This window comes from Hyla sarda, chromosome 3 (assembly GCF_029499605.1).
Source record: "Hyla sarda isolate aHylSar1 chromosome 3, aHylSar1.hap1, whole genome shotgun sequence".
NCBI lineage: Eukaryota > Metazoa > Chordata > Amphibia > Anura > Hylidae > Hyla > Hyla sarda.
In genome coordinates, this window is record NC_079191.1 from 375,399,782 (window position 1) to 375,670,638 (window position 270,857).

At 42.8% G+C, this 270,857-nt stretch overlaps 4 protein-coding genes across 7 annotated transcripts; 1 reads left to right on the forward strand and 3 right to left on the reverse strand.

Annotated features, from left to right (window-relative positions):
* Positions 1-24,344: 24,344 nt before the first annotated feature.
* MKKS (MKKS centrosomal shuttling protein) lies at positions 24,345-40,828 on the reverse strand. The gene is made up of 4 exons (XM_056567864.1): positions 39,826-40,828; positions 34,179-34,354; positions 28,695-28,805; positions 24,345-25,333 (listed from the first exon to the last, which is right to left on the reverse strand). Exons 1-4 carry the CDS (start codon positions 40,814-40,816, stop codon positions 24,899-24,901), a joined length of 1,713 nt encoding a protein of 570 aa, XP_056423839.1. The 5' UTR covers positions 40,817-40,828; the 3' UTR covers positions 24,345-24,898.
* A 31-nt stretch (positions 40,829-40,859) lies between these two features.
* Positions 40,860-41,149, reverse strand: LOC130362817 (uncharacterized). The gene is given in 1 exon segment (XM_056567870.1): positions 40,860-41,149. A coding segment is annotated over 1 exon segment (153 nt). The 3' UTR covers positions 40,860-40,996.
* LOC130362816 (uncharacterized) lies at positions 40,860-49,204 on the reverse strand. The gene is made up of 3 exons (XM_056567869.1): positions 49,049-49,204; positions 43,470-43,689; positions 40,860-41,192 (listed from the first exon to the last, which is right to left on the reverse strand). Exons 1-2 carry the CDS (start codon positions 49,153-49,155, stop codon positions 43,491-43,493), a joined length of 306 nt encoding a protein of 101 aa, XP_056423844.1. The 5' UTR covers positions 49,156-49,204; the 3' UTR covers positions 40,860-41,192; positions 43,470-43,490.
* Positions 49,205-54,717: 5,513 nt separating this feature from the next.
* Positions 54,718-240,746, forward strand: SLX4IP (SLX4 interacting protein). Of its 4 annotated transcripts, none has more exons than XM_056567867.1 (8): positions 54,718-54,913; positions 66,524-66,688; positions 132,499-132,588; positions 138,551-138,674; positions 204,912-204,989; positions 216,507-216,604; positions 238,319-238,425; positions 239,145-240,746. In XM_056567867.1, the coding sequence occupies exons 2-8, from the start codon at positions 66,662-66,664 to the stop codon at positions 239,833-239,835; spliced, it is 1,215 nt and encodes a 404-aa protein (XP_056423842.1). In that variant the 5' UTR covers positions 54,718-54,913; positions 66,524-66,661; the 3' UTR covers positions 239,836-240,746. The 4 variants fall into 4 exon arrangements, with proteins under 4 accessions (XP_056423842.1, XP_056423840.1, XP_056423841.1 ...); XM_056567865.1 differs by having other exon boundaries at positions 66,639-66,688; XM_056567866.1 differs by lacking the exon at positions 54,718-54,913 and adding an exon at positions 55,047-55,202 and having other exon boundaries at positions 66,639-66,688.
* Positions 240,747-270,857: the final 30,111 nt, after the last annotated feature.

A 270,857-nucleotide genomic window follows, 5' to 3' on the forward strand; every position in this document is an offset into this window, starting at 1 on the left:
TGCATTATTCTTCCATTATCATATACAATTACACAAAGAGTTTCTTCAGGACAACAGAAAATAATTTGTTGCAGATATGTTTTGGGTATGGTTGGATAGAGGTAGCATTGTCACCGCTAGTTAGGTACATGTAGACCCCCTTGTAGAATCTTCTTTAAAGCGTAGACTAATTCAATACATCCATCATCCATCAACTTCAGAGGCTCCTTATATTAAGTTTAACAGTGAAGAAAATAATGATATCTGATCATTGGGGGTCAAACCACTGAGACCCGCACCGATCATGGTAACAACAGAGGTCACTTGAGTAAACGAAGTGCCTGCGCACATGCACGGTCACCATTCCATTTCCCCTCTAGGGGCCTCCTGAAGAATGAAAGCCAAGAGCTTTACTCCACTACCTTCAGAAGTTCTATAGTAAGTGGATAAAGCACCGGTCAAGCATCCATGCTACCAGTCTATTCACATGGAGGATAAGGGCCCCTCTTTCTTGTGATCGGTGGGAGTTCTAGTGGTTGGATCACCTGTCGATAGGCGATAAGATCAAATTTTGGGATTGCCCCTTTAAAGAAGGATCAGTCATAATGGAGTGTATATTAGTGGAGAGGCCCATGACTGGGAATACATATGGGGGGGGGGACTTGTTTACCATTTTGCTCAGCTGCCATAGGTCTTGGGGCCCAGCTAGCTTTCTTTTTATGTGGTCTGTCACAATTGTTAGTGCTCTAGTCCTTTACACTATGACACTGCATAACCATAATACTCCTAACAGGTTATAATAGCAGAGCAATAACATAGTAACAGAAAAATTATTCACAGTAATATGTAAATGTGTAAATATGTAAAGGGATTATCCACCTTAATGGGATTTTAGTACTAACCTGCCAGACAGTAATGGAGATGTTTAGGAAGGATCCCTGCTTGTCTTGGTTCTAAAAAACAAAGAGGCTGTGTTGTGAGTCCACTATAATTCTGCTGACTTCTTTTTGTTAAATGGCTATTTTCTGTTGGGAGTTCCCTCTCTCAAACTACAAGTCCCAGCATCCCTTGTTTGTAAGTGAGGTCACTTTACTCCCTCCTACACATCAGCCACCCAATCCATTGAAGCACACCGGGGACAATTCACTGCAGCCCTGTGGAGAATGATCTTCCTCCTACCCAGCAGTTGCGTCACCCATTGAAGCAGACAGGCTCCTTTCAACACTTGACTTGTGATATAATGTTTCGGAACAAGAAGCCATTGGTTACTTTCTATCAGTCTCGTAGGTCGCAGGCTGCTTTGTGTGGCCTACAGGATGCAGTGAGCAACTCTAAAATACCCCCTGCCCCAGGAGGCTTTGCCTAGATGTCCTGAGATTTTAGCTGCTGTCTTTACAAAGGCAATAAGGTAGCTCTTTCTATGTCCCAAGAACTGGACAACACTCAGTGATGGGGATCAGTCATACGCTGTATTGAGAAAAAAAAAAAACAGCTCTACTTATAAAGAAACAAAACAGTAGGGGGTCTCCATAGAACACAATAGCAACTTCCCTAGTGCCATCCTGTCTGTGTGGGACAGACAACTTCATAAGGTCCAGACAGCTCAGTGCCTAACATAAACATACTAAAGATAAATAAAAACAGGTAAAGCATGCAGTTCCCTATATGCAGTTGAAGGATCCGTGCTTGTCTTGGTGCTAAAAGGCTGTGTTGTGAGTCCACCATAATTCTGCTGATTTATTTTTGTCAAATGGCTATTTTCTGTTGAAGTTACCTCCCTCCAACTATAAGTCCCAGGATCCCTTGCTTGTAAGAGAGGTTACTTTTCTCCCTCCCACACATCATCCACCCAATCCATTAATACACACCTGGGACAATTCACTGTAGCCCTGTGGAGAATGATCTTTCTCCCACCCAGCAGTCGCTCCACCCATTGAAGCAGACAGGCTCCTTTCAACATCTAACTAGTGATGTAATGTCTCGGGCCGCACTATAACCTGGGCAAAGCCTGAGACAACACTTATTTTGTATGCTGTTAAAAATAAACATCGGGGTAAAGATCACGTAAGAATTGCAAGACCTCCATCAAACACAGGTACAGACACTATATTATGACCTACAATAATTTTACAGCCCCTGTAGCACAGTCACATCCTAGGATACCCCTTTAAGAAATGTCTATTGTAATAGAGAATGTAGACTTCATTTTCATTTATTATGAGGAGGACAAGAAAATTGTAAAATAGATAAAACTCATGAACTGCTTTTAAAGTTTAGGCATGTTTTAGTAATTGTTTCTCAAAATGCAAAGAAAGGTGGTGGTGAGTCCTTACAGAGCGATTATCACACAGCAGAAGCAGCGGTCAAGGCTTCAATGCGATGAAAGAGAGAAAAGCATTAAAGGGGTATTCCAGGCAAAAACATTTTATCCCCTATCCAAAGGATATGGGATAAGATGTCTGATCGTGGGACTGGGGACGTGACGTCTCCAGGGGGCATGGCGTGATGTCACATCCCCAGACCTGGAAACCCAGAGTTTCCGAAACTGGAGACGCAGCTCCCGCATAGAATGCGCGTGCTGCAGGGAGATCGTGGAGGGGTTCCAGCGGCGAGCCCCCCACAATCAGACATCTTATCCCCTATCCTTTGGATAGTGGATAAAATGTTTTTGCCCGGAATACCCCTTTAATATGTGAATTCAGTGCCTCTGTAGGTGGTCAGTGTACAAACAGCATTGTTGTCTCTATCATGACTGCAGAAGAGAATTGTCCTCTTGTAAAGGGAGGCTTGATGGGAATCTCACAATTAAACAGATTGGAGGAAGAACTTAGTATTAAATTGGGGTTCTGTAAAATGCCATAATAGATCTACACTAAAGCAAACATTTGTGCCTACAATTCCCCTCTTGAAGTGTTGTTCAGAGGGATAGAACAGAGCACCCCACATACAGCATCTTAGTACGCATTGGTATATAGAGAAGAGGAGGTCCCAAAAAGATAAATAAGTAATGCTTCATACCATCATATTCCAGAACAGGGTGGTTTCTATTGCCTGGGCAGCTCTGGTCAGTTCCTCTTATTTCTCAGTGAACTTTGAAGTGATAATGGAGAGTGAGTATTGTGAAGGTGTCACGATGCCAGCTGGCAGGTAGTGGATCCTCTGTGCCAGAGAGGGATTGGCGTGGACCGTGCTAGTGGATCGGTTCTAAGTCACTACTGGTTTTCACCAGAGCCCGCCGCAAAGCGGGATGGTCTTGCTGCGGCGGTAGTGACCAGGTCGTATCCACTAGCAACGGCTCAACCTCTCTGACTGCTGAAGATAGGCGCGGTACAAGGGAGTAGACAGAAGCAAGGTCGGACGTAGCAGAAGGTCGGGGCAGGCAGCAAGGATCGTAGTCAGGGGCAACGGCAGGAGGTCTGGAACACAGGCTAGGAACACACAAGGAACGCTTTCACTGGCACAATGGCAACAAGATCCGGCAAGGGAGTGCAAGGGAAGTGAGGTATAAGTAGGGAGTGCACAGGTGGAAAGTAATCAAGGTAATTGGGAAGATTGGACCAGGCACCATCATTGGAGCACTGGCCCTTTAAATCGCAGAGACCCGGCGCGCGCGCGCCCTAGGGAGCGGGGCCACGTGCGCCGGGACAGGACCGTCGGAGAGCGAGTCAGGTACGGGAGCCGGGGTGCGCATCGCGAGCGGGCGCAACCCGCATCGCGAATCGCATCCCGGCTGGAGGCAGTATCGCAGCGCACCCGGTCAGTGGATCTGACCGGGGCGCTGCGGGAGCGAGAGTGTAGTGAGCGCTCTGGGGAGGAGCGGGGACCCGGAGCGCTCGGCGTAACAGTACCCCCCCCCTTGGGTCTCCCCCTCTTCTTGGAGCCTGAGAACCTGAGGACCAGACTTTTATCCAGGATATTGTCCTCAGGTTCCCAGGATCTCTCTTCAGGACCACAGCCCTCCCAGTCAACCAAAAAGAAGGTTTTTCCTCTGACCTTTTTGGAGGCCAGTATCTCCTTTACAGGAAAGATGTCAGAAGAACCGGAGACAGGAGTGGGAGAGATAAGTTTAGGAGAGAAACGGTTGATGATGAGTGGTTTAAGAAGAGAAACGTGAAAGGCATTAGGAATACGAAGAGAAGGAGGGAGAAGAAGTTTATAAGAGACAGGATTGATCTGGCGCAAAATTTTGAAAGGACCAAGATAGCGTGGTCCCAATTTGTAGCTGGGAACACGGAAGCGGACATATTTAGCGGAGAGCCATACCTTGTCTCCAGGAGAAAAAATGGGGGGAGCTCTTCTTTTCTTATCAGCAAACTTCTTCATGCGTGATGAAGCCTGTAAGAGAGAATTTTGGGTCTCTTTCCATATGGTGGAAAGATCACGAGAAATTTCATCCACAGCGGGCAGACCAGAGGGCAAGGGGGTAGGGAGGGGAGGAAGAGGGTGGCGGCCGTACACCACGAAAAATGGGGATTTGGAGGAAGATTCAGAGACTCTGAAGTTATACGAGAATTCGGCCCATGGTAGAAGATCTGCCCAATCATCCTGGCGGGAGGAAACAAAATGTCGTAAATAATCACCCAAGACCTGGTTAATTCTTTCTACTTGTCCATTGGATTGAGGATGATATGCAGAAGAAAAGTTTAATTTAATCTTGAGTTGTTTACAGAGAGCCCTCCAGAATTTTGACACGAATTGGACGCCTCTATCCGAGACGATCTGCGTGGGCAACCCGTGAAGACGAAAAATGTGTACAAAAAATTGTTTAGCCAACTGAGGCGCTGAAGGAAGACCCGGAAGAGGGATGAAATGTGCCATTTTGGAGAATCGATCAACGACCACCCAAACAACAGTGTTGCCACGGGATGGGGGTAAGTCTGTAATAAAATCCCTTGATCCCTCCAGCAGATGCCTCCATTCCTCAAGTGCTAATTTAATGGCTAGAAGCTCTCGATCCCCGATGGAGTAGTTCCTCTCCGCCGGAGAGAAGGTCCTAGAAAAAAAACCACAAGTAACAGCATGCCCGGAAGAATTTTTTTGTAGAAGGACCGCTCCAGCTCCTACTGAGGAGGCATCAACCTCCAATAGGAAGGGTTTAGATGGGTCAGGTCTGGAGAGCACGGGAGCCGAAGAAAAGGCAGACTTGAGCCGTTTAAAGGCGTCTTCCGCTTGAGGAGGCCATGACTTGGGATTGGCATTTTTTTTGGTTAAAGCCACGATAGGAGCCACAACGGTAGAAAAATGTGGAATAAATTGCCTGTAATAATTGGCGAACCCCAAAAAACGTTGGATAGCACGGAGTCCGGAGGGGCGTGGCCAATCTAAGACGGCAGAGAGTTTGTCTGGATCCATTTGTAGTCCCTGGCCAGAGACCAAGTATCCTAGGAAAGGAAGAGATTGGCATTCAAACAGACATTTCTCTATCTTGGCATAAAGTTGATTGTCACGAAGTCTCTGAAGAACCATGCGGACATGCTGGCGGTGTTCTTCTAGATTGGCAGAAAAAATCAGGATATCGTCCAGATATACAACAACACAGGAGTATAAGAGATCACGAAAAATTTCATTAACAAAGTCTTGGAAGACGGCAGGGGCGTTGCACAGGCCAAAGGGCATGACCAGATACTCAAAGTGTCCATCTCTAGTGTTAAATGCCGTTTTCCATTCATCCCCCTCTCTGATGCGGATGAGATTATAAGCACCTCTTAAGTCCAGTTTGGTAAAGATGTGAGCACCTTGGAGGCGATCAAAGAGTTCAGAGATGAGAGGTAGGGGGTAGCGGTTCTTTACCGTGATTTTATTAAGACCGCGGTAGTCGATGCAAGGACGTAGAGAGCCATCTTTTTTGGACACAAAGAAAAATCCGGCTCCGGCAGGAGAGGAGGATTTACGGATAAAGCCCTTTTTTAAATTTTCCTGGATGTACTCAGACATAGCAAGAGTCTCTGGGGCGGACAGAGGATAAATTCTGCCCCGGGGTGGAGTAGTGCCCGGGAGGAGGTCAATAGGACAATCATAAGGCCTGTGAGGAGGTAGAGTCTCAGCTTGTTTTTTGCAAAAAACATCCGCAAAGTCCATATAGGCCTTAGGGAGACCGGTTACAGGGGGAACCACAGAGTCACGGCAAGGGGTACTGGGAAACGGTTTTAGGCAGTCCTTGAAACAAGAGGGCCCCCAACTCTTGATCTCCCCAGTGGACCAATCCAGGGTTGGGGAATGGAGTTGAAGCCAGGGTAGTCCAAGGAGAATTTCGGAAGTGCAATTGGGGAGGACCAAAAATTCAATTTTCTCGTGATGAGGTCCGATGCACATTAGAAGGGGCTCCGTGCGGAAACGTATGGTACAGTCCAATCTTTCATTGTTTACACAATTGATGTAGAGGGGTCTGGCGAGACTGGTCACCGGGATGTTGAACCTGTTGACGAGGGAGGCCAAAATAAAATTTCCTGCAGATCCGGAATCCAAGAAGGCCATAGTAGAGAAGGAGAAGGCAGAGGCAGATATCCGCACAGGCACAGTAAGACGTGGAGAAGCAGAGTTGACATCAAGGACTGTCTCACCTTTGTGCGGAGTCAGCGTACGTCTTTCCAGGCGGGGAGGACGGATAGGACAATCCTTCAGGAAGTGTTCGGTACTGGCACAGTACAGGCAGAGATTCTCCATGCGGCGTCGTGTCCTCTCTTGAGGTGTCAGGCGAGACCGGTCGACCTGCATAGCCTCCACGGCGGGAGGCACAGGAACAGATTGCAGGGGACCAGAGGAGAGAGGAGCCGGGGAGGAAAAACGCCTCGTGCGAACAAAGTCCATATCCTGGCGGAGCTCCTGACGCCTTTCGGAAAAACGCATGTCAATGCGAGTGGCTAGATGAATGAGTTCATGTAGGTTAGCAGGGATTTCTCGTGCGGCCAGAACATCTTTAATGTTGCTGGATAGGCCTTTTTTAAAGGTCGCGCAGAGGGCCTCATTATTCCAGGATAGTTCTGAAGCAAGAGTACGGAATTGTACGGCGTACTCGCCAACGGAAGAATTACCCTGGACCAGGTTCAACAGGGCAGTCTCAGCAGAAGAGGCTCGGGCAGGTTCCTCAAAGACACTTCGAATTTCCGAGAAGAAGGAGTGTATAGAGGCAGTGACGGGGTCATTGCGGTCCCAGAGCGGTGTGGCCCATGACAGAGCTTTTCCAGACAGAAGGCTGACTACGAAAGCCACCTTAGACCTTTCAGTAGGAAACTGGTCCGACATCATCTCCAAGTGCAGGGAACATTGGGAAAGAAAGCCACGGCAGAATTTAGAGTCCCCATCAAATTTATCCGGCAAGGATAGTCGTAGGCCGGAAGCGGCCACTCGCTGCGGAGGAGGTGCAGGAGCTAGCGGAGGAGATGATTGCTGAAGCTGTGGTAGTAGCTGCTGTAGCATCACGGTCAGTTGAGACAGCTGTTGGCCTTGTTGCGCTATCTGTTGTGACTGCTGGGTGACCACCGTGGTGAGGTCGGCGACAACTGGCAGAGGAACTTCAGCGGGATCCATGGCCGGATCTACTGTCACGATGCCAGCTGGCAGGTAGTGGATCCTCTGTGCCAGAGAGGGATTGGCGTGGACCGTGCTAGTGGATCGGTTCTAAGTCACTACTGGTTTTCACCAGAGCCCGCCGCAAAGCGGGATGGTCTTGCTGCGGCGGTAGTGACCAGGTCGTATCCACTAGCAACGGCTCAACCTCTCTGACTGCTGAAGATAGGCGCGGTACAAGGGAGTAGACAGAAGCAAGGTCGGACGTAGCAGAAGGTCGGGGCAGGCAGCAAGGATCGTAGTCAGGGGCAACGGCAGGAGGTCTGGAACACAGGCTAGGAACACACAAGGAACGCTTTCACTGGCACAATGGCAACAAGATCCGGCAAGGGAGTGCAAGGGAAGTGAGGTATAAGTAGGGAGTGCACAGGTGGAAAGTAATCAAGGTAATTGGGAAGATTGGACCAGGCACCATCATTGGAGCACTGGCCCTTTAAATCGCAGAGACCCGGCGCGCGCGCCCTAGGGAGCGGGGCCGCGCGCGCCGGGACAGGACCGACGGAGAGCGAGTCAGGTACGGGAGCCGGGGTGCGCATCGCGAGCGGGCGCAACCCGCATCACGAATCGCATCCCGGCTGGAGGCAGTATCGCAGCGCACCCGGTCAGTGGATCTGACCGGGGCGCTGCGGGAGCGAGAGTGTAGTGAGCGCTCCGGGGAGGAGCGGGGACCCGGAGCGCTCGGCGTAACAGAAGGCTTACAAAATCTATAAGAAATGGTGATCGGCCCATTCTCCAGATTTCTATTGTAGCTGCATTTGATATAGTGGTCAATCATAAAACTGTAGTCTTTCCATGGCGCTTCTCCCAAGGATCACCGATGCTAAAATCACAGAAATCATTTTATGATAAATACATGGAGATGCATCTCGCACCTGAACCAGGTCCTTTGTCAGGCATCCAGGTGCCAGATGAAGAACCTTGTCCAGGTTTGAAATGCGTTGCACTGTATTTTAAGTAAAAGACAGACTAAAACACACAATTTTCCAACTGAACACAATATCTGAAGCTTTCTGTTATGGAGTGTGATTCTGTTAAGACGAGGAGGCAGCGGACCCACATCAAGTTAGTCTACACACGTATATAGGTGTTGGGCTCTCAGTGCAACGTTCTGGGTGGGTGGAATATTACAAATACACTTACCCTTACTGGAACAGTCTGCTCTAGAGGTGCACCCCCTATTTTTTCTTTTTGAATTACAATAACAGCTGCATTGACTACCTTATGTATGCCCTTCTTAACAAACCTCAACGATAATTCCTCTGGAAAAGCCTGTAAAACCTTGTGTCCTGTGAACCCCTGTGGCACCTCTAACTGGTTAAAAGGGATATTCAAGGGGAGAAAAGCAATTTGTTTTTTTTTTATTAAATATTCTTTTTTATTTTTCCATGAAAAAATAATAATACACATATAATCATCATATCACAAACATCTTGTTATCTTATTTTATCCATATACCAATTACTGCTTCCAGAACCAATTGTTAACTCTATAGTAACATATTAATCCACCCCTCACCCCCACCCACCACGTCCAGAGGGAAAACAAAAAAAAATTAATATTTTTAACCCCAATAAAGATGAAATTAAACTGACCATCTATTTATTCCAAATATTATACTTCTGAACCCCTTTTGTTAACGGCTGTGCTCTAAAATATTCAAACTTTCTCATTTTTTCCACCGAATTGATCCATGACCCAAAGTCTGTCTCTTTTTCTGCCAACCAAACTCTCAAAATGCTAATTTTTGCAGATATAAAGAGTCTCGCTCTTAGGCCTTATTCACTAATGCCACTATCTGCCCCTACAATCACCTGTTGAAATGTTATTGAGGATTGATCCCCTATAATACCCCTATCCACCAAGTGTTTGAAAAATTTTCCCCAAAAATCCATAATAATGTCACAGTCCCAGATAATATGGAAAAAAATCTGCCTCCTCATAACCACACCTAGGGCATTTAGCATGACTCCAATATTAAAAAAAGTTAACGATTTTGGGGAATAGAGATTGTGTATACATTTAAATTGAGTAATCTTTAAAATCATATTAATCTTTAGTATCTCAAAATTTTTAATCATATTCACCCAGTGTTCCATGTTTATTTGGATACCCTCCCGTTCCCATTTAGTCTTAATTATACCTTCCTCTCCCTCTCCCTTCTCCCTCCTAAGGGTATGCTCACACTACAGATAGTGAACGGAATCTCTGCTCGCAAAATTCCGCGAGCGGAGATTCCATTCTGGCAGTCGCTGCTGCAATACTGCGCCGTCACCATTGATGGCTATGCAGTGTTCGCTGACTTCCATGAACATGTTCTTTCTTTGCGCTGAATAATTTCAGCAGCAGAATTGTCCGCTGCTGAAATTCCGTAGTGTAAACGGGTCGCACGGAAGACCCATTCACACTGACGTTCATGTTCACAGCACGTAATTCCGTTCGCGGCATTCCGTTCCCGGAATTCCGCAGGAATTACATAGTGTGAACATACCCTTAGTCCTCTCTATATATATATACCATATTTTTCCTCCCCTGTGCATTAATATAAATCCAATCTATTAAATCATTTTTGTTCAATTCTAAGCAACCTTCTAATCTTAATTGCTCGGTCTGCAGCCCTAATCTGCAAATACCTAAAAAAAACTATTTGTCCCCACTAAATTAAGATCCTCTGCTAGTTCCCCAAAACTTCTCAACGTGTTCTCTTTATATAAGCATGTATTAGTGTAATTCCTTGTGCTACCCAAAATCCTTCCTGACCTATATTATCATATTCCTTCAAATTAGTGTTATGAAATAACGGCGACAACTTAAAGGGGTACTCCCGTGGAAAACTTTTTTTTTTAAATCAACTGGTGCCAGAAAGTTAAACAGATTTGTAAATTACTTCTATTAAAAAATCTTAATCCTTCCAATACATTTTAGGGGAAATGCTTTTTTTTCCGATTTCTCTGATGTCACAACCACAGTGCTTTCTGCTGACCTCTGCTGTCCATTTTAGGAACTGTCCAGAGAAGCACATGTGTGCTATGGGGATTTTCTCCTGCTCTGGACAGTTCCTAAAATGGACAGCAGAGGTCAGCAGAAAGCACTGTGGTCGTGACATCAGAGAAATCCAAAAAGAAAAGCATTTCTTCTGTAGTATATAGCCCCTAAAAAGTACTGGAAGGATTAAGATTTTTTAATAGAAGTCATTTACAAATCTGTTTAACTTTCTGGCACCAGTTGATTTAAAAAAAAAAAAACTGCCCCTTTATATCAAGAAAATTTCTAACCCATCCCATGTTTTCCCTTACATGATCTTGTACGTGAAGTCCTTACCAAAACCACAAAGGAAAGATCCCAATTCCAACGTAAGGAAAAAATCCCCCAAATTATACCTACTATTCTGAATACAATATTCAACTATAAATGACAACTGATTTTCCGTAATCATATTAATAATTCTTGATATGAAATACAACCTAAAATCAGGTAACCCCTATCCCCCATCTAACTCGTCCATACACATGACATTGTATTTCAACCTGGCCTGCTTCCTGCCCCAGATACATTTATTTAGAGTTGACTCCAGTATGTTGAACCAAGCAGATGTAATCCAGACTGAAGAAGCATTAAGAAAGAGACTTTGGGAGGAGTACGAAGATTCTATAACTATTCATTGACTGATTATGACCATGCGAGACCCTGATCTTTTCTTTCTTCTTCTTATATTCTTCCGCCCTCAGATATTCCAACCGAATTCATTCCGTCTTTTCCTTTCCTCACTTTTCATGAGCTCATATCCTTTATCTGAATTTCTGTACTGCTCTATAACCACTTTTCTCTATTTCTTATTCTTATGCACAATGCCATTTTATTAAGTACTTGTGTAGTATATTCATGCGATCCTAACTAGATCTATTGTACATCCCTCTTTATTTTTTCTGTATGTTAAAATGGAAAAACTCTTTTAAATAAAGTTATAAAAAAAAGAAAGAAAGAAAGAACAGTACATGTGGCAACACAATCATTTTTACAATCGCTATCCGATCCCCATTGAAGCTATGCTTCTACTTTTAGTTTACCAATAAATTTTGAACATTGTCCCTAGCAAAATTTAAGGGGTCCTCCGAAATCTTTACCCCCAAGTATTGAATCCCTTCTCCCTTAGGGATGACATTTTTGCTCCCTTTAGATTTTGAGTCTGGATCTGGCTCAAAATCTAAAAGGAGCAAAAATGATTTGTCCCAATTTATCTTGATTCCTGGATTTTTAGCAAATAAAAGAATCTCATAAGCATATAATGCTATTTTATCCGAATCACCCTTAATCCCAAAGACAATTTCTTTCTCTTCCCTAATTGCTATTGCCAGTGGTTCTATATATATTGCAAACAATAAAAGGGAAAGTGGGCACCCTTGCTGTGTTCCTCTACTCAAATGGAATAAATCCAATGGTGATCCATCAATCAAAACTCTTGCAGATGGATCAGAGAATAGAATTTTTACCCATCTAATAAAGTTAGTACCCAACCCAAATGCTTCCATTACCCTTCAAAGGAACTCACACTCAATAAAACCTGTTTGATCACTATGAATCAACTCTTGTATCACCTTGGACAACCTCTTAGCCAAAATTTTTTAGATCAGTTTCCTATTCGAGTTTAAGAGAAAGATTGGCTGGTATGATTCTGTCAATACAGGATCTTTTCCTTTTTTTAAAATGAGGAAAATATTTGCTTCCAACATAGATGGTGGTAATAAACCCGTTGCAGATATTTCTTCAATTACTTCTCCCAATCGGAGGCTATGCTTGGGAGTTTGATTTTCCCAAAGAACCTATCCCATTCTTCACTGGTCTTAATCCCTTCTGATTTATAGAGCCCTTTAAAAAAAACGAACAAATTGTTCTTCTATCAACTTATGCTCATTGGTTAGTTGTCCATTGACAATTTAAATTTTGTCTAAATTACCTTGTTTTTTATTATTTTTAATAATTTGCGGCAAAAATGTGGTAGGTTTACATCCCTCAAAAATGTTTTCTGTCCTCTAAAAAAGGTTATTTTTTTGTGCTTTTTCTCCTATGAAGTCTGCCAGTACTCTCTACCCCTCTTTCATCCTGTCATAACTTCTAATATCTTGTCTAATAGAGAATTCTACCTCCAAATCCATAGCTTTAGTCCTGAGGTCTTCCTCCCTTCCAAAGTTTTTTTTTTTAAACAGAATCCCCTTAATGAATGCTTTTAAGGCATCCCATAAAATTTGTAGTTTTGCTGTCTCCTTGTTTCTTTCCCAAAACAACTATATCTCAGCAATAATCAATTTCTCCTTATCAATTAGGGTAAACCAATATGGATTAATCCTCAACATTTTATTTTTGCACCTATCCCTGCCCCCGTTCTGAATCCTAATCAGCACAGGAGTATGGTCGGATATAGATTTTGACTCACAAATGATTTTTATTACAGTCATGGCCGTAAATGTTGGCATCCCTGAAATATTTCAAGAAAATAAAGTATTTCTCACAGAAAAGGATTGCAGTAACACATGTTTTGCTATACACATGTTTATTCCCTTTGTGTGTACTGGAACATTGGAACTAAACCAAAAAAGGGAGGGGAAAAAGCAAATTGGACATAATGTCACACCAAACTCTAAAAATGGTCTGGACAAAATGATTGGCATCCAAAACTTAATATTTGGTTGCACACAATTTGGAAAAAATTACTGAAATCAGTTGCTTCCTATAACCACCAATAAGCTTCTTACACCTCTCAGCCGGAATGTTGGCCCACTCTTCCTTTGCAAACTGCTCCAGGTCTCTCTTATTGGAAGGTGCCTTTTCCCAACAGCAATTTTAAGATCTCTCCACAGATGTTCAATGGGATTTAGATCTGGACTCATTGCTGCCACTTCAGAACTCTACAGCGCTTTGTTGCCCTCCATTTCTGGGTGCTTTTTGACGTACATTTGGGGTCATTGTCCTGCTGGAAAACCCAAGATCTCGTACGCAAACCGAGCTTTCTGACACTGGGCTGTACAGTGTGACCCAAAATCCGTTGGTAATCCTCAGATTGCATGATGCCTTGTACACATTCAAGGCACCCAGTGCCAGAGGCAGCAAAACAACCCCAAAACATCATTGAACCTCCACCATATTTCACTGTAGGTACTGTGTTCTTTTCTTTGTAGGCCTCATTCCGTTTTCGGTAAACAGTACAGCGTGGGCCATTTATATGGATACACCTTAATAAAATGGGAATGGTTGGTGATATTAACTTTCTGTGTGTGGCACATTAGTATATGTGAGGGGGGAAACTTTTCAAGATGGGTGGTGACCATTGCGGCCATTTTGATGTTGCCATTTTGAATCCAACTTTTGTTTTTTCAATAGGAAGAGGGTCATGTGACACATCAAATTTATTGGGAATTTCACAAGAAAAACAATGATGTGCTTGGTTTTAACGTAACTTTACCCTTTCGTGAGTTATTTACAAGTTTCTGACCACTTATAAAATCTGTTCAATGTGCTGCCCATTGTGTTGAATTGTCAATGCAACCCTCTTCTCCCACTCTTCACACACTGATAGCAAAACCGCAGGAGAAATGCTAGCACAGGCTTCCAGTATCCGTAGTTTCAGGTGCTGCACATCTCGTATCTTCACAGCATAGATAATTGCCTTCAGATGACCCCAAAGATAAACGTCTAAGGGGTTCAGAACAGTAGACCTTGGGGGCCATTCAACTGGGCCACGACGACCAATCCACTTTCCAGGAAACTGTTCATCTAGGAATGCTCGGACCTGACACCCATAATGTGGTGGTGCATCATCTTGCTGGAAAAACTCAGGGAACGTGCCAGCTTCATCGGACCTGACACCCATAATGTGGTGGTGCATCATCTTGCTGGAAAAACTCAGGGAACGTGCCAGCTTCATCGGACCTGACACCCATAATGTGGTGGTGCATCATCTTGCTGGAAAAACTCAGGGAACATGCCAGCTTCAGTGCATAAAGAGGGAAACACATCATCATGTAGCAATTTCGCATATCCAGTGGCCTTGAGGTTTCCATTGATGAAGAATGGCCCCACTATCTTTGTACCCCATATACCACACCATACCATCAATTTTTGTGTTCCAACAGTCTTGGAGGGATCTATCCAATGTGGGTTAGTGTCAGACCAATAGTGGTGGTTTTGTTTGTTAACTTCACCATTCACATAAAAGTTTGCCTCATCACTGAACAAAATCTTCCGCGTAAACTGAGGGTCCTATTCCAATTTTTGTTTTGCCCATTCTGCAAATTCAGTGCGCCGATCTGGGTCATACTTGTTGAGATGCTGCAGTAGTTGGAATTTGTAAGGGTGCCATTTGTGAGTGGCTAATATCCGCCGAAGGGACGTTCGACTAATGCCACTCTCCATTGACATGCGGCGAGTGCTACGTTGTGGGATCTTGCTGAATGAAGCTAGGACAGCCACTGATGTTTCTTCATTAGTGACAAATTTCATGCGCCCACATTTTGGCAAATCCAACACTGAACCAGTTTCACGAAACTTAGCAAGCAGTTTGCCAACTGTAGCATGGGAGGTGGGTGGTCTCGTAGGGTGACTTGCATTGAAATCTGCTGCAATGACCCGGTTACTGTGTTCACCAGACATCAACACAATTTCTATCGGCTCCTCACGTGTTAACCTCGACGACATGTCAATGGCTGTAAACAAAGAGAAACTTGTAAATAACTCATGAAAGAATAAAGTTATGTTAAAACAAAGCACACCAGTGTTTTTCTTGTGAAATTCCCAATAAGTTTGATGTGTCACATGACCCTCTTCCTATTGAAAAAACAAAAGTTGGATTCAAAATGGCCGACTTCAAAATGGTCACCACCCATCTTGAAAGTTTCCCCCCTCACATATACTAATGTGCCACAAACAGGAAGTTAAAATCACCAACCATTCCCATTTTATTAAGGTGTATCCAAAAAGCTCTATCTTGGTCTCATCTGCCCACAAGACGTTTTCCCAAAAGGGTTTTGGCATACTCAAGTTCCTTTTTGCAAAATGTAGTCTTGCTTTTTTTTTTTTTTTACGTCTTTGTGTCAGCAGTGGGGTCTCCTGCCATAACGTTTCACTATTTAACTATATAACGTTTATTTAAATGTCGACAGATAGTTTGCGTTGCCACTGATGCTCCCTGAGCCTGCAGAACGGCTCGAATATCTTTGGAACTTGTTTGGGGCTGCTTATGCACCATCCAGACTATCCTGCGTTGACACCTTTCTTCAATTTTTCTCTTCCATCCACACCCACGGAGATTAGCTACAGTGCCATGGGTTGCATACTTCTTGATAATGATGAGCACTGTGGACAGAGGCAAATCTAGATCTCTGGAGATGGACTTGTAACCTTGAAATTATTGATATTTTTCAACAATTTTGGTTCTCAAGTCCTCAGACAGTTCTCTTCTCCTCTTTCTGTTGTCCATGCTTAGTGTGGCACACAGACGCACAATGCAAAGACTAAGTGAACTTCTCTCCTTTTTATCTGCTTTTAGGTGTGATTTTTATGTTGCCCACACCTGTTACTTGCCTTAGGTGAGTCTAAAGGAGCATCACATGCTTGAAATACTCTTATTTTTCCACAATTTTGAAAGGGTGCCAGACCATTTTTTTCCCCAGCCCATTTTTGGAGTTTGATGTGACATTATGTCCAATTTGCTTTTTTTCCTCCCTTTTTTGGTTTAGTTCCAATACACACAAAGGGAATAAACATGTGTATAGCAAAACATGTGTTACTGCAATCCTTTTCTGTGAGAAATACTTCCTTTTTTTTTTATATTTCAGGGGTGCCAACATTTACGGCCATGACTGTATAAAAGAGATGAGATTGGGGTTGCAGAGGCATAGATGAATTTGGGATGCTGAACCATAAGTTGAACTGTAACATGAAAAAGCATGTTTCTCCATAGAGAAGTCGCCAAACATCACCCCAACCCATTTTGTCTAAAATATACGCCAACTTTGTTTTCCCCAACCCAGACTGCCTATCCTTAAATTGATTTACTACTTCATTGAAAACACAAGTGCCTCCTGATGTTGCATTATAAAATTACATAAATAAATTAGTACTTCCAAAGAAAAAGGTGGTGGAATGTATACAAAGGCCAAGATCATATTACGATCTTTTATTTTACCGAATAAAAAGATATATCTCCCAAAGGTGTTGATTTTCTGAACTTTTACAAAAAAGGGCACTTTGTAATGAATGAACACAGACACTCCTGCGGAGTATGAAGTATAGGTGGAATGGTATATATAGTATAGTATGTATAATGGTATATATAGTATAGTATAGAGGTCTCACCGCACCCGCAGGCAACACATCAGGCATACTGCGATCTTGCAAGATTCTTCCCAGCAGGGGCCTGCCTCGGACCCGCTGCCTGCCACCTCCAAAGCCAGGAGACAAGGTACAGCATCAGTACTCACTGTGACGGCATCTCTTCTATTTTGCTCCCAAAAGGGGGCCATCATAAGCGGGGCAGAGGAGGGTTTCGTCCGGGGAAGCCCATAGTGGAGGAGCCGGGGTGTCGAGATGCAGCATCCTACATCATGTCGCTAGGACACATCTCCTTGTTTCAGCCTTAAAATCATAGTTTAAGGACTTTGGTCAGGACACGAGCTGCAAAGCCAAAGATTCCTGTGACGATTTATGTCAGCTAATGTAAGTGAATGAGGTTGCAAAGTAAGTTTCTGGCAATTTTAAGGCCAGGGCCAGTTGAAGTTTGCACTACTATTGCCAAATTGCCTGCCACTACTGACAGGGTCCTGTCCCTGCTTATCCGTGCTACAGGCATTGGTTGGCAGTAGAGTAGATAGTCATACTTTGTGGAGTCACAATATTTAACAACATATATCCATATCCCTATTGGATAATTTATTAGTTGTCTTTTTTTAATATGAATATGGAGTTCCAACAAAAGATGTTCCATAATTGTTATATATGGGAATACAAGTAGTAAGTAACTGTAACGTTTTGGTGGAAAAAAAAATGTTTAAAAAATTAAAATGCAATACAGGGCCAGCTGTATGGACACATCTGCAAACAATAGAATAGACAATACAACATTTAGTGCAAATTTAGAGAACGTTTCTTCTTTGATGCAAATTAAATGTAAGTCTTCAAATACAACGCAAGTTGCATTTATCGCCACATTTTCCATTATCTTGTTCCATGACCTCCACAATGGAAAATTATTCAATAACACATGAATTATGGCCTTTTACATGATAAATTTGTTCAATAAGCAATGATCCTCACTGTAGTGCGTCATTAACGTTCTAAAGACGTGCATTTATAACTAACAATATTTGGAAGTTTTTTCATAATTTTGGTTTATTTGGAGATCACTTGTATTTCCTCCTTTCCTAGCATTTGTTTGTTTACACAAGGGGATAATCAATCATTTTTAGGACATCTTAAAAGGTTTGATCAATGACAATGATCACTGGATATGTTTACACTTTATGATTATTGGGAATGTTTGCTTGATGCAAAGATTTTTTGCAAGACAATCAACCCTTGTAAAAGGCCTTTTATTATCATTTCAGAATGTAAATGTCTAAATATTCTGCAAATGATGCAAAAAAAGACCAGGAAGTACATGGATCAAGATTAAGCAGAGAAAACATTACAAGACTCAAACGTGCCACCTTCTGTATAGATTTGGTATTTCCCAGTTACAAATTATAATGTATAGTTTTATGAACAAAGAGAAAAATTCTAAATGTAAGGTATACAGGAAAGCTTACTGAGCAAAGTGGTGAGGATTTCTAAACACCATTCCATAACAATAAATACAATATATAAATATTGGTTGGTAGAGTGGGATTAGGGCCCCATAGCAGAATAATAAATGAGACCCTAGTCTGCCCCCTCTTCTATTTGCCCTGCATAAACTTACTACAAGGCAGTTACCCACTTTGAAAGGAAGGATGACCATGTTCTGATACAACAGCATTTCCTGTAAGCATGCCTTGCAGATCAAATCTCACTAATGTGCTGCTGAAGCAGATGATGGTTGTTCCTCCTCAATGCCTGTTGAATAGCTTGCAGGTACTGGGATGAGCTTAAAGGGGTATTGAAGGGAAAAAACTTTTTTTTATATATCAACTGGCTCCAGAAAGTTAAACAGATTTGTAAATTTCTTCTATTAATTTTTTTTTAATCCTTTCAGTACTTATGAGCTTCTGAAGTTAAGGTTGTTCTTTTCTGTCAAAGTGCACTCTGATGACACGTGTCTCGGGAACCGCCCAGTTTAGAAGAGGTTTGCTATGGGGATTTGCTTCTAAACTGGGCGGTTCTCGAGACACGTGTCATCAGAGAGCACTTGGACAGAAAAGAACAACCTTAACTTCAGAAGCTCATAAGTACTGAAAGGATTAAGATTTTTTAATGGAAGTAATTTACAAATCTGTTTAACTTTCTGAAGCCAGTTGATATATATATATATATATATATTAAAAAAAAAAAAAAGTTTTTTTCCTGGATAACCCCTTTAAAAGCTGTGCTGCAAGATACAATTCTCCCTTCCAGATCCAATAGTAAAGAATGAAGAAAGCAGGTTCTTCAGATCCGTCCAGATGCAGACAGCAGGAGTCCAGGCAGCTGGCATCTGAGGTCCAGAATCAGACTATGGTGCACCAGTTAAGTACTGGCACCAATTAACTATGTTGATTGTCACCTGTTCCAGGAAATTGATCTGCAAAATAAAAGGGCCCTGAAGAACATTTTTTTACACTATTGGCTGGACAGGTCGAATATTGCCCCTTGTAAGAGAGTCATCTTTGATTGACAGCTGAGGAGTGAAGCGCACTGCACTCGGCAGATCGTACTACTCCCAATCGCAGCAGGTCTGATCATGGACACCTATGTCTGGGCAACACGTCAAAGGAAATTTTATTAACATCAACATATAAAGGTTATGGGGGAGATTTATCAAAACCAGTGCAAAAGAAAAGTTGCCCAGTTGCCTATAGCAACCAATCAGATTGCTTTTTTTAAATTTTGCAGAGCCCTTGTTAAAAATGAAACAGCGATCTGATTTGGGGCCATGGGTAACTGGGCAACTTTTCCTCTGGACAAGTTTTAATAAATCTCCCCCTATGTTCTTACATAGCATATTCGGTGTAGCCTTTCACATATAAATACAGTACAATGCAAGTGAATGGGGTTTTATCAATTTCCATTTGCATTCCATTTTACCCTAGCAATGCAATATGCCGTACATCAGTGGTCTTCAACCTGCGGACCTCCAGATGTTGCTAAACTACAACTCCCGGCATGCCCGGACAGCCAACGGCTGTCCGGGCATGCCGGGAGTTGTAGTTTTGCAACATCTGGAGGTCCGCAGGTTTTAAAATCACTACCGTACATGAACTAAGTGATCAAACAGCTCTCCATAAAAGGGAAAATGTATAACTAATAAGAAGTGCTTGACTCCAGAGTACCACCACTTTGACATATTTATTTTTCCAAAAAATAAGGGATTTTCAGCCCAGTTTTTTATTTTATTTATTATTACAAGAACATTGCCATAAATACCGTGATAATTTTTTTTCCAGAGACCATTCAACCGTATACAAATGGGGCTTCATCTTTGAGGAAGTTTGGCTTATAATCCCCAGTCATGGTTCAAGGCTCCTTTATCCGTCAGACATTTACTTACAGGGTTAGCTACCTATACATGGCACAAAACACAGTGTTTTTCCTTATGGGAAAGAGTAAGGTTGCATATTACATATTTGGATACATTTATCATATCCTTTCTGCAACATCTCTCCTCGACTAAATAAATGTAATATTCTACATGTTCCTTATCAATTTCCAACATTCTTTTTATGAAATAGTTCCTAGAACTGAACTGAATATTCACAACAGCCACCATCCTGCTGGCCTTAGAAGCAGCAGATTGGCATTTCAAGCTGTTATATTAAAGGGGTTATCCAGGAAATAACTGGCTCCAGAAAGTTAAACAGATTTGTAAATTACTTCTATTAAAAAATCTTAATCCTTTCAGTACTTATGAGCTGCTGAAGTTGAGTTGTTCTTTTCTGTCTAAGTGCTCTCTGATGACACGTGTCTCGGGAACCACCCAGTTTAGAAGCAAATCCCCATAGCAAACCTCTTCTACTCTGTGCAGTTCCCGAGACAATTAGAGATGTCAGCAGAGAGCACTGTTGCCAGACAGAAAACAACAACTCAACTTCAGATGTTACAAATCTGTTTAACTTTCTGGAGCCAGTTGATGAATACCTGAATACCCCTTTAAACTTACATACCATTTGCAGGAACTGGAGAGGTTCCACCATGTTCAAATTCAATGTTATCCTGAAATTTTAGTCTAGCAGCCTAGTAGTTTGTTGTCCATGATGGCTTTAAACGTTTTATATCTTGTACATCTTGCCAAAACATTAACCTATCTAATATATTTCAAATTAAAATTGTATCTCCTTTTCATAGAACTCATGGCTTGTAACAACACCCCATACCATCCAGAACACAATCCTGTCTGGCTGCAGCATCATCTTTGTCCACAGGCATGGACAAAATTCCAGTAAGTGAAGTGTGCTCACTCCTGTCCTATCAGACTGCAGCAGGGAGGAGGGGGTTACAGAGCATCCTGCAGTGATTGGACGGAGAGACCCAGCACTCAGGGAGGAAGAAGAGACATGCAATGAGGACATGCCCCCTCCAAAGCACAGAATGACAAACCAAGTGAGCAACAGATAGAAGATATTTGTGAGAGAAATATAGGTGATAGACACATATAAAATAATATGTACGTGTAACTAGTGTTGCTTGCGAATATTCGCAATGCGAATTTTATTCGCGAATATCGCATATTCGCGAATTCGCGAATATAGCACTATATATTCGTAATTAGGAATATTAGTTTTTTTTTCTCACAGTACACATCACAGTGATCATCCCTCTCTGCTTCCAGCTTGTGTGGTGTAAAGAAGGCTCCAATACTACTGTGTGAGACTGGTGTGCGAATTTTCGCATATGCATTTTTTTAGCATGTGCAAATTTTTGGGAGTTGGGAGTTGTAGTTTTCGTTTGGGGCAGCTGGTGAGCCACAGGCTGTATCAGGGCATGCTGGGAGTTGTAGTTAGTAACAACTATCATGCATGGCTCGCCCTGCACCCTTAGCTATTGATTGCAGGGGGTCTCGGCCCCCAGCTTGTGATTGCAGGGGGTCTCAGCATTGTTACCCTGAATTATCTAAATTTTTGACAAGTTAGTGTAACATGTCAAAACTCTATTTTAAAGGGGTATTCCTGGAAAAAAACTTTTTTTATATATAGCAACTGGCTCCAGAAAGTTAATCAGATTTGTAAATTACTTCTATTAAAAAATCTTAATCCTTCCAATAATTATCAGCTGCTGAAGTTGTTGTTCTTTTCTGTCTGGCAACAGTCCTCTCCTCTGACATCTCTGCTTGTCTCGGAAACTGCAGAGTAGAAGAGGTTTGCTATGGGGATTTGCTTCTACTTTGGACAGTTCCTGAGACACGTGTCATCAGAGAGCGCTTAGACAGAAAAGAACAACTCAACTTCAGCAGCTAAAAAGTACTGAAAGGATTAAGATTTTTTAATAGAAGTAATTTACAAATCTTCCTAGAGCCAGTTGATATATTAAAAAAAAATTTTTTCCCCTGGATAACCCCTTTAATGACAGTAAGAAAAAGAAGAAAAAAACACTGCCTTTATTATGAATCTATACATAAAAAAATAAATAAAAAAAAAGGACATTAATTGCTAACGATGAGAATACATAATTTCACCTTTGCACTCCGTGCTGAAATGCAGAGCTGATCAGTCTTTGCTGTGAGTGCATATTCCAGTATTTCCTAACCAGGGTGCCTCCAGCTGTTGCAAAACTACAACTCCCAGCATGCCCGGACAGCCAACGGCTGTCCGGGCATGCTGGGAGTTTTGTTTTGCAACAGCTGGAGGCACCCTGGTGGGGAAACACTGGCCTATTACCTGGTGACAGAAGCTAATATCTGTCCGGGCATGCTGGGAGTTGTCGTTTTGCAACAGCTGGAGGCACCCTGGTTGGGAAACACTGTGTTCGCTAGTAGTACACACATACACACATTGGACATCTTCCTTTACTTCTCTAGCCCACCACTAGAGCACAGCACATCACATGCAGTACTCAGGGAATTCTGCGCAAAGAACGAACATGTTCTTTCTTTGCGGTGAACAATTTCAGTGTTATGCTATGACATATTGCAGAAATAATCAGACCAACATTGTGCTGGTGGATGGTAGTACACTACTATACATGACATATGTAGGCAGAAGGGTTTACACAAGGTGTGATGTGAGCAGAAATTAAATAAAAAGCAGCAGCAAAAACAGAGTTAATTTCTTCTACAAACAGCACCATACCTGTCCTCAGGTCGTGTGTTGGTATTAAAACTTGGCTCCATTCACTTCAACAGACTGAGCTGCAATACCACACGCAACCTAAGCATAGATGTGATGCCATTTTTTGGGGGGAAAAAATTGCTTCATTTTTTTTCTTCCTGAATTACCCCCTTTTAAAGAAAAATTGTCACCCTGATCACCCACACTAAACCCAATACACTGGGACCAGGAGTTCACAGAGGAGTTACTAAATTCTGTCCAGTGGTTCTTGTGATATGGGCTCCAGAATATCTCTTTCTATATTCACTTAATTGTGTGCAGGATGCGGGGCCCCCCTGGCTGGCCGCCCCTGCCTCTGTCCGTATCCTTCTACTACTGGTCCCTCAATTTGAATAATCACCGGTCACCGCTCCGTAACTGGAGCACATGTGCCGACTCGGCTAATCTAGCAGTGCGCACGTGCTCCAGCTACAGAGCGGAGCACACACGTGACTGGCGACGTCACTTCACTAGGATGGGGAGTCGCAGAAGGTGATTATGCAAATTGAGGGGACAGCAATAGTCCATGTCAGGGACTGTCCAGAGCAGGAGCAAATCCCCATAGCAAACCTGTCCTGCTCCCGACAGTTCCTGACACAGACAGAGGTGTCGGCAGAGAGCACGATGGTCAGACAGAAAAGAACAGCTGATAAGTACTGGAAGATTTTTTAATAGAAGTAATTTACAAATATAACTTTTTTTTTCAAATGATAACGCCTTAACAATCAGGTACTTATACTGCATATAAGGGGTTATGCAGTGGCTGGGGAGGGGGGGGCGGTTCAAAAGTATGGCCCTACTTCCGAATCTCTCCCCCAGCTGCTGCATAACCTCTTTACGGTCTACAGTACAGTATTCTGTGCAGATTTGATGCGCAGGATTTCAAGCTTTGTTCAGTCATTCTGTTTACATTAAAATCTGCAGCAGAAAATCCTGCTCATCAATTCTGCGCAGGATCCTGTGTGTGAATAGACCCTTAAGTTTAAAAGGTTGTCAAATTGAATTAAATCTTACTGCAGTTTAGCACTTACAATAAATAACTAACTAAATACATTGATCACTCAATAGTCCTCACCACTGGCTCTTCTTACAGGGCTGCATTGCAGCAGCCAATCACTGGCTTTAGAAGTCGTGTGCCCTATATGGCTAAAGCAAGTAGTTGGCAGCAGGTGTGATGAGAGTTTTCTGGCACAACATCCCTGCAGCCCTGGACTAGAGCAGCTACATAGGACAAGGTGAGAACAAAAGGGTGAGAACAAAAGGGGTGAGAACAAAAGGGGTGAGAATAAAACACAACCTTTAGGCTTGTAAGTATATACAAAAGCATTATTGACCACCTTTTACAACAGTGCACCATTTATTACACAAATAAATATATAAATCAGAACAAGTTTGAAGGGAGCCAACAAAAATGATAAGGGTGAGCCAAACTGCAATGAGAAGGAAGAAAATAGAACATCTATTTCAGCGGTCTTCAAACTGTGGCCCTCCAGCTGTTTCAAAACTACAACTCCCAGCATGCCCGGACAGCCAACGGCTGTCCGGGCATGCTGGGAATTGTAGTTTTGCAACATCTGGAGGGCCACAGTTTGAAGACCACTGATCTATTTAGTCTTCAGAAGAATTGTTTAGGGACACCATGGGGGAAATTTGGAAAAGTTGCTGAGTTGCCCATAGCAACCAATCAGATCGAGTCTTTCATTTTTATAAAGCTCGCTGAAAAATTAAAGAAGCGATCTGGGCAACTCAGCAACATTTCCTCTGGACATATTTTGCTAAATCTCCCCCATGTGTACAAATATATAACTTTAAAAAAAAAATTGGACATATTCTGGTACAAAGGCATTGAAAAGTATGGAAAAGGAGTTGAAATTTTAAGTGTTTTTGTTGAATCAGTTTTCATCTTTAACAACGTACACCAGATCCATGATCAGACTAGCTGTGTCAACAGCCACCCTTATAGCATTACATTTTGCAGTGAAGCTATCTAAAATCAGAGTCTCTTTGGTTGGTAACAACGGAGAGATTTGTGTGTGATTTCGGGGACTGAACGGCTGATATGGGCTCCCAAATACAGTCCATGTAAGACCCTCTCTCTTCTGGAAAAGCTGACAGCCACACATATGTAAAGTTTCTGTATCTCCGCCGACTTCAGGAAGTACAGACCAAAAGTGACCGTCCTGTAAGTCAGTAAGAATTTCCCCGCCATCGTGTTCCAAGCACCGTGCCGTGGCCTCTAATGAGGAGCAGAAGCAGCCAGCCACCAGACTGTACTCCGATGATGAACATCTCAGTTCCTCAAGATGGCTGCTTTGAATCATTAAACTCTGTAAAAGATAATAATGAATTTACATCACACACATACAATACACAATAATAAATATTAACACTTCATGTCCATTTTAAACAATCCCAACTTGTTAGGCTTCTCTCACACTACTGTTTCGTTCCTGCATTTTGAGGTCATGAAAAAAAAAAAAAAGACAAAATAACTGAACATAATGGATGTTAAAGGGGTACTCCAGCGCTAAGACATCTTATCCCCTATCCAAAGGATAGGGGATAAGATGCCTGATTGCGGGGGTCCCACCGCTGGGGACCCCCATGATCTTGCATGCAGCACCCCAGTTAGAATCAGTCCCCAGAGCGTGTTCGCTCCGGGTCTGATTACTGTCGATCACAGGGACGGAGCATTGTGATGTCACGGCGCCGCCCCCTCAATGCAACGCTCCGGGGACTGATTCTAACAGGGGGCTGCGTGCAAGATCACGGGTGTTCCCATCAGCGGGACCCCCACAATCAGGCATCTTATCCCCTATCCTTTGGATAGGGGATAAGATGTCTTAGCACCGGAGTACCCCTTTAACGGACGACCAATGTCTGTTCTTTTAATGGACGTTCTGTCAAAATAATGGACATGTTCCATCCGTTATAACCCGTTATTTCATCCGTCATGCACAGTTATAGTCCGTTATTTTATGTCAGTTTTACCCCCTTATGGTTGTGATACTGTACTGAGCATGCTCAGTAGCAATAATGGAAGGTGAAAATAACGGGCGCCAACGGATGTTGTTTGTGAACATCCGTCAGCCATAGACTTCAATGTAAAATTTTTAACATCTGTTATTCCACCATTATTTTTTGGACGGGACAAAAGTTAGTGCATGCACCGTTATTTGCACTGTCAAAAATAACGGACGCTAAAGGATAGTCGAAAAATCCCATTGACATGAATGGGATTTTTTGATGGCCGTTTTCTGGACTTTCTGACAGGAGTTCATGATGGGTGGGAATTTTTACAGGAACATAAAAGTAGTGTGAAAGGGGACTTAAAGGGGTACTCCACTGGAAAAAAATTTTTTTTAAATCAACTGGTGCCAGAAAGTTAAACAGATTCGTAAATTTCTTCTATTAAAAAATCTTAATCCTTCCAATACTTATCAGCTGCTATGATCCACAAGAAGCTCTTTTCTTTTTGAATTTCCTTTCTGCCTGACCACAGTGCTCTCTGCTGACACCTCTGTCCATTTTAGGAACTGTCCAGTGTAGGAGTAAATCCCCATAGAAAACCTCTCCTGCTCTGGACAGTTCCTATAATGGACAGAGGTGTCAGCAGAGAGCACTGTGGTCAGGCAGAAAGGAAATTCCAAAAGAAAAGAACTTCCTGTGGATCATAACAGAAGCTGATAAGTATTGGAAGGATTAAGATGTTTCAATAGAAGTAATTTACAAATCTGTTTAACTTTCTGGCACCAGTTGATTTAAAAAAATAAAAAGTTTTCCAGTGGAGTACCCCTTTAACCCCTTAATGACCAAGCCCATTTTCACCTTAAGGACCAGGCCAATTTTATTTTTGCGTTTTCGTTTTATCCTCCTCGCCTTCTAAAATCCGTAACTCTTTTATATTTCCATTGCGTCACCAATTGTACTTTGTAAGTAAACCCCTCATTTTACCATAAAATGTACGGCGAACCCCCCCAAAAATTTTTTTAGGGAGGAAATTTAAATGAGAACCAAAATTTTGCACATTTTGGAAGGTTTTGTTTTCACACTATACACTTTACGGTAAAAATGACATGTGTTCTTTATTCTGTGGGTCAATACGATTAAAATGATACCCATGGCTAGATACTTTTATATTTTTGTACCACTTAAAAAAAAAATATATAAAAAACTTTTTGTACAAAATCAGTAATCTAAAATCGCCCTATTTTGACCACCTATAACTTTTTCATTTTTCCATATAAAGGGCGGTATGAGGGCTCATTTTTTGCGCCGTCATCTGTACTTTTTTTAGATACCACATTTGCATATATAAAACTTTTAGATCATTTTTTATAGATTTTTTTTAAATAAAATGTGACAGAAAGCAGCATTTTTGGACTTTTTTTTATTTTTTCACGTTTACGCCATTCACCGTAGTACGGGATCATTAACATTATATTTTGATAGTTCGGACATTTACGCATGCGGCGATACCAAAAATGTTTATTAAAAAAATTATTTTACGCTTTTTGGGGGTAAAATGGGAAAAACTGACAATTTTTATTGGGGGGAGGGGATTTTTCACTTTTTTTAAACATTTTTCTACTTTTTTTTTTACACTTTTTATGTCCCCATAGGGGGACTATCTATAGCAATCCTTTGATTGCTAATACTGTGTAGTGCTATGCATTGGAAACAGCACTGCTCAGCATTATCGGTGATCTTCTGCTCTGGTCTGCTCGATCGCAGACCAGAGCAGAAGACCCCGGGAGATGGCCGGAGCCAGGTGAGGGGACCTCCGGCCGCCATGCTGGATGATCGGATCGCTGCAGCAGCGCTGCGGGCGATCCGATCATCCAATGAAAGTACAAAGTGTATTGATCACGGCATCTGAGGGGTTAATGGCGGACATCAGTGCGATCGCGGATGTCGGCCATTACGGGCGGGTCCCCGGCTGCTGCTAGCAGCCGGAACCTGCCGTGTATGACGCGAGCACCCTTCCGATGCTCTCGATCATACACAGGATTTAAATGTACGTCCTGGTGCGGGAAGTCCCGCCAAACCAGGACGTACATTTACATCCGTGGTCGTTAAGGGGTTAAAAGGGTTAGTTGATAAAGTGTTTACCCCCTATTTTCAGATGTAATCTGCGGGAACACCTAAATGTTCAACTTTGCTGCAGCGCAACCACAGAAGGAATGAAATATTGCAGTGTCCATTAAAATTTAAAGGGGTACTCCGCTGCTCAGCGTTTAGGACAATGCTGGAGCCGGCGCCGGGAGCTTGTGATGTCATAGCCCCGCCCCCTCATGACATCACGCCCCCTCATTGCAAGTCTATGGGAGGGGGCGTGACGGCTGTAGACTTACACTGAGGGGGCGAGGCGTGACGTCATGAGGGGGTGGGGCTATGACGTCATGAGGGGGTGGGGCTATGACATCATGCGCTCCCGGTGCCGGCTCCAGCGTTCGGAACAGTTTGTTCAAAACGCTGAGCAGCGGAGTACCCCTTTAAAAGGTTTGTCTGTGTAATGTAGGACTAAACAACCCCTTCAGCTACTACATTATGTATGGCTGTCACGTGACCTCCCGCTGTCAAAAAGGCAAGCTGAGATTAAACTGCAGTAGGCTCTGAAATATGTAATAGTAGATAAAGCTGTGCTATGGTAAATACATTTTATCCTGCACATAAATAATCATCTACCTTATAACGGATGTAAGCAGCTATATGTGCTTCAGTACAGCCACCGCCAAGCAGGAGACAGGGTTCCTTCAGAAGATGATTTAAAGTGTGTTCAGCTGTCTGACATGTCCGCTGCAAAAGAAAAGATTAAAGTCAAAATTATGAAAGACATTGTACTGTGCCCACCCAATAAAAGTAAATGCCTAATCTAAGCGCCTTCCCATGAAACTCTACATTGTGGCCTACATCTGCAAGTCCCAGGTTTCAGAAAGGCTGCTACCCCTACATAAAATCGTCTACATGCCCACAGTGGCGTTGTGCCCTTAGTGGAACACCAGCTGGTAAGCACAACTATCATGCATGGCTCGCCCTGCACCCTGAGCTATTGATTGCAAGAGGTCTTGGCCCCAGGCTGGTGATCGCAGGGGGTCTCAGCACTGTTACCCTGAATTATCTTAAATTTTTGACAAGTTAGTGTAACATGTCAAAATTCTATTTTAAAGGGGTATTCCAGGTAAAAACGTTTTATATTATATATATATATATATATATATATATATATATATATCTCAACTGGCTCCAGAGAGTTAATCAGATTTGTAAATTACTTCTATTAAAAAATCTTAATCCTTCCAATAATTATCAGCTGCTGAAGTTGACTTGTTCTTTTCTCTCTGGCAACAGTCCTCTCCGCTGACATCTCTGCTTGTCTCGAAAACTGCACAGAGTAGAAGAGGTTTGCTCTGGGGATTTGCTTTGGACAGTTCCCGAGATACGTGTCATCAGAGAGCAGTTAGACAGAAAAGAACAACTCAACTTCAGCAGCTAAAAAGTACTGAAAGGATTAAGATTTTTTTAATAGAAGTAATTTACAAATTACTTTGTTTAACTTTCTAGAGCCAGTTGATATATTTAAAAAAAAAAATTTTCCTGAAAAAAAAAAACCCTTTAACCCCTTAAGGACTCAGGACGTTTGAGTACGTCCTGTCAAATCCCGGCCCCCCGCCGCTAGCCGGAGGGGAGCCGGTGCCCGATGCCTGCTGAAATCGTTCAGCAGGCATCGGGGCATATCGCCCAGGGGGGTCATTATGCCCCCCCATGTCGGCGATGGCCGCAGATCGCTGGACAATTCAGTCCAGCGATCTGCGGCAGATTCCGGGTCAATCGGGTCTCCAGTGACGCGGTGACCCGGAATTACAGGCTGTTCGGGGCCGTCGGAGACGGCCCCGAACAGCCAGAGCCTGCAGGGGTGAGGTGGCACTGGTGCCACCTCACGATCGCCCTGATTCGTCGGCCGGATTACCGGCTGACCAATCAGGGCGCCTGCTGCGGGTGTCACTCCCGCAACCCGCTCCGCCCCTCTTCCGGAGGACGTGAGCGGGACGTGCACCCCGGGTGCTGGGGACCCCGATCCCCGGCGTCAATGTTGGGATCGGGGCCCCAGGAGCGACGGCCGCGGCGGAGACGACGAGGGACTGACCTGTGCGGCTGGATCGTTGGAGGTGAGTGACAGCCTCCTGCTGTTGCTTAGCAACAGCTCCCAGCATGCAAAAAGGGCATGCTGGGAGCTGTAGTTATGCAACAGCAGGAGGCAGACCACCACAACTCCCAGCATGCCCTTATGGGCATGCTGGGACTTGTAGTTTTGCAACAGCTGGAGGCACATTTTTTCTATGGAAAAGTGTACCTTCAGCTGTTGTGTAACTACAACTCCCAGCTTGCACCAACAGCTAAAGTGCATGCTGGGAGTTGTAGTAGTGCATCTGCTGGTTGCATAACTACAACTCCCAGCATGCCCTTTGGCTGTCGGTGACTGCTGGGAGTTGTAGTTTTGCAACAGCTGAAGGCACACGGAGTTATGTAGCAAACCAGTGTGTCTCCAGCTGTTGCATAACTACAGTCCCCAGCATCCCCAGCCAAAGTAGTATGCCTCCAGCTGTTGCATAACTACAAGACCCAGCATGCCCTTCCGCTGTCTGTACATGCTGGGGGTTGTAGCTTTTGCAACAGCTGAAGGCACACTGGTTGCAAAACACTGAGTTTGTTACCAAACTCTGTGTTTCACAACCAGTGTGCCTCCAGCTGTTGCAAAACTACAACTCCCAGCATGCACTGATAGACCGTACATGCTGGGAGTTGTAGTTTTGCAACAGCTGGATGTCCCCCCCCCCAATGTGAACGTACAGGGTACACTCACATGGGCAGAGGATTACAGTAAGTATCCGGCTGCAAGTTTGAGCTGCGGCAAATTTTCTGTCGCAGCTCAAACTGCCAGCGAGAAACTATTGTGAACCCCCGCCCGTGCGACTGTACCCTAAAAACACTACACTACACTAACACACAATAAAAAGTAAAAAAACACTACGTATACACATACCCCTATACAACCCCCCTCCCCTCCCCAATAAAAATGAAAAACGTCTGGTACGCCACTGTTTCCAAAACGGAGCCTCCAGCGGTTGCAAAACTACAACTCCCAGCATGCACTGATAGACCGTACATGCTGGGAGTTGTAGTTTTGCACGTTCCCCCCCCCAATGTGAACGTACAGGGTACACTCACATGGGCGGAGGATTACAGTAAGTATCCGGCTGCAAGTTTGAGCTGCGGCTCAAACTGCCAGCGTGAAACTACTGTGAACCCCCGCCCATGTGACTGTACCCTAAAAACACTACACTACCACACAATAAAATAAAAAGTAAAAATCACTGCAAATACACATACCCCTACACAGCCCCCCTCCCCAATAAAAATGAAAAACGTCTGGTACGCCACTGTTTCCAAAACGGAGCCTCCAGCTGTTGCAAAACAACTACTCCCAGTATTGCCAGATAGCCACTGACTGTCCAGGCATGCTGGGAGTTTCACAACAGCTGGAGGCACCCTGTTTGGGAATCACTGGCGTAGAATACCCCTATATCCTCCCCTATGCAAGTCCCTAATTTAGGCCTCAAATGCGCATGGCGCTCTCACTTTGGAGCCCTGTCGTATTTCAAGGCAACAGTTTAGGGTCACATATGGGGTATCGCCGTACTCGGGAGAAATTGTGTTACAAATTTTGGGGGGTATTTTCTGCTTTTACCCTTTTTAAAAATGTAAAATTTTTGGGAAAAGAGGCATTTTAGGTAAAAAAAAAATTATTTTTTTACATATGCAAAAGTCGTGAAACACCTGTGGGGTATTAAGGTTCACTTAACCCCTTGTTACGTTCCCCGAGGGGTCTAGTTTCCAAAATGGTATGCCATGTTTTTTTTTTTTTGCTGTCCTGGCACCATAGGGGCTTCCTAAATGCGGCATGCCCCCAGAGCAAAATTTGCAAAAAGCCAAATGTGACTCCTTCTCTTCTGAGACCTGTAGTGCGCCAGCAGAGCACTTTTCACCCCCATATGGGGCGATTTCTGAATCGGGAGAAATTGGGCTTCAAATTTTGGGGGGGTATTTTCTGCTTTAACCCTTTGTAAAAATGTAAATTTTTTGGGAAACCAAGCATTTTAGGTAAATTTTTTTTTTTTTTTTACATATGCAAAAGTTGTGAAACCCCTGTGGGGTATTAAGGTTCACTTTACCCCTTGTTACGTTCCCCAAGGGGTCTAGTTTCCAAAATGGTATGCCATCTGGGGTTTTTTGCTGTCCTGGCACCATAGGGGCTTCCTAAATGCGGCATGCCCCCAGAGCAAAATTTCCTTCAAAAAAGCCAAATGTGACTCCTCCTCTTCTGAGACCTGTAGTGCGCCAGCAGAGCACTTTTCACCTCCATATGGGGTGTTTTCTTAATCGGGAGAAATTGGGCTTCAAATTTTGGGGGGTATTTTCTGCTATTACCCTTTTTAAAAATGTAAAACTTTTGGGAAACCAAGCATTTTAGGGAATTTTTTTTTTTTACGTATGCAAAAGTTGTGAATCACCTGTGGGGTATTAAGGTTTACTTTACCCCTTGTTATGTTCCCCGAGGGGTCTAGTTTCCAAAATGGTATGCCATGTGTTTTTTTTTGCTGTTCTGGCACCATAGGGGCTTCCTAAATGTGACATGCCCCCCAAAAACCATTTGTCGCTCCTTCCCTTCTGAGCCCTCTACTGCGCCCGCCGAACACTTTACATAGACATATGAGGTATGTGCTTACTCGAGAGAAATTGGGTTTCAAATACAAGTAAAAATGTTCTCCTTTTTACCCCTTGCAAAAATTCAAAAATTGGGTCTACAAGAACATGCGAGTGTAAAAAATGAAGATTGTGAATTTTCTCCTTCACTTTGCTGCTATTCCTGTGAAACACCTAAAGGGTTAAAACGCTGACTGAATGTCATTTTGAATACTTTGGGGGTGCAGTTTTTATAATGGGGTCATTTATAGGGTATTTCTAATATGAAGACCCTTCAAATCCACTGAACTGGTCCCTGAAAAAAAGCGAGTTTCAAAATTTTGTGAAAAATTGGAAAATTGCTGCTGAATTTTGAAGCCCTCTGGTGTCTTCCAAAAGTAAAAACTCATCAATTTTATGATGCAAATATAAAGTAGACATATTGTATATGTGAATAAAAAAAAAAATTATTTTGAATATCCATTTTCCTTACAAGCAGAGAGCTTCAAAGTTAGAAAAATGCAAAATTTTCAAATTTTTCATAAAATTTTGGGATTTTTCACCAAGAAAGGATGCAAGTTACCACAAAATTTTACCACTAAGTTAAAGTAGAATATGTCACGAAAAAACAATCTCGGAATCAGAATGATAACTAAAAGCATTCCAGAGTTATTAATGTTTAAAGTGACAGTGGTCAGAATTGCAAAAAATGGCTGAGTCCTTAAGGTGAAAAAGGGCTCAGTCCTTAAGGGGTTAATGACAGTAAAAAAAATAATAAAAAAAAGCAGCCTTTATTATGAATCTATACAGAAAAAAAAAAAAACACATTAATTGTTAACGATGAGAATGCATAATTTCACTTTTGCACTCCGTGCCAAAACGCAGAGCTGATCAGTCTTTGCTGTGCGTGCATATACCAGTGTTTCCTAACCAGGGTGCCTCCAGCTGTTGCAAAACTACAACTCCCAGCATGCCCGGACAGCCGTTGGCTGTCTGGGCATGCTGGGAGTTGTAGTTTTGCAACAGCTTGAGGCTCCCTGGTTGGGAAACACTGGCATATACAGATGATAGATGATAGGTTACATAGATGGATCTATAGTCAATAAAAAAAACAAATCTCTCAATCAATGAAAATGTCTAGAGATGAGCGAACTTACAGTAAATTCGATTCGTCACGAACTTCTCGGCTCGGCAGTTGATGACTTTAGACTGCGTAAATTAGTTCAGCCTTCAGGTGCTCCGGTGGGCTGGAAAAGGTGGCTACATTCCTAGGAAAGAGTCTCCTAGGACTGTATCCACCTTTTCCAGCCCACCGGAGCACCTGAAAGCTGAACTAATTTATGCAGGATAAGTCATCAACTGCCGAGCCGAGAAGTTCGTGACGAATCAAATTTACTGTAAGTTCGCTCATCTCTAATGTCTACGTACCGTAAGCTCTTTTAAGGAGGTCTCATTCCGGTTACAGAGCACAATACTGCACACAGCAGTGTTATAGGGCTGAAGATGCAGGAAGTGCTTATTCCCAAAGGAAACCTTACTGATCTGCTTGAGGTGGCCATAAGAAGCCTTAGAAACTGAACAAAGAGAAGCTATAGGCCGTGCACCTGTGATAAAAGGGGAAAAGGCAATAAAAAAAACAATACAGAAAATAATATACAAAACAAGATTATTGGAATTTTTAGTATGTATTTGTTCTAATTCTATCACCTCCACATACCTAATATACCTCGGCACATACTAATACTTCTTCGCTATCAGTATATTAGGTAATAGGTTACGCTCGTGTTCCGTCAATGCTCTATGGTGACAGGTGACCATTGGTGGCATTACTTGTCATTTTTCATATCAGTTTTGCCCCTTAGACTCATGGGTGATGTAGTGTTGTACTGTCGTTAGGCCATGTTCCCACATGGCGGTAAACACATGCAGCTGAATCCACCCCCCCCCCCCCCCCACGCGTTCACCAATAGCAACATTCGTGTCTTTACCGGCATGTGGAATCATGGCCTTAGGGCTTATGCACACAACAGCTTTATGGTTTCATTGTACACAGTATTGGTCACCAAAACCAGGTGTGAATCCAAATCTTTCCATTACAGGTGACCAAAATAAGTTACCAATCAGATCGCTTCTTTCATTTTTATAAAGGCCTCTGAAAATGAAAGAAGTGATCTGATTGGGCGACTGCACCACTCTACATGTAGACAGGTTTTGATAAATCTTCCCCACTCACTAGTATAGTCCCTATAGGGACTTAGGGGGAGATTTATCAAAACCTGTCCAGAGGAAAAGTTGCTGAGTTGCCCATAGCAACCAATCAGATCGCTTCTTTCATTTTTAACAAGGTCTTTGCAAAATGAAAGAAGCGATCTGATTGGTTGCTATGGGCAACTGGGCAACTTTTCCTCTGGACAGGTTTTGATAAATCTCTCCCTTATAGGTTAAAGGATAAAAAAATTTTTTTATATATATATATATCAACTGGCTCCAGAAAGTTTAACAGATTTGTAAATGACTTCTGTTAAAAAAAAAAATCTTAATCCTTTCAGTACTTATGAGCTGCTGAAGTTGAGTTGTTCTTTTCTGTCTAAGTGCTCTCTGATGACACGTGTCTCGGGAACCGTCCAGAGTAGAAGCAAATCCCCATAGCAAACCTCTTCTACTCTGTGCAGTTCCCGAGACAAGCAGAGATGTCAGCAGAGAGCACTGTTGCCAGACAGAAAACAACAACTCAACTTCAGCAGCTGATAATTATTGGAAGGATTACATTTTTTTAATAGAAGTCATTTACAAATGTTTATTAACAGGACTAAAAAATGCAAGGTAAACATATACAAATGCCTGAATATAGTGACTAGTTGAATACATTTGGATAATCCAAGTCAATGGGGCAACAGGCAGTACACAGCTGTATCAGTTAAAGGGGTACTCCAGTGAAAAACTAGTTTTTTTCCCCCCTTCTATTTAAAAATCTTAACCCTCCCAGTACTTATGAGCTGCTGTATACTACAGAGGAAGTTCTTTTCTTTTTACATTTATTTTCTGTCTGACCACAGTGCCCTCTGCTGACACCTGTCTGTCCATTTCAGGAACTGTCAAGAGCAGGAGAAAATCCCCATAGCAAACCTATCCTGCTCTTGACAGTTCCTGACATGGACAGAGGTGTCAGCAGAGAGCACTGTGGTCAGACTGAGAAGAAACTCAAAAAGAAAAGAACTCTTCCTCTATAGTAAACAGCAGCTGATAAGTACTAGAAGGATTAAGATTTTTTAAACAGAAGTAATTTACAAATCTGTTTAATGTTCTGGCACCAGTCGATTTAAAAAAATAAAATGTTTTTCACCGGAGTACCCCTTTAACAGGATGCAGGCATATACCAGAAAATGTATATTGAAAATGTGATTATTCCCCCCAATATGGTCTTTTACAGTGTTTAAAGTGCTCACTAGAGATGGGCGAACTTACAGTAAATTCTATTCGTCACGAACTTCTCGGCTCGGCAGTTGATGACTTATCCTGCATAAATGAGTTCAGCTTTCAGGTGCTCCTGTGGGCTGGAAAAGGTGGATACAGTCCTAGGAAACTCTTTCCTAGGACTGTATCCACCTTTTCCAGACCACCGGAGCACCTGAAAGCTGAACTCATTTACGCAGGCTAAAGTCATCAACTGCCGAGCCGAGAAGTTCGTGACGAATCGAATTTACTGTAAATTCGCTCATCTCTAGTGCTCACTAGCAGGGAATGGCAGAACAAACAAGACACTCACTCCTCTGCTTGCTCCTGGATCCAGTCACCGCTGCACCGTTAATAGGCCACTGCAGTCAATCACACCGGCTTCAGATGTCACGTCAAGTGATTGGCTGCAGTGGTCCAGGCACAGTGTATGACCTTGTTTCCCAACCAGGGTGCCTCCAGCTGTTGCAAAACTACAACTCCCAGCATGCCCGGACAGCCTTTGGCTGTCCGGGCATGCTGGGAGTTGTAGTTTTGCAACAGCTGGAGGCACCCTGGTTGGGAAACACTGGTGTATGGTGTTATATTGGCAAGGAGTAAAGTGTTTTTTTTTTTGTTTTTTTTTGTCCTGTCCTTCCCTGTTAGCAGGCAAAAGAAAAACTCCTTTATAATCTATCTATATATTCAGTGATCATCAAATTGTGGCCCTCCAGCTGTTGCAAAACTACAACATCCAGCATACCAGGACAGCTAACAATTTTACTCATCTTTCTACCTATCTAATCTCTAGCGCTAAGTGGACTATGGAGTGCCAGAGGCAAAAGCCAGGTGCTGCAAACTACCTGTGGCTGTACTCCGTTTCCCGTTCTGTACACCATAGACTTCTACAGAATAAGGTACTGGATATGAGGCGTTGTTCTATCCAGTGGTATAGGGTCTCCACTGATGCGGTGAACTGTCCCACTGAAATAAATAGGATCAGTTTCCCTTGCTGTACTACTGCGCTGGAGGAAACCTATGCCAGACCACCGATCATATGTGAACAAGACCTTATACATGCATTCCTGCTCAGTACTCAAGTAGTTCACCTCTCATTAACACAGGGACTCATTATATCAATTTTACCATATTAGAATGTATCTGGTGCAGCCACTTGATCTTCTAGTTTTTGTTTGGTTAAGACTAGAGATGAGCGAACTTACAGTAAATTCGATTTGTCACAAACTTCTCGGCTCGGCAGTTGATGACTTATCCTGCGTAAATTAGTTCAGCCTTAGGGTGCTCCGGTGGGCTGGAGAAGGTGGATACAGTCCTAGGAAAGAGTCTCCTAGGACTGTATCCACCTTTTCCAGCCCATCGGAGCACCGGAAAGCTGAACTAATTTATGCAGGAAAAGACATCAACTGCCAAGCCGAGAAGTTCGTGACGAATCGAATTTACTGTAAGTTAGCTCATCTCTAGTTAAGACCTAATCAAAAGGGTTGTTTAGCTTAAAGGAGTACTCTAGTGCAGAGTATTCCTGCCCGGGCTGCAAAATAAATGAAAATGAACCATCACTCACCTCCCTGGGTTCCCGCGGAGCGCCACTACAGCTGATCGGTCCTCTGGTCCATCTCCTTCATACTTCCGGGTGTAACGAAGCGTCACATGGTGCTGAGCCTATCGGCGGCCGAGGCTGAACATCGCGGCCGCCGGCGATAGGCTGAGCACCATGTGACGCTTCGTTACACCCGGAAGTATGAAGGAGATGGACCAGAGGACCGATCAGCTGTAGTGGCGCTCCGCGGGAACCCAGGGAGGTGAGTGATGGTTCATTTTCATTTATTTTGCAGCCCGGGCAGGAATACTCTGCACTAGAGTACTCCTTTAACTCCTGGAAAACTTTTTTTTTTTTTTTTTTTACCAACTGGTGCCAGAAAGTTAAACAGGTTTGTAAATCACTTCTATTAAAAAAATCTTAATCCTTCCAGTACTTTTTAGGAGCTGTATACTAAAGAGAAACCCAAAAAAGAAATGCATTTCCTCTGATCATGACCACAGTGCTCTCTGCTGACCTCTGCTGTCCATAGCAGCATATGTTTGTTATGGGGATTTTCTCCTACTCTGGACAGTTCCTAAAATGGACAGCAGAGAGCATTTCATTTTTGGATTTATCTTTAGTATACAGCCCCTAAAAAGTACTGGAAGGATTAAGATTTTTTAATAGAAGTGATTTACAAATCTGTAACTTTCTGGCACCAGTTAATTATAAAAAAAAAAAAAAAAAGGTTTCCACGGGAGTGCCCCCTTTAAAAGGAGTGCTCTGGGATATGAAAACGTACCCCATATCCTTAGGGGTAAGTTTCAGATCGCGGGGGGTCCGATCACTGGGGCCCCCCGCGATCTCCTGTACGGGGCCCTGGCAGTCAGCGGCAGGGGGGCATGTCTGACCACAGCATGACGCGGCGGCCGACACACCCACCTCAATACATCTCTATGGGAGAGCCGGAGCGCTGCATTCAGCAGTCCGTACGGAAGATCGCGTGGGCCCCTTCGGATAGGGGATACGTTTTCATATCCTGGAGTACTCCTTTAAAGGAGTGTAGCACAATTTTTTTTTTATCCCATTGCATTGTGCCTGGGATACAAAAAGTAAAAAATAATAAAAATAAAAAATAAACCTTTAACTCACCATCCACAGCTCCCCCATTGCACCATTATAGATCTTCAGTCCCCCAGTCTTCTTCCTACTTCTATGTGCACAGATCGGCATTTTGTGATCAGCGTATTGCTGCCGCTGCGATGTTCCGCCTCTGCCAGTGATAGGCTGAGCACAGTGTCATGTAATGAGCCTGGGTCCTTCCTTCTCCTTGCTGCCTGGGCTCCTTACATGACACTGCGCTCAGCCTATGACCAGCCGAGGTGGGACTATGCTGCGGCTGGCGATACGCTGATTACAGTGTGACGATCCATGCACACTGAAGCAGTAAGAAGACCGGGACCAGGGGGCCAAAGACCTATTGGGCGCAATGGGGGGAGCGGCAGAAGGGGAGTTAACGTTTTTTTCTTTTTTTTTACCAAATTTCTCCTGTAAGGAAATGAAAGTGTCTGAGACCTACGTTTATCATATATGCCGTTAAAAGCCCCCCACTTTACCCATCAAATGTATCCACTTGCCTAGAGGAGACAATAGTGGTATTTTGCCTTCAATTTTAGGGGGCATGAATCAACATACCTTTTCCACTGCATAGAAAAAAAAAAAAAAAAGTGTTTCTGACTAGGCTTTCCTTTAAAGAGGAATTTTTTTGCCACCTATAGAAATACATTTTTGGCACTTCTAGAAAGCATGGGGGAGGGGCTGATCACATACCTTCTTAGGACACGTTAATACGATTGGATTTTGTTTCAAACCCCTTTGAAATGAAATCAATGGGGTCTGCGGCGGAGAATCTGATGCTGAAAATCAGCTGCGGATAGCCCACTGCAGGTTTAAAAAGAAATCCGTTCATGTGAACGAGCCCTTACAGTATGTCAATGCCTCCCCCCTCATTCATTGAATCAGTCAGAGGATCTAAAATGCTATGTGATTAGCCCAAGCCAATAATAAGGCATGGCAAGTCAGAAGAACACAGATTATTATTACCTGTCATTTGACTTAAAGGTTCCATAAGGGCTGCTCCTAATCTGTCCAAAGCTAGGATGTCGTGTTCCTTTAGATACAGTTTCAGTGATGGATGGATAACTTTTTGACACAGAAGTATTTGCACCTGATCATCCACTATCTGTTTCCCTAAAGCAATCAACTGATCCAAGATGACTTTTTCTGGATCTACACCAGCCTTAACTTCCACCGTGCCATCTCCTGTATCACTGAATTCTCCGCACAGAGACACTGAGAACAAAGCTAACGTAATGTTGGGTGAGGGTAGTCCAGAAAAAGGCATTAGTCGGCTCCAACCGCAGGCTGGCATTTCAGTAAGCACGCCAGGAACAAAGGCAGAGTCCATTACACTAGGTCCTTCAACAGCCACAGTCAGAGTTCTTCCTAAAAGAGGATTGGGATTAGACTCATTGGGGACTTTGTAGAGAAAAGCCTTTACAATGAGCAGGCTCACATACTCTACTTCTTTCACGGTCATCATGCACGCTGGCTTACTACATAGCACGGACCGCGTTAGATCAAGAAGAGATTTGCTGTGGGTAAAATCTACACTCATTTTGCAAGCACAATCCTCTGACTTTAAGTAACTCAAACACATGTCCAATAGACTCTTGTTAATTCTAATCGTTGTGTGGACCGATACAGGTAAACGGAGGCATCTGTCTATCAAGGTGCAGCAAAGGATTGCTGCAAAGAGTCCACAATCATTGAAGGTAGATATATGATTACGGATGGAGGCAACTAGTAAGTGTAACGCAGGGTGGGTGAGAGACAATCCACTAAGTAAGGCAGCGGATTGTGAGGTTGTAGTAACGCACCCCCCACTACCATTATGAATCTGCTTGAGTCTTCCAAATGGACCATAGGAAGAGGTCACTATCATCCCAATTACATTCAGTGGGTCCTTGAGTGACGCACTAGTTACGGGCCCAGATACACAACTTGATGGCTTTTTCTGCTCGACTCTTTCCATTCGAATTTTGCTAAATTTCTATTCCTCAAGAAAATAAATCAGGTTAAGATTTAAAAATCATATAATTTATTACGTTTACACCAACAAGTGGGGGAACGTGTAACATTACAAATGTATGCTGTACTCATAGAGTCTTAACATTGGTGAATTGTGATTTATCCGGTGACACGGTCAGGGGACTCAATTGCTGCTTTTAGAATCTTTGAGAGCCATAGTTTCTCTAGCAGAACTCTTTGCCACCCTCTGAATAAAATAGGTCCCAAAGTGGACGCCTAGAAATGCTATCCCAGCAACCCAGAACCAGTTCTTCCTCAAAAATTATTTCTGTTTCATGGCTCCTTGACTTCCAGATGAAGAAGAGTAGGTTCAAAACAATCTGGTGGGAAAAAAAAAATTATTCAAAAAAGTCAATATTTTCTTAAATTTAACCTGAAATGCTGAGACAATGGTGACTTGTGTGTGAAGACAAAGAAAAGTATTGTACATACAATATACCTGGAACGTGGAGGTCAGGATAAGAGAAACAAAGTAGAGAAGTTCTGTAACATGCACGTTTAAGAAAACAACTTACCGTATATACTCGAGTATAGGCAGAGTTTTTCAGCATGATTTTTCGTGCTGAAAACGCCCCCCTCGACTTATACTCGAGTGAACTCTCCGCCTGTCAATCCCTTTCAGTGGTCTTCAACCTGTGGACCTCCAGATGTTGCAAAACTACAACTCCCAGCATGCTGAGAGTTGTAGTTTTGAAACATCTGGAGGTCCGCAGGTTGAAGACCACTGCGGCCTTCGTCATCATCCAGACCCCCCTTTAGTTTTCTACTCGCCTCCCCTCGAGGGGAAGGAAGGGTGAGCTGGTCCGGGCCATCTATGCTGCAGGGACCGTCCGGTGCGGAGGGTTAGTCGTTCTGGGCTGTCCATTTTCACCGGGAGGCCCTCTTCTCCGGCCTCGGCCTAGTGACATTGCCTTGACGACGATGCACAGGGACGTCTGTGCGCAGATGTCCCTGCGCATGAACGTCCCTGTGCATCGTCGTCAAGGCAACGTCACTAGGCCGAGGCCGGAGAAGAGGGCCTCCCGGTGAAAATGGACAGCCCAGAACGACTAACCCTCCCGACCGGACGGTCCCTGCAGCATAGATGGCCCGGACTAGCTCACCCTTCCTTCTCACCGAGGGGAGGCGAGTAGAAAACTAAAGGGGGGTCTGGATGATGACGGAGGCCGCAGTGGTCTTCAAGGTGCGGACCTCCAGATGTTTCAAAATTACAACTCTGAGCATGCTGGGAGTTGTAGTTTTGCAACATCTGGAGGTCCGCAGGTTGAAGACCACTAATGAAGATATTGACAGGCGGTGATGATGAAGGGGGCTGATGATGACGAGGGGGATGATGACAGGGTGATGATGATGGGGGTCTGGATGATGACATGGGGGGGGTGATGATTTATTTCCCACCCTAGGCTTATAGTCGAGTCAATAACTTTTCCTGGGTTTTTGGGGTGAAATTAGGGGCCTCGGCTTAAATTCGGCTCGGCTTATACTCGAGTATATACAGTAGCTTGGTGTGCTGTGTTATTTTCATAACTCCCATTCATTCTTATGAAAATTAGAACAGAAGAAGAGCCTGCTTGGCTACTTCTATAATCCTGACCATCTCTATTTGCTGCATTTAGATGGCTATTCTATCTTACCCATGGGTGCCTGAAATGGGAATTTCCCTATAGGGTATGGTTCACGTGGCGAAAATTAGCTAAATATCCGCCTGGAAATCACAGGTGAACATTCCATTAATTTGCATGTTGGACCCGCTTGGAAATGCGCCCTCTCCATAGACAGCAATGCATTTACTAGCGGAATCCTCACGTTTAACCATACAAACTAGGTAGGTTCTGTAAAACGACCTGGTATACTTATTACCTCCTAGAATATAAAAATAACAATGTGAACACCAGTTGACCATTACTAGTGAAAAGAAGGTGCTTAAAATATAACTTTCAATAATGACTCTCTAAAACTCAAGAAATAAAACTGTACTCACGAGTGCTGAGAGTATGTAATGTACAAGAAACAATAAATCTGCTAAAATAGCAACCATTTGAAGTCTCAGAATACCGGAGTGCTCTATATATGCAAAGGCACCTCATGGTTCAAAGAAGTTACCTCTAATAGACAACTGCAACTCCCTAACTAATGGAATCCTCAAAAACAATAAACATGTTCATTGTTTCTGCAGATGAAATTGGAATTTCTGTCTCAGGAAAATCTGCTGTGTGCACGGTGCAGCAAACAATGGGACTGCAGCGGCATTGTCGAGCTGAATATTTCTGTGGAATTCAGCTGTGTGAACATAGGCCTTACTTTAGCTTATAAAGGGAGTACCAATTATAATGTCCACAATGCCCTAACAGGGGATATAGGCTTTTAGGACACGAGACATCACACTTCCATAATCAGTCTTTGACATAAAACTTATCATTAGAAATCTGGAGGCCTACAGAGATACAGTAAGGCCCCAAGCTCCTCAAAGGGTGCCAATATTATGGCAATGTACAATATGGAGTCATAATATGGCCTTGAGCATGACCCCTTACTGTAGATTTTGGCATGATCTGTAATAACTATTAGAAGTACACATTGATGCAATGAACACCTACCTAAAGAACCACATCACACCACTATTTGTCTTTTGTATCCATATCTTTGCGGGAAAGGAACTGAAAAATGAGCGGTAAACGGCCTTTACCCTCAGGATGAAAGACTGGGCTTGACTGCATGTTATACCAGCCCCAGTGTATCACTCCAATACTTGGTACCATAATTATCAAAACTTTGTAGCTCTTCCAGATTGATCCTAGTCCCATCATTGACATCAATCTACACAAAAAAAAAAAAAACAAACAAGAAAAATAATGCTATAAGATAGAAAACACAGAAGGGACTGGAGAAATAGGTGTATGTAGGCGCAATAAAGAGCTCAGAGCTGTGTGACAGCGGACTTTATATGGGAGGGCTTGTCGTTTATATTGGTGCCATCTTGGGATGTCCACCCCTTGCAATCTTTTTAATTTTTTTTTCTTTAAATGTCGTTTGAAAGGCAGGTCAAATGACAAAATAGATCTTGGTGCTTTTGGTTCTGTTTTTCTGAGGTTTTTGTTTTTTTCATCTAAGGTGTATTGGGAGTGGGAATGGGGTGTTTGTACTGATTCATGCAAAAAAATAAAAATACACTTTACAGAGTTGGTGGAACCCAATGGAGTTGGTGGTTTATTCTGACTTTTGTCATAAGTGTATTGGTTTCTTTAGGTCGCCACATTTTTTATCTCTATTGACAAAGGAGAGATTTATACAGAAGGGCAAACTGCTCAGAGCCAGACTATGTTCACACTACAATTTGTTTATGTTTATTGTTCACTTTTGTTTTGTTTTTTGTTTTACTCTTAAAAAGAATAAAAACGTATATGTTAAAAGTAATATGTCAGCTGCAGAAACCAATGCCTAGCTCTTTTCCAATAAAAGAAAAATGTACCTTTCCTGGGGCTGATGGGGGCTTCCAAATTCACAAAAGCACCTGTCAAGGAGGCAGAACAGTGCTGCTCAGGAGCCACAGCCTGGCACGCCTCCTCACTTGCCCTCAGCCCCTCTTAGATTAGGCATGTCCCGATACCACTTTTTTAAAACCAGAGTACGAGTACCGATACTTTTTCTTAAGTACTTGCCGATACCAATTACCGATTTTTTTCAATGTTATGTGACAGGGTTTTATTTTTTCCCTTAAGGGTACGTTCACACAAGCGGATCCACAGCATATTTTACGCTGCAAATCCGCCGCTGAAGGACTGCTATGTGGTGCCTTTAGATGTATCTGCTTGAAGTGGCAATACGCGATGTGCGAGTCGCAGCGTGCATGCGTAGCGTATTCGCACATTGCGGTCGCTCTCGGTCTAGCTCATGGAGCAGGGGGAGCAGCCGCGATGTGTGCGAGTACACCACACATGCCCGGCGACGCGCACATCGCTTCAGTGTGTCTGCTCGTAGAGGTGCATTGCCGCTTCGAGCAGGCACATCTAAAGGCAGCATGTAGTGGTCCTTCAGTGGCAGATCCGCAGCGTAAAATACGTTGTGGATCCGCCCGTGTGAACGTACCCTTAATAGGAAAAAAAGGTTTTTATTTTTTACGAAAGAGAAAGGGTTTTTTATATTGAAAAAATTATTTTTTTATTTTATTTAAACTTTTTTAGAATAGGAAGGGGTTGCTTCGCATCTCTTCTTTTTTTCTTCATTTTTTTAGTCCCCATAGGGGACTATTACAGGCAATCTGTAGATTGCATACACTGATCAATGAAATGCCATAGCATAGCAGTGATCAGTGTTATCGGTGCTCCTTTTCTACTGCCTGCCATGGCTGGCAGCAGTAAAGGAGCGACGATCGGACGCACAGAGCAGGGTAAGGGACCTCCGACCGTCCTCATAGCTGATCGGGACACCGCGATTACAGCATCCCTGAGCTAACCGGCAGTACATCTCAGGACTTTTAGACACCAAGATCAACTTTGATCATGGCATCTAAAGGGTTAATGCGGGTCCCAGCTATGATGTGCGCTAGGCTGCTGAGCACACTGCATAGCTCGGGAGCTGAAAGTGCAGGCGGCTTACCGCACCTGCTGGGGCTCCCGCCGGCAGGTATTGGATTAGGTATCGGGGACATTTGCACGAGTACAAGTACTCGTGCAAATGTCCAGTATCGGTCCCGATACCATTAGTACCATTTTCCCATTTTTTAAATAAAATAGTGTAATAAAGAATAAAAATAATCATATGTGGTCTCACTGTAGCATAAATGTCCGAACTATTAAAATATAAGGTTAGCTAAACCGCACGGTCGATGGCGTACACGTAAAAAAAAACAAATTGTGCATTTTTGGTCATTTCATATACCATAAAAATATTTATAAAAAGATCAAAATGTCACATCAAAACAAAAATGGTACCAATAAAAACTAGAGACGACGGCGCAAAAAATTAGCCCTCATATAGCTCCATATACGGAAAAATAAAAAAGTTATAGGGGTCAGAAGATGCCAATTTGAAACATACAAATTTTGGTGCATGTAGTTTATAATTTTTTTTTAAGTATTAAAATAAACTAAAATCCATATAAATTGGGTATCCCTGTAACCCTATGGACATACAGAAAAGGGCACTGCATAGAAATGGGAGCCCCCAAAAGTTACAAAATGGCTTTTTTCTTTAAATTTCACCCCACAAAATATATATATTTTTTGTTTCGCCGCAGATTATATTATAAAATAAGTTAAGGGAAGGAGGAAGAAACAAAAATGTAAAAAACAAAATTTGCTGCATCCTTAAAGGGGTACTCCGTCCCTAGACATCTTATCCCCTATCCAAAGGATAGTGGATAAGATGTCAGATCGCCGCGGTCCCGCTGCTGGGGACCCTGGGGATCGCTGCTGCGGCACCCCGCCATCATTACTGCACAGAGTGAGTTCGCTCTGTGCGTAATGATGGGCGATACAGGGGACGGAGCAGCGTGACTTCATGGCTCCGCCCCTCGTGACATCACGGCCTGCCCCCTCAATACAAGTCTATGGGAGGAGGCTTGGCGGTCGTCATGCCCCCGCCATAGACTTGCATTAAGGGGGCGGACCGTGAGGTCACGAGGGGCGGAGCCATGATGTCACGCTGCCCCATCCCCTGTATCGCCTGTCATTACGCACAGAGCGAACTCGCTCTGTGCAGTAATGATAGCGGGGTGCCGCAGTGGGGATCCCGGGGCTCCCCAGCAGTGGGACCCCGGCGATCTGACATCTTATCCACTATCCTTTGGATAGGGGAGAAGATATCTAGGGGCGGAGTACCCCTTTAAGATGAAAATGAGCTGAGTCCTTAAGGGGTTAAACAAAGTACATTAGAAAGATTTTTTTATTTACCCTAAGGCGTGCGTGCAAAAGCTAGTTTTAATGAGAGTTCCCAATTTATTTTTTAAAGGCCTTTTAAAAAATTAAAGCAGGGATCTGATTGGTTACTATGGGCAACTGGTCAATTTTTTTTCTCTGCACAGGTTTGATAATTCTTCCCATGTCTTCATTACAATAAGTTTAAAGTGTTAAAGGGTACCTTTCAAAAAAAAAAAAAAAAAAAAAAAAAAATATTGGATAGATTAATGTATGCAGAATAACTTTGCAATAGCATTTTATAAAAAACAAAATATGCTTCTTTCTATTTACTTTTTAATCCCTGCCAGGAAGCAGTGCTGAGCTTGTCTGTGTCCCGGCTGCAGTCTGAGATTTAGGACTCCAGCATGAGTCTGAAATTATATTTTATATATATATATATATATATATATATATATATATATATATATATATAAAAAGGCTTGCGGCCAGGACTGGTAGGGAAGTGGAAAATTAAATAGAAAGAAGCATATTTTTTAATAACATGCTATTGGAAAGTTATTCTGCATACATTAATCTATAATATATCAAAAGTTTTTTTTTTTTTTATGAAAGGTACCCTCTAATATCAGAGGATGGACGACGGCGGGATGAAGTTAAACTAATGGTGCAATCCCGTTGATAGAGACGAGCGTCGAAGTTTACGCGATCAGACGGACTGCCGAAAGACCCATTTGGAGGAGTACTGCACCCGAAGACAACTTATCCCCTATATGCAGAATTGAGGATAAGTGTTTGATCGCGGGGGTCTGACTGCTGGGACCCGGAACAGCCGCGGCTCTGCATGGCTAATGCTTGTGTCGTCTACCTCGCTAAGAGGTCGACAGACACACCCCCTCCGTTCAGCTCTATGGGAGAGGAGGGGATGCACAAACGCTGCATCTCCGCCTCTCCCATAGAGATACATGGAGGGGACGTGTCACCCGCAGCATCCAAGCGCTCGGACCCCCCTGATCAGACATTTATACCCTATCCTAGTGCTGGGTGATATACCGGTTCATACCGAATACCGCTATGTTTTTCCTGCACAATATGAATTTTTCCTATACCGCAATACCGGTAGGGCCCCTTCCACCTCAAACGAATTATCAGCCGCAGCGGCTGTCCCCACATCAGGGAACTGATCATATGTTCTCCCCGTCCTCCTGTGAGACGTTGGCGCTATAAATTAATGAGATGCCGGCTGCCGGCACTTTAAATGGTTAAAACCCCTTAGCGCAAATGTTTATTAACTATCATATGCGTGTCCCCAGATACGGGTGAGCGCGCATCATACCCGGTGGGTCCTGGTTGCTATAAGCAACAAGGACCAACGCTAATGCCAGACATCGCCGATCGGGCTGATGTTCGGCATTAACTCTTTAGACGCGGCCATCAAAGTTGATCTCCGCGTCTAAAAGTGAAAGTAAAATCATCTCGGCTGCTCAGTCGGGCTGATCGGGACCATTGTGATAAAATCGCTATGTCCCAATCAGCTAGGACGCAGCAGGAGGGTGGCTTACCTGCCTCCTGCACGTCCGATCGGCGATTGATCGCTCACAGCCTGAAATACCGTGGAACAGCCATAACGTACAAAAATACCGTGATATGCATTTTTGGTCATACCGCCCAGCACTACCCTATCCTGCAAAAGTCTATGGGACTTTTGGGATAAGACGTTAGGCAGTCCGTCTGATTACATCATTTTTGGCGCCATCGTCTGCTTTACCCTTATTCTGCCGTGCGGCTTTAACTCTTTCATTTTTGTATGGCGAAAAAAAAAGGAAAAAGTATAAGCTAATCCATCAGGCCACTTCCGTACGTAGACAACACTACAATCTGTAGTATGTATTGTCATACCGGTCAGGCTTCACCGACGCGGCGTTGGTTTAACCACTTATACACGATCCGTGAAAATAACGTAACTAATATCGGTGACCTCTGCAAAGTGTATTAAACTAACAGATCGTTCTGCCCATACAATAGGATTGCACAAGGAATCAATGGGGCAGCTTCACCTTAGACTCTGCTGGGTGTTGTAGTTCTACTACAGGTATAAAAGATACAGCAGGCTGCAGGTTTTATCAGCATATGCCAGTGTTTCCCAACCAGGGTGCCTGCAGCTGTTGCAAAACTACAACTCCCAGCATGCCCGGACAGCCTTCGGCTGTCCGGGCATGCTGGGAGATGTAGTTTTGCAACAGCTGGAGGCACTCTGGGTGGAAAATACTGTCATATACAGCACACGTGCAGTCAGCTGGAAGGTCCAGGCTCACCCTTACCTGCACTGTTCACTGCAGCCGGCTATGTCGCATAAATTAAGGAAGAAGCGACAACCGGCGCTGAGGTCACCTTCTCTTCCAGGAGCGGTGATGACGCCACCGGCCATCAGCCAATAGCAGCGCGCCTTACTTAAGAGTTGTATGAAACGCGAGCGCTGATTGGTTGTTATGAAACCGATTACGTAAAGAGAGATAGAAAACGAGGGGGAAAGTGACCGGTAGAGCGAGAGGGAAAGACTACAACAACATGGCCGCCTTATGTGTTGTGTAATCCTTCAGCCTGTATCCGTGCTTTCACTCTAGCTCGAATAAATACATGCTTGCTTTTACAAATGTTGTGATTTCTTTATGTCTTTTACTCATGAAAGTATTTGGGCAGCTGTTTTACCCATGCCAATACAAAAGATGGCCAACATTTGAGGACTGCTGTTAGTGCATGGTTGTGGGTGCCCTCACACCTACAGCTTTATTTATTTTGTATTATGTTTAAGTTAAAGGGGTACGCCACTTTAGGAAAACGTTTGTTGATGGGGGTTCGTGTCTGGTCGTGGGGTGTCTGACCTGTGGGATCCCCCCGCGATTCCCTAAATAGGTGCTGTCCCTCACAGTTGTGTTCAAGGATCTGCTGCTTCCCCTTCCTTGAGCACTGCGGCCCCCACCTTCCGAAACGCACTCGCGCCGAACAGCGGTTACGTCCCAACTCAGCCGCTGATTGGCAGGGCGAGCCGTTACTGCTATCCAAGGGGTTATCTAGAAATTGAAAAAACAGCTAATTTCTTCAAAAAACAGCGCCACACCTGTCCTCAGGTTGTGTGTGGTATTATAACTTGGTTCCTTGGTTCCCTTTGGGGACATAAAAAGTGTAAAAGTAAAAAAAAAGTAGTTTTTTTTTTATCTGAAAAAGCCCCTCCCCCAATAAAAATGTTAATCGACCCATTTTCCCCATTTACCCCCAAAAAGCATAATTATCCAAACTATCAGAATATAACATATATATTTCTGTACAATGAATGGTGTAAACGTAGAAACCAAAATACTAAATTGCTGTGTTTTGGTCACATCACATTCCAAAAAAATAAAAATAAATAAATTGCGATCAAATATTCAGATATACGCAAAAGTGGTACAAACAAAAACTGCAGATCACAGTGCAAAAAATGAGCGCTCATATAGCCCTGTCTACAGAAAAAAGGTATAAGTGGTCAATTTTTAACATATTTATTTTGTGGAATTTTTTTTTTTTTTTTTTTTAAAGCAGTACAATAATAGAAAAGTATGTAATCATGAGTATCATTTTATTGGTATTGACCCACAAAATAAAGAAAACATGGCAGTTCTCGCTGAATTGTGCGTATGGAGATTCCGCCTGGCGGCTGCCGCCTGATTTGCTTCGGCTCTAGGGCCTCAGGGCACTGAGCCGTCACCATTGACGGCTATGCAGTGCTCGCAGAATCCGCACAAAGAATGAACATGCATGTTCTTGCTATGCGCAGAACAATTTCAGTGGCGGAATTGTCTGCCGTGGAAATTCCACAGTGTGAACGGGTCTCGCGGAGACCCATTCACACTAATGTTATGTTCACACCACGGAATTCCACTCGGGGAGTTTCGCTCGTGCAATTCCGCGGGAATTCCGTAGTGTGAACGCACCCTAAAGTGTACAGCATAAAAAAGAAACCCTCCACAATTTGCAAAATTTCAGTTTTCCTCACAATAATAATCATTTATTGGTTTTGCCGTACATTTTATGGTACAATGAGTGATGTCACTACAAAGTACAATTGGTCCCGCAAAAAACAAGCCCTCACATGGGTCTGTATATATAAATAGTAGAGAGTTATGATTTTTAGAAGGCGAGGAGGAAAAAAAACCAAAAACACTAAATTAATATTGGCTGTGACCTTATAGCCAAAATGGGCTGTGTCCTTAAGGGGTTAAGGCATTACCGTAATTTGTGAAAAATTTTGACCTGTTTTCCAGGTCTCAGTTCTGTGACCTGCTGCAATCGCAAGTTATAACCCTGTGAAGTGCGCTGCACTGTCTGGCTGCCTCATCCAAATCATTTACTCTATTATAGTCTAATATGTGAAGAAAAAGGAAAGGGAACGACTCCAATTAGAGAAGACGTCACCTGATGTAACTGTATGTAATCGGGCGTAGCTAGAAACCACAGGGCCCCGATCCGAAAAATTATACTGGGCCCCCCCTTCCCATTTTTTTTTACTGACCAAGGACATGTATACGTGTCCCTGTGCCGTTAACTGTGTATGGTGCAGACTCCCGACTCGAGCCCGCACAGTGGCCACTATTAACCCTTTAGATTGCCACGGTCAAAGCTTACAGCGGTATCCAAAGGGACCTTTAAACAGTCCCTGGTGGTCCAGGGAAGTGGATCTCCCCCCCCCCCCCCTGCCCGGCGTTCCACTGCCGAGGTAGCTGGAGGGCTTACCTCTCCTGTTGTGGGGTCCGTGGCTCTGAGATTATCAGAGCCTGACTGGACCAGGCTTTATCACTCGAGCGCAGAGCACACAGATCAATGTAGTTCTATGAAACTACATTGATCTGCATGAGAAATCTAATGATTCCTCCTAAAAGTCAAGTAAAAAAAAAATAGTAGCAAAAAAAATGATACAAACACGGATCTTCACAGGTGCATAGACAGCGATGAATTAGGTTGAAAAGGCGTCAGAGTTCATAGTATAAGGTTTATTTAGGCACAAAAGAGCAACGCGTTTCCTGCCCGTAGCGGGCACTTCATCAGGCAAGTGTGCATATATGGCGCTACGGGCAGGAAACGCGTTGCTCTTTTGTGCCTAAATAAACCTTATACTATGATCTCTGACGCCTTTTCAACCTAATTCATCGCTGTCTATGCGCCTGTGAAGATTCATGTTTGTATCATTTTTTTGGCTTCTATTTTTTGGCCCAGTGAGCAAGGATCGATCGAGGTTGCTGACAGATCATCATTGATTAATACGCTATATGGTGTTGTGCCCTTAGCGCAACACTTTCTGGTAAGTGTGACTTTAATTGCACTTACCCATTATCTTACAGTATCACACTAGGGGCACGTGTGCCTTTTTGTTTTTTTGTCTTTACAAGTAAAAAAAAACACCCATTAGCCCCTTCCATAGTAAAAGTTTAAATCACCCCCCTTTTCCCAAATTCTATATAAAAAATATGTTAACATAATAAAAATTAACATATGTGGTATCGCTGCATGCGTACATGTCCAAATTATAAAAATGTAATGTTAATTAAACTTTACAGTCAATGGCGTAAATGTAAAAAAATATCAAAGTGCCAAATTGCGTGTTTTTGGTTAATTTGCATAACCTAACATTTTTTATAAAAAAACGATTAAAAAGTCCCATGAACACAAGAAGGGTACCGATAAAAACTATAGACCATGGTGCAAAAAAAATAAATAAATGAGCCCTCACACATTCCTGTATACGAAAAAATAAAAAAAGTTATAGGGGTTAGGGGAGGACATTTTTAAACCTACAAATTTTTGTGCATAAAGTAATTTTTTAACAGAAGTAAAACAAAATCAAACCTTAATTTTAATCATATGGACCTACAGAATAATGATAAGGTGTCATTTTCACCAAGAAGTGCTCTGCGCAGAATCAGAAGCCCCAAAAAATTACAAAATGCAGCAAAATGCCTTTTTTTTTTTTTTACCCCTACAAATATTTTTTTCTGGTTTCGGCGTAGATTTTGTGGTGAAATTACCGGACTTCCATGGTGCCAGGACTAGTGTTGGGCGCGAATATTCGCATTTCAAATTTTTATCGTGAATTTTGCGAATATATTCGCTATATACTAAATTACGAATATTAACTTTTTTCCGCATATGTGCATATTTGCAAATGCGCATATTCTCAAATGCGCATATTCGCACATGCGAATATTTGCATTTGTGAATATTCGCATATTCCTGCTTTTCCCTTGTGGGCCATTCTAATTGGCCCACAAGTGAAAAGAAGGAATATGCGAATATTCACATATGCGAATATAACGAATACGCGAAATTCGCAACTATAGGACGAATATTCGTCTATATATTCGTGAAATATCGCGAATTCGAAAATGGCCAATGCCGCTCATCACTAGCCAGGACCTCCTCACTATACATCACTGGGCCTCCATGGAGCCAGGACCTCCTCACTATACATCACTGGACCTCCATGGAGCCAGGACCTCCTCACTTTACATCACTGGACATCCATGGAGCCAGGACCTCCTCACTTTACATCACTGGACCTCCATGGAGCCAGGACCTCCTCACTTTACATCACTGGACCTCCATGGAGCCAGGACCTCCTCACTATACATCACTGGACCTCCATTGAGCCAGGACCTCCTCACTATACATCACTGGACCTCCATGGAGCCAGGACCTCCTCACTATACATCCCTGGACCTCCATGGAGCCAGGACCTCCTCACTATACATCACTGGACCTCTATGGAGCCAGGACCTCCACACTATACATCACTGGACCTCCATGGAGCCAGGACCTCCTCACTATACATCACTGGACCTCCATGGAGCCAGGACCTCCTCACTTTACATCACTGGACCTCCATGGAGCCAGGACCTCCTCACTTTACATCACTGGACCTCTATGGAGCCAGGAACTCCTCACTTTACATCACTGGACCTCCATGGAGCCAGGACCTCCTCACTATACATCACTGGACCTCCATGGAGCCAGGACCTCCTCACTATACATCACTGGACCTCCATGGAGCCAGGACCTCCTCACTATGCATCACTGGACCTCCATGGAGCCAGGACCTCCTCACTTTACATCACTGGACCTCCATGGAGCCAGGACCTCCTCACTTTACATCACTGGACCTCCATGGAGCCAGGACCTCCTCACTATACATCCCTGGACCTCCATGGACCCAGGACCTCCTCACTATACATCACTGGACCTCCATTGAGCCAGGACCTCCTCACTATACATCACTGGACCTCCATGGAGCCAGGACCTCCTCACTATAGATCCCTGGACCTCCATGGAGCCAGGACCTCCTCACTATACATCACTGGACCTCTATGGAGCCAGGACCTCCTCACTATACATCACTGGACCTCCATGGAGCCAGGACCTCCTCACTATACATCACTGGACCTCCATGGAGCCAGGACCTCCTCACTATACATCACTGGACCTCCATGGAGCCAGGACCTCCTCACCATACATCCCTGGACCTCCATGGAGCCAGGACCTCCTCACTATACATCACTGGACCTCCATTGAGCCAGGACCTCCTCACTATACATCACTGGACCTCCATGGAGCCAGGACCTCCTCACTATACATCCCTGGACCTCCATGGAGCCAGGACCTCCTCACTATACATCCCTGGACCTCTATGGAGCCAGGACCTCCTCACTATACATCCCTGGACCCCTATGGAGCCAGGACCTCCTCACTATACATCCCTGGACCTCCATGGAGCCAGGACCTCCTCACTATACATCCCTGGACCTCCATGGAGCCAGGACCTCCTCATTATACATCCCAGGCAGGGGCCACTCCTGACATGTAATACGTTTTATCATGAAACATTCTTGATAATAACCTTTATTCTTATTGATTACTATACAGCCCTATAATCTTGCCTCACAATATTACCCTTTTATTTCCTCTCTATTACATTCTATAAGTATCGGGTATTTTTGTCCCTGCACGGACGCCGTATTCCCGCCGCCATCTTTGATTAGGGCACAGCAGTATCCTGGCAGAGTTTGTTGCCCTTATCCATTTCCTTCCCGCCGATCTCAGATTGCTGTGTGGACTGATCCCCATAGCGGGCAGCCCGAATATTATAGACAGAGACTAAGGTAATGAGGCATAAACTGGTAGAATAAACGCATCAGTGTCGTCCTTATACTTGTGCTGGAAGTGGTTTCTGTCTGCGTGCTTTCATGGTCTGTAAACTAAAACCGGGTTAGTGATGTAATCTCGAGATTGTGCTGCCACCTAGTGGTCATTCTTAGGCAGTGCAGTTTCCAATTTCCTGTTTCATGTCTGCACAGGGCAGAGTACCACACCAGAGAGTTCAGCACATACTGGGTCACATGTAAGAAGTGCACTACAAGAACCAGCAATCTACTTATCTGGAACCTCTCTGTAAGTCACATAAATAACAGCTGCAGCCATTGTCTGAATCAGTATTTGCCAACCAGGGTGCTGCCAGCTTTTGCAAAACTACAACTCCCAGCATGCCCGGACAGCCGTTGGCTGTCCGGGCATGCTGGGAGTTGTAGTTTTGCAACAACTGGATGCACCCTGGTTGGGAAATACTGATGGCATGTTAATTCTGATGACAACATTTCTCATTTAAAGTAGGGTCACATGTGCCATATTTTACGCATATTTGTTGCTTATTTTCCTGCCCATTGAAGTCAATGCGTCACATGAGACCTTATCCTCAAAGGATAAATCCAAACTTGTGAGCCTGGGGGCGACCTCCAGCTCCAACGTGGGGAGACGCCGGACACATTTAGCGCTACTGTTGCTCTGGCAACCATGCCACGCATAGCAAAGTCCCGTGCACAAGATGCGCTCATGAGAAAACGGCTCCTGCACGGAACTTTACGGAGTGTGGTGCGGTTGCCTTAGCAACTGTGGTGCCCAGCATTGCCTGTGTCTCGCCATGCTGGAGCTGAAGATCAAGCGGGCTCACAAGTTTAACTTCATACAAATTTATATATCCATGTTCCCACCCTCCGGGGTCTGCACATGGCTCTATGCATAGTCCATACTACTTAGTCTTAGGCAGGTGTTACACCAGTTTGTTACAGACACTAGAGATGAGCGAACTTACAGTAAATTCGATTAGTCACAAACTTCTCGGCTCGGCAGTTGATTACTTTTCCTGCATAAATTAGTTCAGCTTTCAGGTGCTCCGGTGGCTGGAGACTCTTTCCTAGGACTGTATCCACCTTTTCCAGCCCACCGGAGCACCTGAAGGCTGAACTAATTTATGCAGGAAAAGTCATCAACTGCCGAGCCGAGAAGTTCGTGACGAATCGAATTTACTGTAAGTACGCTCATCTCTAACAGACACATTATGATTCCACTTTACAGCCAAAAGTCCTGGGCTAATAACTAGAGATGAGCGAACTTACAGTAAATTCGATTTGTCACGAACTTCTCGGCTCGGCGGTTGCTGACTTTTCCTGCATAAATTAGTTCAGCTTTCCGGTGCTCCGGTGGGCTGGAAAAGGTGGATACAGTCCTAGGAAAGAGTCTCCTAGGATTGTATCCACGTTTTCCAGCCCACGGGAGCACCTGAAGGCTGAACTCATTTATGCAGGAAAAGTCATCAACTGCCGAGCCGAGAAGTTTGTGACGAATCGAATTTACTGTAAGTTCGCTCATCTCTAGTAATAACCCAAAGTGCCAGGTGTCAGTTCATGTCATGAGATCAGCGGTTAGACTGGGGCTTGTGGCCATAAAGCGAAGTTTTTTTGGGGTGAAAAAAATGCTGTGGCCAGATGCCGAAAGTCAAACAGACAAGATCTTGGCCTTTATCTCCCATAGAAGTCTATGTGAGGAAAAAAAAAAACAGTGACCATTTAAAGAAAGGTTTTTATATTTTTAACCCCTTAGGACACGGCCATTTTCGTCTTTTGCATTTTAGGTTTTTCATCTTCGTCGTTTAATGTCCATAACTCTTATTTTTCCATCCACAGACCCTTATGACGGCTTATTTGTTGCGTAACCAATTGTACTGTGTAGTAACATCACTCACTTTGGCGCAGCCAAAAAAAAAACACTATTGGAGGAGTTAGGTTGAAAAGAAAATTTTGATTTAGCAACTTTTGGGGGGGGGGGGGGGGGGGTTCTGTATTTACGGCCTGCACCTTACGATAAGAATTACATGTTCTCTATTTTCTGTGGATCAATAATGAATGAATAAAACACTGCCCATGTTAACACGCTTTACTATTATTGTACTGCTTTAAAGGGGTACTCCGGTGCTTACACATCTTTTCCCCCTATCCAAAGGATAGGGGATAAGATGCCTGATCGCGGGAGTCCCGCCGTTGGGGTGGAGCATGACGTCACACGGGGGCGGAGGCTTGACGTCACACGCCTCTGGCCCGGTGGTCACCTGTAATCAGTCCCGGAGTGAACACGCTCTGGGGACTGATTACAAACGGGGTGCCGCGTGCAAGATCCCGGGGGTCCCCAGCGGCGGGACTCCTGCGATCAGGCATCTTATCCCCTATCCTTTGGATAGGGGAAAAGATGTGTAAGCACCGGAGAACCCCTTTAACTTATCAAAACCTGTGCAGAGGTAAAGTTGAGAGGTGTAGCCAGAGATTTGGAAGGGCCGCCTTGCCTACCTCCTATACTACAGCGCTGGGACTGCTGTGTAATTGACACACAAGTCCTCAGTGCATGCGCCCTCCACCCATCTTCCGTGCGCGCTGCCAGTCCTTTGAGTAAGCGCTCGCTACCAATGCTTTCCACCGACGCACTGGGTACTACTGGATGGAGAGCACATGCGCTGAGGACCTGTGTTTCAATCACGCAGCAGTTCCACCGCTGTAGTAAAGGAGGCTTCAGGGCATTGAGAACCTCTGGCCATGCCTTCCCAACTGTTGATGACTGCTGAATAAAGGGTTTTTTATGAATATCAATGCTGGTATAAAGACAAAGGTAATGCTGCATTACAATTCTAAACCCCTTTAAAGGGGTACTCCGGTGGAAAGCTTTATTTTTTTTTTTTTTAAATCAACTGATGCCAAAAAGTTTGTTAAACAATTAGACCATTAATATTAAATAAGACATAAAAAAGCAAATTTTGCACTGATCTTATAAACATTTAAGCATTGGGCCCTAATGGTAAATGAATTACTGCCTATAATTGTAAAAACGCTCATATGATGGTGATGGTATCTGTTGGTTCAGAATTCCGATAGTTCGGCAATTGACATGTATATGATGCACAGTCTCTGTGATATTGGTTTAAACAGTCTTTTACAATAGTTATGATTAACCGCCTTATGTGATTTGGAATCATATATCTCACATATAGCTCACCGGTCTCCAGACGCTTGTCTGGTGCTGCGACGGACCATGGATGAAGTCCTGCGGCTGTTTGTACGGGCACTGTGATCCTCCAGATGACGGTGATTGCAGGCTCCGTATGTGCTGTCCGGCAAGAGTCCCCGAATCAATGAAACCCGCAGTTCAGCGATTGAATACTTTCAGTTCAGTGTTCTTTAGACACAAATAGAGGATTTCTCCTAGATCTAACAAGCTGCATGCCCGATGGGGAAATGGCGGGTCTGTTTAATGAAAGTCGGCTTGCATATGGATTATCAGCGATTGGCAGTGCGTTTTCTTTGGTGCTTAATTCAGATTGTAAAAACTCTAAACGCATTTCAGGGTGCTTAATCCGACCCCTTCTTCAGTAGACGATTTGTATGTATCATCCATGGTCCGTCGCAACACCAGACCAGCGGCCGGAGACAGGTGAGCTATATGTGAGATATATGATTCCAACTATCACACATAAGGCAGTTAATCATAACTATTCTAAAAGACTGTTTAAACCAATATCACAGAGACTGTTTAAATCCATTTTGCATCATATACATGTGGAATTGCCAGACTATCGGAATTCTGAACCAACAGATACCATCACCATCGTATAGGGATTGGACGATATTGTATATATATTTTTTTTTTCGATAGCCGATAACCTGTACCGATATTACGTGCATTTTAATCCGCTGCCCAATTGCCTCCCCCTGCCCAGAGACCACTGCCGCCACCCGCTTCTCTCCCCCTGCCTGTCCTGGGGTCCTGAATCCAACCACCGCCGCTACCCTGCGGCGGCTTTAGTGGGGCTCCTCTCCCCCTGCCTGTCCTGAGTCCAACCACCTCTGCTTGCCTCCCCCTGCCTATCCTCTGGCCAGAGACCGCCGCCGCTGCCCCATTGCCTCCCCCATCCCCGGTTTTATAATTACCTGTTCCCGAGGTCTGCACTACTTCTGGCTCCGGCAGTGTCCTGAGCTGTCACTGTGCGCACTGATGGCGACGTCGCGTTGAGGACGTCACTCGTCATTGCGCAGCACACAGCAACAGCGCAGGACACCGCAGGAGCCAGACGCGGACCCCGGGAACAGGTAATTATAAAACCGGGGATGGGGGAGGCAATGGGGCAGCAGCGGCGGTCTCTGGCCAGAGGATAGGCAGGGGGAGGCAAGCGGCGGTGGTTGGACTCAGAACCCCAGGACAGGCTGGGGGAGAGAAGTGGGCGGCGGCGGTCTCTTGCCCCGCAAAAGCCGCTGCAGTTCATTGATTTAAAGGGGTAGTCCAGTGGTGAAAAACTTATCCCCTATCCTAAGGATAGGGGATAAGTTTGAGATCGCGGGGGGTCCGACCGCTGGGGCCCCCTGCGACCTCTCTGTACGGGGTCCAGTCTCTACGGCCAGCTAGCGGGTGTCGACCCCCGCACGAAGCAGCGGCCGACACGCCCCCTCAATACATCTCAACGGCAGAGCCGGAGATTGCCGAAGGCAGCGCTTCGGCTCTGCCATAGAGTAGTATTGAGGGGGCGTGTCGGCCGCCGCTTCGTGCGGAGGTCGACACGCCCCCTTCCCGCGGGCTGTCGGGGCTCCGTACAGGAGATTGCAGGGGGCCCCAGCGGTCAGACCCCCCCGCGATCTTCAACTTATCCTTAGGATAGGGGATAAGTTGTTCACCACTGGGTCACCACTGGACTACTCATTTAAAGCGCACGCATTATCGGCAAGGTAATTGCTAATACCGATATAACTTAGAAAATCGTGAATATTGGCAGATAATATCGGCCAAACCGATAATCGGTCGATCCCTACCATCATGAGCGTTTTTACAATTATAGGCAGTAATTAATTTACCATTAGTGCCCAATGGTTAAATGTTTATAAGATCAGTGCAAAATTCTTTTAATTACATTTGCTTTTTTATGTCTTATTTAATATTAATGGTCTAATTGTTTAATAAACTCTATGACTTTTTCAAATACATTGTCTCCAATTATTACTGTGTACAATATGGTATGGTGAGATCCTTGAGGTGTGGTTAATATATTTTTTCAGATTTGTAAATTACTTCTATTAAAAAATCTTAATCCTTCCAGTATTTATAAGCTGCTGAATACTACAGAGGAAATTATTTTCTTTTTGGAACAGTGCTCTCTGCTGACATCTCTGTCCATTTTAGGAACTGACCAGAGCAGCATATGTTTACTATCTGGATTTTCTCCTACTCTGGACAGTTCTTAAAATGGACAGAGATGTCAGCAGAGAGCACTGTGCTCGTGATGTCAGCAGAGAGCTCTGTGTTCCAAAAAGAAAATAATTTTCTCAGTAGTATTCAGCAGCTAAGAAATACTGGAAGGATTAAGATTTTTTAATAGAAGTAATTTACAAATCTGTTTAACTTTCTGGCACCAGTTGATTTTAAAAAGAAAATTTTTCCACCGGGGTGCCCCTTTAACATACTGGAGTTAGTTTATATGGGTCAACATTCTTGACGTTTGTGCTTTAAAGGGGTATTCCGGGCTTAACTAACTTTTAACTATCCTGCACATTATGAAGAATTACGCTAGTTCTACATTTACTTGCTATACAGCTTTGCCGGGGATTGTCTACTTTTTCTTCTTTATATGGTCTCCCCAGGTTTAGCGTTTCTGTTCAGGTCTTGAGGACGTTTGTCTCAAGCCTGTTTCACAATCCTTTGCGGCTTGAGGCGGCAGCTGGTATCAGGGGGTTTGGCTATTTCTTGTATTTCCTCACAAGCCAGCCCCTTGATGACATTTATTGTCCATCTGTACGTCCTGACATTCCGGCGTCCCATGATCTCGGCAATCTGCAGAATGTAGAACGGGTAGGGACATTATCATTGCAGCTCTTAAAGGGGTACTCCGCCCCTAGACATCTTATCCCCTATCCAAAGGATAGGGGATAAGATGTCAGATCGCCGGGGTCCACTGCTGGGGACCCCGGGGATCGCTGCTGCAGCACCCCGCTATCATCGTTTGTGATTGGCCAGACGCCTCTGACGATATGGAAGCGCCGTGGATCGTTCGTGCAGCGTCTGTTGTGAGAGCAGATCGGTGCCATGGACGGCGGCAGTGATAGGAAGAAAACCCCGCTATCATTACTGCGCAGAGCGAGTTCGCTCTGTGCGTAATGACGGGCAATACAGGGGCCGGAGCATCGTTACGTCACGGCCCTGCCCCTCGTGAGGTCACGGCCCGCCCCCGTCAATACAAGTCTATGGGAAGGGGGCGTGGCGGTCGTCATGCCCCCTGCCATAGACTTGCATTAAGGGGATGGACCGTGATGTCATGAGGGGCGGAGCCATGACGTCACGTTGCTCCGGCCCCTGTATTGCCCGTCATTACGCACAGAGCGAACTCGCTCTGTGCAGTAATGATGGCGGGGTGCCGCAGCGGCGATCCCCGGGGTCCCCAGCAGCGGGACCGCGGCGATCTAACATCTAAGATGCCAGGGGCGGAGTACCCCTTTAAGTGTTATGATCGCTATTGATCACGGCACTTAAGGGGTTAATGACTAAGAATGGCGAGATCATTGTTAGCAGCCGTCACTTACAGTTTATGAAGCAAACACAGCCCCTGTGCCTGCTTCATAGTTGGGCCGCCGCTCAGGACGCAAAGGTACCTCTCCTCAATTGAATCCTTAGTAAAGATTTGCGCGCAGAATGTCTGTGGTGTAAACCAGTACCAGAAAAGCAGACTGTGTACCTCTATATATTTGTCATACAGTTACCAAATAATACCACCTCAAAAGAAATAAATACGACCATACATATTAAAATTGTGCTGTTACTTATCTAACCCTGCTGTACCGAAACCAACATTATATATAGGCCAAACAATACCACCACACTGACCACATATTACCAGCAGCAACACTATAAATGGGACACAAAACAGCCACATCCTGACCCAAAGTTACCATATCTTAATGATTGAGCAATACCACCAATACTGCAAATGAATAAAAACCACAATACACAGTCCTATATTACCCATACAGTGACAATAGGTAAGTGCCCCTCATAGAGCTCTCTACCTGTAAGTACTTGCCCTCCAGTAGCTAGAGTGTTGCCTGCCCATAGGTAGAGTTCCTCCCTTAGTAGGTACAGAGCCACCCCAAGTAGGTAGAAATGACCCGTCAGTAGGTACTGTGCCCCCCAGTAGACAGAGCTCCACCTTAAAGAAAAAAAAATTATATATACTTACCTCCGCACCCTTGCAAGCATGGTCCTCTTTAGTCCTGCTCCAGTCTGGCAGTTCTCTTATTGCCACAGTACTATGTGAGTGACAACAGGCACTAACAGTTGACAGGAAGGAAAAGCAGTGCAGGAGAATCACCATAGGCCCCCGCATTCCCCTCGGGAATTCTGCAGTCAGTCCCCTGAGGCGAGAGGCTCAACTTGACTCATGGCAGATGCAGCCCTATGCAGCATGCACGCCTCCTCTGTCCCCACCCTTCCCTGCCTTGCATGATTGAAGTACAAGGCTCAGTTCTCGAAGCCAAACCCTGTACGATCATGCACGGGTGAGGGTTGAAGAAGGAGGCGTGCAAGCTGCAACTCGGCCCATCTGCTAGACACTTTAAGGGAGATTTATCAAAACCTGTCCAGATGAATAGTAACCCAGTTGCCCATAGCAACCAATCAGATCACTTCTTTAATTTTTAATAAGGCCTCTGAAAACTAAAACAAGCAACCTGGTTGGTTGCTATGGGCAACTGGGCAGCATTTCCTTTACAGGTTTTGGTAAATCTCCCCCAAATTTTGAGTTTATATTAAAAAAAATTTATAAAAAAAACCCCATCATTTTATAACTTTGCAAAACAGCTATCTGCAGGTCTGAGCATGATATAAAGCAGGCAGATTCCCTATAAAAAAATAGGTTGGGGCATGGCAATGAAAAGCTATTTTTTAAAACTGGTTTCTATGAGCAACTTGGCAACTTTTCTTCAGGACAGAGGAAGTGACTACAGGGTTGGGGGGTTATATGGTTATACAATGCTGTGTGCAGGAGGTTACCTTAATTGGGTGTGAAAAACAGCTAATTGGTTAAAACTCCTTCTACCTATTCCTCTAGAAAGTTACATTTCTTACCTCTACTACATTCCAGCGCCATCTTTGATTCTCGATGGCAGGGGAAGGAGCATTTCAGGTGAAGGAGGAGGGAGCAGTATATATATATATATATATATATATATATATATATATATATATATATATATATATCTATAGCTATATCTCTCTAAATATATATATATATCTCTATACACTGCTCAAAAAAATAAAGGGAACACTTAAACACAATGTAACTCCAAGTCAATCACACTTCTGTGAAATCACACTGTCCACTCAGGAAGCAACACTGATTGACAATCAATTTCACATGCTGTTGTACAAATGGAACAGACAACAGGTGGAAATTATAGACAATTAGCAAGACAGCCCCAATAAAGGAGTGGTTCTGCAGGTGGTGACCACAGACCACTTCTCAGTTCCTATGCTTCCTGGCTGATGTTTTGGTCACTTTTGAATGCTGGCAGTGCTTTCTCTCTAGTAGTAGCATGAGATGGAGTCTACAACCCACACAAGTGGCTCAGGTAGTGCAGCTCATCCAGGATGGCACATCAATGCAAGCTGTGGCAAGAAGGTTTGCTGTGTCTGTCAACGTAGTGTCCAGAGCATGGAGGCGCTACCAGGGGACAGACCAATACATCAGGAGACGTGGAGGAGGCCATAGGAGGGCAACAACCCAGCAGCAGGATCGCTACCTCCGCCTTTGTGCAAGGAGAAGCAGGAGGAGCACTGCCAGCACCCTGAAAAATGACCTCCTGCAGGCCACAACTGTCCATGTGTCCACTCAAATGGTCAGAAACAGACTTCATGAGGGTGGTATGAGGGCCCGACATCCACAGGTGGGGATTGTGCTTACAGCCCAACACCATGCAGAAAATTTGGCATTTGCCAGAGAACACCAAGATTTGCAAAATTGCCACTGGCGCCCTGTGCTCTTAACAGATGAAAGCAGGTTCACACTGAGCACATGTGACAGGAGTGACAGAGTCTGGAGACGCTGTGGAGAACGTTCTGGTGCCTGCAACATCCTCCAGCATGACCGGTTTGGCGGTGGGTCAGTAATGGTGTGGGGTGGCTTTTTTTTTGGGGGGGGGGGCATTTTTTGGGGGGGCCACGTAGCCCTCCATGTGCTTACCAGAGGTAGCCTGACTGCCATTAGGTACCGAGATGAGATCCTCAGACCCCTTGTGAGACCATATGCTGGTGCGGTTGGCCCTGGGTTCCTCCTAATGCAAGACAATGCTAAACCTCATGTGGCTGGAGTGTGTGAGCAGTTCCTGCAAGAGGAAGACATTAATGCTATGGACTGGCCCGCCCGTTCCCAAGAACTGAATCTGATTGAGCACATCTGGGACATCATGTCATGCTCCATCCACCAACGCCATGTTGCACCACAGACTGTCCAGGAGTTGTACGCCACCTCATCAGTAGCATGCCCAGGCATTGTAGGGAGGTCATACGGGCACGTGGAGGCCACACACACTACTGAGCCTCATTGTGACTTGTTTTAAGGATATGACATCAAAGTTAGATCAGCCTGAAGTGTGGTTTTTCACTTTGATTTTGAGTCTGACTCCATATCCAGACCTCCGTGGGTTGATAAATTTGATTTCCATTGATCATTTTTTGTGTGATTTTGTTGTCAGCGCATTCAACTCTGTAAAGACGAAAGTATTTCATACGATTAGTTCATTCATTCAGATCTAGGACGTGTTATCTTCGTGTTCCTTTTATTTTTTTGTAAATATAGTAGATAAAACAAAAAGAGGCGGCGCTCAAATCCCAAAAGCGATTGAAAGTAAGAGAGGTTTGTACTCACCCGGTGTATGTGGGAGGTCACAGGACAGTGATCCCCCACTAACACCTGGAGTCCTCTTGTCACTTATATACTGAAACAATCTCCGTCATGTAGACATCCCTTAGGGAGGGCGCAGGGTGAGCCGGAATCACAGTGCCGTGGTCCGTGTATGAGAAAAGAACAAATGGAAAAACCAGCGCTCGGAGGCAGTATATAACATAATAACAATCAATTCAAATTATGGTAGGTTGTCACTGAAATGGACTTACTTCACTAGGGGAGATGTGTAGGTACAGTAACCTTTCACATCATCCCCTTCCAGGAGAGTGTGACAAAAAAGCCCAGAGGTCCGTAGATGGATAGGGTGGGTTTTATTGCGACGCGTTTCGGAGGGCTTACAGAATCGCCTCCTTCCTCAGGCATATATCAAAACAAAATGATAACAGCCCCCTTAAATACATACCATGTCCGGAGTAGAGGCGTGGTAATTGGTTCTTGTGTTAATAGAAAGGTGGTTTGAGGACCTGCAGATCCGGTTCTGCAGGTCACATGTAACGGAGTCACGTGATCATAGATCACGTGGTGTCCAGAGGGGAGGAAAGGCCGGAGTTCCGGCAATGTGACCCGCGACCACGTGACGAAAAACGCCACGTGATCGGGGATGACACGCCGGCCCTCCGGACATATGCGTTCCACGCTGGAGCGCTCCCACCGCGCAAGCGGAGATAGATGGAACACTCAGCGCCTGCGCACCAGGCGCACCGACGACCCGATGCGCTCCAGGGCGGAACGCCCTGGAGCGCATCGGGTCGTCGGTGCGCCTGGTGCGCAGGCGCTGAGTGTTCCATCTATCTCCGCTTGCGCGGTGGGAGCGCTCCAGCGTGGAACGCATATGTCCGGAGGGCCGGCGTGTCATCCCCGATCACGTGGCGTTTTTCGTCACGTGGTCGCGGGTCACATTGCCGGAACTCCGGCCTTTCCTCCCCTCTGGACACCACGTGATCTATGATCACGTGACTCCGTTACATGTGACCTGCAGAACCGGATCTGCAGGTCCTCAAACCACCTTTCTATTAACACAAGAACCAATTACCACGCCTCTACTCCGGACATGGTATGTATTTAAGGGGGCTGTTATCATTTTGTTTTGATATATGCCTGAGGAAGGAGGCGATTCTGTAAGCCCTCCGAAACGCGTCGCAATAAAACCCACCCTATCCATCTACGGACCTCTGGGCTTTTTTGTCACACTCTCCTGGAAGGGGATGATGTGAAAGGTTACTGTACCTACACATCTCCCCTAGTGAAGTAAGTCCATTTCAGTGACAACCTACCATAATTTGAATTGATTGTTATTATGTTATATACTGCCTCCGAGCGCTGGTTTTTCCATTTGTTCTTTTTTTTTTATTTTTTTGTGTGCAATGTATATATGTATTAGTACATATCAATCCACTACAGTTTATATTAGTACATATGAGTCCACTACATAACCACTTGTGTCTCCTCATAGTGTCGTATAATGTGAAGCTTATCCCCTGAGGCCATCCTCTGCCTGCCCCGCCATGTTTTGCTGAGTAATGGAATGTACCTGCTGCGCTGATATCTTTCTCTGCTGATCATTGCAGGTCTCGTGTCTGGACGCCATGACATGATGTCTGACAAACTTGTTGTCAAGGTAAGAACTAGTCATTACATGGATCGACGTCTGCATCTGACTCGAGTTATTTCAGAGTAAAGATAGAAACACCTTTACACAAATGCTGCTCATTTTCAGCTTTTTTTTTAGCCAAAGCAAGAAATGGATTCAAAACTAATAGAATATATAAAGCAAGAACTTATGCTTCTCCTTCCTGCTGGATCCACTTCTGGCTTTGACTTAATTAAAAGCACATTTTCTGCTGCCAAAAATCTTCATAGTTTCTGCAGTGTGTGTTCCCAGTGCTTACTACTGAGGATATTGTTTAAAGGGGTTATCCAGGAAAAAAACTTTTTTTTATATATATCAACTGGCTCCAGAAAGTTATACAGATTTGTAAATTACTTCTATTAAAAAATCTTCATCCTTTCAGTACTTATGAGCTAAGGAAGTTGAGTTGTTCTTTTCTGTCTAAGTGCTCTCTGATGACACGTGTGTCGGGAACCGCCCAGTTTAGAAGCAAGTCCCCATAGCAAACTTCTTCTACTCTGTGCAGTTCCCGAGACAAGCAGAGATGTCAGCAGAGAGCACTGTTGACAGACAGAAAACAACAACTCAACTTCAGCAGCTGATAACTATTGGAAGGATTAAGATTTTTTAATAGAAGCAATTTACAAATCTGTTTGACTTTCTGGAGCCAGTTGATATATAAAAAAAAGTTTTTTCCTGATATACCCCTTTAATACATAAGCTGATCTGGCAGAAAATCCAAATTCTACTTCCTACAGAATCATGTGATCACTTCTGTGTATTACATTTATTTCATAGCTAGGTAGATTTGCCTTTCAGAAGCCTGGTAGAGCTTGGTGACTATTCCTAGTGCTATAATAACAGTATTATAAAAGGGGTTTTCTTGGACTTTAATACTGAAGGCCTATTCTTAGAGTCCTCTGGACTCGTCATTGCCAGTATATTTGGTGGGGCTATACTGGTTATTGCAGCTCATCCCGTAAATGTTGGGAGCTTCAATACAAGGAATGGCTGCTATCAAATGTACAGAGCTGTGTCTGATAAAGTAATAAAGAGGCTGCAAAGCTTTGTGGGTTCCTCTATATCGGTGGGAGCTTGCCCCCCAACAATCTGATATTGATGGCCTATGCCAAGAATAAATCTTGAAAGAAAGGCAGAGGCGCTCCATAGGGTAAATCACACTAGAGGTAGGGTACGGTTAAAATGAATAAAAGCCACTAACCCTGGATGGTTGTGTACCGCCATACACAACAATGATTAACATGTAACAATAATTCAGGATCGCCGTCTGCAGCCCTCCAGCACAGGTAAAACTTGCAAGTAAGATGGGCTTAAAAAGAAACAGCAGGATCAATATGGCGCTGACGGGACCATGGCACACACAACAGGAACTGGTAAAACCAAATTTAATATCCAAGATGCAACGCGTTTCGCTGCGTTGCGTCTTGGATATTAAATTTGGTTTTACCCGTTCCTGTTGTGTGTGCAGTGGTTCCTTCAGTGCGGTATTGATCCTGCTGTTTCTTTTAAGCCCATCTTACTTGCAAGTTATGCCAAGAATAGGCATCTGTATTAATGTCCCAGAAACCCATTTAGGGTAGGGTCACACGTGCCGTGTTTTGTTGCGTATTTACTGCTGTGTATTTTCTGACCCATTTAAAGTCAATGGGTATCAAAATCCTGTCCAGAAAATATTCAAAAAAGTACAGCACTTGTTACCCTACCCTTAGGAACAATTCTAGGTTATAAGGGTTCTGCTGATCACTCACTGATCATCATTCACGCCGTACCCCATTGATCTCAATGAGCCGCAATGAGTCAGGAAGTGTCTCTGGTTTGGCTTATTTTCGGAAAGTATCCATTTTTAACTGGACTGAAAACCATGGTCTGCTGCTTTTTTTTCAGTCTAGTTCAAAAACTGAATATGTTTGAAAAATTAGCCAGATACTTCCTGAGTCTGAGCAGCTCTGTCATACATCTATACACTATACACTATAGAAAATAAAGGGAACACTTAAACAACACAATGTAACGCCAAGTCAATGACACTTCTGTGAAATCACACTGTCCACTCAGGAAGAACACTGATTGACAATCAATTTCACATGCGGTTGTGCAAATGGAACAGACAACTGGTGGAAATTATAGGCAATTAGCAAGACACCCCCAATAAACGAGTGGTTTTGCAGTTGGTGACCACAGACCACTTCTCAGTTCCTATGCTTCCTGGCTGATGTTATGGTCACTTTTGAATGCTGGCAGTGCTTTCACTATAGTGGTAGCATGAGAATGATTATACAACCCACACAAGTGGCTCAGTTAGTGCAGCTCATCCAGGATGGCACATCAATGCGAGCTGTGACAAGAAGGTTTGCTGTGTCTGTCAGGGTAGTGTCCAGAGCATGGAGGCGCTACCAGCAGACAGGCCAGTACATCAGGAGACGTGGAGGAGGCCGTAGGAGGGCAACAAGCCAGCAGCAGGACTGCTACCTCTGCCTTTGTGCAAGGAGGAGCAGGAGGAGCACTGCCAGAGCCCTGGAAAATGACCTCCTGCAGGCCACAAATGTGCATGTGTCCACTCAAATGGTCAGAAACAGACTCCATGAGGGTGGTATGAAGGCCCGACGTCCACAGGTGGGGGTTGTGCTTACAGCCCAACACCGTGTAGGACGTTTGGCATTTGCCAGAGAAAACCAAGATTGGCAAATTCGCCACTGGCGCCCTGTGCTCTTCACAGATGAAAGCAGGTTCACACTGAGCACATGTGACAGACGTGACAGAGTCTGGAGATACCGTGGAGAACGTTCTGGTGCCTGCAACATCCTCCAGCATGACCGGTTTGGCCGGGGGTCAGTAATGGTGTGGGGGGGGGGGGGGGCATTTTTTGGGGGGGCCACATAGCCCTCCATTTGCTTGCCAGAGGTAGCCTGACTGCCATTAAGTACTGAGATGAAATCCTCAGACCCCTTGTGAGACCATATGCTGGTGCGGTTGGCCCTGGGTTCCTCCTAATGCAAGACAATGCTAGACCTCATGTGGCTGGAGTGTGTCAGCAGTTCCTGCAAGAGGAAGGCATTGATGCTATGGACTGGCCGCCCGTTCCCCAGACCTGAATCCGATTGAGCACTGGGACATCATGTCTCGCTCCATCCACCAACGCCACGTTGCACCACAGACTGTCCAGGAGTTGGCACCACCTCATCAGGATCATGCCCAGGCATTGTAGGGACGTCATACGGGCACGTGGAGGCCACACACACTACTGAGCCTCATTTTGACTTGGTTTTCCACTTTGATTTTGAGTGTGACTCCATATCCAGATCTCCATGGGTTGATAAATTTGGTTTCCATTGATAATTTTTGTGTGATTTTGTTGTCAGCACATTCAACTATGTAAAGAGTAAAGTATTTCATACGATTAGTTCATTCATTCAGATCTAGGACGTGTTATCTTAGTTTTCTCTTTATTTTTTTGAGCAGTGTATTTAGACAAACATATTTCTATGTACCTACTATATGCTTTAATGCTTACTTTATTTCATGTCTAATATATACAACAATGTTATATTCTACCACTTTGCACTGCAAATACTGTAGTGGTGCACAGTCAGTCAAGCTCTCCACTAGATGGCGCTCTACTTCCACATTTCGGCATCTTAAACATTTTTTATTTATTTATTTTTTATCTGAGCTTGGAATGAAAATAGCTGACACAATAGAAACTGGTGCATTCTTGTATTAGAAGAAGCTGATAGGTTATGCTGAGCTAAAAAAGTGTTGAAAGGTCTTCCAATGCATAGAATAGAGCAGGAACTAGGACTGCTATCCCAGGGACCTGACTTTGTCTGGGTGCATCAAATCTATTACACTGTTCAGTGCAAAAACTGACGTATGAAGATAATGCTACCTCGCAGCGTATCTACCTTCTCCCCAGCACAGAGCGAATGAAGGAGCAGGGACAGATGCAGTTGGGCCCTGGGGTCCTGATCCTCTCTGTGCTGGTTTCAGAAGGTAGTACAGAGGGGACGCCAATTTCACGGAATATACAGAAGAAGCGACTTGACAGTAGTGTGATCTTGCCAGATCATGGTGCTGGAGGTGCTTTGTTTGAACAGTGACAGCCGCTCAGGTTCACGCCTCTTTGACACTTGGTCGCAGAGACCTCCCTGATGCCAGTTTTTTTTATTTGTTTACATTTTGTGTGCCAAGAGTAACAGTGATCAGAGTTATAGTAAAAAACATAACATGAGATTAGAGGTAAAGAAGGAATTCTTTTTATGATGTTTTAGGGATGTGAAAGGTTCCCTTTATTATTATCTAACTGATTCCCCTCATTCCTATGCTTCCTGGCTTCTACTGACAGCACCAATGACCGATCAGTGATTGGCTACAGGGGGTCACTAGTCCGTATCAAGAGGGATCAGGGAATAGAGATACCATTGGGAACCAGGAAGCATTGGAATGGGAGCGGCGGATCAGTAAGGTGATTATGACTTTTTTTTATTTTTTTTATTACTTTTTACTATTGTAAGCCAAATATAAGCTTAATAAAAAAACAAACAAACAAACAAAAAAAAAAACAGAAGCAACCTCTTGGCTGAGCGCTGGTCTTCATCTCACTTTAGCAGATGGATTCTATAGTAAGTCTATTGAGCATCCTGCAGCGAGATGTGGAGAACAGAGAGGTGAGCTGCCCCTACCTTCTCTTTATAGCAATTGGTGGAATCTGAACACCCGGACCCTGACATCTCTATGACATGTCAAATGTCTTATTGAATGACAGCTACATTTTAACTCTTAAAGGAGATCTGTAGTGCTCTGAACTTATCCCCTATCCGAAGAATAGGGAATAAGTTATAGATCACGGGGGTCTGCGTGCTTGGCCCCCCCGGAATTTCCTGTAAGGGGCCGCGCCAGTGTACAGGAAAGGGGGCATTCAGTCCTCGCATGACGCGGCAGCCGGAACACCCCCTTACCTGTACATTGCCGTGGCCCCATACAGGAGATCGCGGGGGCCCCAGCGCTTGGACCCCCCGTGATCTATAATGCACTACAGATCTCCTTTAAAGGGGTTATCCCTCATAAGGTGATTTTAGTAGTACGTACCTGCCAGAACTGGGTATTTCCTGTTTATAATTTGTTCTGTAAACTACACATCCCATAGTTCTATAATTTGTTAGTATGAGGTCACTTTTCTCCCTCCCACACATCAGCCACCTCACCCATTGAAACACCCCTGTGATCCTTTCAAAGCAATAAACCAGTGTTTTCTAACCAAGGTGCCTCCAGCTGTTGTAAAATGATCTCTCTCCCACCAAGCGGTCGCTCCACCCATTGAAGCAGGACAGACTCGCTCTGATCACCTGACTAGTGATGTCAGGTCTCGATGCATTGCAACCTGAGAAATCCTTAGACAACAGTCATTTTGTATGCTGCTAAAAATAAATATTAGGACGATAATCACAGAAGAATTGTGAGAAAACCGTCACACACAGATACATATATTATGAACTACACTAACATTACAGCCCCTGTAGCATAGTCAAATAAAAAAATTCCTGGAATACCCCTTTAATAGATTTTTCTGTCTAAAGGTGGCTATAGACATGATGCTGGCAGACAACAGTTTTATTTAGGTGGATTTGTCATCAATTGTATCTTAAAGGGGTACTCCGGTGAAAAACCTTCTTCTTTTAAATCAACTGGTGGCAGAAAGTTAAACATATTTGTAAATTACTTCTATTAAAAAATCTTAATCCTTCCAGTACTTATTAGCTGCTGAATGCTACAGAGGAAATTCCTTTCTTTTTGGAACACTGATGACATCACGACCACAGTGCTCTCTGCTGACATCTCTGTCCATTTTAGCAACCGTGCATAGCAGCATGGTGGCTCAGTGGTTAGCACTGCTGCCTTGCAGTGCTGGGGCCTTGGGTTGAAATCCCACTAAGGGTTATTGTTGTTATTATAATGACGTCAGCAAAGAGCACTGTGCTCGTGATCTCATCAGAGAGAATTCCAAAAGGAAAAGAATTTCCTCTGTAGTATTCAGCAGCTAATAAGTACAGGAAGGATTAAGATTTTTTAATAGAAGTAATTTACAAATCTGTTTAACTTTCTGGCACCAGTTGATTTAAAAGAAAAAAGGTTTTCACCGGAGTACCCCTTTAAGGTTCGTGATCACAGATTACAAATCTCATGTATGGCCAGTGAAATATCTAGAGATAGCGGGGTCCTGACTGTAATGGTACTGAGGATGGAGTTTACATGGGATATACTTCAGGTGTTTATCACCTCATGTTTCCATACTTCTCTGTGTAACCCTTTATACTACTGATGTTTGGGTTTTATCATAACTGGTCACAATGCCTATAAGAAATGTTATGTCCAGCTGGGTGGGCCTTGTAAGTAGCAGCAAGGGTTGTACGGTGGCGCATGTAGTCCCTATGGCTCCATATCTGTGTGCTGTCATACGGCATCACATTACAGAGACATGTTCAGTGGGGGGCATCTGGGCTTGTATCGGGAGGGGCCTATGCCAAAAAATGCAGAGAGACTTTACCTGGCTGAAAAAATATTTTGTGCAACTTCTGAATCTATGGGAAAGAACTCTGAACGCTGATGTATGAAATCAGCGGCATTGGGATGTACAGTATGGGCCCATAGTTTTTTTAGAGTTGGGCAGAGCTGTAATATTGTCATGTGCATAGGGGTAATAAAAGCCAATATGTCTTGTATTCTCCAGTACTACATTACATGGACGATAACCCATACAGCTTGTTTATATCATACAGCCACATAGAAACCCTATTGAACAGACCGGTTCCTCCCCCGGCTGTGGGGCCTTAGTGTTCGGGATGTATGCGATTGCCTCCTGTCTGTTCCAGGACATTTCCAAGCAAATGAAGCATGTTTTTATAAGCAAGGTTTTACAAGGGTTTTGGCCCTGTAAATAGTGAATAGCTTCAGCTTTATAAATAGGTCTGTTGTACACAGCTTCATTACGTCCTGTAATGTGCCAGCATGTAACTGAATCCGATCGGATAATCAGTAGGCGGAACCTGAGAAATCATCAATATGGTATACTAATAGTATAGTATACTAATGTAAGAGGTGAACACTGAGGCTATACATAAAAAGTGTACACTGAGGCTATATATCAGAGGTGTACTTTGAGGCTATATGTAAGAGGTGTACACTAAGGCATCAGAGATATACACTGAGGCTATAAGTAAGAGATATACACTGAGGCTATAAGTAAGAGCTGTACACTGAGGCCGTACATCCGAGGTGTACCCTGAGGCCATACATCCGAGGTGTACCCTGGGGCCGTACATCCGAGGTGTACCCTGAGGCCGTACATCCGAGGTGTACCCTGGGGCCGTACATCCGAGGTGTACCCTGGGGCCGTACATCCGAGGTGTACCCTGGGGCCGTACATCCGAGGTGTACCCTGGGGCCGTACATCCGAGGTGTACCCTGGGGCCGTACATCCGAGGTGTACCCTGGGGCCGTACATCCGAGGTGTACCCTGGGGCCGTACATCCGAGGTGTACCCTGGGGCCGTACATCCGAGGTGTACCCTGGGGCCGTACATCCGAGGTGTACCCTGGGGCCGTACATCCGAGGTGTACCCTGGGGCCGTACATCCGAGGTGTACCCTGGGGCCGTACATCCGAGGTGTACCCTGGGGCCGTACATCCGAGGTGTACCCTGGGGCCGTACATCCGAGGTGTACCCTGGGGCCGTACATCCGAGGTGTACCCTGGGGCCGTACATCCGAGGTGTACCCTGGGGCCGTACATCCGAGGTGTACCCTGGGGCCGTACATCCGAGGTGTACCCTGGGGCCGTACATCCGAGGTGTACCCTGGGGCCGTACATCCGAGGTGTACCCTGGGGCCGTACATCCGAGGTGTACATGTATGGTCTCTATTTTGTCACTGTGGTCTGTGTTCCCTCCATATATGTCAGACCAGAAAGCGTATGTGTTTATCTCCTTTTCTGAATCCAAAAAGTATTTCTGGCTATGGTCAATTATTATCTGGATCTTTGATGGAATCAAAGGCTATGTCTGAAATCTCACTATGTTGGATTATAGTATGTGTAATAATGACATGGTATAATATATCAAAATAGACATTTTTGTTTTCCTCATCACCTTGGAAACCAGTAGAATCCCTCCACGCCGAGGTCTCATGATCCCCGGAGTCTTACGTCAGGCTCTGTGAATGGATATATATGTGCACGGTGACTCTGCATTTTTACTTGACCATTTACTTCTCCATTTTGTGAAGGCTGATGTATTTTTAGTAGCCTAACTTGTCATTTACTCCTCTTCATGACTCATTATTGTCATTTTTTTTGGAACATTACAAAAGGGAATTTATGTTATTTAAGGAAACTGATGTGACGTAATCACCCTGTATGTTGTTTCCCCATAAATCAAAAGGGAAACTATAGCCCAAGGTACTGATCGCCATCTGATTTGCTGACATAACTTGTGAAAATATTTAATCACATGTATAGTGTAGATCTGAAGAGTTCTCCAATATACTCAGTGTATCATTTCATACTATATCCAAAATCTCTTCTTTATGTCATAGATTAGAAGCCTTTTCTGTGTATTACAGAGGGTGACATTTTGTCCTGGACATGTCATGATCACATAAGTGCATTTCCAAATACTATACATTTATCAGTGGACTATCCTGTAATAATCTGGGCCACCATTGAACTTAACTTAAAAAAAAAAACTTAACAGATCACGCAAGCATGTCAAAAGTTTTGATTTGTCAGATCCATTATAGGTTATGGAGTCCAATTACAATCGGAAGGACTCTGTAAAACGCCGGGGTGTTAACGGTATACAGTATGGGGGAAATTTATCAAAACCTGTACAGTGGCAAAAATTACTAGTTGCCCATAGCAACCAATCAGATGTTTTTTTTTTGTTTTGTTTTGAGCTCTTTTTCAAAAACAAAATAAGCAATTTTACTATTTGCTATGGGCAACTGGTCAGTTTTTCCTCAGCACAGATTTTGATGAATCTCCCCCGATGTCCCTAGGCTCCTCCTAGTAGTGACTACAGGCAGTCCGATTGTTTTACCATCTTTGTGAACACCACCAGTTGGCATAAGAAGTCTGATAGGTCAGACAATGCTCCCTCGGGATAAATGTCGAAAAATGTCTTTCTAGTGCCACCTTTTGGAAGTAGCTTCCCTGTAAGTCTACTATGTTTAAAGGGAATCTGTCATCTGTATTACCCGCACTAACCTATTGGTATAGACTTGTAGTGCAGGGGGGCACTGATGACAACGGTACTTACCATTCCCACATCCCTGGGATAGAAATCCCTGGTTTTCTTCATGTTTTAATGAGGTATCAAGGTGCACGGGGGACGTGCAGCCGGCCACAGGAAGAATGAAGTGAAAACTCTGTTCTCGTGAGAGAGATTTCCCAGTGCAGGAGAGGGGTGTAGATATGATAGGAAGGTGTCAGAACACACAATACATCACACCTTGCTGCAGACCACTGTTGGTGTTGACTGTGTCCATCACAGAAAGCTCCTACAGTGGGCACATAAACATCAGAACCTGACCAAAGAGCAATGAAAGGGAGTCTGGTATGATGAATCATGCTTTCTTTTACATCATGTGACCGTCCGGATTTGTGTGGCTCACTTACCTGTGGAGTAGATGGCACCAGGATGCATTATGGTATGAAGACAAACCGGCAGAGGTAGTGTGATGCTCTGGCCAATGATCTGCATGGAAATCTTGGGTTCTGGGGTCATGTAGATGTTGCTGTGACATGTACCACCTACATGAACATTGTACAGGCCAAGCATACTCCTTCATGGCATCTTTATTCCCTAATGGCAATGGCCTATTTCTGCAGGCTTCTGCCCTGTCCGCACTGCAAAAATGATTCCGTATTGGATTGAGGAGCCTGATAAAAAGTTCTAGGTGTTGCCTTGACCTTGCCAGATCTCAGTCTGATCGACAATGTGCTGGAGACCCCACCTCACAACGTATAGGACTTGAAGGATCTACTGCTAATGTCTTGGTACAAGATACCTCGGGACACCTTCATAGGTCTTGTGGAGTTCTCTAGAACAGAACCTACACAATATTAGGCAGGTGGTTTGGATGTTCTATCTACAAGGCTAAATTTGTGATTTCACACATAAAGCGTGATGACAAGCAGCTGTTCTATGCTCATCTTTCAGGTTTTGTTTCTCTTCTAGACAAATGGACAGTAGGGATGAGTAGAGTCCGGCTTGTGATGTATTACACTGTATTGTGTTTAAGTACTATACATATAAAGCTGCAGCTGCTTGATATGATCTAGGTTGTGATACCAACAGCAGCATACACTTCAATAAGAATCAATAGCGGTGCCGCAACTATTCCATATAGAAGTTTACAACTATGGGACCTGGATGTACACTGCGGGTATTCAGAGCAATGACCAGCGGTGGTGCTAAGACAATATCAAATAGCATCCATAAGTAACTATTGTAATAGCAGAAACCAAAAGATATCCTGCCCTCACCGCAGCAGTACAGCTCATACGGCTCCTCTTCTGGACCTCCAACAGACGGGCGGACAAGGCTGGCGTCCCACGCCAGCCTTGTCCACCCGTCTGTTGGAGGTCCAGAAGAGGAGCCGTATGACCTGTACTGCTGCGGTGAGTGCAGGATATCTTTTTGTTTCTGCTATTACAGATACCAACAACAGCATGCAGTCCCATTATACTCCCTGAGCATTGTACCATTTCAAGTGTACCACCAGGGGCACCATTCCCCTTGATACAACTTTGCAACATTTATAACCGTGACAAATGTGTAAAACGGGAGTAAGATGGTCTAGAAAACTGTCACCAATCGGACCGTTGTTTTTAAATCCTCAAATATCTGTAATTTCTTAAGAACCTGAACTTTTATTTACACTGCATTGATGCCAACATGTCCATGGTGAGAGATTTTTGCCTCGTGTCACTTGGTTATTTTATTTTGTTCCCGGCTGGAGCGCACACATGTGCTGGTGTGTGTGTGTATATACAGTGCCACATTTGTGATTTTTACGATAATGAAGGCTTGTGTATCTATTATCATAAAGTTCCCAGGGCAATTTCTTGTTTCACTTGGTGACTTGTAAGACAAACAGAGCCCAGTTTTTATGGAAGGTTGTGCTTAAGCCGGCGTTGTCTAAAGTAGCCAGTTTGTAGCTAATAAAATAATGCCAGTCAGTTGTTAAAATGTGGTGAAAAGTAGAAAACATTTGGCAAGTAAATCCGAGGCAAATTGCATTTAGTATATATACATACTGTAACCAGGACAAAGGGGGGTTTTTCGCTTCACCTCAAGCGTTAACCCTCTAATTCGCCGTGCAGTCTGATATTTGACATCAAATTTTACAATTATATGGGTCGCTGGCTTCGATTTATGACAAGAAGTTACTTAATGCATTTTATTCCAGATTAAACTCAAAGCTGCCTTCAGCAAGTAAGCGTTTCTGAATTGGTTTTCTTAATGGCTTTGCTGCCTTAAAGGGGTACTACCGTGGAAAACTTTTTTTTTTTTTTTAAATCAACTGGTGCCAGAAAGTTAGACAGATTTGTAAATCACTTCTATTAAAAAATCTTAATCCTTCCAATACCTTTTAGGGGCTGTATACTTAAGAGAAATCCAAAAAGAAATGCATTTCCTGTGATGTCCTGACCACAGTGCTCTCTGCTGACCTCTGCTGTCCATTTTAGGAACTGTCCGGAGAAGCATATGTTTGCTATGGGGATTTTCTCCAGTTCCTAAAATGGACAGCAGAGGTCACTGTGGTCAGGACATCACAGGAAATGCATTTCTTTTTTGGATCTCTTTAGTATACAGCCCCTAAAAAGTACTGGAAGGATTAAGATTTTTTAATAGAAGTGATTTACAAATCTGTTTAACTTTCTGGCACAAGTTGATTTAAAAAAAAAAAAAAAAAAGTTTTCCACGGTAGTACCCCTTTTAAGTAGCAGAAAGTGCCCTGGCATGGGCAGACTGACTATAAGGCTGGCACCGGATCTTAATTAGGGATGCAGATAACGCTTATTTGTAAAATCGATTAGGTGGCAGATTATTAGTATGATTAATCGGATAAAAAAATGGGTTTAGGAAACCAGGGAAGAGTTAACAGGAGAAAGTGAGGACTGCATCGTGGAGACTTAACAGGAGAAAAAGAGAGGGGACAGCACCTGAAGGGTTAACAGAGCATAAGAGCGAAGGGACAGCAACTGAAGGGTTAACTTTGGAGAAGAGAGAGGGAACAACACCTGAAGGGTTAACCTAGGAGCCTTGCTGAAGGAGAGAAGGAGCAGTTCACAGAACTGAGTGATGGCCGTCCTCCATGCACCAGGAAGATCTGTCATTGCATGGAAGATGGAGAACGGAGCTTTTGGCCGGACAGGGGAACTTCCACGATGTCAGGACCTTAGGCTTCTTGTGACCAGAGGTGCCAGCTTTCGAACTGCACTAGATGCTAGGTTCTAGATGTTGCGGGCCAGCACCATCTTCAAAATGACACCCAGAGGCACCGGAGCATAAGGGGAGACTGAGGAGGACATTTAGGACATTGAGGGGCTTAAAGGCAGGGGAAGAGGTAGTAATAGTAGATATACTGTGTTGCTAGGCTACGCCCCTAATAACCGAGTAATCGACAATGGAAATTGTTGACAATTTTTATTGATGATAATATTTAATTGTTGCAGCCCTAATCTTATAATGTTTAGGGATGGGTTATTACTAGTGAATGTCACAACTCGCCAATACCTGGTCTCACCAATTCCACCACAGTCAGCAGTATAGGGGGCCGATTGGCTCTTATCTGTCTTCCTTTTCATAAGGATAAGCGGTTTATATACTGTTCATTTGTCCCATCATTTATACCAGTGGTCTAAAACTGTGGCCCTCCAGATGTTGCAAAACTTCAACTTCCAGCAGCCGTTGGCTGTCAGGGCATGCTGGGAGTTGAAGTTTTGCAACATCTGGAGGGCCACAGTTTGAGACCCCTGGTTTATACAAGCCACATTATTGTTTGCGGCACTTCACATGTTTCACGTTACCCCCACATAAAAGATGTGGTTCACAACAAATGGGCGTTTTATCGCTGGGCAATGATTGGCATCGATGGTTGGTAAGAGTGATAGTTTGTGCGATCATCGCCTCGTGTAATGGCGCTCGTGTGGGAAGCTGTAGCCTTCTACCTGTGAGTGACTAGATGAACTCATCAGGGCAACTTCTTGATAAACTAATAGCCCTAAATGGAGTCCACTATCAGCCCTGTCACTGATAGCTGCGGCCGCCTCTCTCTTTATACTTGCTTTTTATCACCAGTGTCTTAATGGAAGGCAAACATCTCCTTATCATGTCGGTAGCTTGTTAATCATGAAGACTGTATAGGCGGGACCCTTATTTATATCATTACCGCCTGCACAACCTAATCCCACACAGCATCACACCGGGGGGAGGGGGGTCTTGTGTGAGAAATGCCTGCCTGGTAACCTGGATGTAAGTTATTGTCCGATCCATGGGAAGTCAATGTCAAATACATTTTCTTCGAAACAAGTTGCTGTATAGGTAACATGAATTAATTGTGAGAAACAAAAATAAAAGCCCATGAGATTGGGCTGAAGCATCGCACATATAGGTGGATAAAAATGTCTTTTTTTCACTGTAATACCTTGGCGCGCTGCCTGTTTTTGACTTTTTAGAATAACGTAATAGTTCTATATTTTACTCCCCCCCCCTTGGTTACAAAAAGCATTGGTTTTATAAAGGCGTTAAAGTGGATTCATGATTTTATATGACAGTATATGAAATGTGTGCGAACACCTCTGTCCTGGTAACTGCGCTGCCGAGATCTACGTCGGGGGACAGATTATGGACAGGAAATTGTATTGGAAAGTATATGGTGGTAGTTTTACTTTAACCCTTTAATACTGCACTATTTTAGGAAGAAAAAAAAAATGTAATTCGGTCAAATTTGATATTTTACAATTGTCCCCAGCCTGCCTCACAAATCATTAGCTCCTCTTCCTTCTCTGCCTCATAGCTAGTGTTGCTCGCGAATATTCGCAATGTGAATTTTATTCGCAAATATTGCATATTCGCAAATATTCGCAAATATAGCACTATATATTCGTAATTACGAATATTAGTTTTTTTTTAAATCACAGTACACATCACAGTGATCATTCCTCTCTGCCTCCGGCTTGTGTGGTGTAAAGAAGGCTCTAATACTACTGTGTGAGACTGGCGTGCGGATTTTCGCATATGCTAATTTTGGCATATGCGAAGTTTCGGTTATCCTAATTTTTGTATATGCAAATTTTCGCATATGCTAATTTGCACATACGCGAATTTTCGCATATGCGAAAATAAAACGCAAATATTACGAATATGCGAATTTAGTGAATATATGACGAATATTCGTCCATATATTCGCGAAATATCACGAATTCGAATATGGCCTATGCCGCTCAACACTACTCATAGCTCCTTAGAGGTTTAAAAATAAGAGTCCCACATATATTAGATAAAAATCCTTGTGACTATAGGGGAGATTCATCAAAATCTGTGCAAAGAAAAAGTCAATCAGTTGCCCATAGCAACTAATCAGAGTGCTTCTTTAATCTTTGAAAAGGCCTCTGGAAAATACAGTGACCCCCCCGACCTACGATGGCCCCGACATACGATCATTTCAACATACAATGTCCTCTCAGAGGCCATCGTATGTTGAAGGCAGCATCAACATACGATGCTTTTGTATGTCGGGGCCGTCGCATAAACGGCTATCCGGCAGCGCAAACTGCTTCAGCTGCCACCGGATAGCCATTTACGGTGCCCCGTGTGGTCCGCTGACGATCACTCACCTGTCCTCGGGGCTTTGGTGCGTCATGTTAGGGATCGTCGGCGCTCTCCATCAACGTCATCACGTCGCTGTGCACTCCGTCCCGTCATCCAATAGGAGCGGCGTGCGCAATGACGTGATGGCGACAACGGAGAGCGAGGATGCCGGGGAAGCAGAGGCCTTGCCGGAGCATCGGGGACACCTTGGGGACGCGGCGACAGCGATGGAGGACAACATCCAGGGCAGCGGTGACGGTCCGGAGCAGTGGGGACAGGTGTGTACAACCTCCAATACCAGTGGTCTTCAACCTGCGGACCTCCAGATGTTGCAAAACTACAACTCCCGGCATGCTGGGTGTTGTAGTTTTGCAACATCTGGAGGTCCGCAGGTTCTAGACCACTGTTCTATACTTTACATTACACGGATCCCTCAACATACAAACATACGGTTTCAACAAACGATGGTCCATTTGGAACAGATTACCATTGTATGTTGAGGGACCACTGTGGAAGTAATCTGATTGGTTGCTATGGGCAACTGGTTAACTTTTCCTCAGCACGTCTTGATCAAACTCCCCCTATATCCTCATATATACGGTCCTCTTACATTTATCCAATAGATAAACTTCATATCCATTTAACACCTCCAGAAACAGTTCAAATCTTCTAAAAAAATGTTTTTATTATAATTCTCTTAAAAAACTTACATTAATATTATGACTGAAATTGAGAGATCTTACATGAGAAAATACAAGTATGGCACAAAATAACTGCTAAATTGATCATGTCCTATTGCAAGTACCATTGCATGCTTGCCCACATGTGTAAAGCAGCATAAAATAGTACTACAAAACTGCCCAACTATCCCCTACTGTAATTCCCCTGGCTGTACAGTAAGGCTAAAATAAGCCACAGTACAGGGCAGATATGCAGGTGGATACACCAAACCTAAGTACTTACATATGTAAAGGCAGTCCGCAGATACTAACAAAGTACATGTCCCAGGAGCAAATGGAGGCAATGGAATGTCCGCTCACCCATATGAAGTGCCGTAACAGTGCCACGTACCCCTTTCGTCGGAGCCTTAAAGGTTTTTTGCAAGTATTTACATTTGTTGGTCGATATTGATTTGCATTTGTTGGCTGTTATTGTTTTTTTTCTTTGATTAAGCTTAGGGCATGTTTACACTGGGCATTTGCATAGGGAAAATTTAGAGTGTATTACAGTAGCGACAAAGTGGATGGGATTTGGAGAATTTATGTACAAACTCTGGGTGGAGAAATCCATACATAAATTGACCTGCAGTGTTGATTTTAAATCCGCAGCATGTCAATCTATCCCACCCAAATGCTGCATTTAGTTTGAATCTTCACCATCGACTTCTTTGGGTAGAAGGAAATCCACAATAAATACTCCGTTGTTGCGGATTTTAAATGCAATGTGCCACTGCCGATCATACAAACATTAAGGAAGATAAACCCAAAAAAATTTATTCTACAAAATTTTTTAACTTTTTCAGTTTGTTATGCAAAAATTACAACCAAAAAAAGAAAAGATCTACAATAAAATTGATGCACATAATGGCCCTGATTTACTATTGTAAACCCGACTTGTGTGTTGCACCAGAAATTCTGTCTGCGCCAGAATTGAAAAAACCCCGACCAACTCTCCATTTTACTGTGGACACAAAGAAAACTCCACTCTTAGTAAATCAGGGCCAAAGTTGTTCATTCAGAGGGGAAGTGCACAGGTGTTCCACTTAAGTAGGCGGAACTTGCTCTGTAAATATTATTTATTTGGAGCCAAAAGTATATTTTGTTAAACCCTTTGTAAAGGCATGAATGCACTGGTTTTTACTTTAGCATGTAATAGTCTGTTTGGGCATTTGGTGGATATGTTTTGAACAAGCTGGATTTTTTTATACACATTTTTGTTCCATTGAGGGCCAGCTTTCCTTCCTTGTTGGAGTACCTTCTTCAGGTTTACTGTGGTCTTACATTGCTTTACACAGCGGCTGTGTGTTTTATGCTGTGCACCTGGAATACGGAGTCTGTGGTGCTGCCCATCAGAAAACGGTGCTTTATCGAACAACTTTTCTCCTTTTCTTGGCTTAGTTTTATGCCAATAAGTGGCATGTCCACTTTCTGGTACGTCACACCATCTTGTCTAGTGAGGCTCAAAAGTGTTGAAAAGGTGTTGAAAAGTTGTTGAAAAGTTGTTGAAAAGGTGTTGAAAAAGTGTCTCATCCACATTGGAAGCGTATAAGAATTATTATTATTTTTTTTTTTTGTATGCCACAAAAATTGCATCAGTACAGATGTGAACAAGCGCTTACTGGTTATATGACCTGTATGTGCAATACTCAAATGAACTAAAATGAAATTAAAATCGACCTGAACTTAGGGCTGGGCGGTATACCGGTTCATACTGAATACTGAAATTTTTGGGCTTCACGATATGAATTTTCCCCCATACATCGGGGAACTAATCATATGTTACCCGCCAGCGCTGTTCTGCCCCCCCCAAAACATGTTACCTGCGAGCGCTGTTCTCCTCCCCCCCCCCCCCCAATTAATTATCAGCCCAGCGGGGTACTACTCACATATGTCACCTTCAAGCACTGCCCCCCTCCTCTTTGTTGGGGGCCACCGGCGATGGAACTCTATACCGTACGCCAGTGGTCTCCAACCTGCAGACCTCCAGATGTTGCAAAACTACAACTCCCAGCATGCCCGGTCAGCCAACGGCTGTCCGGGCATACTGGGAGTTGTAGTTTTGCAACAGCTGAAGGTCCACAGGATTGAGACCACTGCTGTACGCTGTATCTCTATGCCCGGGCTGCAAAAGATAAAGAAAATAAACCGTAACTTACCTACGTTGGCCACACACTGGGGACGGGAACATCGGGCAGCCGTCAGCCTATCACCGGCCAGAGCTATGTCCCGTCCCGGCCAGTGATGGGCTGAGCCCACTGTCATGTAAGGAGCTCTGGCGGGACATCGCTCCGGCCGGTGATAGGTTGACGGCTGTCCGATGTTCCAGTCCCAAGGAACAGCGTGTGGCCGACATAGGTAAGTTAAAGTTTATTTTCTGCATCTTTTGCAGCCTGGGCATAGGGATACAGCGTACAGCAGTGGTCTCAAACCTGCGGACCTCCAGTTGTTGCAAAACTAAAACTCCCAGCATGTCCGGGCATGCTGGGAGTTGTAGTTTTGCAACAACTGGAGGTCCGCAGGTTGGAGACCACTGACGTACAGTGAGTTCCATCGCCGGTGTGAGGTGAAAAATTCACCGGCGGCCCCCAACAAAGAGGAGGAGGGCAGTGCTTGAAGGTGACATATGTGAGTAGTACCCCGCTGGGCTGATTTAATTGGGGGGAGCAGAACAGCGCTGGCGGGTCACATGATTGGGAGGTGAAAGAAATACCGTTATATACTGTAGAACCGCCATAAGTTACAAAAATACTGTGATATGCATATTTGGTCATACCGCCCAGCCCTACCTGAACTTGTTGAAGTGTGGGCCCTCAAACATTGTCTCAGGTGGGCCAAAGAAACCTCAGTAGTCTATATAATATATATAAGGCAGCCAGCCCGTCCTGCCCCAAGATCGGCATTCAGAAAGTAAATTGGAACACAACAGATATTAGAAACTTAGGGCACTACATGAGTGTTCTTTTATTGGACTTTACATCAAACTCTAGACTTTTTGTTTTGGTAACCGTGGCTTGCCTTACTCTGCATGTGTTCAGTGAACTTTTGAGACCTGTTGCACACTGAAGGTTTTATTGCTTCAATTTTCTTTTAAACTTTTGTAAGTGGTTTGGAAATTGTTTATAAACTTTTTATCATAGTAGAAAATGCCAACTTTGTGGCTTTTGGTTACTTTCTTGTGGTGGATTTCAGCTTGTCAGAGTAGGCATGAAGGCACCCCGGTATGTGCGCTCAGCTTATCTATAAATGTGATAATTGAGAGTCACTGGGAGGGCACTGATGTTTTATGTGCGGCCTTATCAGTGTTACATGAGGAGTTAATGTCTTCTAATAAGATGACAGTTGTGACAAAAAACTAAATGACAGATTCCTTAAAACTCTTGCACGTTATAAAACCCTTTTAACCACCTATAAATGGACTAATGGTGTAGTTTAATGGCTTTCTACATTCACCAAGCCTTTTAGGTCAATTACATTTTACTGATTCTATATAATAAGACAGTTTGGTTTCTAAGCTATTAAAAATGTAGTTCTACAGCCATACGTGAAGCAAGAGCATGTAAAAAAATATTGTTCAACAATATAGCTATTGTATTGTTCTAATTACTTTGGCTTGTTTGCATGTATAGACTTATATATGTGTGTGTATATAGCAGAAGAAAGGTGTTTGTCATTTACTGCTTTATGCAGTGGCATGTATAAAGTAGAGGTGGCCCCATAGCAACTATCTATCTTTATACAAGATCCAGCACCAAGAATAGTCACAGCGCACTTCCTCCCCCTTCCTGAACAATGACCGCACAATGACTGAGAGCATTCCCAATGCACTTTTCCATAGAAGTCAATGAGTCCTCTTCAGACTACAGGTTTCTATAGCCCCCATAGTCAAGTTCTATATGTAAAATAAAAAAAAAGCTTCCAGATATGAAACCCAGATAAGAAAAAAAGATTATATGACAGTATCTGTTTTTAACCCATTCCTGATATTTTACTTATGTGCACTTCAGAGGGATGGAAGTTTTAGCAATGAATAATTTGTGTGGTGCTAGCGTGTTCCGCAGCATTGTGCAGAACTTTTTATTGCTTGGCTCGATCCTTGTCCCCATTTGGGCTGTTTTTGGAATTCTTACTGGCCTAATAGAGAACGCCTCAAATCTTGGACTAAGCACAGGTTCCTTTTCAAAAAGAGGTGTCAGCTGTTGGGTATCCCGGCATGCTGGGTTTTGCCAATGTTTTGCCACCACTGGTTTAGACCAAGGGTTTGTTGTCACCCAGCTGTAGCTTGTAGGTTTCTTCTTGTAAAGCAGCTTTCAGGATCAGCAGGGGAGTGTCCACACATTGCTCCCAAAACACCCCTCTCTCCAACAACCTAGGTGAGTTTTCTTAATCACTCTGCACCTCTAAGGGCCGAAATGGCCGATGTCACCTTGGATCAGATCTGCAGTGCTGCAATGTGGATAAACATAGACACATTCTCAAAACATTAGAAATTGAATATTCTTGATAGTCATGATTTCTCCTATGGGGTAAAGCCTTTCAGCCGATGGTCCCTCAAACTACTTATTTGGTATGTCTCTAATCATGGTTCTGTCATGAAAGGGGATTAGAAACTGATGGAAATTTGCATCCACTGTTTCATTTTCTGAAGTTCTGCCTGTGCATAACGTTCAGGATGAGAGGCAGAGGCGCATTAAGGAGTTCAACTTATGGCTTAGTAAATGGTGTCAAGCAAGGATTTGGCTTGTGTCTCATGATAGCTTTACTTGGAATAGAAAGGAACGGTAGAAAAAAGATGGTTTACATCTTTCTCTCAAAGGAACAAATTTACTCGGTGAACAATTCCAAGAATTTGCTAAGGAGTATTTAAACTAGGAAGGTTGGGCAAAAGAGTGAAAATCCATGAGTCCAATTGCCCCCCGAAACAATTCCAGAACATGTCAGTAGCACAGAGGTTAAGAAATGACAAGTTCAGAGTCCTATCTACAAATGCCCGCAGTTTAGGTAATAAAATCAATATACTTGGTTCAATTATGGCATCTGAGAATGTAGATTTAATGGCTGTTACTGAGACATGGTTTAATGAAAGTAATGACAAGGACAAATCCATACCAGCATACTCTTTATACAGAAGAGACAGAGAAGGCAAGAAAGGAGGAGTGGCCCTATATATGAAAGATAGAGTTTGTGAACAGCTTCACTCTTCCCCTCATCTGCGCCCGGACAGGTCAGCAGCACACCTGACCCAATCTTGCAAACATGGAACAAAGGAGGATGTCCAGCGCTTGTAGGTGAAAAATATCTTGCAGCTTTTATTGGATCATAAGAACACACAAAAACAGAGACAGGAAACGCTGACGCGTTTCGGTTCAAAGATCCTTTGTCATGGCCATGACTAAGGATCTTTGATCCGAAACGCATCGGCGTTTCCTGTCTCTGTTTTTGTGTGTTCTTTTTTTTTTTTTCAACTGTAAATTTTTATTATATTCAGACAGAAAAATACACACCAGTAGGAATGATCGGGGTGACGTACCCCACAGTAATTGAGAAATGCAAGCAAGTAATAATCCAAATCACAACAATCAAGTCAGGTAATCACAACTGTGACACAGTAATGCAATAGTTAACAACCGCACATTTGGATCAAATAGTCCTAGACATGAGGGGGGGGGGGGTGGAGAGGGTGACTAAGACAACAACGTCAAACAGAGGGGCGAGGGAACAGAAAAGGAAACGTACAAAGAAATAAGAAAGTGGGTTGAGAGAAGCAAGAAGAGAGGAAAAGGTCCAAAAGGAGCTAAAAGATCAAGGAGGTTGCCTGTCCGTGAATCTGTCCCATGGGTCCCATACTGAAAGAAATTGTGAGATAGTGTTATTCAAAGAGGCAGTAATAGATTCCATAGAGCGAATTTCACGGACCCGGGCCAGGAGTTCACCCTCAGACGGGGGGGAAGTCTGTTTCCAATGTTTTGCAATGAGAGTTTTCGCTGCCAGGACGATGTGTAGAAATAACTTATATGGTCGACCAGACAAGGCCCTAGTTGACAAATGTAAGAGATAGATTAAAGGGTCTAGGGGCACCCCAACTCCCAATATGTCACGGATAAGCCGCTGCACCATTACCCAAAATTGAGAGATCAGCGGACAGGACCAGAATATATGGTAAGTGTCCCCCAGTCCCACACCACATCGCCAACATTGCGGGGGGATGTCAGGGTTCAATTTATTGAGGAGGACAGGGGTATGGTACCAACCCATAAGCAATTTGTATTGTGTCTCTTTGTAAGCTGTACATATGGAGGCCCGAGAAGCCCTATCCCAAATTACCCTCCACTGTGGGATTGTAATAGAAGTGTTAAGGACTTCCTCCCAGCGACCCATATAACGGTGGGAGGGGAGGGTTCCGTCCACGGGGGAGATTAAAAGGGAGTAAATACTCGAGAGCAGTCCCTTCGTCTGTGGCCCACTCCTACACAACCTCTCAAAACTCGTAGGGAGCGAAACCACTAGCGAGCCCCTCTGAGAGGATAGGTTATGTCGGAGCTGGGTATAGTGAGTGAACGCAGAGGCAGGGAGTTCCCAACGAGATTTCAGGTCATCAAAAGACAGAAGAGTCCGAGTAATAGGATTTACCACATCAGCCCAGCAGAACAAACCTCTCGAGCCCCATTCCCGAACCATAAGTGAGGTGCCTCCAGGAGGGAAGTCAGGGTGGTAGAGAAAAGACTGCATTGGGGAGAAAGAGGACAGGAGTCGGAATCGCCTGGAACAATAAGTCCAGACATATCTCGTGAAAGACATAAAACCTAAAAGGGTGCATGCAGGGGACGGAAGCGGGAAGGACCATAGGAAAGAATTAGGATGGACAGGCGCCAACCATAATTTTTCAAGTTCCATCCATTTACTATAAGCAAAGTGAGTAGACCATGCAGCTAGGTGACGGAGGTGTGCGGCCCAATAATATTTTGTGACATCTGGGACCCCCAGGCCTCCAGAAACTCGGTTCGCCATCATGACCGTCATAGGGAGCCTATGTCTTTTAGCGTCCCAAATGAACCGGAAAATAGCCGACTGAAAGGACCGTAGCATAGCCAACGGAACCCGTACCGGTAACGTTTCGAAAAAGTAAAGTAATTTAGGAAGGATGGTCATTTTAACCGCAGCAATTCGCCCGAAAAAGGATATGTATTGCGATCTCCATTTTTCTAGCAAAGAACGTAGCTCTCTGAACAAAGTAGGGTAATTTACAGAATAGAGCGAGGCATATGTAGGGGTGATGGAGACTCCAAGATATTTAATGGCAGAGGGAGACCAGCGGAAAGAATAGTTAGAACGAAGTAGGGAGACCAGAGAGGGTGGGAGATTTACAGACATTGCTTCAGATTTAGAAAGGTTGACCTTATAGCCCGATACCAAGCCATACTCATGCAAGAGTTTGTACAGCGCAGGTAAGGACAAGAGAGGGTTAGTGAGGGTAAGTAAAACGTCATCTGCAAAAAGGCAAATCTTAAAGGTCTTCCCATGAAGGGAGATTCCAGAGACATCCGAACTCCCCCGGATCAGAGCCGCCAGCGGCTCTATGCAAAGGGCAAAAATCAGTGGGGACAACGGACATCCCTGTCTAGTGCCGTTATAAAGGGTAAAGGGAGGGGAGGAGTCAGTCGGGAGCTTGAGAGAGGCAGTAGGGGAGGAGTAAAGACCCCGCAGCGCAGTGAGGAAGTCACCAGTGATCCCAAATTTCTGTAGAGTAGCGAACATGAATGGCCAGCCCAATCTATCAAAAGCCTTTTCGGCATCCAAGCTCAATATTAAAGCCTGTTCAGATCGCTTGTTAACAATATCTATAAGATTGACAACCCTTCTAGTATTATCGCCTCCCTGACGACAGGGGATGAAACCCACTTGGTCCTTATGAATAAGGGCGGGGAGGAAACAACAGAGACGAGCTGCCAAAATCTTAGAGAACAACTTCAGATCCGAGTTCAACAGGGCTATGGGCCTAAAGCTGGAGCAATCATGTGGGTCTTTATTAGGTTTAGGAATCGGCGTAATCAAGGAATGTAAAAAGGACTGCGGAATCCCCTCCCCCCGTAGAAAAGAATTGAACAGGGGGACCAGTCGAGGAAGAAGGACAGACGAGTAGGTTTTATAGTATAAATAGGTGAATCCGTCAGGTCCTGGAGAGCGCCCAGATGGGAGAGACTTGAGAACTTCAGTGAGTTCCTCCAATACAATGGGAGCGTTCAGGGACTCCCTGTCAGACGCAGAGAGAGTCGGAAGGCTGCACCTGGATAGGAACGTCTCCAACACAGCGTCACGCCCTCCCGGATCCGAGGGGAGTTGTGAGGGTAAAGAGTACAACTTGGAGTAATAATCATGGAGGAGGCGGGAGATGGTGTTAGGATGATAGTGTAGTGTCCCCGCAGCATCCTTCAGGGCAAAAGGAGACTGAGCAGCCGCACGATCCCTTAAACGTCTAGCCAGCATTGTATGGGCCTTATTGCCCTTTTCATAAAACCTCTGTTTGGCATAAAGCAGTTGACGTTCAACTGAAGGGCCAAGTCACCCAATTGGGACCGTGCAACTACCAGCCGCCTCAGTATCGGGAGGGAAGGGTTAGTTAGTAAGAGAGCTTCCAGGGCAGAAATTTGATCCTTAAGTTCCCGGGAGCGGGCCAAGGCATCTCGCTTCAATCTAGAGCCCAATGCAATACAATGGCCTCTGACCACCGCTTTATGTGCCTCCCATAGTACAGCCTGGGAGGACACAGAGCCTTCATTTTCCGCAAAGTAAGTAGTTATGCTATGCAGGATCGAGTCCCGGGAAGAAGGAGTTTTAAGCAAGGAGTCATTGAGACGCCAATGACAACGGCGGGAGAAAGAAGTGAAAGGGGAAAAAGACACAAGAACAGGGCCATGATCAGACCAGGAGATAGGTTCCATGGAAGCAGAGGAGAGCATACGCAGCATTGGGAGGTTCCCGAAAAAATAGTCAATTCGCGTATGGAGTTTATGAGGGTGGGAATAAAAAGAAAAAGAGCGATCGGATGGATGATTAATACGCCAGAGGTCATAGAGCCCTGCCGAACGAACCAACCGACGAAAAAGCGTAGAGAGACGCAACTGAGGGGCAGGCGGTGGGGAGTCCGTTAGGGAGTAGCGATCGGCAGAGGGAGAAAAAACCAAGTTAAAGTCCCCGCCCAACAGCCAGGCGGAGGTTGGGTATGCAGACAATCGCTTCAAGACCCGTCGGAGGAAGGGGATTTGTGCAGAGTTCGGGGCATAAACATTACAAAGTAGCAGAGGTTTCCCCCCGAGGGTGCCACATAAAATTACAAACCGTCCTGAGGGGTCAGCGAAGGAGGAGGAAACCTGCAAGGGGCAGTGTCGTGAGACTAGGATAGCTACTCCCGCTACCCTCCTATCCGAGGAGGCCATGTATACCTGAGGGTAAAGGTGTTGTAGGAAGTGAAAGGAGCCCGTCTTGTCAAAGTGCGTTTCCTGAACATAGACGATATCCGCCTTGAGAGCCACCAGCTCCCGTTGTAGGAGACGCCTTTTAGGGAGGGAGTTAAGACCCTTCACATTCAGGGAAACGCACTTAGCCATGAGGGGTAGGTGTGGTGTAAGGAAGGTGCCATGGTAAGTACTCACTCAGAGAAGTAGAAAACGCATCAGCGGGCCAGCCCGAGTCCAAAGATCGCCATCGTTCAGTACTGGACCTAAAAGAAGAGCAGAGACAAAAAACAGGAGGAGACTCAGAAAGAAAGGGGAAGAGCAGGACACAAAAGGGGGGGGGACAAAAGGGAGAGACAAACAGGGATACAAAACGGTAAACAAACCACTGGCACTAGAGCCAGAGAGGAGACCTTAGTAAAACAAATCAATAATGTAAGAAGAATAAACAACAGCGTTACTATATTTGTCATGGCCTCATTGGGGGAAGTGGAAGTACGCATCAGAGGGAGGTCACACCAAAGAATAGAAACCCCATCCACCCAAAGGCCATGCCAAATCCAAACTGTACAAAGGGAGCCAGAAGGGCACCCGTTAATTTAGAGGCAGCAGTAAAAGACAACTATAGTAAATTGCAAGTAAAAGAACACAGCACCCCGCCAGGTAAAACGAGAACCAGACAAGTAGTCACAGAACGTGTGGGCCCAGAACTTAGTTCCAGTATATCCTTCAGGTAGGGTCATGACGTGATCCAGATGAGGATTGAGCAGGCTGGCCCCTACCACCTCCACGACGTTTCCCTCGAACTGGCTGCCATACAGGAGGAGGCGGAGGGGGAAGGGGTTGTAGAGCCCAGTCGGGAAGCTTCGGGATTTGGAGATCTAAGACTGCACAGAACTCCGGGATATCAGCATGTGAACGTAGAACTGCAGAGCGTCCATCCCGACGGGCTTGGAGAGCAAACGGGAAGGACCATCTGTAGGGAATCTGTGCCGAGCGTAGAGATGACAGGAGAGGCTGCAACATCTTGCGCTTACGTAGGGTAATCCAGGAAAGATCCTGGAACAGCTGGATAGGTGCCCCATCAAAATCAAAGTCCCGAAGGGTGCGTGATTTAGCCATAATTCTCTCCTTCAGTTGAAAGTCATTGACACAACAAATCACATCCCTTGGAGGGCCAGAGGTAGGGCGAGGGCGGAGGGCCCGGTGGGCTCGATCCAGTGTAATCTTGTGGGACGAGGGTTCACCCAGGATCAAGTTGAAGATAGCTTCCAGAGTAGCATGAAGATCTTCGTCCCGGGTAGCCTCAGGCAATCCACGGACCCTAATATTATTTCTCCTACCCCTGTTGTCAAGGTCTTCCACATGCGAATGCAGGTCACCAAGAAACGCAGATTGAGCAGAGACGGTTTCATGCAGGTTAGCAATGTAGGACCTAGTAGAGTCATGAGCTTCTTCTAAGTCGTCCACTCGGCCTGAGACATGTTGGAGATCTTGGCGCATATCCGCTATTTCGGCCCTGCAGGCCTCTCTGACTTCAGCAATAAGAATCTTGAAGTCCCCCTTTGTCGGCAATTGAGAGAGCAACAGAGAGAGGTCAGGGGTAGCCGGGACAGGAGCAGGGACCCCCGAACACTCCAACTCGGAATCCAGGCCAGCCTCCCAGCCACCGGGCGCAACAGACAAAGAAGGAGCCTCCTGAGGCTGTGTGAGTGGGTTCCAAGGGGTGGGTGCCCCAGGGCGCCCAGCCGAGTTCCTGGAGGCAGACATATTCCTCTGCGGCTTAGGAGAGGTGCAAGAGATAAGGGCCCCAGGGAGATCAGTCCCAGCAACTTCAGCAACAAGGTTGTCAGAACCTGGAACTCCAGCAGAGGGCCCAGGCACGAGAGGAGCCGAGAAGGAGGCCAAGGGGACTGTAGGTGACAAGCCCCGTGTCTGGGTATGGGGCAGGAACTGAGGCGATGGCCCTTTAAACGGCACAGTTCCAGGCGAATACCCTGAGTCTCTGGGGTCCGGGCCTAGCAGGGCCGAGGATGTTATGAGGGGGTCCAGAGGAGGAGAGGCAGTCCCAGATGGAGGTATAGGGTGAAACAGGGCCGGAGAGGCACCTACCTCCACAGTGCAGCAATCCACAAGGTTGGAGCCCAGGTCCCCTGCAGACACCCCTACCTCAGGGGGAGAGGAAGATGGCGGGCAGACTGTCCCTCCAGGTAGCACACCGAGGTCCGGAGCAGTCAGCGGCAGCAAAGGTGACGGTGCAGGAGCCCCCGTAGAGTCAGGAGGGTAGCTGGGCAGGTCCGGTCCTGTAGCAGAGCGCACCACCGCAGGGCCGACTGAGCGGGATCGGAGCGCGCGCTCGTGGCCTGGTGATGCCGGAGGAGAAGCCGGGGCTGAGGCAGAGACTTGGCGCAGGTAGCGTGTGATGGCCCCAGGGAGCTGTTGAGGGTCCGTGCAGGATGGCGGGGTCTTCCGGCGCCGGCGGGTGCCCCTCGGCATGAGAGTACAGGCTGGGAGCGCAAATTAAGCGAATGAATGGCCTCAGGGTTCACGGAGCTCACAGCTCAGGCGGCCATCTCTGCTCGCGGCAAGCCACGCCCCCTTTGTGTGTTCTTATGATCCAATAAAATCTGCAAGATATTTTTCACCTACAAGCGCTGGACATCCTCCTTTGTTCCATATATATGAAAGATAGTATAAAATCTAACACAATACAAGTTAGTGAGGCCAACATAGTCAGTTTGGGTTATGTTGCAGTTTGGTAATCATGCAGTAACTCATGTAGGTGTGATATATAGACTACCTAGCCAAATTAAAGAATTAGATGATCTACTAGTTGAAGAAATCTATAAAATGACAATGAAAGGAGAAGTTATCATTATGGGAGACTTCAATCTTCTGGATATAAACTGGAAAACCAAAATAGCTAGTTCTGCCAGGAGTACAGATATTCTAAATTCCCTACTAGGATTATCTCTACAACAAGCGGTCGAGGAGCCAACCCGGAGGGAGGCCATTTTGGATTTGGTATTCACAAATGGGGATTTGGTTTATGATATTGTAGTCGAAAACTTGGGATCTAGTGATCACCAGTCAGTGTGGTTTAATATAAGAACAGTGAAGGAGTCACACCACCCAAACAAAAGTTTTAGATTTTAGAAAACAGACTTTTCAAAAATATTAGTCATAAATGAATCCCTATCAGACTGGAATGGTTTACATGGAGTCCAGGAGAAATGGGACTACATTTATCAGATATATAAATGAAAAAAGGAAATTAAAACAAGGAACAACTAAATGATAAATAAAAAATAAAGGAAGGAAGGTATGTAGAAGAGAAAGGGCTAGCCGACTGTCTTAATAAATACTTCTGTTGAGTTTTTACAGAAGAAAAATAAGGAAAAGGACCTCAATTAGGGAGGAAAACTAATGAATCGTGTGATGCATGTGTCTTTACAGAGGAAGAGGTTCTACATTTGCTGTATAAAGTGAAGACAAATAAGCCACGGGGGCCTGATGGGATACACCCAAAATTATTAAAAGATCTTAGTGGTGAGCTAGCAAAACCATTAACAGATTTATTTAACCAATCACTGGTAACAGGAGTCCTCCCAGAAGATTGTAAATTAGCAAATGACATGCCCATTCACAAGAAAGGTAGTAGGGAGGAATCAAGCAATTATAGGCCAGTAAGTCTGACATCAATAGTGGGGAAATTAATGGATACCCTACTAAAGAACTGTGGAACATCTAAAATCCCATGGATTGCAAGATGAAAAACGACATGGGTTTTCTTCAGGGAGATCATGTCAAACAAATCTTATAAATTTTTTTGACTGGGTGCCTAAAATAATAGATAGCGGAGAGGGCAGTAGACATCGCATATCTAGATTTTAGGAAAGCTTTTGACACTGTCCCACATAGAAGACTTATGAATAAACTACAGTCATTTAGCTTGGACTCCCATATTGTTGAGTGGATTAGGCAGTGGCTGAGTGACAGACAACAGAGGGTTGTAGTCAATGGAGTATAATCTGAGCAAGGTCTTGTTACCAGTGGGGACCTCAGGGATCTGTCCTGGGACCAATTTTTTTTAAAGGGGTACTCAGGTGAAAACCTTTATTTATTTATTTATTTTTTTTAAATCAACTGGTGCCAAAAAGTTAAACAGATTTGTAAATTACTTCTATTAAGAAATCTTAATCCTTCCTGTACTTATTAGCTGCTGAATACTACAGTGGAAATTCTTTTCCGTTTGAAACACAGAGCTGTCTGCTGACATCATGAGCACAGTGCTCTCTGCTGACATCTCTGTCCATTTTAGGAACTGTCCAGAGTAAAAGGAAATCCCCATAGCAAACATATGCTGTTCTGGACAGTTCCTAAAATGGACGGAGATGTCAGCAGAGAGCACTGTGCTCATCATGTCAGCAGACAGCTCTGTGTTTCAAAAAGAAAACATTTCAGCTGTAGTATTCAGCAGCTAATAAGTACAGGAAGGATTAAGATTTTTTTAATAGAAAATAATTTACAAATCTGTTTAACTTTCTGGCACCAGTTGATAAAAAAAAATAAAGGAAAATGGATATTCCAAATATATTATATATTGATTCACATATACAATATGTCTACTTTATGTTGGCATCATAAAATTGATGAGTTTTTACTTTTGGAAGACATCAGAGGGCTTCAAAGTTCAGCAGCAATTTTCACAACATTTTCAAAATCAGAATTTTTCAGAGACCAGTTCAGTTTTGAAGTGGATTTGAGGGGCCTTCATATTAGAAATACCCCATAAATGACCACATTATAAAAACTGAACCCCTCAAAGTATTCAAAATGATGTTCAGTAAGTGTGTTAACCCTTTAGGTGTTTAACAGGAATAGCATCAAAGGGAAGGAGAAAATTCAAAATCTTAATTTTTTACACTCGCATGTTCTTGTAGACACAATTTTTGAATTTATACATATGGTAAAAGGAGAGAAATCACCCTAAAATTTGTAACCCAATTTCTCTTGAGTAAGGAAATATCTCATATGTGTATGTCAAGTGCTCTGTGTGTGCACTAGAGGGCTCAGAAGAGAAGGGGCAACAATGGGATTTTGGAGAGTGAGTTTTTCTGAAATGGTTTTTGGGGGGCATGTCACATTTAGGAAGCCCCTATGGTGCAAGAACAGCAAAAAAAAAAACACATGGCATACTATTTTGGAAACTACACTGCCCAGGGGACGTAAAAAGGGGTATAGTGAGCCTTAACACTCCACAGGTGTTTGATGACTTTTCGTTAAAGTTGGATGTGTAAATGAAATATTAGTTTTTTCACTAAAATACTGTTTTTTCCCCCAAATTTTTTATTTTTACAAGGAGTAATGGGAGAAAATGCCCTGCAAAATTTGTAACCCTATCTCTTCTGAGTATGGAAATACCCCATATGTGGACGTCAAGTGCACTTCGGGCGTACTACAATGCTCAGAAGAGGAGTCACATTTGGCTTTTGGAAAGCAAATTTTGCTGAAATGGTTTTTGGGGGGCATGTCACATTTAGGAAGCCCCTATGGTGCCAGAACAGCAAAAAAAAAAAAAAACACATGGCATACTATTTTGGAAACTACACCCCTCAAGGAACGTAACAAGGGGTACAGTGAGCCTTAACACCCTACAGGTGTTTGACGACTTTTCGTTAAATTTGGATGTGTAGATGAAAAAAGGAGGTGGTTCCCCTCGATTTGTTGAACACATGCGATCTAAACATAATGGGAACTGTGCCGATATTCAATTTGGAGGAATAGAGTTGGTTGTATTGTGTCGTAATAACACGAATAGGAGGCAGGCTCTGCTGCAAGCTGAGGCCAAGTGGATCTTGCGCTTAGAAGCGCAGGGTCCGCTTGGGTTAAATGACAGATTAGACATATCCCCTTTTTTATAATAAGTGCTATAAATTAATAGGTAATATTTATTAATGTTTTTGGTTAAGGGAGTTAGTTACACTTACGTTATTTTCCTTCCTTATTATTCTGCACCATTACGTCACCTGGTCACATGATTCAGCAATCACCTGATAAAAAATCAGCGCGATGACGTTTTCACTGGGCCGGAAGAAGCGTTGATTGTAACGTGAAACCGCCGGCTGTTGCCCATTTCTGAGCGCTGTCAGCGGCGGCTGCTACTCCCACGCCATTCGAGGAGGTTCGGAATCCGAGGCCGCGATACCCGTACTGTGCTGTGAGTGCAGGATATGTTTTCTCTTTGATTGTACTAGTTTCCAAAATGGGGTCACATGTGTGGTGGGTCTATTGTTCTGGCACTATGGGGGCTTTGTAAACATACGTGGCCTTCACTTCCGGACAAATTTTATCGCCAAAGCCAAATGGTGCTCCCTCTCTTCTGAGCATTGTAGTTTGCCCGCAGAGCACTTTACATCCACTTATGGGGTATGTTCTTACTCAGAAGGAATGGAGTTAAACATTTTGGGAGGCTTTTTTTCCTATTTTCCCTCATAAAAACGAAAAGTTTAGGGTAAATATAGCATTTCAGTAAAAAAAATTTTTTTTTTTCCATCCAACTTTAACGAAAATTCGTCAAACACCTGTGGGGTGTTAAGGCTCACTATACACCTTGTTACGTTCCATGAGGGGTGTAGTTTCCAAAATGGGGTGACATGTGGGTATTTATTTTTTTGCGTTTATGTCAGAACCGCTGTAAAATAAGCGACCCCTGCGCAAATCACCAATTTAGGCCTCAAATGTACATAGTGCGCTCTCTCTTCTGAGCCTTGTTGTGCGCCCGCAGAGCATTTTTACGCCCACATATGGGGTATTAACGTACTCAGGAGAAATTGCGTTACAAATTATTATAATTTTTTTTACCTCTTGTGAAAATAAAAAGTATGGGTTAACACCAGCATGTTAGTGTAAAAATGTTTATTTTTATACACTAACAGGCTGGTGTATAAAAAGGAGAAAAAGCCCTCCAAAATTTTTCCCAAGTACGGAAATACTCCCTAAACTTTTTCCTTGAAATACGACAGGGCTCCAAAGTAAGAGATCACCATGCGCATTTGAGAACTAAATTAGGGATTGCATAGGGGTGGACATAGGGGTAGTCTATGCCAGTGATTCCCAAACAGGGTGCCTCCAGCTGTTGCTAAACTCCCAGCATGCCTGGACAGTCAGTGGCTGTCCGGAAATGCTGGGAGTTGTTGTTTTGCTACAGCTGGAGGCTCCGTTTTGGAAACACTGCCGTACGATCGCTTTTAATTTTTATTGGGGGTGACAGTGTAGGGGGTGTATATGTAGTGTTATACCCTTTATTACGTGTTAGTGTAGTGTTTTTAGGGTACATTCGCTCTGGCCGGGGTTTATGGTGAATTTCCCACTAGGAGTTTTCGCTGTGGCGTAAAATTTGCTGCAGCTCAAACTTCAAGCAGGAAACTAGCTGCAAACTCGCCCATGTGAATGTACCCTGTACCCTCACTTATGGGAGATACTGTATATAATGTGAGGGGTGGACTCACTTATGGGAGATACTATATATAATGTGAGGAGTGGACTCACTTATGGGATATACTGTTTAAATAATGTGAGGGGTGGACTCGCTTATGGGAGATACTGTATATATAATGTGAGGGGTGGACTCACTTATGGGAGATACTGTATATATAATGTGAGGGGTGGACTCGCTTATGGGAGATACTGTATATATACTTTGAGGGGTAGACTCACTTATGGGAGATACTGTATATATAATGTGAGGGGTGGACTCACTTATGGGAGATACTGTATATATAATGTGAGGGGTGGACTCGCTTATGGGAGATACTGTATTTATAATGTGAGGGGTGGACTCGCTTATGGGAGATACTGTATATATAATGTGAGGGGTGGACTCGCTTATGGGAGATACTGTATATACTGTATATATTATGTGAGGGGTTTGACTCACTTATGTGAGATACTGTATATATGTGAGGGGTGGACTCACCTATGTGAGATACTGTGTATATATAATGTGAGGGGTGGACTCACTTATGGGAGATACTGTATATATAATGTGAGGGGTGGACTCACTTATGGGAGATACTGTATATATAATGTGAGGGCGTGGACTCACTTATGGGAGATACTGTATATATAATGTGAGGGGTGGACTCACTTATGGGAGATACTGTATATAATGTGAGGGGTGGACTCACTTATGGGAGATACTGTATATATAATGTGAGGGGTGGACTCACTTATGGGGGATACTGTATATATAATGTGAGGGGTGGACTCACTTATGGGAGATACTGTATATAATGTGAGAGGTGGACTCACTTATGGGATATACTGTATATATAATGTGAGGGGTGGACTCACTTATGGGAGATACTGTAATGTGAGGGGTGGACTCACTTATGGGAGATACTGTATATATAATGTGAGGGGTGGACTCACTTATGGGAGATACTGTAATGTGAGGGGTGGACTCACTTATGGGAGATACTGTATATAATGTGAGGGGTGGACTCACTTATGGGAGATACTGTATATAATGTGAGGGGTGGACTCACTTATGGGAGATACTGTATATAATGTGAGGGGTGGACTCACTTATGGGAGATACTGTGTGTGTGTATATGTTTGTATGTATGTGTGTATATATATATATATATATATATATATATATATATATATATATAAAAATTATTATCAATAATACTATCTTAATGTTGCAGACAGAGTTTATTCTAAGGCTGACAACCTAGAAGTTGATGTGTAGCTAAGAATATCTTCCTAGCCGTGTGTGTGTGTTTTTATAGGCTGCTACCTTGAAAAATACCATGCATACTTTCTTAAAGGCATTGTTATCAGTACCGGCTTCCATTTGTCTGTCTCGGGAGGGCTCAGGCATTTTTGTAAACCCTCAAAGCCTTCTCCAGCTCACTAAATTTTAACCGGGGATAATTATTATCCTCAGATGTCGGATGACATTATCCTGTTACTGAGATGCTTTTCCCAGTTCCATGGGAAAAGATAGCCCTTGCTATTTTATTGGCTGTGTTTGCTTTTTGCACTTGACATAGGGCATAGAATATTTGACAGTCTATAGCTAGCTTAGCTTTTTAAAGCATTTATAACATTACATACCTGGGAACATTTTAACCACTTAAGGACATGTGCCGTAAATGTACGGCGCTGCATAACGTTACTTCGCGCACAGCACCATACATTTTGCAGGAGCTGTGCTCGCTTAATTCACGGCGGGTTCCAGTGGCTATCGCGCTGATGTCTGCCATTATCCCCTCAGATGCCATGATTAATACAGATCACGACATCTGCGGCAGTGTGGCTCTTAAAATGGCTGATCTGCCGCGGGGATCAAATCAGCCAAGATGGCGGACGGAGGTCCCCTCACCTGCCTCCGTCTGTCTCCCGGGGTCTTCCACATCGTTCTGCCCTCCAGCAAACCAGAGCAGAAGATTGCTGATAATACTGATCAGTGCTATGCCCCATGCAGAGCGCTGAACAGTATTAGCAATCTAATGATTGCTATAAATAGTCCCCTATTACTAAAAAAGTGTAAAATAAATATAAAAAAAGTAAAAATAAAATAAAAAATTTGAAAAATACCCTCCCCCAATAAAGTTTTAAATCACCCCTTTTCCAATATTAATACAAAAAAGCGTAAAAAACGATAAATAATAAACATATTTGGTATCGTCGCATGCGTAAATGTCTAAACTATAAAAATATAATGTTAATGATACCCTATGGCGAACGGTGTAAATGTAAAAATTCCAGCTTTTTTGTCACATCAAACTCCCCAAAATTTAAAAAAGTGATTAAAAAGTCACATATATGCAGATGTGGTACTAAAACGAACTACCGTTCATGGCGCCAAAAATGTACTGATTTTGTAAAAAAAAAAATATATATAAAAAAGCAGTACAGTAATAGAAATGTAGGTAACCATGGGTACAATTTTAATCGAATTGTAATATTTACCGTAAAATGTACAGTGTGTGAAAATGAACCCCCTCCCTCCCAAATTTGCTAAATTATGATTTTCTTTTAAATTTCCTTACACACAAAATAAGTTTTAGGGTTTACCATACATTTTAGGGTAAAATTAGTGATGTCATTACAAAGTACAACTTGTCGCGCAAAAAACGAGCCCTCATATGAGTCTTTGAATGGAAATATGAAAGAGTTGTGGATTTTAGAAGGCGAGGAGGAAAAATTTAAACGCAAAAATAAAATTGGCTGTGTCCTTAAGGGGGTTAAAGAGCTCATCGGGGGGTAATAAATAAAAATTGTGAAAACTGAATGAATTCATCTTTTTACAGTTTACTGATAATTAAAACGTATTTATTTACTGTAGTGTATTTATTTTTATTTTTTTACTGATAGAAATTTTGAAATGGCGCAGGTGCGACACATTCACATGGTGTGTGCCAAAAATTCTAAGCTGTGTGACAAAAAATGCAAGGTTTTCATGATGTTAGAATAAGTGAACCTGGCTTAATTTATCCCCCGGAAAAGTTTCCATGCAGAAACACACCTTTTTGCGAACAAGTCTGGATAGTCAGGAAAAGCCATAAGGATATTTCACTGATGAAAATGTTTTAATTATATGGTGGAAATGCAATTTATTCAGAGTTCCTCACAAATTCCACCAGTTTTTATTGGTGAAAACTTTTAGTTTATTCCCTGCAATGTTTACCATATAATACTTAAAGGGGTATTCCAGGCCAAAACTTTTTTTCTATATATCAACTGGCTTCGGAAAGTTAAACAGATTTGTAAATTACTTCGATTAAAAAATCTTAATCCTTCCAATAGTTATTAGCTTCTGAAGTTGAGTTGTTGTTTTCTGTCTATCTGCTCTCTGATGACTCACATCCCGGGAGCTGTGCAGTTCCTATGGGGATATTCTCCCATCATGCACAGCTCCCGGGACGTGACATCATCAATGAGCAGTTAGACAGAAAACTTCAGAAGCTAATAACTATTGGAAGGATTAAGACTTTTTAATAGAAGTAATTTACAAATCTGTTTAACTTTCCGGAGCCAGTTGATATACAAAAAAAAGTTTTTGCCTGGAATACCCCTTTAAAGGGCTACTCCAATGGAAAACTTTTTTTTTAAATCAACTGGTGCCAGAAAGTTGAACAGATTTGTAAATTACTTCCATTAAAAAATTTAAACCTTCCAGTACTTATCAGCTGCTGTTATGATCCACAGGAAGTTCTTTTATTTTTGAATTTCCTTTCTGTCTGACCACAGTGCTCTCTGATGACACCTCTGACATTTTTAGGAACTGTTCAGAGCAGGAGAGGTTTTCTATGGGGATTTGCTCCTACTCTGGACAGTTCCTAAAATGGACAGAGGTGTCAGCAGAGAACACTGTGTTCAGACAGAAAGGAAATTAAAAAATAAAAGAACATCCTGTGGATCATAACAGCAGCTGATAAGTACTGGAAGGTTTAAGATTTTTTAATAGAAGTCATTTACAAATCTGTTTACAAAATGTTTTCCAGTGGAGTACCCCTTTAACATGTACCTTTCATTTCAGGTGACTTTTCAAGACAAGCTGCCCTATGTGTGTACATGAGAAGCAGCACTATTTCTGGCCATTATATAACTTGTATATGGTATTTTTCAGCATATTTCTGCTCTACAGGCTTTATCTCAAACCTGCAGTTCTTTCAGAGCCAGTGGGCGGGGCTTCCCCACCCCCCCCCTTTCCATAGACATGTATTGCTTGTCTTGCAGACACTGGGCAAAGCTGAGATGATTTTTTGAGAAGAATATTGAAGTGGTGGTGGTGGGGTTTGATAACAGGGAAAAAACAATGTTTCTTATATTTAATAGAACTATTGATTAGATCAGATTGACAGTACACTTCTCCAAAATCTATAATCAGTATCACCCGCACTAACCTGTCGTACAGGCTTGTAGTGCGGTTGATACTGATCAAAATGATACTTACTATGTCCTGAATGGTACAATTCAAGAATTTAGGTACACTACTGTGGTAGATGTAAACAATGACATTGGCTAACCCTTATATGAAGGACATACCTGAGCCCGCATCTTTGTTGTTGTTTAAATGTCCTGAATGGCCCAGCCATTGTGCCATTATCGCTGTTTTTCTTTTTATGTAAATTAGGTCCCTCAGACATGGGCGGAGTTAGAACCGGAGCTCCGGGCAGCCCAGACGATCTTCTGCCGGGTGGGTGCTCCGCCTGGCTCATCAATATGCATGGCCTCCCTCCCTGCTCCTGCTGCAGGTTTTCACCATGTCGCATGTGCCGCTTCCTGAGTACACCCGGAACCGGCATCAGTTTCAGCTTCATTCCCACGGCCAGCAGTGAAGTGTGAGGATGCACGAAAGCATGAGGTGAATGAGGCTGAAACTAAGGTCAGTGTACTCTGGAAGCGGTGCATGAGAGCAGGGAGGGAGGCCATGCATATTCATGAGCTGGGCGGAGCGTGGGGTGCCCGGAGCTCCGGTTCTATCTCCGCCCATGTCAGAGGGACCTCATTTACTTAAAAAGAAAGACAGCAATAACTGCACAACACCTGGGCCATTCAGGACATTGTAAGTATCCTTTTGATCAGTATCGCCCGCACTACAAGCCTGTATGACAGGTTAGTGCGGGTGATACTGTTGACAGATTTCCTTTAACCCCTTGCCGCAAAATGGCATTTATAAATAGTGCGGCGACGCAGCAGGGGTATGAAGCGAGGTTAGGAGCTGAGCTCTTATCATACCCACATGGTCCAGGCTGCTATCAGCAGCCAGGACCCATGGCTAATACAGGACATCGGCCTGATCTAACCCTTTAGACGTCGCGATCAAAGTTGATCAGGGCCTTTAAAAGTGCAGAAATCTGTTACCGGTAGCTAAGTGGAGCTGATCGGGACCATCGTGGGGAAATACCAATGTTTTGATTTAGCTGTAAGGATGGAAGGAAGTCTCTTACTTCCTTCCCTGCCATCCAATCGGTTCTCCTATGCTGCAGCCAGCCACTGCAGGCTGTAGCCAACGAGCACCGATAATACTGATCAATGCTATCCTATGGACCAGGATTGATCAGTGTATGCAATCTGAATATTACATGTAATAGTCTCCTATGAGGACTAAAAGATGTTGAATGAAATGTCAAAAAAGTAAATATAAACATATGTGGTATCCCCGTGTCCGTAAATGTCCAGACTATTAAAATGTAATGTTAATTTAACCACAAGGTCAATAGCGTAAACATAAAAAAAAAATGAAGTCAAGAAGTCGCTTCATATACCAGAAAAAAAAATAAGTGATCAAAAAGTCCCATCAAAACAAAAATGCTATCACAAAAATTTTAACACCATGGCACCAAAAAATTGCCCTCATACTTTCCTTCCACGCAAAAATAAAGTTACAGGGGGTCAGAAGAGGGCAATTGTAAACATACTAATTTCCATACAAAAATGTATAATTTTTTAAAAAGTAGTAAAATTATCGTTCTAATCGAATGGACCTACAGAATAGATACGGTATAACTTGCCATTTGTACCGAAAGGTGCTCTGCGTAGAAACTGAAACCCCCAAAAGTTGCTACATTTTTTTTCCCTCACAATTTGTTCCCACAAAATAATATATTTATTTTATTTTATTTTTTTAATTTGGCTGTAGATTTGGTGGTAAAATGAGAAATTGAAGTACAAAGTACAGTTGGTGGCGCAAAATATAAGCCGGTATATGGGTCTGTAAGGGGAAAATTTTAAGCTTTATGACTTTTAGAAGACATAGAGGGAAAAAAAAAAAGAGTGCAAAAAAGAAACCCATATACTTAAGGGGTCAAAGGGGCTTGTTACACCTACCACTTAGGCCGGACATGCTGGCCGTGAGCATTGCCCTGCTCTGTCCGCTTCTGCTGGCGGGCCCGGGATTCGCATTGCAGGTCGCTCCCGCATGCGAATCTCGGGCCGTCACTTACCTTCCCTATCTGCTGTTCCTCCTGTAGTCTTGCATCGCCGGCGCGCTTGTCCCCACCTCCTAGGGCACAGCGTGCTGCTTTAAAATTTAAAGGGCCAGTTCGCCCTTGATTGTTGCTTTCACTTGTGCCTTGTCTATAAGTGTGATCACCTCCCACACTCTCACCTGCCGGATCTTTGCGCCTAGTGCCTCATAGAAAGCAGTCATTGTGTTTGCCTTTCTGTTTTCCTGAGTACTCCGCTTGTGACCGGACTACGCTCCTGAAATGACAAACAGCCTTGTAAAAACTGCAAAAAATCAAGAAACATTGGTCTACAGAACATCATTAGCCTTCTGCGCCAAGTGGCTGACTACACCATGTCTGCCATTATACAGGAGTATCGTGGAAGATGCAGTATATTAGTCACTGGTTCATCACGTAAGCACACTAGTGAAGTGGGTGCTTCATAGGACAGAGACACTATGCCTTGGGGGACATAAGGGTATGCATCTTTGATGGGATAAAGAGAGAACTTTTGACCTGAAGGACATGAAGGTTAATACTATACACATTCTATCTAAGATAAAGGTAGAGAACACCTGACCGGGACATCATGAGAATTTGTATTGTACATTTAATATGGTACTTGATAGGAAAGAGGAAGTGGACACCTGATCTAGAGATTTATAAAAGTTGGTATAAGGGGGTATGGTATCTATTTAGGGAGACCGCCAAGCTGGCACAGAGAGGCATATAAGCAATGCAGTGCTCACTGGGAACAAGTATGCAAATTTTAGATGGAAAAGAGCTGGCTTCTTGTTCCACCTATTGGTGTTAGCTTTTTTGTGAATGTTGAACCTTTTTTAAAACCTTGAAACATGACTAGGGTTTGTCAGCAAAAGCAAAATATCCTTCAAAAGGAAGAGGACCCATCAGTAGATAGGATTTTGTCTCTCCTCTGTACAAAGCAGGGTGCAGGCTGGCAGAGAGGCCTTTGATGTGAGTCTTAGGAGGGTAATGTATCTCTTTGGGGAGGGTGCCAAGCTGGCACAAGTAGTCTTATAGGACATGCAATGCTCCCTGGGAAAAGAATATGCAAATTAACTCTCCTCCAGAAGGAAAAGAGCTGGCTATAGGTTGAGGAAAGGTTTTATGCCCTTAAAGGGGTACTCCGCTGCCCCAGTGTTCAAAACATTTTGTTCTGATCACTTGGAGTGGGCGGCGGAGGGGTCATGATGTCACGGTCACGCCCGTCATGACGTCACACCACACCCCCTCAATGCAAGTCTATGGGAGGGGCGTGGCGTCCGCCACGCCCCTCCCATAGACTTGCATTGAGGGGGTGTGGTGTGACGTCACAACGGGCGTGACCGTGAAGTCACGACCCCAGCTGCCTGCACCCAGCGTTCTAAACGAGTGCTGGGTGCTGTACAGAGATCTCGGGGGACCCCCATACTCAGACATCTTATCGCCCATTCTTTAGATAAGATGTCTAAGGGTGTAGTACCCCTTTAAAGAACCCTTTTTCTTTACTCCGCAGTCTTCTTATGTGCTCTGGCCTATTATTATTAGTTTTTGTTGTCTTTAACACTCTGTCTTTTTAATATTCCCAATGAAGGATGTAGCTTTGCCTGAACTGTCATTCATGTTGCACCTTTCATGACTAGATCTGCTGCTGTAGTTTAAATGGGGCATACGGCCTTTTTTTTTCAGTTGAATGCTGCGATACTGACTTGCTCGACCACACACACACAGTATAGTCTCCAGCCACTTAAGCATGTAAACAGTCTGGCTTCCTTGCAGAGTAAAAATATATGTGTATATATACGTATGCTTGCATGATCAGCATGTTAAGAGGGTCCAGCATAGTTTGGTACACAACTGTATCAACAAGGTTTTGGCTTCTGTATAACAAGTCTGGGAAAAATATCAGTATCCTTCAGCTGTAAGGGGAAATGTTAGTAGGCAAGAGGCTTTATAATAATCCCAATAGTATTAGGCACAGCAAAATGTTAGCCAAAATATAAAAAACAAGGTTATATACTGTTTAATAAAGCAGTCATATATTGCAAATTAGTACTTGGGTTTCTGTGGTATTTTAAAACTGGTGTTTCTTTTTTTAATATGTCATTACATACTTGGGATACAGCATTCGCTTGCACAGTGTGCAGATGAAGCTGAGGACAGTACTCCTTCCTGTACTGCACATATGCTACATGCTTCTGGATCTCTAATAATGTATTTCAGCCTGTAGAACATTAATAAACCAAAACTTCATGACTCCTCAGGAAACTGGGACCCCTCCCCCCCCCCCCCCCACTGGGACCCCTCCCCCCCCGTTCTATTCTTAGGTGATTTACATAAAGCATTCATTTTATCTATTATGCTTAAAATATAACCTATGTATATTGCACTTATAAAAGTCTAGTGGCCTAGATCTTCTTTACCCTTAAGAGTTTCCTAATCATTCAGGGGCACATGTCATGAGTAAGGTTAGGAGGGAACAGCTGGAAGGAAGGCAGCCTGGCAGGGCTGATTTGTGGACCAGGGGGGGGGGGGGAATCCGATTGGCTCAAAAGGCGCACTCCCGGAGACTTCAGATGATTTAGATCAATGCTGTCTTCATTGACTGTAAGGATGGCAGTTTACAGTATGGGCAACACGTTTCAAAGGTTGTACCACCTTCTTCAGGTCTAGTTCTGGACCTGAAGAAGGTACAAACTTTGAAATGCGTTGTCCATACTGTAAACTGCCATCCTTACCTTCAATAAAGACTGCATTGATCTACATCATCTGAAGTCTCCGAGAGTGCGCCTTTTGAGCCATACAATCGGATTTTTCCTCCCTGGTCCAGAAATCAGCCCTGCCAGGCTGCCTTCCTTCCAGCTGTTCCCTCTTGCATCTGCACCGCTATTACAGCGGGACTCCCGACACTGGAATATCTTTTTGCAAGTGCTAATCAGTGTTGTGCCTGCCCACACCACACACAAAGGTGAATATAATCTACCTGTATTCCTAACCTGCATCCCATAACATCTGGGATTAACCGCACTATCAGCGCAGCTTCTGCTTTTTCCCCCCCTCTCTTGATGAGTAAGGTTAGGATATACAGAGTCACTCCATCACTTCAGTTGCCGTTCTAACCTTTTGGTGCAGATCTCATCTCCATTGCAGACCACTATAGAGGTTAGTACCTCTCTGTTGGTTTGTAGCCTGCTCACTCCACCTACATCCTCTGCACAGGAGTCCCTCTGTTTCCTGATGATGTCAACTTCTCCCATGGCTTAGTCCTGACCTGCACCCCCAGTAGAGGGTACACATAGAATTTGGGAACACACACAACTCCCTTTTCTTACCAAATAAAATCAATCTGTTGATTGCTTTTATTTGGTAAGAACAGTGTACTGGCTTGAGGACCTGCGAATGGGACCATAGGTCCTGCAAACATACAACACAACAGCAAATATACAGCTTAGCCTCTCTGGGGAAGCAAAGTAGTAAAGTATGTACATAAACAATTTCACATTAAGGTAGCCTGGCCACACTTTACAGACAATTGATCGTTTTAGAGACTCCGGGGTGTGATTTATCAAAACCTGTCCAGAGGAAAAGTTGCTGAGTTGCCCATAGCAACCAATCAGATTGCTTCTTTTATTTTTGAATATTTGATAATGTATTTATATTTTATGAATATTTATATTTTAATATATTTTTGAATATGCTTCCATATAGGCCTGCAGAGTCTGCTGCCAGGAATCCAAAGCTATAGGCTATGGATGTCCCGATACCGATACTAGTATCGGTATCGGGGAAGATACCCGGCATTTTCATGGTATCGGGGACTCGGTTTATATCCCCGATACCTGCTGCACTTCGGCCGCATCCCCGTCCTGCCGTCCGCATCCCCGTCCTGCCGTCCGCATCACCGTTCTGCCATCCACATCATGGCGTCCTATGGAGGAACATGTGACACACACGTCACTCCACCTCCTCCCCTGCGCCCAGCGTAACGCTACGGAGGAAGGAGGAGTGAGGTGTATGTCACATGCTCCTCCATAGGAGGCTATGATTCTGACGGCAGAACGGTGATGCGGGCAGCGGAGGCGGCAACTGCAGGTGAGCAACTATGGGGGGAGGGGGGCTGCTGCTGCTGTTTACAAGGGGGCACTGTCTACAAGGGGGGGCTGCTGCTGTTTACAAGGGGGCACTGTGTACAGGGGGGGTTGCTGTTTACAAGGGGGCACTGTGTACAGGGGGGTGGCTGTTGCTGCTGTTTACAAGGGGGCACTGTGTACAGGGGGGGCTGCTGCTGTTTACAAGGGGGCACTTTCTACAAGGGGGTGGGGGCCTGCTGTTTACAAGGGAGCACTGTCTACAAGGGGGGACTGCTGCTGTTTACAAGGGGGCACTGTCTACAAGGGGGGGGCTGCTGCTGTTTACAAGGGGGGGCTGCTGCTGTTTACAAGGGGGCACTGTCTACAAGGGGGGCTGCTGTTTACAAAGGGGGCTGCTGCTGTTTACAAGGGGGCACTGTCTACAAGGGGGGGCTGCTGCTGTTTACAAGGGGGGGCTGCTGCTGTTTACAAGGGGGCACTGTCTACAAAGGGGGGGCTGCTGCTGTTTACAAGGGGCCATTGTCTACACGGGGGGGGGGCTGCTGTTTGCAAGGGGGGGCTGCTGCTGTTTACAAGGGGGCACTGTCTACAAGGGGGGGGGGGGCTGCTGCTGTTTACAAGGGGGCACTGTCTACACAGGGGGGGGGAGGCTGCGGTCTACAGGGGGGCTGCGACTATCTATACTACCTACAAGGGTCTACTACCTACTATTAAAGGCAATCTTACAGTAGGTGACCCGGTTTCTACCGCTGCTCACCATGTGAACATCAAAGCAATCGCTCCGGAGACATTGGTCTCGTCGCCAATGCAGATTCCCTGTTCTGTCCAATGGAGAAGAGAGAAATCTTGGCTCATACTACAGCAGCCGCCTCCATTGTACACAACAAGGACCCACATATCACATGGTAAACAGCGCCAGAAACCGCGTCACCCTGGTGTCAGATTCCCTTTAATATGAAAGTACTTGTACTTGGTATCGGCGAGTACTAGAATGAAAGTATCGGTACTCGTACTCGGTCTTAAAAAAATGGTATCGGGACATACCTACTATAGGCTTCCTTTTTCCTTGCCATGTGCCTTCTAAAAGGTTGAATGATGCACTTGTGGTGATTCTTTTCCACAGGTGAATTACCGATGGTGTGTGCATGACCTCATTTTTTACTGCAAATGCTTCAGAAAAAGAAGATGAAAGGCAGGGAATAGCATATAGGCAAGATGTATGGTTAAGAAACTGTTAGATGCTCGGCCTAGGTGTAGTATATTGCATTGTATATTTCAGAACTAAAGCCATGTAGGCAAGGCTTCTACAAAATAACACCTACTGGCACCTACAATTTTGGGTTGTTGTCTGTTTGATATAAATTGCCATATTAGCAAACTGGGAATTCCATCAGGCCTCATGCCTACTTTTCTTAGGAGCACGTCTGGCCAAGTTGTACCCAAACAAGAGAGCAGAGCTGAGCTTGAGGAGGGGTACAGAATCAAAGACATTCTAGATAGAAAAACTCAAGAACCACTACTGTATTCTACTTTTCCTCTTTTTTTCATATCTTTTTCACAATGAACGTACTGTACATGTGGTTATCTATGTTGGCAGCTTTCAAAGGGATCATAGCTGCGGCATGGAAGCCAGTCGACCTTGAGCGTCCTCTCCAATGCCATCATGCAACATGTGTTGAAAGATGTCTGCGGATGGATCCCTTGGCAAGAGTCATTTGGGGTCATGACGCTCGATAGCTCAGTAATGTTATGTTTGACCAATGCAGTAACATGGTTAATTACACAACAAAACAGAACTCCATAGGAGAATTCCTTATGATTTACTATAGCTGTCAGCACCAGCTGTATCACAAATAAATTCACAAATTCTTATGTCAAGGGAAATCCTGAGGTGACAGTAGTGCCAAAGGGCAAGGAGGTGTTAAGCAACATTTCTCATCTTTGCTTCTGCTGTCTTACTGGAAAAATAGAGCCTGACAGTGGTAAACTAAAGTGAAGATAAGGACCCATGCAAGTCACTTGAGAACTGAGAGTGATGCAGACCAGAATGGCAGGAAATTACCAGAAAGGGAACCTTGTGTTAATAACAGGCTGAAATTATTTGTTTAATGATTAGGAATAAAAATAGTATTTCTGCATTCTCCGGAGCTCATTCATTAGAGAGTGCTGATTTACGGAGTTTGGTCTTGCTTGCCTTGGCACTTGTTTTGTCCAATTTGATCTTGTAATATCATTTGAGTTATTGCTCGATGACTATTATTTCATAAAGATTTCAACAAGGAGCTCTCATTGGGTTTGTGCATCAAAATAACCTTTAATTAAGTATTGGAACCAAAATGTCATCCGTACGTTAGTCTTCAGTTTACTAATGTTTGTTTTTGCTTTGTGACCTTATTAAATTTGTTTTATGGTGGTTACATGGCTCTTTCATAAAAGAATAAAAGCACACATCAACTGACAACGACCAATATTTCACAAACACATTTTATATTGTGTTTTAAGTGTTAATAACTTAATTGCTGATTCCCTGACAACTGTTGAATGACAAATATACAACACTGGTTCTCGGACTTATATAGGGACACTTCATGGTGCTCAGTAGCTTAACTCTTTGACCGATATACAGTTGCAAGAAAAAGGAATTATATGGATTTTTGCACAAATTGGTCATAAAACGTGATCTGATCTTCATATAAAGGGGTACCCTGGTGGAAAACTTCTTGGGATGTTTGGTGTAAATCGCTTTCTTGAGGTCATGCCACAGCATCTCAATCGGGTTGAGGTCAGGTCCCTGACTGGGCCAATCCAGAAGGCTTATTTTCTTCTGTTTAAGCCATTCTGTTGTTGATTTACTTCTATGCTTTGGGTCCTGTTGCAACACCCATCTTCTGTTGAGCTTCAGCTGGTGGACAGATGGCCTTAAGTTCTCCTACAAAATGTCTTGATAAACTTGAGAATTCATTTTTCCTTCGATGATAGCAATCCGTTCCAGGCCATGACGCAACAAAGCAGCCCACAACCATGATGCCCCCACCACCATACATCACAGTTGGGATGAGGTTTTGATGTTGATGTGCTGTGCCTCTTTTTCTCCACACATAGTGTTGTGTGTTTCTTCCAAACAACTCCACTTTGGTTTCATCTGTCCACAGAATATTTTGCCAGTACTGCTGTGATACATCCAGGTGCTCTTGTGTAAACTATAAACGTGCAGCAATGGTTTTTTTTTGGACAGCAGGGGCTTTCTCTGTGGTATCTTCCTATGAAATCCATTCTTGTTTAGTGTTTTACATATTGTAGATTCGCTCCAGGGATGTACGCATATGCCAGAGACTTTTGTAAGTCTTTAGCAGACACTCTAGGATTCTTCTTCACCTCCTTGAGCAGTCTACACTGTGCTCTTGCAGTCATCTTTACAGGACAGCCACTCCAAGGGAGAGTAGCAGCAGTGCTGAACTTTCTCCATTTATAGACAATTTGTCTTACTGTGGACTGTTGAACAGCAAGAATTTGGAGATACTTTTATAACTCTTTCCAGCTTTATGCATGTCAGCAATTCTAAATGGTAGGTCTTCTGAGACCTCTTTTGTGCGAGGCATCACTCACATCAGGCAATGCTTCTTGTGAAAAGCAAACCCAGAACTGGTGGGTGTTTTTTGTTTTTTTATAGGGCAGCAGTAACCAACACCTCCAATCTTCTCTCATTGATTGACTGGACTCCAGTTGGATGACACCTCACTCCAATTAGCTCTTGGAGATGTCATTAGTCTAGGGCAGTGGTTTTTAACCTTGTTGGAGGTACTGAACCCCACCAGTTTCATATGCGCATTCACCGAACCCCTCTTAATTGGAAAAATAAAATGTGATTTTTTTTTTTCAAATTCAAAACATAGGAGGTATATATTTAAGTATATATTTATACATAGGTGCACAAAATGAACAAAACCATTTAGAACAAAGAACAAAACCATGAAAACATGATTTTCAGACAAAAACAAAAATATAATGAATATTTACTGCAAATCAGTGTGACTTCTGCTGTTGTCTTTCAGTGAACAGTTCAGAAATGCATGGCTTTACCTTGGCAAGTGCCACTCTCATGTCATTTTCGCAACAATGGCAGTGTTCCCCCCCCCACATTAGGCAGGCAGTGTTCCCCCACATCAGGCAGGCAGTGTTCCCCCACATTAGGCAGGCAGGCAGTGTTCCCCCCACATTAGGCAGGCAGGCAGTGTTCCCCCGACATTAGGCAGGCAGGCTGTGTTCCCCCCCACATTAGGCAGGCAATGTTCCCCCCCACATTAGGCAGGCAGTGTTCCCCCCCCCCCCCCCACATTAGGCAGGCAGTGTTCCCCCCCCCCCCCACATTAGGCAGGCAGTGTTCCCCCCCCACATTAGGCAGGCAGTGTTCCCCCCCCCCCACATTAGGCAGGCAGTGTTCCCCCCCCCACATTAGGCAGGCAGTGTTCCCCCCCCCCCCATTAGGCAGGCAGTGTTCCCCCCCCCCCCCACATTAGGCAGGCAGTGTTCCCCCCCCCCCACATTAGGCAGGCAGTGTCCCCCCCCCCACATTAGGCAGGCAGTGTTCCCCCCCACATTAGGCAGGCAGTGTTTCCCCCCACATTAGGCAGGCAGTGTTTCCCCCCACATTAGGCAGGCAGTGTTCCCCCCCACATTGGGCAGGCAGTATGTTCCCCCACATTATTGCACCTCATGTGGGGGACTATATTGTACCTAATGTGGGGGAACACTGCCTGCCTAATGTGGGGGGAACACTGCCAGCCTAATGTGGGGGAAGACTGCCAACCTAATGTGGGGGAAGACTGCCAGCCTAATGTGGGGGAAGACTGCCAGCCTAATGATGCGGACTATATTGCACCTAATGTGGGGGAACATACTGCCAGCTTAATGTGGGGGATTATATTGCACCGAATGTGGGGGACTATATTGCACCTAATGTGGGGGACTATATTGCACCTATAGTCCCCCACATTCGGTGCAATATAATCCTCCACATTAAGCTGGCAGTATGTTCCCCCACATTAGGTGCAATATAGTCGGCACCATTAGGCTGGCAGTATGTTCCCCCACTTTAGGCTGGCAGTATAGTCCCCCACATTAAGTTTGCAGTATAGTTAACCCCACATTAGGTGCAGTATGTTCCCCCACAGACATACAGCCTCCAGCCATACTGTATGGCTGGAGGCTGTATGTCTGTGGGGGAACATACTGCACCTAATGTGGGGTGAACTATACTGCCAGCCTAATGTGGGGGACATACGGCCAGCCTAATGTGGCGGACTATATTGCACCTAATGTGGGGGGAACATACTGCCAGCTTAATGTGTTCTTTTTTGTGTTGTTAGTTTGAGCAGACTGTGATATTGTGTCTATTGTGGTGACTTAGATAAAGATCAGATCTCATTTTATGACCAATTTGTGCAGAAATCCATATAATTCCAAAGGGTTCACATACTTTTTCTTGCAACTTTATTTTAGATGCCTCTATCTAATTTTAGAAGTGACAGATCGTCTTGGTTATAGTTGATTCCAGAATCCCTGGAAATCCTATGTCTGCTTTACAAGAATTTAGCTCACAAGAAAAGTTGAGATTGCTTTTTTGTAATGGTTCATTGCGGTTTATTTTCTGTTGAAAAGATTGTATCTTAATAAATTGGGCAATGTAGGGTGTGAAGTTGGCCATTAACTTAAGCTATTCCTCTCATCTACCCATACACACTTGCATGCTAGGCTCGAACTAGTGTGCAGATGCTCTGAATGGAAAGAGTGGACAAAACTGCCACCAAATTTGCAGCCTCTTGCCTTTCCTAAAAATTAAGTGATAGACTGATCCTTCTTTTCTCCAACATCTTCCATTGGAGGAAACTCAGGACACCTCTTAAACATTAGGCAATGGGCCAATTTTTTCAAAACCAACAGGTTAAGTCAACACATCTATAGCATAACAGTATAAAGCTTTATTTAGACGGCATATTGTACTGGGGTTTAACTTAGGGCTGCAACGATTAATCGATGTAATCGATTAAAATCGATAACTGAATTAGTTGTCGACGAATCCCGTTATCGAATAATCGCCCGATTCGTTGTCTGCAGTCAGTGGCGACAGTGAATGAATGAAGCCGACATGTCCCGCATACAGGCTACATTCATTCGTTTATTCACCGCCGCCCGATATTTCCCCACCGCTGCCCTGCTCCTAGTGCAATCAGGGTGGGGCGCTAGGAGCAAGGCAGCAGCGGGGATATGTGGGGCGGCAGCGGCAGCAGGGCCCCCCTTTAGACCCCAGCCCCCACCCTTGTAGACAGCTCACCTACAGCTGTCCTCTGTCGGGGCTGCCGCTCCGCTGCACAGTTCTAGCGTCCGCATCATGTAGTCCTATGGAGGAGCATGTGACATACACATCACTCCACTCCACTCCTCCCCGGCGTAATGTTACGGAGGAAGCAGAGTGACGTGTGTGTCACATGCTCCTCCATAGGACTACATGATGCGGACGCTAGAACTGTGCAGCGGAGCGGAAGCCCCGACAGAGGACAGCTGTAGGTGAGCTGTCTACAAGGGTGGGGGCTGGGTTCTAAAGGGGGGCCCTGCTGTCTATAAGGGTGGGGGCTGCGGTCTAAAGGGGGGTTTCTCTCTAAAGGGGGGCCCTGCTGTCTACAAGGGTGGGGGCTGCTGTCTAAAGGGGGGCCCTGCTGTCTACAAGGGTGGGGGCTGCTCTTTAAAGTGGGGTTCTGTGGTCTAAAGGAGGGCCCTGCTGTCTAAAGGGGTCTGTAAAAGCAATGGTCTGCAGTCTGCTCATACACATGTGTATAGGAGTGCTAGATTAAAAAAATATTTAAATGTTCTGCTCCCCAATAAAAATTTGCTCCCCCTTTTCCTATACAAAAAAAGTTAAATATTTTTTTCTTTTACATATTTGATACTACTGCATGGGTAACTGTCTGAACTATTAAAATATTAGTGAATCATTAACATTTTCTTTTAATAGTTCAGACAGTTACCCATGCGGCAGTATCAAATTTACGCTGGTTTCTGTACAGGTTCATTAATAATGACAGCAACCGGCGTAAATGTAAAAAAAAAAATCCAAAATTGCTGCTGTTTGGTCACATCACATGCTAGAAACTTTTAATATGGCCATTGTACATAGTTTTTCAAGTAGAATCAGCTGAACCCCTTTTTGTCATTTTGCCTTTTTTTTCCGATTAATCGATAAAATAATCGACAACTAATCGGTTATTAAAATAATCGTTAGTTGCAGCCCTAGTTTAACTTATCCCAAGGTTTGACTGTATGGAACCCACAGTGCCGAAAAATCTTTTCACACTAAATGGTTTAAATGTCCATTCTGTTGCCACTGCATTTATAATTTATTTTTTATAACAATGAGGGCTCTGGTTAAAAGATAAAACTCCTACAGCTTGCGTCCCTGTGCGTCGTCGTCAAGGCAACGTCACTATTCTGGGGCCGGGCGCAAAGCGCGGAGAAGAGGCCCACCCGGGGAAGATGGACAGCCCGGAACGACTATCCCTCCCCACCGGACGGTCCTGCAGCACAGATGGCCCGGACCAGCTCCCCCGAATGTCCTGCCGAGCGGAGGTGAGTACAAAACTAAAGGGGGGAGGGGGGGGGGCTGGATGATGACGAAGGCCCGGGCAGTGGTCTTCAACCTGCGGACCTCCAGATGTTTCAAAACTACAACTCCCAGCATGGCTGTCCGGGCTTGCTGGGAGTTGTAGTTTTGAAACATCTGGAGGTCCGCAGGTTGAAGACCACTGAGAGCGGAGAGTTCACTCGAGTATAAGCCGAGGGGGGTGTTTTCAGCACGAAAAATCGTGCTGAAAAACTCGGCTTATACTCGAGTATATACAGTATCTCATATCCTAATAATAAGAATCAACACAGAATTTTGGACCTGCAAACTATTATTTTGAATTGCGTTCTCTCTGTTAACCATTTCTCTGCTGAGCACTCCTAAATGATAAAGTATTTGCTGCAATTGTATCATATGTGGACAGATAAAACCTATAAGATATGCATGTTAGATAACATAAGGCTTTGCAGGGTTAGGTGGATGCCAAGAATAGTACTAAATCAACTAAGATAAGATACAGTGTTCTGAAAGTCCTCAAAGAGACTATCAGCTGTGACTGACAAACTTCACAAATTAGCTGTGAAGATCCATTAACATGTCAACATGTCTTCATGAACGGTAAAGGAACCCCCCCCCCCCCCCCCTTTATACAGTGGTCCCTCAAGTTACAATATTAATTGGTTCTGGGACGACCATTGTAGGTTGAAACCATTGTATGTTGAGACCAGAACTCTATGGAAACCTGGTAATTGGTTCTAAAGGCACCAAAATGTCATCCAAAAAATAGGAAAAAGTGATGATTAAAGAAAAATAATTAGATAACTAATATAGATAAAGCAAATCCTTACATATAAAAGTAATAAAGATCTGCTGGGAGCTGTAAATCACTGTCTGTCAGTGTTTCCTAAGCAGGGAGCCTAAAGCTGTTGCAAAACTACAACTCCCAGCATGCCCGGACAGCCGAAGGAGTTGTAGTTTTGCAACAGCTGGGGGCACCCTGTTTGGGAAGCACTGGTCTATGTAGAGGACAGGATCTTCTTCAGGGTCCTGTACAGTACACTCAGTGTCCTAAAAAAGTAACATGGAGCCACCCTCACCTGGTGTCCAAAAGAGCAGCTAATCCTGGTACAGGTAAATAGTACAGAACATGTAATACCTCCCTGTACTGTAGGGGGCGCTACTAGACACCAGGCAGTGCATACGCTTCAGTAATACAGGAGTTCTACCAGTGAATGCCCATTCTGATTGGTCAGTTCATTGACATGTTTCACAGATCTGGACTGTCTGTACATTGTATGTTGAAACTATTGTATGTTGAGGCCATTGTAAGTTGAGGGATCACTGTATAGGATGTCATTAAAGGCAGTGATGACAGCACTCATCCTGCCAAAAAGTTCCAATGACATCGCCCTTACACACCATGAACCATTTTGTAAATAGAAGATTTGAACTTTTTTGGTCAGGTTGGTTCTTAAAAAGGTAGAGTGCTCCAAATGATATAGGGGTCATTCCATACTACTACTAATATTTATAAAGTGGCAACATATTCTGCAGCACTTTACAATTCTGCTAATACTCTCATAGAAGTGAATGAAGCATGATCCGTCTACAGCACACGGAGAGCAGGGGCCAATTTTAAATAACACAGGGGGTCCCAGAGGTCAGCCCCCCCCCCCCTTGACACTTCCAGCAGACATCCTGTGGATAGGGGGGGTATCATATTTTTCACTGGACAATCCCTTTTAAATCTGTGGGTTTGGGGAAAAGATATGTAATACAGTGCCATATTCTGCTATGATACCGCTCCAATGTTATACAGAGATTTTTTAATCTTTTTTTAATTTTTCTATTTTTTCAAATGGATTTCATGAGAATCTATAAGCTGTATTGTATTATGAAAATATTGTTCTCTAAAGAACGAAAAGGCACAATTTGAGGACACATGTATTACAGTCCTGTTGGGAGTGCCACCATACAGAATCTGTGCATGGGGACCTTTTAGTTTTTCACTTTTTTTCAGGTCCTTTAAAAAAAAAAAAAAAAAAATCAAATATGTTTTCCTTCTCTGAATTGATAATCTTCCCTTGCCTTCTGGGTTTACTGAAACAGTCCTAGATTGATGGTTCCTTCCTTCTGTCCCTGGGCTAGACATATCTGTCCTGGCAGATGTAATTGGTCATAGATACCAAGTGCTCCAGTAGAGATCAAAACAATGGGGGAGATTTATTAAAAGATTTAGACTGGTTTTTCCCATCTAAATTTGTCGCACAGAAAGTCGCAGTCTAAATCTGTGCGACTTTTCTGCGACTTTTGCTTTAGTGGATGTTTAAAACATGATGCATTCTAGTCTATTTTAGACGGAAAAATGCATTGGTGCTGAATTTATCAAAAGCGACTTTTCAGCAACAAGTTGCATCGGCTGATAGTACGCCGAAATGTCAGACCATGTTGGAGCAGGTTTAAATACAGTCTAAAGCATAGATCCCGAAGTCTGTGCACGGAATTTATCAAGAGCCGTGTGACTTTTGATAAATTAGGTGCACAATAGACCGGCCTAACCCTCTGTAGTTTGGTCCATATCCTCTTAAGGACCCATGACGTACATGTACGTCATGAGTCCGCTCCCATTCTATAACTTGTGGCCACGACATGGCCCCGCGTCGTAGCAGGTTGGGCCCGGCCTCTAACAATGGCCGGGGCCCGTGGCTAATAGCGGGCAGCACTGATCGCGGTGCCGCGCGCTATTAACCCTTTAGATGCTTCGTTCAAAAAAATTCCAAATTCCAAAACAGAGTATTTTTGGTCACTTTTTATATCATGAAAAAATTAATAAAAAGCGATCAAAAAAAATCTGATCAATACAAAAATGGTACTGCTAAAAACTTCAGATCACGGCTCAAAAAATGAGCCCTCATACCGCCCCATACGCGGAAAAATAAAAAAGTTATAGGGGTCAGAAGATGACAATTTTAAACGTATACATTTTCCTGTATGTAGTTATGATTTTTTTCCAGAAGTACGACAAAATCAAACCTACATAAGGAGGGTATCATTTTAATCGTATGGACCTACAGAATAAAGAGAAGGTGTCATTTTTACCGAAAAATGTACTGTGTAGAAACGGAAGCCCCCAAAATTTACAAAATGGCATTTTCTTTTTCAATTTTGTCTCACAATGATTTTTTTTCCGTTTTGCCGTTGATTTTTGGATAAAATGACTGAGGTCATTACAAAGTACAGTGGTCCCTCAACATATGATATTAATTGGTTCCAGGAGAACCATCATATGTTGAAACCATCATATGTCGAGTACACATGTCTATGTAAAAATAGTAATTGGTTCTGGGGCCTCGGAACCATTGTATGTTGAATACATATCTCTATGGGAAACTGCTAATTGATTCGGGGATGACCATTGTATGTGGAGTGTATGGGGAGTGGTTAACAAACCAGGGTGCCTCCAGCTGTTGCACAACTACAACTCCCAGCATGCATGTACAGCCATTGACTGTGGGCATGCTGGGAGTTATAGTTTTGCAACAGCTGGAGGCACACTGATAGGGAAACATTGATATATGGGGTGTATAGTGTGTATATGTTTTGTATGTGATGTGTGACATCGCATACAGTACTGTACAGTTCTTTAAATACCTTCAGGGGGGACAGAATGTCCTCCATTACCATCCTGCCGACTACAGCTCTATAGGAAAGGAAGGGGAGGGCAGCCAGCAGCTCATTGGATGCCTGCAGCAAGATGCTGCAGGCTATTGGCTATAGCTGCACTGGGGGGGCGGGGCTTACACGGAGCTCACAGTGGAAGCCTGCGTGAGTTAGCAGGACAGCATGTGAGTAACAGGAGGCAGAACGGGGCACACGGGGCACATTAAACAACTATCTGTCAGTTGCTGAAGTTGTCAGCGCTGTCAGATAGCTGTTTGTACAATGGCCCCGACACACAGCAGCATCATATGTCGATGCTGCCTTCAACATACGATGGGCTCTGAGAGGCCATCATATGTTGAAATGATCATATGTCGGGGCCATCATAAGTCGGGGGTCACTGTAGAATTAGTGGCGCAAAAAATAAGCTATAATATGGATTTTTAAGTGCAAAATTGAAAGAGTTATGATTTTTTAAAGGTAAGGAGGAAAAAACGAAAATGCAAAAACGGAAAAACCCTGAGTCCTTAAGGGGACATTGATGCGGGACATAGACAGCTTTGATAAATATCCCCCAATGTGTATGTGATTGGTACTTTGTTACATATGCACTGAATAGGTATAGAAATACACTGGTGAGTATGCTGCCAATGATAAAAGAAAACATTTTTTTTTTCTATTGAAATAGTAAGAAATCTGCGATGAGGAGTCATATGTTTTGTGGTTACTCTTGATAATCCTTGTAAAATAAAAATTACCAAAAAACCCCAAAATATGCGCTTTTCATTCTTTATCTGGTATTGTCATCAACATTTGTTTCTCAGGATTCTTTAGCTTCATCTTGGCGTTTCCAGTATTAAATAACCCGTAAGAAGCCACCACATTAATCCACAGCAGCAGCCCTGACCTGTATCTATTGATTACCATTCCTTGGCGGGGTGCGGCTTGATGGCGTTCAGTCCTATCAATGAGATTTCAAAGCGAGAAAGAATTTAATTAAATTAAGTGTCCACACCACTTGTGAAACCACACTAAGCTGTATAACAGGAGATGTACAGGATCATTCCAAGCTTTCACATACTTTGCTGTGGTATCGGAAACTTTCTCCCACATAGAGGTAGGCTTACTTATTGCAAAAAAATAAATCAGCACATCGCCATTTGAGAACAAAGTACTCGGAGTATTCAGGTTCCCGGAAGCAATAAGGATGCCAGGCCAAGCCAGCTTTATTTCATAGTGTTCAAAATGCACTTCTAAGGAAATCTATAAGTACAAATAAAAACTCCGTGTTGTGGACTTTACATTCTTAATCATGGCATAACTATTACATTTCCTGAACTATTAAAATAAAGTACCTATTTTTCGCCCTATAGGACGCACCGGCGTATAAGACGCACCCAATTTATAGGTGCAAAATCTAAAAAAATAAAGATTTTGAACCCAATAGTGGTCTTCAACCTGCAGACCTCCAGATGTTGCAAAACTACAACTCCCAGCATGCCCGGACAGCCGTTGGCTGTCCGGGCATGCTGGGAGTTGTATTTTTGCAACATCTGGAGGTCAGCAGATTGAAGACCACTGCATAGGAGGTAATACTCACGTGTCACCGCCGCTCCGGATCCGTCACCGCTGCCCTGGATGTCGCTCCATCGCTGTCGCCGTGTCCCCGTCGCTCCGGAACGCCTCTGCTGCCGGCCGGGTATCCTCGCTCTCCGTCGCCGCCATCACGTCGTTACGCACGCCAACGCACGTACGCGACGACGTGATGACGAGGAAGGAGAGCGCCGGCCATACAGGGGATCCCTGAATGGAGAAGACACCGAGGAGGCAGGTGTAAGGTCCCTCCCGGTGTCCTGTAAGCACTAACCCGGCTATTCAGTCGGGCTGTTCGGGACCGCCGCGGTGAAATCGCGGCGGTCCCGAACAGCCGGGTTAGTGTCACTTTCCCTTCAGACGCGGCGGTCAGCTTTGATTGCCTCGTCTGAAGGGTTAATACAGGGCATCACCGCGATCGGTGATGTCCTGTATTAGCCGCGGGTCCCGGCCGTTGATGGCCGCAGGGACTGCCGCGATAGGGGTGTATTCGCCGTATAAGACGCACCGACTTTTTCCCCCCAGTTTGGGGGAAGAAAAAGTGCCTTATACGGCGAAAAATACGGTAAATTCAGTTTTTATATATTTACTAAAATGCTAAATGCTTAAAGGGGTATTCCACTTTTTTTATATATATATATATATATATATATATATATATATCTCAACTGGCACCGGAAAGTTAAACAGATTTGTAAATTACTTCTATTAAAAAGTCTTAATCCTTCCAATAGTTATTAGCTTCTGAAGTTTTCTGTCTAACTGCTCAATGATGATGTCACGTCCCGGGAGCTGTGCATGATGGGAGAATATCCCCATAGGAACTGCACAGCTCCCGGGACGTGAGTCATCAGAGAGCAGTTAGACAGAAAACAACAACTCAACTTCAGAAGCTAATAACTATTGGAAGGATTAAGATTTTTTAATAGAAGTAATTTACAAATCTGTTTAACTTTCCGGAGCCAGTTGATATATAAAAAAAAAATTTGGCCTGGAATACCCCTTTAATTCTTTTTTTATCAATTTATTCAATCTGTACAGTAATACAATTCCTACTGAAAAGTTTGACTTCAATCCAATCACTACTGGAGCTCTGTTCGGGGTCTCTGTTGCAGACTCCTTTTTGGCAGAAAACGGAGCTGGATGGTCGGTTGTACAATGGACACCAATAGATTGCAAAATTCTTTTTGTCTGATCAGATCCTGCAAAATAATGGAATCTGTAATGGAGCTCCCGAATGGACTGCTATGCAAGTGTGAACCAAAAACTAGATTCTAAGGATTATTAGGAAGCATTAGCACCTTGGATGAGGTACTCCTTTTTTTGTAGTGCATTTGATACTTTAATATTAATACAAATAATCACTTTTTATGTTGTTTGGATGTTTTTTTTGTTGTTGTTGTTTTAGTTTTTTTGAGATACTATCATCTCATGCAACATTAAGTTTATTTTCTTTTGATGTTCTGGGATTATCAAATCGTAACTCTTGATGATCCTTCGGTGGCAGAATATCTGTTTAGATCTCCCGGCAACTTCATAGCCTGAGATTGCAGTGATTAGGATGGATATAAAATCTGTAGGACATCTGGCAAACCTGTGAGAACCAAAACATATAAGAATGTACTTAGAATCTGGTATTTTTCTGGTTGTTTGGAGGTTTTCTGAACAAATCTGATTATTTCTTAATGAAGACTGTGACACCCTACATAAGTCGATTCACCTATGAAAACTTCTCTTATTAAACACTCTACATTGTTGTTTATATAGATAGTACTTTATTGTCAGCTTTAAACCAATGATAGTCAAGGAGAACCGTTCTTCATTAGATATTTGTTGGTCTTAGGAATGTTCTTTCTAGTAGAAATGTTACTTGATATTTGATTGAAATTCTTCAATAATAAGTTATGGCAAAAAAATGTAAAAAAGCAAACTGGTATCCAACTATAAGGGCATACATAGTCAGCTAAAGGATAACACTAAACAATGGAGTCTTTGGACATCGATTACAATCGATGCTTCAGTTGGCTTCTAGGGGAGCTCAAAGCAGAAAATTGAAAGTGCTTTCTTGTGCATTAGATACAGAGAAAAATGCCCCTTTGGAGAAGGAGACAGAAGGGCTGTGAATGCTCATCACCCTCTCATCCTTAGTGTCTGGATAGAACACTGACAACTCCTAGGGTAATAGGTAACTTATGAAGGCATAGAGCTGAGTTTTTTGTAAATCCCGCTGGATTTCTGGCCATCTCCGCCCACACCCACAAGTTGTGTGTTCCACTTTGCTCCGGCAACATGTGTGTCCAATCCCGCACGTTCCCACAAACATTTTGTCACAGCTTTTAGAGAGAGTACCCGTCATTTCATCACCCCTTGTGCCATTTCATCAGCCCCCTGTGGCATTCCAGAAATGTGGGATTTTGCAGGACCCACTGTATGTTCTGTTACCGCCTGCAACAACCTCATTACCGCCCACACCCCAAGTTTCTTTTATATAATGGGTCCCGCGGGATCCGCAGGTTCCAAGTCCCTATGCAGGGCTCTGTTGCAGAGCCGCCACTCGTCTACAGGGAACACCAATAAAATAATACTGTCTTCCTTTTTTTTTTTTTTTTCTCCAGAAACATTGCCATCCTTGTCCATGGGTTTTGTGTGGTATTGAAGCATACTCCTTTATTTATTTATTTTACGAATTAGGGCTGCGCTGCAGTCCCAGTCTATGGGTAACAGAAGCGCTCTTTTGGGGAAGAAACCTGACCCTCATTTTCTAATTTTATGTGTACTACCCTTTATGTTGGCATATAGAAATTTTTCCCACGACCTCTCACGTTTTTGCCATACTGTTTTCAATCCGTTTTTCAAAAGAAAACCGTATGGCAAAAAAACAGATGCAACAGTATGGGAAAAAGTAAACCGTATGCGTTTTTAAACAGTATACTGTTTTTAAAAGTGCATACAGTTCCGTCAGTTTTTATAGAAAAAAAACCCATACGTTTTTGCAAATGTTGTCCATTTTTAATGGGAGGGGTCTTGGGTGGGGACTTTAGGATGCAAACGCGCATGTGTAAAGTAAAAACGTATACGTTTTTCCCGTATGGAACCGTATACATGTGCGTTTCCCATTGATGTCCATGTTAAAAAAAAACATATGCGGTTGCAGTACGGTTTTTAAACCACGATTTTGTCTCAGGTTTAAAAACCGTACTGCAACCGCATACGTTTTTTTTTAACATGGACGTCAATGGGAAACGCACATGTATACGGTTCCCTACTGGAAAAACGTATACATTTTTACTTTACACATGCGCGTTTGCATCCTAAAGTCCCCACCCAAGACCCCTCCTATTAAAAATGGACAACATTTTCAAAAACGTATGGTTTTTTTTTTTCTATAAAAACTGACGGAACTGTATGCACTTTTAAAAACAGTATACTGTTTAAAAACGCGTACGGTTTACTTTTTTCCATACTGTTCCATCCGTTTTTTTGCCGCACGGTTTTCTTTAGAAAAACGGATTGAAAACAGTATGGCAAAAATGTGATGTGAACCCAGCCTTAGAATGCTATTTACAGACTTAAGATTTACAGAAGTGCTATAAGAGCGGTGTCATGTTGACAGATATATCTAAGCAGTAAGCGCAATTGTACATGTCATTATACTAAAACCCTTTGTAATCCGTTTGTCCATGATGTCGACTCCAAATTGCATTCATTGTTCTTACTGTTGATTACATCTTGTTAGGTTCTTTGCTCCAGTAAATAAACTGCAATGGTGAAGGGGAATAAAGCGCAGTCTTTCGTTCTTGTGTGAAAATATTGCTTATTGCAGTGTTTCTCAAGCAGTGTGCCGCCAGATGTTGTAAAACTACAACCCCTAGCATGCCAGGACAGCCAAAGGCTGTCCTGGCATGCTGGGAGTTGTAGTTTTGCAACAACTGTAGTTTTGCAACAGTGGTTGAAGTCCTTGTCTTGTCTCTATTTTACACATGCCCTCTGATGAAGCAAGGCAAGTGAAACGTACGTTGGGTGGCTGGACATTGTTTCTGGCAGGTTACATTCTCCCGTGTATGTTTGCTGTGGTTCTTTTAGCTATATATATATATATATGTATAGAAATATATATATATATAGACAAAGAATATTGCTATATATATATATATATATTTAAAAAAAATATTTTTTTGTCCTATGTTGTGTGGTTACCATTCTAAGTTTTGTTGCAGTCTCATCTGACCTACCTATCATTTCCGGTTTCTTTATGACCCCTTGAATCTATTCAAATGTGTCTCCGCCTCTCCCATAGAGATGAATGGAGGAGGGCGTGTTTCAAAAAACTGACATAATCTGTACAAAATGACATTTACAGGAGCCGGGCCGGGACGGACCCCCCCACAATCACACACTTATCTCCAATTCTGCGAATAGGGGATACATTTATTTTCACTGGACATCTTTAATGTATATCTGTGCCTCACTCTTGCTTGTTACTTCTTTGAATGTATCTTTGTGCCATCTCTACCCACGCTTTTCATTATTTTTTCTTTTATATCTATTTTTGTGATATGTGACAGTTAGGGCTTCAACGGTTATTCGATTTAATTGATAAAATTCGATAATTATCGAATAATCTACTGATTCCTTGTGCGGGCGCTGGCGGTCATGAGGCTGCTGTGAGCAGGAGCGGGCGGTCAGGCGCTATGCTGCACCGCCGCAGCCTCTGTAATTGAAGTCTCTGTCCCACCCTCCACTGACCCACCAATCACCAACTGCTGCTCTGCTCTCCTCCCCCGCTGCTACGTTGTGCCTCGATTTTATGGAGCCTCAGCCTCCCGAGGAGGACCTTACCCGTACTGCTGCCGCAGGTAGGCCAGTTTCCTGCTGTATAATGCGCTCAGGGCTCATGCTGCCACTGTTACTGCCACATTGCCTTTCATATTTTTATACACATGGGGTCATCTGCAGAGCATTGCACCCCTAGTGTCTTCTGCAGACACTGTACACATGGGGGGGGGGGGGTGTATGTGCAGATCATTGCACCCTTGGGTCTGTAGGACAGACACTAAGGTGCAATGCTCTGCACATACCCCCCATGTGTATAGCAGTGTATATATACTACATACACAGTGCTATACACATGGGGTATGTGCAGAGCATTGCACCCTAGTGTCTGTAATACAACAGAGTGCACATTTTAAGATATTAAAATAGAAGTAATTAACAAATCTGTTTAACTTTCTGGCACCAGTTGATTTAAAGAATAATGTTTTCCAGTGAAGTACCCCTTTAAAATTAACCCCCCCCCCCCCCCCCCCCCAAAAAAAAAAAAAAAACTTTTTGTTATTTACCTGTTTTTTTTTTACCACTTAATTGAACCAATAATTGACCAACTAATCGGTTGTAAAAATAATCGTTAGCTGCAGCCCTAGTAACAATGATAAAAATATAAATTTTTGCCTATTTTTCTTGTTGGGGCCTTCATTTTGGAGTAAAAATCTGTCTATTTTAGTTGTAGCCACAAGAATGTAAAAGCTAAACCTGACTCAGAAATGTAATTGCATACCCAACTTGAAGTTATTGAGTTTCTCTGCGTAGATTGTATAGTATAGTATATAAATGTCACTTGTGGTAAAAGTATTGGTATTTTTCACACTGCATATTATGCCCATTTATTTATGTAAATGATTGTTCACCTTGTGAATTTCTAAATGGGTTTCCCTGCAGGAAAATAAATTTAAAGAGAAAGAGACACCAGTTTTTCCCCTTAGTTCACACAAATACTGATGTATTTTATTTTACGCGTGCATTTTTATCTGTAATTGCCCAAAAAAAGGCCTTAAAAAAAATTGATGCTTTTTTTGCCTAAAATGTGCATGTGTGAACTTAGCCTTACAATGAAAGCATATAAACAATATGTATCCTCCTCTTTTTTTCCTTAGTTTTTACAAGGGGCCATAAAAAATGATATCTCCAAAACCAATGTAGATCACTGTCTGTTGCAGAAGCCTAAAGTATGTATTGTTATTTGATAGGGTAATATGCAACCGATGACCTGATAGGCTGGGATTACCTAACCTGGAAAACGTGAAAGTGTAATATGAATATTTGGTTAAAAAATTTTGAGATACCTATCATAAAAAATAACCTCTAAATCCTGCATTAGATAAATCCTTAAAAATGTTAACAACATGATTTTAGTGATCTTGCTGCTGTTAGTGAGGCCCTGAGAGCCCCCTCCATGGTGCTCAGCTAGTTGTAATTCTTTCTATATCAGGGGGATATTTCAGTAGTACACACACAATTACATCCTCAATTACTTCTCTAGCCTATCACAGCACAAACATCACATCTCTGCTATCCCATTAGTGCTGGTGAAAGTGCACTGAACAGGCTGGCACTGTAGCTAATGATTTACATAGTACAGAACTATATATGGCATTTGAATGGAGAAGTGTTTACTCATGCACTGGGTTGTGGCAAGGTGCTATGTGATCCAATATGTAAGAAACAGCAGGACAACAAAGAAGGGGTTACCCTAAGCACTGAACAGGATGGCACTCTGCTGGGGATGATGTTTACAGTACAATACTATACTATAGATGGCATACAGGGGACGAATGGGTTACATATGCACTGGCTTTGCTAAGTCAGCTTTGAGCTGAAAGGAAATAAATAGCAGCAGTAAAGCAAGGAAATTGTTACCCTAAGCCCTGCTGTTTCTGAGGTGAGAGGAAAGCCTTGCGTTATCTTGCATGGAAAGTGCAAATCCTCTGGGCCTTTACAGATGCAGATAGACAGTCTTTTTTTCTCTCCTCGTCTGCACATAGCACATTCTTAGCCGGACAACCCACTTCCTGTAATCTGTTTTGCTGAGCTGTTATAAGAGATACATTTTGCCTAACAGGTTTCAGAGAAGGGAGACACCTAGTGGCTAAGACTTTAGGGCTGTTTTATTTTTGGTAAATGAAGAAGTTTACTAAAATGTTAGGTGTCGCATAAACTGCAGGGAATTTGGATGAAATGACAGTGATCATTTAATAAATAGAGGAATAAAAAGGTGATAGAAGTATACAAAAAATATATTTATAGTGTATTTATTATATTTATAGTGTATTTTTGATGTGTATTCAGACTGTGTAGTGTAGTCTGATCCATGTAATCGTGCAAGGGTGCATTCACATCACGTTTTTGCTAGGGATCAACCGATTATCGGTTTGGACGATATTATCGGCAGATATTCGCGATTTTGGATGATATCGGTATCGGCAATTACCTTGCCGATAATGCCCCGCCCCCACACCGCCACCGCGCCCCGCACCGCCCCGGCCAGAGACCGCCGCCGCCGCTGCCCCATTGCCTCCCCCATCCCCGGTTTTATAATTACCTGTTCCCGGGGTCCGCACTACTTCTGGCTCCTGCGGCATCTTGCATTATTCTGTGCGCTGCGTAATGATGAGTGACGTCCTCAACGCAACGTCAGTGTACACAGTGACAGCTCAGGACACCGGAGCCAGAAGTAGCGCGGACCCCTGGAACAGGTAATTATAAAACCGGGGATGGGGGAGGCAATGGGGCAGCGGCACTGGTTGGACTAAGGACTGGCAGGGGGAGAGAAGCGGGCGGCGGTGGTCTCTGGCCAGAGGATAGGCGGGGAGGGGCAGTGGCGGTGGTTGGACTCAAGAGGACCCCAGAACAGGCAGGGAGAGAGAAGCGGGTGGCGGCGGTGCTGAAATAGCTGATAACTTATACCGGAATATCGGTATAAGTTATCAACTATCGACCTTAAAGTCCACAGATTATCGGTATCGGCCGTAAAAAATCTATATCGGTCGATTCCACGTTTTTGCTATACGGTTGTCGTATATGGTTTTCTATTAGAAAACCATATACAACCATATAGCAAACCGTATTCATTGACCTCCCATACAAAAACTTTCACAACTAGATGTGAATTTTTTCCCTGTGCAATAAACCGTGGTCAACCACAGTTTTATGCACGGTTCTGTCCTGTTTTCGAAACTTACTGTACAGCCGCCCAGGAATCCAGCAGGAGCCGTTCTTCAGCGCTGCGGTAGAATTGCAGCTGTGGAATGGATTTTTGACCTTTCATAATAACCATATACGGTTTTTCTAACCTACAATAACTTTTTGTCAGTTGTTTGTTTCCCATTTCGGGGCAAAAAAACTGATACAAAACAGTGTATTAAAATCATGATGTGAATATAGCCTTACTTCAAGCTGCATCCATCTTCTACAGTTTGCAGCTTAAAAATGGTTGTATACATAAGAACAAAGTCATCTGTGAACTCAGATTTTTGCAGAACTTACTGTCTTATGTGGATGAGGCTGTCAGGTAAAAGAAGTTTCAGGCTTGTTGAATTGTTATGCCTGATCCTTTTGTCCTTAGGGGAGATAAGTCGCCCCAGAGCATTGGCATACTACCCTCTTATCATTATAAAACACATTCATACTCAACTGAACTGAGCATACATGAGTATAGGAAGGATCTGAGGAATAGCTGTCTGCTGAATATTCATTCAGCTGCTAGATATTGAATTTGTACAGCTGCCTTTAGTCTGCGCCAGTTTTTACTAGAGTTGAGTGAATCTACTGCAAGGTTTGCCTAACCTATATATAATGAATTTGCCATTGATTCATTTAGTCTTGTAAAACTCCTTTCCCTTTCCAAGTGTTCATGTTCTGTCAAGAATAAGACATTTCCATGGGAATTGGATCACTTAAAAAGCTGAATGACTTTTACAAAACTAAATGAATCAATATCCTTTTCATAAGATTCCACTTTGTTGACCCTTACTATAGATTTGCTCAAATTAAGATTTTACTCATCAAGATCAATGTGCATGATTTTATTTATTTGTTTTTGCATGGGTTGCCAAAGTTGCTGTTCACTCAAGATTTAACAATGTAATTCAACAGTCTTGCTTCAAAGAAGTTGATGGATAGTGTTGCTGTTGGGGAATTTATCCATTAAATTAAATGCCCTCTGTCGTTAGGAAAAACTTTTGACATGTCCTAGTGATATGTGAAAAGTTTGGATCTGCGGGGGTCTGAGTGTTCACACCTCCGCCAATCAGGACAATGAGCCAGGAGTAGTATGACTCCATGTAAGTCTATGAGCATGTCTTGATCATGTGACACAGGCCGGAGGGGTGGGCAGCGAGAGGAGCATGCGGCACTGCTGACTTCTCCCATCTTGATCTGATCAGCCAAGGTCCCACCTCTCTAATGACAGGTACACTTTAAGGAGAAATAGGTGCACAACCAAAACTGCACAAAAATTCCTAAACTAGAACTCTGCATCCTTAGTGATTAGAGACAAAGGTTCCTGACTACAGCGAGTACATACTGTATTACCGGTAATAAAAAGTAGATGTATACATCAAGCATGTAAAATGTAACTATACATTTGTTGCCATAAAATAACATTAGGACTTACAATACAGAGATTTAAATTTCCAGGAATTTTGAAATACATATTTTTAATATTATCTGAGATGTCATGTGTTTCATAATGCTCAACCATGAATTATCCAACCTTCTCCCCATATATAAAAGTGACACCAACACGTGCGGATACAACATAGTTGGTTTATGGTTTTCTCATTGCCCCTTAATTTTATGGGTTTAATTGAAAAGTTGGAGCGAGCTGGTGAATGGCGGCTAAACAAGTGATTTGCCGCTTCCAGCGGTGGGTCAAATAATCATGTAATTTGATGTGCTCCTTTTGAGATGGGAGCTTGGTAGGATTCTAGATGGTGGCTTCCTCTTTGTGTGCCGTACATATGCCTTACAACATCCTAAGGATTTCATCTTTTGTCTTGCAGTGTGGGAACTTCGCTGTTCTGGTGGATCTTCATGTTTTGCCTCAAGGCACCAGTAAAGACTCCAGCTGGTTTTCTGACCATGAGAAGGAGGTACAACAAAACCATTCCTACTTCAAAAGCCTGTAGCTGCAGGGAAGAAATTGGACTGGCCTGATTTGCTCAGATCTTATTTTCATTGTTATGTTGAGACTACTGTGAATTATAACTAACCTATAACAGCTCCTAGGGGACTATTAGACATGTGTTCTGTTTCCCTTCATTTAATGACTTTTCTCTAGTTTCCTTTTTTTTTTTTTTTATATATTCTGCCCTTTCTCATAAATACATTACTTTCTGCCCGTGTCATTCTCAGGGCTTTGTTAAGTGAAATAGTTCATGTTAAGGTGATGCATATAAAATGATAAATAACATTATAATATGTTCATTATTATATTATTAAATATTTATATTTAATAATATATATAATAAAACATGTATATATTATCTATATGTGTGTGTGTATGTATATATATAATTTATTTTTAACAATATTAATGGTTTACATTTAGAGGATATAAAAAAAAATATTAATGTATATCTGCGGGTTATTTAAAGGGTACTCCAGAGGGGAAATACATTTTTATTTTCAAATTTACTGGTGTCGGAAAGTTATGCAGATTTGTAAATGGCTTCTATTTAAAAATCTAAACCCTTTCTGTACTTATCAGCTGCTGAGGAAGAGGATGTTGTGTAGCTCTTTCCAGTCTGACCACAGTGCTCTCTGCTGCCACCTTTGCCCATATCAGGAACAGTCCAGAGCAGGAGCAAATCCCCATAGTAAACCTCTCCTGCTCTCACCAGTTCCTGACATGGACAGAGGTGGCAGCAGAGAGCACTGTGGTCAGACTGGAAAGAACTACACAACTTCCTCTTGAGCATAGAGCAGTGTATAAGTATTGGAAGATTTAAGATTTTTTTCAGAAATAATTTACAAATCTGGATAACTTTCTGGCACCAGTTGATTTAGAATTTTTTTTATTAATACCCCTTTAAGCAGGTATGGGTAAGTCATCAAGTTAAATCTTTTTTTCCCACCATGTAAGTTAATAAGGATATATTATGTTCCTGTGGAAGACTGTGTCTTTTTTGGTAAAGGTTAAAGGGGCACTCCACTGGCCAGCGTTCAGAACATTTAGTTCTGAACGCTGTGTGCGTGCGGTGGGAGTCGGCCACTCCCCCTTGGGACTTTAGGCCAAGCCTTGTGACGCGTGGCAGACCCCAAAGTGTGCACACAGCGTTCGGAACTAAATGATCCTAACGCTAGCCAGTGGAGTACCCCATAAAAAAAAAAAAAAAAAAAAAAAAAAACATATATATGTGTGTAATATATACACACATATTTAATATAGTGATATTGCATGCTTCCCTAAAGGGGTAGGAAGTTCTTTTGTGGGTCAGTGCTGACATCACAACTTTAGATTCCTGCCACAAAACACAATTTTTTTTTCCCCCAGTGTGACATAATGCATGATGGATAATAAGGTGCTCTTTCCTTTGCCTAGGAGAGTCCATCTCATAGACCAATGGTCTCCAAACTGTGAACCTCTGACATGTTGCCAAACTACAACTGTTAGCAGCATAATCGGATAGCCAATGGAAGGATAACCTTACTGCATGGGTGGGTAGTTAGGTTGCTCTTTCCTTTGTCCAAGAGAATCCATTTCACAGACCAGTGGTCTCCAAACTGTGGAATTTCAGATGTTTCCAAACCACAACTCTTAGCATGTCCTGACAGCCAATGGCTGTCTGGTCATGCTATGACTTGTAGTTTGGCAACATCATGAGGTCCTCAGTTCAGAGATGGGGTCATACCATCAGACCTTCAGGACCATTAGCTCATCTGTGTGATTTGCAGACAGAGCTAAGTTTATGTGCACTTGTGCCCAATAGTTTGGCTTTTGAACCCTTAATACAGATGTTTTAACCTTAGAGTACCTGTCATCAACAAAAACTTTTAATATGTTGTTCATAATCATTAATGAAGACATATTGTAATATGTCTTCATTTAAAAATATTAATATTTATACCAGTATTTTCATTTGATACTTTTGGCCACTAGGGGTCTCTCTTCTATGCCTGGTCTGCAGGCAGCTTCCTATGCTTTTCATAGTAAGTGTACAGCTTTTAGGACTAATGCTGAAAGGGCTCTGGTCCTTCCACAGGAAGTTCAGTACTGTGAGCTACAAGCCTGCACATGCCTCTCATATAACAGAGGCCAGTCACCTCCCCCCTGCTCTGTTCTCCCTGCCCCCCCCCCCCCCGACATTCATCTTAAATACTGCCTCTGTAATTGCTCCCACCGCCCCTGGTTCTCAGCATTGATTTTTTAGTGCAGAGAGACACAGGAGAGAGAAAGACAGAGGCTGCCATCCCTCCCCTGTACTTAGTCTGTATGCACACTCCCAGCATGCCCGAACAGCTGTTGGCTGTCTGGGCATGCTGAGAGTTGTAGTTTTGCAACAGCTGGAGGTACCCTGGTTGGGAAATACTGCTGCAGAGAGAGAGCAGCATACAGGAAGACTGGCAGAAGCAGAGTCCCGGCCAGGCTTCATGTGACATCATGCCTGCCGGGACCCGCCTCCTTCCACCCCTCAGAAAGACAGTGCTCCTGAGCTAATGAAGAGGGATAAAAAAAGGTAATTCCGCAGCGTTTTAAACCTCCATAAACACAGGGATAGGCATAGTTAAAGTAAGGGACAGATGGGGTTCAGGGAAAGTTTACTTGATGACAGGTACTCAGTACTGATAACCGGTTTCTGTTAACAGAAGCAAAGTATGAAAACTCATCTTAGTAATACCATTGAACTTAAAAACAGTGCTCTTGGGGGGAAACAAAAAAATTAGCTCTACCCATGACCCTGAAGTAATGGCTGGCCTAAAATGTCAGGAAATTCAATTCTATAACAATTGGTATCACTCTTTGTCATCTAACATTCCTAATTTATAAATACTGGTAGGCAGATTTTATGAGATGTAAATGATGGTCTACAAAATCAATTCTACGACTGAGGCCCAGTTCAAAATCACCCATTCAATGTTCAGTCCAGTATTACAGCTCGTAAGGCAAAGCCCACAGGTCACAGATCTTGACACCTGTTGAAAGTGGATTGATGCAAATGACTCAAAATCAAGTTTACAACAAAAGAAATCAGTAAACCTGATGAAAAGTAGAAAACAGAAGCTAGTTAGTCTGTGACTCAAGATACCTAATTCAAGGATATGACACCACCTTGATTCTGGCCTATTATCTTCTATTCTTCACTTAAGCAAATTTTCAACTGAACAACCCTTCCTCTAAATGAACATGTCTGGTGATATATATATATATATATATATATATATATATATATATATATATCTATCATTTTTATTATAATTTTTTTTTTATTGATAGCCTATTCCCAGAAGTTGTTATCAGTATCAGATCAGTCGGTATTAACATCCTGCACCGCACCAATCGGCGGTCTTCTGAGCTGCAGTGCCCATATACACAGTAAATAAAAAAACACAGAAGCAGTGTTTGTACTTGGTTACTGCAGCTCCTATGCACTTTATTGGGTTGCAGTTACACAGAATGGCCACTAGACAATGTCTTCTGGCTCTGTTCCCTGTATATTCGGACCCTTAGCTCTGGTAAACAGTTATCAGCAGGGTGCTGGATGTTGGCATCCCCCTGATAAAATAGGACAGGCAAAGCAGCTGTCTCATGTCACCTTTTCCAGATAACCTTACCCTTTTAGACCAATCTGATATTGTTGGCCTATCCCGAGGATTGGCCATCAATAAAAAAATACAAAAAAGCTCTGAAATATCGATAGACTGCTAGGTCCCCAACCCGATTGACTATGCTTAGGTTCATTTGGTAGACACAGGGCCAGCACATAACAGACGGTGAACCAAAATTGTGTCTCCCTAGTATAGTAGTGAATGTCAAACTAGTAGCAAAGGGGTAGGAAATAGTGTAAAGTCTTTCATATTTACAAATATGAGCTATGAAAAGGATAAATGACATGTTTCCTTCTGGTAGTAAAATCTGAGAATCATTAAGGACGCATTTAGTCAGATGGAAGGAAGTCGGGTACCTCTTGTAAAGGTCTCATGACTCATTACTGTCATTCACGTTTTCTTTACAAAGCTGCTGGCAAAATAGAAAAGCACACAAAAATGACCCAAAATTTTCCCAGAACGCTAGTTTTTTTTTTTTTTTATATAGAACAACAGCAAGTGGTGGGGCATTCTGTGAAAACGAAAGCTCTGGTACATTTGATTGACATTTTGATAAATTGCAAGTGTACAACTTGTAAGTGACTTAAGGCACAAAAAAGAAGCCTTGGAACACATTTTACAAAGCAGTATATATTTATAACCAGCAAACCCAATAGATCTTCCAATGCTCTTTCTGCCTGGAGCACAGACAGGTGCTGTGCATGAGAAGCAGGAAGAAGGTCAGAGTACCCAGTAGCTATCTACGAGTTAAATCAGCCATTTTTGAGGTATACATGCAGTCACATTGTCTTGCCTACAGCTGTCTCTTGAGGCCCTTTAGTAATACCACGAGGTCATAATCTGTTTGACTGTCAATTAGAGTGAGATTAGACAAGACATTCGGAGCGTTTGGCTAATTACCTGCTTCACACAGGTGTGCGGACTTCCCTCAATTTGTCCTCCTTTTTTAGGAATTAGCATCCAGTTTTTATTTATGTGAAATTTGTACATTTTTTTAATTGCTTCTGATTCTTTTTTTTTAAATCAACTGGTGCCAGAAAGTTAAACAGATTTGTAAATTACTTCTATTTAAACGTCTTAATCCTTCCAGTACTTATCAGCTGCTGTATGTTACAGAGGAAGTTCTTTTCTTTTTGAATTTCCTTTCTGCCTGACCACAGTGCTTTCTGCTGACACCTCTCTCCATTTAAGGAATTTTCCAGAGTAGGAGCAAATCCCCATAGCAAACCTCTTTTGCTCTGGACAGTTCCTGACATTGACAGATGTGTCGGGAGAGAGCAGTGTGGTCAGACAGAAAGGAAATAAAAAAAAGAACTTCCTCTGTAGTATACAGCAGCTGATAAGTACTGGAAGGATTAATATTTTTTTTATAGAAGTAATTTACAAATCTGTTTAACTTTCTGGCACCAGTTGATTTAAAAATAAGTTTTCCAGTGGAGGACCCCCTTAAAGGGAGACTTCCAGCTGGCATAGGGAGTCTTGTAATCCAGGCAATGATCACTGGGAAAAAGGTATGCAAATTAGCTATCCTTTAGAAAGAAGAAACCTATTGAAAGTAGCTACTCTGTAATACCTATTGAAAGTAGCTACCCTGTAAGTCAATGTCCAACCCTTAAAGGAGCCTTAAAGTGGTACACTGGTGGAAAACATTTTTTTATTTTTTTATTAACTGTTGCCAGAAAGTTATACAGATTTGTAAATGACGTATTTATATACTTATCAGCTGCTATATCCTTCACATGAAGTTCTTTTCTTTTTTAATTGATTTCCTGTCATGACCACAGTGCTCTCAGATTACACCTCTGTCCATGTCAGGAACTGTCCAGAGTAGGAGCAAATCCCCATAGCAAACCTATCCTGCTCTGGACAGTTCCTGACACGGACAGAGGTGTCAGCAGAGAGCAGAAAAGAAGACAGAAAAGAAGAAGAAAAAAAAAACTTCTTCTGTAGTATACAGCAGCTGATATGTACTGGAAGGATAGAGATTTTTAAATAGAAGTAATTTACAAATCTGTATAACTTTCTGGCACCAGTTGATTTAAAAAAAAAAAAAAAAAAAAAATTAAAATTTTTTTCCACCAGAGTACCCCTTTAAATCTCAACTGTGGATTGAAATAAAACACAACAAAAAAAAAAAACTCATAAAAAGGTACATTTGAACACTGCATTCTACAGTATAACCTTTATTTGCTCTTGCCGTGGGTATCTCTTTCAGGTAAAGCATTATGTGAAGTAAAATATGCATAACTGTCTTCTAAAAGATAATCTTATTGATTTGCTTCTCAGGAAGTTTGTCTGTTACTAAAAGACACAATCGATACCAGAGTGAAGCAGCATATTGAAAGCCGAAGACAGCAAGGCCAAGTAAAACACAAGGAGTATACGCAGGCCAGTCCACTGTTTCTTAAAGGTAAGCATTAGCCTTCCTAAACAGAGAGAAAACAACTCCCCTCCTCCCAATTCCATACTACCGCCTCGGTATGTCTCTTGATACTTGTAGAAAATAGGGACAACACAGCACTTAACAAATACAGCTTTATTTCAAGTTAGCAGAAGGTACACAAAATCACACCTCCACAGACCACCCGTTCACAACTTGATGCGTTTCGGGCGAATGCCCCGAAACGCATCAAGATGTGACCTGGTTTGGTCTGTGAAGCTGTGATTTTGTCAAGGTGTGGACTTGGAATAAAGCCGCATTCATTTAAGAGCTGGATTGTCCCTATTTTCCACAAGCATTAGTCTTTACTAAGGGTACCAGGGTTGGATACTGGACCTTGCATACTTTGAAACTTCAGATCCATTCAATACTGTTCAAACGTGAGACTGGTGAGACTTGTGGGAAAATGTAGAAAACTGAATGGACAATAGAAGAGGTGGATATATATATTGGAAACCCATTAGGATGGGTAGACACACTAGTGGGGTACCTCATTGGTTAGTATTGAGCCCTGTTATTTTTAATCTATATATATATAAAACTCAACGTGTGTGTGTGTATGTATGTTCCAGCATCACGTCCAAACGGCTAAAGATATTAACATGAAACTTGGCACACATGTTACTTATATGTCAACAACAAACATAGGATAGGTGATTTAACCCTTACTCACCCCCATTTGCCAGGGGCAGGGCTTATGTTTAAAGTCCCATACAAGTCAATGGGAAATATGTTACTGCATAACTTCCAAACGGCTTGAGATATTTCGATAATGCTTGGTCACATGTTACTTATATGTCCACTTAAAATATAGGATAGTTAATTTAACCCTTAACTACCCCCATTTGTGAGGGTCGGGGTTTTTGTTTAAAGTCCCATGCAAATCAATGGGAAATGTATGTTCCCACATAACTTCCGTACGGCTGGAGATATTTCAATAACTGGTACACGTCGGGATAGGAGGTCGAGATAGGAGGATGGGAAAGTCCCATACAAGTCAATGGGAAATATGTCACTGCATAACTTCCAAACGGCAGTATTTCGATAATACTTGGTCACATGTTACTTATATGTCCACTTAAAATATAGGATAGTTAATTTAACCCTTAAAAAGTACCTGTCATCAACAAAAACTTTTAATATGTTGTTCATAATCATTAATGAAGACATAATGTAATAGATCTTCATTAAAAAATATTAATATTTATACCAGTTTTTTCATTTTATACTTTTGGCCACTAGGGGTCTCTCTTCTATGCCTGGTCTGCAGGCAGCTTCCTATGCTTCTCATAGTAAGTGTACAGCTTTTAGGACTAATGCTGAAAGGGCACTGGTCCTTCCACAGGAACTTCAGTACTGTGAGCTACAAGCCTGCACATGCCTCTCATATAACAGAGGCCAGTCACCCCCACCTGCTCTGTTCTCCCTGCCCCTCATCACACGTTATCTTATACATTGTATTATCTCACTGCACTCCCTGCTCTGTGCCCCCCCCCCCCCCCCCCCCCACCGACATTCATCTTAATTACTGCCTCTGTAATTGGTCCCACCGCCCCTGGTTCTCAGCATTGACTTTTTAGTGCAGAGAGACACGGGAGAGAGAGAGACAGAGACTGCCGTCCCTCCCCTGTACTTAGTCTGTATGCACACTGCCTCCAGCTGTTGCAAAACTACAACTCCCAACATGCCCGGACAGCTGTTGGCTGTCTGGGCATGCTGGGAGTTGTAGTTTTGCAACAGCTGGAGGTACCCTGGTTGGGAAACACTGCTACAGAGGGAGAACAGCATGCAGGAAGACAGGCAGAAGCAGAATCCTGGCCAGGCTTCATGTAACATCATGCCTGCTGGGACCTGCCTGCTTCCACCCCTCAGAAAGACAGTGCTCCTGAGCTAATGAAGAGGGATAAAAAAAAATATTTCCACAGCGTTTTAAACCTCAATAAACACACGGATCGGCATAGTTAGAGTAAGGGACAGATGGGGAGGGGGATCAGGGAAAGTTTAGTTGATGACAGGTACTCTTTAACTACCCCCATTTGTGAGGGTCGGGGTTTTTGTTTAAAGTCCCATGCAAATCAATGGGAAATGTATATTCCAACATAACTTCTGTACGGCTGGAGATATTTCAATAACTGGTACACATATTACGGGACGAGATAGGAGGACCGGGATAGGAGGACCGGGATAGGAGGACCGGGATAGGAGGTCGAGATATGAGGACGGGATAGGAGGTCGAGATATGAGATAGGAGGTCGGGATAGGAGGTCGGGATAGGAGGTTGGGAAAGGAGGACCAGATAGGAGGTCGGGATATGACAACAATATATGAGGATGGGATATGAAGTCAAAAGCTTCCTCCTTTGTTTATTTTCCTCCCCAACAAGGATTAGGAAGGAAAAACCAGGCAACGCCGGGTACTCAGCTAGTATACCTATAAATGACACTGTAGGGGCATAATGGTGTGAAATCTCAATATTTGCACGTAATACAAATCTGCAAAGTTGCACGGATAGGGACATATTGGAGGCTTGGGCCAAGCTGTGAGAAATAAGGTTTAAACGTAGATAAATAAAGGTTAGGCACTTGGGCCAAAAAAGGCAAATGTCATAATTTGAGTTAAAATGGGAAAACACTATGTAACACTGACATGGAAAAAGACTTGGGGGATATTATTGGATACTAAACTGAACTATAGCAACCAGTGCCAGGCTGCGGCTGCCAAGGCAAATAGCTAACGGGGTGTATTAAAAGGGGCCTAAATGCACATGGCGAAAACATTGCTTTACATATATACAGAACAACTTAATAGTTCGTCCACACCTGGAATATTGTATAGAGTTTTGGGCTCCAATGTATGAGAAAGTCATACTAGAGCTGGAGTATTAAATAAAAAAGAGGTCTGCAGTACCCATTTAAGAGTATCAAAGCAGGGGGTGACTCATTTTATCAATGTATCAAAGTTAAATTCTGAGATCTAGTGGTCCTTTTTATAATATGACGTGTAAATATATTAAAAGGGATATCTGCTTTGTCTTGAGGAAATTAGGACAGTATAGAAAGTTTTACTTTAATAAAAGCTGAGTAAAACCCAGGAACTCCCCCAGGATGTTGTAATGGTTTACTCTAGAAGTTTTGGGGGTCCAGATCCCATTCTTAAATGGACATAGTATTTTTTTAAAACTTTTGACATGTCCTAGTGAGAACACTTTGGGAGAAATGTCAGATGGATTCCCTATGCAAGTCTATGGGAGATTCTCACTCACAGACACAATGGGGAAGATTTATCATAACCTGTGCAGAGGCAAAGTTGCCCATAGCAACCAATCAGCTTACTACTTACCTTCTTAACAAGGCCTCGAAAAAATGAATGAAGCGATCTGATTTGTTTCTATGGGCAACTTGGTAACTTTCCCACTCCACAGGTTTTGATAAATCTCCCCCATAGGCCCTCATATACTATTGCAAACCCGGCAAGTTTTTTCGGGTTGTGCGCCAGATTCTGGCGCACTGCGCCAGGAATTCTGTCTGCGCAAGAAATTGTACCAGAATTGAAAAACCCAAAATGGGGTGTGGTCACCAAAAAAGGGGCGTGTTCCCAACATTTTTACAAAAACCCAACCTATTTACTAAGGTTTCCACAGAAAATGTGATGGATTTGAGCTGAGGAAAACCTGACAGATCAGAGCATGTGTAAAAAAAAAAAAAATGAATAAATAAAAAAGCAGAATGTAGGGAAAAGTGCAAAAATGTAGGGAAACCTTAGTAAATACCGTGGAAAAAAATTGTAGGGAATTAAAACCCACAAAGAAACCTACACTACACTCTTAGTAAATCAGGGCCATTGTGGGGAGAAGACTACGGCAGCCCACCTTTCTCCTCTCATTCTAGGTCGGGACACCCACCTCAACCTCTCAGCTTTTTTGTTCATCCCCTTACAAGTTACTGAAAGCCCTTTTACACAAGTATACCTTGGTGATGAGATAATATATGGGACATTTCTTGTTATGTTTACATTTGAACTGACACCTTCTTAAGCAATTCCATCAGAATTGCCAACAAGAAGGGGGCGACCTGCTGCCTTCTTTATGAAGTGCTGTGGCTTCTGTTTTAATGCTTTTAAACATATATAAATTGATTTCTACCTTCAAGTTAAAGGTGTTATCCAGCAGAAAATCATGATCCCCTATCCACTGTCTAATCTTGGGGGGTTGCTGTTGTCATGGATTACCTCCTTAAATGTCTTCTAAGGACGAGACCACCAATGCAGTTTCAGGAATACACTATAATATTTGCATATATTTTGTTTCCAGTAATTTGTGTATTTTTTAACAAAGTTTATTTTTACACTTTAATACAATGTATTCTGTTTCTGTGACTCTTTGCATTAAGCATTTTATGAAACTGCAGTAAAGGAAAAGATCCCACATACAGTACGTGGGTACAAGTTGACATTTTCCCACAAGAGCTAAATGTTAAATTAATTTTTCACGGTGAATATTTGAAGACAGGATTTTTTTTCTTTTTCACAATTTCTATTGCATACTTTTCTGATTTATATAACTACATTATTGTTCTCAAGTGACAACACAGCTATTTATGTTAAGATCTGTTTTGCTCTGAGATATGATGACAGTGACGAAGTTAATCATTTATATTGAATAAAGAAAAGTATAGGAACAGATATGAGAGTCGTAATCCTACTCTGTGCATGGCAATGTTTTTTCTTATCAGGTTATAATACTAATAGGTCTGTTTCTTACTGTAGTCCCTCAATATACCATTTTATTGGCTTCAGGGTGACCAGTTGAAACCAATGTATGTTGAGTCTATAACTCTATGGAAAACTGGTAATTGGTTCTGAAGCCCCTAAAATGTCCACCTAAAGTAAGAAAACATAAAGAAATATAATCACAAATATAATGCAAATAAACAGTTTGTACTTGTATTAGTCAAAAGGAGCAACTGAAATCACTTTCTAAAAGGTTTGGAGCTCTCCTGCCGGTCCTGCAAAATTCAACATGGAGAAACGCTGGGCATGATGGGCAGTCGGGTGTGGAGGCAACCATGCTGACACTCAAAGAGTCCTGTACACAAGCCCTATTAATTACAGAAGGGTTCGTGTTTGGAACTCACTAAACATCACTACAGTTGCCTCAGCAGCTATTGAAGGTCTGCAGCAGTCAGTAGTTTTTCAACAGAGGGGAATAAGAAAGGAGTATATGGGGTGTATGGGGGATGTGTTTGAACTACTGTATGTACAGGGGCAATACCTTGGTCTGGGTGAGAGACTTAAAAGCTTGCTGGGCCTTTACTTCTACACTGCAGTGTCACTTTACAGTACCTTTGACCTCTAGAGTCTGTGATGTCACTGTGTGGGGCAGAAGCATGGATAATATATTTGGTAGGTAGGTCATACACATTTGAGAACATTTTGCTTTTCTTTTTGATTGGCGATATTTTGCCATATTACCTGTACCTATTTTGTTTTTTTTACTTGCAACTTTTAATTTTAACATTTAATTGGAGGGTTTGTAGAGGTTTGAACTTTTTGTGCAAGGAGGTTTTTTTTTTGTTTTTTTTTTAATGCTTGTTACTTTTATTTTTTTTAATTATTTTTTAAAGGTACCTACCTCAGTCGTTGATTGACTGCACAGCCATTTCCTACAGGGTCAGCACATTATTAGAAGTGTGGAGCACTGAGGGCCCGGAGCCATTGGAATGGTCAATATGTAGTTATTTTTTTCCAGCACCCTGTGTCCTTTCTGACACAAAAATGTCCCTGAACAAAAAAAAAAAAAAACTTTTAAGTTTGATCGGAGTCAGAGTGTTCAGACCTTTACCGATTAGATAAAGTTAGAAAGAACCAGGGGAAAAGAATGGCTGGTCGACACAATCCAATAGACTTCCACTGTAAGTTTGTCTTGCTTAGTGCACTCTTCTCGGTTGCGGTCTGAACACTCAGACCCCGACAAATCAATACTTCTGGCATGTCTCTAGAACATGTCAAAAGTTGCAGTCCCCTTTAACTATAAATACATTTTTCTTGTAATAAGCATTTAATAGTAATTTTTAAATACAGCATTAGCGATATGACAAGACATACTTCCTCATACCATTTATACTTTGTGACCTATCTCTTCGGCCTGAAATTGTGTGCATTTGAGTTTATTAAGAGGAAATGGATTTATATAAATGTTACAAAACTGATATGGGAAGCTACTATTACAAAATCTTTCATAGCGATCTAAGATTTCCCATAGGTGTTTTTTATTTTTGCTATTGAAACATTTCACTGTAGCTTTTTAAACGGGAGGATAGCTGCTTTCTTTGCTCTGGACTATCATTGACACATTTTTTTTCTTCCTGATGAAATGAACCCTCTTGATGTGTTCAATATAATAATAAACCCAGGGGAGAAGCCTTGTTGGTAAACTGCATGAAGGAGGCTTTGGAACACCTGATACATTTGTTCTGCATCGTTGCCCAAGGCATCCGGATCATTAGTTATGCAGATGACCTAACTCAGCCATTCAGACATCCTATAGAGACCTGTACAGCCTGAAACCCAAAACTTAGTTGTAAGGCTTTGACCATAATTAGAGATAATTTCCTGTATTCCTTTAAGCTTGTGGCAGGACCTTTCTGTTGTTTTTTTTGTTTTTTGTACAACTGTTAATACTATGCTATTTTATATACATAAAAAAATATTTGGTTTATTTTAGAAGAAAAAAAAACACACTCTAAAACTCATACGGGCATGCTGGGAGTTGTAGTTTTGCAACATCTGGAGGTCCGCAGGTTGAAGACCACTATTGGGTTCAAAATCTTTATTTTTTTTAGATTTTGCACCTATAAATTGGGTGCGTTTTATACGCCGGTGCGTCCTATAGGGCGAAAAATACTGTAATTAACCTTGATTAACCCCTTAAGGACCCAGCCATTTTACACCTTAGGACCCGGCCATTTTTTGCACATCTGACCACTGTCACTTTAAACATTAATAACTCTGGAATGCTTTTAGTTATCATTCTGATTCCGAGATTGTTTTTTCGTGACATATTCTACTTTAACATAGTGGTAAAATTTTGTGGTAACTTGCATCCTTTCTTGGTGAAAAATCCCAAAATTTGATGAAAAATTTGAAAATTTTGCATTTTTCTAACTTTGAAGCTTTCTGCTTGTAAGGAAATGGATATTCCAAATATTTATTTTATTTTATTCACATATACAATATGTCTACTTTATGTTTGCATCATAAAATTGACGTGTTTTTACTTTTGGAAGACACCAGAGGGCTTCAAAGTTCAGCAGCAATTTTCCAATTTTTCACAAAATTTTCAAACTCACTATTTTTCAGGGACCAGTTCAGGTTTGAAGTGGATTTGAAGGGTCTTCATATTAGAAATACCCCACAAATTACCCCATTATAAAAACTGCACCCCCCAAAGTATTCAAAATGACATTCAGTCAGCGTTTTAACCCTTTAGGTGTTTCACAGGAATAGCAGCAAAGTGAAGGAGAAAATTCACAATCTTCATTTTTTACACTCGTATTTTCTTGTAGACCCAATTTTTTTTATTTTAACAAGGGGTAATAGGAGAAAATTTATACTTGTATTTGTAGCCCAATTTCTCTCGAGTAAGCACATACCTCATATGTCTATGTAAAGTATTCGGCGGGCGCAGTAGAGGGCTCAGAAGCGAAGGAGCGACAAGGGGATTTTGGAGAGTACGTTTTTCAGAAATGGTTTTTGGGGGGCATATTGCATTTAGGAAGCCACTATGGTGCCAGAACAGCAAAAAAAAAAACACATGCCATACCATTTTGGAAACTAGACCCCTTGAGGAACGTAACAAGGAATTAAGTGAGCCTTAATACCCCACAGGTGTTTCACGACTTTTGCATATGTAAAAAAAAATAAAAAAAATTCACTAAAATGTGTGTTTCCCCCCAAATTTCACATTTTTGCAAGGGTTAATAGCAGAAAATACCCCCAAAATTTGTAACCCCATCTCTTCTGAGTATGAAGGTACCCCATAAGTTGACTTGAAGTCCACTACGGGCGAACTACAATGCTCAGAAGAGAAGGAGTAATATTTGGCTTTTTGAGAGCAAATTTTGCTCGGAGGCATGTCGCATTTAGGAAGCCCCCTATGGTGCCAGGACAGAAAAATAACCCCCACATGGCATACCATTTTGGAAACTAGACCCCTTGAGGAACGTAACAAGGGGTACAGTGAGCATTTACCCCCCACTGGTGTCTGTCAGATCTTTGGAACAGTGGGCTGTACAAAATTTTTTATTTGCACAGCCCATTGTTCCAAATATTTGTCAGACACCAGTGGGGTGTAAATTCTCACTGCACCCCTCATTACATTCCGTGAGGGGTGTAGTTTCCGAAATGGGGTCACATGTGGGGTTTTGTTTTTTTTGCGTTTGTCAAAACCGCTGTAACAATCAGCCACCCCTGTGCAAATCACTTCAAATGTGCATGGTGCACTCTCCCTTCTGGGCCTTGTTGTGCGCCCCCAGAGCACTTTACGCCCACATATGGGGTATTTCCGTAGTCAGGAGAAATGCATTACAAATTTTGGGGGGCTTTTTTCCCTTTTACCTCTTGTCAAAATGAAAAGTATAGGGCAACATCAGCATGTTAGTGTAAAAATTTTTTTTTTTTTACACCAACATGCTGGTGTAGACCCCAACTTCACCTTTTCATAAGGGGTGAAAGGAGAAAATACCCCCCAAAATTTGTTAGGCAATTTCTCCCGAGTACGGCGATACCCCATATGTGGCCCTAAACTGTTGCCTTGAAATACGACAGGGCTCCGAAGTGAGAGCGCCATGCACATTTGAGGCCTGAATTAGGGATTTGCATAGGGGTGGACATAGGGGTATTCTACGCCAGCGATTCCCAAACAGCATGCCTCCAGCTGTTGCAAAACTCCCAGCATGCTTGGACAGTCAACGGCTATCCGGCAATACTGGGAGTTGTTGTTTTGCAACAGCTGGAGGCTCCATTTTGGAAACAGTGGCGTACCAGACGTTTTTCATTTTTATTGGGGAGGGGGGCTGTGTAGGGGTATGTGTATATGTAGTGTTTTTTACTTTTTATTTTATTTTGTGTTAGTGTAGTGTAGTGTTTTTAGGGTACAGTCACGCGGGCAGGGGATTACAGCGAGTTTCCCGCTGCGAGTTTGAGCTGCCGCGCAAAATTTGCTGCATCGCAAACTTGCAGCCTGATACTCACTGTAAGCCCCCTGCCCATGTGAATGTACCCTGTACATTCACAGGGGGGGACCTCCAGCTGTTGCAAAACTACAACTCCCAGCATGCACAGTCTATCAGTGCATGCTGGCAGTTATAGTTTTACAACAGCTGGAGGCACACGGGTTGGGAAACACTGAGTTAGGAAACAGACAATGTTTCCCAACCAGTGTGCCTCCAGTTGTTGCAAAACCACAACTCCCAGCATGCCCAGGCAGCCGAAGGGCATATTGGGAGTAGTGGTTACGCAACAGCTGGAGGAGAACAGTTTGGGGACCACTGTGTAGTGGTGTCCCAGCCGCAGCCCTCCAGATGTTGCAAAACTACAACTCCCAGTATGCCAAAACTGTCCAGGCATGCTGGGAGTTGTAGTTCTGCAACATCTGAAGGGCCAGATGTTACAGAACTACAACTCCCAGCATGCCTGGAGAGTAAGGGCATGCTGAGGATGTGTAGTTTTGCAACATCTGGAAGGGCACAGTGGTCTCAAAACTGTGGACCTCCAGATGTTGCAAAACTGCAACTCCCAGCATGCCCAGATGCCAAGGGCTGTCTGGGCATGCTGGGAGTTGTAGTTTACAGGGTCCCATTACAGCAATGCATGTCGCTTTACGGCGACGTGCATTGCTGTAAAGGGCCCGACCGCGGCTGAAGATCTACTAACCTGTCGCCGCCACTGCCGTCTCCGCCGCCGGGATCCGGGTATTCAGGGACGAGGTAAGTACCGGGGTCGGGCCCCAGCACTCCCCCGTCCCCCGCCGTGTCCTCCGGTCTTCCTCCCGTCCTCTCCGGACTTCCAGGGGTCGGGCAGGACGGGAGGAAGTAACCGCCCAACCCCCCCCCCCCCCCTGCGATTGGTCGGTTAACTAACCGACGGATCGCAGGGGATCGGAGTAGGTGTCTTCAGCATGGTCCTGGCTGTCTGTGACAGCCGGGATCATGCGAAATTACCGGGCGGTCGGGTCCCAGAGACCCGATCAGCCCGGTATCGCCGCAGATCGCAAGGGCGATTTCCCTGGATGCCTGCTGAAGCATTTCAGCAGGCATCCGCTTCCGATCTCTGCCCGGGGCGCGGCAGAGACCGGAGAAACACCAGGACGTATTAGTACGTCCTGGGTCCTTAAAGCCCAGGGTGCCAGGACGTTCTAGTACGTCCTGGGTCCTTAAGGGGTTAATCATAACAGGTCCTCTACGTACGGCATACTAACTGTGTAAAAAGAGGATACAACAAAATGAAATAGCAAAATAGGGATAGGTTAAAGGGGTACTCCAGTGGAAAACTTTTTTTTTTTTTAAATCAACTGGTGCCAGAAAGTTAAACAGATTTGTGAATCACTTCTATTAAAAATTTTTTAATCCTTCCAGTACTTTTTAGGGGCTGTATACTAAAGAGAAATTCAAAAAAGAAATGCATTTCCTCTGATGTCATGACCACAGTGCTCTCTGCTGACCTCTGCTGTCCATTTTAAGAACTGTCCAGAGCAGCATATGTTTGCTATGGGGATTTTCTCCTGCTCTGGACAGTTCCTAAAATGGACAGCAGAGGTCAGCAGAGAGCATTGTGGTCATGACATCAGAGGAAATGCATTTCTTTTTTGGATTTCTCTTTAGTATATAGCCCCTAAAAAGTACTGGAAGGATTAAGATTTTTTTTTAATAGAAGTAATTTACAAATCTGTTTAACTTTCTGGCACCAGTTGCTTTAAAAAAAAAAAAAAAAAAAAGTTTTCCACGGGAGTACCCCTTTAAAAGTTGAATAAAACAGAAAAATAATATAAATAAAAATATATATTGAATGAAATATTGTAACCAGCAATTATGTAAAACACAATTTCTTATTGCATGCATATGCTTATAAATAAAACATGTAAATGAATAAAATAAATAAGTAAAATGGTACCACCAACTATAGTATTTATACAATATATGTTAGCAGGCTGCATATAAAATAGTGCACTTATAGATATATCATTGGTCTTTAGAAAAAGATGAGAAGGAGCTTTAATTCCTTTATAGAACTATGCTGCACAAATAATGTCTCTCCGGCTGATCTCCTTAGAAGGAATGGTAACGCTCGGCAGCGCTGTAGGTACAAATAAATTGTACCTCTGTAGTTCCTTGGCTCAGGTGGCACTGGGCCGTTAGGACACTTTCATAGGGGGAGACTTATCAAAACCTGTCCAGAGGAAAAGTTGCTAAGTTGCCCATAGCAACCAATCAGATCGCTTCTTTCATTTTTTTTAAAAGGCCTCTGAAAAATGAAAGAAGCGATTACAATAAGTAGGTCGGACAATCCAGACTGTACGATCACGTGTGTCTAAACATAGATCTAATATAAAAAAGAGTTTTCTATTGCATAGCATATCTCGTCACTTTTCTGCAGTACACAATAATAATATTAATGACTTGCAACTTACCATTTTAGAAACTATTCCGGCAACAACTCCTAACCGTTTTCAAAAATTGATTAATCAAGAATCTTACTGGATTTTCAAATTAGCTACGCTTACCCCTCAGGGACTTAATGAATCAATAGAAAATGTTCGATAGTCCGTTATATTGTTTTTCACCATATATTCATTTTTGTTCTGTATGTTATTTTTTAATTTTTGTACCTTTTTAATAATTTTTTATGAATGATTAGACCAATGAGATTATCTATGTATAATGATTAAATGTTTTTATGTGTAGCACTTAATGTGGTTTACTGTGGATTCGGCAATTGCCGTCTCCCCAGGCAACCCATATTGTGTACACATAATGAGAAAGCTATTGCAGTTACACAATTCTATTTATTTTCTTATCCGCATTGTGACTCTCCATATCCTCTGCTATAAATTAGCAGGGGATCCTGGCGACTCGTAATGCAGTTTTATATTAATTGAGCAATTTTTCTTCTGCAAACTAAATGGTAAAATTTTTAGCAATCTTCTTTGTTAGTCAATGGGTTAAATCCTACCTATTTATACCTGCGGTGTACTCTATCTGTTATGCCTGATGAAGCTGCGCATGTGCAGCGAAACGCGGTGCATTGTGGACAAATAAATCCTTTTAATCCTTCACCTGTTGTGGTCGTTCAGCGCCGTTGAGCCGGGTTCCCTCTGAAGCCTTTTATTCCTTTGCCTGATATTTACCGGAGGGCAGCAGACGACTTCACCTATTTCCACGTCTCCATCATTGTTGTGTATGAAGTTGCACAACCACGCAGGGTGAGCATTTCATTCATATAATTACCTCACCATTGGATCGCTAACGTTACTACTCTATGGAGCGCCTGTTTTCCTTATTCCTAGAACCATGAGGATTAGGCAATGTGGGCAAGTCAGCCGTCTCCGTGCAGGTTGCAGGAGAAGTCCCAAGTAGACGTGTTGGAAATGGCCGGAATAAACGTTCACTGTGATATACTGAGCGCGCTACATTAAATAAATATATGTGGTGTCCCAATACCGCATTTCATACGGTACTTATTTATCTATGGGTCCCCGTAGCCAGAGTCCCTAGGACTTAGTAATATCTGTTAGTCAGTCCGCCCCTAGACGCCTCTATTATAGTGTATATATTCCTAATTTATCCATAGAATAACGTAAATAGTATTATTTCTGTATATAAATGGTTAATTACAGGTTTCCATGGTGTCGCAGGGCCTTGGGTCATGTGATGCGTTCCAAGCCTCGTTCTGGATGCGTTCCAGGCCTCACTTTGGTATCTGTAGCCTCATTTTGGGTTTTGCAATGTATATAGATCCTGTGATGTAAGCAATCCCATGATACCATGTAAAGTGAGTGGCAGACGTTCGGACCAATCAAAATCGTCACGCCCCCTGCCCATATAAGGGAGCGGCGGCCATCTTATCGCTCTCTTTCTCCTGGCTCTTGATGAGAGAAGACCTATATCTCAGTAATCGCAGTGAGTTAGGCCTGAGCCTTGCGGCAACGGCTGAATGATCTAAATTATAGAGTGTGTCATCCCCTAAGCACTCTGCAGTATCACCGGACTCAATATTACCCCTAAATCCGGACGGATCTGCACATCACTCCCTAAATTCAGAGACTATAAGTTTCATGCAAGGTCCGCAACTTCTGTCAGTCGCTAAGCAACCTAAGAACTGTTATATGAGACTGTTGCTATGCATTGGATATTGCCAGCACTGCAGTAAAGTTATTCAAGTTCAAGTTACATCTGCTTGTGGACCTTCAGTCATTTCATTGCACCTATCGCTTCTGGGAAGGGCAACGATAGGCCGGAACATAGATTCAGCATACCAGCCCTCACCCTGGCGTCATGAGTGACTGGGTTAATATTAACCCCTAATATACCAACATCATACCATCCCTACCATACACCCCCCAAGAGCTACCACATATATATATATATATATATATATATATATATATATATATATATACACATTCACACAAACGTAAGATGGGTGTCCAACTGGCACTACTGAGAATGCTCGAGAAGTATTGCAGTCCCCTTGATCCAATAAAAGTAGATACAGCCACTCTATTCAGCCTCTATATGGTGGTGCTCAGCGGCAAAAGTCCATACAAGTAAAACTCCAGCAAGAGAGAGAGAAAACTGCGGCAGCTCACCAAATGATCTTCAGGCTATTTATTAAAGACGGGTGTACATACAGGTGCAATTTACAACAAGAGCTACGTCCGTTTCACACTAAATCACACTGAGCCAGAAGAAGCACGATTTAGTGTGAAACAGATGTCGCTCTTGTTGTGAATGGCACCTGTATGTACACCCGTCTTTAATAAATAGCCTGAAGATCATTTGATGAGCTGCTTCAGTTTTCTTTCTCTCTTGCTGGGGATATATATATATATATATATATATATATATATATATATATATATATATAATATATACTGCTCAAAATAATAAAGGGAACACTTAAACAACACAAAGTAACTCCAAGTCAATGACACTTCTGTGAAATGACACTGTCCACTCAGGAAGCAACACTGATTGACAATCAATTTCACATGCTGTTGTGCAAATGGAACAGACAACAGGTGGAAATTATAGGCAATTAGCAAGACACCCCCAATAAAAGAGTGGTTCTGCAGGTGGTGACCACAGACCACTTCTTAGTTCCTATGCTTGCTTGCTGTTGTTTTGGTCACTTTGATTGCTGGCGGTGCTTTCACACTAGTGGTAGCATGAGACGGAGTCTACAACCCACACAAATGGCTCAGGTAGTGCAGTTCATCCAGGATGGCACATCAATGTGAACTGTGGCAAGAAAGTTTGCTGTGTCTGTCAACGTAGTGTCCAGAGCATGGAGGCCCTACCAGGAGACAGGCCAGTACATCAAGTGATGTGGAAGAGGCTGTAGGAGGGCAATAACCTAGCAGCAGGATCGCTACCTCTGCCTTTGTGCAAGGAGGAGCAGAAGGAACACTGCCAGAGCCCTTCAAAATTACCTCCAGCAGGCCACAAATGTGCATGTGTCCACTCAAACGGTCAGAAACAGACTTCAGGAGGGTCGTATGAGGGCCTGACATTCGCAGGTGGGGGTTATGCTTACAGCCCAACACCGTGCTGGATGTTTGGCATTTGCCAGAGAACATCAAGATTGGCAAATTCACCACTGGCGCCCTGTGCTCTTCACAGATGAAAGCAGGTTCACACTGAGCACATGTGCAGATGTGACAGAGTCTGGAGACGCGGTGGAGAACATTCTACTGCCTGCAACATCCTCCAGCAGGACCGGTTTGGGGGTGGGTCAGTAATGGTGCGAGGTGGCATTTCTTTGGGGGGGGGGGGGGGGGGCGCACAGCCCTCCATGTGCTTACCAGAGGTAGCCTAATTGCCATTAGATATCGAGATGAGATCTTCAGACCCCTTTTGAGACCATATGCTGGTGCGCTTGGCTCATGTGGCCGGAGTGTGTCAGCAGTTTCTGTAAGAGGAAGGTATTGAAGCTATGGACTGGCCAAGCCCGTTCCCCAGACCTGAATCCGATTGAGCACATCATGTCCCGCTCCATCCACCAATGCCACATTGTACCACAGACTGTCCGCCACCTCATCAGGGGCATGCCCAGGCATTGTAGGGAGGTCATTCGGGCACGTGGAGGCCACACACACTACTGAGCCTCATTTTGACTTGTTTTAAGGACATTACATCAAAGTTGGATCAGCCTGTAGTGTGGTTTTCCACTTTAATTTTGAGTGTGACTCCATATCCAGACCTCCATGGGTTGATAAATTTGCATTGATAATTTTTGTGTGATTTTGTTTTCAGCACATTCAACTATGTAAAGATGAAAGTATTTAATATGTTAAGTTCATTCTTTCATATCTAGGATGTATTCTCTTAGTGTTCCCTTTTTGAGCAGTGTATATAGATATCGATATACTATAGCGAGCTACGCTTGTGTCAGGACACATAGGGGGAGATTTATGAAAACCTGTCGTGAGGAAAAGTTGCTGAGTTGCCCATAGCAACCAATCAGATCGCTTCTTTTATTTTTCAGAGGCCTTTTCAGAAATGAAAGCAGCGATCTGATTGGTTGCAATGGGCAACTCAGCAACTTTTCCTCTGGACAGGTTTTGATAAGTCTCCCCCTATGATAGTGTCCTAACGGCCCAGTGCCATCTGAGCCAAGAAACGACAGAGGTACAATATATTTGTATCTACAGCGTTACCATTCCTCATTTGCTTCTAAGGAGATCAGCCGGAGAGACATTATTTGTGCAGCATAGTTCTATAAAGGAATTAAAGCTCCTTCTCATCTTTTTCTAAAGACCAATGATATATCTATAAGTGCACTATTTTATATGCAGCCTGCTAACATATATTGTATAAATACTATAGTTGGTGGTACCATTTTACTTATTTATTTTATTCATTTACATGTTTTATTTATAAGCATATGCCTGCAATAATAAATTGTGTTTTTACATAATTGCTGGTTACAATATTTCATTCAATATATATTATTTTATTTTTTTTGTCAACTTTTGACCTATCCCTATTTTGCTATTAGTTAATTTTGTTGTATCCTCTCTATACACAGTTAGTATACTGTACCTAGAAGACCTGTTATGATTAATCAAAGTTAATTGTATTCAATTAGGCATGTGGGTATCATGCAACACAGGATCCTCAGTACAGTTTGTTTTAGTGTGAGCCCCCCTAGCATCAATTTTTTTTCTTACCCACAGAAGACATATTCTTTGTTTATTACTTATACCCTTTTCTTCTCGGGGTATAAGCTGGCGCCAGAGCTGTCTGGCTGCATCTTACCCCTCCCTTTCCCATAAACAACAAATAAATATTAGGCCAGCTTTGGAGAGAGAACTGTTTTCTGGACAAATGTTTGTCTGACAGTTAATAAACATGTATGGGCACCTTTAGTCTTTCTTGCACACTGGTGCCCAAAACTCTTCACAATACTCTGTGTGTTCTTACTATGTGGTGATTCGTACAGGGGTAGACTCTTTTTTTTGTTGTTGTTGTGTGCATCTATACACCTTTTGCATTCTATGATATTATTTATCTTGGCAGCAGTTGCAGGACATAGGTTGCTACAGTTAAAGGGGTACTCCGCCCCTAGACATCTTATCCGCTATCCCCAGCGGCGGGACCTCCGCAATCTCTCCTGCAGCCCCCGAGTTATCAGCTCAACAGAGTTAAGTGTGCTCCGTGGCTGATGACTCACGATACAGGGGCCGGTGGTTTGTGATGTCATGGCTTTGCCCCCTTGTGATGTCACGCCCCTTAATGCAAGTATATGGGAAGGGGCGTGGGCATGCCCCCTCCCATAGACTTGCATTCAGGGGGGCGTGGTGTGACATCACGAGGGGTGGAGCCATGACATCACCATTTGCTGGCCCCTGTATCGTGAGTCATCAGCCATGGAGAAAACTTGGCTCCGTAGAGCTGATGACTCAGGGGGTTGCAGGAGAGATCCGGACCCCTGCGATCAGACATCTTATCCTCTATCCTTGGATAGGGGATAAGGTGTGTAGGGGTAGAGTACCCCTTTAAGTTTGTCATTTTAAGTTCCTAAGTCCTTTTCCAGTAATTCATATAATATCTTTATTAGAGTAGGGTCACACACAGTACAATACAAAATACGCTGCAGATGCGACAGCAGTTACAGAGCCACAGCAGAGTGAGCTCCCTGCTGCGGCTGGGTAGCCCTTTGTTTCCACTCATGACTGCTGGTGGAATATTTGCTGCTACGAGCTGACACACAGAGCTACCTAACCGCATCAGGGAACTCGCTTTGCCACCACTCTGTGACAGCCGTTGGTGCATCCACACTTTGTGTGACCCTACCAATAGGCTAGGTTTCCACACAGGTATTTAGCTGGAATTTTTTGGAAAACTGCCACTCCAGTTTTTGAGCCAAAGCCAGAAATTGGTCTAGTAGGAAAGAGGAGTCAAAAGTCCATATTTCCCATTCCTTTTGAATACCCTTTGACTTTGGTTTGGCAGTTCTCCAGAAAACTCTAGAAAAAAACCTGTGTAAAAACCTAGCCTTAATGGGGAACTCGCCCTCTAAACATCTTATCCCCTATCCTTCGGATATGGAATAAGATGTCTGGACTCCGGGCCAGCATTTTGGCGTTCTGAACATGGAAGCTGAGAGCTTCTGTGTTTATTACATCACGCCACACCCCTTCATTCATGTCTGTTAGAGGGGGTGTGATGGCCAGATCCCATAGACACGAAGTGAATGGAGGGGGCATGACTGCTGTGGTTGCCGTCATCCAGCATGGAGCAGAGTTCACTCTGAGGACTGGATGACTGGGGTGCCACGCCGGAGATGTTTAAAGGGGTACTCCGCCCCTGGCATCTTATCCCCTATCCAAAGGATAGGGGATAAGATGTTAGATCGCCGCGGTCCCGCTGCTGGGGACTCCGGGGATCCCCGCTGCGGCACCCCGCCATCATTACTGCTCAAAGTGAGTTTGCTCTGTGCGTAATGATGGGCGATACAGTGGCCGGAGCAGCGTGATGTCATGGCTCCGCCCCTCATGACATCACGGCCCGTCCCCTTAATGCAAGTCTATGGCAGGGGGCGTGACAACCGCCACGCCCCTCCCATAGACTTGTATTGACGGGGCGGGCCGTGACGTCACGAGGGGCGGAGCTGTGACTTAACGATGCTCCGGCCCCTGTATTGCCCCTCATTACGTGCAGAGCGATCTCGCTCTGCGCAGTAATGATAGCGGGGTGCTGCAGCAGCGATCCCCGGGGTCCTCCGCTGCGGGACCCCGGCGATCTGACATCTTATCCCCAATCCTTTGTATAGGGGATAAGATGTCTAGGGGCGGAGTACCCCTTTAAGGTGTGTTTGTGTTAACAAGGAAAAAAACACATTTTTCATCTCCTAAAGTCTTATTTACCTTTGCGTTTTGTCTGACATTGTACTGCTTACTTGTTTCCAGAATATGACAAGTGAAAATTATTTAATTAGGGTATGATATGTTTACACACTATATATTTTGTGGATTTTCGGCTGCTGATTTCCTTATTGAATTTCCAGCAGAAGATCTGCTGCAGAAAATCTCCACTTAATAAATTACATGTGAACATACCGTAGGCCCATTCACACAACTGGAAATTTCGTAGTGTGAATGAGCCCTTAATGTTCACACAAGGGTATTTTGCTGTAGATTATCTGTGGCAGGTTTTCTAATGGTAAGTCAATGATAAAATCAGCAGCAAACTTCTGCAAAATACACACGTGTGAACATACCCTTATCAATTATTTCCATGGAACCTACATCGAAGCTCCACCATATGGATCCTGTCCTAAAAATGTTTAGGTTTTATTCAGAATTACGCTATATTTACAATAGCAGAAATGAAAATGGAGTTCACATTAGGTGCTGGTTACCTTACCATACCAGTAACCATGTAACAGAAGAGAACTGGGTGCTTTAGCTTTCCATGAACTTTTAGTTAAAGGGGTATTTGTCACTAATGGGGGTGGAGCGGAGGGAGGGGTTAGAATAGTTACCGTATATACTCGCGTTTAAGCCGAGTTTTTCGGCACGATTTTTCGTGCTGAAAACGCCCCCCCTCGGTTTATACTCGAGTGAACTCTCCTTCTGTCAATCCCTTCTCAGTGGTCTTCAATAGATGTTGCAAAACTACAACTCCCAGCATGCTGGGAGTTGTAGTTTTGAAACCTCTGGAGGTCCGCAGGTAGAAGACCACTGCGGCCTTCGTCATCATCCAGCCGATGGCTGTCCGGGCATGCTAGGAGTTGTAGTTTTGCAACATCTGGAGGTCTGCAGGTTGAAGATCACTGATGAAGGGATTGACAGGCGGTGATGATGAAAGGGGGGGGGGGGATGATGACGGGGGTCTGGATGATGATGAAGGCCACAGTGGTCTTCAACCTGCGGACCTCCAGAGGTTTAAAAACTACAACTCCCAGCATGCCCGGTAGGGGTCGACCGATTATCGGTATGGCCGATATTATCGGCCGATAATCACGATTTTGGGCATTATCGGTATCGGCAATTATCTTGCCGATAAGCCGATAATGCCCCGCCCCCCGCACCGCGAGCGCCACCCCCCTCGACCCGCCGCACCTCCGACCCACCGCACCGCGTCGCACCCCCCCACCGTGATGCTAGGCGGTATACCGGTATGGATTTTTTCCCATACCGCTATACCGGTCGGGCCCCTCCCCCACCCTCCGAGTGAATAAAAAAATTAAACTTACCCGTAATGGGGGTGGTCCAGGCCATCCTTCCTTCATGTAGTGTCCGGGGGCGTTCCGGGTGGAGGGTGATCCGGTCCGGGCTGTCCTTCTTCTCCGGTGGGCCTCTTCTCCACTCCGGGCCGGCTCCGGCCTAGTATGCTGCATAGACGCCGCTACGCCGTGACGTCACGAGTGGAGAAGAGGCCCGCCGGAGAAGGACAGCCCGGACCGGACCACCCTCCACCCGGAACGCCCCCGGACACTACAGGAACGATGGATGGATGGCCCGGAGCACCCTGGCAGGTAGGGCAGAGAGGCGGGTGGTGGTGGCGGCGGCCTATGGCCCCGCAAAAGCCACTGCAGATCATTGGTTTAAAGCGCCCGCTTTAAATCAATGATCTGCAGCGGTGTCGCAGGGGGTTAAATAGCCGATAACTTATACCAAAATATCGGTATAAGTTATCGGCTATCGGCCCTAACCTGCACCGATTATCGGTATCGGCCCTAAAAAAACGATATCGGTCGATCCCTAATGCCCGGACAGATGATGGCTGAAGGGACTGACAGGCGGTGATGACGAAGGGTGGGGGGGGGGGATGATGACAGGGGTCTGGATGATGACATGGGGGGATGATGTATTTCCTACCCATAGGCTTATAGTCAAGTCAATAACTTTTCCTTGGTTTTTGGGGTGAAATTAAGGGCCTCGGCTTATATTCGGGTCGGCTTATACTCGAGTATATACGGTAATAGGGATAGGCTTCAAAGGAAGAAAAAACATACACCTTTTGAATTGCATGTTGACTAATGCCAGAAGTCTAACCAATAAAACTGATGAACTGGAGGGGTTGATGTCTGAGGAGAATTATGACATAGTGGGTATAACAGAGACTTGGTTGGACGATAGCTGTGACTGGGCGGTCAACATACAGGGATATAGTCTATTCAGGAAGGATCGCACAAAACTGAAAGGGGGAAGAGTTTGTCATGATGTAATGTTCAGTCTGAAGGCTGCACTGCGGGAGGATATACAGGAGGGAAACAACAATGTAGAGTCATTATGGGTAGAAATATATGGAGATAAAAATAAAAAAATCCTGATAGGGGTTTGCTATAAGCCACCAAACATAATGGAAGAGGCAGAAGATCAATTACTGAGGCAAATAAACAAGGCAGCAAATCAGAATGTGGTGATAATAATGGGGACTTTAACTATCCTGATATAAACTGGGAGACTGAGACCTGTGAATCTCATAAAGGAAACAGGTTTCTTACTATAGCTAAAGACCATTATCTGTCCCAAATGGTGCAGGGCCCGACCAGAGGGGGCGCCCTACTAGACTTAATATTAACCAACAGATCTGACAGAGTAACTAATGTGCAAGTAGAAGGACACCTAGGAAATAGTGATCATAATATAATATAATACATTATAGCTTGTTCTTCAATAAGGGAACCTTGCGAGGGGCCACAAAAACAATGAACTTTAGGAAGGCAAAGTTTTATCAACTCATATACCGTATATACTCGAGTATAAGCCGACCCGAGTATAAGCCGAGACCCCTAATTTCAACCCAAAATCCCAGGAAAAGTTATTGACTCGAGTATAAGCCTAGGGTGGGAAATACCTCATCCCCCCCTGTCATCATCCAGACCCGTCATTAACATCCTCATCATCATCCCCTTGTCATCATCCCACACATCCCCCCTTCATCATCCCCTTATCATCCCACACATCCCCCTTCATCATCCCCTTGTCATCATCCCACACATCCCCCCTTCATCATCCCCTTGTCATCATCCCACACATCCCCCCTTCATCATCCCCTTATCATCCCGCACATCCCCCCTTCATCATCCCCTTATCATCCCACACATCCCCCCTTCATCATCCCCTTATCATCCCGCACATCCCCCCTTCATCATCCCCTTATCATCCCACACATCCCCCCTTCATCATCCCCCCCCCCTTCATCATCCCCACCCCCCTTCATCATCCCCACACCCCCCCTTCATCATCCTCTTCTCATCATTCGCCCTCAGTGGTCTTCAACCTGCGGACCTCCGGAGGTTTCAAAACTACAACTCCCAGCAAGCCCGGGCAGCCATCGGCTGTCCGGGCTTGCTGGGAGTTGTAGTTTTGAAATCTCCGGAGGTCCGCAGGTTGAAGACCACTGCGGCCTTCAACATCATCCAGCCCCCCTCTCACCCCCTTTAGTTCTGAGTACTCACCTCCGCTCGGCGCTGGTCCGGTCCTGCAGGGCTGTCCGGTGAGGAGGTGGTCCGGTGAGGAGGTGGTCCGGTGGGATAGTGGTTCCGGGCTGCTATCTTCACTGGGGGCGCCTCTTCTCCGCGCTTCCGGCCCGGAATAGATGCTTTGCCTTGACAATGACGCAAATGACGCACCTCTGCGTCGTTGTCACGGCAACGTGACTATTCTGAGGCCGGGCCCGAAGCGCTTAGAAGAGGCCTCCCCGGTGAAGATAGCAGCCCGGAACCACTATCCCACCGGACCACCTCCTCACCGGACAGTCCTGCAGGACCGGACCAGCGCCGAGCGGAGGTGAGTATTCAGAACTAAAGGGGGTGAGAGGGGGCTGGATGATGTTGAAGGCCGCAGTGGTCTTCAACCTGCGGACCTCCGGAGGTTTCAAAACTACAACTCCCAGCAAGCCCGGACAGCCGATGGCTGCCCGGGCTTGCTGGGAGTTGTAGTTTTGAAACCTCTGGAGGTCCGCAGGTTGAAGACCACTGCGGGTGGGGGAGTTCACTCGAGTATAAGCCGAGGGGGGTGTTTTCAGCACGAAAAATCGTGCTGAAAAACTCGGCTTATACTCGAGTATATACGGTAAATTGGGATAATGTCCTCAAAAACAATAATACTGACACTAAATGGAAGACTTTTAAAAATATCTTAAATTCTCACTATGAGGTATATACCTTATGGGAATAAAAGGGTCAGGAATAGTAGAAAACCAATATGGATGAGTAAAAATGTTAAAGGGGCAATAAATGACAAAAATAAAGCATTTAAACTACTAAAACAGGACGGCATTGAAGAAGCATTAAAAAGCTATAGAGAAAAAATGTAGAATATGTTAAAAACAGATAAAAGCCACAAAAATAGAGACAGGCTCATTTCCAAAGAGAGTAAAACTAACCCCAAAATGTTCTTAACTACCTTATATTAATAGCAAAAAAGGTTACCCCCCTTAAGGACCGAGCGTTTTTCCATTTTTGCACTTTCATTTTTTCCTCCTTACGTTTTAAAAATCATAACCCTTTTAATTTTGCACCTAAAAATGATGGCTTATTTTATGATGGCTTATTTTTTTGCGCCACCAATTCTATTTTGTATGACATCAGTCATTTTACCCAAAAATCTACGGCGAAACAAACAAAAAAATTGTGCAACAAAATTGAAGAAAAAACGCCATTTTGTAAATTTTGGGGGGCTTCCGTTTCAGTAAATTTTTCGGTAAAAATGATACCTTATCTTTATTCTGTAGGTCCATACAATTAAAATGATACCCTACTTATATAGGATTGATTTTGTCGGACTTCTGGAAAAAATCAGGACTACATGCACGAAAATTAATACATTTAAAATTGTCATCTTCTGACCCCTATAACTTTTTTATTTTTCCACATACGGGGTGGTATGAGGGCACATTTTTTTGCACCGTGATCTGAAGTTTTTAGTGGTACCATTTTTGTTATTGATCAGACTTTTTGATAGCTTACGCATACGCCATTGACCATGCAGTTTAATTAACGATATATTTTTATAGTTCAGACATTTACGCATGCGGCGATACCACATATGTTTATTTTAATTTTAATTTCTTTTTATTTCACGACGACTGATGTGGAAAAGGACTGGTGGGTCTTAGTTAACAGTAAATTTAGCTGTAGTGACCAGTGTTGGGCAGCTGCTGCCAAGGCAAATAAAATCATGGGGTGCATTAATAGGGGCATAGATGCCCACGACAAGGATATAATTCTACCGCTGTACAAATCACTAGTCAGACCACACATAGAATACTGTGTACAAGAAAGATATAGTGGAGCTGGAGAAGGTTCAAAGACGGGCAACCAGAGTAATACGGGGAACGGGAGGACTACAGTACCCAGAAAGATTATCAGAATATGGGTTATTTAGTTTAGAAAAAAGAAGGCTTAGGGGAGACCTAATAACTATGTATAAATATATCAGGGGACCGTACAGAGATCTCTCCCATGATCTATGTATACCCAGAACTGTCTCTATAACAAGGGGGCATCCTCTATGTTTAGAGGAAAGAAGGTTTCTACACCAGCACAGACGGGGGTTCTTTACTGTAAGAGCAGTGAGATTGTGGAATTCTCTTCCAGGGGAGGTGGTCATGGTGAGCTCACTCAGAGATTTCAAAAGGGGCCTGGATGCATTTTTGGTGAGTAATATTATTACAGGTTATGGATACTAGAATAAACTTATAGTATTGCTTCACTTCAAAAAAAAAAAAAAAAAAAACTAAAAACCTTTTTAACTACTTTATTGAGTTCACCATGATCACTTCCTCTGGCAGAGAGTTCCATAATATTACTGTTCTTACAGTAAAGAATCTCCGTCTGTACTGGTGTAGAAACTTTTTCCTCTAGACAGGGGTAGGCAACCTTTTGGTAGTGCTGTGCCCAAATTTTTTTAGAAGTCGCTTGGTGTGCCGGCAACATGGATGTGGCTTGCTGAATCAGACCCCAGAATCAGACCCCGCCATAATACAGACCCCAGAATCACCACCAACCATAATACAGACCCCAGAATCACCACCCACCATAATAAAGACCCCAGAATCACCACCCACCATAATACAGACCCCTGAATCACCACCCACCATAATACAGACCCCAGATCTCCACCCACCATAATACAGACCCCAGAATCAGACCCCACCAGAATACAGACCCCAGAATCAGACCCCACCAGAATACAGACCCCAGAATCACCACCCACCATAATACAGACCCCAGATCTCCACCCACCATAATACAGACCCCAGAATCAGACCCCACCAGAATCAGACCCCACCATAATACAGACCCCAGAATCAGCCCCCACCATAATACAGACCCCAGAATCAGCCCCCACCGTAATACAGACCCCAGATTCAGTCCCCAAAATAATGCAGACCCCAGAATCAGATCCCTCCATAATACAAACCCCAGAATCAGTCCACACCATAATACAGACCCCCAGAATCAGATCCCACGATAATACAGACACCAGAATCATACCCCACCATAATACAGACCCCAGAATCTCCACCCACCATAATAGACCCCAGAATCTCCACCCACCATAATACAGACCCCAGAATCTCCACCCACCATAAAACAGACCCAAAAATCACCACCCATCATAAAACAGACCCCAGAATCTCCACCCACCATAATACAGACCACAGAATCACCACCCACCATAATACAGACCTCAGAATCATCACCCACCACAATACAGACCCCAGAATCAGACCCCAATATAATACAGACCCCAGAATCACCACCCACCATAATACAGATTCCAGAATCTCCACCCACCATAATACAGATCCCAGAATCATCACCCACCATAATACAGACCCCTGAATCACCACCCACCATAATACAGATTCCAGAATCGCCACCCACCATAATACAGACCCCAGGATCAGACCCCACCATAATACAGACCCCAGAATCACCACCCACCATAATACAGACCCCAGAATCACCACCCACCATAATACAGACCCCAGAATCACCACCCACCATAATACACCCACTGCACTTGCACCCTCCTCATTGTCACTTGCACCCCCCCATCGTCACTTGCACCCCCCCATCGTCACTTGCACCCCCCCATCGTCACTTGCACCCCCCCCCATCGTCACTTGCACCCCCCCCATCGTCACTTGCACCCCCCCCATCGTCACTTGCACCCCCATCGTCACTTGCACCCCCCCATCGTCACTTGCACCCCCCCATCGTCACTTGAACCGCCCATCGTCACTTGCACCCCCCATCGTCACTTGCACCCCCCCATCGTCACTTGCACCCCCCATCGTCACTTGCACCCCCCCATCGTCACTTGCACCCCCCCATCGTCACTTGCACCCCCCATCGTCACTTGCACCCCCCATCGTCACTTGCACCCCCATTGTCATTTGCACCCCATCATCACTTGCACCCCCATCATCACTTGCACCCCCATCATCACTTGCACCCCCCATCATCACTTGCACCCCCCATCATCACTTGCACCCCTCATCATCACTTGCACCCCTATCATCATTACTTGCACCCCCCATCATCATTTGCACCCCCCCCCCCCACCCTCCTTCCACTCTCCCATCACCTTCCCTCCCCTGCTCTGCAGATTCCAGGTTGATTTAAAAAGAAAACACTTACTCACCTATATCGCAGGCAGGGATCTCCTCAGCAGCACAGGCTGGCTGCATTCTTCTCTCACTACAGTGCAGGCGCCAATGAGTGATGTCATCGGCGCCTGCGCTGCGTGCGGGCAGAGTTCACAGGTCTCCTCTGAGTGAAGCCGCAAGTCCTGCGGCTCACACTGAGAGGAGGCTTTAGCTGTGTGAGCGTGATGCTGGGACAAGTGTCCTGAATCCCCATTACCGGAGCGAGCACCTCTCCGACCGGAGGCAGCCCCGCATGCCTATCAAAATCACCCAGCGTGCCATGGGGGTTGTCGACCCCCTGCTCTAGACATAGACGATTCCCCCTTTTTACAGGTACATTGCTGGATATAAAAATATCATGGAGGAGCCCTTTGTACTTAGCCTTGATATCTTTCCACCCATTTCATGTATTTCTGATATCCCACCTTTGAACTCAATCCAGCTCCCCTATAGTTTCCCATACACATTACACTAACATCTGTCTAACCTGCAGGCGCCAGCAGGTGTGGCTTACTGTTTAAGTATATGGTAGCCTCCCAACCCTCCACCAACAGGTGATGTTGAAGAGAATGGTCGGGTGTGCTGGATTTTTGTCACCTGACCCTTGGTGCTTTTTAGGCAGTTTTAGCTTTCTATAAACCTTCAGTTAAAGGGGTATTCTGGATCATTAGCTTTATATTTAGAAGACTCTGCTATTCAGAGGATGTATCTGCATTGGTTGTCACCACCCGATAACATAGGAGATGCAGCCAACCTGTGATGGGTCAGTTCTCTCCAGAGACTCCATAGGTACCACATCTGCTGCCTAGAGACTCCATAGGTACCACATCTGCTGCCTACATATGCCCATCCTGAGTTAAAAAAAAAAATGACATGGTTAGACTTATTGATTAAGGATCCTAAATCACAGTGCACCCATTTTTCAGCCAATCCCTTTAATGTAGTGCTTTTACTATTTTTTATTTGGAAGGAAAGACAATTTTTTTCCTTAGCACTCAAATCTGTTTGCATTTGATGGGGGCAAAGAAAAATGTCCCCCTCCCCAATACTTTAACTTTCTTGTATACGTAGCTTTATTCAGCTGTTTTAATGCAGTTCTAGAGCTATTAAGCACAAGCTGGGTCTTCAGCCTGAGTAATGAGATCTCTGTTCACTCAGCACATGGAAGTGTTACATACGGGAAAGTGTCAGACTGCTGAGTCAGTAATGTAACACTCCTACTGTGAGAACAGCCCTCAGGCTCTTGTCATACCTGACTTGTAAGAAACATTGACTACAGTACGGCTCGGAGGGAAACGGAAACACAATACTGCGAAAACATGACCAGTTAAGAACATTTAAATGTATAAATATATATATATAATGAACCAGTTTAAGGATTTTTCTTTGTTTGCGAGGCATTTGCCTCTAGGAATTTTAAAAACAAAATGCAATTTAATACCTAGCGTCCAGTAAATTTCCTTCAAGCTGCATTAAAGTCTAAAGCAATATCTTCCACCGAGTTCATTGACTGGTGTGAACTAGACTGGCACAAACTGGGCAAGGATGTGGCAAATGGGAGGGAAGTGGATTAAGGACAGCTCAATTCAAGAGCGCTAATCTATTAAAGGGGTACTCCGGTGGAAAACTTTTTTTTTTTTTTTTTTTAAATCAACTGGTGCCAGAAAGTTAAACAGATTTGTAAATTACTTCTATTAAAAAATCTTAATCTTTCCAGTACTTATTAGCTGCTGAATACTACAGAGGAATTTTTTTTCTTTTTGGAATACAGAGCTCTCTGCTGACATCAAGAGCACAGTGCTCTCTGCTGACATCTTTGTCCATTTTAAGAACTGTCCAGAGTAGGAGAAAATCCCCATAGCAAACATATGCTGCTCTGGACAGTTCCTAAAATGGACAGTGATGTCAGCAGAGAGCTCTGTGTTCCAAAAAGAAAATAATTTCCTCTGTAGTATTCAGCAGCTAATAAGTACTGGAAGGATTAATATTTTTTTATAGAAATTATTTACAAATCTGTTTAACTTTCTGGCACCAGTTGATTTAAAAAAAATAAAGTTTTCCACAGGAGTACCCCTTTAATGTCTTGCCATTAAGATGAAGAAAGCAGCACTCCAGGAATAAAGTGTGTTTATTTCTGTTAATGTCTGAGGTGTACAACATTCGCTTGCCATGTTTTTGTTGTTTACCATTGGTTATATGAAGGCACTGTCTATATATAAATGTACATGCAGATAAAAATGAACAATAACATGTTTTGGGAGCACAAACCCCCCTTTATCAGATTGATGAATCTGATGAAGGGGGATTCTTACCTGCAAAACACGTTTTTGTCTGATTTTATTAGCATTTTCGGCAGCAAACTTGACTAAAGATTAACTTTTAGGTCTTGATAGAATCCTTTGAACAATGCTGGTACAGTGTCTTGTTTTTGCTCTATTTACATATATACTGACTGGTTCCTAATACTGGTGGAGGCACTCTCTTATGGTCAGAAGCTTACTCCCTGGTCTAGCCACTTGTCACTGGGGGGTCTCAATTGTCCAGCTTTATGGGATTAAATGAGGCGCTGCTCTCTTTTTTTGTTGTTGTATTCTTTTCCTCTATATACATAGGTGTAGCAGTGCTACAATGGGCACAGCTCTTTTTGATATGACAGTATGTCATTTGGGACATTTAATGTAAATTGTGTCGCAAAAGGGAGTACCCATAGATAATACATAAAGATCGCTTTGAAAAATTGTCTTTTACAAGCATGGCCTTCAAAAATAAGTGGGCAATTTACACAGACATTAATAAATCTGGAATAGGTAAAAAGGTGATCTTTTGGAATATTTTGGAACAGTTTCACAGTATATATATATAAAATGTCTTAAAACATATAACAATACAAAAATAAACTTTCAATGTCAGAAAAGCATTTTATTAACCTTATTTTATTGCTAAACCATGAAATAGAAAAACCGAATAATTCTGATACACTTATCACTACTGTCATCATTAATATGCAGTGTTTTTTTAATTCATATATTTGCATACAGTGCTTTTAATTCATATATTTACATGCAGTGCTTTTAATTCATATATTTAATATAAATAATCTCACTATTAGTAATGTAACAGCTATATTTAGAAGTCTCATAAAAAAAGAGAAACCTTTGAAATTCAATGGTTCGAAGCATCCTAAACTTTCTCTTTGGTAACAACCAGTACTTGGTCCGGTTATCTGTTTATCACACCCTGGCAGAGACACCCAATTGCTTCCTAAAAAGTGTTGTCCTGCTTGGTTCTTGACCCTTGACAGCTCAACAAATGCGTTTCGAACAATCGAGTCTTTTCATCTGGGCATTGATAGAATAATTGCAGTACCTTAAAGGTACGTTCACATGTACAGCATCCTATGCAGATTTGATGCGCAGGATTTGTAACTGCCGATTACAAGCTGTGTTCAGTCATTTAGTTTACATTGAAATCTGCAGCAGAAAATCCTGTGCATCAAATCTGCATAAGTGTGAACGTACCCTAAGTCCGAATAATAGAGCCACACACAGTATATATAGTAAAATGTTTCAGTTTTGATAAATACTTTAACTTAAAAAATCCTACGTTGATTTAGAAAAACAACTTACTTAGCTTTTACCTTCAGGATGCTTGCTCTTTCACAAAGGGTTGTGTTGCTGTTTACCTTCTCTTAGCACCACTATCCTCTCCTCCTCTGGCGTAGCACAGTGCTCCAGGTTCTGAGCAGTAAGGCAACTCTGTCCCAAACATTTTCAGATAACCCATTGACTGCCCTGTCTTGTTTCTCATGCTTTCTGTCTGCCTTGACCTTTTTCTCTAATACAGTCCACCTCTATCATTACACTTAGCGTGTGAAAAGGGTTGGTCATGAGTATGATAAATGAAAATGGCTGTAGAGAAATGTTATTAAATAACAAACCAACCATAACTCACCTGTGGAATCTAGAACTGCTTCGGCTTTTTTCAAACATAGCCGATTTCTATTTAAACCATAACAGCCTGCCATTGGTTGACTAAAATGGTTGGTGGTTGTTACCTAGTGACCTGTCCTTTTGGCTGAATTCCAAAAATGTTATAAACTTTGATCTGACGTGTATGGCGACATTAAAGATTCTTATTTTAGTGATTGAGGATGTCTAAGCACCTGGACCCCCAACAGTCAAAACATCTGACTTGTTTTACCAAGTGACCTGTCACTAAGCTAAGATCATTCATATTGTCTGGGGAAAAAAAGCTTCAAAACATGTTGTGAGAGATTTAGTGATGCTGCTAAAAAGTTAGACAAGATAACACTAGAATAGACAAGTAAAAATTGTGCCATATCAGTGTAGTACGCCATTTGCTGAATTTGGCACATCTTGGTGGACATGTTGGTCATTTTTCTTTACTTCACTATGTGGCTGGCTCGTATAACAGTAAATCAATATTTTGCACCGTAGTAATGGCTAGAGAGTAATGGCTAGTGAGTTGAAGAAAAGTGTCTACACATATACAATCAAACCTCTTCGAGAAAAGCACCCTAATTGTCTTGAAAATGGTCTTGTATGGAGGTGGAAAATTTACACAATGCAAAATGTATAGTAGCCTGAAAATCTATCATATAAAATCTGCCATGGATAAGGGGGTGAACTTCTTAAAGGGGTAATCCTTTGAAGAGGTTTTACTGTATTAAGTTTAGCAGACTTGCTTGGTAAAGCTGTAGGAACAATATAGATGCTGCTCTGAAGGCTTGTAGACAAAAAGTGACCATACCTAGGATTTATTAATGGTTGAACAATTGATGAAGGAGGGATTGTCCGATGAACAATATATTTGAGAAGCAGTCATGCACATTAGTCCATATTGACCTTTACTTTTGTTCAAAATGGCCATACATGATCACGATTTCTGGAAACATTCTGAGAACCTCCTTTTTTGTTAGATTATTTGTGGATGTTAGATGTTTGGTTCAACTAAAGCCCAAAAATTGCAAGCACCGCCGACTACTTTCAGGAAGATGTCCTAAACAACTGATTGCTAAATTTCTCCCCAATAATTGTTTTGGTTTTAAATTGTCTTTTTCTATTGACTTTAATGTGTATGGGCACCTTTTAGAATCCTACTGAGCTCAGGGATAGTTTGAGCAGTTATAGTCTTTTGTTTTCACCCATTAAAAATGGTTCCATATTCAACTTAGTGTGTGAGTTTAATCTTGGGGTTTCTGAATTGCATGCCTACGATAAACAAATGTCCTAGATTGAATAGGTCGTGGTGTGGCTCCAATCCTAACTACATAGTAGTAATTTGTGAACCAGAAATGTATTCTCTGTGTACAATTCCACAAAACAGCAGCTGCTTATACTGTGGCTTCTTCCTAACCCACAATGAAACCCTGTCTAGCACACTTCACATTATTGGAAAGAACGAGGAACCCCAGTTAGAACAGATAGCATCTACTTATAGTTTACTATCTACTGTTAGTTATTTTTGGCAGTAACAAATAAGTGTCAGTGGTTTGGTAAATTCTTGATCTATCATACTTATTCGCAATGCCCTAGTTCAAGAGGACAATCAGTTTTATTAACAAGATTTTCTTAACGTCCTTATTAACACAATAATTTGAGCTGGAAGCAAGGTCAGGCTAAATATCCAGCAGGGTAGCTCAATGGGTGCCCTAGAACTATTAACAGTAGTCTTAAATGAGATGCAAATAAAAAAAATTAAAATAAAATAGAGGCATTCACATTTAATCCTAAAGACCTCAGCCCAGATTTACTATTGCAAATGTGCCAGAACTCTGGTTTCATTTGTTCCACAAAAAAAGTCTTACATGCTTTATTAATTTTAGACACATTTTAGAGATTTATTTTGTCTGATCTGGAAAAGAGGCATGACCTCCAAAATGGGGCATGCCTTTAGTCAACATTTTTGGGCTCAATTCTGTATTTTTTTTTATTTTTTATGGTAGATTTTGCACAAACTTTTTAAAGCAAATATCTCAATTACAGCAAATCCTGGTATCACCAACATGGAGAAGCCTGTTGTGTTGGCTCTGTTGCTTTGTGTTGATCATTTTTAGGTCACCCAGTTTGCCCTGACAGTCGATCTTATTCTTACAGCAGCTCTCTGGCATGGTGTGGTTATTAGTCTGGTTGGTACCATGTTGTGTTCTCCCAGCTGTTGCAGCCAACTATTAGTAGGTAGCGCACATTTGCACCTTTTTATAAGGTACACTTTTTTTTGCTGTTGTGGGTTTAGCCAATGGTTAACCTAGGACAGTGTAGGGTTAATCCTTGTCACTTCCTGTCACTCCTCCATTGGATGATTGTTCTGATAATGAGGGGTTAATCTTTTGTGTTTGGTGTGTATATAAGTGCTTCCTGTTTCCCTGTCCACATGCCTGATGAAGCGCACATGCGCGAAACGCGTTTCATACTGGAAAAAATGGTTTACTTTCTCCACCTTGTCTGGTCCTTCAGCGCCTGAAGTCCACTTTCCTTGGAGGTTTTTGTTTTGCAATTGCTACACAGGTGGCACGGCAGCAGTGGACCATTGTTATACACCCTCACCCAAGTTGTGCTGGCCTATGCACAACTTGTTCTGGTAAGAGCTACTATGACCTAGTGCCTTACATTGATTTGGCAATATTACACCATGGAGCGCTCCTTCTGTTTTTTTTTCTAAACTTAGACTAGACAGTCTTCAGCTATACCATATTTATCAAACAGGAAAATACGGAATATGGTGCTCAAAGTTATATGGATACCAGAGATCAATGAATTCCTTGTATCCATATAACTTTGAGCACTGTATTCCATATATTTATTTTGCCATTTTTCCCGACACTAAGGGTATAAGTGTCATTTGATTTGTCATTCGGCCCAGTTATTTGTGTTACAGAAGTAAGGTGAGCCTCTCCCAATCTTTCTATTATTCTGTATTTATCAAACAGCCTGATACACTTTGGAAATGCTGGCATATTTGAAGACTGTCCATCTAAGTTTGTACTGTCTGTGAAGATTCCTCCCATATCATTTCTAACCTGTTGTCCATGTAAAGATCTTCCCATTGATTTAGACAATTCGTATAAAAATTCCAAAACATTATTTGTGCGCAATCTTTATTTAACATGTACAATGTAATGTAAGCTCTACGGAAATTGATGATGCAAAAAAAATAAAAAAAAATTTACCAAAGCTGTTAAAGGGGTACTTCCGTGGAAAACTTTTTTTTTTAAAATCAACCGGTGCCAGAAACTTAAACAGATTTGTAAATCACTTCTATTAAAAAAAATCTTAATCGTTCCAGTACTTTTTAGGGGCTGTATACTAAAGTGAAATCCCAAAAAAGAAATGCATTTCCTCTGATGTCATGACCACAGTGCTCTCTGCTGACCTCTGCTGTCCATTTTAGGAACCGTCCAGAGCAGGAGAAAATCCCCATAGAAAACATATGCTGCTCTGGACAGTTCCTAAAATGGACAGCAGAGGTCAGAGAGCACTGTGGTCATGACATCAGAGGAAATGCATTTCTTTTTTGGATTTCTCTTTACTATACAGACCCTAAAAAGTATTGGAAGGACTAAGATTTTTTTTAATAGAAGTGATTTACAAATCTGTTTAACATTGTGGCGCCAGTTGATTTAAAGAAAAAATGTTTTCCACGGGAGTACCCCTTTAAAGTAGTGTTTTAGCCTTTTGCCAATTTTGTTCAGGGGCAGGGAAAATAAGAGGATAAAATAAAAAAATATATAAAGTAAAAATTAAATCATACTAACCCCCTGCTTGCTACTGGCAAAACACTGCACTGCTACTTTGTCCTTTGAGGAAGTGCCTGATGAAGGCTGCAGCAGTCCGTTCAAGAGTGTATGGGACATCACCGGGACATCATCGTGCACACATTGGACACTTCTGTTGGGGACTACATCATAGTGGTAAGGCACTGGACCCTAAGTGAGGGGGGGGGTGCAGTATGTTTTCCCCATTTCCCACCCCTTGCCAATTTTGGCAACGGCCCAGAAAACCCCATAAATGCCAGTTAAAGGAAGTTCAGTTGCACTAATTTAACTAGAAACATATGAGCACAAGCTTAGACACAGTTACCAAGAGAAATTTACATAAAGCACAACTCACAGCCGCAAACCTCAGATACATTGTGCCATATATGAGCACACAATTAACTGAACTCTAGGATTCATAATGTACATTTATATGTAGAGTTTTATAGTATGTGAGTGAAAAGTGGAGAAAGTGGCAGGGGATAGTGGAATATTTATTGACCCTCCCTCACAATCTATTGGGTGTGATACAACAGCTTAGATACTTTTAAATTTCATCTTAGAACACCCCTTGATTATGGGGATAAAGTGAAAGTTCATAGGAACAATTTCATGAACCATTTCTTTTTTCCTGTTATTTGTTTTTATTGCATGTCTAATTACATCTGCGGGTGTTTTATTTTCCATCAGTTAACATTATAAAGACGAATGCTTATTAAAATATTGCTGCTTTGGAATGGCGCCAGTGTTTAGGGGAACAAACATTTTCACTTGTCTTCAGCTCAAAAGTATCAAACAAGACAAGTAAATATAGAAAGAATTAAATCCTAAATCTTTCATTTATATGAAAACCTGCGTAGGGCAGGAAAAACCTCTCAAGACAAAGGCCTGTTCTTTTGCACATGCCGTAACACGCATAAATCTGTGTTGAATAATTCTCATAAAATAAAGAATGAAAAAAAATTGGAAGTTGACTTGACAGGTTCAACTGGAAGCCAAGCTAAGGAGTTCGTGTTAGTCATTAGGGCATTAAAGAAAAAGAAAAGTTTGTTGTCAATGTAAATATTGTGACAAGCTGGATTTCCTATTGCCATTTTTGCAGATATAGCTAAGAACTAGCGTGTCCGTCGAATGAAATATAGTCTACGTGCTTCCAAATCTTATATGATTTGTAAACCATGACTATGAAAACCAGTGCACACAAGAACCTTGCCTTCATATTACAGACCTGCAAGGGGGGGGGGGGGGTCGATATTCTCTCCCAGCTAGTTAGAACAAATCATGATGTACTAAAAAATAAACAAAGTACAGGGGGGGGGGGGGGGAGTGCCTAAAACTTAGCTTTTATTGTGTATTATTAAAAACTACACCAGTAGAAGTGCTTAGGTGAGACAAACTTATATCCAATTAAAAATACAAGCTCCATAAATTCGGTTAAATATTGACTGAACAATCAACCAGGTGGATTTTTTAGGTGTGCACAAATTATTTTTCAATAGCAACCTCATGTGTATCCACTATGGTTGAAAAGAGTATCAAAATGTATAGTAAATTAGTTGTGATCACTGGAAGTGCACTGTAGTTATTAGTTCACCTAGCACATCATCCCAATTAATCACATATAAGTACATAAGTACTATGGACATAACAAATAGGGATCGACCGATTATCGGTTTGGCCGATATTATCGGCCGATATTCACGATTTTGGACATTATCGGTATTGCCGATAATGCCACGCCTCCACACCCTGCCAGCCAGAGACCACCGCCGCTGCCCCATTGCCTCCCCCATCCCCAGTTTTATAATTACCTATTCCCTGGTACACGCTACTTCTGGCTCCTGCGACGTCCTGAGCGCTGCGCTACGCAGCGCACTGACGAGCGACGTCACCGTCAGTGCGCACAGTGACGGCTCAGGATGCCGCCGGAACCAGAAGTAGCATGGGTCCGGGAACAGGTAATTATAAAAAACGGGGATGGGGGAGACAATGGGACAGCGGCAGTGGTGGTTGGACTAGGGGGGACCCCAGGACAGGCAGGGGGAGAGAAGCGGGCGGCGGCAGTCTCTGGCCCCGCAAAAGCCACTGCAGTTCATTGATTTAAAGCGCCCGCTTTAAATCATTGATCTGCAGCGGCTTCTGCAGGGCCATGTGGGGGGAAATAGCCGATAACTTATACCGGAATATCGGTATAAGTTATCGGCTATTGGCCTGAAAGGTCATAGATTATCGGTATCGGCCCTAAAAAATCAATATGGGACGATCCCTAATAACAATGTACACTCTTCTCAACGCATTTCTTTCGGAATTAATCGGCATCCTCAGAAGAATATCATGAACTATCCAGTTCAAAGACACAGCCCACAGTACTGTGTTATTTTATACATAAATTTAAAGCACCAGTTAGGCCATTATGTTCTGGTAACTATTATGATTGTAGTTCAGTCCTCAATTACAACACAAACTGAGCAGTATTCGACTACAGAACAGTGTCTATTAGATAGGCAGGAATCAGGATGAACCAGGGATAGTGCCCTCATGCTTCCCAGGTGACCGTTCCTTGCCTTCAAATATGGTATCACCGGCCGGAACACATTACAGTACTAGGCTACAACGCGCTTCTGGAACTGTCACCTGGGAAGCATGCGGACACTATCCCTGGTTCATCCTGATTCCTGCCTATTTAATAGACACTGTTCTGTAGTCTGAAGTGTATATTGTTATGCCCATAGTACTTATGTACTGATATGTGATTAATTGGGATGATGTGCTAGGTGAACTAATAACTACAGTGCACTTCCAGTGATCACAACTAATTTACTATACATTTTGGTACTCTTTTCAACCATAGTGGATACACATGAGGTTGCTATTGGTGATGCACTGAAAAATAATAATACACAATAAAAGCTAAGTTTTAGGCACCCCCCCCCCCCCCTCTGTACTTTGTTTATTTTTGAGTACATCATGATTTATGAAAACCACCAAACAATAACTGCAGTATTCTCAAGTATTTTTTAAAATTATTTTTCTTTTCAAAGCCCTCGTGAAACCAGGACCATTATTGAAAATAAGAATTTACATAATTGCAGCCAGAAGTGGGACCTGGAAATGAAATGCTGCGACCTCTCTGCTCCATAGTTTCCTCTATGCATTGTGTTGGCTTCAGCCAAAGTGTGGGAACAGGAGACCCCCATCAGTCTTAGCTCGAGCGCCATCACTTCAGCTCATTGTGCAGCTATCGTTTAGATCAAAGAGTTCACGTTCTGAATATGAGAAGTTGCTGCGTTATTTACTATAGTCATTACTTTATCTTTCCACCCCATTTTCAATAATGCTATCTTATCACATGTATATATACAAAAAACAACCTAAACCCATAATTCTTCTGCTTATGAATGTCCGGAGGAAATTATATTCCAGCTGATAGAACTGAGATACATACAATTTAGATAATATTCTTTTTTTCACAGGCTGTCCTTTTAATAAGTTATCATTTCTGAGTTTCACCTAAATGAAAAGGCATTTCACCTTAAAATGAAACAATAGCCTACAAATATGTCTGTTGTTATTCTTTTCTGCTATCTCTTACTCATGTCAGTCTTTCATAGCCATAAAAAATGGGATACTATAAAAGGATTGACACTAATTACAATACTGCAACATGGTGCCAACATACTCCTTAGCACAATAGGGAGATTATTCAGATTAGTTTTTTACCCTTTTGCCATATACAGAACAATAACCACACTTTAGACAGATCTACACAATGGAGCTCCACTTTACTAGGTAACATGTACAAGGATCACTATACAGATTTACTGGACAAGTATTGGTTTCACTAACTAGTATTGGTTTTATTAGATCCAAACACTTATAAAATCTACGTGAAAAGGCTAGTTTCATCTATGCGTTTCACCAATACGTTCTTGCTAAGGTTCCAGTGTCGTCACCATTTAAGTTTGTGTTGAATAAGCTAGTTTGTTACTTCAAGGCTGATGATGAAGTTGGGGGTATCTGTGCAATGCCTGAGAGGAGGGTTGTTTTTTATGGTGCATCTTTGTGCAGCCGCTTCTTCTGGATCTCCACTGACTATCTGAGCAGGCCTTTCCTGCTGTATTGGTGTATCAGAGGAAGCAGAGAGCAGTGGGAGCCAGGCATCAGGACAGCAGCAGTAGTGAATGGGTTAGTATGCTTTGTTCCTTGAAATATAAATCTAATGATGGTCCCAACAGCAAGATATCTATTTAAAATTTGCTGCAACATCTGAGCCATTGACATGCTCTAAGACTATAGTGATCTGGGGTTGGTTTGACGAAAGTCTCATAGACTTGCATGGGACTTCCGGCAAATACATCTCAAGATCGTAATAGTCTCAGGGCAAGTGTCAGGCTCTGAAGTTGCCACACATTTTAAACACATATCCTGCCATCTGGACCATTGGGTTGAAAACTTTTAAAGTAATAGCTGCCCTGGAAAATCTCTTTTAGGGCTCTGCTGCAAACTTCTTAGTGACAGATAACCCACAACATTTTCATAGGTTTTATGGAGTCCATGTATTGATGTGTCACAGCTTTTTTGGTGTCAGAAGAGGCACCTTTACAATATTAGACAGGTGGTTTAATGGTATGGCTTATTGGTGTATATTATGCTTTATTTCTATTGTGTATAGTACATGCTTCACTTTGGGGTCTAGAGTGGTTCTAGCTCTTCCAGCTATGGAGATATATATATATATATATATATATATATATATATATATATATATATATAAAATGTTTTTCTTTTTTTCTACAATGGTAATAGTAGTATGCCAACCCTTGTCAATGAATTTAGTTCTGGTGCAGACATATCCATATTTCTTACTCTTAATAATTCTAATTGACAATGCTAAAAGGTAAAAAAAAATTGTTGACATCAATGAGACTGACTCTGGCTTCCCATTCCTTTATAAACTAGACACAAACTCCCCAAAGAGGTATCATACTTCAAGGTATTTTTAAAGGCTTTGTTAATTAATAGTCATTTAACCTCAACTTTTAGAGTCTTCAATGTTATTGGTTTACTTAGAGATTAGATAGGAATTCTATGCTAATACCTTTTCTAAATATACCAAGAATACAGTATACATATAGGCCTTCATGTTTTCAGAAGTATTGTACAGATTATTACCTCCAGTTACATAGGTAGATCCTCTGGGAGACTGAGGTCATGACCCCACACTTTATTGAGGGCTTAAGATGCCTAGCGAATTGTTATGTTGAGGATGCACATCAAACACAGACTATTATGAAGGAACATTCCTTGCAGATATCAATGAACGACAGAGATGTTATTTTTTAGTATTCTATATATAGGGTATACTACGTATGGCTTTCTTATTTTATGGGACATTCGGATAATCCCACACATGGTTTATAGTTAAAGCTTGTCTGAAATGAAAATACATTTTTTGTTGCCCTATAGGGGCATTCTGAGCCCATAAAGTGGGGTTCATTGTATAAGATTTCCATTAAATTGCTAGATCATAAAATCACTAGAGCGCCTCTCTCACGTGTGTGATGTGTGCTCCAGATGTGTACATTACATATACAGCTCATCGATTGCAAAGGTGCTATGTAAGGCTTATAATCAATAAGGATCTCAGGTATGAGAGAACCTCAGATCAGCTTACCTTCTCTGAACCCTTCACATAAAAAGTGATAGAAAAAAGTTAATATTTCCTTTTACAGGACGTTTGAATCTTATCTAAACACTCAGTCCAGTTGTCCCAGGTAAAAAAAAATCCAGCACCTACCTTTCTTTAGGTCACTAAATTCCAACATGATACTGTTATAGGATGTAACCACTGCATCACGAATCAATGTGTGGCTTTTTTTTCCCTTCAAGATCTTCCACGACAACTGTGCGTGGTGTTATGGAAAAGTGAAAGCATTTAGGAACCACAGCAACTTAGCCACAACTTAGCCACAAAGCTAAATGAAATACCGACGCATTTCGGTTTATCACAAAACCTTAATCATGGCGCTAGCGCCATGATTAAGGTTTTGTGATAAACCAAAACGCGTCAGCTTTTCATTTAGCCTATAATAGGGTTGTTTTGAGCATATGTATTTTAATAGTTAGATTAAAGGTAATTTTTTAGGGGAGCTGGAACACCATATTATTTTGTTTGGAAGTCCCTTTCCGAGAACCGGCTCGAGTGCACTGGTCCATGCTTCCCTGCACATGTTCCCGTTGTGTCTACATTGAACTTTACAAGTGGGGAGCTGACTCTACGCACATTTTTTCTTTTGTTACCTGCATTGTACCAACATTACCTGCATTGATGTGCATTAATGTACAAAGCAAAATCCAAAAAGGTTTAGGTAAGTTGGGTGGGGAAGAACTTTACTGGCCAGCACCAAGCCCTGAACTCAACCCCATCGAACACCTTTAAAATGAACTAGACTGGAGATTACAAAAAAAGCTCTTCTCCACTATCATCAATGACTGACCTCACAAATCTCTTTGAATGAATGGGTAAAATTCCCACAAATACTTCCAAAATCTTATAGAAAGATTTCCCTTAAGTTATAACTACACCATAATAATTCCTATGGATTTAAAATGGGTCGTCCCTAAAGCTCCTGTAGGTGTAATGTGTTGGTGTCCCAATTCGTTTGTCCATATAGTGTACATTACCATCTCTGGACTGCCATTATTTGTGGTTATTGTTCAATTTAGAACTATAGACCATTTTATTGTGGAAGGACATTAGATTATGTGACTTTTTGGAGCTTTGGATTCAGAACTGTAACTATCCAATTGTGATATATACTACTCCTAATGAAAAATTTGAGAAGTATCCACTTTGGACAATCTTGTTCTATCAGGCCCATCGAAGCTATGTTTTTTTTTTTTTTTTTTTTTCAATAGTAAAGTTTATTAAAGATTTTAAACATACAAAGTAGTAAATGTGCAAGTGACCAAGGGGCCAAAATATGTGGTGCACATGTGCCCAAAAGAAATAGACAGTCAGTATGGCAAACAAGTCATATTAGGAGCAGTAACACTAGTCTTGTAGGACTCCAACATGACAACAATAAACACTTAGGCATACATGGCAGACAATAAAATATCAGCACCTAGTCTGGCACAAGTGTTCCTACAAGAAAAAGGGAAGAGCAATAATAAATGAGAAAGGGAGAAGGCTCCCAGGTAGACCGGAAGGACGACAGGATGAGTTGGAAGGAGACAGAAAAACACAGGCAGAGAGAGAGAGAGACCATAAAGAGGACTAACCTTTCAGCACGGTGCACTTGTGAGAACCCCAACATCGGACAGACTGACATCATATGTAAGGGCACACGCTCAAGGCATCAGTCAGTAGACATTTCTTTAGAGTTCAAGTGGAGAGTTCTGTATGTGTCAGAGGAGAGAAAGGATATCCACGGTCCCCATATGAGATAGTGTCTCTCCATTTGCCCTCTGGAGTCTGCCAGCAACTCCTCCTCCTGTAGATGGGAGAGTTCCTGGAGCCAAGAAGTGAATGTGGGAGCAGAGGAAGATTTCCACAATCGGGGGATGACCGTACGAGCCGCCAGAAGCATAAAGCTAACTAGTCGGGCGGACCACTTTGGCAAAGAGGGTGGGAGCATGGAGAGAAGAAGGGGGCCTGGGGACATAGGTAAACGGATAGACGTCAATTGGTGAATTACATCCAGTACTTGGGACCAAAAAGGAGTCAGTTTCGGGCATAATAACCATATATGGGACATTGACCCTCCTGGCTCACCACATCTCCAACAGGCATCAGAAACACTTGGGTAAAATTTGGATAAAAGGGTTGGTACCCGGTACCATCTTGTTAGAATTTTGTAAATAGTTTCCTGTGCCCTGCAGGAAATCGCAAACTTATGGCAAAGTCGGAATGCTTTCTCCCACTCTTCATCATCGAATGTTGTGGCTAATTCCCTCTCCCAACCGATCCGAAAAGGTAGTGGATCAGTCCGAAGCATATCAAGAAGAAGGGCATAGATGGAGCTAATTGGACGGAACGTCCGAGAATTTGAAATACACAATTTCTCGAAGGTGGAAAGGGGGCGGTGTAATTTAAGTGTGTCCCTGGCCTGTACATAAAAGTGACTAAGCTGAAAATATTGAAAGACATTTAGGAAGGAAGCTGGAGCCCCTCCCAAGATGTCGTGAAGTGGTCTCAAAGATGTTGATGCAAGGAGACTAGAGAAAGTGGGGGACTCTGATTCAGAAAGCCCAAGAAAGAGGGAGGTGGAAAGGGCGGGCGGAAAGGATGAGTTGCCAAATATAGGGGTAAGTGGGCCATCGGGAGTGAAAAGGGCCGTGGAGGCCAGGAAAACACTACGGACATGAGCCATACTCGCTAGGACCGGAGGCAAAGCAGCGAGAGACCGTGTTGTGAGCTTGCCATCAGGTACGAAGCTATGTTTTTTATGATGTCCTGCTGGGACCTTTTGCTGTAATCTAGTGTAAAATCAGTTAGAAGCCATCAGTACCAATGTAGCGCTACCACAGGATACATGAAACATAATATAGTGCTCGTCAAAATCAATGGGCTGTCTGTTTAAAAGAGATGCTTTGTGTGGTCACCTTTCATTATGGCTAACAGATGAAGATCCTTAATGGTGGACCTCCCCTCTATTAACTCAGAAAACCATTATTAATTCAGTCAACCCCTTTAAAGCTTGAGACCGTTGTTACATATAGCAGAGGATAAATTCTCCTAGAATTGATTTATTTAGAAAACTGAATGCTATTGTACTTCTCCTTTCTTATATTGTTTCTTGGAACATAGCAGTTGAAACCTTGGTTAATTTTTTTGTGTGTGTGTCAGATGTGGTAAAGTTTTGCCTTATCTACAGGATAGGGGGTAATTATCTGATCATGTGGGGGTCAAACTGCTGGGGCCCTTTGCAATCTTGAGATCAGGGGCCCAAATCCCTTGATAGAATGGAGTTCATTTATTCTCTATTGGAGCTGCCAAGACAGCTGAATGCTGTACTTTGCTATCTCCTGTAGCTCCCTTGGAGCGACAGTGCGCAATATTCTAACAGAAGACTTGGGTCCCCATTCTCCAGCTCTCCACAGATCCTGTAGATATGGGGTAACTTAAAAAGATGTGAGAACCCCTTCAAGACAAACAATGAATAATTATTTTTATCTTTATTTAACCGGAAAAGAAATCTCCACCTGACAGCCCAGACTTGCCATATATTTTAGTAGTAAACCCCTTCTCAGAGAAAAGTATTTTATTTTTTTAAAGTGGGGGTTCTAGCCTTAAAAATAAATATTCTGTGAGAGCAGGAAAAATAGAAAAGAAAAGAACATACTTATGTAACCCTGATCCCCTGTAGCTTCCTTTCACCTCCACCAGGTCTCCCAATCTCCTCTCTTCTCCTTGGTTCCAAGATGAGCAGGACCTGCCCATTTAGCCAATTACTAGCCAAGACGGGACACCACAGGAGGCAGTGATTGGCTAAACCACCAGGTCCTGCACCGAGCGCTTGTAGTGGAAGCACAAAAAAGCAGAATATTGGAGGAACAGATGGAGGCAAACAGGAGCTGCAGGGTTTCCGCATCAGGACCTGGACTAGGTAAGCTTTGTTTTTTTTATTCTTTTCCCTCTCTGCCCCTGAAGCATATTATTTTAAAAGGAAAAATAAGACTGGAATACCCGTTAATTGTAGATTTGGTGCTTTAATACTACACCTTGAAATGCATGCTTCTGCAAGATTTCATAATAATAAAGTTTCTGGAAAGTGAATGTATACAAACATATAAGGACATGCTTTGGGGAAGACTTAACTGGATGCTACAAGAGTTAAGCAGGTGCCAGATTTTTGTGAGAAGCAGGCACCTGCCAGGCAACTCCAGATAGCTTTGCAGCTCAGAGGCACTTTCCCAGGCTCCCAAATGAATGGTCACTAATAGCCGTGGGAGAGGGCTTTCCACTGTTCTACACTGTACCACAGACTCTATTTGGCAGCCATGTGGAATATCGAGTCAACTTGGCTGTGACTGCACTGGAAAACAAGTGTTGCTGGATAGTTTTACAGTGAAAACTTAGTGTCTGATATTTCCTCTCACTGTCCTGGGACCATGAATTATAACAAGCAGGGCAGATTACCACTCCCTTCAAACCATTACTCATTCTAAAGCATTCAATGCTAACATTTAGATACAAGCTTTAATAAAGCAGAAATTGTCTTCTGTTCTGCATCTGTCGAGGATGGGAAGTGTCTGAATGCTTTAGAACTCTGAAAGGAGGATGGGTTAGATAAACAAGGAGAGATGACATAAAGAGCAAAAAAATGTATGGATAAGTGTTAGAGAAAAAAGGACCTTATGATCATGAATACATAGATTTATTGCAGTTTAAATAAGTCATTACTAAGATGCATTCCTTTTTTCTATATTTATAAAAATGACCAAACTATTTATTCATATAAATATAAGTAAGGTTTATTATACAGTGGGGCAAACAAGTATTTAGTCAGCCACCGATTGTGTAAGTTCTCCCACTTAAAAAGATGAGAGGCCTGCAATTTTCATCATAGGTATACCTCAACTATGAGAGACAGAATGAGAGAAAAAAAATCTATAAAATCACAGTCTGATTTAAAAAAAAATGTATTTGGGAAATAAAAATTATGGTGGAAAATAAGTATTTGGTCACCTACAAACAAGCAAGATTTCTGGCTCTCACAGACCTGTAACTTCTTCTTTAACCCCTTAAAGGGGTACTCCACCCCTTGACATCTTATCCCCCATCCAAATATAGCATGCAGCATCCACCTGTATCTGCTTCCGGCAACGCTGGAGGTTCTGGCTCCCAACCACGGGAACGGAAGATTGAACGTCACGACTCCGCCCCCCGTGTGATGTCACGCCCGCCCCCTCAATGCAAGTCTATGGGAGGAGGCGTGACTGTCTATGGGACCCCTGCGATCAGACATCTTATCCCCTATCCTTTGGATAGGGGATAAGATGTCTAGGGGTAAAGTACCCCTTTAAGGACGCAGGGTTTTTCCGTTTTTGCATTTTCATTTTTTCCTCATCACCTTCTAAAAATCATAACGCTTTCAATTTTGCACATAAAATTCCATATGATGGCTTATTTTTTGTGCCACCAATTCTACATTGCAGTGACATTAGTCATTTTACCAAAAAATCCACGGCGAAACGGCAAAAAAATTCATTGTGCGAAATTGTGAAGAAAACATGCCATTTTGTAACTTTTGGGGGCTTCCGTTTCTACGCACTGCATCTTTCGGTAAAAGTGACACGTTATCTTTATTCTGTAGGTTCATACAGTAAAAATGATACCCTACGTATATAGGTTTGATTTTGTCGTACTTATGAAAAAAATCATAACTACATAACATTTATACGTTAAAAATTGTCATATTCTGACCCCTATAACTTTTTAATTTTTCCGCTTACGGGCCGGTATGAGGGGTCATTTTTTGCACCGTAATCTGAAGTTTTTAGCAGTACCATTTTTGTATTGATCGGACTTTTCGATTGCTTTTAACAAATTTTTTCATGATATAAAAAGTGACCAAAAAAACGCTATTTTGGACTTTGGAATTTTTTTTCGCATGCACCATTGACCGTGCGGTTTAATTAACAATATATTTTTATAACTCGGACATTTCCGCACGTGGCAATATCACATATATTTATTTTTATTTACACAGATTTTTTTATGGGAAAAGGGGGGTGATTCAAACTTTTATTAGGGAAGGGGTTAAATGACTTTTATAAACTTTTTTTTTGTTTTGTTTGTTTACAGTGTTATAGCTCCCATAGGGGGCTATAACACTGCACACACTGATCTTTTACACTGTTCACTGCAAAGCCATAGCTTTGCATTGATCAGTGTTATAGGCGGACGATTGCTCAAGCCTGTATCTCAGGCTTGGAGCAATCAATCGTCTATCGGATGCCACAGAGCAAGGTAAGGGGACCTCCGCTCGCGTGCTAGCTAATCGGGACATCGCGATTTTATCGCGTTGGTCCTGATCAGCCCGACTGAGCTGCCGAGAAACTTTCACTTTCATTTTAGACACGGCGATCAACTTTGATCGCCGCGTCTAAAGGATTAATAGCGGGCGTCACAACGATCGGTGCCGCACACTATTAGCCCAGGGTCCCGGCTATCATTAGCCACCGGGACCGACCCGGTGTGACCCAGTTTTATTTACTGGGACCAGGCGTAGGGCTTACAGGTACGCCCTAGGTCGTTAAGAGGTTAAGAGTCTCCTCTGTCCTCCACTCGTTACCTGTATTAATGGCACCTGTTTGAACTTGTTATCAGTATAAAAGACACCTGTCCACAACCTCAAGCAGTCACACTCCAAACTCCACTATGGCCAAGACCAAAGTGCTGTCGAAAATTGTAGACCTGCACCAGGCTGGAAAGACTGAATCTGCAATAGGCAAGCAGCTTGATGTGAAGAAATCAACTGTGGGAGCAATTATTAGAAAATGGAAGACATACAAGACCACTGATAATCTCCCTCAATCTGGGTCTCCACGCAAGATCTCATCCCGTGGTGTCAAAATGATCACAAGAATGATAAGCAAACATCCCAGAACCACATGGGGGACCTAGTGCATGACCTGCAGAGAGCTGGGACCAAAGTAACAAAGGCTACCATCAGTAACACACTATGCTGCCAGGGACTCAAATCATGCAGTGCCCGACGTGTCCCCCTGCTTAAAGGGGTACTCCGCTGCGCACAAAATGTTCTGAACACTTAGAGCCGATGCCGGGAGCTTGTGATGTCATAGCCCCATCCCCTCATGACATCACACTCCGCCCCCTCAATGCAAGTCTATGGGAGTCACGCCTGCTCTCATAGACTTGCATTGAGTGGGCGGGGATTGATGTCATGAGGCAGCAGAGCTATGGCGCCACGAGTTCCTGGCGTCGGCTCTAAGTGTTCGGAACATTTTGAGCAGCGGAGTACCCCTTTAAGCCAGTACAGGTCCGGGCCCATCTGAAGTTTGCTAGAGAGCATTTTGATGATCCAGAAGAGGATTGGGAGAATGTCATATGGTCAGATTAAACCAAAGTAAAAGTTTTTGGTAAAAACTCAACTCATCGTGTTTGGAGGAGAAAGAATGCTGAGTTGCATCCAAAGAACACCATACCTACTGTGAAACATGGGGGTGGAAACATCATGCTTTGGGACGTTTTTTTCTGCTAAGGGACCAGGACGATTGATCCGTGTAAAGGAAAGAATGAATAAGGCCATGTATTGTGAGATTTTGATTGAAAACCTCTTTCCATCAATAAGGGCATTGAAGATGAAACGTGGCTGGGTCTTTCAGCATGACAATCATCCCAAACACACTGCCCGGACAACGAAGGAGTGGCTTCGTAAAAAGCATTTCAAGGTCCAGGAGTGGCCTAGCCAGTCTCCAGATCTCAACCCCATAGAGTTGAAAGTCCATGTTGCCCAGCGACAGCCCCAAAACATCACTGCTCTAGAGGAGATCTACATGGAGGAATGGGCCAAAATACCAGCAACAATGTGTGAAAACCTTGTGAAGACTTACAGAAAACGTTTGACCTCTGTCATTGCCAACATAGGGTATATAACAAAGTATTGAGATGAACTTTTGTTATTAACCAAAAACTTATTTTCCTCCATAATTTGCAAATAAATTCTTTAAAAATCAGACAAAATGATTTTATGTTTTTTTTTCTCATTCTGTCTCTCATAGTTGAGGTATACCTATGATGAAAATTACAGGCCTCTCATCTTTTTAAGTGGGAGAACTTGCACAATTGGTGGCTGACTAAATACTTTTTTGCCCCATTGTAAATCCTCAATAATCTGGGACCAGACAGATGCCAGATTATGAGATTTTTCAGATTATTAGATTTCATCAGTCCATTGATGAGCAGTATGTGGGAGATTTAAGAAAACTTGTGCAGATGGACCAGTAGCCCAACCATTCAGATCACTTCTTTCATTTTTGAAAAGGTCTCTAAAAAATTAAAGAAGGGATCTGATTGGTTGCTATGGTCAACTGGTCAACTTTTCCTCTGCACAAAATCAGAAAAAAAAATTCCCCCCATATCTGTTTAGATCCCTTCAGCCCGTTAAAGGGTACTTGTCACATTAAAAATGCAGTTCAATCTGCAGTCATCATGTTATAAATCAGGAAGAGTTGAGCAGATTGATATTTAGTTTTGTGGGGAACCTTGCAGGATAACTTGCCACCTATTAATGTAAATCTCTCCTAATTCTGGGCTTAGTAGTCATGTAGAGCAATAACGTGGTACACACTACTCCAACAGAGTTAGGTCTCCCAAATTAATTGAAAAAAAATATCAGGAACCTATAAAAGTTCACTTTTATTTTTGTCCTTAATTAAAAAATAGTGACATTTGTGTAAAATGTAAACATTCGACCGCCACCAGTGTATATACTGCACCAAGGTTCTCTCCTTATTATGCTTATATTATATCACTGTGATTATTTATCATTCTTGCATAGATAAAACATAGTTTTCCATAGTTTAACTCCAAAATAGTCCTTATTGTAATTTACATAAACATAGTCCACCACATGTGTTATTGCTAGAATACAATTAGCGTATTTTTCGCCGTATAAGACGCACTTTTTCTTCCCCAAAACTGGGGGGGGGGAAAAGTCGGTGCGTCTTATACGGCGAATACACACCTATCGCGGCGGTCCCTGCGGCCATCAACGGTCGGGACCCGCGGCTAATACAGGACATCACCGATCGCGGTGATGCCCGCCGCGTCTGAAGGGAAAGTGACACTAACCCGGCTGTTCAGTGGGGCTGTTCGGGACCGAGGATACCCGGCCGGCAGCAGAGACGTTCAGCAGCAGGCCGGCAGCAGAGCGACGGGGACACGGCGACAGCGATGGAGCGACATCCAGGGCAGCGGTGACTGGTCCGGAGCGGCGGGGACACGCGAGTATTACCTCCTATGCAGTGGTCTTTAATCTGTGGACCTCCAGATGTTCCAAAACTACAACTCCCAGTTTTGCAGCATCTAGAGGTCCGCAGGTTGAAGACCACTATTGGGTTCAAAATCTTTAATTTTTTAGATTTTGCACCTAAAAATAGGATGCGTCTTATACGCCGGTGCGTCCTTTAGGGCGAAAAATACGGTACTTTGTGTTGGTGCAATCCAAATTATCCAGCACACTTCAGACTTATGGTTCACGAATCACACATCCTTCAATGACAGACACATCATATTGTTCCTTGGAAGAGTAAGTTGCTATTCACACACTGCGTTTTTTATTTCATTTATGCATTCCAGTTCCCTTTTAGTAGAACGGTTAGTATTCCTCATACAGTGTGTGACTATTTGTCACAGTGTGTATCCTGTATTCAGCCACAGCGACATCTATAATCTGGCCCAATTTTCAAAGGTTAATCTTGCGTTTTTAGAGTGGTTTCTTTACTCATACTTCACATTTAATAATCCCGCCATTCATTTCCACCATTTGTTAATGTCCTATGTTACTGTTGCAGTAATTGTTGTGGTGAGCCTTAGAGTAGAACACAATAAAACCTTTATGGCTACTTGAGTTATATGTACAACATGCCCTTTTGATAAATTGTTGAACATTCGCTGTACTCTCGTGCTCCCCACAGTATATATATTGGCTGGCTGTGGTGTTACATTTTTATGACCACCACGGGTTTGCGATCCCAAATTATTATACATCCAATAGGCTGCGCTATCAGCCTTAGTGTAATAACATTACAGTCTCTTTAGTAGGCAGTCACATGTGATTAGTTATTGGTTAAAAACCTGATGTTGATCATAGATATTTTCTTAGTTCGGTCCAACGCGTTTCCTTGCCCGAAATCCTAAGTAGTCATGTAGGCAGGGCTAACCAGTGACTGATAGCTCTTTCTATATGCACTTATACACAAATAGCTGTCAATCACTGATTAGGACCACCCACATGACTACTTAGCCCATAATGCAGAGATTTACACTGAGTGGGCATGGCCTCCCACAGTCCAATCATTTAAATCACAGTTTATTATATTAAAGCCAGAAAATTGCTAAATTTTAGAGCATAGCAGATGTAGGGGTTATTTTCTGATGTTAACGTGTCCCTATCACTTAAAAAAAACTTTTGACGTGTTGTAGAGACCTATAAAAAGTTTGATCGGTTGGGGTCTGTGTGTTTAGACCCCCTCTGATCATTAGATACGGCCGGGGGAAGCACTTGGCTAAAAGCTTCTCTCCCCGGATCGCTGTGATCTCCGTCTCACTGCAAGAGACATTCTCCATAGACTTATAATAGAGACCATCTCCTGCAGCGATGTGGAAAAGGTGTGTGCAACTTTAAAGGGGTACTACCGTGCTGACAACTTATCCCCTATCTAAAGGATTGGGGATAAGTTGCCTGATCGCGCTTTGTCCCGCCGTTGGGGACCCCCGCGATCTCTCACGCAGCACCCCGCTCTCCTCAGGCCCCGGAGCGAACATCCGCTCCGAGTCTGATGACAGGCCGGTGATTATGACGTCACGCTCCGCCCCCTCAATGCAAGTCTATGGCAGGGGCGAAACAGCTGTCTCGCCCCCAGTCATAGACTTACATATAGGGGGCGGAGCGTGACGTCACATGGGGGCAGAGTATACTCCGGCCCCGTGATTGGCAGTCATTAGACCCGGAGCGATGTTCGCTCTGGGGCCTAATGAGAGCGGGGTGCTGCGTGCGAGATCGCGGGGGTCCCCAGCGGCGGGACCCCGCACGATCAGGTTGTCAGCACGGTAGTACCCCTTTAAATAAATTACCGGTAAGTGCAAAAATTACCTCAGTAAACTTGTCGGTCCATGAAAAACTAGCAAAGTAAAGTTCCCATACTGAATAGATGGCATGGGCAACTCCTAAATTCACACACAAAAAGGTATCCATCATTGAAGGAACAAAAGTGAAAAAAAAGATTGTGTCAAATGAATACCAATGTATGTAACTCTATCACTTTTGCATAGTTTATGTTTTACTTTTAAGGTATATAGTTAAAAAAAAAAGTGAACCTACCTGGTGGGAACCTAACCTAAAAAATTTGCACTCAGCCTCCGGGGAATACTAAAATAACACAACCTGTGGGAAAAATTGTAGACTACTAAGAGTATGTTGACAAACATTTTTTACTTAGTAGAAAATATACAAATCATAGGTATGACAAAGGTAAGAACAATGTTTTAATAATTGAACCTTCTCATTCTGTGGAACATACATTTCTAAAAGAGATTATGAAAGGAAAAGAAAACATATGAGTAGACCAAGGAAGACATCAAAGGGGTCAGGATAGAAAATGCTGTGCACCATGCCTTAAAAATAGAAAATGCACAAAAAAAAAAAAAAAAAACCAATAGGAGGAAGTAAGAGTCATTGTTTATAACAGAAATGTAAGGCCGGGTTCACACTACAGAATTTTCAAGCGGAATTCCACTTTAAAATTCCGCTCTGATATTCTGATGCAGCAGAGTCCCATTGCTGGCAATGGGTTTCCGTTGCACAGTGCACACTGTGGAGTTTTCGACACAGGCTTTCCGCCCAAAAAAATCCCTGCAGACATTTCTGTCTATGGGGACAGCAATGCCTGGGTGGTCCTAGCACTGACTAAGTCGGCACTGCTCGCTCTCAGAAAAGACAAATGAAAACCAGCTCTAACACTTAAAGGGGTACTCCGATGGGAACCACATTTTTACTAATCAACTGGTTCCATAAAGTTCTACAGATTTGTAAATTAATTTACTACATAAAAATCTTAATCCTTCCAGTACTTATCAGCTGATGTAGGCTCCAGAGGAAGTTGTGTAGTTCTTTTCTGTCTGACCACAGTGCTCTCTGCTGACACCTCTGTCCACATCAGGAACTGTCCAGAGCAAGAGAGGTTTGCTATGGGAATTTGTTCCTCACATAGACAGAGGTATCAGCAGAGAGCACTGTGGTCAGAGAGAAAAGAACATCTCAACTTTGTCTGGAGCATACAGCAATTGATAAGCATACAGCAATTGATAGATTTGTTTAATAGAAGTAATTTGCAAATCTGTTTAAATTCCCCTTCCACAGGCTTGCATTGAGGGGGCGGAGCGTGACATCACAGGGGGGGCGGAGCCGTGACATCACAATACTCCGAACCCGTGATCGGCAGTCATCAGGGGCGGATGGTAACGGGGTGCTGCGTGAAAGATCACGGGGTCCCCAGTGGCGGGACCCCCCAATCGGGCATCTTATCTCCTATCCTTTGGATAGGGGATAAGATGTCTTAGCGCCGGAGTACCCCTTTAACTTTTTGGCACCAGCTGATTTTTAAAAAAATTCCACTGGAATACCCCTTTAACCAGAAAAACAAGGTGACAGTGAACTAAAGAGAAGAATTATGAAGTGTGGAGGATTGGAGGTAGTGATATTCCGTGACAAATCACCAGTCACACTGGCCAAGGAGATGATGCTGGAACTTTAGTCTGGTGCTGTTCAAATGAAACACAAAGATGACATCTGAAGAAAACAATCACATATCCCCACTCTTTTATGATATACCGTATATACTCGAGTATAAGCCGACCCGAGTATAAGCAGAGACCCCTAATTTCAACCCAAAATCCCAGGAAAAGTTATTGACTCGAGTATAAGCCTAGGGTGGTAAATACATCATCCCCCCCTGTCATCATCCAGACCCCCGTCATCATCCAGACCCGTCATTAACATCCTCATCATCATCACCGCCTGTCATCATCCAGACCCTCATCATCATCACCTGTCATCATCCCCTTGTCATCATCCCACACATCCCCCCTTCATCTTCCCCTTGTCATCATCCCACACATCCCCCCTTCATCATCCCCTTGTCATCATCCCCACCCCCCTTCATCATCCTCTTGTCATCATCCCACACCCCCCCTTCATCATCCCACACCCCCCCTTCATCATCCTCTTATCATCCGCCCTCAGTGGTCTTCAACCAGCGGACCTCCAGAGGTTTCAAAACTACAACTCCCAGCAAGCCCGGGCAGCCATCGGCTGTCCGGGCTTGCTGGGAGTTGTAGTTTTGAAACCTCCGGAGGTCCGCAGGTTGAAGACCACTGCGGCCTTCGACATCATCCAGCCCCCTCTCACCCCCCTTTAGTTCTGTACAGTACTCACCTCCGCTCGGCGCTGGTCCGGTCCTGCAGGGCTGTCCGGAGAGGAGGTGGTCCGGTGGGATAGTGGTTCCGGGCTGCTATCTTCACCGGGGGCGCCTCTTCTCCGCGCTTCCGGCCCGGAATAGAGGCGTTGCCTTGACAATGACGCAGAAGTACGTTGGCAATGAACGCACCTCTGCGTCGTTGTCAAGGCAACGTGACTATTCTGAGGCCGGGCCCGAAGCGCTTAGAAGAGGCCTCCCCGGTGAAGATAGCAGCCCGGAACCACTATCCCACGGGACCACCTCCTCTCCGGACAGTCCTGCAGCACCGGACCAGCGCCGAGCGGAGGTGAGTACTGTACAGAACTAAAGGGGGGTGAGAGGGGGCTGGATGATGTCGAAGGCCGCAGTGGTCTTCAACCTGCGGACCTCCGGAGGTTTCAAAACTACAACTCCCAGCAAGCCCGGACAGCCGATGGCTGCCCGGGCTTGCTGGGAGTTGTAGTTTTGAAACCTCTGGAGGTCCGCAGGTTGAAGACCACTGCGGGTGGAGAGTTCACTCGAGTATAAGCCGAGGGGGGTGTTTTCAGCACGAAAAATCGTGCTGAAAAACTCTGCTTATACTCGAGTATATACGGTAAGTTGCAGGCCTACCTTTATTATTTACTATCTTGAACTCAGTGTTTTTGGCTGATTAAAAAAAAAATTATTTTTATAAATCATGTATAACAATATTTCACAACAATATATAAACCCAGCTTTATTAGATATCAAAGACATACATAAAAGAAAAATAAAAAAACAAAAAGTAAGTAATGCAGGCACCGTGATAAACCATGGTAGCCGCAGGTGTAATATAAGGCCTTATATGGTCTGATTTTAGGCCCAGATTTATCAAACTGTGTGACAGAAAAATAGAGGGATTTTCTCACAGCAACCAATCACAGCTCAGCAAACGAGCTCTGGTAAAGTGAAAGTTGAGCTGTGATTGGTTGCTGTAGGAAAGCCACTCTATTTTTTCTCTCACACAGGTCGACAAATCTGGGCCTGGCTGCATTCATGACAAAAAGTACAGTAACAGCACACAGATCCAAACACAATGCTGGATAATGGGGGACAAAAAAAACCTGAAAAAGCACAGGATGAGGAAGTTTACCTGCCATATACAGCGTTAAACACTCTCCACATAATACCCCAACATATGTTTGGCTCTCCTCCTCTCCATCAGGGGCCTTATGGGGTTTCTGATTATTTTTATTATTTTTATTTTTTTGTCAAATTCCTACATGCCCTTTTTTAAATGATAAAGAGCAGATAATGCATGGGATTTCTCATAGACCAGTAGAAACTGTACTGAATCAGAACATCCCGCTGGGTTTGGTGTCATTTCTTACCTTTCTTTCTTTTCTTTAGCTTACAGAAATAGCAGGTAACCAGATGGTAAAGTTGCAAGGCTTCCACTGGCATGTGAAGAATGGCCATTAGTTTTAGTGAATTGTATTTAGCACCTTCTTCTCACTGAGATTGTAGAATAGTTTGAAGGAGAAACTAAAAATATATTTCCCGAGTACTTTTGTTATTGCATTGTATTGCTTTAAGGGAAAAAAAGATCTCGTATATTTCTCAATTTAAGTTTCATCTTTTACATTTTTGTAAGTTTTTAATATGGAACCACCACTTTGCTGGAGGCCTCTGTTGTTTCAAGAAATGCAAATTTATGAACAGTGTGCTCCAGGATGAAATAGATTTATTTATGTTTATACAGCACCAACATATCCCGCAATGCTGTACAGAGATAGAGGGACTTACAGTCTAAGGCTACTTTTACACTGCCGTTGTGACCTGTCCGTAACGGGTCCATTAGACTCTTTTTTTTTTTTTGGCCATTAACGGCCATTATCGGGATGAGTCGCAACGGGCACTACCGGGACCCGACAGATCCCATTGATTATAATGGGGTCCATTGTTTTAGAGGAGTATGATTTTTTCTCACTGTACGTCGTTTTACAACGGCTGGTGTACTGCCGGGACAGAACAGCAGTGTGAAAGTAGCCTATTTATCATATCTTAACCTTAAGAGGGCCCATAATATAAATGTACTCTGGTAATTAGCACACTAGAATGTACAATTACGTCATTAACTTGAATTGGGTGCAGGAGCTGCTGTGTCTGCTTCATGTACGGTGGGTTCTGGCTTCTAGTAGCTGCAGGAACCTTGCTGCTAATGGTAAATATCAGTGGTGACGCTGATGCCTGCCATTAACCCTTAAGATGTTTGATCAACACTGATCCCAGCACCCAAAGCAGTTGCAGGCTTTGTGAGACTCATCGGACCACCTGCAGTGGGACATTAGGGGTCCAATGAGTTAAGATTGTGGCTGGAGCTCTCCTCACCTCCTCCAGGGCTGCTTTGGAGATCTTCCTGTATTATGGCTTTTTAAAATGCAATTAAAGGGAACCTGTTGTCACTTTCATGCAGCCTGAACCATGAGTCATCAGGGCAGTCCATGCCTGCCCCTCAAGTTTTGATTGATAGGTCTCTCCCTGTACCCAAACAGAAAAAGATCTATGAAACAAAACTAGTGGGACTGGGAGAAGCTGCCAGGGACCACCCTGATAAACATACAGTGCAGGCAGCATGAAAGTGGATAGAGAGTTCATTTACGCTGACAATTTTTTGGTGACATTAGTTCTCTACTTCTTACCAACAATTGTTGTATATTGTAGCAGCGGTTGTATGCAGATATGTCAGGCAGCATACTAATCTAACAGTTATATTCAAACAGTAGTAGGTTTTTCTATCTCTCCAGATGTGTGGCCCTAAGGATTAGGAACATGGTCTCAAAGAGAATGTCCAATGGTAGAAGCACACAGACAAACTCCATATTATAAGATACATTGAAATTTATCACTACCTACAGCATATTTGCTTTTGTGAGTCATGAAAGGCAGAGAATCTCGTCGTCCAGAGCATCTGAAAGCGATCAGCCTTTTATAGTCACTCGTTGAGTTCAGTCAGCTAGCTTGCCCACCCAATGTGTTGTAGTTTTGGCAGACATAGCACTTCCACAATCAGAGCTATAGTGTGGTATTCTCTTAGCTAACTGTCCATGGAGTGTTACTCTGTTTTACTTGGAATTAGGGGCCTTGTTTTTTTCTGTTTGAAAGGTCTCCAAAACAGAGATTAAACCAACAAACTGTTTTACATAATACTTGTAGGACCATGGAAATTAAATTAATTTTGGTTACAGAACATGCACCTAATCTTTTTATTGATGATTTTTCCAAGGCGTTGTAATAGATTCGTACACTTCAAGCTGAGGCTTTGCTGCTCTTTTGCTAATTCTCGGTGTATAAAGAAGTCCTGCAGGGTCTGATTCCTCGTAGTCTTTAGCATGTGCCTCACCAGCCCAAGTTTAACTTATGTTAGTGTATACACTGATCCGCTATAACATTAGAACCACTGACAGGTGGTGTGAACAACATGTCAGTACAATGGCACCTCTGCTGTTATTTAATGTGATGTTATAATACTGTTAAGGGCTATATTCCCACTTCTGTACATTTTTTTTAAGACTTATATTAGACTAATAACAAGTTAAAAGAGTACTTGTCACAACAATCTAGCTGCAGGATATGTGTAAACTGGCTGGCATTCTCGTAGCCCAAGACTTGGCTCGACATGATCAGAAGTTGAAATGCCGGAAGTCCCATGCAAAGTCTAGTCTGAACTGCTTTCATTCCTATCTCACTCTTCACCTCTCTCCCTCCCATAGACTTGTATTAGCAGCATGTAATCTGATCCCTCAGTCTGTTTGATAATCACATGATGAAAAGTAAATGAAAGTGTAGCTGAGAGAAGGGGAGGTAAGAAGGCAATGACTGGCTACAGTGATGACCTGTACCAAGTCAGGGATTGGCTGAGTTGTTCATCACTCCCAAGATCAGTACATCTGGAAAGGTGGGGGCCGGAGCGCTCAGAGGTAAGAGACGGGCCCTGTTCTGGAGATTGCGTGGGGTAAGGAATAAGTTTTGAATAACCAGATAACCCCTTTAACAGGTCTGACCATATTCACATTGTAAGAACTGGAGACAGAACACAGTGGCTGTGTAATTTTTCATTTTCTGTTTTAGATACGTAGTTGTCCTTTTTTACTGTGACCTAACACAACATTTTTTAATTAATTGTTGAACAGCTCAGCCTTTCCATGTTATAGATATTATAGATGTTAGTGTTTTAGACAATATATCGCTTGGATTGATGGCTGAGACAATACAAAAGGAAATCTCAGCACCGCCAAATCCTCAAGTGCAAAAAAAAAATCTGAATGCTCTCACCAATGCAATTACAATGTTTTGTTGTAACATTTTAACTACATGGAATAAAATGCATTCAGATTTTTGCACTTGAGGATTTGGCGATGCTGCGATTTACTTTTGTTTTTTCTCAGGTAATCAGGGGCCCAAGAGGTTGGGACCTAACATTGCATGCACCTGATTGGGAATGGAGGGAACCACCAAGTTGAGCAGTGGTCCTGGTTGTGACAATTTCATTTTTGCATTGACACGACAGGATAGTTTCTATGAAATACTATCTTGGCACATTGCTCATATTACTTTGAGAACTGTCATTTAATGGTTCTTTTCAAGCTCTTATTGATATCATTCCATATCTTCTGCTGCTCTGTTCACCTATGTTCATTGCATTTTTGTTTAGCAAGAATTGTGCACAGGGCCACTGTCAGGGGGTACAGGAGGTACCCCAGTAAGGGCCCTGGGCCCCCACTGCATCCACTTGCAGCCCCAGCACAGATGCAGAAGACCACTGTTTTAATAGCGGTCTTCTTCTTCTGTATGTACAGTACGCAAATTGCATATGTAATTTATGTACAGGAGCATAGACTTGTGCTGGAGGCTGTGTGGTGATGTAATTTCATCATGCAGCCTGCCAGTGAAGTCCCGCACCGCTTCGGAGGATCCAGAGAGCCCAGCCTCAGCACAGGATTGGTGGAAAGGTGAGTGGGATTTTTTTATTTTAATTTTTAGAGGACATCTGGGAGTATTACCTAGTGGTGGCACTACCTTCCTGGGGGCACTAACTATTGGAACTACTGAGGTCATTACCTACCCTGAGGCATTACCTATAACCTACATTTTGAGGTTACTACCTACCTACTGGGGGCATTATCTATTACCTCATGTTGGGGGTACTACCTACCTACTGGGAAGCGTTACCTACTACCTACTGTGGCATTTCCTACTTCCTTCCTACTGGTGGTATCACCTACCACCTAACTGCCTGGGGGCATTACCTACTACCTACCTACTGGGGGCAATACTTACCTGGAAGCATTACCTACCTACCTCCTGGGGGCATTACAGACCAACTGAGGGCTTCTACCTTGGGGAGGGGGGGATTCCTTGCCTACCTTCTGGGGGCATTGCCAAATAGGTGAGGGGTAATTACCTACCCACCACCACCCAATTCCTTAACCCTTTTCCCTTAACACACTTTCCTACTTCTTCATACTGCAGGGCACCTAGAAGGTCATTATTTGGAGCGCTGAGGGTAGATAACAGATGGGCAATGCACTGAAAACATGTGGAACCTAATATATTTGGGGTGGCAGTGGGGGAGTTGTTAGTTGTTCAGCTGTGTAAGGGGCCCACAAATTTCTGATTGCAGCCCTGTGCAGAATGTAATGCTATTCTCGCCATCAAAAATATGGAAACATTGGTAAACTCAATTATAAGTTCAGATCTGTTTTACGATGAATCTGGCTTCTATTTTGAACAAAAGCCAAAGCACTGATGTAAACAGAGCCTAAGAGAACTAGAAGAGCTGCGTGCCATGAGAAATAGCTAACTCTGTACTATTGGTTATATCTCTCCTGCATACTAGTGGTTCTGGATACAGTTTACTTCAAGGCCATAAAGGTAGAACTCGCACATCTTTTTCTGTGAAAATGAACTGCATAAACTATTAGGATAAATTCTGTTTCTCTAATCCTTACAGCTATGATTTAAAATGGGATATAAGAGATTAGAAAAAAAGGTCTGCCTTTCATAATGGAGCTGAGCTGTAACGTAGCCCATGGACATGAGTGGTGATGTATTGAAGGGGTAAAAGACATTTTTGTGCTAATCTCAAACAGCACTTTTAAGTTTATAGATTTAATCCATAAGTATAGATATTGTCTGTTTATACCATTTAAAATTCTCTGGCAGCAGTGATAAATGTTTTAGTATAGATGGAACTTGGACACATTTGATTTAGTATTTTCAGATTTTTTTTACATTTTATTGTTTCCTTACAAAGACTCCCAAATCCAAAAGATTCTTCATTTAGTCTTTTGAAAGAATGCCGACATTTTTTGCCAACCTGAGTCATCAGATTCTCCCATCCTATGAATGGTACCACAGATGGCATAGGCCTTGTGCTGGCCTGTGACATAATAGCTGACAGAAAAGTATTTGGCTGTACTTTAATGGAACCGAGCTGCAACACCAGACCCTACTTTAGGACAGGGGTGGTGCAGTTTTTTTCTAAAGAAATCAGCTCTGTCCATTTTAGGAACTGTCTGGAGCAGGATAGGTTTGCTATGAGGATTTGCTCCCACTCTCCCAGTTCCTAAAATGGACAGAGGTGTCAGCAGAGAGCATTGTGGTCAGACAGAAATGAAAATTCAAAAATAAAAGAACTTCCTCTGGAGCATACAGCAACTGGAAGGATTAAGATTTTTAAATAGAAGTAATTTACAAATCTGTTTAACTTTCTGGAACCAGTTCATTTAAAAAAAAAAAATATTCCAGTGTACTACCCCTTTAAGAACTGATGGGGCAATAAAAAGGTAAAAAGAAAAACATAAACACAATTGTTTCCATAACCATAAAAACCCATTCAATCAAATTAATGTGTAATTAAGTGTGAATAGTGAAAGAGAGTTATTTTCCAATACATATTACTTATAAAACACCAATTCATATGAACCTGAAAGTAGGCCCCCCAAAAATATAACTCAACCCACATACATAGAAAAAAAATACCTCATAAAACTATACAAAAGTTGTGGCTGTCAGAATGCAAAACTATTTGTGTCATCCAGGCGAAATAATTGCTGTGGCATTACAGGGTTAAAGAGTTTTTTTTTTTTTTTGCAAGTAAAGTATCAGAATGTGAATAAGTGAAACAAGGCTCACCTGTTTTCACATTTAATAATTTGGTAGGCGTTTACTCCCGTAGGGAAATTGGAGGAACTTAGATGTCCGACTCATTTCCAAGACCTCTTTGTGTGCCCCTCTTTACTTTGCCAATTCATAATCTTCTAATTCCATTCAAGATTGTGGACACAAGAGGAATCTTGTTTTCTATAAAACAATCCGAAGCTTTGACAGTGCGTTGCCATTTTATCCCGGCAGAGTTTGAATGTGTGACATAAGACGACATTATGACTGCGGAACAGTGACATTTTGGTCTCTGAGCAGTATCACAAGTCTGGATTGCCTCGCACTGTGATGATGTATTCTGTCTGAAAAGACATGTCTGTCTACACACAACCATACACTACTCTCACTTCTTTGTTCTTTTGGAATACACAGACAATGAATCACTTTTTACCGTGAGCTTCACAATTAGAGGAAATGGTCGTAAATCAAGAATTATGTTAGTTTTATGTGATGCTTTTGTCTCTATCATATTATAAAATATTTTTTTCTTGTCAGCACATATAAATTTGGAACGGACTTTGGCAAATTTCTGCTCTTTTTTTTTTTTTTCCCGTCACTATTTCATAATTGTACGAATATGACATAATTGCGTTGACCTGACTTAGCTTTCTGTTGGAAAAGACTGACATGCCTGGCAGATTGTATCATCCCACCAAAACAACTGAAACATTCGGAAGAAATGTTGTATTAAAGGGAATACCTTAGAGAACTTGTGCAACCGTATGAGAACAATGAATAATGTGTGCCCAGCTTGGGTTCGCCCCAACTCCATCTCTAATGGGAGTGTTGTTCTTTGAAGGTGTTATGTTCTCCTCAAGCAATGCAGCCTTAGCAAATAAGTAAGGCAGAAAAGGTCATTTACTCATGTTACCCTTCTCTCCTACACACAGAATAACATCTTCTAGGAGTGTGGACCAATACCAGGAGGGGATTCATTTTCTAAAGGCATCCTTGATTTTATTAGTAGAACTAAATGATCTTTTAAGTATAGTTGACTTGATACCGCAAAGAATGGGTGAGAATAAGATCAAGACCTTCTAAGAAAGGAGATGAGCATTTATAAGGGACAAAAGAGGATACTCATCTCAACAGAAATGATCTGGGTTATTCAGGTCTTATACTTCTCAAGTTTGGGGCATCAATAAATAGGCTTACTTGTTTAACCTTGATTCTGCAGAAGCTGATCTTTACCAAGAGCATGGTTTCTCAATAGCAGTCCCAAAGTCCCACAAACAGGCCATGGTTTGAGACGGACTCTTACAGAGAGAGGCTGTGTTTACATACCATTTGTGAGCCACAATTTTAAGGCTCAAGAAATCCCTATTTTTTATTTTTTTTTTTACAATTAAATCTTTTTGAGAAAACCACCAAAAAGGGGTCTTCTCCAAGAAAATGGCCACTATGCAAAATGTATGATTGAATGAAAATCTGTCACACAAAATCTTGTCTAGAAAAATGGTCGTCATCTTAAAGAGGTAGTCTATAGGAGAGGTTTCGTTGTATCTGTTTGAGGGGTGTTTTACTATTTATTTTAATGGAACTCATTAGTAAAAAGTACGGCGCTCTTTGGGTTATTTTGGGATCCAACATTTTATGATCCAACATTTTATAGTGAAGAATACTGTCTTGGGACATGGCCTTATATCACCTATAAAATACTAAGCTTATTCTCGATTGGGGGGCCTTGAGAACTTGAATTGAGAAGCACTGAACAAGGAAAACCATTGGTTGCCGTGGTTTTCTATCAACCTACCTCATCATGGCTGTCTACATCCTGTACTTTCTGATGAGACAGGTGTTTCCGGTTTGCAGCAGCTGTCAAGTGTTCTTTTTAAATTAGTTGGTGGGGCGAATCATACTTGAATCAAAACCACTAATGCTAAACTAAACAGTTTGCCATTATATAAAGAAAAGACAACATCTATATATTCACAGGTTCTCAGACATGCTTAATCATATAATCTATAAATAAACAGTAACAAAGGGAAATGGGAGATTTATTATTGGTTTTTTAAGTATCAACATATCCAGCAGAAACAGAAGTGGAGCCATGCCGAGACCTGGAACAAGTTTAAACCTGGTATGTACACATTTAAAGTGTCTCCATAGAAGGGAGAAGGAACAGGATTTACTGTATCCAGATGTATTTGGCCATCCAGCATCTGCATAATAAAACAATTTAACAATATTACACAGATAATGTATGGACACAATTCCAACAAACATGTAGATAAGGTATTAAACATATCTCCATATCTGGAAGCATTTCTAGCAGAGGGTAAACTGTGGGGTCATCTTTGCTGAACCTATCCTGGCATTTTTGGAATTTCTATAAGCAGCAATTATTAGGTTTGTAAGGGCTGAAGGCAATTCATACTCTGGTATTTCTTCTGAGCAGTAGTAGTACCCAGTATCCTGCATAGGCTGGAATATTCATATGGTGCAAGGACTCCCTACACCTTACTTAGGCTAGATTCACATCACGATATGTGCCTCCAAAGCATAGATATATCAGGAAACTGTCAAAATGACATGGCAATGTAAATTTGCACAGACAGGAATAGCCCCATTAATTTTAATGGCCCAGGCATAGTCAACTAGTGACTATGTTCAGGTGATTTTCTGAACGTATCCGGACTTTGTCTCAGACTGAAAAGTGCTGCAAGCCGCGCTTTGTCTGTCTGAGCCAAGTATACATTTCTAAATTAAATCTTCTTCAATTCTTCTTCTGTTGGTGTTTAAGTGTTCCTATAAGAGCTTTTTTTTTTATTTTATTTATGTTGCTCATACAACATTCAACCACAACCTCAACACCACCTGCTCGATATTATGTAGCCCCCCTTTTGTTACTAAAACAATTCAGACCCATTCAGGCATGACCTCTGAAAGTGTCCTGTGATATCTGCCAGAAAGACGTTAGAAGATCCTTAAATTCCATAAATTGTGAAATCTGCATCAATTAGACCTGTTTCTTCCAGCAGATCCCACAGATACTTGATCAGATTAAGTCTACACCTTTCATTTCTTATCAAATTCTTCCACCCATTCCTCAACAATTTTTTGCAGTTTAGCAGGACAAGGTTCCTACTGAAAAGGGCACTGACATGAGAGAATACTGTTTTGATGAACGGGTGTACTATGTCTGCAGTGTTTGGGAAGGTGGCATGTGTCGTGTTAACATCCAAAGGAATGCCAAGACCTGTGGTTTCCTATGACAATACCTAGAGCATCACACTGTCTCAAGCCAACTTGTTTTCTTCCCATGATGTATCGTGGTGCTATCTCTTCATCAGGTAAATGGTGCAATGTACCTGGCAGTCCACATGATGTAAAGGGAAACGTGATCCATTAGATCAGGCTAATTATTTTTTAAGGGGTACTCTGGGGAAACTAAACCCATAGCCCATCCATTCCCTCTCATCAACCTATTTAAATATGTAAATATCAACCATTAGCTATATAGAGCAGTTTCCCCTCTTTGGTTACTAGCCCAGTCTATAGATGGGTGTCTTGCCTTTTTGGATGAGATTTGTTTGGCTAGTGTAATTTTTTTTTTTCGTCGAAGGGATCTTTCTAGTCAGCCGGTGATAATTTGCATGGATTTTTTCAGGATCGCTGGAAAACCACAACCAACACAAGTATGAGAACTTACAAACTCCTTAGGCCAGGTTCATACTATGGAATATCCACCCAGAAAAATTCTGGGCATTGATTCCAGGAGCAGGCTCCGTCTTCATTGTCGAACGGATTCTGCTGAAAGAATAATCATGCTCATTCTTTCTAAAAAATCTGGGATTTGACATTTCATCCAGTGAGACTGCAGCTTTGAAATTTTACTCAAAAAATATGTAGTGTGAATGGGCCCTTAAATTGTCCTTGGTTTACAGTTTGAGGTCATATAGAAGAGTATGTAAAGTATTCTAAGGTTTTGATATTCTTAAGAACAGAAGTGTTCATGTTTTTCCTTGTCATTTTGATACATAAGTTCATAGATACAATATGCTGCGTGATATCAGATATGTTTTTTTCTATGACATAAGGTGGGTTTTTCTTGAGCACATTACACAAGGTGGAGAACCTTTTTACCTTCATAGTTTACACAGTGCAAAATGCAATGTATTAGAGAGTTGTAGATAACTTTGGTGAAAGAGGTGACTAACACCACGGTAAATAAGAAAAATCATGTGCAAGTCTCATGGGTAACCTAACCAGTAATATTTGACCTTGTGTTAACCCATGGATAAGGCATATTTTGCATATTTGTACCAACATTTCTTATTTAACAACACTTCTGTTTGGGCATTCTATGGCACTATAGTACTTTTATATTGACACTATATGGAAGTACTATGTTGAAACTTGATTATTATAGCATTATTACCCTCTACTTCTACTTGCTGATTCTCTGAAGTAGATTCCTGTGATTTCAGAAGGGAATGACGGCTCTGAAGCACAAACTGTTGCTCTAAAAGCATTGTGAAAGCTTATAAAAAATGGAAAATCAATGGGCAAATTTGTAGTAGTTAAGAGACAATGTGGCTAGATAAAAAAATATATATATATATTTTTTTTATATATACTTTAGTAGCCTCTGATGCTTTGATTCCAATATATATTTTTTTATTTAATTGTCATGACTCCCATCTTTTTTTGTTCCTGAGTTTTAGGAATTTTCATATTTGGTTGCCGATCTGCACATTTCCCTGAAGTCAGGTGGGTGTGATCTTTATCTACAATATTTGTAGATTTAACATCTACTTTGTTTTCACAGCTTATTACTAGTAAATGCCAGATATTTTATGCAGTTTAGTTTTTGTTTGTGTGAATATTAGGCTCAGGGGGAGTATAAGGTATTCACACGGCAGAATGTCCATGCAGAATTCATGCATGAATATTCTGCACAGGCATTCCGCAGCAGCAGAGCCCCATTTATTTCAACGGGATTCTGCTGCACTGTTCATGTGGCAAAATTTCACACCAGATGTTTCTGGGGGAAAGTCAGATCCTGGCTTCCGTAGAAAGAATAGACATGAGATTGCATATTTCTGAGCGGTTCTAGCGTGGCACAGCCTCAGCATGATTTTGCCCCATAGTCACCCCCCCCTATATAAGCCTCATTGACACCACCTCACTTTATATTTGCACCCCTCGCATTTACACCCCTATTATAAATATAGTTTACACCCACCTGACCATTCTGGGAAAAGTGCAGATAGGCTTGACCTGGTTGAAGACATTTTGTTTAAAAATGTTTATTGTCATGTTGCCGATCCCAGAACTTCTATAGCTAAGAACCAGCTAAATAACACTACTTGAAGATGACTCCATGACTTTTTTGAAAGGGAAAGTGTTTCCTAAGATAATAATTTTTTCTGTAGCCTGTTTTCATGTCTTGAGCACTTTATACATACTAACTGTTATTTATTGTTAATGTCATGCTGTTCCCAAGAGGAAAAGTAAAAGAAATAAAAAATCCCTTGCTACATCTTCTCTACTGTATGGCGGAACTCCCTCATACATCTGTGTCACATCATGTGCCCTTTCCATCATAACAATATTTGTAGATTTAACATCTGCTTTGTTTTCACAGCTTATTACTAGTAAATGCCAGATATTTCATGCAGTTTAGTTTTTGTTCTTGTTTTTGTTTAGGAACACGGTTGCGGATTGCAGCTTATTTCATCAAGAGATGGGTTAACCTTCGCTGTGTTGTACAACGTCAGTTTAGAGGTATATTATGATGGCGCTATTACTATTCTACTATTGTGTTTATTGATACTGCACCCAAAATTCCTCCAAATGAATGCATCCTCTGATATATCTTTGAAAAAAAAAAAAAGATACTTGGCAAACCCCCATCATAAGCCCTACATCCCCACCTCTGCTGCTGCCGTTCTGACAATGCTTGGTCCCTGCTTCTCACTACTTCCTGGTCTCTGTGTCAGCACAAGCAGGTGCCTACTAAGCCAAATCCTGGCCACAGTGGGGACACACCTTGGCCAGTCATTGGTTGAATGGACAAATCCTTTTATTTGGTGGGAGACCCGGAAGTGGTGAGCAGCAGGGACCAAGACTATACTAAGCCAAACAACAGTGATAACAACTATTTGGATATTCATTCAGAATGTTTTATTCATTTCTTTGTGTGATGTCTATTTGCCTTTTTAAGTACCGTATTTTTCGCCGTATAAGACGCACTTTTTCTTCCCCAAAACTGGGGGGAAAAAGTCGGTGCGTCTTATACGGAGAATACACCCCTATCGCGGTCGTCCCTGCGGCCATCAACGGCCGGGACCCGCGGCTAATACAGGACATCACCGATCGCGGTGATGCCCTGTATTAACCCTTCAGACACAGCGATCAAAGCTGACCGCCGTGTCTGAAGGGAAAGTGACACTAACCCGGCTGTTCAGTCGGGCTGTTGGGGACTGCCGCGATTTCACAGCGGCGGTCCCAAACAGCCTGACTAAATAGCCGGGTTAGTGCTTACAGGACACCGGGAGGGACCTTACCTGCCTCCTCGGTGTCTTCTTGTGTTCAGGGATCCCCTGTATGGCCGGCGCTCTCCTTCCTCGTCATCACGTCGTCGCGTACGTGCGTCGGCGTGCGTAACGACGTGATGGCGGCGACGGAGAGAAAGGATACCCGGCCGGCAGCAGAGACGTTCCGGAGCGACGGGGACACGGCGACAGAGATGGAGCGACATCCAGGGCAGCAGTGACGGTCCGGAGCGGCGAGGACACGTGAGTATTACCTCCTATGCAGTGGTCTTCAATCTGCGGACCTCCAGATGTTGCAAAACTGCAACTCCCAGCATGCCCGGACAGCCAACGGCTGTCCGGGCATGCTGGGAGTTGTAGTTTTGCAACATCTGGAGGTCCGCAGGTTGAAGACCACTATTGGGTTCAAAATCTTTATTTTTTTAGATTTTGCAATTATAAATTGGGTGCGTCTTATACGCCGGTGCGTCCTATAGGGCGAAAAATACAGTAATTTTAGCAGGTCAGCCACTCCTTCTGTGTTGTGACTACTTCAGTTCCATGGTAAGGCTAGAATTCCACTGAGAATTTTCACACAAAAAATCGCCAATTTTTCTGCGAAAAAATGCCACATCCAGATGTTAGCTGCAAGCCACTAGTAAACTTTAAAATGCCAGATCCACTTGGTGTTTTTCAGTTTGGCGTTTTTTTTTTATCCTTTGGGCATTTTTCAGCTATTTTGGGCACAGAGGCTAGTTTTCAAAAACGTCCTCCAAATCCTAGTTTGGCGTTTTTATCGGGAAAATCTTGGCGTTTTCCTCCCATAGAAGTCTATGGAAGTGAAAAAACGCCATGTGGGTTTTAACTTTGGCGTATTTGCCGGCGGTCTTTATTCTTTTTTGGACTTTAGCGATCCAAAAAAGTGATGGAGATACCTTTTTTAATAAAATTTCGTAGGGTACCATTAAAAAAAGAATAGTGATGGAAAAAATTGTACTTAACAAAATAAATCTTTTTTTATAACAACATTTTTATTCATTTTTAAACAGGGATCAATTTATGTGGGTGGGTAGGGAACTAAAAATGTAGCCGGCAATAATAAAAATGTAGTGTGTGTGTTTTTCACTTTTTATTTTTTAATTTTTTAGGTAGTACTACTACTCCCAGCTGACAGATCGCCCTGGGTCCGTTTCGATCCTCCTGTATAATGTATACATGCGGCCAGCCGCTCTTCTATGGTCCCCTGCTCTGCCGTGTATATATATATATATATATATATATATATATATATATATATATACACACACCTATTTATATTTCCCGCAGAGAGCTGTGATTGGCCAGATGGTTCTAGCCAATCACAACTCTCTGTGGGAAATATGAATAGGTGTATATATACGACAGTGCAGGGGACCATGGAAGAGTGTCTGCCAGCATTTATACATTATACATGAGGATCACAGCGGGTGTCAGGAGTGACATCCGCTGTGATCTTTCCTAAACTGCTGGTACTACTGCTTCCAAAATGGAGTACACTCTGCTCCATGCAGGGAGCTGTAGTTCCTGCTTTAATAGACAGATCGCAACAGATGTCAGAAGTTACACTCGCTGCAATCTGTCTATTAATGCAGGTACTACAGCTCCCAGCATGGAGCAGAGTGTGCTCCATGTTGAGAGTAAGTAGTACCTGCAGTAAGGGACAGATCACAGTGGGTGTCACTCGGGACTCAGCTGTGCTCGCGGCTACAGAGTCGGGAGAACAGCTGATGCTGAGCAGTAGATATATGTCCTATATCTACTGCCCAGCAAGAACTTACAGTGAGCCTGCAATGTGTATACAGTATACACATTGCAGGCTCACTTAACCCATTTGCTGAGCTGTGCGCTATGCCAGTCCTTCAAGGAAAGAGTTAAGTTACACTGCTGGACAGTGTAGGTTAACCCTATGTGCGGTATACAATATATACAGCTATCTATAGATAGCTTTATATAATGTATACAAAAGACAAGGTCCACTTACCTCCCTCCAGCCCTGGCTGGGTCTGTGTAGCTCCGCCCCTAGTGATGACATCATTAGGAGACAGATCTTCAGACGGGAGCCAGAGGCTATCTGGGCATGCTGGGAGTTGTAGTTTTGCACCAATTGGAGGCTCTCTGTTTGGGTAGACATTGCAGTATGGGTGCTCTCCCCAGCGGAGAGTGTCAAAAAAGGCTTAGTAATGGATTCCGTCAATATGAAAGCCTCCACTACTAAGCCTGAAAATGAAATTTAAAAAAGAAAAAAAAAGTTCATCCACCATAATCCATCAAATCCGCTGTAATCCTCTACATACACTGATCTGAAACGAGAAGAAAAAAAAACACAAAAAAATGGGTAAGAACATTTTTGCCGCTCACCACTGGGGAGAGCGCCCATAATGCAGTGTCTTCCCAAACAGGGAGCCTCCAATTGATGCAAAACCACAACTCCCAGCATGCCCAGACAGCCTTTGGCTGTCTGGGCATTCTGGGAGTTGTAGTTGAGCAGCAGCTGGAGTCACCCTGTCTGGGAAGACACTGCCAGAAGGGTCTGTTCACATTATAGAAAACGGACAATGTGAACATAGCCTAACACCCTTACCAATCTAGCTCCCGCCTGTAGCTACAGATAGCTGTATATAGTGTATACCTCCCAAAAGGGCTACAGGAGCAGGGAGTGCTGTCAGTCTGGTGACAGGATTCCCGGCTCCTGTATAGTATACACGGGTACACTTTGCACCCCTGTATACTATACGGCCGGGGGAGGTAAGTAATGATACTATACATCACTCCTTACCTCATTACACTCTGTGGACCGGGCGCTCAGCATCCGGCCCACAGAGTGGTACCTGAAGACAGTGAAATAACTGCCACAGGGACAAAACTGGCTGTTTCCACACACAAGGAAAAACACCAGAAAAAAAATGGCTTTTTTGCTGGGGAAAAAACCTCAGTGGAATCCTAGCCTAAAGCTTCTTATTAGATAAGGCTTAAAGGGGTTCTCCGGTGGAAAACATTTATTTATTTATTTTTTTAATCAACTGGTGCCAGAAAGTTATACAGATTTGTAAATGACTTCTATTAAAAAATCTTTACCCTTCCAGTACTTTTTAGAATTTCCTCTCTAGCATAGGTTTGCAATGGGGATTTTCTCCTGCTCTGGACAGTTCCTGATACAGGCATCAGGTGTCAGCAGAGAGCACTATGGACAAGACAAAAAAGAAATTGAAAAATAAAAGTATTTCCTCTGTAGCATTCAGCTGCTAAAAAGTACTGGAAGTAATAAATCCAAAGAAAGGGCAAAATAATACCAATATATTTAAAGTCGAGTGTGTTGATGACTAACAATAAATCCTATATACACACTGGAACACCAATTTTATACATAAATAATAAACTTTATTGAGAACATCATTTAATAAAAACAATTAAAAGGGACAGTATAGCCAGACAAAAAAGGAGTTGGTAGGGCAGGTAGTATATTGTTGGTTAGTATAAATGCAAAAGTGCAAAATATGACATAGTTATTCTTAACTACAGAGTAGAGCCACCAGTATAACAATAATTATAAGTTACACATAACAGTCATGTAAAAAATTTGCACCACAAAACAAACCTAACCTGGAAAAGAAGGTCACTGCATATATAGCCTCCAGCGAGTGGTCAGGAGAAAGGGGAAAGGCAAGTAATGGTGTGCAATTAAAGCACAGAGTATCAGCATTACCATAAGGCTTCCCCACTCACAAAGCACAGGCTGGGAGACATAGACAGTGTACGTACCTACACAACACCAGTACCCCAACGTCGTTTCGCCGTTTGGCTTCCTCAGGGAGTACTCCCTGAGGAAGCCAAACGGCGAAATGACGTTGGGGTACTGGTGTTGTGTAGGTAGGTACACTGTCTATGTCTCCCAGCCTGTGCTTTGTGAGTGGGGAAGCCTTATGGTAATGCTGATACTCTGTGCTTTAATTGCACACCATTACTTGCCTTTCCCCTTTCTCCTGACCACTCGCTGGAGGCTATATATGCAGTGACCTTCTTTTCCAGGTTAGGTTTGTTTTGTGGTGCAAATTTTTTACATGACTGTTATGTGTAACTTATAATTATTGTTATACTGGTGGCTCTACTCTGTAGTTAAGAATAACTATGTCATATTTTGCACTTTTGCATTTATACTAACCAACAATATACTACCTGCCCTACCAACTCCTTTTTTGTCTGGCTATACTGTCCCTTTTAATTGTTTTTATTAAATGATGTTCTCAATAAAGTTTATTATTTATGTATAAAATTGGTGTCCCAGTGTGTATATAGGATTTAAAGTACTGGAAGTGTAAAGATTTTTTAATAGAAGTCATTTACAAATCTGTTTAACTTTCTGGCACCAGTTGATTTAAAAATATAAAAAAGTTTTCCACCGGAGTACCCCTTTAAGTTCAACATGGACATGAAAGACTGGTATTAAATTATAGGAAAGGGGAGTTAAATTATTACTGGGATGTTGGATATATTTGTTCTTTAAAAATGGTTGTACTGCTATTAAAATGTATCCCCTAACCACAGGATATCAAGAACGATATCCTGTTTTCGGGGAGCTGCAGGAAATAAGCGAGTGCTATTTTTTTAATCTGAAGCAGCTCCCATGTAGAAGTGGTGTATACCACGTGACCGCCGCTCTGTTCTAGAGATCACCGTTCTTTAGATCCCAGGGGGTTCCAGCAGTAGAAAACCCCTTCCCAATGAGCATACACTTATTCCCTGATTAGTTGATAGTGGATAAGTTTAAATGGTGGGACAAGAGTTACAATATGGCCAATAAACATCTGGATGGGAGCAAATATGTATTTTTTAAGGTTACTATCCATTTGATATCTTTGATTTACAATATCTAGATGTATATGTATACACAGAAAATCCGCAGCACTCCAGGTATATTTCAAAGGTGGTTTATTATTCCGTGCAACACAAGTGATACAACGTTTCACCGGTCTCTCACTGGCTTTCTCAAGCGTGCTTGAGAAAGCTGGTGAGAGACCAGTGAAACGTTGTATCACTTGTGTTGCATGGGATAATAAACCACCTTTGAATTAGCCCTGGAGTGCTGTGGATTTTCTGTGTATGCATCATTTGGACAGACTGTGACAGAGTCTGCACCGCCGGCACCCTCCTTACATTCCCTCATCTTGGGTTGTGCTGCCTACTACAATTTTGTGTGTATGTGTATATGTATCTATTTTGTTTGGAACGTTTCTGACATACAAACCATGGCTACCGTATATACTCTAGTATAAGCCGACCTGAATATAAGCCGAGGCCCCTAATTTCACCCAAAAAATCCAGGAAAAGTTATTGACTCGAGTATAAGCCTAGGGTGGGAAATACATAATCCCCCCCTGTCATCATCCAGACCCCCCGTCATTAACACCCTCATCATCATCACCCTGTCATCATCTGCCCTTCATCAACGTCCCTGTGCATCGTCGTCAAGGCAACGTCATTATTCCGGGCGCGGAGAAGAGGCCCCCCCGGTGAAGATGGACAGCCCGGAATGACTATCCCTCCCCACAGGACGGTCCTGCAGCACAGATGGCCCGGACCAGCTCACCCAAACATCCCGCCGAGCAGAGGGGAGTACAAAACTAAAGGGGGGATGGGGGGCAGTGGTATTCAACCTGCGGACCTCCAGATGTTTCAAAACTACAACTCCCAGCATGCCCGGACAGCCGATGGCTGTCCGGGCATGCTGGGAGTTGTAGTTTTGAAACATCTGGAGGTCCGCAGGTTGAAGACCACTGAGGGTGGAGAGTTCACTCGAGTATAAGCCGAGGGGCCTGTTTTCAGCACGAAAAAGAAAAACTCGGCTTATACTTGAGTATATACGGTACTTCTATAAATGCAATCCCTGAAAATGGTCTTTTATAGTGCAAAATGGGTATATACCACGTTTGCAAGAAAACTATAAAGCATGGACCATGTTATTCCCATTTTTAGTTGATAAATGTATTCTTTACTAGTGTATGTAACATAATATTTTTTTAACACTCATCTGTCATATCATACCTGTCATACAATAACTTAGGGTAATTTAATCTCCCTACAGATGCCGTTACATCTGATAAATTATATTTTTTGTCCTCTCTGTGTCACTGTGTGGGACGGAGATATATATTTTGTAATGGTGGGAACCAGTTTTGACAGGCTACAGATCAGAATGCCAACATGTGCATGTATGTAACGTAATGATATGTGACTCGCGGAGACAACAGTAATAACTTTAGATATTTACACCTGAGATAGATTTCACCCTTCAGGATATATCAGCTAGTCGGCAGCAAATAACTAATTTTGTAGCGAAGCTCTGAAGCCTGTGAAACCCGAGTCCACATTGTTCTCATTATTGGTCAGATGTAACCCAAAACCAACCTTTAGGTGCTGCTATCAAAGAATTTTCTTTTTCTCAGGCTTCCGTAAGGTTTTTTACGATCACGTGATGTTGCCGCAATGGTAATAAAGCATCCGACGTACATACTGTAGGCCCAGACTCAATTGTGTTCTTGCTTTTTAGTTGTTATTTATATACAAAGCCTCTAAATTCCCATCACAGTGGGGCTATGACCAAATGGAATGTATCTGGTTTCTTGATAGCCAAGACAAACAAGTCTCATGGGAATTTATCATCAATTTCTGAACAGAATCATCATCCCACGCGTTTGACACAACAATTGCATTTGAGAGTTTATCAGTCCTATTCATTGTTAAAGGGATATGTTAAATGTATGACTGACTATTTTCTCTCCATATTGTACAATACTCCATCTGAGCTGGTCCCACCTTGATTGCTCTAGCTTTTGTTCAAAATATGAGGAGACATCTAGGACCTTTCTCCATCTCCTATGGTCCTGCCTCCAGATCTGTGGTTTGTTCCCGAGAACAAGTTTTTAGTTCCTCGGTGATGACAGGCATCTTTGTCTTATATGATGCAAAAGCCTGCCTATGGCTATCTAGCCTACCTGAAAAAAAAATCCACAAAAATTTTTTTTTTAATATTCAAGGACAGGGGCGGTTCCCCAGGACTGGCACATAGCAAATGTGGTGCCAATATTTAAAAAGGGGTCAAAAGGTGACCCAGGGAATTATAGACCTGTTAGGTTAACCTCTGTTGTATGTAAATTGTTTGAGGGTTTTCTAAGAGATGCTACTTTGGAATATCTTGATAAAAATAAATGTATGACTCCATATCAGCATGGCTTTTTGAGGGATCGGTCCTGTCAAACTAACCTGATCAGCTTTTTTGAGGAGGTGAGCTCCAGACTGGACCAGGGGCAATCGCTGGATGTCATATATCTGGATTTTTCCAAAGCATTTGATACAGTGCCACATAAAAGATTGGTGCATAAAATGAGAAGGGTGGAGCTGGGGGAGAATGTGTGTAAGTGGGTAAGTAACTGGCTCAGTAATAGGAAACAGAGGGTGGTTATTAATGATACTTATTCTGATTGGGTGACTGTTACTAGTGGGGTACCACAGGGGTCCGTCTTGGGTCCTGTCCTATTTAATATATTCATTAATGACCTTGAAGAGGAGTTGAATAGTAAAGTAGCAATCTTTGCAGATGATACTAAACTCTGTAAAGCGGTAAACACTATAGAGGACAGTGCACTGTTACAAATGGATCTGGAAAGGTTGGAGGTTTGGGCTGGGAAGTGGCAGATGAGGTTCAACACTGATAAATGTAAGGTAATGCACATGGGGAGGAAAAATCCGAGCTGGGATTATGTATGAAATGGGAGCAGACTTAGGACGACTGACATGGAAAAGGACTTGGGAGTCTTAGTTAACAGTAAATTTAGCTGTAGTGACCAGTGTCGAGCATCTGCTGCCAAGGCAAATAAAATCATGGGGTGCATCAATAGGGGCAGAGATGCCCATGACAAGGATATAATTCTACCGCTGTACAAATCACTAGTCAGACCACACATAGAATACTGTGTACAGTAGTGGGCACCAGTGTACAAGAAAGATATAGTAGAGCTATAGAGGGTTCAAAGACTGGCAACCAGAGTAATACGGGGAATGGGAGGACTACAGTACCCAGAAAGATTATCAGAATTAGGGTTATTTAGTTTAGAAAAAAGAAGGCTTAGGGGAGACCTAATAACTATGTATAAATATATCAGGGGACAGTACAGAGATCTCTCCCATTATCTATTTATACCCAGAACTGTATCTATAACAAAGGGGCATCCTCTACCGAAAGAAGGTTTCTACACCAGCACAGACGGGGGTTCTTTACCTGTGGAATTCTCTGCCTAAGGAGGTGGTCATGGGGAACTCTGTAGAAGAGTTCAAAAAGGGCTGGATGGATTTTTGGAGACTAATAACATTGCTGGTTATGGATTCTAGATTTATAGAGACAGAACATTGATCCAGGGATTTATTCTGACTGCCATATTTGGAGTCGGGAAGGAATTTTTACCTCTAGTATGAGTTTTTTTTTTTTTTTGCCTTCCTCTGGAACAACTCAGTAGGGACTCATTGGGGTTATAGGTTGAACTTGATGGACTCTGGTCTTTTTTCTACCTTATGAACTATGTGGGAAATTTATCAAAACCTGTGCAGAGGAAAAGTGGCCTGGTTGCCCATAGCAACCAATCAGATCGCTTCTTTCATTTTGCAGAGGCCTTGTCAAAAATAGAAGTGATCTGATTGGTTGCTATGGGCAACAAGGCAACTTTCCCCCCGGACAGGTTTTGATAAATGTCCCCCTATGTTACTACGTAATTCTTTTTTCATGTGACTCAAGGATTTCTGTTGAAGAAATAAGTGAAAAAATTGCCAGGAAAAATGCCAATACTAAACCCACATGATGTTTTGTATGGCATTTTTGCTCCCATAGACTTTTATGGGAAAGAAACTCAATGATTTTGTCCAAAAAAAAAAATGCCATAGGCAATTTTGGAAAACTGCCACTGAGCCCAAAACTGCAGAAAAACACCAGAGAGGAGTGAAAATACAACAAGTGGGTTTGTCATTTCATATCACAAATTCCCTATTGACTTTTTGTTAACATCTGGATGCAAAGTTTTTCACAAAAAAATGCTATGTGGTATTTGTGACATTTTTAGGGGCGTTTTTGCGAGAAGAAAAAGAAACAAGTGGAAACAGTTAAATTGTGGACCCTAATTATTCTGTATTGCTGCTCTTTTATAACCATAGCACCGTATAATGCTAGAATTAAGAAAAACTGGTTGGTCTTTCTGGCAAAAGAAGGGTGTAATACAGTATAGCAAATAGAGATGAGCGAACTTAAAGTAAATTCGATTCGTCACAAACTTTTCGGCTGGGCAGTTGATGACTTTTCCTGCGTAAATTAGTTCAGCCTTCAGGTGCTCCGGTGGGCTGGAAAAGGTGGATACATTCATAGGAAAGAGTCTCCTAGGAATGTATCCACCTTTTCCAGCCCACGGGAGCACCTGAAAGCTGAACTAATTTATGCAGGAAAAGTCATCAACTGCCGAGCCGAAAAGTTCGTGATGAATTGAATTTACTGTAAGTTCGCTCATCTCTAATAGCAAATTTACTATTCCAAATGAATCAGAATTCTGTGGCAATTTTTGCAAAAAAAAAAAAAAAAGGTTTACATGCCTATTCATATTTATTTAGTTATTTCTTTATTAATTTTTAAATATATTATTAACAAGAAGATGAAAATACAAACACTGCATACATAGTACAAGTAAAGGTAATAAAATGGAGCCGGTATGGGCTCTCATAAAGACCTGCCAGTTGGAACATAATTAACACCCAATCCTACATGCCCCAGCCTAAAACGCGCCACGACTGATGCCACTGCTGATGACAAAAATGCATTAGTTGTTTAGGATCCAGCGTTCAATAAAGCAATTATACAGTAAATAAAACGTATTCCCCATCCACGGATGTGTCAGACCCCCCCCCCCCCCCCCCCCCCATGACCTCCTGCTTGGCGCCCCGGCTCTTCACATGAATGAAGTATGTCGACCACTGCATGAAGCAGTGGCTGACACGGCTGCCTCAATGCAATTCTACGGGAGAGCCGGAGATGCAGAGTTTTTATGCTAGACTACTCCATTAATTGTACATGCCAGACAGTGGAACACAGCAATATGCGTTCACCTGTCCAGTGCCCATACCGTGTGTTTCTCCATCCGATATACTGCTTGAGATGCCGGTGGAATGTCAACTGTCCCGTTCAAATCATTGGGAGCAGTTTTACAATCAGTTTCTCACCGCTGCTTTTTCTGCAATGCCGGCGGGAAACGCCACCGGACATATCTAAAGGGGGCCTAAAATGGGGGTGGAGTAGAGTAGGATTTCTTAGGCCGTTGAAAACAAAAACTATTTGTCATCTTTTTTTTTTACCTATATCCATTGTGCTACCATTTTTATAATTTGTAAGTTACAAACTGTGATTTAAAGCAGTACTCGGGCAAAGAATAACTTATCCCCTATGCATAGCATGGGGGATAAGTATCTGATCGCGGGGCAAACAAAGACATGTAGGAATGTAGAACATAAAGAAGACTCTAGTGTAGTGTTTCCCCGCCAGGGAGCCTCCAGCTGTTACAAAAATACAAATCCCAGCATGCTGGGAGCTGTAGTTTTGCAACAGCTGGAGGCATCTTGATTGGGAAACACTGCTTTTATGGAACATTTAAGCTTGCTGCCGCTAAACTAGTCAATAATTTCTTCATCCTTTATATTTGTCCAGAGCTGTATGTGTTTCCAGACAGATTTGTGGTCTGCGTAAGTCAACTCGAAGCTCTTTCCAACACGTGGGCAGCCGAGGCCGTCAAATCTTTCAGTATGGTGAGTATGCGATCGCTAAACCAGCTTTGATATCTTGGAGACTCCGCCACACATGTATCTTTATTTATAGCCGGATTTAAGCATTTTTGTGGCATTTAGGCATAACTATATGGAACATGCCAGTGTGCTGTTATATCATGTAATTTCCTTCTGTAATAATCGCATTGATTAGTTGGGCAGTGAATGTTGCAACAAGGGGCTGATGTTTTACATATGATATACACTGCTTAAAAAAATAAAGGGAACACTATGATAACACATCTTAGATCTGAATGAATGAACTAATTGTATGAAATACTTTCGTCTTTACATAGTTGAATGTGCTGACAACAAAATCACACAAAAATTATCAATGGAAATCTAATTTATCAACCCATGGAAGTCCGGATATGGAGATAAAACTCAAAATCAAAGTGGAAAACCACACTGCAGGCTGATCCAACTTTGATGTAATGTCCTTAAAACAAGTAAAAATGTGTGTGTGGCCTCTAAATGCCCATATGACCTCCCTACAACGCCTGGGCATGCTCCTGATGAGGTGGCGGATGGTCTCCTGAGGGATGTCCTCCCAGGGCCAACTGCACCAGCATATGGTCTTACAAGGGGTCTGAGGATCTCCTCTCGGTACCTAATGGCAGTCATGCTACCTCTGGCAAGCACATGGAGGGCTGTGTGGCCCCCCAAAGAAATGCCACCCCACACCATTACTGACCCACCGCCAAAACCCGTTATGCTGGAGGATGTTGCAGGCAGCAGAACGTTCTCCATGGCATCTCCAGACTCTGTCATGTCTTTCACGTGCTCAGTGTGAACCTGCTTTCATCTGTAAAGAGCACAGGGCGCCAGTGGCCAATTTGCCAATCTTGGTGTTGTCCTGCACGGTTTTGGGCTGTAAGCACAACCCCCACCTGTGGAAGTCAGGCCCTCATACCACCCTCATGGAGTCTGTTTCTGACCGTTTGAGTGGACACATGCACATCTGTGGCCTGCTGGAGATCATTGTGCAGGGCTCTGGCAGTGCTCCTCCTGCTTCTCCTTGCACAAAGGTGGATGTGGCGGTCCTGCTGCTGGTTTGTTGCCCTCCTACGGCCTCCTTTATGTCTCTTGATGTACTGGCCTGTCTCCTGGTAGCGCCTCCATGCTCTGGACACTACGCTGACAGACACAGCAAACCTTCTTGCCACAGCTCGCATTGATGTGCCATCCTGGATGAGCTGCACTACCTGAGCCACTTGTGTGGGTTGTAGACTCCATCTCATGCTACCACTAGAGTGAAAGCACTGCCAGCATTAAAAAGTGACCAAAACATCAGCTAGGAAGCATAGGAACTGAGAAGTGGTCTGTGGTCACCACCTGCAGAACCACTCCTTTATTGGGGTGTCTTGCTAATTGCCTTTAATTTCCACCTGTTGTCTGTTCTATTTGCACAACAGCATGTGAAATTGATTGTCAATCAGTGATGCTTCCTGAGTGGACAGTGGGATTTCACAGAAGTGTCATTGACTTGGAGTTACATTGTGTTGTGCAAGTGTTCCCTTTATTTTTTTGAGCACTGTATATACTCGGAAATTCTAACTATGTTCTGGAAGTATGGAAGAACCACAATTTTCAAGTCTGTTTAATAGAGCTTTGTAAATCTCCTCCTGCCACCAGACCTTAAAGGGGTACTCCAGAGTAAAAATTTAATTTTATTAAATTATAAGCCTTTCGGTATTCATCAGATACTGTTATGCTCCAGAGGAAATTGTGTAGTTCTTTCCAGTCTGACCACAGTTCCAGACTGGAAATAACTACACAACTTACTCTGGAGCATACAGCAGCCGATGAGTACTGTAAGGATTAAGATTTTTAAATAGAAGTGATTTACAAGTATGTAGGACTTTCTGGCACCAGCTGATTTGAAATTTATTTTTATTTATTTATCTTTTTTAACCGCCGGAGTACCCCTTTAGCAGGAATTCCCTGGATCTTCCTATCAGTAAATAAATAGACTTTATATGAGAATCAAAGCAATACTTTTATTAAGTTGTTCCTGGTTTTGCCCATAACTATTATATAATACTGTGTATGTCCATTGACAAGCCAGTGGAATCAGGTATAAGAAAAATTAGTAAATTCAACACTGACTGTATATATTTAGAGTGCCAGAATCCAATAGATATATTTGAAGTTTAAAAGAAATGAGCCACGCGTTTCGGCACTGAACTAGCAAATTCGTAAGGTCAGATCGTCCTTACGCCAGGACTATTTCATGTGATATAGCTATAGCTTCTTTACGTTGGGGGCCCTCAGCAAATTTAGCAACACATTAAATTACTCACATTTTTCTATTATCCAGCTTTTGAAATTGATGTCCTGTCTCCTACATAGGTCATCAATATTAGATCAGCAGATGTCTAACTCCTGGTACCCCCACCGATCATCTGTTTGAAGGAGCCTCAGCGCCTCTTCAATGGTTACATGTGCTCTGTCCCTGCACCTGCCTTACGCTTTGGGCCCATGCACACTGAGGCAGTTTTCTCTTGGAAATTCTGGGCTGCATTTGCTTGCAGCAGTGTCCTGTGGTTTTCAATGAGATTCTGCTGCATGGTTTACACTGCGGAATTTCCGACACGGTTCTGTATTTCACTGAAAGAATTAACATGTTCATTCCTATAGTGGAACCTGCCTGGAAAAGTCCAGTAGTCAATGACTTTGAATTTCAACACTTATTTCCATGATAAAATTTTGCATGAAATAAGCAACAATTCAGGGCAGTGCACATCTGTTGAGGAAACTCGGTGAGGAAATTCCTTGCCGAATTTCCTCAGTGTTCGTGGGCTCTTAGCAGCGATGCAAGGAAATGAGACGACAATTCAATGTCGTTATTATAGTAAGGTAAGTGCGTGAACAGAGCACAAGTAAACATTGAAGATGCTGTGAAGCTGGCAAAGCGCTGAGGTTCCCTGAAACAGATGATCGGTCGGTGTTGGGAGTAGGACCCCAACAGATGAAATATGGATGACCTATCCAGAGGATAGCTGAATAAACCTTTTAATGTATTAGACTTAAACAATTAGACAGTTTGCACAAAATGCTGTGGAATAAAACCTAAAGAAAAGAAATATTACCGCCACGTTTGAGTTCCTTTTTTTTTTACTAGGGTATTGGTATCCTGCCGAGGAATGCACTAGTGACCATTATCCATGAATGAAAGTGGACCTGTCAGTTATTCGTATAATTATTGAATGCGAAAGCCAAAGTACATAACACATTGAACGAGTCAAGCTCTTGAGTTGGGAGTGACGCCAGAGTCACCTCTTATGACACACAGCAGTCATTAAAAAGGTAGCTGCTCTCTTTCCTGAGGTGCAGTCGTCCTCAAGTTCTGTTCCAAAATGGCTTCTACATTTCTTTCCTCCTTAGCAAAAATTTGGTTAAGTAAATATTTTTTTTAATCGACCATCTGAATTTTATATTGTTTATGTCATCACCTTTATTTATAGTTAGCCCGGTGTATTTTCCATGAATAAAGCTGGACTGGTGCCACAGATAGATTTCCTCCTTGAACATTCACAGTTGGTTTCCTTGAAGATATGTAACCATATCAGTCCTTATGGGATCCTATGATCACTGAAAAACACACCAGTGGCCTCCTGCCATGGAGAACTTCAAGAGCAGCCGTGCGGAATTACAGCAGGAATCCTTGGCCGTGGGTGGATGTGGACCTGGGGGAATCTGATCATTTTTCTCTGCTATGCTTGTTTGCTGCAGCCAGGCCTTAAACCACACTCATCCTCCCAGTCCTATAGGGAGAATGAAGTACGCCTGAAAGAAAGGGAGGATGAACAGAGTGTGACCACCCAACAGCCGGCTGTAGACTTGACAGCAGAGATGTTCCTTCCTCCCAGTGGTTGAATCTCGGCTCAGATTCACTGTTGAACATGCACTTTTCTTGTAGACATACTGCAAGTAGAGACAGCATACGTGGTCAGAGATGCCTCTTTGTTTAGTCATAAACTGATCTGGAGTCTTTGAAGACCTCTTTCAGGAGGCCCCATGTGATAGTTTTAGATGCAACAGTGCATTAAAAACATCTGTATTTTATTATATCAATAGAAAAAAGGGCAGCACAACACAAGGTAATGGTTGGTGCACACTGGATGACCTGGTCAAAAGTCCAATAAATTCCTAATAGAGAGAAACAGCGGCACTCCAATGTCGGTGAAGAAAAAAGTGTGTAGCTTTATTCAACCAAACATCAAGGATAGCAACGTTTCAGCCCTCTCACACGGCCATTGTCAAGCAGTGAGTGGTACAAAATACTAGGTATATATAATGCACAAGTGTCACATAATTAGTGAAGATAATTAACATTGATACAGCATAAAATAAAGCAGTGAGATTATGATCAGATGTTATGAGACGCATAACACATCATATACATAAGACGTCTTCCGCATATGAAATAAAAAAGGGTGAACAATCAACACAACAACCAAAAAATGTCCATATCTCAAAATTAGTCCATAATTGCAATCCAGGTGATAAGCGTGATTAGTGTACCTTCTCAAGGTGGGGGAGGAGCTTCAACGCATATTTTCCGTACATCAGAGAACACGAGGGACGCTAGATGCTGAGTGTATCCATACTTCCGTCACCGGCGGCCGAAACCGGAAGTGACGCCATGTAAACAAAGAACCATGTGATAGTGGCTGCGCATGCGTCCCTTGCATATTCCTTGGACGTGCGCCATCTTGGGACCTGGCAGTACCTTCCTGTCATATGTCGTGCTGCATTATCATGCCAGCTGAAAACTGGTAGTACCAGTGCATCGTGGGGGTGGAGATGTTCCTCTCAACGGAGCGCTGTCTAGGAGCGGGGAACCCATTCCGCCTGACGCATCGGTTCTGCATCACTCAGAGTGTCTCCAATCAGGTGACGGTCCTCCGGTTCGCTCACGTTATATGGGGACATCTTGGCATCCACGTACCCATCTTTGCTTGTAGCTGTTGCATGTTGTATCTCGCTGGGGAAGGATGCCAAGGTACCCAAAGATGTTGTGTATGCAAGAGAGATAAAAGAAATACAAAATAATAAAATAAAAACAAAAATGAAAATAGCATCCTCGGTGATCTGGATAGTCAATGCGTATTGCTCCTTCCTCACACCTATAGAAAAACCTTAAATTTTAAAATGTATTTTATTATATAAATGTGAATTTTTTTCCAATGCAATTTTGTGCATTATTGTACTTTCCCATCTCATAGGCGCACTGTACATGAACTGGGAAACACAGTGTGGACCAAGAGCAATGAATACAAGTAGGTGTTAGAATAATTCTGCGGAAATATTGGCCCATGCAGACAGGATGCAGCAGTACTGACATGCTCTTAAAGGGGTATTCCAGGCAAAACCTTTTGTTATATATATCAACTGGCTCCGGAAAGTTAAACAGATTTGTAAATTACTTCTATTAAAAAATCTTAATCCTTCCAATAGTTATTAGCTTCTGAAGTTTTCTGTCTAACTGCTCAATGATGATGTCACATCCCGGGAGCTGTGCATGATGGGAGAATATCCCCATAGGAACTGCACAGCTCCCTGGACGTGAGTCATCAGAGAGCAGTTAGACAGAAAACAACAACTTAACTTCAGAAGCTAATAACTAATGGAAGGATTAAGATTTTTTAATAGAAGTCATTTACAAATCTGTTCAACTTTCTGGAGCCAGTTGATATATAAAAAAAGGTTTTGGGCTGGAATACCCCTTTAACAGCCCATTTTGCCTTGTCCCAAAGATGCCCTATTGGATTAATATATGGGGACTGTGAAGGCCAAGGAAGCAAGGAGAACTTACTGTCATTACTCTGGAATTAATCCATGGCTATACAATGCTTTTGGCATGAAGCATTTTCCTTCTGCCATAAAGTCCACAGGTATCAGAGGACCCAGGGTGTGCCAGGTAAACATTCCCCACATTATTGCATTACCTCCACCAGCCTGAACTACTGACACCTGGTAGGAAGAGGTTACTGATTCGTGCTGCTTACGCTAAATTCTAACCCTCCCATCAGCATGGTGCCACAGAAATCTGGATCCATTCGATATGGCAATTTTTCTCCACTGCTTAGTGAAAATGGTTGCTTTTTTTTTTTTTAACCTTTGGAGTTGTTTCCCTTTCTCTTTCCCCTAAACAGCAATGACACTTAAAACTAGTCATCGACTGTTATAGCCCATTTGTGTTAAAGACTGATAATCTGCCCAGACATGTTAGTTGGACACTAGTGCTGTATTTGGCTTTAATTTTCTTGACAATTTTCTTGACATCCTCCTCTGACCCCTTTCGTCGACGTTTGTGGCCACAGGATCTTCTTTCACTGATCACATATCACGTAACTCTCTGTATACTCTCAACAACATTTCAAGTGTAATCCCCATAAGGTTGTCAGTGTCTGAACTCCTAGCCCAGCAAGTCTAGAACAAATGGCCAGTCCTTGTTCCAAGTTGCCGAGATCACTCAGTTTTCCTATTTTAATGTGAACTAACACTGAAACCGATCCACAGAAAATGTGCTCAGGCTCTGCGGGCAGATACCTTGGCTAATGCCAAGGAGTGATGCCAGGAGCATTTGTGGTCCCTTAGTAGCTTTGGCAAAAAGGGACATCGAACCTGGAACGTTGCAGGAACCTTTTGGTCCAGAGGTGAAGGGTAAGGTTTGTTGGGGGGCCTCTCTCCTGTCGGATAAGGGCTTGCAATAGACCGCATCCTTCTCTTGCACTTTGGGCAATTCACTAGCACATTCCTCGGCTCTTAAACAAAGAAGAATGTGCCATTAAGCTATACTTTTTTCTTATTATAATTCATGGATGAGGTATTTGTACTTGAAGGCACAAGTGCATCATGTCTGGTTGTTTCCCATCAGGGGATGTAGACACTTTTGTCATGAATCTTAGTTTGGGAATGCCAACACGAATGATTTTCCTCTGACTCATCTGGGAACCTGGACACTAGTCCTAAAAAGTTTGCCCTGGGTCATAATGTGAGCTGATCATGTAACGCTCACAGTCAATCCTGTGAGAACATCTTCAGCAGGGTTGTGATTTGGTCGGGGGTTTAGAATGATTGACACACACAGTTTGATTTATTAAACTGTGTGAGAGAAAAAGTGTAGTGATTTTTCCACAGCAACCAATCACAGCTCAGCTTATGAGCTGTGGTAAAGTGAAAGCTGATCTGTGATTGGTTGCTGTGAGAAAATCACAAAATTTTTCTCTCTCACAGTTTGATAAATCTGGGCCTATGAGCACAATCCTATGCAGAGTAATAGTGCATGAATTCCTCAACATTCTTAGGCTATTTGTTTGCTGTCAGTAAATGAGAGCATTAGAGTTTACAGTTAGAGGCTGCAAACCCATAAGAATATCAAATCAATATCTAAAAAATTTAAGGATAAAGTATTAGAAAGTGGCGTAACTTTTCATTTATAGCATCTCTGTCATTAGAAAATACTTTTCACTTGTCAGACACATGTCAAAAGTTTTGATCATTTGTGGTCTGAGTGTTTAGACTCCAACTGATCTGTAGATATCACATGAAGAAGCAAGCAGCAGCACCCTTCACTTCTTGGTTGGCCATCAGCTCCATAGACTTATAACAGAGCTTGTCTACACCTGACAATACCTACTGATTAGTCGGGGTCTGAACTCTCAGACCACAAATAATCTAAACTTATGACAAGTCAAACATTTTTTTAAAGACAGGAGCACTTTAAGTATTATTTACACACACACAAAAACCCCGCAAAAATCACTTTACATATCAGCCATTTCTATATGAAGCCTTGTGTAGGTCAATGCCATTAGAGCAACACTTGATTTACTCGTCCAGATTCCTATACTGGTGATACGTCAATCTGTCAATAGACCATTTATAAAGGACTCACATGCTTTTTACATCACTTAGAAGTTTCTTGGTATCTCGGAGACCTTCTCTTTCCTCCTAATCTCCCTTCCCTTAGGGATGTCAAGGCCTTAACCCTTCCCAAGAGCACATGTTTTGTCAGTCAAAACTAAGGATTCAGTGCTCCGCAGGACTAATGAGAAGTGACAGTCCATGGGCTGGAAAAGCATGGTAATGTGCAGTGCCCACCCAGTCTTCACACAAGGGTAAATATGCCAAGAAATGTGCTTTTAATTTAAGAAGGGGATGGGGGAGGACATTTTGTTAGTTACAAGGTTTTGTTCTTCCGCTGTTGATACAATACATCAACATCTATAGATTGCCATGCTCTTGTTCATACATTGTACAGTGTAAGGTAATGCCCACATCTGCAATACAGATCCAGCAGTGATTTCCAGATAAACAAGAAAGCAGTACAGTGTGCAGGGTATCATGCCGAAGCGCTTTAATAATGTGACTGGATGGTGCGCTCTGCCTTTTTTATTTTTTTATTTACGTCTGTTGCTGAATTCTCTTGTAGGCTTTGGAAGCCTTAAGGGAGTTTACATCACTGCACATAGCTGAGACTCTGGTTCCCACAGAGCTGTTCAAAGACTGACTCACGGTCTGTGTTAATTGTTCTCAAAATTCAGCACTTTAAGGGTGTGGCCAGAGAGGAAAGTCTACTGTACTTATAGGGCATGTTCAGAAATGTTTCACACATAAATCATGTTTTTTTTTTGTTCCACTCCAAAAACACAACACACAGCTTAAAGCAAAAGTGCCACCTTATACGGCTACCTTCTCATGCACTGCTCACAGCCGCCAGTCTCTGAGGACCTGCCAGCAACGTTATGAGGTGTGAGGGATACAGCGCGCTCCGGTTGTCAGGGATGAATTTATGTGTAATGCTCTCATAGGTATAAAGCTGCAGGGGAGCAGAGAGGAGGTTACTCCTTTAATCTATTCCATCTTACGCGGTGTTATGTAGAGTAACATTCTGCTGGGTTTTTCCTTTTTATCAATGACCTTTGGGGCAACAAGGCAAAGAAGCAAATAAATAAAAAGGTGTTTTCTGCCAAAGCTCTTCTAGTACTACATGTTCTTGAGCAGCAGAAAACCAACAGGTTGTATAAGTGCGATCTGATACTGGTAGTTCCACTTTACCTGGTGGGCCTGCCAAGCCCAAAAAAAGTTACTCAGTGCCAAAACATGCTAAAGATTAACAGATTAGTCTGTTTTTATTTCTCTTAAAGAGAAACTCAACAGACAGTCTCCAAGCCTGGGGATTTACCTACTTGGGGAACAGCAGTAAAGCAGTCTCATTGATCACAGATTACTTACAGTGGGGCAAAAAAGTATTTAGTCAGCCACCAATTGTGCATGTTCTCCCACTTAAAAAGATGAGAGGCCTGTAATTGTCATCATAGGTATACCTCAACTATGAAAGACATGAGAAAAAAAAATCCATTAAATCACAGTCTGATTTTTAAAGAATTTATTTGCAAATTATGGTGGAAAATAAGTATTTGGTCACCTACAAACAAGTAAGATTTCTGGCTCTCACAGACCTGTAACTTCTTCTTTAAGAGTCTCCTCTGTCCTCCACTAGTTACCAGTATTAATGGCACCTGTTCAAACTTTTTATCAGTATAAAAGACACCTGTCCACAATCTCACAGTCACACTTCAATCTGGGTCTCCACACAAAATCTCCCGGGGTGTCAAAATGATCACAAGAACGCTGATCAAAAATCCCAGAACCACACAGGGGGGGACCTAGTGAATGATCTGCAGAGAGCTGGGACCAAAGTAACAAAGACAACCATCAGTAGCACACTACGCCGTCAGGGACTCAAATCATACAGTGCCAGACGTGTCCCCCTGCTTAAGCCAGTACATGTCAGGAAACATCATGCTTTGGGGCTGTTTTTCTGCTAAGGGACCAGGATGACTGATCCATGTAAAGGAAAAGAATGAATGAGGCCATGTATCGTGAGATTTTGAGTGAAAACTTCCCCTGGGGTAGCGCAGGGGAATGTTTGGTTAATTTGGCCTTGACTTGGGCAAGGTAAATGTATTTTCATTTATTTTTACAGTTTTGCCTTAAAGTGTTCTTGTCATTTTAGGTGTGTAAATTAGAAGCAGCACTATTTCTACCCATTAGATTACTTGTATATGGTATCGTTCAGCAAATTTCTGCTCTGCAGGCTTCATCTATAATTTGCAGAGATGGTGGGTGGAGCTCCCTCCTAACACCTCTATAGATTTGTATTGCTTGTCTTGTAGGCACAGGACAATTTTGAGCTGATTTTCAGAGAAGATTTGAGCAACGGGAGGAGGGAAAAACAAAAAAAAAATTATATTATAAGATATATTACAAAGTTCTCTCTCTCTCTTTTTATTTTTTTATTTTTTATATAAATAAAATTATTTCTATTGGAATCCCAGCTGTTCTGGAGAACAGGGCTGTTTTGTTGTTTTGTGCCTGTGTGTTTGGTGATTTGTTGAGAATAGTCCTGAAATACATGGTGATTCTCCATAGAAGTGAACGAGTGTTACATCAGCAGCAAGTGAAATGAAGACAAACCTGTCTACTGGACAGAGGAGCCTCTCACTTTACTGTAGGACGTAGCCTTAGTTATGTTGATAAAACCTTTTTATCTCTTTCAGCCCTAAAGCATAGCTTCAGCAAAAAAATAAAAACTACACAGTGCTCTTAGATTCTGATTTCTAGCTCCTAATAGAATCTTTAGCTTTTAAATTAACTGGTACCAGAAAGTTAAACAGATGTTACGAGCAGCGCTCCGGTAATTTATTCTGCTACAGTAACATCCGGCTATGGATCCCGCTGGAGTGCCTCTGCCTGATGTCTGTCTGCCTTTCCACCATCGTGGCTCAACAGTCGCAGCAGTTAGCTCGTCAGGCGGAACAGCTGAATCAATTGTCTTCCATGATGCGACAACTTCTTGCCGTAGAGCAACAACAGCAACAGCAGCCGCAACCTGCTCCTGTTTCTCCACCTATACCTGCAGCTCCTTCCGGATCCAAGCTTTGTTTATCCTTGCCTACGAAGCATGGAGGAGATCTTGTTTAGAGGCTTTGGGACTCAGTGCTCTATGCATTAGGAGCTCATGGCTGATCAGTTCCCGACGGAGCGAGCTAAAGTGGCATTTGTGGTCAGTCTATTGTCCGGAATCATAATGGGATCATAATGACCCGCTCTCTTCTAACCTGCCAGCCTTCCTAGTTGAATTCCACAGTGTATTTGAAGAACCCGCACGAGCCTCCTCAGCCTCGTATTGCTGTGCGTTTTGCCGATAGGCAGGAAGAACTTCGTCTGGAAAGAGAACCTGCCCAAACATGGCGATTTCCTCTGGCACCCATGTTCCAACGTCCACCTCTACAGTTTTCTTTGCCTCCTGCTGAAGATGCTATGCATGTGGATCGCTTTCGTCTAACGCAGCTGGAAAGAACCCTTCGACGCAATGAGGATTTGTGCCTATATTGTGCCAATCCAGAGCACTTTCTCAAAGACTGTACTATACGTCCTAAACTTCCGGGAAACGCTCTCACCTAGGACACGTGGGAAAGGCGTCCCTAGGTGTGAATACTACCTCTCCTCGATTGACCATGCCGGTTCAAGTCTTTACTCCTGCCAAGACTTCTTTCTCCGACTACGATTTCATTGATGCCTCCCTGGTCCAAAAACATTGTATACCATTGGCTTGCTAATCCCTTGTATATTTCCTCTGTTAATGGTGAAAAGCTGAACTGTAAGGTACTAATCCGCACAGAACCTCTCATCATGCAAGTGGGAGTCTTGCATAAGGAAAAAATTTTGTTCTAGGTGCTTTCTTATTGTATTTTGGAGCTTCTTCTCGGTCTACCTTGGCTCCAGTCTAAGGCGGTCTCTTCACCTCCTACTTTGCCTGGCCTGCCTCTTCCATATCAAGACTATTCAGACGTATTCTGCGAAAAGCAGGCCGATATTCTTCCACCACATCATCCCTACGACTGTCCTATTGACTTACAGCCTGGTACCACACCTCCCTGAGAGAGAATCTATCCATTATCGGTTCCTGAGACAAATGCCATGGCAAAATATATCCAAGAGAATCTGTAAAAGGGCTTTTTCCAAAAGTCCTCCTCTCCAGCCGGAGCTGGTTTCTTCTTTGTAGGGAAGAAGAATGGTTCTCTCCGTCCTTGTATTGACTACAGGGGACTAAACAAGATCACGATTAAAAATCGCTATCCTCTTTCTCTAATTTCTGAGCTTTTTGATCATCTACGGGGTGCCAATGTCTTCCACAAGTTGGATTTGTGGGGACCAAATAATCTAATTCGTATCCGCGAGGGAGACGAATGGAAGAATGCCTTTAATACCCGAGATGGACACTTTGAACATCTCGTGATGCCTTTCGGTCTCTGTAATGCCCCAGCTGTCTTCCAAGAATTTGTCAATGATATCTTCCGAGATCTTCTCTACATGTGTGTTGTTGTATACCTTGATGACATCTTGATCTTCTCACCCAATTTGGAGGAGCATCGCTCACATGTCCGTCAGGCCCTTCAGCGCCTCCGGGAGAATCATCTTTACGCCAAACTGGAAAAATGCCTATTCGAGAGATCTAGTCTTCCATTCCTCGGTTACATAGTTTCTCATCAAGGCCTCAGATGGATCCTGACAAGCTGACTGCAGTTTTGGATTGACCTCGTCCTACTGGTCTACGGGCTATTCAACGCTTTTTGGGATTTGCCAATTATTGTCAGCTCATCCCACATTTTTCTTCCTTGGTTGCCCCGATTGTGGCACTCACTAAGAAGAACTGTAACCCCAAGACTTTGCCTCCTGAGGCCGAAGTGGCCTTCACTCGCACTGAAGTGGCCTTCACTGCATTTGACTCGGCACCCATCCTTCCAAAACCCTTTGCTTTGGAAGTAGACACATCATCCGTAGGAGCTGGTGCCGTTTTAACTCAGAAAAACTCCAAGGGCAAGATTGTAACCTGTGGTTTCTTCTCCAAGACTTTCTCGCCTGCAGAGAGGAACTACTCTATTGGAGATCGAGAACTCCTTGCAATTAAACTTGCCTTGGAAGAGTGGCAACATTTATTATCTACTCATCTGGTCAGCATCTATTCGGACCATAAGAATCTCCTATATCTTCAGTCTGCTCAGCGACTGAACCCTGGGCATGCTAGATGGTCTATTTTCTATTCCAGATTTAATTTCTTTATTCATTTCCGCCCTGCGAACAAAAACGTCAGAGCCGATGTTCTCTCTAGGTCCCCCAATGTGGTAGGATTGGACTCCACGCCAAGGCATATTATTCCTCCTGAGCAATTGGTTTCTACAGCTCCTGCCAATCTTCAGCAAGTCCCACCTGGGAAATCTTTTGTGCCTGCTAAACTGAGATGTAGAGTCTTGATTTGAGGAAATTCTTCTTTGCTGGCTGGTCATCCTGGAGTACGGAAATCCATTCATCTTATCTCTCGACATTACTGGTGGCCGCACCTTGAACGCGATGTCACAGATTTTGTCCGTTCCTGTGTTACCTGTGCCCGCGACAAAACTCCACTACAGAAACCTACGGGTCTCTTACAGCCTTTGCCCATTCAGGAAACTCCTTGGTCTCACATAGCTTTGGACTTTATTACCGATCTTCCACCTTCCTGTAATAATACGGCCATCTGGGTGATGGTCGATCGATTCTCCAAGATGGCTCATTTCATTCCGTTACCAGGTCTTCCATCTGCTCCACAGCTGGCGAAACATTTTCTTCAACATATTTTTCACCTTCATGGCCTTCCGAATCACATCGTCTCGGATCGTGGAGTGCAATTCGTTTCCAAGTTCTGGAGTGCTCTCTGTTGCCGTCATAACATCAATATGGAATTTTCCTCTGCCTACCATCCTCAGACCAACGGTCAGGTGGAGAGAGTGAATCAAATCCTGGAAGCTATCTCCGTCATTTTGTCTCAGCTTGATAGGATGATTGGGACGACCTCCTACCCTGGGCAGAGTTCTCTTACAATCATAAGGATTTTGAGTCTACGAGGACTTTTGTTGAGTCTACGAGGACCATTCTTTGTTGTCTATGGACATCATCTTCGTTCTCCTCTTCTAGTTTCCTCTGGCGTGCCAGCTGTTGATTAACTAGTTCGAGACGTCACCTCCATTTGACAACAGACTCTGCATTTTCTGTTTCAAGCCCCCTCTCGTATGAAACTCCAGGCGGATAAGAAGAGAAGACCTCCTCAGTCTTTCTCTCCCGGTGATAAGGTTTGGTTGTCCTCCAGATATATCGGTTTCAAGATTCCCAGCTACAAGTTGGGTCCTCTTTTCCTGGGCCTGTTTGAGGTGTTGCAAAGGATTAATATGGTCTCCTATAAACTTTGTCTGCCTTCTTCTCTGCGTATTCCTAATTCTTTCCATGTTTCTCTCCTCAAGCCGCTTGTGGTCAACCGGTTCTCGCAAAAGAATGTTGTTTCCACACCTGTTTCTGGTTCTCCAGTTGTCTACAAGGTCAAGAAGATCTTAGCTACTAAAACCGTGAGAGGGAGACAATACTTTTTGGTAGACTGGAAAGGATTTGGCCCGGAGGAGAGATCTTGTGAGCCGAAGGAGAATATCCTGGATCGTGACTTACTCCGGAACTATTTGAGCCCCAAAAAGAGGGGGAGACCAAGGGGTGGGGTACTGTTACGAGCAGCGCTCCGTTCATTCATTCTGACCGTGAGCGCTCCCCTCCTCCTGTTACTGGCGGCTCTGGGACTTGCTGTGAGGGACGCGCCCGCATGTGAGTCACGGGCATCTCTTTACCCCACCCTGTCTCAGGCTACTCTCTGCCTGTGCATCGCCGACGTGCACATCCCCATCCCTTAGGGTGCACTGGCCCCTGTTAGCACTTCCCTTTCCCTGTGCCCGATCTTTGTTTGCCTAGTGCCTTAGAGAAAGCTCTGCCGTGTTCTGACCTTCAGTTCTGTGACCTGACCTTGCTCCTGTGCGAGTAGCCTATTGACCTCCTGCTACGTTCCTGACCACACACGTGCCGCTTGCCCTGACCTTCTGCTATCCTGAATGAGTTGCCAGATCCCTCTTGTGCCATGTATCTCCTCAGCAGCCTGGGTGGACGAGTCGTGACAGGGGTAGCGACCTGGATGCCGCCTTCCACAGCAAGTCCATCCTGCTTTGCGGCGGGCTCTGGTGAAAACCAGCTGCACTTTAGACTCCGCTCCCTGACACGGCCCCAGCCATCATCAACACAGCTACAGCAGATCTACTACCTCCGTGAGTGTTACAACAGATTTGTAAATTACTTCCATTAAAAATTCTTAATCCTTCCAGCACTTATCATCTGCTGTATGCTGTTTTCTTTTTGGATTTTTCTGTCATGACCACAGTGCTCTCTGCTGACACATCTGTCCATGTCAGGAACTGTCCAGAGCAGGAGAAAATCCACATAGCAAACATATACTGCTCTGGACAGTTCCTGACATGGACAGAGGTGTCAGCTGAGAGCACTGTGGTCGTGACAGAAAATAAATCCAAAATGAAAAGAATTTCCTCTGTAGTATACGGCCGCTAATAAGTACTGGAAGGATTAAGAATTTTTAATAGAAGTAATTTAAAAATCTGTTAAACTTTCTGGCACCAGTTGATTTAAAAAATAAAATAAAATTGTTCCATAACAGTACCCTATTAATCCTTGGGTAATGGTGCTGCAGACATTTCTTTTTCCTAAATCATTGCCATGCCATAAAATTAAGTCGCTGTAGTCCAGACTCTGTCACTGTTCCCACTAGTCTTCTTGCTCACATTCCAGTTAGCACACTTCCCCTTTTTACAATGCTCAAACTGCCCCTGCTGTGAGTACAAGATTTAAATAGCCAGTAAGTTCTTCCTGCAGACAGAGCGTTTGGGTGAGATATTCAAACTATTATTTTAGTTTATCTAGCTACAGGGAGGAAGTAAAGTTTTGCACTTTAAAACGTGTTTCTATTTTTGGATTTTAATTTAATGTATTTTTTGCACATTATTATGGGGGCTGCCATCTTGCCTGAACTGTTTTAACAGCATGTATTGATATGCTTTACAGCTGAACCCTTGGACCACACACAACAATAGACAGGATCTTTCCCATTTATATCACTCGGCAGAGGCTGCTGGGCATTCTTTGTGACCTTTTCAGAGGTCATAGGGGGCGAAATGTTGAGTTCTGCTGTGAATGGTGGTAGATCCAGTGTTATCTTTTTACTGGTGTCACCTTTCACTTTAATAAGAAAGGCATTCCTGAAAAATTATTTGTTCAGAACAAAAAGTTTCAGCTGAGTTTTAGGCCTAGTGGGCAGAAAGGAATCTGCAAAATGTCAGGAATATTGTTATATCTACTATTTATATTAGAAAAACATTAACAACAGTCCCCTCCCATTTTATCCGATACTGAATTGAATAAAGTGTGCAGCTTTTGAGTGAATGATAATAAAAGGGACATAGTTGTGCCCTGTGGGGTTGCATCAAAATCCAATTATGCATGATGCTGATAGAAAAAAAATCTGAGCTTCTTATTTGACTTATTCTTTATGGGGAATGTTTGGGCAGCTCCATAGTAACAGAAAGTGTAACTATTTGAATGATTGATTTTTCTCCCTCAACTGTCTGAAGTAATAGTTGCATCTATTTAAGGGTTTAATGTGTGTAAAGTCTGTTGTGTAATCAGATGATTAGACTGATAATCGGATTAGTATATTATAGTATGTTTAACAGAGTCTGTAAAACCTTGTTACTTTTTTATAACCTGTTTCCTCAAGACAACACAACCAAGTAAAGTGTTTCCAGGAGGACATTTTACTAATTAAAAGGAAAAGACCTATTGACACCCATAATTATTTGTAAATATATTGTAACCATAGATCCTAGAACAGAGGAGAGCTTTGCCGTGATCTCCACTACGTGAGGCTGGGCTGAGGGCTTGGGTGTCGTTTAAAGAGCCAGCGAGTAAATTTACTGCTGTGTTCTAATGAACCCGAGGTGAGGGCCATGTCAGGCAAGTGTCAAAAGTGGTTATTGGGTTACATAAGTGTGTCTGGGGGTCGCCATACATACTTTAACCATTTAATGGACGGATCACTTTCCTTCTGCCCGCACACAATGTTTCTTCCTTATTGAAGTACATTCAGTGCAAATATTAGGTATATATATATATATATATATATATGTGTGTGTGTGTGTGAAATTAAATTTACATATGTACTGTATATGTACAAAATATGTTTTTCTTGGCCTAAGGAACTTGACTTTAGTGATGACTTCATTGTTTTCGCACAAGAGGATTCTGTTTAAGAGATGTGATAAATGACTTGCTAGTTGTTACCACTTAAATGTAACAGCAATTTACATAGGACAGTATTAAAATAAAATAATCATTTTAAGAATAACTCTATAAAATTCAGTCCCCTTCAAGTGAATAAGGCTGAGCTGTAATACCAGGCACAGCCACTACATAATGTATGGAGATGTGCTTGGTAGACAATGAAGTGGCTGCAGTGCTACACCATAGTGCTGAAATTCATACTCCCACCAATTTGATACTGATAGCCTATCCTAAGAAATTTCCCAGCATGTCCACTAGATAAAATGCTGTCACGCCCCCTCCCATAGACTTGCAATGAGGGGGTGGGGCTATGATGTCACGAGCTCCCGGCGCCGGCTCCAGTGTTCGGAACAGTTTGTTCCAAACGCTGAGCAGCAGAGTACCCCTTTTAATGTCCTCTGATGGATTCTTGAAATAAGAATAAGAATCGATAACAATTGGAAACGTTTTTGAGTTTTTATTTGGTGTTTTATGCTACTTTTTTTTTTAAATTACATTCAGTGTTAATCATGCTTTCATTTTTAACCACTATTTTGGGAGATGTAGATACCCATTCTTATGTTGGCTGCCTTTTATTTGGTGGGAATCGGCACCTGCTCTACCCATCTCATTCTTATATTTTACCATCTCAGTGCAGAAGTCGCACAGTTTTCTTTTGATAAAAGCCACAGAGCTTTCCAAGCTGTTAACCCGCAGAATTGTGCGTCCATTAACAACCAATAGAAAAATCACCGGGCATGCTGTTTCGCACGGTTTTCAATTGCACTGCGGCTGCTAACTTTTGCACTGTGAATCCCTATCCTAAGTCTAGCCAAAAAAACAAAACAAAATTCCTGGACTAAATACAGGACACGTGTAGTATCTGCCTTACTGCTGCTAAATCTCATGCTGGGTTAAGACTTGTTATCCCAGAGCTCTGTACATATAACTAAGACAAATTGCAGTATCTGTCTTGTGTCCTCATTGAACATTCCATGTGTATGTTGTATAGCTCAGGTGTTACATAAAGAAACAAAGCAGAAGTACAGGATTGTGCCTATGTGGAACACGGGGTGAGGAAGATTTGTTTTTTAGAAAATATCCTTAGAGACCGTGAGATTTTTTTTTCCTGTGTAAGTAAACAAGTAACTAATAAAATGATTGCAACACCGAGATCTGTGATGTAGCCAGTGCCTGTCTGTCTCAGGGTGAAACAAGATGCTACGTACGTAGATTTTATTTTTTTTCAGCTCACATTAAACAAACACTCTCCAGTAATGCTCTCTCTTAGCATGGACAAAATGAAATCTCCTGCGGTCCATGGAGGAAGTAGAGCCAACAACCACAAACCATGCTCGTCCAAATGTTAGCCTTAGGTTTTAACTCTACAATCGCCAGTGCTAAACGGAACATACTTTGCTGAGTTTGCAGAATGCATAGACGTACAGCAGAGGTCTCCAAACTGTGGACCTACAGATGTTGCACAGTGCACATTTTGGAGACCACTGCCGTACACCTATGCAACATTTGGAAATCCATAGTTTGAAGACAACTGGTGTGCAGTCTCTTGAAATTGTAGTTTTGTAACATCTGGAGCTTCACAGTTTGTTCACCACTGCTGTACACCTATGCTACATCTGGAGGTCCACAGTTTGACCACTGGCGTACAGTCTCTTGGTCCAAAGGCCACGCTGTCACATTATTTGACATATAGGAATGGCATTGACATTTTGCCTAACGTATGCATTTTAAGTGTGCAATAAACTTAAAGGGGTACTCCAGTGGAAAACATTTTTTTTTTAATCAACTGGTGCCAGAAAGTTAAACAGATTTGTAAATTACTTCTATTTAAAAATCTTAATTGTTCCAATACTTATCAGCTGCTGTATGCTCCACTGGAAGATCTTTTCTTATTGAATTTCTTTTCTGCCTGACCACAGTGCTCTCTGCTGACACCTCTGTCCATGTCAGGAACTGTCCGGAGCAGGAGAGGTTTTTGCTTCCACTCTGGACAGTTCCTGAAATGGACAGAAGTGTCAGCAGAGAGCACTGGAAAGAAATTCTAAGAGAAAAGAACTTTCTCTGTAGTATACAGTAGCTGATAAGTACTGAAAGGATTAAGATTTTAGAAGTTATTAAATAGAATTTACTTACAAATTTATTTACAAATGTAACTTTCTGGCACCAGTTGATTTAAAAAAAAAATAGTTTTCCACCAGAGTACCCCTTTAAGTAATTTTAAATGCCCTTCCTGCGCAGTGCTGCATAGAACAGCATTGTGTATGTCACCTCTCACCCCTTGAAATAAAATAAAATGTAAATCTACTAAAATAGCTAAAATTGACAGTGCCACATAAGATGATGACCTTTCATGAGAAGTGTCCTGTTCCTTAAACGGAATGTGTTGTCTAGATTTTTTTTTTTTTACTGACTTTTTATGTGGTGCTGATTTTATTACTGATTTTTATCTGTTTCTATTTTCTAATTGTAATTTTTCTGTTGATTTTATGTGCATTATTATGGGCGCTGCCATCTTGCCTGAGCTGTTTTTAACAGCATTTAATTATATTCTTTACAGTAGGACCCATGGACATAGGCAACAATAGACTGAAGTTGTCCCATCCGCATGCAATGGAAACATTACTGGGCATTCTCTGTGACATTTTCAAATGTCATTGTACAGAAAAGGGGAGACTGAGCTGTGAGCAACAACTATTGTGTGCACCTCTGTTATCTATATACACTGGTGTCACCTTTCACTCTACTGCTGTCTGTGATAATACGGAGGAGAATGCGCAAAAGTGATCTGTACAGAACAAGAAGTGTTAGTTTAGTTTTAGGCCTAGTGGCCAGAATGGAAACTGCAAGATTTCAGGATTATTTTAAAATATAGATAGTAAAATGGAAAACCATGACCAATAGCTATTGAAGTTGTAGGGTCAGCTTTGTTGTGAGCCTAGCTATGACTCTAATAATGGGTGGTCCTCACATTTATTACCTTTTAGGAGGGGTTCTCCAAGGATGAAATAAGGTAGGTCCTGTAGAATAGAAAGAGTAGAATGTTACTTATTGTGTATAGGCCTCATTATTTTATGAATGTCTGTTTGAAAGTTTGTAAACTATAAATGGACATAAGTGTAAACCTGGCCATACACATCAGATTAACAGGGTTAAGTGTCCGATCACGGTGGGGGATGGTTGTGGTGTGTGGATCTCTGCGATCTCCTGTACGGGGCCTGACTCTCACGATCTACTTACCATACCCCACAGTGCTCCAGCAGACGAGCAGGAGGGACCTTAAAGGGGTTATCCAGGAATAGAAAAAGACAGTTAATTTCTTTCAAAAACAGCTCCACATCTGTCTCCCTGTTGTGTGTGGTTTTACATCTTGGCTCCATTCACTCCAATAGAACTGAGCTGCAGAACCACACCCAACCTGGAGACAGATGGGGAGCTGGTTTTAAAAGAAAGTAGCTGTTTTTCTATTCCTGGATAACCCTTTAAAGCCATCTGATATGTATGGGGGTGTCCTGACTTTCCACCAATGGCAGATGTTAGGGAAAAGAAGGATCATGCTGATTTTGATCGTGCCCAATCTTTTTGTTCTCAGGAAAGATAAATCACTGCTAGAGGTGTCTGACAACAAATTGCACCCTTCAACATTCGAAATGTATGCATGTATGGGGAAGTCAGGAGGAACAACCAAAAGTTAATCAAATCCGATTACTAATGTTAATATATAATTGGGAATTTATCTTTAGACATGAATAAATTATCATCCAAACAGGCTAATATCACCCTATGTCATTGTTTCCCACCAAGGGTGCCTTCAGCTGTTGCAAAACGATAACTGTGAGTTGTCATTTTTCAACAGCTGGAGGCACCCTGGTTGGGAAACACTGGTCTATGTTATAGGGCCAGTAATCAGCCAACAAACCTAATGCTTATTTGACGACTATGAGTTGTTTTGACCAGTCCAAAAATTATTGGCCATCTCTAACAAGGCTGAGTCCGTGTGGCCATCTCCACTCCACATTTGAGCCAGGCTCTGCAAACAAGCGCCCATCTAGGGGTATGTTGACTGTGCAGGGTCAGGCTGTGTAATAGGGCCCTGAGAAATGTGATATTGGAAATCACTCTTGTTGATTTAGGGTTATATGCCATAGGACTCACATGATCTACCACAAAATTCTTTATGTAATTCACCCATAGTAAACCTGGCCCATTTGCATGGGGGAGACGTGTATTACCTCATCAGCACCAGGGCTAGATTGTAAAGCTCCCATCCCCCTGCAATTTTGAAGAGCGCAACGAGCAACATCTGTGAGTCTTGGACACCATGAGCTGAACTTTCATCTTGTAATATAGAGTTTCCTGGGTCGGCTTCCAAGGTGATGTCTAATTTTATTGTGTTTTTTTATTTTTTATTGTATTTCATAGAAAGAGTCCTCCAGTGGAACGTCTGAATATTTTGCCGAACACAGGGAATGTGAAATAAACAACATATTGTCCGCCACGCTGACAAAGCAAGCTGTGCTGAAAAACATGTAAGCTCCTCCGAGGTGACGTTCTCATGAGGTGATGGGAATGTCTGAATTTGGGGCCCTCCATTGTTATGTTCGCCAGGCAAATCTGCGTGGACTTCATGTAAAGCTGTGTTGTGTCATAGAAAGGAACAGGCTTGGGGACAGCTGTTCTCCTATGATGTCATGCCCCCCCCCCCTTTACCTGTCACGTCTTCATTTGCATAGCTCCTCTTTAAGGATATGTAAGACCTTGGCACGTGACAGGCTCACCTAGAATTGATGGTCCAATGATCTGAGCCTCTAGAGGCTTCTTCTTAATTCTTATGTACATTGTAAAATATGGCACCAGCTAGAAGAGCATTGAGTAATATCATTAATTGCCTTGGGATAGATTCCTTAAAAAGCCCTATTTATGCTATAATATTTTATTCAGCCTCCACTGAAACTCGATCCTCGTATGCAATATTGACCTTAACATCTGTAACAAATTTAGTCAGCACATTGTGAACTTCTCCATAGCAAGTGACTAAATATGTATATACGTATATCCGTGCATGTCGAGAGAAAATGAGAGGATAAAGTATGATAGCATTCCCTCCCTGCAAACAATGTTTCTTGTCATGGTGATATCTGTATGGCAGCTTTGTTACTGTACAGGACGGATGTTTTGTGAGCCTATTAAACTCGTAATGAATTGCATTGAGCAGCGAGAAGAACAAGCCTTGTTTTCTAAATTACAGAGTAAAGAAGACAAAAGCAGCGACCGATTCCAGCCCAGAATCCGGTAGGGACTGCAAAGCATGCCCTCGCCTTGGGCTAGGGGATTCCGACAAAGGAAGCAAGATTAATACACAATCCGAACCACAGTGTAGGAGTGCAGATCAAGCAAAAGATTGCGTAAATATCAGTCAGAACAACTTGGAGCTTCCTGATGGCGAAGTGGAAAATGATTTTAATAGCAGACAGCCCTGCAGGACTAGCAGCCAGCACAAACCCCAATCTGCAGCGTGGTTACAGACACAAGACCCGACCAAGGCTCTTTCCTGGATCTGTGAGTCAGCGCTGCCAGAACAAAAACAAACTTTACGAACAAGTATTATGCAACAGAAGAGGAGACGATGCAGTTCGGAAGGGAAATCTACAGTCAGCTGCAAAAAAGCAGACTTAAGAGATGATACGTTCAGAAGGTTAACTGAAGATCCTGTAGACCCCTCAGTTTTGAGGGACATTAAGAAGTTGCCTGTAGGTGATGCAACAGAATCTATGAAACCAAAAATAGTCACAGATGAACATGACAAAATGCTTCCAATGGCATCCTATAGCACATGTGAAGAGAAAAATCCTCAAGAGAGCAAAAAGCCCACAGGTGGCCCACCTAGAAAATTAAAACTTCAGAGACCAAAAAAGGGGCCTTCAGATTTACCTTCCTGAATTGAATTCCTAAGGGGTTCTCTATTTTAAATAGGTATTTTAGAGGGGAAAATGTTTATTTTTTTAATCAATCAGGACCAAAAGGTTATACAGATTTGTAAATTGCCTCAAGATAATAAATTCAGACCTTCTATTACTTATCAGCTGCTGTATGTCTCAGGGGAAGTTGTGTAGTTCTTTCCAATCTGACACAGTGCTCCCTGCTGCCATCTCTGTCCATGTCAGGAACTGTTCAGAGTAGGAGCAAATCTCTCTTGCTTTTGATAGTTCCTGACATGGACACAGCGGTGGCAGCAAGATTGAAAAGAACTACACCACTTCCTCTGGAGCATAAAGCAGCTGATAAGGGCAGGAGCAAATCCCCATAGTCAACCTGTCATGCTCTGGACAATTACTGACATGGACAGAGGTGTCAGCAGAGAGCACTGTGGTCAGACTGGAAAGAACTACACAACTTCCTCTGTAGCATACAGCAGCTGATAAGTACTGGGAGAGATTCCTAAATAGAAGTAATTTACAAATCTGTATAACTTTCTGGCACCAGTTGATTTGAAAACATTTTTTTTTCTGGAGTACACCTTTAAGAAACTAGAGCCCAGATGCTCCATCTATGTAAATGATATCTTTGCATGTAGACACCTGTGTTATATAACTGGAGTTCCTGCACACAAACAGGCCAGCTCTTAAACACTACTTTTTCTCGCAAAAGGTGTTGAATACTGTGTATAAGAAAGTTTCACCAATTTTGCCTTTTGACCATGAAGTTTGTTCCATTAGTGGCAACTACTGATATTGATGAGCATTTTACTATAAGGTTCTTTAGTTGTCCTTACCTGACAGATTTGACTCCCTTGAAGGTGTATTCCAGTATAGTAAAAAAAAAAAAAGAATATATAAACACAAGAAGATAACTGCGGCACTCCAAGGTAGTGATCAAGGTGAATAGCGTTTATTCCATCCAGAGACACATGACAACGTTTCAGATGCTACAATGCAGCCTTTCACAAGCCAGAGAAAGGCTTGAGAAAGGCTGCATTGTAGCAGCTGAAACGTTGTCATGTGTCTCTGGATTGAATAAACACTATTCACCTTGATCACTACCTTGAGTGCCGCAGTTATCTTCTTGTGTTTGTATCCAGCCTGGGGGTCCGTGGCCAGGGGTTCCCGCTCTGACCTGCACCCAGCATATATTCATCATTGGGAGTGCTGCTACCTTCTTTAGTTTTATATACTGCTGAGTTGTTATAGTAATAAAAAAAAGCAATTTATACTTACCTAGAAGCTTTGAGGGGTGGGGGTATTGGTCGCTAGAAAACAGTAGTTATCTACTTTTTTTTTTTGTATATCTCCATGTTACAATTAAAGAGGTATTTTGACTTTTATATTCCAATATTTAAGAAAAACATGAAAAATACCTTATGTTTACCTTGGTTGATCCTCTACGACTGTTGTTCTCCTGGAGCCGGTCCCGTTGCACATATATTTGGGGTCAGTGCATGTGCTGTCCCCTCAGCCAATCACCAACTACACTGGTGTCCCACTGGTAATTGGCTGAGCAGGGGAAAAAAACAAGAAACGCTGTGCAACTGGACTGGCTCTAGAAGTGAGGGAGAAAGTAAGGTAAGTATTGTGTTTTTTTTTTTAAATGTTTGCCCCTAGACTTAGCGCATTCTTAGAAAGTAAAATACCCATTTAAGTTAGAATACCCCTTTAATCACTACATAATTAAAGGTTATGATGCCTTCTAATATACAATACTTTGTGCTTTGGTTCCTCACAACTTTCAGAAACTGTTTGTTGTAACTGAATGGGAACACTCTTGTTTGTATCCCAAAAAAAACTATACAGACTCATGTGAGGGGTTGATACAATTGTATCCAGTCTTCAAAAAACTCTCATAACTGGATCAGCCTGGATTTTATCCACCAGTGTCCATACCTCAGCAGTTAGCAGGACTATTTTGTAGCGTTTTTTTTTTTTGGGTGGTAACAAGAATGTTTTATCCACTGACGGCAAACAGATTTCAAAACTAGTGTTATATCTGGAAGGTTGTCAGGTTTTTGTAATTCAATGACATAGCTTTTATTTACATATTTACTGTTAGGCTTCTTTCACACTGCCGTTAGTACCAGGCAGAATAGCGGGAGAAAAATTACTGCTTGTGCCATCTTTTTCTCCAGCTATTCATAACGTCACCCGGTGACCCCCATAATAGTAAATGGGAGCCGCTGGAACCCGTTGTTGCCTGTTGCTCCCCTTCATGAGAATGGCCATTAAAGTAAAAAAAAAAAAAAAAAAAGAGACTTTGACGGCCGTTCTTGACGGAGAGCAATGGCAGTGTGAAAGGGACCTTATTTAAATGAAAAAAAAAGTCTCAACTACTGTTGTTAAGTGGTCAGCAAGCATAAAGCCAAAACTTACACCATAAAGTGTTTACATACATTATTGTAATACGAATACAGGAAATATGAAAACATATTCTTTTATGTATAAAATAATCTATTTAGGGAAAGCTACATTTGGCCAGGTTAACTTAACACAGTTATGGTGCACTGGAGGTATAGTGAGTGCAGAGGTTACAGTTCCATCTTGGTCCTGGAGCCTGAGGGGGCCCTAAAGGTCCCTCTGTCCTATTTAAGGAGATAGGAGCTTTTAGATCTTGCACTGGAGCTAGAACTTATGTCTCTGCTTGACGCATCTAATCTGCAATGCAGAGGATTGTGGTCTGTACCTATGGACTTGTGTTGTTAGACAGGGTTTACACTGTGTTGGGGCTCTACATTGCAGGTAAGCATTGGGATATGCTAGCAAAAAGGTACGCTGATGTCTACCGCTGCAGATCCACATGGGATCTATTCACTCTACTGGTGACTAAGTTTGGTCCATTTTCAGGAAGTATTGTTTTGTGAGATTCAGAATTGTAATCTGTTAGTAGACTACTTTTAGTCCAGAGAAAGCCTTGGAACTCCACATATTGCAGTATCTGTGTGTGATGCAGAGCAGGAGGTATGTGTCCAGTGTGATGGGGTGCTTTTACATGGAGATAAAGAATCATACAAGAGAGTCCTGAGCTTCATGATGCTTGTGAGTGACAGTCCCGTTTTGCAGAAAGTCAGTTTGGCAAGTCACTTAGACTATAATTAGTCCATTAATGAGAATGGGCTCACTGGAGTTATGCCGTGGTCCATGTTAGAGCCCTGTGCAAGACTGTTTTCTTAATCCTGTTCCCGCCTGCTCCTGCTGGATTTGAGACCATTACCACCTGCTCCCGCAATTTTTGTGTTCCACTCCAGCCCGCTCCCACAACATGTGTGTTCAATCCCGCCCGCTCCCTCAAAAGTTTTGTCCCAGCTTTTAGAGATAGTCCCCCTTGCCATTTCATCAGCCCTTATGGCATTTCAGCGGCTTGCGGGACTGCGTAGGATTTTACTGGACCTGCTTTATGTTCTTTGACTGCCTGCAACAACCTCTTTACCGGTTGCAAGTTTTTTATTGGGTCCTGAGGGATCCCAATCACGATGCAGGGCTCTAGTATATGTCGGCATCCCAATGTATACTGATGACCTAAAGCCCCAAGTGCCCTTTGAACCCAGCTTTAGTGCAGTGTTATGCCTGCAGACACATCCCCTATGCACAGTGTTGCTATCATTGTTTTAGTATAAGCTAGCCCCCGACAGCCAGGGTCTGATCAGTTGTTTTATTATTACATTTATGTCTTTATAAATAACTCTTCCAGTGTAACTGACCTATACATCTTTGGCTTACAATATTTACCCATCACCCAGTGCATGTACCAGTGTTTTCTGCCTTACTGTTCAGTGCATTTGTTGCTTTTATGTTTTGTTACTGTTTTTTAATAAAGATTTGTTACCTCTAGGATCTGTCATACAATATATGCTCAAACCTAAAGTTAACATTGTATCTACTTGTTTACTTTGCTTTTTACCAAGACAAAGCAGCCAAACGGGTCTAACATCAAAGTTTTTCTCCGTATTGAATGTCAGTACGTCTCAGTCTAACAAACTGCGAAACGTCATTCAAGGACAAATATTGCTGAGCTAATTGCTGACTTTCCATGTAGCTGAAGACTCCATGTGGTTTGCCTGATGGCACCGTACACCATGAACTGGCCTCAAATCACTAAAAGCTGCTGCATCTATATACACACGCATTGGTGCAAATCATGTCGCAACCGCACGCAGGATGTAGCTGCTCTGAAAAAAATATAAATACATATATATATATAGTATCATGTAAACAATAGTCAGGTCATAGCCATAATTATAGCTTCATTGTTGCGTGCTCTTGAATTTACTTTTGCCTTTGTGATAAATACTGATATGATGGAATGCAGAACAATGTACATACTGTACAGTGCATACCTACAGGTTTCAGCCAAGGTTGATGATGAATAAGCATATATGCCAATCAGGTGTAATTTGTCCCATAGAAGTGAATGAGATCTTAACAGTGTGTATGAAATACTGTGAACACCGGCAGAGGTCTGCTCTGTGCTCAACAGAAGATTGTGATATGCGGTGAGCTGGTTTTCCTTTTTTACCAAGAGGCTTAAGGCAGTGCTGGCAAATAATGGTGGCCACACAAAATATTTGGGCCAAATTTGGACATTTCCACTTAGGGGTGTACTCACTTTTGTTGCCAAGGTTTAGACTTAACCCCTTAAGGACAAAGCCCATTTTGGCCTTAAGGACCAGAGCGTTTTTTGCACATCTGACCACTATCACTTTAAACATTAATAACTCTGTAATGCTTTTAGTTATCATTCTGATTCCGAGATAGTTTTTTTGTGACATATTCTACTTTAACATTGTAGTAAATTTTTGTGGTAACTTGCATCCTTTCTTGGTGAAAAATCCCAAAATTTGATGAAAAACTAGAAAATTTTGCATTTTTCTAACTTTGAAGCTTTCTGCTTGTAAGGAAAATGTAAAATGTATATTACAAATATTTTTTTTTTTATTCACATATACAATATGTCTACTTTATGTTTGCATCATAAAATTGATGAGTTTTTACTTTTGGAAGACATCAGAGGGCTTCAAAGTTCAGCAGCAATTTTCCAATTTTCAAAAAATTTTCACAAAATTTTCAAATTCAATATTTTTTAGGGACCAGTTCAGTTTTGAAGTGGATTTGAAGGGTCTTCATATTAGAAATACCCCATAAATTACCCCATTATAAAAACTACACCCCCCCAAAATATTCAAAATGACATTCAGTCAGTGTTTTAACCCTTTAGGTGTTTCGCAGGAATAGCAGCAAAGTGAAGGAGAAAATTCAGAATCTTGTAGACCCAATTTTTGCTAGTGGTAAAAGGAAACAATTTTTACTTGTATTTGTAGCCCAATTTCTCTCGAGTAAGCACATACCTCATATGTCTATGTTAAGTGTTTGGCGGGCGCAGTAGAGGGCTCAGAAGCGAAGGAGCGACAAGGGGATTTTGGAGAGAACATTTTTCTGAAATGGTTTGTGGGGGGGCATGTCACCTTTAGGAAGCCCCTAGGGTGTCAAAACAGCCAAAAAAACATAGCATACCATTGTGGAAACTAGACCCCTCGGGGAACGTAACAAGGGGTAAAATGAACCTTAATACCCCACAGGTGTGTCATGACTTTTGCAAATGTAAAAAAATAAAAATAATTTTACCTAAAATGCTTGTTTTCCCCAAAAATTTAAATTTTTAAAAAGAGTAATAGCAGAAATTACCCCCCAAAATTTTAAGACCAATTTCTCCCGATTCAGAAAACACCCCATATGGGGGTGAAAAGTGCTCTGCTGGCGCACTACAGGTCTCAGAAGAGGAGTAGTCACATTTGGCTTTTTGGAAGCAAATTTTGCTCTGGGGGCATTCCGCATTTAGGAAGCCCCTATGGTGCCAGGACAGCAAAAAAAAAACCCACATGGCATACTATTTTGGAAACTAGACCCCTCGGGAACGTAACAAGGGGTTAAGTGAACCTTTATACCCCACAGGTGTTTCACGACTTTTGCATATGTAAAAAAACATATTTTTTAACCTAAAATGCTGGTTTTCCCAAAATTTTTACATTTTTAAAAAGGGTAAAAGCAGAAAATAGCCCCCAAAATTTGTAACACAATTTCTCCCGAGTACAGCGATACCCCATATGTGACCCTAAACTGTTGCCTTGAAATATGACAGGGCTCCAAAGTGAGAGCGCCATGCGCATTTGAGGCCTAAATTAGGGACTTGAATAGGGGTGGACATAGGGGTATTCTGCGCCAGTGATTCCCAAACAGGGTGCCTCCAGCTGTTGTAAAACTCCCAGCATGCCTGGACAGTCCGTGGCTGTCTGGTAATACTGGAAGTAGTTGTTTTGCAACAGCTGGAGGCTCCGTTTTGGAAACAGTGGCGTACCAGACGTTTTTCATTTTTATTGGGGAGGGGGGCTGTGTAGGGGTATGTGTTTATGTAGTGTTTTTTACTTTTTATTTTATTTTGTGGTAGTGTAGTGTAGGGTTTTTAGGGTACAGTCACACGGGCGGGGGTTCACAGTAGTTTCTCGCTGGCAGCTTGAGCTGCGGCAGAAAATTTGCCGCAGCTCAAACTTGCAGCCGGATACTTACTGTAAACCTCCGCCCATGTGAGTGTACCCTGTATGTTCACATTGGGGAGGGCAGGAGGCTGTCACTCACCACCAACTGCTGCTCCACGCCGCCGCACACAAGTCAGTCCCTCGCCGTCGCCGCCGCTCCTGGGGCCCCGATCCCAACAGGGACGCCGGGGATTGGGGTCCCCAGCTGCCGGGGTCAACTTCCCGCACCCGCTCAAGTCCTCCGGAAGAGGGGCGGAGCGGGTTGCGGGAGTGACACCCGCAGCAGGTGCCCTGATTGGTCAGCCACCTCACCCCTGCTGGCTATGGCTGTTCCCTATAGCTCTGACGGCCCCGAACAGCCTGTAATTCCGGGTCACTGGAGACCCGATTGACCCGGAATTGCCGCAAATCGCTGGGCTGAATTGTCCCGGGATCTGCGGCACTCACCGACATGGGGGGACATAATGACCCCCCTGGGCGATATGCCGCGATGCCTGCTGAACGATTTCAGCAGGCATCCGGCATCGGTCCCCAACTGGCTAGCGGTGGGGACCAGATTTTCCACGGGCGTATGGATACGCCCTCGTTCCTTAAATACTCGGAATGCAGGGAGTATCCATACGCCCTGTGTCCTGAAGAGGTTAATGGCTTGAGTTATTTTGAGGGGACTCAACATTAAACACTGTTATAAGTTTGCACCTTTTCTTGCACTTCAGTGATAGAGAGCACGTGCCTCGGCTCTTAAAAAACAGGCTGTGCACTCACTACTTTACATTGTAGCAGAGTGTCATTTCTTCAGTGTTGTCACATAAAAAGAAAAAAATATTTGGATCAAATGTGAGGGGTGGACTCACTTATAGGAGATACTGTATATATAATGTGATGGCCGGGCCATCCTCCTGCCCCTATCCCGGTTGGGCAGCTCGCCCTGTAGGCTGGCCCAGCCAGCAGTGTGAGAGCCTGGAGCGGGAGGCAGAGACTAAAGCCACTCGGCCTCCGGCTCCTATTTTTGTGCCCGGCTCACCTGTAGTTGCCTCACTTAGGACGTCCCCGCCCACCAGTTAAGTGCCGTAAAGCTACGCGCGTCGGCTTCGTATTGACTTTCGCTCACGTCAAGCTCCCAGAATTCAAGGGCCGGCGTTACTACGTCCTGACGCCGGCCCTAGGTATTCTGAGAGCATGACGTAAGCGAACATCATTTCCGCGTGTAGCTGTGCAAGCCCTTATCTGGGGAAGGTTCTGTCCTGAATTCCCGGCAACTGCAGAGGTACCAGCCAGGGGGGGTCTAATCTAGGGGTACTACCTGCCTACTGGGGGGAGGGGGTTAATCTGGGGATACTGCCTGCCTACTGGGGGGATGGGGTTAATCTGGGGATACTACCTGTCTATGAGGGGTCTAATCTGGGGATACTACCTGTCTACTAGGGGGGGGTATAATCTGGGGGTACTACCTGTCTACTGGGGAGGTCTAATCTGGGGTTACTACCTGTCTACTGGGGGTTAATCTGGGGGTTCTACCTGTGTACGGATGGGTGGTGTAATCTGGGGGCACTGGTAATATTGGTCTCAGTTTACAGGATTTGGTCAGTAACAGTATAATGGCAATATGTATGGTGATAATATTCCTCCTTGTATACTGGTGTTATTGGTAATATTGGTGTCAGTAAAAGTATGATGGTAATGGTATGTATGGTGATAATATTCCTCCTTACATACCAGTGTTAATTGGTCACTGTATGATTTATTTAGAGGTACATGGGGAAATTATCCTACCTATGTTAATGTGTGTGTGTGTGTATATATATATATATATATATATATATATATATATATATATATATATACTCTATTATAACCAACTATGATTGACATTTGGTCCCTCCCCTTTTTGGCTTTGCCTTCACATAGCCACACCCATGACCAACGGGGGCCTCCATGTCTATTTTGCTTGGGGCCCCCAAAATCCTTCAAACGGCCCTGTCTAATGTGAGGGGTAGAGTCACTTATGTGAGATCAGGGCTGTGGATTCGGTAGATAAATGTTCCGACTTTTTTGTACTTCCGACTCCGACTCTGTATTAATATGTAAATATATTTTATACATTCCTTGAAGGTAAGAAAGGCAATATACATGTCAATAGTAAGGGAGAAACAGCTAGCCCGGCACTGCTACTTCACACACCTGTGGATTATTACTCAGGTAGACACAATGCAGCAATAGATTCACATATGCAGTGGAGGTGCAAGACTTGATAGAAGATACAACACTTATGCGCAAATCCAATAAAGAAAGAAATCAAGTGCACTCACCACGTAGACTGCTTCTTCGTTACTTTATTTCTTGTCACGAAAAGACATAAGGCAGGGAGACGACATATAGGGGGTGTGCCCACGCACACCCCCTATATGTCTTCACCCTGCATTATGTCTTTTTGTGACAAGAAATAAAGTAACGAAGAAGCAGTCTACGTGGTCAGTGCACTTGAATTCTTTCTTTCTTGGATTCCAACATACATGTTATTACCACAGGACTACTGGCTGGGAAGCCAACAGTCTACTGTATTGAACAGTTTAAGCCCACTAAGTTCTTGTAAGCTCATCTTCGTTTGCTGTCTAAAGTGAAGACAAATAAATCACAGGGGCCTGATAGGATACACCCAAAATTATTAAAAGCGCTTAGTGGTGAGCTAGCAAAACCATTAACAGATTTATTTAACCAATCACTGGTAACAGAAGTCGTCCCGGAAGATTGGAAATTAGCAAATGTCGTGCCCATTCACAAGAAAGGTAGTAGGGAGGAATCAAGCAACTATAGGCCAGTAAGTCTGACATCAATAGTGGGGAAATTAATGGAAACCCTACTAAAGCATAGGATTGTGGAACATCTAAAATCCCATGGATTGCAAGATGAAAAACAACATGGTTTTACTTCAGGGAGATCATGTCAAACAAATCTTATTGATTTTTTTGACTGGGTGACTAAAATAATAGATGGCGGAGGGGCAGTAGACATCGCATATCTTAGATTTTAGTAAGGCTTTTGACACTGTCCCACATAGAAGACTTATCAATAAACTTCAGTCATTGAGCTTGGACTCCCATATTGTTGAGTGGATTAGGCAGTGGCTGTGTGAAAGACAACAGAGGGTTGTAATCAATGGAGAATATTTAGAGCAAAGTCTTGTCACCAGTGGGGTACCTCAGGGATCTGTACTGGGACCAATTTTGTTTAATATCTTCATTAGTGATATTACAGAAAGTCTCGATGGTAAGGTATGTCTTTTTCCTGATGACACAAAGATATGTAACAGGTTTGATGTTCCTGGAGGGATACACCAAATGGAAAAAGATTTAGGAAAACTAGAAGAATGGTCAGAACTCTGGCAACTGAAATTTAATGTGGATAAATGCAAGATAATGCACCTGGGGCGTAAAAACCCTCGGGCAGAATATAGAATATTTGACACAGCCCTGACCTCAGTATCTGAGGAAAGGGATTTAGGAGTCATTATTTCAGAAGACTTAAAGGTAGGAAGACAATGTAATAGAGCAGCAGGAAATGCTAGCAGAATGCTTGGATGTATAGGGAGAGGTATAAGCAGTAGAGAGAGAAGTGCTCATGCCACTGTACAGAACACTGGTGAGACCTCACTTGGAGTATTGTGCGCAGTACTGGAGGCCGTATCTCCAAAAGGATATAAATACTCTAGAGAGAGTTCAAAGAGGAGCTACTAAACTAGTACATGGATTGCAAGACAAAACTTACCAGGAAAGGTTAAAGGACCTTAACATGTATAGCTTGGAAGAAAGAAGAGACAGAGGGGATATGATAGAGACTTTTAAATACATAAAGGGAATCAACACGGTAAAGGAGGAGAGTATCTTTAAAAGAAGAAAAACTACCACAAGAGGACATAGTTTTAAATTAGAGGGACAAAGGTTTAAAAGTAATATCAGGAAGTATTACTTTACTGAGAGAGTAGTGGATGCATGGAATAGCCTTCCTGCAGAAGTGGTCACTGCAAATGCAGTGAAGGAGTTTAAGCATGCATGGGATAAGCATAAGGCTATCCTTCATATAAGATAGGGCCAGGGACTATTGATTAGGATTCAGATTATTGGGCAGACTAGATGGGCCAAATGGTTCTTATCTGCCGACACATTCTATGTTTCTCTTCTAGCAGAGAGAGGTAGTTGGGCAGAAGCTACTGCCTTCTCCTTTTTGTGTGCTGATCTGCTGCTGAAGATAGGGCAGTGGGATGATCCAGGAAGGGGCATTTATTATAAAACATGATTTCCCTAGTAGAATCCCATAGTCATGTTTAAAGTTTAAGCTAACAATCAGAGTTTACAAGTTTTTATAGCCTTAGCTGAATGACAGCAGTTTTTCAACTGGTTTACAGCTTCAGTCTTGAACTATTGACCCTCCATTCCCGTCACTTATACAAGTGTCTCTAGTCCTGCAAAAAACATATTTACTTAATCCCTTATCAGTGAGAGGCTCGGTTACCAATGGGTTCCCTGTAACAGCAGAACACAACACTATGGAAAGTATAAGTATCGCCGCTCCTAATTGTGCGTTGCGTGCCATATAGTGAAGCACATGAAAAGCATGCTTCTTCACTGTCACTTAACGTGTTTGTTTTCTGGTTACGTGAGGCACTGCATGCATTGGTCTTTATTCTTAAAGTAGAGAAGTCATTAATTATAACTTTTTGTGAATTGGGACATTCCAATCTAAATTTAGTCGGTGCATTGTTTGCCGACTCCAGGTACCCAAAATTTCGTCCGACTCCTCGACTCAGACTCCACAGCCCTGTGTGAGATACTGTATGTATAATGTGAGGAGTGGACTCACCTATGGGAGATACTGTATATATAATGTGATGGGTGTACTCACTTATGGGAGATACTGTATATAATGTGAGGAGTGGACTCACCTATGGGAGATACTGTATATATAATGTGATGGGTGGACTCACTTATGGGAGATACTGTATATATAATGTGAGGGGTGGACTCACTTATGGGATATACTGTATATATAATGTGAGGGGTGGACTCACTTATGGGAGATACTGTATATATAATGTGATGGGTGGACTCACTTATGGGAGATACTGTATATATAATGTGAGGGGTGGACTCACTTACGGGAGATACTGTATAAATAATGTGAGGGGTGGACTCACTTATGGGAGATACTGTATATAATGTTGGACTCACTTATGGGAGATACTGTATATATAATGTGAGGGGTGGAGTCACTTATGGGAGATACTGTATATATAATGTGATGGGTGGACTCACTTATGGGAGATACTGTATATATAATGTGAGGGGTGGACTCACTTACGGGAGATACTGTATAAATAATGTGAGGGGTGGACTCACTTATGGGAGATACTGTATATAATGTTGGACTCACTTATGGGAGATACTGTATATATAATGTGAGGGGTGGAGTCACTTATGTGAGCTACTGTATATAATGTGAGGGATGGACTCACTTATGGGAGCTACTGTATATAATGTGAGGCATGGACTCACTTATGGGAGCTACTGTATATATAATGTGAGGGGTGGACTCACTTATGGGAGATACTGTATATAATGTGAGGGGTGGACTCACTTATGGGAGATACTGTATATATAATGTGAGGGGTGGACTCACTTATGGGAGATGCCATATATATAATGTGAGGGGTGGACTCACTTATGGGATATACTGTATATATAATGTGAGAGGTGGACTCACTTATGGGATATACTGTATATATAATGTGAGGGGTAGACTCACCTATGTGAGATACTTTATATAATGTGCTGGGTGGACTCACCTATGTGAGATGTTCTTAGACGTGTGTATGGATCCCATATGGTAGCATTGTTTATTTCCATTTCATTTGCTTTTGGTATAAGATTGTTCTTTGTATGTAATTATATATGATCTAGAATTGCTCTGCCATGTCCTGTGTGAAAATAAATACCTCTGCCAGACTATATAAATCCTATCCCAGGAGTAAGCTAGAAACAATTGAGGAAGGTTTATTCCGCATAGCACATGAACACAAAAATCGTGAAGAAAGCTCTTTATTTTCCTCACAATTTTATGTAAAGCCATGGGAGTATGCATGGACGATTGATAGATTTATCTTCTTTAAGGTAAATCCTTCAGGATGAGTTTCCCCGTCGCTATACTTTAGGCCAGAGATTTGGTTACTAACCCATATCAGTCACTGGTATGAAGTGCAGATATTTTTGTTAGGTTTAATATCGGCCTATTACAATAGTCAGAGAAGATCTCCAAAATCTGCCTACTAAACGTTGTTTTATTGTATACTGATTGAAGCCATCCGACAGCTCTGCAATCTGGGATTCATAAGAAATTTGGACCAGTCTTTTCTGAATCCCATCCTCTGACATTGTTATGATTAAAGTGAAATAGCCACTTTCTGTTGCTGTCAATTGTCTTGTCTGGAAAAATTAGATGAGTCTTAAAAAAAATTATGCCCGCAGCCTCTTTTATTCTTATGGAATCTTTGTAATATTTGTAATTTTGTTTTCTAAAGTTGTTAATTTTCCTAGCATGATACTACATAACAAAATATATTTGGCAACAAATGGAAACCAGCTGGTCCTGGTTGTCTGCAAGAGAGTAGACGATGCAGACAATGTGATTCTTTGCAAACACCAGCAAGTACGGATTCCTTTTGGAACACAAAAATGGTCTCCCTTAAATGGTGAATGGTTGTAAACAGCTAAAAGTAGCCTGAGCAGAGGTCCGGGAATAAAAGAGGCAAGACATTGTAGACTAAGCATCTGAATGGTTCAGTATACCAAGACAATTGTTGCTTCCAACTTTGTGGGAACAGTTTGGGTTGGGGAGTTAGTGTGGAAGCACGTCCGCTCACCCTCTTGTTCATGCGCAAGGCTGCAGTCTCCTTCCACTGTCTCTCGACTTCTCCACCTCGGTATTGCTCAGCACAGGTATTATAAAACTTTACTTTTATTGCTTCTTTCAAATTATAAACAGTTATAATATTCAAAAGCCAGTCCCTGTGACGTGTTTCCAGCCTATTGACCTATAGTAAAAATTGTTGCCACAAATACAGAAATCCACATTCCTCTATGATTGAGTTCCTTTCATTAAAGGGGTACTCCAGCCCTAAGACTTATCCCCTATCCAAAGGATAGAGGATAAGATGTCTGATCATGGGGGTCCCACCTCTGGGGATCCCCGCAATCTGGCATGCAGCACCCACCTGTGTCCGCTGCACAGACCGATGAACGCTCCATGTTTGAAAGGTCATGACTACGACTACTACAATTTCGCCCCCATGTGATGTCATGCCCCGCCCCCTCAATGCAAGTCTATGGGAGGGGGCGTGACGGTCATCACGCCCCCTCCCATAGACTTGCATTGACGGGGCGGAGTGGTGACATCACGATACTCCGGCCCCTTAGTCGTGGCCCTTCAGACATGGAGCGATCATCACTGTAGCGGACACAGGTGGGTACTGCATGCGAGATTGTGGGGGTCCCCAGCGGCGGGACCCCCGGCAATCAGACATCTTATCCCCTATCCTTTGGAAAGGGGATAAGATGTCTTAGGGCTAGAGTACCCCTTTAAATTAAAGAATTAGCCAAACCTTAAAGGGGTTATCCAGGAAAAAACTTTTTTTTATGTATCAACTGGCTAAAGAAAGTTAAACAGATTTGTAAATTACTTTGTAAATTACTTTGTAAAAAAACTCTGCAAAGTTTGTCTAATGAAATTCCAAGGCTGGATTCTTTGGTTTTTAGGAACTGATCCGACTAAAATCGCATGATCCATTTTAGATATACAAAACTATTATTAAGAAATGGTGGCCATATACTTTGGGTCTTGTAATATGTAGGGTGGGAAACTGATTTGAGGTTCAGTATTCTCCGGCTCCAGTGTGTACGGGGCAGCTTTCTAGCAGTGTAGGGGATCCTGCAGGTGCATGCCAGTAAATGAACCTCTATCTCTTACAGTAAGTGAATAACCACATGAAACGTGCAGCAGGTGGTCCTTATTCCCAGAAACACCACATAATCTGGAAACAATCTCACCTGCCTGTGGTTCCGCTGTGGTTATACTTTAGTCTTAAGTATAAAGATTATATCAAATCTACAGGTTAGTTACTGGAATTAATGTGCCAGATACATAAACTACACTGAAAAAGGTATTCCCATCATTAAATGTTATGGCATATGGCTACACGAGCCACAGGTAAATGTTACCTGACCCCAGTTTGCCTATTCCCAGACGCTGTATTTTCAATACAGTTTAGCAGAAGCATGTACATTGGACACATCCCTGTAGAGGAAATGAAGGATGTGACGGGTGGGAATTGGTGGATGGGAGTAAGTGGATCCCTGTTCTCCAGTTAGATGAGGATCCTAGAGGTTGCATCTATGGTACGTTGTCTGGTCTGAGGAATCTCAATTCCAGCTGCAACATTTAGATGGTAGGGTCAGAATTCTTAAACAACATAATAAGTAACCATCCATCTGGCCTTGTACTGACTGTTCAGGCTGGTGGTGGTGTAATGTTGTAAGAGGACATTATCTTGGTACAATTGGGTCCCCTAATTACCAATTAAGCAAGGTATAAACTACCACGGCCTACCTCAATATTCTTGGTGACCATGTAATCCTTTTATGACCACAGTGGAACCATCTTCTGATGGCTACTTCCCGCAGGATAATGCCCCATGTCACATCACCTCATAGATTACAGTGAGGTCACTGGACTCAATGGCCTCCACATTCATCTGATCTCAATGCAATAGATCGCTGCTGGGATGTGGTGGAATGGGAGATTCCCATCATGGAGGTGCAACCAACATATCTGCAGCAATTACGTGATGTCATCATGTCCATATGGAATGTGTCTAGCACCTTGTAGAAAGGATGGCAGGAAAAATGAAGGCAAAAGTTGGTCCAGTGTGTTACTAGCAAGGTGTTCCTAATAAAGTAGCCAGTGAGTGTTTGTGACACTGTGTGGAGGAAAATAGAGAGGGTAGGAGATGATGTTGGCCTTGACTGGTTTATAGGAGCAGTGAAGACCCTATACAGTACCAAGGGGGCCTGCCATAACATTGAGGAGGTAGAAGCCAAAGAAGGGGGATTATACCTGGCCTGCAGCTGCGCCTAGATGTCATCTTAGCCAGCCTATGCAGTTAATTTATAGAAGAATAGCCTGGTTGAGGTGCTTTAGGCTGCCTACCTGTATGTAGTGCAGTGGCTATGTAACATTTAAGGGGATAATAATGGGAATGTATGCAATGACTAAGAATCCAGCGTGATTTGAAACGCGTCAGACGTTTTATGGTTGTATTGTAACTGTCGTGATCCAATAAAGAAGTTCCTGTTTTTGCACCTACTCTTATTGCTGGACATCTTTGTTTTGCCTTGGATTCCCGTTTGAGTGTGGAATGCTGCCGCCCAGTCCTTGAACAGGTGTAGGAGCTGTGGAGTGTGTAGCTGTTTGCCTTTCCTCTAATGGGAATGTATAGGTAGAAGGAGTTGGCACACATATAGATAGGTGGTGCTCGTGGACAGATAAGTATCAACAGTTGGTAAGGGAATCCCGGCACTCACGATAAATGCTTGAATCACCTCAAGTGTTTATTCACATCAAAAGCATGGATGGATTGTGTGTTGCTACTCTGTTCCATCCATGCTTTTGATGTGAATAAACACTTGAGGTGATTCAAGCATTTATCGTGAGTGCCGGGATTCCCTTACCTACCGATACTGGGAATGTGGACCATCAGGGTTTTCACTAGCTCACTGGTGGGTCAATCCAAGCTTGCCAGTGTGCCACGTTTTGTTACTGTTAAGTTAAAAGAACACTAATATACTGTGTTATGTCATGTGTTGGGCCGAAGGGGTGTACATTACATAAGGATTCAAAGACTAATAAAGAAAGAGAATCCCTTTTTTCCTTCACAGTTTTGAGTTTGAGGAAACTCTGGCAGACTGTCCTGCTAGTCTCTTCCCATAGATAGCCTTTATAGTCTGGAGATTATGCGGTAAGCCCTTCAGCCAATTTACCATTAATTCAATTCAGTCTGGTGAAGGGGATGTATCTGGATCTGTTATAAATTAATGCAGGAAATCTGACCAAACAACAAAATAAAGGACTGCTCTCATTCAGACAGTGACAATTTTGTCTTTATTTTTTTTTTTTTTTTTGCAGTAGACAGACAGTCTGTGTGTGGACTCATAGTTATAGCCTTAGTACTGACCTGTTAAAACATATTACACTATATGGAGAAAATATTTGCAACACCTATACAGTACACTTACAGCATCTGTCAATGCATCCCATTCTGAATACATAGGTATTAATATGAAATTGGTCCCCCCCGGAGGACTCCCCCCTATGCAAGTATAACAGCTTACTCTCTTCTGCAAAGACTCTCTCCAAAATTTTAACCATCAAATGATGAAGCTTTATTGAAGATTCATGCAATACAAACACAGTATGGAAACATGGGTAAGAACAAAGGATCCGCAGATCCAACAACAAACAAACATTCCAGGTTTACATAGTCAGATAGTAATATAAAATCCACGGAGCGGATTACCCGCATCAAATACAAAGAACATGAAAGGACTCGTGGTATTCAGGTGAGTGGATACATCATTTAAACAAAACATACATACGCCCCCGAACCCCCCCCCGGCAGACCCTGGCAAGCCTCAATAAAGCGTAAAGGTATGGGACATGTTGGGACAGTATGAGGAGGCTAACCATGGTTCCCACAGAGTATTAAAGCCCTCTACCCGATCTTCCCGTATGGCCGACAACTTTTCATTGAGCATGATAGCATTAATTCTGTCTATCACTATAGAGAAATGTAAATCTGCTTTCTGCCACTGCGTCGCAATATGGATGCGGGACGCCATAAGGACATGTTGGGAGAGCTTGAATGTGCGAAATACCATTTGGGAGGGTTTATGGCTCAACAGGCAAAAAGCAGGGGTGCGTGGGATCCGAGCCTCTAATATGAGAGCATGTCCAGAACCTGCGACCAGAACGATTGCACCACTGGACAGGCCCACCATGTATGGTGCATTGTACCCCTGGACGGGCAGCCCCTAAAACACAAAGGTGAGATTAAAGGATAGATGGCATGTAGGAGTGCAGGGACTTTATACGTGCGGTGAAGTATTTTCAACGATGTCTCCATCAGTGATACCTGCCAACTGCCCCTAGTTATAGCCGTACAGCACTCTCTCCACTGCGACATCGTTAGAGACATATTGGTATCCCTCTCCCAATCCAACATAAATTTCAACTTCGACTCTGCCGGGGGAGAATTAAGGTGGGCATACAGGAGGGAGAGTAAACCCATCGCAGCAGGAGTGTACAACATATGTCTCTCAAATGAAGTAGGGGTGACGGGTGTGCGATGTGGGATACAACAGTTATAGTAGGAGAGAATCTGGCGGGCCCTAAAAAACTCTGACCTGGGCAACTCGTAGTGTTGGCACAAAGATTCCAGAGTATGCAATGATTGGCCCCTCAGGAAATGGTGCATACAGAATAAGCCCTTCCCATGCCACCACCGAAAGGAGAGGGGAGTACAGCCAGGAAGAAAGGAAGAGTTAGAAAGAAATGGAAGCAAAGGAGACGGAGTAGACTGCAGGAGATATTTAAAACGGACCTGACGCCAGAGAGACAAAGCATACATCGTAATTTGTGCTGAGGAGGGCAGGCGGGACGCTATTGGGGTAGTGGACCACATCAAGACAGACAAAGAGTGCGGAGCAACCAGCGCCTCCTTCAGACCTACCCACCTCAGGGCGCCCCTCTTAATATTAATTTGGGCAAATTGAGCGCTGCGCGCTGCGTTGTAATATTTAAGGAGATAGGGAACCAATGCTCCTCCTAGCCTCTTATTGTAGTGCATTACCGCCCTCCTAATCCTAGGTCTCTTATTAGACCAGATATACTGAAATACTATCTTCTGAAAGGCATCCAGATCCCCCTTGCTAATCGGTATAGGGAGCGTTCTGAACAAGTATAACAAACGCGGTAATATCACCATTCTAATTACAGTTACCCTCCCCATCCATGATATATATGGGTAGTCCCACTTCGACAGATCCTCTTTCAGCGTTTTATACATAGGGGCGTAATTGGCTTGATATAAGGTGGCGAGTGAGTCGGTTAGCCGAACTCCCAGGTAAGTAAGGCCCCTAGAGGAGTCCCTGTACCCAAAATTAAGTAACACTAACTGTCAAACCCGATCTGACACATTACAAAACATCACCTCCGATTTAGCTGTATTTACTTTCAGCCCAGATACTACGGAGAAAGTATCCAAAACCGAGTGCAAGTTGGGAAGAGAGACTAGTGGACCGGTCAAGGTGAGTAAAAAATCATCTGCAAATAGATTGCATTTGTATTCCTTGTCCCCCACCCCCACGCCCCTAATATTGGCATTGGATTTTATATGGGCTGCCAGTGGCTCCATGGCTAGGGCAAACAATGCAGGAGACAACGGGCAACCTTGACGGGTGCCTCTCCGTATTTCCAGGGGCGCAGGAGTGGTGGACAGAATTTTGAGGAAAGCCCTGGGGGAAGAGTATAGATGACGCAATACTGTTATGAAAGATCCCGTAAAGCCGAAAGTATGAAGTACAGAAAACAAGTAAGGCCATGTCACACTATCGAAGGCCTTTTCAATATCCAAGGCCAGCGCTAGCATGGGGGTCCTAGAAGTGGTGGACCAATGGATCAGGTTAATAATTTTGCGCACATTATCTGGAGCCTGTCTCCCCGGGACAAAACCCACCTGGTCGGAATGGACCAGGGAGGGCAAGAACCTATTCAGCCGGGCAGCCAAAATGGACGTCAGCAATTTAGTATCTATATTTAAAAGGGTGATTGGCCGGTAATTAGCAGGTTGCAGGGGGTCTCTATGTGGCTTAGGCAGCACCGTAATATGGGCATCCAAAAATTCACTGGGGAGCGGGGCAGGGGTTCTCTCCAAAATTTAAAAGGTGTCTGTGGGAATTTTTTGCTAATTTTTCCAGAAGAGCATTCGTGAGGTCAGATGGTGATGTTGGATTAGAGGTTTTGGCTCACAGCCTCCATTTTAGTCCACCCAAAGATGTTGGATGAAATCAAAGGGGTACTCTGCCCCTAGACATCTTATCCCCTATCCAAAGGATAGGGGATAAGATGTCTGATCGTGGGGGTCCCGCCGCAATCTCTCCTGCAGCACCCACTTTTTTTCAGCTGCATTGAGCGAAGATTGCACCGTGTCTGATGACTCACAATACAGGGGCCGAAGTATTGTGGTGTCATGGCCCCGCCCTCTCAATGCAAGTCTATAGGAGGGGGGCATGGTGGCCGTCAAGCCCCCTCCCATAGGCTTGCATTGAGGGGGGGTGGCGTGATGTCACAAGGGGGCGGAACCGTGACGTCAACATACTCAGGCCCCTGTATCGTGAGTCATTAGACACTGAGCTTTCTTCGCTCAGTGCAGCTAAGGACAAGTGGGTGCTGCAGGATAGATTGCGGGGGTTCCCAGAGGCGGAGGGCCCCCACGATCAGACATCTTATCCCCTATCCTTTGGTGATGTAAGGCTTACATATACAGCTGTTTGGCCAATGAAACGCATGCCAAAAGCCCCTAGACCTAGGGGCACAGTTCTTGTGCTTTCTGCAATGACAGAGGAGGTTTGGGTTCTGCAGTTATTTAGCCAGCAGAACGTGGGTGACCTTGCCCGGTGACTTTTTATTGCTATGGTTCCTAAAGTCTTCCATTTTTCAATAACATCACTCAGTTGATGGTGAAAGATCTAGGAGGGAAGAAATTCCAGGACCTGCCATTTTGGAGCAGTGACATACTATGACAGTACCACGCTGGACTTCAGTGAACTTATTAGAGCGACCCATTCTTTCACATATGTTTGTGATGACTGCAGTGGTAGGTGCTAGATTTTCATAAAAAACCTAAATACCTACACAGGTGCAGAATAGCAGCCCCTTTAATATATGGCTCATCCACCCAAGGATTAGGTACAACGGCAGATGATGACACAAGGGTCTACTTCTGTCAAGCCACGTGGTCCGGCCAGGACTTGTGACTGTAGTATGTCACTGCAAATCATTTGGCTGGTTTCACCTGGCAGTATTTGACTGTTTTTTGGATCAGTATATATAAGCCAACATCAGAAAAAAATTTAATAGAATGATTTGTACCTTTTGTGTGTTTTGAACCCATTGTTGGTTTTGATGCTAAATACTGAGCCAACCACTGCTGTGTTAAACCAGCCCTCAGAATAATTGCATGGTGGCATGTCCCATCACATCTGCTGTGTTTCACCTGATAGTCTCTTTCTACATGATTTTACTATAAAATACTTTTCTCAGCTTCTAGAGAGGTGAACGTCTTGCTCTTCAATGGATATTTTTCAGTAATTACTTTTATGTTTTTTACATAATTGCTGAAATAGTTTGCTTGCTTAGGCGTCACTTTAAAGTGGGCTTTTATCCTGGGCATACAGCTCATTACATCTGGTTTCTGTGTAGTGCTGCCTCCGCATTCACATGACTCCCACACTGACTGCTTAGCTTCATACACTGCCAGCCTATTGGGATTTCAGAGAGGTAAGGGAATAATGGAAATGGGTTCACTCAGTTCAGGTCTGGGGATTAACCTATAATTTATAGATTAACAATATGGTGGATCTTGGAAACACACAACACTGCCAGAAACAGGCTGACATCCCGTGACTACACTAAGACAAACAGAAGCCAGCTGACGTTCAGCTCCACATGCATCTGTTTTCACTGTAACGCTGATGCTCCAATTTATTTTTCCCACACTACTGTTGATGCAACCATCTATAGAACATGTCAGTGCCATATATAATAAATACTTATAGAACAAAACACTTGGCACTCTGATATTGCAATGTGAGTTTTATTTCATACGCAATCCAAAATAGATAACGTTTCGGCCAAGCATTGACCTTCATCAGATCCAGGATCGCTGCGGATTATTGTGCATACGAACGGCCCAAAGGCGTGGCATAGGCAAATGAGAAATGCAACCTGGAATTTCAGCAGTGGAAACATCTACCGCAGAAATCCTGATTCCAGCCTGCGCCAAAAGAATTGACATGTCAATTCTTTGGGTGGAATCCGCTCGGAAATGGCTGAGCGATTCTAGTGCTGGCATGTTCTGCCGGTGCCTGCTATTTGCAGAATATCTGCCCAACATTCTGCAAATATTCTGCTGTGTGAACATAGCCTTGCATTCCTAACCCTTGACATAAGATAATCAATCATACTGTCAGTGATTTTAATGTTATTGCTGATGTGTATGAGTGTGTTGTGTGTATATATATCAGTGTAGATGTGAACTGGCAATACTTGTTATAATTCCTTTATGGGTTGCAAGATTGAATAAACTTGTGGGGGATGCTGACCGTATGCACAATTGGAGGTGCAGTGCCTTAAGTCCAAATGCAGTCCAAAATTCAATATAAAGAATAGAAAGGCCATACTCACCAAATCTTCATAGGAGAGCCAGACGATGCGCGGGTAAGCGCGAAACACATCTCGCGCCTGTACAGCACTGGCATGTAGTGTTCTCCCCATTGTCCTTGGATGGAATAAAGCACTTTATGAAGATTTGGTGAGTGTGGCCTTTCTATTCTTTATATTGATTTTATATATATATATATATATATATATATATATATATATATATATATATATATACACAGGGTCAGTATTTTCCTGAGGAAAATACTGAACCCGTTTAACTAGTCACAGGCCTCTCGCCTCAGCCAAGCCAGATAACCCTGCTCTGTACTGACGAGGGGCAAGCACCCCGAAACAGCAGATGGGTCCTCTTTCCTTCTGGAGAGAGAGTTCTGGCTTGGCATAAATCCCAATCAGTTCTGAGACTTCTTAACTGGAGCCTGAGCTGTTTTGCAGGACGCCCTACCTGTGAAGGTAGTGTGGTGAGCTAATTTACATATATATATATATATATATATATATATATATATATCAGACTTAATGGACTCCTATGCAAAACACAGATTACAGTATAAGTGATACCAATAATAACAGATCAGTGTAATAGACCAGGAGCGGGGCTTGCTCTTTGGCTCAGCGCGCGGCTCTATCTGTGGAATACAGCTGACTTTCCTTTGATGCTCTAGGAAGGAAGCGAGTTTGTTTTCATACAGTCTAGAGTAACAGCTGAAGTGAGAACGTCAGCAACATGAAACAGACAGTGGTGGATCTGTGCTGATGATTATATACTAGACTTCTGGACAGAAAATAATCTGATAATGGTTCTGTGTAATTCTTCACTGTGTAGGGTATTAACTGGTGTTCAAATTATAGGAGACAGTTCACACTCAGCAGATGAAAGTTGTCCAGGATAGAAAACCCAATTTTAGATACACTATCTGATGATTTTGGGTTGATAAAGAAACTCATTCCCATACCTCTATTAATTTGCTGGAGCAGAATGTGGCAAGAAATCCTGTCCCTGGAGGAACAACTCACTGAAACAACTATAGCGGAGATTTATCAAAACCTGTCCAGAGGAAAAGTTGCTGAGTTGCCCATAGCAACCAATCAGATCGCTTCTTTCATTTTTCAGAGGCCTTTTCAAAAATGAAAGAAGCCATCTGATTGGTTGATATGGGCAACTCAGCAATTTTTTTCTCTGGACAGGTTTTAATCATTCTCCCCTATAAATAGACAAAAAAGTATGTCCTACACCAAAACAAAATCACTGAAACTTAACATTTATTGACATCTACTAAAAGCATACCATAAAGAAACCCTCTGAATTATATGTAATAAATAAGTCACAGTGGGAAAAATACAAACTACCTCTATAAAATCAGAATAAATTATATCTGTCAGTCACCAATAGACATGGTGAGAGTACTATGTCAACAACGCCAACCAGGACCACAGATAAAACCGAAGGGAAGGGTAGGGGAATGAGTGAGGGGTTGGGAACCGGGGAAAGGCCTAGCGTGGAAGCGGCCACTACCTATAACACCCTAACAAATATTCCCTATATTCTATCCCTATTTATAGACAGGGTCGACACCCTAAAAAGGGCAGCTCGGCTCCGGAACTGACCCCTAGCTTTCTCCTAGCTTCTCCCTATGTACATGAGAAGAAGGGAAAAGCCTCTCTGTCTCACTAAGTGACTCTGTATGACTGATAAGGATAGGAGAAGGAACACAACCTTATAGGCCTATTTCCAAGCACAGTATGGGTATGTAATAGATGGATTAGCTAGGTAGCTGTTGGCTGCAGGCTACTATAATCTAACCAACTAAATGAAACAAACATTGGTTAGAATTTTATATAGCACTTCAAAATCTGAAGTAGGCGCATCAATTGAAAAGTATATGCATGAAACTGTATGATAAGACTTAATCTAAGTCACATATGGCAAGTCACGCATAAAAATAGTTACAGCAATGGAGCAATATATACAAATAATCAGTGACTCCAAAATTATGCCAAAAAATGTGAGCGCATGTTAATTCTAAAGATCAAGTCAGAAAGTATGCTAAACATGAAGATGCATCTACCCATGTTTAACATATAAAACATCCATTTGAACAGATTGTGACTGGTAGAGAGAGAGAGGTTCCCTTCACAGAATCAACCAATATATAATCAATTGGTCAGAAAGAAAAAGTGTAATAACCTAAATCAAGTATGGTTACTCATCTGGATCCCTAGTTGGAGTCCTAAGGCCCAACGCGTTTCCAGCCCTAGCTCGTCAGGGGACAGTAGGGTGCTATGATGGTCCATAGATGCCGGCAATGCAGAGATGGTCCGTGCTGTGTAAAGCACAAGGGTAAAGCAGTGAGGACCTCCTCTCCTTGGATGATCCAAAACTTGACATACTTTCTTTAATAGACACCCAGCAATGCTAAATTTCCCATTTGTGGCGCTATAGCTGAATTGAACACTTGCTGTCAGGTTCACCCATAGGTTATAGCTGATTTAGATAACTGGGGCTGTATAATGAAGCATTACACAGTGCCCATTTAAATGAATGAGCTGACCACATAATGTTGCAGGACAGTACTGGTCCTCCAGAGGAAAAAACACTTCTAACTGATCTCCATTCTGCCGATCTGAGAAGAGGATTCCATAATAGATTATTGGGCAATATGTTTTCTAAACTGGACAACCCCTTTTAAGAAAAACCTCTTCAATTACATCCTATGGCATAGTATTTTAAGGGAACCTGTCATCACTTTTATGGTGCCTGAATCACGAGTTATCAAGGAGGTCCCCACCCCACCAACCTTAATTTATAGAGATCTATCAATCAAGCCTCATCGGACTTCCTCCATGACTTGATCAGGCAGCATAAAAATGATGACCTGTTCCCTTTAAGATTTGAATATTCAACAAGATGACTAATGCCTGGAGCTACTTACTATTGAAGGAGTAGAGTCCAGCGTTAGTAATATTGACCGACTAGCAAGATAACCTCTCTTAAAAGGTCTCTGGACAGGATTCTCTTGCTCACTGGACCGGCTAAGACTCAAGAACTTATGGGCCTACAAGAAGGGCAGGAAAATTAAGAAATACGTTTTGCCTACAACAAATTACTCCTAGAAGTCGCTTAACATTTTTACACATCATATAGATTATACCCACAGCATTAGGCACAAGTCTACATCCAGTGACTGGCCAAACGCTATTATTGTGCCTTGAGACCTGACTTTTTATGACATGTTCCCACATCATGTAATTGCCTTTATTAGATGTTCAAACAACATTCCCAGACTATCCCTTTACCACTATAAAGCTATATAAATATATATTTTAATAAATGCTTTTATTGCAGCTATTATTAAGTGAAACACTGATCCTTCTTAGTTTAATGGGAAGCAAGTCTATTTCTGCTCAAGCCTGGTGAATCATGCTCGGAGTAAAGAGAAAACACAAAGCAGCAGGGGGAGACTTATTGCCTTTTCTTCCATCACTTGAGTGATTTCCTTCCAAGTCTACATGACACCGTGAACCCAGAAGGGGAGAAGCAAAATAAACCATGGTACAACTTCTTGGTTACAGTGAGTCATCCTATAGTGGACGTGTAAGGCTGGGTTCACATCAGCGTTGAGCTACATTCGCGTAGTCCGTTCAAATTACAGCGGAGTCGTTTTTTCTCCACTCAACTCCTGTAAAACAGCGGACACCTGACAGGAACAAGACGAACCTCATTCAAAGTCAATGGGACCAATTGGTGTCTGTTGTGCACCCGACTGTCCAGGTCAGTTTGTTACTAAAAAGGACTCTCCAAATGGAACTCAACGCTCATGTGAACCTGGCCTAACCTAGAATATGCTAGCAAAAGGGTAGTTAATGTAGAAGAGGTACAGAACATCACTGGTGGTTATGTAATATTTATAACACTGGGACCATATTTCATCAAAGGGACCATGCCATTTACAAAAAAAGAGTAAAGATACAAAGTGACTGTTCTCTGTGGTCAGTTCCCATAAGGTCTTGGTAGATGCTCAAATTAAAGCTAAAACATTATTTGGATGTTTTTGTTGTTGGCTTGATTTTCCTCTGATTTTGTAACCAAACATAAAGGGGAACATGGTATCACTTTCATGCTGCCTGAACCACAAGTAATCAGGCGGTCCCACCAGATGCTTCCTCCCCCACCAGCCTCAGCCTTGATTGATAGATCTCTACCTGTTATAGGGAGCAATCTATTAATCAAGGCCAGTGGGGCAGGCAGAAGCAGTCGGGGACAGCTATGATGACTTAGGGTTTAGATGGCATCATAGTGATGACTGGTTCCATTTAAATGGAACATTTCACTTTCATGCTGTCTAAGTCATTGGGAATAGGGCTGGTGGGGTTGAGAAGAAGCCATCAGGGACTGACCCAAACAGGTAGAGATCTATCAACGAAGGCCAATACATGCCACAGTGACTGCCCTTATGACTCATTGTTCGGGAAGCACGACAGGTTCCGTGTAATAATTGAGACAACGGACATGTCCATGCGTATTAATTGCTTTATTTCCATATGGAGTCCATATTACTTAATACGCAGTATACTGCATTAGATGTCCTATCATGGCCGTAATCTTCCTGTAGTTGTTGGAGCCTGTAAAAAAAGGATATCTTTTTCACATTCATATGTCATCTGTATTATGGACCATTGATTGTATCTGCAATATGGGGAAGATACTGATAACAAAAACTACTGGCATAAATACCGAGCTAGATGAAAAGAATATTTAATGTCCTATTTTGTTCTTCAGTCTCTATTTGAAAAGAGACATGTATATGATTTATGTAACCTGAACCGTTCAGGTGACAACTTTGATGAATGTACCTTGACATATATACTAATGATATTTTCCCCTTCAGCATAAGGAACTATATATTGTTTTCAATAATGGCCAGGGGTGACGAATCTGGCTATTCCACATTTTTATGCATATATTTTTAGATAATAAAGTAAAGTTAAAAGAGGTTGTCTTAAGAAGATAACCCCTGTCCATACTGTGGTAGCCCTTGGGGGGTGTATGGTAGGGATGGTATGATGTTGGTATATGAGGGGTTAATATTAACCCAGTCACTCGTGACACCAAGGTGAGGGCTGGTATTCTGAATCTATGTTCCGGCCTATCGCCACCCTTCCCAGAAGCAATAGGTGCAATGAAATGACTGAGGGTCCACAAGCAGATTTAATGCTTGCAATATCCGATACGTAATAACAGTCTCTTAATACAGTTCTTTGGTTGCTTAGCAACTGGTAGAAGTTGCGGACCTTGCATAAGACTTATAGTCTCTGAACTTAGGAAATGATGTGCAGATCTGTCCGGATTTAGGGGAAATATTGAGTCCGGTGATGCTGCAGAGTGCTTAGGGGATGACACACTCTATAATCTATATCGTTCGGCCGTTGCCACAAGGCTCAGGCCTAACTCACTGCGATTACTGTAATACAGGTCTTGCTTACTTGCTATACCGGAAACGAGAGAGATAAGATTGTCGCCGCTCCCTTATATGGGCAGGTGGCGTGGCGATTTTGATTGGTCCGAACGTCTGCCACTCACTTTACATGGTGAGATGGGATTGCTTATGTCACAGGCTCCATGTACACTGTAGAACCAGAACAAGGCCTGGAACGCATCCAGAGCGAGGCTTGGAACACATCACATGACCCAAAGGTCCTGCAATGCCATAGAAACAATTAACCATTTACATACTGAAATAACACTATACACATTATTTTATAGCTAAATTAGTAATCTATATACTATAATGGAGGCGACTAGGGGCAAATTGACCAATAAAGTCTACTAAGACCTAGGGACTCTGGCTATAGGGACCCAAGATAAATAAGTACCGTGTGAAATACGGGACTGGGACACCACAATATGTTATATTAGGGTACATGGGCATCAAAAAGGTCAGTGCCAGAGCTGTATCACTTAACCAGATAAAAAGTCCAAGCTGCAGCCTAGCCACTTATTTTTGGAAAAATAATTGTATATATATATATTTTTCTAACTCTTAGGTTTTTCATCCTTTACCAAATACTGTAGTACCCAACTCACCAGCGATTAACTTGTTCCTTATTTATAAATCTTTTTTTTACTCCCTTCTTTAGATCTTCCGGGTAAGTACCATACAGAAAGCACGTGCTCATATACAGCACCCGTATGATGTTGACATTTCCATAACAATGTCACCCAACCCTGTGTGAGAAGTAATATGATCATATGACCAAACACTTCCTTATGATCACTGACCAGACCCGGTCGGCAGTTTAGGAAATGTACCCAATTTCTGCATCGAAGGCTTCAAAACACTTTGGGGGAGATTTATCAAAACCTGTGGAAAGGCAAAGTTGACCAGTTGCCCATAGCAACCAATCAGATCGCTTCTTTCATTTTTCAGAGACCTTTTCAAAAATGAAAGCAGCAATGTCATTGGTTGCTATGGGCAACTTTTTCTCTGCACAGGTTTTGATAAATCACAGTTTGGAGAGCATTGGGATAGGGCAGTGTTTCCCAACCAGGGTTCCTCCAGCTGTTGCCAAACTACAACTCCCAGCATGCCCAGACAGCCGAAGGCTGGAATAGGAGATAACTAGGTGATCCATGGGGTTCTGACTGATAGAAAGCCCACCCGTATTGAGAATGGAGGTCAATTGGCAGCACGTTTGCCTGGCCAAAACTCCACGTGTGTTAGCCACACCCCTAGGCACATTTTTTGTCTGTTCTTTTTCTTTTTCCTATACACATGAATGGAGGGGGCGTGGCGTGACGTCACGTCCCGGACGCATCTGTGCATTGATTGCGGGCTGCAGGGAGATCGCAGGGGTTCCAGCGGCGGGCCCCCCCGCGATCAGACATCTTATCCGCTATCCTTTCGATAGGGGATAAGATGTTTTTGACCGGAATACCCCTTTAAAAAATTTACGGAAAAAAGGGCCAAATCACCACTTATGTTTGGAGCGGAGTAGTCCAAGTAAGACTTGCTATGGACATGTTGTCCAGTAGACACATTACTACAGTAGATGCGATGTAATAGCACTGAGGCACACATAGCTCTTACTGAAGAATTGGTAGAGCTCCCTGAAATGCTGCACATACTCAACCAAACCTAGTACATAGTAAACGGAAGTTTAAAAAATCAGAAAAAAAAACATTTACCTTCCTACCCATCATCTACAACTCAACAGAACAAGCAAGAGAAATACTAGAAGTATGTTTTTTTGTTGGTGTTTAACATTCGTGAAGGTTATTTACTCTCTATAGGCCAATGATCTTCAAACTGTGACCCTCAAGGTGTTGCAAAACCACATCTCCGAGCATGCCCGCCGGACAGCCGTTTGCTGTCCGGGCATGCTCGGAGATGTGGTTTTGTAGTTGTTGGAGGTTCACTGCTGTAGGGTGTAGACCCTTACAACCTGTAAAGACAACCATTTGTTGTCTCTTAAAGGAATACTGTAGTGCAAAATAACTTATCCCCTATCCAAAAGGATAGGGGATAAGTTATAAATCGCTGGTGGTCCGACTGCTGGGATCCCCCTCTTGCAATCTTCTGTACGGGGCCCCAGCAGTCTGCATTAAGGGAGCGCTTCCTCCCCGCATGACGTGGTGGCAGACATGCCCCCTCCATGCATCTCTATGGGATACATGGGGGGGCTTGTCTGCCGACTGCCAGGGCCCTATACAGGAGATCGTAGGGGGTCACAGTGGTTAGATCACCAGCGATCTATAACTTATGCCCTATTCTTCCGATCGGGGATAAGTTATTTTGCACTAGAGTATTCCTTTAATATATTGGCAAGTCAGGAATTGTAATAACCTTACAAAATGGATGCCACAGTGGTGTGCCGGAGGTCGGTGCCGATGCATTTAATACACAAGTGGAATATTACGGACAGGTGATAACAAGCAGTGCACTGAACAAAACGTGAAATCCAAAAAGGTCACAGGTTTTCATACAAAAAGAAATTTAATAAATATTAACTTTTCAAAATTTGTAGCCTTGAACAACACATCAAAAGAGGCAGGGTTTATATAACACTAATATATCACAATACAGGGAATCTTCAGGATCTCTGCGGCCGATGATCAGAAAACAGATTAACCTTTTCTGTTGATTTATACATCTAGTTCGAAACCATGGGATTTGCAGTAGAGTGAATTATGCATTCCCTATAATAATACAGGGGTCCACATATGGAATGTTTTTTGGGTCAGGAGACACAGGCAACTTTTTTTTTTTTTTTTTCTCAGATTTGGATTTACAGATTTAACCGCTGTAGAACGAGGATTTTTTTTTTTTATAAGGATACAGAAAGAAAAGCTGCCTTTGCAACAGCAAAGAACATCTCAATGTTCAATATCGAGCGGAGGAAGGGGGTCGCCTATTTCTTTGCATTTGCGATACAAGTAGCAACCACCATCTCCTGCATCTTTAAGTCAACAGGTTCTATGTGAACTGAACAGCCATGTTCTTCAATGGAAAGGAAGGCGTTGAGTTAGGTGGCAAAGCAACAGCGATCAGTGGGTTTCTACTGTTCAAGTATTCAAACACTAACTTAAGAGAATACTCTTGAGGGTCGGCAGATTGCAGAAAATAATAAAATAAAAATAATTAAAAAAAAATATCTACAAGTGGTTCTTTAGTAACATTTTCAAGGTGGAAGAAGAAAAGAAAAATCCGATAGCGGAGCTTCGAACTTCAAAATTTGATATTTTTTTTTTATGTTTTGCATTTTTTCTTTGAACATGAATGCTGACATTCCTTATACATGGATTCCATAAATTTTTCCTTTTTAATATCAAAGCCAAAAGCAGCAAAAAGTATTTTTTTTGTATTCTTAAACTCTACCTCTGAA

Coding starts and splice junctions, on each gene's coding strand:
- SLX4IP (XM_056567867.1), top strand. CDS start 66,662: ATGATGTCTGACAAACTTGTTGTCAAG. Junction 204,990..216,506: donor TGTACAACGTCAGTTTAGAG/GTATATTATGAT, acceptor ATATTTGTCCAG/AGCTGTATGTGTTTCCAGAC. Junction 238,426..239,144: donor CAAGCTGTGCTGAAAAACAT/GTAAGCTCCTCC, acceptor TCTAAATTACAG/AGTAAAGAAGACAAAAGCAG.
- LOC130362816 (XM_056567869.1), bottom strand. CDS start 49,155: ATGGCCGGTGGCGTCATCACCGCTCCTGGAAGAGAAGGTGACCTCAGC. Junction 43,690..49,048: donor GGCTGCAGTGAACAGTGCAG/GTAAGGGTGAGC, acceptor TTTTTTGTGTAG/ATTGATGTCAATGATGGGAC.
- MKKS (XM_056567864.1), bottom strand. CDS start 40,816: ATGGAAAGAGTCGAGCAGAAAAAGCCATCAAGTTGTGTATCTGGGCCC. Junction 34,355..39,825: donor ACCTTTAAGTCAAATGACAG/GTAATAATAATC, acceptor CTTTTATCACAG/GTGCACGGCCTATAGCTTCT. Junction 28,806..34,178: donor CCTCCTTAAAAGAGCTTACG/GTACGTAGACAT, acceptor TTTCTTTTGCAG/CGGACATGTCAGACAGCTGA.